Source organism: Sylvia atricapilla, chromosome 9 (genome assembly GCF_009819655.1).
Source record: "Sylvia atricapilla isolate bSylAtr1 chromosome 9, bSylAtr1.pri, whole genome shotgun sequence".
Lineage (NCBI taxonomy): Eukaryota > Metazoa > Chordata > Aves > Passeriformes > Sylviidae > Sylvia > Sylvia atricapilla.
The window spans coordinates 5130701-5376136 of NC_089148.1; the positions used below are offsets into that span (position 1 = coordinate 5130701).

General features: G+C 44.7%; 3 protein-coding genes across 5 annotated transcripts; 1 reads left to right on the top strand and 2 right to left on the bottom strand.

Moving 5' to 3' along the window:
• Window positions 1-18427: 18427 nt before the first annotated feature.
• C9H1orf21 (chromosome 9 C1orf21 homolog) lies at window positions 18428-131372 on the top strand. Its single transcript, XM_066324665.1, has 6 exons — window positions 18428-18520; window positions 68422-68627; window positions 87014-87108; window positions 117989-118065; window positions 121805-121865; window positions 130596-131372. The coding sequence occupies exons 2-6, from the start codon at window positions 68534-68536 to the stop codon at window positions 130635-130637; spliced, it is 369 nt and encodes a 122-aa protein (XP_066180762.1). The 5' UTR covers window positions 18428-18520; window positions 68422-68533; the 3' UTR covers window positions 130638-131372.
• A 6467-nt stretch (window positions 131373-137839) lies between these two features.
• Window positions 137840-163425, bottom strand: EDEM3 (ER degradation enhancing alpha-mannosidase like protein 3). 3 transcript variants are annotated; one of them, XM_066324667.1, is made up of 21 exons: window positions 163145-163425; window positions 161405-161450; window positions 158188-158288; window positions 155812-155851; window positions 155231-155343; window positions 154435-154588; window positions 153811-153945; window positions 153311-153416; window positions 152701-152798; window positions 151307-151432; window positions 150492-150575; window positions 149369-149452; window positions 149051-149175; window positions 148367-148532; window positions 145980-146134; window positions 145052-145205; window positions 144360-144554; window positions 143418-143583; window positions 142865-143050; window positions 141933-141980; window positions 137840-141309 (listed from the first exon to the last, which is right to left on the bottom strand). In XM_066324667.1, the coding sequence occupies exons 1-21, from the start codon at window positions 163303-163305 to the stop codon at window positions 140894-140896; spliced, it is 2859 nt and encodes a 952-aa protein (XP_066180764.1). In that variant the 5' UTR covers window positions 163306-163425; the 3' UTR covers window positions 137840-140893. The 3 variants fall into 3 exon arrangements, with proteins under 3 accessions (XP_066180764.1, XP_066180765.1, XP_066180766.1); XM_066324668.1 differs by lacking the exon at window positions 141933-141980 and having other exon boundaries at window positions 163145-163424; XM_066324669.1 differs by lacking the exons at window positions 155231-155343; window positions 161405-161450; window positions 163145-163425 and having other exon boundaries at window positions 158188-158265.
• A 610-nt stretch (window positions 163426-164035) lies between these two features.
• Window positions 164036-220910, bottom strand: NIBAN1 (niban apoptosis regulator 1). The gene is made up of 14 exons (XM_066324674.1): window positions 220816-220910; window positions 193521-193651; window positions 192323-192454; window positions 191469-191583; window positions 189875-190039; window positions 177797-177912; window positions 175388-175492; window positions 175131-175293; window positions 174155-174342; window positions 173757-173918; window positions 171637-171747; window positions 170970-171077; window positions 169174-169285; window positions 164036-168198 (listed from the first exon to the last, which is right to left on the bottom strand). The coding sequence occupies exons 1-14, from the start codon at window positions 220868-220870 to the stop codon at window positions 166526-166528; spliced, it is 3336 nt and encodes a 1111-aa protein (XP_066180771.1). The 5' UTR covers window positions 220871-220910; the 3' UTR covers window positions 164036-166525.
• Window positions 220911-245436: the final 24526 nt, after the last annotated feature.

Sequence of the window (245436 nt, forward strand, 5' to 3'; positions counted from 1 at the left end):
GGCACAGCAAGTTGCTTAGAACCATGTCCAGTTAAATTTTGGATATCTCCAAAGATGGAGCTTTTACAGCATCTCTGAGCAACTGATGTCAGTTTTTCCTCTACCCTCATGATAGAAAATTCTTTCTTTCTACAGAGCTGGATTTTTAATCTGACATGTACAACAAAAGGAAAAAGCATCAGCTCTAGCTGCAACTAGAAGTGACTTTGAGCTTAAAAGTGTGGTTTGTGAACCACTCAATGTTTCTGCTTCCTCCTTAGCATTTTCCCACAGCTAACAAAATTACATTTCTCTAATCATCTCCATTGTCCATACGCCCCATTTGTGTCCTGGAAACTGCCAAGGTTGTGTCTCGTTTCAATTTCTTGATGGCCTTGCTCAAAGGCCAGTTGCCATTGTATGGAATTCCAGTATATTTAAAAGAATCAATTACAGAAAATGACACAGTTCCAGCTGCCTTCCAGAAGGCTCCTTTGGCAGGAGTTAAACACTGCAGCAGGAGCACATACAGGGCTGTCCTCTCAGGGGTAAATGCACAGAACATAAATTGGTGCAGGGGGTGTAAACACCCCCAGTGGATCCCCTGCCAGCCCTGCACCACACACTGAAAGCTCTGCCCCCGTGTCCTGCTGCTGGCCCCGGTGAGTCGCTGCCAGTCCCCTTTGCTCATGTCCCTGGAAAGGAGGAGGACACGACTTCAGTGGGTGCCCTGTGAGCTGGGAGTGACAGAGCACACTCCACACATCCTGTCACCTGTGTGTCTGTCACCTCCCTCCTTAGAGGGACCATGCAGGTCCAACACCCCAGCACTGCACTGCAGGATGAGAGGGGGCTCTGGATCGGAGCGATGCTCCCACTTGGCATCTCCCTTCCCTCCCAAGGCTTTGATTTTTCCTGACTGCCATCACCAGAGTGGCCCTCGCTGTCACACAGGACACTGCAGGAACACCTGCCTGATGCTCCATCTATCTGCTGCAGCCTCTCAGCACAGCACATGTCCCATTCCACTGGAGATGGGCTGTCCCCCAAAGGAAAGTCATCTGAACTGATAGGAGATGAATAACTCCGTGTCATCACAAGAATTAACAACACTAAGCATGTCTCTGAGAAGCTCTAGGCGAGGCCCTGATGGCCACAGGCATCCCATGAACTGCTCTTTGCCACAATATTGTTGTCTTTGATATCCACAGAGAACAGAAAATAATGCAAATTAGTTATAACTTCTTTTTACAACAAGGATGTTTTAGCTCTTCCCTGTTCTTATATCGCCCTCTGAATGACACACATTTAGCTATACAGTATAAATCCGAAAATTACTATCTTTGGCACCTCTGATTGGAAATGTTCTTCCTTTAACAAAATGAGAGAATTCTGAAATGGTGCTCCATGATGTTAAAGAGCTATTGTTTCTGCATTTCTGTAGTGGGAGACACTGGGAAATTTGTAAATGAACAGCCATTTCAAATTTGAGTGTTAAATCAAGAATACATATTATTTCAATGAGATTTTGAAATGACTCTTTTTAGTTACTCATGACATTGTAGAAGAGCTCTGAACAATCCCCTCCCTACTCCAAATACCAATCACATCTTCCAAACATGACGTGGAGTAACAAGGATGATTCAGATTTCAAAAATCTGAAAATATCTTAAATTGCCGTTGACAACGAAAGATTTTATTCTTCACTTTTTTAATGGGGAAAATAAAATACTATGCTAAAGCAAATCTTTAATGTAGCACATTTTTCATTTAACAAGAAAAACCAGGCAATAATTTCCATCCCAGTGGAAGAAGTGCAGTCTTTGCACAGCGTTCTCAAGCAGGCTCCCTCTGTGTTAACATGCACCACAAGCTGCAGCTATTTTAATGCTTTTTAGCTTCAGCATTCCTACATGTCATTGAAAACATCCGGCTTTCCACGAAACAAATCTCTGCTTTATTGAGGTAGCTGTCTAGAATACATATTTCTTCCCCTGCTATCAGATAGGAAGTTTGGAAATGGAGCAATATGATACACACAAACCCGACCAAAGATGAACATCCTGTGTCCATGGTCCAAGGCTCTGTGTGGCAAACTGTTCCTTCTCTTTCCACAGTTGTTTTATTATTCTTTGCCTTTTTTTTCAGGGCTGAGTATAAAATCTGGTCACTTCCCTGGTTCTCTATCTATGTGACTTTGCCTTTGAAGGAGAAATGTTAATGAATATGATTAATCTGGCACACCCTTAAGTAGCATCAAGCCACTTTAAATATATTCCCCCTGATATACCAGCTGTTTCCTGTGAAGAAAAGATTTCTTTCAAGAGATTTCCTTCTCGAGAAGAAATCTCCCATTTGCCCCAAAGGAGTTTACTCCTTTACTTTTATAGTTGGACTGTGTGTATTTTGAATTTGTCTAGTGTTTTCCTGCTGTGACCTTCAACACGCTTCCTTCTCAGATCAGAGCTGATGGCTGGGTCTGCTTTCCCTCAGCTTCCCACAGAGTCATAATTCTGGTGTGATTTTGCTCTCAAAAATCCCACCTGGAGTTTCAGGGAGGTGCTGTTGCCATTGCAGGACACCAGTTGCATTTTCTCTCAACCCCCAGATGATCCTTCTATGCATAAGCTGAGCTTCAGAACATGAAATTACTAACAAATGGGCATTTTGCACACTCAGATGGGCATTTTCTCCTCTTCCTGGTAAGGACTTGCTGCAGCATTGGATTAAAAAGTGATAGCTGGTGAGTCCCTTAGGAGCCTACCTCACCACATGTGTGTGGTTCTGCACAGATTTCCCCAGACTGACACCAGAGAGATCCTGGTTCTTTATGGAAACACAGAGTGAGGGCTGAGGACTGAATCCACAGGGGTTTTTATTTTGAAAATTAATAACTTCCCGGATATTAAGCTAATTCTCATCTCCCTGACTTCATGCCTGGCCATGCAGCACCTAAAAATTTCCCTCAATTTTCACTGACTTCTCCACCCTTCCGTGGCTCACTCCTGAGAGACTGTGCCTCTCTGGAGAGCAGAGCTCCTGCCCCATCCTCACAGGGAGGGAGGCTGCTGCCATCAGCTTTTCTCCTAATGCAGGTGACTGTGTCCCGTGCAGGGTAGGGGGGTCACTCACACTTAGGCTTCCATGCCTCCAGCTCTTAGGAGACGCTAAAAACCCTCTTCCTCAGGCAGCACAGCTTGGCTGGGCTGCCCCAAACGTGCATTGGGCTCCACTGACTGCAAGCAGAGACCAGGCAAAGTGTGGCTGTTTAAATTTAAATTAGGCGATGAGCTCTTCACTGCAGCATCCCTCTGCTGAGCGTCCATCACTTGGGCAGCACTCATCCCAAAGCTGGCTGCTCAGCCTTAGTCACTGCAAAGAGCTGGGAGTCACACCTCAGCTCACCTCGGGAAAGGACAGGGTTTTGTCTTGATCCAGTCAAACATTTATTTTAACTGCCCTAAAACCTAGGGCAGGCTACTGTGCTAGCAATGACTCAGGATAAAAGTGGTAATGTGGCCCTAAGGAGTGAAGGAACTAAACTGTATTAAAATATTTAATTTTGGTAACAGACTTGACATCAGTTCAACAGGTGATTTAGTAATAGAGTCATTGAATATCCCCAGTTTGAAGGGACCCACAGGGATCACAGAGTCCAACTCCTGGCCCTGCCCACCTCCCCAGCACCTTGTGCATCCCTGGGAGTGTTGTCCAAATGCTCCTGGAGCTCTGGCAGCCTTGGGGCTGTGCCCATTCCCTGGGGAGCCTGGGCAGTGCCTGACCAGTGAGGAACTGCAAATATACCTGGGCATTTACAACATCATTCAAGATTTGGAACACTGCAGCAACAAAGCCAGTTCAATGTGTGATTTTATAAGAAATTCTCCCTTCAGGCCTCTATATGTGTATGTGCCTGCCAGTTCTTCTCTTCTTCACAAATGAAATTTTTATCTTTGCATCAATTTCTCCCACTGTCAGGTTTCACAGAAGGATGTTCAGTTATCCAAACATTGAAGCTGGTTTGGGCTCTTGCCATCTTCTAAGGGATCATATTCACTATCCACTGGACTGCTTTATAGGATGCTTTTCTTCTAAAATACTTCAACCTTTAGAGCACATTTTATTTCTATTTTATTGAGTCTTTATTTCTAGAAGTTTCTTTCATCCCTCACGGGCATCCAGAGGAAATTTTGTGGCAGGGATGAGGTAAATTAAAACCAGCTATCAGTAGGGAAGGGTTATTCTTGCTAATGAAATCAGCAAGTGCCTCTGTGAGGAAGGACAGGTAGGAATACTGTGTTTCCTTGGACAGCACATTTTAATCCTTGGGCAGTGGTCACAAGAGATGCCAGTGGACAATAAAGGGAGAGCGCAGAGGAAATGCAGCATCCTGGGGCCGTGCAAGGCAAAACTTCCTTGTTTTCCCTTTTAGCTGAAGATAAAGAAGCAGCAGCACGTTGCAGCCCCGGGGTGTGGACAAACAGGGGCTCCAGAAACACAGGCAGCCACCTCCCCACACGGACACTACCGAGAGCTCATCTGTTGAAAGGCTGGCAAGGGAGCTCCATGAGCCAGTCTACCAACCTGCAAATGAGCCAGAGCTGCTTTCCAGACCCAGCTGCCTGAGGTGCCCTGTCCCAAGGGTTTATGTTTGCCTCTTCTTCTGCCCTCTGCAACCCAGAAGAGCTGCTGTGAAAGCATCTCTATTCACAAACCTGTAGCCCACGTGGAGACAGGAGCTGTCAGAACTGCAGGGAAAACACTCCTGCTGGCATTTCACTGGGCTTTGCTCGTCCCTGCTCCTTTGGGCACTGCTCTGCACCAGTGTGTTTGCCCTGTCAGCAGCTGAAAGGAAGGCATGGGTAAGTCCTTCCAGTGCTGGGTGATCCAAGCCTGGAGTTTTACTCACTCTGTGCAATATTTCTTCATGAAGAGCACTGTGAAATCCTGATGCCAGCAAGATAACAGTTGCTGAACTAAATAATTCCTGACAGGTAACGTTCATCCTGTGCCTAAGACACGGTTTTTCTTTATTTTAGAAATAAGTTTTTTTCACTATATTTTGTTTTTTCACTAGTTTTTTCACCATGTTATTCACTAGGATGTCTTTCATGACATCAGTGTGGATATTATCTAAAGAGCTGAGTGGGACCATCAGATGATGCAGAGGTCAAAGTGTGTTTTGGTGGTTGAATACAAAGTTTGGAGTTAAGAGCTGACATAATCTTCCTGGGAATTGTCTGCCTGGGAAATATTTGAAAAGTGAAAGACTACCATAGATGACTGATAGACTTGGTCCAGTGTAGATTAACTTTCTGAAATTCATATGAATAATTTGTTTCTGTAAGTTTAGATTACCCCTGAATCTCTGCCACTATGCAAAAAATCTGAATGATAAAAATGCTTAGGAGCATGACAGAGGACTATTTTGCCATCACTTTTATAGATAAAAGATATTAAAATATGTGAAGTAACACGAGCCTAAGCCCAGTAACATACAACAGACAGAAAATGGCAATGGTTACTGACAAGAAATGGAAAATTTTCAGTAGTGAAAGAACAATTTCTTTCTTGTGACCCTGTCTAGCAACCTCTGCTGTGAACAGAACTATTGATCCAGCGAGGGTGTTTTGCTCAGTGGCTGGAATTCAGCCTCTCTGTGTGCAGGCAGCTCTGCTCCCAGCCCGCTGCCCAGCAGGGCTCCAGCCAAGTGGAGATGACCTTGCACTTCACTGTCTCTGTTTTCTGACAGATGAGCCCAGCCCCAGCGCAGGCACTGGCTTCCCTTTCAGCTGCACATGTGCAGGGGCTTTCTTCTGCATCATTTTAAAACTGCAGTTCCTCTCTCTCACATTGATCCAGATTTCAGGCCAGCTTTCACTTGCCTTTCAACCTTCTTATCATCTGCAGCTGAGTCATCTCTCATGTTTCCTGTAGTCTGGATTAATTCCTTCTTTGGCAGATGGGATTTCCACTCCCACTCTTCCTCCACAGACAACTCCTTGAGCAAGTCATCTTGCTTTTCTTCCTTAGGTTTTCTATCTCTAACATGGGAATCAGGACACTTTCCTTCCTTGGACCAATTCTAAGAACAAATCCACTTCTGTCTACAGAATCCTGTGATGCCTGCCACTGAAAACTGCGATGTAATCTATAATGTGCTTTCACGAGGGTATCTATGAATAAAGAAATCCATTGTATTCCTCTTCCCAGCTAACTACACCCTAGGAATGGAGAATTACAGTCACATCAAAATTATAGCACAGATGCTGAAGACAAGTATCGACTGTACCACAGATGGGCGCTGTGGCAGGAAAAGGACAAAAATCGAGGTCCCCACGTGGAGCTGAGGATTTGTGGGGCTCAACCTGAGCCCACAGAGAAGGAGGAGGAAGAGAAGATGGTTAATTGATTGAGCACAGAGATCTGGTTTCTGGGACAGAAGCAACAGTGATGGAGAATAAAGCTTGGAGGCCCTTTTGGCATCATTCAGGAAACAACCTGAGATTTTAGGAGACAGCCCTATAAGTGCCCCTCCTCCACAGCCTTGGTCTCTCTGGAGAGAGAAAACAATCTCCCGGGGGAATCCACAGGGCTGTAGAGTGCTGAAGTTAATGAAAACATCACCCAGCTCTCCATCTGGCAATATTGACCGAATTGCTGATGGTGTTAAATAGACTCCCTTTCATTTGAAATGCAAACAGGTAAATATTAGTGCTACCTCTAATGAGGCTTGGAGAATGCACACACCAACCCCTGCTCATTAGCCTTAGGCACAGCCTGGAGGGTACAGAGCAATGGAGAGGATGTGCTCTGTCCCAGCAGACTTAGATCCAACTGGAAGAAAGCTGAAAGCAGAAAGAGCTCTCAGCTTATGCTGGACACAAGCTCGTGCACTGGAAATGATTCCAGAATACTCTATTCATTTGTATTTTCTCAGCTCAGAGTAAGGACTGAACAACTCTTCTTGCATCATGGGTGTGTGAGGACGCTGCAGAGGATGGATGTGCCTGAGGAACCTCCCTGTCCCACCCTGTGGAGAAGGGGACCAAAGGACACCTGAACTCCCTAGGCTTCCAGTGATGCTGTAATTTATTTTCACAGCCACACCAAACCAAAGAGAACACAGCCCTGCACACTCTTTGTAGACATCCTTTGCTATGAATGTGGACTCCTTCTCTGGAGAGTAAATAAAATATTTACAGTCTATAAATCTAGGGAAATTGTTTCTCTTTCAGCAGCAGATCGACTTCCCTGGCCTGCTGCAGGGCAAATTGAGTACCAGTCTCCAACTCATCTCCTAGCCTACAAGATTTATGTACTTTCAGAGCATCTTGGAAAAGATTTTTGTGATTTACATACAGGTTTTTTTGCCGGAGAGGATACTGGGGACTTCTCCTACAATACAAATTATATTCTGCAACTATTCTTATGAGAGTCTTTTGTAATACAGCTTTGTAGGACGCAGACTTCTTTTGTTGGCTTTATTTACATCTGCTGTGTTTTATGGGCTCTGCACCACTCACATTTCTGAATCATTTGAAATGCTCCTCGTACCCTTTTGGCTGAGAGCAGCACTGGGTTTTACAGGGCACTTTACTAGCAGGACATTCATGTTGAAACAAATCGTAACGCTTGGGATTTGCATCTTCAAAGTCCTCCTAAAATACAGCCAAATACAGCTTTGCACCATTGTGGTAGGGAAGCAAGGAGAGTTTATTCCTGTTTCACTGGACAGTGAGTGGCTGTGACACTGTGACACTGTGTCCCCACAAACCCAGTACGTGCCCGGGTGGGACATCAGTGCTGGCCCCCAGCACACCAAGGGAAGAACAGGCTCCTTTTATTTTGGAAATGGTTAGTCACATTCAAAGGAGACCTAACGCTAGTTTGAGCCTTAGAAACACAACCTTTGGTGTATTTCTGTGCAGTCTCAGAAGTTATTGGGCTGATTTCTTCCCTGTCCGAGACCACGGAGCTGGGTGAGGCTGAACCTCCTGCAGTGCTTCTTTGGTTGTAAACACAAATACATAATGAGATTATGTGTGCTGTGCAGGCTCCTGTCTGGTCACAGTATAGAAAACATAGATAACACTTCGATAACACTTAATCCAGTTAGATGGAATAAATTAATGGGGGCAGTTATTTTCCAACAGGAAGTACAGGAGCGCAGGTGGTTGCAGAGATGAGTCAAGTAGTCTCATTCCCCAGCTACTGGGATGCTTGTTAGGACATTTAGGAGCCTGATTTGGTCCTCATTGAAATGAAAGCAGAAAAACAATCATCCTCTGCTTTTTGATAACTCAATCTCTTAGTTACTCTGTTTTTTTTTTCCCTCATTTAACAGCTCCACCACAAGCTGAAGGCACAAGCGTGGGCGTCTGCTGAGAGAGTACAAATAGGTAAGGCTTTTTCTTCCACCTTCTGCACATTAAATGAACTCATGAACTATGAGGTCTTGCTCATCCAGACACTTCAAAGCCTGACATGGAGTAGGCCAGCCTCGGGAAGATGTCTGAGGACAGGCTGACACCCAGCAAGGCACCAAATGCCGTGGCCATTGCTGACAGGTGCCTTTAGACCCCACGTTTTCAGCCAGTCCTTACACTTCAGATTTAATCGAGCTTTTTACACCACTCAAACATATCTGGGGAAAGGAGGTGCACAAGGAACTATGAGGCAAGTTTTGAACAAAGCTGATGGGACAGCCTCTACAGTTATGAAAGGCTTTGCTGGACAGACACTGGGTACTGAGAACTGCCTTCCCCTTTTTGGTGGAGAGCAGAAGTCACAAATACCACGAGCTGTAGGTTTGGGTTTGTCCCACACCTTTGCAATGCCAACAGCAGGTCACAGAGGTGAGCACAGCCCCGAGGCCACCAAGGGAGGAAATAACACTGTGCTTTTCCTTCCCATAGTTGTGCAAAGGTGGGAAATCTCCCTTTACCATTGCACAGATGATGAAAAATAAAGAGTTTTTTAGAAGCCAGATGAAGCGGTCCACTTCTGAATATTAGCTGAGACTTGTTTGGGGATTTTTAAATTTTAAAGATTTCTTTAATCTTAAAGTTTTAAGATTAAAATTAAAATTTTAAAGTTTTCTTTTGATTTGGTTCAATCCAACTTTTCTTTAGCATGGCACCTGGTTCTCTGAGTCACAACGAGCTCCAGAGACTGGCAGTTCTTTCCCTCTCTAAAAAGCACACACAAACACACACACACAGAGACTCAAAACAAACAACAAAGCAGTAACAGATGTTTGCCTGGTCTCAGATGTAGCACACTGTAAAAAATGACACAGCCACAGTCCTTGGAGGCAGGTTAATATTTAGTTTGGCTTACAGTTTCTTCAGAATCCCAGGGCAAGAGTAACCTTAGGGGAGATGCCTCCATACTTCTGAAGCCTGAAGCAGCCCATCCCAGCAGCAGCAGACTGCAGATGCTGCTGGAGCTGATGCAGAAAGGTTGCAGCTTTCCTTTCTTCTCCTGTAGCACTGTCGGTGAGACTTTCATCTCTTACCCACACTCAGAAAAAGCTGCATTATCTCTATATTTAGCTGAGTCACCTGGGTGGGTATTAATACATAGTCATGTGCCCAACTCCTGCCTCTAGTGTGGCTCAGCAATTTAGGGAAGTGGTTAGTGACCCTCACCTGGCTTTGTAAAAATACAATTAACATGGACTGTCCCAGGCTCAGACTGTGGAGGAAATGTCTCTCTCTTTCATTCCTAAGGTCAGATTCCCTTTCAGTCCCCACGGTCACTGGTGACTGACATTTTTCTGGGTGTCCATTGTCTTTTTGCCATGAAAAACACCATTTGACCCACAGGCAGACTTGCATCTCTCCTCCTTGCAGAGATTTGTTTCCTGAAATGGGGGACAGGAGACTGGCACCCTACTCAATCCATTAGGGACCCTGTACAGGGATAAGGAACACCAGTAGATTTTCTGTGCAGTTCTTCTGAGACAGATTGTACCAAAGCAGACTCAGGGAGGGTTGGGCAAGACGTTCAGCCTTCTCCACATCATCCTGTGGACCTGTTCTGGCTTTCCCTTCACCTCTCCTCATTGTTCAGCAACAGAAGAAGCTGGTGAGAAGACCCCACTTCACAGAGGTCTTGGACTTTAAAAAAAGAAATACAGTTGAATTTTGTGATAACAAATAACACAGAACTGCATATTGCTACTGCCCTTCACTGGTTTGAGAGTGGCCAGAATGTTTTCATACCATTTTTAACCAAACGGCCTCTCTACAGCCTCTCACTGGAATGTATACATTTTTGAACTGAATCTGAATTTCTAGGTCCATAATAGTCTCCGTTGTCCAGACATTATGATGGAAAGTGCATTTTTTTTCATTCTGATTAAACATGCATAAATAACACCCAAACAATGTGTTATATACTAACACATTTCAATGGAAACACTTATTCTGATTTGTCCCCAAACCAACTAACCTTACCTGGAATGAACTCTTAAGTGCTTTGCAACTTTAAATCACTTTGAGTTTCTATTATGACTTTGTGGAAGACTTGCCTTTTAATGCTTCCTATTGCCATTCCAGTTCCTCTCTCTGTGTCTAACCTCCAGAGATGATTAAGATAAAACTGCTGGCAATACTGTCCCTGCCTTTTTGTAAGGAGCATCTTTCTTTCTACTACCTTTTCCTTCTTCCTCACAGAGAGGACCTTTTGAGCAGCCTAGGGAGCAAGGGAGTTTGTTTTGATAATAAACTGAAACCCCTTTTTCCACTAAGTATTGCCGAAGTGGGAGCATTTTCACAGATCTGCAAGTTGAAAATGGCAAGGAGGAAGGACAGATAGACACTAAAAATGTAGGAGAGAAAGAAAGGCAAGACTTTTGATTTGTTTATTGAGAGGAAGCTCCCAAAAACTATGAGGAAATTATCGTCTCCCTAAACACCATCAGATTGCCCTAAGGGTGGATTCACCTTACATGGCTTAGACATCAGGTGCCAGTTATCCCAGCAAAACACAAGCCTCTGGAAGGCCATTCACTTCATTTCCACACAAACCAGCCTTTGTGGGTCCTTGTTTCCCTTCTCTGACTCTAAAGGGATCCATGGAGGACTTGCTGCAGCACAGATATCTGACTCTGAGATGTCAGAAGGCAGGAAAATCCTAACCCACGGTTCTGTATCATCACCTATACCTAAAAGCTATGATGCAAATGCATTTGTGATTAACCACATATCCTTACAAGTTGTGAAATTCCATGTAATAGTTCCCTTATGAACCATAAGACACACTTCCTGTCAGCTTAATGTTTTCTGTAAAGGTGCACAGCAACAATTGCTCCAGAAGAGCTCAGTGTTAACTCAAGTTACAGTTTCTAGGGGAATCATAACTTTGCCTTGATTTGAATGCAGTTAAATTCTCTGCCATAATAGCAGCATAATGAAAAGCATATTTTTTCTTTTATTTCCTCAGCTTGGAAATTAAAAGGGAATAACACACATTGGTGCACGAGGAAATCGACCTTCAATTCCACACAGACAGCAATATTCTCAAGTCAGTGTGTTCTCCTTTCTGGTATGAGAAGTGATGCAGGAAACCCCAAATATAGATTTCTTTTTAATGCCCACTTCCAGTGCATGAAAAGGGGGAAGTTGTGCCAGCAGTTAGAACATGGACTCAGCTACGGCTTGTAGCTTTTCTTTTTAGCCCACTCTGGGCTTCAGGCTACTTACTGAATCCCTGTTTGCCTGCCTGAGATGTTGAGACCTGAGACTTGATCTGATAAAAGCTGTGTACAGGTTTAAGTTTGCACATGGCACATAGTCCCTTGCTGTGATGCTGATAAATGCCCTGGGTAGAGCACAAATGATGACTTCACCCACATCAGTTCTAAGTTCAAAGTTCACATCAGTTCAAAGCCTTCCTTCAACTAGTTATGAACTTAGAATGTTGTTTGTTGGTTTTTTGCTTGTTTGGTGGTTTTTGTTTGTTTGTTTGTTTGTTTTGGTTTTTTGGTTTTTTGTGCATAAAATATGTGAAAAAAATCCCCAAAGTCTTCATTACTATTATATTCACCAGTTTTTGCTTTATGTTCTTGGAGCAGTGTTTTTATGGGCCCCTAAAAGACTGATTTACATAAAATTTAACAGTGTTTATCTCCTAATGTAGGAGATACGGTTGAGATCTTATCACAACAAGTAAACTGCCTTCATTGTATTCTAGCAGTCTGCCAAGGAACCATTACATGGCCACTCTTACCTCCTAGGACACCAACTCACCCCTTCCCCAAATAACCAGACAGCAATGTGCAGCACCCCTGTATGAAGGCTGGCTTCCCAGTAACCCTTCCCATTGGAGCCAAGGCTCAGCAGGTTCCCTCGAGGCGTTTGCCACGGGAGCACATCCACATGGATGTGGTCTGTGATCACCAGCAGCCTGGAGGGGTTGGTAGTGCAGAGCCCAAAACAGTGTTGTACAGAGGGTGTCTGGGTGGGGCGGGCTCTCTTTTTGTCCCTTAAAACTCTAACTTCACTTCAAACCAGGCTTTAACTTAAAACTGTGGATATTCCTGAGGGAGGTGAGGAGTGGTAGTGGTTCTGTGCTTTGCAAACGCCTGTGCCAGAGAAGAAATCCCCAGTGAGCAGTGTCCCCCCCAAAAGGAGATGCCCACCTTTCCCCGGGAGGAGGTAGAACAGCTCACACAAGTGTCCTCTGTGTGATTTAGGGCCACAATGAGCTGTGTTAAAGCATAAGAGGCCTAAAGAGAAAGTCGTGCAAGACCAACTGGTACTGAGAAACTAATGTGCAGCCTAGAAGAAAGTGTTCTTGGCTTTTTGGGTGCTAACTCAGTAACGAGCGTAACTCAGCTTGTGCCTTGGATTCAGTTCTGCACTGTGAAAGCCAGAGGTGACCTAAACAGGACTACGGTGCCCAATCCTCACCTGGCACTCCTTCCCTGGGTTTTCAGACAATATATTGTCTGTTTAGAGAAGTGATAATAAAAGAGGGAGGGCTTCTGGCAAACGGCACCTTCAGACACACAAATAAAAGTCCATCTTGGGAGTTGGATCTGATGATCCTTGTGGGCCCCTTCCAGCTCAGGGTATCGCATGATTCTGTGATCTTTGCTGATCTATATTATTATAGCACAGGCACACTCCAGGCTAGAACCCCAGTGTACTCACTTTGGCAGTATCTGTGCTGCATCCAAATGTTGAACAGTTCACAATTAAAGTTCCTGCTTATTCTTTCCTCTCTCAGCCCTTGCCTGAAATTAACAGACAGCTATGCTAAACTGGAATTAGGACTTCGGGTTGGGATGCTCTGCCACAGGCATTTTCTTCTTGTTTATACAGCTTCCAAAATGTGGGTGGTTTATTGGAGGGCTTATTTACTTATTTTGTCTTATCTTTCCTAATTGCAAGCTCGGTATAAAGACAGTAATTGAATCTGCAGAGTAAACAAACAAGCACTGCACATAGAACTGGGATCAGTAAAGATTGCCTGAAAATTCCCAGGTGTATCTGTAGGTTTCTCCCACAGCTGGGCTTGCTTTGTGTCCCGGGGTTTTCATGTAGGCCCTGTTCTGTGATGATGAAGTTGTGAAACAGAAAACTCTGGAGAATTATGCAGCGTTAAGGGACGCACAATAATCTTTGACTCTTTTTAAATATTTCATTCTCCTTTTTGCCCTCTGAGCAGGTGTAGTGCTGGGTGAGGTGAATGAGAGCAGCTCCTACTTCCAAGGGCATTATTTATTCAGAGATAATTATTTATTGGTTAAAATGCCTTCTCTTATATGCCCAGAATTTGCAATCCATGTTTTTCTGTATTGCAGATTAACATCCATTTCCATTTTAATAGCGACAGTGAATGCAACAAGCAGGGCCAGACTGTGCAAAACAAACGTCTGCTAATTTGTAGTCTTTTAAATATGTAAAGCTAGTCTTTGATGTTAATACACCATTAAAAAAGAGCTGGGAAGTTCACACGTCTGTTCCTGTGTCGCTTGTCAAGCAGCACACAGCTCAAAAAGCAGCTTGTTGGTTTGCAGCATCAAAACTCCCCTCAGCAACTTTGGCATCCTGTAAAAATTGTTGGTACCTGACATCTTCAAATTTCATAGAACCTGCAAAATCCATGTGAGGAAACTGCACCTGCAAGGCTCGTGCCTTTCTGTGCCCTTTCTTCTTTCTCCAGCAGCACCAGCAGTGTGGTCCACGTGAGGCTGACTCTGGTTCTCCAGCAGTCCTTGGGGATGGAGGAATAGCCACTTCACCCTGGCAGTCAAGAGTCCAAGCACAGTGACCATATTTTCCAAGCCCGGGGATTACGTCTACAAAAATCTTTGAGTATCAGCTCATGTTCAAATAGTTCAATGTTTTGGGACTAGAGTACTTAAAGGGAAAATGAATTTGTCATACTGGAATTTACTTTAGCCAGGATCAAGGTGATAACAATTAATCAAAATTCTTAAACTGGTCCTGGCAGCAGCTTGTGCAGCGTTTTAGTTTTTCTTCTGAACTCCTGTTAATTGGGAAAAACGTGCAGCAATTTCACTTATTCTTCTATAAGGTGAGCCATGACTGCTCTCATTTCTCCCATTTCTGAAGTGAAGAGCTTTACTGAAGTATCAGGAAATCATCAGTGCCTTTCAGAAAATAAAGCAGGGTAACTTAGGCATTTGAAACAGTTTTCAGCTTGAAACATAGACAGTTGTGCTGACAGCAGCTACCTGAGCCAAGTAAAGGTCTATTTTTCACCCATAACAAGTAGGACACAGGTACAACACATAGACTTTTGGCATAGACAAGTGAACTGCCTTCTCATTTTTAGGGTAAGACAGAGAGATCCTCATTAGCATTGCTGTATTGGTATAACTGAGGCAACATGTGAGGCATGCACACTCTGATTACACTGCAGTACTGTGCTGAAAGCAAATTTTTCCCCCCCTCATAAATAGGCCAAACTGGTGTTTCTACACCACTGTTTTACCTGCTGTCTTAAGAGGCCTGTTCTTTTCTTTTGGCATAGAGGTGGAGCTGCTTTCAAAAGATGACAACAAGGTACAAGCCATTGACTTTCCATACTCAATTATATCCTTATCTTTCCTCTTTCCAAGAGTTTTGACGGGCTTATTATTATAAAAATAATGATAATTTTATCTTTGCAAATATTTGTCACTGGCTACTTTTAGTCCATGACTCTCCCAGATCCAAGTCAATTCATTCCCACAGCAGCAGGAGAACTGAAGCAGGAAAGCCAATTTCTATTCTCATGTACAAAACACTCAGGACGAAATTTGTCTCCTTCTTGCAGGAACCCCCACCGCTTGGTTTTGATATTAAACCAGTAATTTATTTGTGAGTTAATAAACTGATACCTGGTTTGAGCTTCACTAGGCAGGGACAGAGCACCAGGCACAGCTGATGGGCTCTACTCTTAGTACCAAAATTGTTCTAGATATAAGAAATTGTTTACACCGTTTATAATTTTTCAGCTTCTAAAAATAACTCTCCAGTATGCACTGTCTCATCTCAGAAATGAGTGAAACAAACACGAGAAATCAGGGAAATTACTATTTTCTGCTTTTAGACGTAGCGTCAACTACATGAGAGTGGCAGACAAAGACTCCATCAACAGATTTGTACATAAGGAAATGGATTTGCATGTAAATAATTATTATGAATGTTAACTAGCTGCACACATCGTTAGGAAAACATCAGGGAGGTTTGTTTGTGGAGGCTAAACAAAATACATTTGCTTCATGCTGTTCTTTCGTGGTCATTTTTATTGGAAGCACAGTTTACAGAGGCATAGCAATCATATATGCAAAAGAACCCCTTTTTTTGGAAACAGTATCAGGCTCTCTGCAGAAAAACAAAGTTGGCCAAACTTCACAGTTATCAACCTAAAGTTGAAAATATTGTCTTTTCTGGCATGTCTTGATGTTGTTTATGTGCACCTTCCTGGTAGTGATTTCCAGTGCAGCGAGAAATAATTAATTGCTAGAAAGTTGAAGGTAGAAATTACTTCAAATGAAATCTTGCCAGGGATTTGGCAAACAAACTGTTATTTATTTCAACATTCTCATCATGGTGAGGGAAAAATGTCCTTAGATGAAAACTTATCTGCCTGGATTATTGGATGATACTAAAACTGTAAGTGATGAAAAGGATGTAGGCTTGCTGGAGTCTTTCTAGCTCACATGGTAGCATTTCCTGGCAGGAACAGTCTGAGACAGCTTTTATAACCCAATCTTCAAAGAGGCCTCACCTCCATCTCCAGTTTTTCAGTTGTTTTCATGTTTTTCATCTCTGCAAACAGAGAAACATGTGTTTCCAGTGAAAATTTGGGTGCACGGTGCCATAGAGCTGATAGGCATTGCATTCCTGGGAAAACAACTTCCATGCTAAGGAAGAGAAGCACTCTGCTGTCCCCCTACTGAGTGGGACATGGACACCAAAGGCACAGGGGGCTGTGTTTGAGATCCACATGAATATCTCAAAGGCAGGTGCCAAGAGGGTGGTGCCAGACTCTTTTTGGTGGTGCTCAGTGACAGGACAAGGAGCAATGGACAAAAACTAAAACACAAGAAGTTTTAACAACGTGGAAACATGGAAAATCCAGAGTTGAAGGACTCACATGGTCAAAAAGTCCAGCTGCTGACCCTGCCAAGACACCCCAACAATCCCACCCTCTGCATCCCTGGGAGAGTTGTCCAAAACACTCCTGGAGCTCTGGCAGCCCTTGGGGCCATGCCCATTCCCTGGGGAGCCTGGGCAGTGCCCAGACCCCTCTGGGGATGAACCTTTTCCTGATACCCATCCAAACCCCCCTGGCACAGCTCCAGCCATTCCCTGGGTCCTGCCCCTAGGCACAGAGAACAGACTGGAGCTGTGCCTCCACTTCCATTGGGAAGAACTTCTTCCCATGGAGGGTGGTGGAGCCCTGAAACAGATGTCCAGGGAAGGTGTGGAGTCTCCAGCTCTGAAATATCCCAAACCCACCCGTGCCACCTGCTCCGGGTGACCCTGCCTCGGTGAGGGCTTGGACCACACCATCTCCAGAGATCCCTCCTAACCCCACCGATTCCATGATTCTGTATTTGTGCCTCTGTGACATCACCGGGCGCCTCCCTGCTCAGAGCCCCTGCCCAGCGACACCGGCTCCGTGTGCGGGATGAGCGGGGCCGTACCCTGGCTCTGTGTGTGCGGGATGAGCGGGGCCGTACCCGGCTGTGTGTGTGTGCGGGATGAGCGGGCCGTACCCAGCTGTGTGTGCGGGATGAGCGGGGCCGTACCCGGCTGTGTGTGTGCGGGATGAGCGGGGCCGTACCCGGCTCTGTGTGTGCGGGATGAGCGGGGCCGTACCCGGCTCTGTGTGTGCGGGATGAGCGGGGCCGTACCCGGCTGTGTGTGTGTGCGGGATGAGCGGGGCCGTACCCGGCTGTGTGTGTGTGCGGGATGAGCGGGGCCGTACCCGGCTGTGTGTGTGCGGGATGAGCGGGGCCGTACCCGGCTGTGTGTGTGCGGGATGAGCGGGGCCGTACCCGGCTGTGTGTGCGGGATGAGCGGGGCCGTACCCGGCTGTGTGTGCGGGATGAGCGGGGCCGTACCCGGCCGTGTGTGTGCGGGATGAGCGGGGCCGTACCCGGCTGTGTGTGTGTGCGGGATGAGCGGGGCCGTACCCGGCTGTGTGTGTGTGCGGGATGAGCGGGGCCGTACCCGGCTCTGTGTGAGAGATGAGCGGGGCCGTACCCGGCTGTGTGTGTGCGGGATGAGCGGGGCCGTACCCGGCTCTGTGTGAGGGATGAGCGGGCCGTACCCGGCTGTGTGTGTGAGGGATGAGCGGGGCCGTACCCGGCTGTGTGTGTGTGCGGGATGAGCGGGGCCGTACCCGGCTGTGTGTGTGTGCGGGATGAGCGGGGCCGTACCCGGCTGTGTGTGTGTGAGGGATGAGCGGGGCCGTACCCGGCTGTGTGTGTGCGGGATGAGCGGGGCCGTACCCCGGCTGTGTGTCAGATGAGCGGGGCCGTACCCGGCTCTGTGTGTGTGCGGGATGAGCGGGGCCGTACCCGGCTGTGTGTGTGTGCGGGATGAGCGGGGCCGTACCCGGCTGTGTGTGTGTGAGGGATGAGCGGGGCCGTACCCGGCTGTGTGTGTGTGAGGGATGAGCGGGGCCGTACCCGGCTCCGGTGCGGGATGAGCGGGGCCGTACCCGGCTCCGGTGCGGGGTGAGCGGGCCGTACCCTGGCTCCGGTGCGGGATGAGCGGGGCCGTACCCGGCCGTGTGCGGGATGAGCGCGGCCGTGTCCCGGCGCCCCGCTCCCTGTGGGGACCCGGCGGGCGGGCGGCTCCTCCCCCGCGGTGACGGCCCCGCCCCGCCCCGCCCCGCCCCGCCCCGCCCGCTCCCCGAGAGGCCGCTCGGCCCCGCTCGGCTCGGCTCGGCTCGGCCCCGCTCGGCTCCGCTGCCCGCCGCCGCTCGCCGCCCGGGAGCCGCAGCTGCCCGCGCCCGCCGCCCGGCCCGGCCCGGGGGAGCCGCTGCGAGCGCGGCTGCCGAGGTGAGCACCCGGGGCCGGGGCAGCGCGGGTCAGGGGCCGGGGGGAGCTCTCCCCATTCTCCGCAGGGCCGCTCCCGCCGCCGCTTCCCCGCTTCCCTTTCCATTCCCTTATTTCTGGTGTCCCGACCCCCCTCGCCGCCGCCTCCGGGCGATGTTTTATTCATGGCCCGGCGGGCTTTGTGCGGAGCGGGCCGGCCGGGAAATGGCTGCGGGTGGGCGGCTCGGGGTCCCCCGGCCCGGCAGCGCCCGGGGCTCGGCTGCGCCTCCGCGGCCGGGCCGGCAGCCAGCCCTGCCAGCCGCTCTCCGGCGGCTCTGATGCGTGGAGCTGTATGCCGAGATCTCTGTCTATTTATCTGTGTTCTTCTTCGATGTTCGGCAGCAGCGTATTGCAACACCGACCGCTCGTGCGCCGGGCGGCACTTACACCGTCGCCGAGTTAACTGTAGATGTCAGACTGTGCTTGCTCTGGGGTGATGTCAGATTGGTAATATCGCGCAGAAATGGGCATTCGGTGATGGAGATGGACAGCCCCGGCTGGCTCGGCGGAGCCGCCGTGCTCCCGGTGCAGGGCCGGCTGCGGGCGCTGCCCCGGCGCGGGCGGAGCGCGGGGCCCCTGCGAGAATCAGCAATTGTTCGTGGGTAGCTGTGGAATCGGAGCGGCAGATACTTGTGCCTGCAGCAGAGATACTTGGCTGGTTTTGCCTTACAAAGGTATTCAGGCGTGTTTTGGTTAGAGAGTTGGCTGATGCCTGCCTTGTCTGCCAGTTGTGCCATAAGGCATCCTCCTCGGGAATCATCAGTCCACAGGAGGAATTCTGTTGTGTGCTGTGGGAGGCTGGCTGTGATCAATAGGCAGCGTCATGTTAGCTCCTGATACCGCCTCTTGATTTCTCCCAGGCTGATCGTGGACCAGTGAACTAAAGCTGAGAGATGCTGAAACACGTCTGTCACCTTATTCAGCTCCCCATTCGCCTGCCCTTCGCTTTCCCTATGCCCTGGTTGGTAGGATTTCAGTGGGAGAATTCTGGTTCTGAGCCTGTTCAAAGAAATCTGTGTGTTTTGATTAAGCTTGTCTAACTTGCTGTTTAATAATAGCTGTGAGGCTGAAGATCCCTGTGCCCCAGGGTCTGGGGGTATTTGCCCTTCCGTACAAAGTGAAGTCAACCGATACTGCTTGATGCTGTTTAACCTTGTATTATCTTAGGTGTCGTATGATGAGACAGCTTGATTTGTTTAAGGCTTTGTGATGATGCAATGCAATAATAATTATGAATCTTCTAATTGTCTGGGGAATCTTTAAATACTACTCTGTCTTGGGAGGTACTTCGTGTATGTTTGTTCCCAAGAGGCGCAGGCATAGGTGAGCAGGGTTTGATATTAATCATCTTCATTTTGGGGTGGGAGGGTGGGAGCAGTTTGGCACAGTTGCTTTAAGTTGTAATTTATGGGTGTGATGTCATGTGCTAGATAAGCTTCCATAGGATCTGCCGTGTAAATTATGGCCTTTGTTTATATACGTGCAATTACATGTTTTGAAAATCCACGTTTGCTCGCGAGCCTGCGCCCGAGCTGTGAGTGAGATCCAGCAGAATGTGCTTCGGTTGCGCAGTGGAGCTCAGCGCTTGGGAACATTCTGCTTTGCTTTGCCTTGTGCTCACAGCCTGCTCAAGGTGCGAGTGTGCTCCGTGGCATCCTCATGCTGTGATGTGCAGGGTGGTTGGCTGCCAAAGCAGCGGCCAGGTGCTTTGTTTATTTTCTTCTTTCTCCATGATCGGGTTTGTTCTGTTTTGGTTTTTTTTTCAGAAGAAGCGAGGTGCTGAAATGACTGATTTCAACTAATGTGTGCTGGAGAGAGCAGCTTGGTTATTTCGGGCTGCTGTGGTTTGTTACGCAATCAGATTAACAAAGGTTGAAATGATCATTCAGCTTTGGGTAAACACGATCTATAGAACAGCGTGGATTAGGGCAGCTGTTTACATCAGGCAGATCTGCTGCACTTGACATGTTGCAAATACTGGATGGAAACACAATGAGTGGACACAGTAATGTACTAAATACATTTTTAGCAATCTCTTTGGGATTACGATGTGCTTACTATCGATTGTCTGTGCTCCAGGAGCTCCTGCAGTGCCTTGGGTGCTGCCTGCACGCATTGGCAAACTTACTTTCGGCTTCATTTAGTTGACAATCCAAGGCCTGGTGGAAGGTCTTTGTGCACGGCCGGTGGTGCCTGGGCTGTGTGCGGGCTCTGGGCTCCTGCAGTCCAGGGTTGGGTCAAGCAACATGACCAGTGCTCAACTGGAAGCTTCCTAGATTAAACAAAAACCACAATTCCAGCCACGTTTGCTGAAGCTGGCAGCCCCTCAACCGGTCCATTATTAATTGGCCGTTTCTTGTTGTCGCTGTGGAGAGAGCATTGCTGCAGGAGAGGTTTTCAGGGCTTGTCTCCCTGAATCTGCTCAGTGATGAGGCGATGGCGCGCGGGCCACGCTGCCAAGGCTGGCACAGGCATCGCTGCCAGGCTGGAGGTGACACCCCACCAGGAGAGACAGGGCTGAGAGGGGAAGGGGCAGCCTGGCGTGTGGGGGATGTATCCAGAGTGTGGGATACACACAGGGAGGTGTTGGCCAGCATGGACCTCTCCATGCCTGTGTGCAATGCCTCGCTGGGATCCCCGCCTGCAGCTGCACTGAGGTGGGCTCGCCTGGGCTCTGCAGCTCTAGGGGGTCTTGTTCTGGGAATACAGGATGTGATGGCATCAGGTGTTCGGGGAAAGGAGGAAGAAGCAACTCCTGCAGTCAGTTTTCCAGAGGCCTTTTTTTTGGTGTGGAGCTTGAGCCTTCCAATCTTCTCCTCGTTCAGGGAAAGGTATGAGACCCTCAAGGTTGCTGCTTTTCCCTCCTCTAGCAGGGGATGGAACAGGACTACATTTTGAATACGTGTTCAAAAATACTCTGGAAAGAGTTTATTATTATTGTTATTTATTTTCTTGCTGGCTGTGTTTAATTCTATATAAGCAGACATGTAATTGCAAAGGGATTTCACAGGCACTTGCAAATGTCTCTCGCTGCGCTTCTGGCTGCGCTGTGCTGTATGACATTTGTGATAAATGTACACAAGCACATTTTGGGCACACATTTGGAATCAAAAGAGGTACTTCAGGGAATAGGTATTTCCTACCTACAGTATTAAGGCTGTGTTGTAGGATTTTCAGAGGAGGCAATGTGGAATGTGATATGCAATCAGTCATGTTAAGACTGTTTCATTTGGTACAAGTTTCCTTCTGCTCTGATTTATTAACAGGTTGGTGTCTTGTCATCTTCAATCATGTGAATGAAGTAAGAGCAATCATTCTGTGTCAGATTAGAGGTCTGTCAAGCTTGGTAGCTCTTCTGATGGGACCACTCCCAGGTGCATAGAAAAACTGGAACAGTGAAGTTCTCCTGGTAAAGCCTTGTAGCAGCCACCACTCTAGGAGACCTTCGGGCTGGCAGGTTCCAGGGAGGCTTACGGGTTTAATACCTGCTGATGGATTGTCTTCTCTATAAAATGTCTTAATTAGTTTTGAAAAACTTCATGGCATTAGTGTTCACAGCCTCCTGTGCTGGTGAACTTCTGGTATAATTGTCCACTCTGAAAAAGATTTTCTTTTTTCATTTTACAGTTTGCCATTTGAAGTGATTTTATCTGAATTCTAGAAGAATATATTGCTTTTTAGATTTTTACACAGAAGTGAACTATATGTTCATTTCTGAACATATAAGTTCAAATGCTAAGTGGTCTTAGCATCTGAATGCTAAGTGGTCTTAGGAGATACATGAGGATAACTGCTTTATATTTGCAGTGAGGTGTAGTCCCAGCCCTGTTTACAGTCACCTTTCATGGATAGGTGCCATTATGGCTGTCATATTTAGGTGACTGCCTGCAAAAAGGTGTTCAAATGCAAGAGGTGATTTCCCCACCTGTGCATCCTGGACATAGATTGGGGTGAGTCTTGATTCAGAAACACTCAGTGACAGAAGAGTTGCTGCAAGCCAGGAGCAACTTCAGGAATATTGATGGAAGATTTACCAAAGTAAATCTTAGCAAGGGATCTGGCAGAACATTTTAGGGGATGCATAAGAGCGCGGAGAACAGAATTTAAAAGTTGTATTAAAGAGCTTGAAGTTATGCAGTACAGGTTCTTGTAAATACCACATGATGCACAAAAAGCAGTAACTCAGTCCCTGAACTGTTCTATAGGTTGGCTTCCACCACGCCATCCTCGACCATTTCAGGAATAGATGGGTGGTAACAAAGTTGTGGTTTGAATTCCCCTTTTCCTTTGTGTGGCAGGGGAGAAGGATCCTTTGGCTGTGAATTGACCTACAGTATTTGCTTTTTAAATAATTGCTAATTATCACAGTGCCCCCATGCTCTGCCCGCGTCGGGGTGGTGCTGGTGGTTCAGGGGTCTGGGTTACAGACCTCTGGATACTGGTGCTAAAGCTGGGTTTGGTTTGTTAAAAGAAGCTCTTCAAAGGTTGGTAATTTATTATCAGAATCATACAGTCCAGGAGTATCCTCAGCTGGAAGGGACCCATGAGGATCATTGAGTCCAACCCTGTCCCTGCATGGACACCCCACCAATCCCACCCTCTGCATCCTTGAGAGCATTGTCCAAATGCTCCTGGAGCTCTGGCAGCCTCGGGGCTGTGCCCATTTCCTGGGGAGCCTGGGCAGTGCCCTTATTGTGGCGGCTTCTGAAATCCTGTTGATAAAAATGGGTAGAGTTTTCATGTTTTTAAAGCAAACAGAAATTCTTCATCTTGTCATTTTTACTAGGATTCCACCCTTAAGCCTGTAAACTTATGATTAAAGTGGGTGGAATTTCAGCCCGATGGTTTACGGGTGGGATAATAGTAGAGACTGACCAGACAAACATTTTGTTTTAGAAAGGGAGGCTTACATAATGATGCTATACACAACAACAGTATATGGATATGGATATAATCTCTGGGGCAGTGCTAATGCAGCAGCATCCCTTGTCTGCTGTTGCTTGCTTCAAAGGAAGGTAGTTCTGGAGTGGAGAGATGCCAGTGCCAAGTGATTTAAGTGGAGTATTGATCCAGTCCTGGGGAGACTTTAGGCAGGGCTCTGGGTTAGAAGGTTGGAGAAACAGGTTTTTAAACCATAGTGAGCTCATAATTTGTTATCTGAATAAGAGAAGACCATTCTTCCTCTTTTTTTTGTGGAGCCCTGTCTGTCTCTTTGTGTTTTGACTTGTTTACAGAGATTCATGTCTTAATGTGTGGCATGTGCTTAGGAAAGCTGAGGCCCTATTTTGGAGAATAAAAAAAAACACAACAGTGAACGTGTCTGAAAGCATCAGGATGGGATCAGAGGCTCTCCTCTTGCTGTGAAACTGGCCTGAGTTTCTTCTCCTTCTGTCTCTGAATCTTTAAGAGAAAAGCACAGACTTTATCTGTCAAGTCTGGAAAAAGATAAAGAGCAAGTTCACTTGAAATATGTATTTAATAGGGAAAATTTCCTAGGATCTGTATATACAGGTGGGCATTTTCCCAAAAGTAAGTTAGGTGTTGAGGCCACAAAAATGTTGCTGCTAACCAAAATTCTAGTCCTGAATGTATCTATAAATACCATAGCCTCACCCCTTTAGCTCTGTGCAATTATATGTAGCTGGAATAATTTCATAGATCAGGACATAAAAGGACCTTGGTGAACTTGTGCTTTTAGAATAAACAAGGAAAGTTTATCTAGGTTGCCCAGTTTATTCACACAAAGACAGCTCTTTACTCGGGGAGAGGGAGGTACTTACCTCTTAGACTTTCCTCCTTAGGATTATCTCATCCCATCCCAAGATTTTATTAATAAAAGCAAAACAACTGTAATGTTTATGCATTTAGGCAGACAGAGCTCTGTGTTTTGGAGTCATGGCTAATTAGATTTGTGGAGCCTGTGCAGTTTTGGATATTGGGCAGGGAGACTGTTTTTGCAGGAAGATGCAGAGGAAGGAACACATTGCTCGTGTTCCCTTTTTTGCAGTGGCAGCAGCATTTTCCATGCCCTGTGCACGTTCACGATGTTGGTGTGCTGCTCCTGGGGAAGCAGGCTTGTTGAAGTTCACCTTTACATTTGGAGCATTCCTTTTAAATTGCCATCCAGTAAAGCTCTGAGTAGCAGACATTTGCACTTCTCCAGTGGAAAACAGTCTGAGGGAAGAATCAGCTGGTAAACCAAAACAAATGCTGTCTTTCTAAAGGCTGGCAATGGGCTGTAAGCCCATTTCTGCTTCAACTTTGAGGGATGACTAAGATGTTTCTCTGTTCTAGCAATATCCACTTTGGATCCTGCTGCTTAATTTCATCTACAGGCCTGCTCACCCCGGCTGCATCTTGAAGAGAGCACAGCTGATGTGCAGTAAATGCACTGACGGAGCGTGCAGGAGCCACTCTTTTGTTAGTGATGGATGTGCCCAGCTCCAGGGCGTTCTCTGAGCTGGGTGTCGGGGGCTGTGGTTTGGGCTGCTGAGCATGGCCAGCCATGTGATGCTGAAGGACAGGCTGCTGCTCCTCTCCTCCAGTGCAGCCGTGCCTCTTGTGTGCGTGCAGTAGTTGTGGTCTGGTGGATGCCTGGAGGCTCAGCTTTCCCTTCCGAGCCTTCATTTTTGCAGGAATGTGAAATAGCGGAGCTGAAGCTGCTGAATAAGCCAGACTGGATCCCGGGGAGCAGATCTGGCTCTCCCCTTCGTCCGCCTCGGAAACGTGGAGAGGAGAAACTCCTGCGAGTACTTCAGGGAATTGTTCGATTAGTGGGTGAAAGGAAAGCCAGCCAGGGTTTTCTAATCCCATCCCTATTCTTTTTACCACTCAAAGGTCTAATGGATATAATTGTTTTTTCTTATGATTTATGTTTTTAAAATACTCCCTAGTTTTCGGGTGTGGGAGTCTATCAGCCAGGGCTACTGAAATTAAAATCAAAACCTTGTGATGCACAAGCTCCTGAGATGATCTCTGTTTAATTGTAAGAGGGAGTATTTTTTTCTGCTTTGGTCATGTTGGATAAGGTGTATCTTTGAGATTAAAAAGTCCTGATGCTCATAGGAGGAGGAGAGCGCTTCTTTCTTTTGTCTCCAGCATTGCAGCAGAGATGCTAATTAAGCACCAAACAAATTGGATTTGGGCAAGTTTGCCTTTGCTATGGCAGTGGAAATGTTTTGTTTGGGAGAGCTGCACAAATTACACCCACAGGCGTTCGCGCAGAGATAAATCAGCCCCTGGCTGCCCCAAATCTTCCTGCTTCGCTCCACAGGAATAAGCCAGAGAAGCTTTGGGAGCGGCAGAGAGTCCGTGAGCGTGTTGTGGAGCAGATTGTGCACGGGCACAGCCCTGAGCAAAGACGTCACAGCGAGGAGGGACTGTGATCCCAGCACAGAGAGGCTCTGTCAGCGGGACAGGCGTATCAGGGTGAGCAGCTGGGAACATGGGGATGCTTCTGGCCTTCCCCAGCAGCAGGACTCTGGGCTGCGTTTTGCTGTAGCTCACCGTTCTGCATCTTTGGCGTTTTGGCAAGAGAAAAGACTGTTTTGTGAAAAATCAAACCTTAAAACATGGAGTAAGAGACCTCAGGCTTAGTAACAACATTTAGGAGAATAATAAATGCTCAGCCTCGTGAAGCTGCATTTAGTTGTACATTTATTTGGGGGATTTTTTACAAGCATAATGGAAAATTATGCACTCGACTCTTTCAGAGTTGCCATGGGATTCAGGGGCCCTAATTTCCCTAAGACTATGAAAATCCCAGGCTTTGCCGTGTAATTTGTGTTTGCCTTTACACTTCTGTGCTAGTCTCTGAGCCTTCTTTCATCCGCAGCAAATGCTTGGGTACTGCAACAGAAATAGTTTAAAAGCCAATGATTAGAGAGGAAAAGAGCTGGAGCTTCTTAGATGTCTGGGAACTGGAGGAAGTAGGATTAATCTGGCATTAAAGTAGAAATTTGTGAGGGAAACTCGGCCAAGTAACTGGCTGGAGAGAGGGGGATTCATGAAGTCAAAGTCACTTCTTCAGCCAGAGGGGGCTGAGGCTGATAGATTTCTGACTGGGTGTTTTGCCTGGCCTCTCCCACAGACTCTGGGTAGCTGTCACATACTTTCCCTGCAATTGCTTGGCATTCGGAGAGATCATGCCTTAAAAAAAGACTCTCAGAATGAGCAGCTTTCCAGAAGGTCATTGGAAATTTAATGCTACAGTGTAATGAGGTTTCTGAGTTACCTGTAACACAAATAACAGTGCTGACGAATTGCTTTTCAATTATTAATTCTTGTACAGTAAGTTGTTGGCCATTAAGATGGGTTGTCTATGCAAAGTGGTTCCATAAAATGCAGATTATTAGCTTCTATGTGGGTCAGAAAACATTGCATACTTGGTGTAACTCTTGTAGTTAAATAGACTCCTTTGCTAAGCAAATAATTTAAGCACTGGTTACTGTCAGCATTGTCAAAAACATGCATGAGTTCTTGCTGAGTGTAAATAAAAGGCTTTCAGGTTGAAATGATGACTGCAGGATTTGGCTTAAAAGCTATTTTTGGGCCACGGGCACAGCCCAAAGCCGGGGGATGTATGTGGCTCTGCTCCTGGAATGGCGTCAGGATGGAGGATGACTAAGTCACCCCTGCAACTTCCTCGCTGCTCCAGAAAGGTGGTGATTTATTGCAGCTCTGTGTCAGCAGCAAATCGCCGTCCACCCGCGCTGATTCAGCCGCCCAACTTAGCTGGGAGTTAGGGATGTGCCCCGGGTCCCTCCCAGCTCCTTCCCACCCGGCAGCTGCCCAGGGTGGAAACACCACGGGCCACCGCCCTTCCTGCTCTGTGTCCAAGCCAGCCAGGCCGGGAGTCCTCGTGGATACGTGGGATTGGGATGGTGTTCTTGCCGAGTCAGGGAGGATTGGCTGGGCAGAGCCTCAGGGCTTTGGGCTTCTGGAGGTGCTGAGGTTGAAGCAATAGCAAATGTGGCAGAATCAGCACATCGTGATGTTGATGCTCGGTGAAAAACTGGTCCAAACCCTTCCAGGCCCTGCCCTGGCTTTCCTTTAGTAAGCAGAACAGGTTGGGCAGCAGCACAGGACTAGGGAGACTGCACAAAACAAGGAGGAGTTCACTGAAGATGTTCATTAAGTGTATACCGTGTTTTCCTGGGGTTTACAAGGCCTTCAGTGCGTGAGGACAGACTTCTTTGCTCCCCTTGTGATGAGCAAGGCAAATAGTTGTTTTGCTGCCGCCTTTTCCTTCCTGCTTGCCCTCCAAAAGAAAGCCTAAGGTACAAACCCCCACCAGTCTAAAGACCTGATTTTGAAATAAAACATTTCAGGTACAGGAGTGGTCTGGCTGTGATGGAGACTGATGACAATGCTTCCTCTCTTCTCTTCCACCCTGCTTTCCCAAGAGCTGCTGCTGTCCTGAAAAAGCACGTGAAGAACCCACTTGCTTGCTCTTGTCGTCACAGCCCTTATCTCTTTAGTGGAGAGTAAATAACCAGGATAATTGTGTTTCTGTATGTTTGTGCCCTAAGCCAAATGCAGAAGAAACAACCCTTTTCTAGGGCATTTTTGCATCATCCTGTGCTTTGAAAAGGCACAAACAGGCTGTTTTTGGCCATAATCAGCATCAGCTGCTTCCCGAGGTATGGTCTCAGCAAGCAGGAGGCACGTTTGGATGCAGTGCTGGCCAGAGGCAGAGGTGGCAGGGGAGATCAGGTGAGTTAACCATGCCATAAGGATAAGGAAATTATCCCCCAAAATCTGTGGGCTTTCCTAGCGTGTGGGGTCAGCTCTGCTTTTGATCTTGGTCGTGACCAAATATCTTCAGGAATAAAAGCTGCAAGAAAGAGTGGAGGCAGCCCTGAGGAATTCTGGATTTCTGTTTCGTGGTGCTACCTGGGGAATGGTGCTGATGGTTTGCTGATGGATTTTTTTAATGGGTAAATTGGTGACCTCTCTGCTTTTTTAAGTCTTCAATTTCCAGTTCTTCTTTTCCTTGTTTATAATTTTCCATTCCTTACCTGCTGCCATCTCCCCTGACATGTCATGAACATGCCTGAATTTTTTGTGTTGAAATGGTTTTACTGCTTTCAAAATACTAGATGTGACTAGGTGTAAAAATGAAAGTAGCATGTGAGCTTCAGCCTGCTGCTTCAGTGCCAATGAAATCAAACTCTCTGAGCCGGCATCCATATCCATGAGGTTTTTCCCAAGTGCAGACTAAGCTGAGGTGCAGACTGTGAGAATGCTAACCAATGCTGAGGGAGAAAAACCCCAGCAGTGGAGGCATACAGGGACCTTTCTGTATCATCAGACTGCAGGACTGGTTTTGGGCCTTGATTTAAATGTCAAATGAGCGATGGGAAGCAGAAGATGGGAGTGACTTTGGCCCTTAAGGCAGAGTATGCCTGTTGCTGGTAGGGGTTGGAAGCTGTCTCCAGTCTCCAGTTCCTCGTTCCCACCTGGTTGTTAGCCACCAGGTTGAGTAGGCTGAAGGATTTGAGGTGCTCCAGGACTAAGTTTAAAACTGATGGAAATTACAGTGGGCTCAGGGGCAGCGCCTTAGACCCTCAGTTGTTTGTACTTACCTGGAAACATGGGAGTGTTTGGCAGTTCCCCTGGCTTCTGTCCTGTTTGCTGCTTTGTTTTAAGGAATGTTGGGGAAAAAACAGAACAAGCATGCACTGGTAAAATGTTTTCAAAGCCTGTGATAAGGAGGAGAAAATGTACGTGTTTGCAGATGTTGCTGGAATAGGAGAAAAATGACATGGAATGGTGCACTGGGATGGGAGTTGGGAGACCACAGCTCTTTTTTCCAGGGGGCTGTGGAGCTCTGTGATGGGAGCTGCCCATCTAGGCTCTCTGCAGCCACACCAGTGTATTTGTGGTAGGACTCTCAGCTTATTCTGTGCTTTTCTATCGCAAAAATAGGAACTGGTTCTTTTTCTTGCTTTTGAAGTGGGATGTTTTGGGGTGGTGGTTTTGTTTGTTTTTTTTTTTTTTTTTTTTTTTTATAATCCAGAGTGAAATCTGGATTATTTTTCGAAATCCTTTGATCAACTTAAACCTCAGTAGCTTAATTCTGTTCTCATAACAGATTTGCTTGTCAAATACTATTCTTAAGTTCAGAATTACGACAGAGTAATTCTCTGCTGTCTTGCTGTCTATGACAGGTGCTAATGCTCAGTGCAGTCCTGGGGCTGGGGTGTGTGCCCCTATTTCCTGATGTTTTTCAAAGCTTTACCTCCGCAGGGCGAAGGCAGTGCTGATGGACTGCAGGGGTGTATTGCTAAGAACTGTAAACAGCAATTCTGACTCACTGGTCATGGAAGACAGAAATACAATCAAACATTGTGGCTATGTTAATTTGTTTACAAATAGGAACATTTGTGTAAATATCATTGCAGATGAGGTTTAGCACATGTCTTTCTGGTTGTCCTGTTTAAAAGGTGTATGGCTCCCCTGCATATCTGGCATTTGGTTGTCCCCCAACTTCAGCTCTCCACCACCTTTCTGCAGTGCCTGCCTACCTCATACAGACTGGACTCTTTAGGTACCTTGGCCTTAGCATGTGTTAAAAAATAACTCCTGGGAAAAAGCTCAGAGTAATGTTTGGCCACCATGAGGCCAGGCAAAGGACATATTCACAGATGTTCATAGCGTGGCCTGTGTTGGAAGGCACCTTGAAGACTATATGATTCCAACCCCTGGAATGGCAGGAACACCTTCCACTAGACCAGGTTGCTCCAAGTCTCATCCAGCCTGGTCCTGGGTATTTCATGTTGTCTGACTCTTCGTTTTGGGGTAAAGGCAGAGCCCTGAGCATGTTGTGTCTGGGTTGTCACCATCCAGAGCTGGTGTCAATGACCGGAAAAATTACATAGAGAGTGGGAGTATAATGTTCATAAATGTAATAAACAAGGAGGTGGCAAGGTGGAGGGCTGAGATGGAATGTGAAGAGCTAAACAGCTGATGGCACGAGGCTGGAAACGTGAGCAGGAGAAACTGAGGCACGGCCTGGCAAAACCAAAAGGAGGCACTTGGTGTTGGAAAGGAAATTGTGTAAGGGCACAGGTACGCTTCGGATTGCTGTCTCAAGCAGTGTGGTCTGGGGCAGAAATGATCAAATGCTTCTTTCTCCTGTCCTTCATGTGGTGTGTGTTATGAATAAAAACTTTCTGAGTGAGTGCTCAGGGCCAGAGCTGATTTCTGTAGGCTGCCATGGCTTTGCGCTGCTTTTCTTCATTGTGCACCCTTCTCTTCTAAAGGGTGACATACAGTTGGGTGGATCCAGACAGACAATTTGTCACTCGAGTCATGCTGAACAGCACCACTAGGTATGGGCAAGGCAAAAGAAGAAAGATTCAGTCAGGCTTTTTCTTCAATTCTGAAATATTAAAGATCGGCCAAAAAGCTTGTAAATATTCAAGTTGTGAACTGCAGTGATTCTGCTTAATGTGCTTTACTGATCTTCCTGTCATCTCTTCCAGGGGGAAATGTTAATATTCCACTTAGGAGCAGTATTTCTTTTGATCTCTGACTGTACCCCTTGTTTGTTCCCTAAACCTTCTCTCTTTCTGCCACAAACCACTTAGATAATTGGTGTTACAGCAAAATAATCATCACTTGCATTAGTTTCCTTATTCTCAGTGGTGCTGGTTTGTATTCTGGGATTTGATTGCAAGACAGACATGTAGATAAGTAAGTAGAAGGCAAAGCAACAGCAACAAGAAGAAAAAGAAATTGTATTTGATTAAAATCCATTTTACTATGGCACCTTAACTGTAGCTAATTGCATGTGTGTTTTGGGGGGAGGAATGAGGGTATGGGTGAGGTTTAATGGATGAGCCTTCACTTGTTAAACTTGGGATGGGGCTTGACTGAAGAAATCAGTCTCACTGTGGCATGGAGACACTGTTGGTAAGAGGGAGCACTAGCACTGGCTGTGGGGACACAGTGATCTGTGATTCCAGTAGCTTTGGCTGCTTAAAGGCTCTGCTCTGTAGATGGAGGCTTGTTGCTATTTCTGCTTTATGTTCCCACCCGTGCTGTGTGGTATTGCAGTGACCTGCAAAAGCCAGAGCAGTACGAAATTTCCACGCAGTTTCATGTTGCCACTTGTGCTGGCACATGGGATGTTTTACAGGAGAGAGGTCCTGGCAGGACACCAAGGAACAAGAGCTGGCTTGTCAGCAGAGGTAATGGAGGGCAGGCACAGAGCTGGTGCAGCAGGGCCCCATGTCCAGGACAAAGAGCTACAGTGCTGGTTTTGGGCAGGGAGGCTCATGTGTGTGATACCTGCAAAGTCTTAAGCAACATAAAGTTGTTCCGTGAGGGTCTTCTTTATTGGTTTAAAATTTTAAGGCATTTCTAAAAATCTCTTAAGAAATTCCTTGGTTAATTTTGCTTCCAGGTAAAGAGGGTGTTCTTATGGAGTTTCTTCTCACCAGCACTAGCACCATTTCTCATTTCCTCCTCTTAAATTTCTCCTCACCACATTACCAGTTGTGTTATGCTGGTGCAAGGAAACCCCAAAGAAGGTGAGATCAGGTGTTGTTCTGAGAGGTGCAGTTGTGCCTTTCAGCAAGGAAATCGGTTTTCCCAAGCTCACAAGGTGGGGAAGAGGGAAGGAACAAGGAAATGGACAGGAGAGCCCAACAGCCATGATGGTCAGTCCATATTCACTTGCTGCATTGTACTTCCTAAACTTTAATTACTCTTTGAAGAGAAAAGAGCTGCTCCTGGACTTGATTTGGGGTAGGAGAGAGTGTTATTATTGCATGATGGTTTCTGTATTCCTGCGCCGCTTCCAATGTTTGGAATTCCTGCTTTTGGTTTCTCTTGGGTGCAGGATGAAATGGACTTCATGGACTGGATGTAGTTGTTGGGAATAACTGCACTGTCAACTCATCTTTAAAGTCTTGGGTGGGCTTGTAGGGTCTGTGTGGGATGGCTGAGGGGGTTGGGGGGATTCCACTGAAGGCTTCCTAAGGAGGGAATGGCTTCTTGGTGTGTTTCTGGACATCGCCAGCTGAGCTTTTGGGATAACAACAGCTTGGGAAAGCAAAGGAATATAATGAAAGTTTGCCGTCAAATTTGAAAACAAAGAAGACCTGTTTCTTCCATGGATATAAGAGCAGAGGGATGGAAAGGTGGAGCTTTCTTTTGCCTCTGCTGTGCTGCTTGCCCTTTGCTTTCCTGTCTGCAAAATGGTATAAAAATGCCAGCCAGCTCTTTTCAGCACAGGGGAATGAAGGTGTAAACTGCTTTCCCCTCTGCTGAAAATTCATGAAAAGGAGCAGCTGTTCTGTTTGGTTTGGGGTGGGGGTTGCCTGTCTTTCATTTCTATTACATTGTTTTCTCCTCTTCCTCTTTGATGAGTGCTGAAGGAAGTGCTGGTATTCCTGTAGTCTCCAGGGAATGATGGATTATCCTCTGTTAAGGGACTGACAGTCTAATTGAAATGGTGAATTTTGAGCGTGCTGTGAGTGCACTTGTTCCTTGTGTGCTGTTTCTCAGTGTCTGTGGTGCATGAATGTTTACTAGTGGCAAAACTTACTTTTGTGTTTATAGACTTAATGATTTGTTTTGGTAACCCCCCCCTCCTATTTTTAGTCTCTTTGAAGCCAGTAGAAAAATTAATTTACTTTTTAGAACTGGTCACTTTTTTTAAGATTGCATTTTTTTCCTCATGTTTTCTGCCTACTCAACTATGCACAGCCAATCAGAATGTTGTCATTCTATATGCCTGCTATAACTTGTATGGTATCTAAGCAGTTTATTCTATTCTCCATCAGACTGCTGCCTTAGCTGAGGACAGTAGAAAATGACTGAAGTGACTGGGCAGTGACTCTAAGAACAAAGGGTTTGCCAGTCTCCTGAAGTCTCTGCCACATCTGTGCAGATGTGGAAGGAGGGATGGTAGAAATGCACCCGTTCCTCCAAAGGAACTCTAACCAAAGGTGCAAATGTCTGTAACTGAAGGTATATTTGTGACATTGATAATAATAATAATCTTCATCGTTGCTTTTACATACAATCGTAGAGTCATTAAAGTTTAAAAAGATCTCTAAGGTCTAAGTGCTGTTCCCCCAGCACTGCCAAGCCCACCACTAACCCGTGTCCCCAAGTGCCACATCTGCAGGGACTGTGACTCCATCCCTGCCCTGGACAGCCTGTTCTGGTGCCTGACTGCCCTTTGAATGAAGAAATTTTCCCTAATATTCCCAATCTAACCCTCCCCTGGCCCAGTCTGAGGCTGTTCCCTCTCCTCCTGTCCCTGTTCCCTGGGAGCAGAGCTTATCCTCCTGGCTGGGACTTGTGCAGAGCCACAAGGTAATAAGGATAAATAAGAGAGTAATAAGGATAAACAAGAAAGTAATGAGGATGAATAAGAAGATAATAGGGATAAATAGGTAGGAGGACTCGTGCAGAGACAATAGGGCAGATTGCAGCGTAGGACGGCTGTCCAGGTAGTCACCCGGTGTCACCCGGTGTCCCCTGATGACCCTGAGATCAGCGCTGGTCACGGGCAGGGACACTGTCAGTGATTCTGGGCTTTGTACCTTTTGCATGTTCCGAGTTAATTAGCGATTCGTGTGCAGATTGAATTGGATGGCAGTAATTACTGTGGTGCCTGTGCCCAGGGAGAGTGGATGTTGTGCAGACAGCCCTGGGCGGCAGGAATCACTGGCTTTGGTGGCTTTAGGTTGAATTTTCTGCTGACTGCTTGGCACCGGGGCCTCACCTACCCCTGCCTTCACCCTCCCCTCGTTTCACATGTGTTCATTTGCTTTAGGCCAAAAGATGTTGCTGCCGAACTCGTTTCAGGTGGGAGCCAATCTAAACCACGTTGGAGCATTGTACATATTCAGGCACTTTGAGGTGATCTTCAGAAATGCAACACAAGAGCAGTAGCAGCCAAAATGTGCTGGAGCTTTGTCTGGAGATGTGGAAGTCTGTCCTGGCTGTGGGTTTAGTGTCAGCAGTTGCCCTGCTCTTGGTGGCTTTCCATTCTCCTTTGCCTGCTTTGTGAGCAAGCAAACTTGAAGCAGGACGAGAAGGTAAGTGGAGGCTGAAATTAATATTAAGCACTTCTAGATTAATTTCACTGACAAATTCGCTGCTTGATTTCTGTGGGAGGAGCGTTTGCCAGCAGCTTGCCAAATCCTCCCGAAAAGGAGCTGGAGAATGTTAAGCAGAAACCCCACAGCATTTCACAGGAGTTTATTCTGTTGTTTCAGTAGTGACTCATCTCCAGAATGATCCATCCTCTTCGCTATATATATGTGGGGGAAAAAAAAACACTGGCAAAGGTCTCGGAGCCATCTCAGAGCTGTACAAAATGCAGTGTCCTGTTCAATTATTAGTTAAAGCATCTGAATGTCTCGAGGCCTTAGGCAATTTTGAGAGTTATCCTGGCAAAATATGTTTGCAGTCAAACCTGGTTCACTTTTTGTTAAACATCTTGAATTTTTTTAAGAGTGTGGAATGAGACAGAAACGGTAGTTATAGACAGAGGAAGAAGTGCTAGGTATGATTCTCTGAATGGACAGAATTGTTGTTTTTGAAACCTCAGGGATTGTTAGAACATCACTTTTTCCTTTCTGTACATCACATTTTGGGCTAAATGACCCGAAAACTAAAGATCAGCATTCCAGTGTGTTTGTGAAATGCCTGACTTCCTGAGGTTGCTGTTCAGAAAGCTGAGGGCTCTTTTCTCCGTTTTCCTCCTGCCCCTACTCGGCATCCTCACAAGGCAGCAGTGAGTACAAAAACAGGAAAGGGGAATGATAAAGTGTGGGAATCATGGGAGTGCTGAGTTATGCCAGGAGGAAACAGCTCTAACGACAGCCTTGATGCTGGTGAAGAATAAATGGAGGTGAACTGACTTAAAATACTTCTGAAAATGGAGTTCTCTTTCTTGTCACATCTTTCTGTGACTTCTTCTAACAACTTTTAATGCCATAAAGTAGAAAGCACACCCGTTGTAGTGACTGAATGCTGGCATTAGTGTTTTAGCAAACACCTACACAGCATATATATGGACTGAATTATCTAAAGGGCTTGTTAGATGATAATCTGCATGCAGAAGAAAGTGATGGAAGCTGCTTAGAAATTGTGTGAAGGACTCTGGCTCCTTCTTGCTTTCTGTTTTCTTTTCTTTTCTCCACAATAAAAAATGTCCACTGTGTTTGAGGAGGACTTTTTCTCCCTGTCATCATTTTTTTTGTTGTTTTGAAGGCCTTGAGACATTTTCCCCTGTTTTATTGTAGGAAAATTTTGTAAGGTATGTAGCCAGTGCTTTTATGAAGTTCATAGGGCATGTGAAATAGTGGAGAGCAAAACCATCCTCCAGTATTTGATCTACAGAACAAGCCATTTCTGAGAAAAGTTGGGTAATGCTTGACTTGATTTTGTTTTGTTTTGCTTTGGTTTCTTGGCTTCCAAATCAGTGTTGAAAAATACCTGCCAACTGTAATTATTTTACTGGAAGTTTAATGCAAGGTCTAATTTTACTGGAAGCCTGGAGGAGAGGAGGAGACAGTTGGAGAATGGCATCTGATGTGGAGCAATGGTGATGTCAGGCATATTTAAGATAAGTCAACTTGCTGTTAATAAAATAAACACACAATTCTGCTTTTGGCCCACGATGGAAGTACTTGTGGCAAGCTGGTCACTTCACTGCTGGACCAAAAGACTTTGCTGGTAGTTTTGGTTGTCTTTCACCAGACCTTCTTGGCATATGTATAACTTTGAGCCCTCGAAGTTGTGGTTGAAGTATTTGTGTGTTTGAAGTGATTTGACTGAGAAGAAAATCAGTCCTATTCTGATAAGGAGATGGAAAGTATTAAATTGCTTAAAATATTGACTTTCCTCTTGGGATTCAGGTTTTCTGTTAAAAATTCACTATTGTGCTGGTATTTCTCCATCAGGAAACTTTGAAGCAATTTCAGCGTTTTGAGATATGTCTGCTAAAACCTTTCTTGTCCAGCTTTTCACTTAAGTAGGACAAAAGGTAAAGAGAAGAGAGAAAAGTTTGAATTTTCTGGGGTGATCAACATAAAGAGCAGACTGTCTAGGGAGGATCTTAATTTCTGCCACATTATGTGATGCTCCATGGTAGAGATTATTGACATGTAGCTGATGTGAGTCAGGTGAGTTACACCTGATGGCTTTGCATCCAGCAGAAACCCAGTGATTTATCTTTGGTCCCAAAAGGAATGATTTGGGAAGAAACATCTGTTGCTCTTAGAACGTGACTTTTTTTTATACAATCCTGGTCATCCCTCTGGAGTTCTCCTCCCTGTGTTCAGGGTGAGCTGCATTCATCTTGTGAGTCTCTTATTTATTTGTTTATTTAATCAGTGAAAGATCGAACTCCCCTTTCAGACCCCCCAAATCTTTCATTTAACTTCACTTTGCAGGTTATGTAGTGTGCTACTGGCTTCTGGTTTTGCTACCCATCACAAAAGCCTGTGAGGAGTTTTAACTGCAGGACTGACACATTTCTGAAATTGGAGAGGTGATGAAGGATTGGTGGTTCAGATGTGCTTTGTGGGAGGCACAGAGCACAAGGGTTGTGGCAGGAGCAGTTAACATTGCCTTTTAATAATTTAGGCAAAGTGTTTGGGAAGATTGCAGTGGGAAAATACTTTCGTGTTGTTCTCAAAGGGAAAATAGAATCTGTCCTGTGAGCATTGGGCAGGACAGTGGCAGTGCTGGGCAAAATGCAGTTTTGTAGCTCACTGTGAAAATGAGGAGGAATTAAGGGGAGGGATGAAGGGAAAGGAGACTCTCCTCCCTCACCCACTTCTTCAGAGGAAAAACACCCAAACCTATAGCTTTTCTCAGTTTACTCCCTGAGAATAAATTTGTAAAAGTGTTTATAAACCACAAGGTTTAGTGATTTGTCTGGTTAAGCAAATCAGCAGAATCTGCTTAGGCAAGGAGCCAGAGAGGGTATTGCTGCCTTTCTTCTAAATTTCAGGTAGAACCTTAAAATTAGAGGTTGCTACAAGTCCCTCCAGCATGTTTCATATAATTTGATATTTACACACCGAAAGCCTGTCTAGACTCTTCCCAGTTCTGTTTTTTATGTACAGCATCAATCACTGCGTGTCTCTCCTTGTCAGTTTCTGTATATAAGATTCATCCTGGTCTATCTGCATCTCCCTTTCCCCCACAAAACTCCCCCCAAAAGGCTTACTCCCCTTTTCCCATAAAACTGCTCTTATCAGGAGCCCAGCAGTGTCCTGAGCATTGGTTTAGTCCATGAGCATGGAATGTTTTAGCTGATGCTGGAGGCTTGTTGCAGAGTCCTCAGCTGACTGGATCTGCTTCTGGAAACCATCTGGCATGGCTTAACAGATGTTGGGGGAACGAGAGAAGAATCAGAAAAAGGTAAAACCTGTGGGTTGAGATAAGAACGGTTTAATACTTGAATTAAGCAATAGTGATATTCTTGGTATTATTACAGTTATTATTATAACGAAAAGAGAGACCATTAAAGAAGGGAGTACAACCCAGAGAGATGAGTGATCCCAGTGCAGTCCCTCAGCACCCACCCTCTGCTGCCCAGCCCGTCCCTCAGCAGCCATCGGCCCCTCTTGGCCAAGTGCCCCAGTTCTCACTCTGGCCATGACATCCCCTGGTGTGGAATATCCTCTGCCCAGGGGGATCAGCTGTCCTGGCCCTGCTCCATCCCAGCTTCTGGTGCAGCTCCTCGCTGGCAGAGCCTGGGACACTGCACAGTCCTTGACTTGGGGTCAGCTCTGCTCACAGCAACTGAAACATCAACATTATTCTCAGGCTGAATCCAAACCTCAGCACATTACCAGCTACTGGGGAGAAAATTAACTCTCTCCCAGCCTAAACCACGACACCATCTTTTAAGCTGAGGGTGATTCATTGTGTTCACAGGCTGAGGGCTGATCTATTTTAATCTGAAATCCACTGCAATTATGTTTAGATGTCTCTTTGCACCAGTGTAAGATGGGAATTGTGGTACCCTCCATCTTCTGTGTGGTTCCCACCATGTTCTGAAAACTCAGCCTGGTGGCTGGAATAAGCAGCGTTTTATAGGGACTGGATGACAGTGTTTATTGTTAAACCCAGTTTGAGCTTTTTGTGTATATACAAGTGAAATTAGTTTGAGTAGGAATTGCGAATTGTCTTCTGTGCAACCTTATTTTAGTGTTTGTTTATCTTCTGTTTTGTGTTTTAATCTCAGGCTTTTTGGGGGAGCCTGCTCTTGCTCCATGTTTACGGTGTCCAGCACGGTGGAAATCTTTCTCATGCTGCTCCTATGTACTACAGAAATTGAAGTAATAGTGAAATGGCATGCAGCTCTCTTTCCTCCACAAGCTGCTTTAAATTGTTCAGCTTCATCTTTCTTATCTGCAGCCCTGTGAATTGTGCCTCGAATTGTTCTGAGCTTGTCACAGCTCTCTGCTGCCTGTTTGGTAACAAGGGACACTGTTTACTTACATACTGGTAAACCCTTTATGTTAAACAGGAGCAGAAGCTGTTTGCTGTGTTCTGAGGAATTCAAGAAATCTTGAACAACAAACAGTTTTTCCTGTTTCTTTTCTAAGTGCTGAAATATTTACTTCTTGTCTTAATCTTGCAGAGCCATCCTTCACAGAACATGTGTTTAAAAAAGAAGCAAATCTGAAATCTGTAGACAAGAGATTAGAAAGTCAAATCCCAGTTTTGGAAGGTAGATACATTTATTCTCTGTGTTCACACTTGTTTACAGTAGATGCAGCATTTGGTTTTGTTTTAGTTTTTTTCCTATCCCTTGCTGCTTCTGGAAGTCTTTTGTATATTTAATTAACAGTTTCACCTTTGAATTATTCTTCACCAAATTTTTGCTTCCCATTATCCATCTCTTCTGCTGTCACCTGAAACACTTCCTTTCAAGTACAAGAGTTAAAGGAACACTGCAGCTCCTGTTTCTCCTGAGGTGTGTGGGTGATGCAGCTTTGAGAGCATTAAAGGGCAGAAGAACTGCACAGAGTTCCTTGTGAATAACTCTGTGAGTATTGTTCCTCCTGGTGCTGCAGGATGGAGCATCTTGTCCTGCACATCTGCAGAGAGCCTTGGTAAAGAGCTTTTTCCATTTGGGGTCTCACTGACCTGCCTGGCAGAGCTTCTCTGATCCCTGTTTGTCGGATTGAAATGAGATGCCTTATTGCCAGTGCATTCCTGTTGTACAATATACAGGAATTTGGTTTTTGTGAGTGGCTGAAAACGAAGCCTGATACTGAGAACTATATAAATTTATTTTCTCATTTAATAGAATTGTCTTCCTTTATGTATGAAAAAAACCCCATGCATATGAAAGGGCAAGATGTTATTGGCTTTTGGGGCTGGAATCCTACCAGAGCAGTGATAATTTACTTTATTGACTTCTTTTCAGTTGGTTGGAAACAACACGATTTTTTTTTCCTGACTATGTTCATGTTGTGCTCTGTAACCATTACATGGCCTTTTTCCTCCTGACCCATGGTAGAGCAGATATCTCTGCTGCTGGGTGTTTTCCCTGGTCTGTCCTGCCTTGCTCTGTCACAGCCTTGGGTGCAGTTTTCCTGGTCCTTGCTGCCTTTGAGGGTCCTGGTTCCAGCCGTGCAGTACAGATAGTTTGTGGGAACCATTCTTGTTTATACCAGGACCAGGATGCTTGGAGCATGAACCCATGTTCCCAGATATTCTGGTGTTAAGGCTTCCCTGTGCAGAGTGGTAAATGTGTCATTGTGACCTGGATGTGTATCTCTGCTTCTTCACCTGGAGTCACAGCTCATGAAACTGAACTCATTTGTTTAAAAAAAAAAAATTAAAAAAAAAAATATATATGGAGTGAGGAGATGGTAAGGGATCCAACAAGATGTTTCCCCACCTATCTGCAGGGGAAGCATCTTCACAGCCATGGAAAAGGTCTTGGTCAGAGCTGTCTTGTGTTTCTAGGGAAAAATTCCTGCTAAGGACGCAGAAACCTTCCTCTAATCCTGATCATCAGGATTCTGGATTATTATTGTTGTTTATCAGCAGGAATACCCTGCAGTGAAATCTTTCTGTAGAATTTACCTTCATAAAATGCAGACCACATAGTTAAGGTTGGTGGGGCTTTCTCCTCCCTTGGATTTTAATGTTGCTGAATGATAATGGTATCCATTTTTAAACCTGCTTTTGCAGCCTGCAGCCAATTTTTTTCATTGAATTTCATGCAGGTAGACTACATGTAAATGCAATGTTGTCATTAATGATATGAGTGGTGTTCTCAATATCTTCATACACGGTGTTTGCGTGTCAGAAATGGTTAACCTTCATTTCAGAGGTCTGATGTTTCTTCAGCAAGAAAATAATTGAATAGTACGAGAACACGCTCCTGCTAAATACTGAAGGATGCCCTGTTGTAAGAGAAACTCAAGTGCATGTTAAACAACTGCAGGCAGATCTGTTTTGTAATTTAATAGAGGAGCTCATTTGAATGTTCTCCTGAGGGAATGGTACTTCAGTGAGCATGTTGGTTGACTTGTAAGAACTAAAGCACTTGCATCAGAAGGGAAGCCCTGTGGGATGTTGTGTTGAGAGGGGATGTTGAACAGGGTGTTGGAGTATTTGAATTTTTTGGAGATGGATTAGCTGCCACAATAAAATTTTTGGATGAGGCAGAAAACGAAGGTAATCCTTGGTCAGGCCCAAAACCTCTCTCCAGCTCTCCTGTAGCCCCTCTAGGCTAGAGGGGAAGCCTTTTCCATTGAACTTTTTCTTCTTTTCTTGTTTTTGCTTCTCTAAGCATTTGGGATACAGGAAATACTGAGCACCAGTTTCTTTATTTTTTTTTTTAAAAGCAAGTTAGAAAGTTATTAGCATTTTGCTCCTATGCTTTGTTCCCCAAACCCTGTTTGTGTTGGCAGCAAGTGCCTCTGGCTTGTGCCTGGAATCCAAATGCTGCTGCACAAGCTTACATCATACATCAACTTAATGAACCAATGGAGTAACAGAACCTAAAAAAGATAGTGAGTTGTTGCTGCAAGGATCCATAGGAGAGAAGCCTTTCTCACCATATGATAAAAGCATTTCTCTTACATTAATAGCAGGCCCTCCTGGGCCTCTGCCTCTGGTGGCAAGTTCTCCTGGGATGCCACAACTCCACTTTTCTATTTAATTAAGAAGGCTTTTGCCATGGATCTTTGTAGGCACTCAGTAGAACAAAATAATATAATCAATGCAATAAATCTAATGTGCAATTAACACCTGAATTTGATGATTTTAAACTCGATCACTATTAAAAACAACATCTACTCCAACTAAAATAATAATGATTTTGTTTAGGTTTGCTATTTTCTTATGAAATTAAAGCAAATCTAAAAATTAGTTTAATAGAACTTAGAATTGGTAGATCTTCTAAGTCAATAAATGGCGTTGAAATATATAAATTAGAAAATTAGCAGCATTTAAAACCTTTGCTTCTACAAAGCACAATGCACCATATTAATGTAAAACCTAAAATACTTCAACAGACATACCACCGAAATAACTTGAGATTGATGTTATCAAAACAAGCAGTAACAGCAGACAGTAACAGAAATTTCATAAATCATCCATATGTCATATCAAGTCTTCCTGTGCTGAAAACGCTGCTAAAACTGAATATCCATCTATAAGTCTCGTCCATAAGTTTTGTTTGTTCCATATCGTCCATAAATTCATTTATTCCACTTTTGTATTATCTTTTAACGTTTGTAGACTAGGTAGCTTGGAGCAGCAAAATCCATCAGGCAACCTTGAGCCGCAAAATCCGTGTAAAACCAGAAATAACACTAACCAGAACAACTGCAAGACACCAAATTGGTTGTATTAAAAGAACGCACAAAAGCAAAATTGGGTGGAGATCTCCTTGATCCCCCCCACCAGAACTAAAAGACTTCCCCACAAACTCTTCAGCCTTCCCGTATGTGAATGACTCCCACCACAGGTCCACAGCCGTTCCCCACACGCGACTCCAGAGAGTCAGCTGATGGAGCTGCTGATGTTGGGGCTGCAGTACGGCTCTCCCCTCTGCAGAGGAGGCAGACTGGTTAGCAGGGCCCAGAGGCTCTGGTTGGCCGCTGGGGCCCGATGGTGGCCAAGATGGCTGCCGTCCACTCGCTACCGTGGCCACTTCCTGTCCCAGTGGCATCGGGACCGGAAGTGTCGTCACTGATGGGGGTGGAGCCAGAGGAGGAAGGGGTGGGGCTTCCCGGGGAGAGGCGGGGCCTGCATCCGGAAGGGAAGTCCTGATAGAAAGGAGAGCTCCCGATGAAGGGACAGTACTCGATACAAAGGTGGGACATGTCGCGGGGAGGAGCCTGATGGAGAGGCAGGGACAGGGAAAGGAGGAGGAGAGTCACAGGCGCCATTTTGTGTGGTGGAGGCAGGAAAATATGGCGCCAAAGCATTCAAAATGGTGGATCCCCTGATGCGGCTGGCACCATTTTGAGCCATTATATCCAATGGGGGAATTGGGTAAGGAGTATAGGGATGAGGGTAAGGTTAGAGCCTAGGATGGCATGGCTGTTACTATCCTGAAAAAGGGACAGGAGAGGGAAGGGCGACGGCAGCAACCCTGCACCATTTGGTGGTTTCCATCTGCTGCCTTCCCTGCGGGGCAGCAGCGCCTTTGGTGTCCTGGCTGGGGGAGAGAGGAGAGTGTGAGGTGTCAGGGAGATGGCAGCGACCCCGTGCTGAACAGTGACAACCCCCTGCCAGTCACCTCTCAGAGACGGGTTTAGGAACATGGGGAGGGGAGCACGGAAACTGGGGCAATAACTCTCCCCCAAACCCTCAAACAACACATAAATAGAACTAAAAATCAAATCAAATTTTACAGCCCTTCAGTCTGTAAAACATGCAGCCTTTTCCTAACTTTGCTACAAAACTCAGAACATGAAACTGACGCCCACGAAGCATCCACAAAATACTTAAAAAACCCAGTGAACAAAAGATTTTAAGTTCCCCTTAGAAAACTTAGCCCCTTTGTTGTCAAGGGTATTTAGAACATGGAAATAAACTTCCCACTGCGAGGTGATGGATATTGATCCCATCTCGCTCTCTCCCTCCCACGAGATTAAAATGTAAAAATAAAAGAAAAAAGTGACCTATACTGAGATTACTCACCCCTCTGGTGGGTCAAAGGAAGAATCTCGTGGGAGTTTGGCCGACATGACTGATCCTCCCAGCTCCAGACCTCGAGCTCCAGAGGGTTGCTGGTCTCCCTGTCTGGATTCCTCCAATAAAACTTGGATTCCTCCTTCTGGGAAATGGAACCCAACTGTGACTTCTGTCCAGCGATGACAGCAATCAGCCGCTGGAGACGCTTTCAGGGGCACACATGGCAGAGCCAGGAGCCTCCTTGGGGAGCAGGACATGTCAGCAGTGACCTGCTGGTGCCGTGCCCTGTGTTCAGTGCTCTGTGTTGTGGTGGTGTGCGTGGGTGGTAAATGCCACAGCCTTCCCCAGCAGCATCTCCTTACACCAAGCCTCCTGGGCAGGCACTCAGGCAAGCACAGTCCACACAGTCACACATAACGAGTTGAAGGTGGTGAATGGGAGGTGGGATGAAGGGTCTTCCATGTGGGACTCTGGTGCAGGAGTTTATTGGTGTCACACCAAAGGGTTCCAGGGACAGAAAGGCCAGGAACAATGCAGGGGTCTAGGTTTAAGTGCAGGGGAAGTGGGGCACAGCAGAGCATCAGCCCCAATGGCCTGAGGGTACAGGGGTGGGGTAAAGGGTAACAACCAGTAGAGGATGATACCCTTACCAAAGGGTAACAACCAGTAAAGATAGGCAGGGATACAGAAACCAGTGAGGATGGAAGGAAGAGAGAACATTCTGGGGAACATACCTACATGGAAAATGGGCTGAACCAAGGTGGTGTAGGCTTACATCATACATCAACTTAGTGAGCCAATGGAGTAACAGAACATAAAAGATATTGAGATGTTGCTGCAAGGATCCGTAGGAGAGAAGCCTTTCTCACCATATGATAAAAGCATTTCTCTTACATTAATAGCAGGCCCTCCTGGGCCTCTGCCTCTAGTGGCAAGTTCTCCTGCCACAGGGAGTTGGTTTTGTTTTGGCTTTTTTCCCAAAATTGGAATTGTTTTAAAAAGTGGATAACGTACTGAAAAGTGTGTGTATGCCTCATGTACGATTGTATCTGTATATAGGCAGGTTAGTAATCTTTGTAGAATGACAGTTCACTACCTCAGCTCTGAAATCATTGTTATTTCCTGTAAAAGTGCTTTTTTATTGCATTAAGAGGTTGTGCCCCTTACATGTCAGCAGTGATCACCCTTTTGGTCATTATACTCGTGGTGATTGTTGACTACATAATCTTGTACCTTTTGGTTTATGAGACATTATTCATGAAGCACAGTGAATGAACTGTGCTATCATGATGCCTGGCAGGTATAATTTTTAAGATGCTATGTTATAATGCATTTTACTGAGTCTGCTAAAATTTCCTTTTGTAATGGTTTACTATTTGCATTGCAATAGCATTGAAACCTTTAACTGATGTTCCTCAACTCTTTACTTGCCATCAGAAATACTCAGGATTTTACAAACTGAATAGGACGTGATGCTTTTCTCCTAAAAAATTTCAGCTACAAGCTTTTTTCTTGGCAGATAGCCAGCTTTTTTTCTTAAAAACTATACCTGCACTTAAACAGTGAAAAAAGCAACAAATTTTTCTTGATCTTTTTGTCCAAGTACTAATTATATGATTTGTATAAAGCCCTCAGACTTGAAATGCAGCATATCTCCATTTTGAAGGATAAACCCCAGGTAATTTTTTTCCAAATGCTATTAAAAAAGGCCATAAGTGAAAGCATCTAACATACACACAGTTCTGTTGGAACAGCATTCCAAGGATAGCCAAACCCCTAAAGGCTTTCTGCTTTTCTTTGATCCCAGTGATTAATGGAGGTTTCTACTTCTGCATGGCAAATTTTGGGGCTGTTAGGGATGCCTAGAGGAACCATGTCTTCCAGGGACATGAGTCAGGTAGGATCAGTATTGCTCCCAGTCCTCCTCCAGTGGATGGTAGAGCAGCTCCAGATAGGTTTGAGCAGTCCAAGGTTTGAACATTCCAGCTGTCCTTCTGTTAAGGCCAGGGGTTTATGATGCAGCTGCTGGTGGGGTCAGTGACACTCAGACACACTCAGGTGGCATTGCTACACCAGCCTCGTGTCACAGGCTTGGAGCAGAGGCTCTCTGAGAAAGACAAAGTTCTTCTTCACCTTGGGTGAAACATTTGCAGTCTTTTTGGGTAATACAAGACATGACACAGCGAATGTTTAAGTCCTGGTGGAAGGATTCTCTTGCCCATGCAATAATAACCACATAATAACTCGTGCTGGGATAGGTGTGGTTGGTCTCACCTGTGAGGATGTTTCTAGAACAGGATGATCATGAGGAAAGCCACACTGAGAAAGATTGCAGAGACACCAGAAGGGGACTTCCAGGTGCAAGGAGAAAGCTCAAAGGTGAAACAGTAAGAGATATTTGTGGGATTTAGAAGAAGATAGATGTTCTGTAGGCCACCAACATCTGTATGTAAAAGAAGGACTGATTTGTATTTTCCGTTTACAGTCTAAAATTAGTATTTACAGTATAAATACTGTAATGTGCTTGTAGCATTTCTTTTGGTGACAGTCCTGAGCAATGCAGGAATCCTGTTGAGTGGAGTCAGGGTTCAGCTGTCTGGGTAAACTGTGGCTTCTCTCAGGCCAGAAAGTAACAAATTTAAACCTTAACAATAAAATAGCATCAGGCTAAAGAAGTGGTCAGATAAGGAATGGGAACTGTCTCAAAGGATTATTGAAAACATGGTGTGCTGCTGTCCTGAGTCCTTCAAGAGTTTCAGAAGCAGTGTGGGTGTGGTCAGCTGTGGCAGGGTCCTGGTGCCAGGCTGACTCCTTCCTCCTGGGGTGACTCTGTGAGGGATAAGCCAGGTGGGTTTGGTTACACAGGAGTTTTGATTTCCTCATTCAATGGAACTGTCACTCTTCATCTTCACTGCTCACCCCCAAATCAGCATCCTTTGTCAGACACTCACTGGTGCTGTACCTGGTGAAATGAGACAAGTTCCTTGGACAGCTGTAGTTGTTAAAACCCAATTTTGTAACTGATTCACCCCTACCAGGGCCTTACAGCCTGAGCAGTGGTAGGTACGAATTGAGGAGGCCCTTGGTCAATATTTCAGCATTTTTTGGAAGGGCTGTTTTTGGCAGGGACTAAAGCAAAGGAATTCAGGGTTGTAAAATATGTGCGCTCAGAGACAAAAATTTTTGGGTGTAGGGAGAGGTCATTTGAGAGCATCCTATCTTTAGTGTGCTTTTGTTATCTAAAGCAAGAGAACGAGATTCTGCTCAGCAGATGAGAGTAAAATTCAAAGCAGGGGTAAAAACAAACAAGCAGAAAACTTCAAATAATTTTTTTTAGGATTTAAAGTTGTACCATTCTCCTGCTATTTTGATAGAATTATCTGTTTCTTGGTTTGTCTTCTGCAAGGGATAGGATGGATCATGCCTACGGATGGCATAAGCAATTTTTAAAAATTTATTTTGTTTTTCTTGTGTGCTGTTTCCCATTGCCATAGTGTGAAGCTCTAACAATAGAATCCTACAATTAAAAAAGGATATTATTAGTATCTGAAGGTTTCTGACACTGTTCTTTACTGTAGATTTGTCAGCATTTATACTTTGTCCTTGTCTCTTGCTTTAAAGTTTTTAGTAGTGTACAGCGCGAAGAGTTTCGTTTTGCATAATGAGAATATTGCCAATGCATAAAAAATGCATTATTTTTAGTGAAAAACCCCAAACAAAACAATTTCTAATTTCCAATTGATGTACTTTCACAGCAGATACCAAACTGATGCTCCTGGAGAGCTGTGTTTTAATTAAAACCTGCATTATTATTATTTGTTGCAGCCAAAGATGTTTGCTCTGTTGCAAGACGCTTCCCTTTGGTGCGTGCTCCAGACATTGGAAGTCCTAACAGTCCTTTCTATTTGTCATCTCGTGTTTGGAAAGACATGGAGAGCCCCAGTGGGGTGCAGCCATTTCTTTGCTTGGCATCTGGAATTGTGCTGTGATTTCATGGCTTATTCTAAACCTGAACCATCAGAGCACAACTCGGCAGAGGCTCTGGCATCGGGGAGAAATTGCGTAAATCCGAAGGCTGGGGCTGTTCCTGTCAGGGATCCAGTTTCCCAGGATTACAGGAAATTCATCTGGAGTGGTGGTGAGCGCCTCATCTTGGGGAGTTTGATGTGCCTGTGTCACAAGGGTTATGGGCCCTTCCTCCCTCACCCCATCCTTCCTCTCCTGCAGGCAGTTCTTCACAGCCTCTTGGAGGAGTCACAGAATATGCTGCTTGAATTTAGAACTTCCACACAGTGTTGTTATTTCGAGGGGCAGATCTCATTTGGATTAATATTAATCAAGACCGCTTGAGGTTTAGGTTAAAGGCAATAAATAAATGCAGCTTTTGTAATCACGGGAAGTATTTGCAAATGGTTTTGGAAAATATTTTAAAATATTGTTGGGATAATTAACTGGAAAGTAGTTTTAAAGCTTGTCTTGCAGCCCCTCTGGAAAGCAATTTTGCTATTTAAGAGGATGGGAGATGTTTTCTGTCCTGGAAACCAGTTGGCAGAAGCTCTAGCACAAAGTGCTCTTAAATCTGTTTGAGCTCAGAGAGCCTGGCACCAGAGGAGAAGGAGGAGGAGGTAAGGACTGGCATTTGCAGGAATCCTGGTTTTGAAATGCGAAGATGTGTGCATTGGTGCCTTCTAGGTGCTTTGTTTGGCTTTGTGGGATGTACATACATATATTTTTATATATATGCATGTGTATGTATGTACTTTTTATGTATCTGTACAGGCAGCTACACCTTTGTGACTTTTTATGCCAGAGAGGAAGATGTAGGGGAGAACAGGAACACATATTCAGAGGTACCCACAGCTTCTGCTCACTTGCTCATTCATGAGTTGTCCTAGATTTGCCTCATTTACCTTGGGGAGTTGGAAGATACAAATTTTGCTCTCTGAACCAAGAGAGTATCTAGAGGAGCTGAAGGTGGCTGGGCTTTTTCCTCTAGCCAGCAGTAATTTGTTAGAAACATCTACTGAACTTTAATAAAATGTCAAAGGAGAGGGAAAAAAAAAAAAAAAAAGCTTATGTAGGATTTTACTCCAGAGGTTTTCTAGGCTAAGAAAGCAGTCCAAAATACTCCTTGAAAAAAGGAAATTCAAGTAACTCTTGCTGTGAGATGAGTGAAATGTAGGGAGGGACTCGATGTGTGGGACCAACAGGAAATGAACCAAGTGGGAAGAGTGCATTGCCCTCAGTCTGGGGAAGTGGGAGGAAATGTGCCAGTCAGGATTGTTTTTCAGCTCTCCTTGCTCTGCTGTTTTGATTGAGCCTCCTTGTACAAAATACGATGCTTCTTTACGGGGAAAACATTCATTGACAGGGCAGCTCATGGAATGGTGTGCTTTGGTTGAGTTGAAGACTTAATGAAGGGCTGTTGGCAAGGAGCTGTCTGGGAGCATAAGCTGACAGTGCTGCTGCTCAGGAATACAAATGCTTCCCTCTTAGGGAATGCATCGAGGCCTGCATATGGAATCTCTCATGCTGAGCATGGAAATTTAATCTGGGTGAACAACATCCCCTGGTTGGTAGAAATTAGGGAAGAGGAGCTGCAGTTCGTGGGTCTGCTGATAGTTCCCAGCACCGAGGGGCTTTCGCCAGAGGTTGTATGAGACAGGCATAATCTGCAAGAACTGCCTGGCATGTTGTGATACCACATCATGACACCTCTCCAGAGTGTTTATTGTGACTAGAACTTGCTGTGAAATGGTGCTGTGCCTTCAAGAGGGCTTTTTAGAATTTGTGAGAGATCTACTGAATTACAGTCTAGCGGGGTGAAGCCTTCTGCTGGTGAGACCAGTTGACTGTTGATGTGCATAAACAAAGTTTGTGTCAGGATGATTGTGAGGTATAATCCTGATCACCAAAATAAAATGTGAGTATCTGTTACAAATCTACAAATACACATTTGCTGTACAAATCATTACAAATATTTTGATGTCGTTTTTAAAAGTATTTTAACTCAGTATTTGGAATAGCCTATGCTAAATTATAAAATGAAAGCAAGAAATAAAATATCACAGTGCTGATCTAGCTTTACGTGTTATTTGTCAAGTTTTCACTGAGTTCTCTGAATCACAATGAAACATTGTCATTGAGTTGTCTGTGGTAAAGCCCACATCACATTATTCCTTCTAATCTGTGTTACCTTGTGCTTGTCAAGATAAGTTTATTTCAAGTTCAGGAAGCCTAATTGTCTGGCTGTTCTCTGGCCCCTTGGGATTTTGCATTTTCTCTAGTCTGGATGAATTTGCAGTTTAGTACCACCCATCATATACAGAGCTCTTCCTTGACCACTCCTTGCAGGAAATGTGTTATAGCCCATATCTGTATTCAAGGATGAATGCTAGTGTGGGTTTTGGGGCATTTTTTTTGTCACTGAAGTTGGTTACTGTGTGATTGGAGTGGGATTAATGAGGACTCAATGGGGGCAGGGAGGCTGTAGGACCCACTCACCAGTCCCAGGTTAGGCTCTGGAGCATTCCCAGAGGAGTTCTTCCCTTACACTGACATTTAGTGAAGCGTCTTGAGGGTGAAATTGCTCTTGTGAGGATTTCCCTTTTTTCTTCCCTCTGGAGACCAGGTAACATTCAGAGGTTCCTTCCCAGATGTCTCCAGTAAAGCTCCTTCAAGTCACTGTCCCTGGCTTTTGAATGTTCAAGTAACATGACATTTTCTTTATCCCAAAAAAACCAAGCACACTAACTTAAGGTTAAAATTTCTTGATTTAACATCTTCCTCTAGTTGCTTTCAAACACTGTCATTAATTCTGATTTCAGACATCTTGTGAGGCAGATCAATCTGTAATTTTCAAGATCTTTCCAGAGTGTTTCCCTCACTAGCTGGCTTGGATGGAAAATAGAATATTTTTCCCAGGTAAACTGAGTAAATCAATCATTTATGGCTTTATGTCAATCAGTCAACCATGTTCTTGCTAAGTGGGGAGCAGGGAAGTGTCAGGGGCACACCATGCACCTCGAGCTCTGCCTGTAATGCACCCAGTATGCAGTATGTGAGAAGTGACATGGGCAATGTATTTACCTCGTGTCTTTAGTTTGATTTGCTAAAATAAACAGAATTTATTGCTGCACTGTGTTGGCTTATTCTGGAGCCCCTTGGTTTGGTTCCCAGTTGTCCCATCCCATGTCATTGGTATTCTGAGAGGGTGCATGGCAGCTTGCAGGGAGAGAAAGAAATCCTGGGGACTCAGGGGGAAATTGCCAGCCTGGGCTGGCTTTTCACTTTCAAACCATTGAGGGAAGCTAAGTGCCATGGTGAAAATACAAAAGTTTAGGATTTTATCATGTAAAATTGGATTACCTACTCCTCTCCTTATGAATAAGTCTGCTGTGTTCTGAAATACCGGTCTTGGTTTTTATACAGTGATAAAAAAATCTATTAATGTCCCTCTCTGAGGCTGTACTTTGGCTTATATAAAATCAGATCCTTTCCTTCTCCCCCCCAAAATGCACTTAAACAACCCTAAATGAAGATTAATGTTCCATTATGCTTTTATCAATTATGTTATAGACTAAAATGCTCTAGTCACATGCAGATTGATCTGTGTAAAATAATAGCAGAAAGTAATACTTTTATTTTCCTTTTAAACCACTGTATCTACAGAAACATCCATTTGCATCAAGTAACTCCCTTGTTCTATTGGATCTCAGCTGGGGGATCTGTATGTTGCCCAGGCTGAAGCTGCTGAAAAGCCCAGCTTTAAACCCTGGGGACTGTAAGCACCCACATCATTCCTCCTGTCACATTTTAAGGTAACGTTGTCATTTGTTCTTTGAATTCAGAAGCCTGTACAAGATCTTTTTATTGCCTAAAAAGAGAGGATTATTGAGCTGTTGGGGTTACAGCTTCTATTCCAGCTGGTGCTGGCTGGCAAATGCCCCAGGAATTGCTGGTCCTGATTTTGGCATCTTGGCTGTATTAAAAGTTTGATCTTTGGTGTTTGCTCAGAAACTCACTTTTTGGGCTGCTGGGGAGGATTTTGTTGGCATTTGGGTATGGAAATCCAAGTGGCTGCTTTGTGTACATCCTGAAGGTGATCAAGTCTGCCTTCCCAAGGTTTCTGCTGCTTTATTTCTTCACTGAGTAGCTGCTGTCTCCTGTTATTTTTGCCCTGCATCCACAGCTGGCACACACTGACTTAGCCCATCAAAAACCATCTGAGTAATGTGACTCAGGTCAGCTGAGGACCTTGGAAAACGCAAAGTTTCTATATTTAATTCTTTTACCTTTATCCTTTCAACTTCTCTCACCCAACTGGGCAGAATAAGAGTGTTGCTAGGCAACTTATTCCCTTCTTCCCATGGCATTTCTCTCCTTCCTGGTGTTTTGGTGGACTTTAGAGGGTCTCTTCCATCTCAGTAAGCAGTCACTTCCCATAATCCCACTGTGAGGAAGCAGGATGATATTGGTGCAACACAAAGCTGATTTCACCTAATTCCTTATCAAAACTGCTTCTTGTGCTGCTTGGATTCCTTGTGAGTTCCAGTGGCAGGTTTCCAGCAAAGCACTGGCTCTGGCTGTGTTGAAAAAGCCCTTCGAGGGGTGGTGATGGTGGTGTCATAAATAGGAAGGGCTCAGGTGTTCCCACACAGCAGAGTAAGGAGATGAGGGAGTGTTGCATTACAGAAAGCTGCCTATCAGAAAGCAAAGTGAAATTATTTCTGGGAAGAATCCTCTGAGTTTTTTTTAATTTGCTTTTAAACTTAACAGCATTTTTGGTAAAGCTGAGCACTCAGACTTTGCTTCTCTTTTAGCCAAGGGGAAGTGAGGAAAAAAAAAGATTAAGGAAAACATAATTTTTTTTAGTTTTTCCTTCAGCATCTTTTAAAACCTGTCATAAAATCCTAGAGTGGTTTGGGTTGGGAGGGACTCCATCTCGTTCTACCTGCTGCCATGGGAGGAACATCTTCCACTAGCGCAGATTGTTCCAAGCCCCTTCCAACCTGGCCTTGAGCAAAAACTGGTCACACTTGATGAACCAGACAGAGTGTTTCTGTCCTTGCTCTTTTTTAGCTTCAAGCTCTCACAATGATGTTCTGGATTTAGCCTTTGGAGTTTTAAGGATGTCAACTGCACCTGGATGCAGTAAGGGATTTTTTTATGAGCTCTGACATATGTATTAAATGATTCACTGGAGATGAGAAAATAGTGGCTCTCTGTCATGTAATTTTTAATTATAAAACATGCAACTGAAGAGAAACAAAGTCAAGAGAGGAGAATCAGGTTGTTATTTCTGGGGCGGGTGCTTCTCTGCTGTTGCTGTCCTGAGAATGTTTTTTGCAGTGGGAAAAAGGCACCTTTATATAGTTTGTTTAAAATATAATTGGTAAGTGCTCAGCTACAGTATTATAATTCAGTTGCTCAGAATTTGCATATAACGTGGGGATGGAAAAATACTGTAATAGTGACTGAAGGATTTATGCTGTTTCAGTGCATATTGCTCTGGCTGATTCTCCTGAGCCTGGGTTTATCAGTTTTCTGGCACTGGATGATTTACAGGTGCTATAAATGACACCAGCATTTACAGTTGTGTTGTTTTGAATTAAATGCTGTTCTAGGGAACTGGACTCAGTGAAACGGTTTTTCTTACAAATAACATGGGATCAGCTTCCAGCTCTGTGCTCCTCGTGCAGCCGTGACCATCCCAGGCACGGGTTTGGGAGGGAGGTGTGCAGTGTGCAGGACCTTGCACAGGCACTGGGTTTTACCTGGGGCCCTGCAGCTGCGCTGTTTCAGAGCTGGGTTTGTGTGGTGTCTGTGCCTTCAGGTGTGAGGGGTTGTGCTGGTGAGGGCCAGCCTGGGGGATGCATTTACACTCTCAGAGCCAGTCCCTGCCCGGTCCCTCCTCAAGGCCAAACAGACTGTGCACTCATGTTGTCCTTGCTTTTCAAAGCTGTCTCAGTCTTTTGCACTCTCTGTTTCTGATTTCTTCAGGGGTCTTGTATTATTTTGTCCCACTCTCACAAATTGAACAGTGTTGCATTAACTCTTCTCCGCATCAGTTTTCTCTTCGTGACAAAAGTGCAGGAATATCTGCAGAGCTTTAGTGTGTTTAGATGCCTGCTCTGGCCTATTTTGAGCTGGGTTTTCCACGTGAGTTATGATCCTATAGCCATTTGTATTGTTCTGACAGTACAATTCTTAAAAAAAAATACTGTTACATTTCAATTCCTACTGATTACATTCAATGGTCTTTGGAAGCGTTTTCAATTATTTATCATACATTTTGTCTCTGCTCCTACAGCTGAGCAGAATGTGTATTTTTTCCCTGCTCTCTATGGGTTTTCGCCTTGCTTTGACTGCTGTGAGGCTGTTTCCAGCTGGGCTTTCCCCCCCTTCTATTCATGTGTGGATTTGGCAGGAAAATGCCAGTGTGGTCTGGCCGGGCGGCTGTGAGGGGGCGTGGGAGAACGCTCCATTTGTCCTGTGCTTTCAGGATTATTTCCTCCTGCCTGCCCCTGCTCAGTGATAAACCTTTCACAACTGCAGGACCCCAGCCAGCAGTTCATCTCCCTGCATCCAGAAGCTTCTGGACTGACGTGTGACCCCCTGCTCCTTCGTCAGTGGGTTACATTCCGTGTGCTGCCTAAAGGGAGTTGGAAGCAGGACTCAAAATAGTTTTGGGTGGTTCCTGGCTGCCAGGTCAGCTCCAGTTTCAGTTTTTGGTGGTGGACAGCACAGATAATTTTATACCCTTCACTGTTCCTGCAGAGATGTGAAGGCATACACGCACTTTGCAAGGATGATTTACATTATTTAATGCCTTCTGCGGTCCCTGCATCCATGCTGTGCATGCAGGAGGCACTGGTGTGGTGTTTGCATGCATTGGTGCTGAATCTAACCCACTATCTAACCCAGTATCTACCCAATGTCTAACAGACCTCTCCAAAAGGATGCTGTGTCCCTTTGCTTCAGGTCTGCATGGGCTTTGCTGAGCTGGGATTAGTGGGTAATGTGTAAATGCTCGCAGGGTGGTTCTTAAACCTCCTTATGTACCAAAAGTTGCTTCATTGTTACTATTTCTGCATGGTATTTGGTTTAAATCAATTCAAGTGGTATCCAGGAAAAGTTTACACCCTGAAACAGAAAATTGTGCTTTATACACAGTTGGTTTTGAGTGGTGGTTTTTGAGTTCAAGCAGGTGTTTAAACTGTGGCTCAAAGCTGAGGAGCACTATACAGGTGTATGAAATGGAGAATAGGACCCAGCTCCCTATACACAGACAATTATCGTGGTCACTTTTGAAAATGTAACTTTAAGTCAAAATACAGAGACAGGATGCTACCAGCTGGAATGAGATGTAGGTAGTTGAAAAAAGACAGAAGCTGCCTTCTGTGCTTTAAATCCTGATGAGATCTGTTGCTGATTTGGCTGCTCCTTGTCATCAGTGGGAGGAGAGATCTGCAGCCCTCCCTGCTCCTGTGCCAGTGATCCAGCTCTGCCCTGGCTGGTTGTGTTTGAGTTATAACTGTGTTATCATGAACTGAAAATACTGCAATTGGTTTTGGCTAGTCTGCTGCTCATTTATTTATATTATAGGCTGAAACATGGTTTAGATGTTACTTTGTGAGTATGTAGGCTTGGTTACGGATGTATCCATTCAATATCTCACCATGGAACTGTAACTGAAGATGTTCTAAGATTTTTTTTTTTTAATTAAAAAATAAGGAGAGAACCACTGCCCAAAGCTGGGACTGGAGTAAACTCCTAAATCTGTGTTGAAGGAAATGTTTTTGCCTCCATCAGGTATGTCCAGAAGCTCCTGTGTCTGAGTACTGCATGCAGAGGTGGGATGAAAGCAGGGAGTGCATCCCAACAGGTTTTACAGGAGCAGAACCCGATTCCTCTCTCCTCTGTGTTTTTCCAGCTCCCTGTTCTGGGCTGGAGGTTTCTGAAGCTCTGCTGCTCAGAGCACAGCCTGCTTTCTCAGCTCCCCTCCCAGCTGGGGATTCTCAGGGATGAGATTGAATAGCATATGGCATAGGGCTCTTGGATCAAACCATACCAGCACAAACATTCAGGTACCGTGGCCTTCTGCAGCAGAAATCCTGTGTTTCTCCTCCCTGATGCTGAGGAGTTATCCTGCAAAGCAACAGGGAGCAGTCAGTAGTGTCATTTTGGGAATGCATATTGCAGTGTCCATCTCTTTCATTCCTGTTTGTGCCATTTCCACGGGGCTACAGTTAGGAAACCATAAAAAAATACCCCAGTAGGAATACTGAAGCCTATGCAGTTGTTCAGAAGAGCTAAGAGTGAAGTGAGCTGCTTTATTAGCTCTTATCCTGAATTTTACCTGCTGATCTTTAGCAAGATTGCAGCTGCTGGTTCAGCCATGGAGGAGGCAGACGTGCATGGAATGGATGCCTGTGCTGGGATCGCTCCTCAGCAGCCTGAATGAGTCACCTCCTGTGGTTTTGAGCAGATCTCTGCACTTATTCTGTCATTTAAGTGTTATCAGGTTAGTGAAGAAAGATTTCTTCCTTCTCTAGCTCATCTGCAAAAAGAGGAGGCCCCTTGAAACTGCTGCATCCCCTAATGGTGCAGCAGCAGCAGCAGACGTACATATGGCAAATGTTTCCTTGCTGACACATTAGCAGCAGGTCCCCAGCATCTCAGCCCCTTGGCTTCTGCATAGCTCAGTTGTTCTGTGTTAAGTTTATCCTCAGTGGCACATAAAGTAGCTCCTGCTGTAGCTCTCTGGATGAAAAATGCCTTGGAAGTGAAGTGGTGGTGGGTGGTGTGCTCTGTGTGGCTGCAGAGACATTCAGGGACATCTAGCCACCCCTCTCCAGCTTGCAGCTGCATTCCTCTTCCTCTGTGGGCAGGAATTTAGCCCAAACATTCCGTTTGGCCAAGCTTACCAGGATGCAAGGAAAGGTCTCCAGGTGAAAGCTAGAAGCTCACAGCATAACTGGAGAGTGTATATTCAAGGCAAAGCAGTATCCTGAGGTGGGGTGGGGTACTTCTGTGCTGGATTTTTGAGCAGAGAGGTGAATTGCTGCTGTGTATGTATTCATCATTCATTGATGGAGCTGGAGATGGAGGGAGATGCTGGGGTCTGTCATCTCATTTGTGGATATTTTTAAGGATTTTCTAGGGAATAACCAGTCAGCTGACCGTGGGGCTTTCTGTTGTCGAGCTGTTATGATAAATCAGTGGATCTAAAGGGAGGTGAGACCTTGCAAATGTGCAAGTACAGATAATTGCATTAGGACACATCTTGGTCTGGTTGTTTCTACCTTCATGGTGGCACACAGGAAAGATTAAGTAGTTTGGGAAAAAATCAAACTGTGAAAGAACAAAAAATGAAGATTAGACATTCAAGTCTTAAAATTCCAGGTCATACTAGTGAGTGGTACTAGATGCTTGATGCTTTTCCTGTTGAAATAAAGAAGTGTGTGCTTCACATTTTTAGGAGAGACTTGTTAAACCACTGCTTTTTTGAGAGAGGGGCAGTCCTTAAAAGAGCTCAGCTCCAGGCCAGAGTCAGTGTTGACATTTGGAGATGCATCTCCCAGCCCTGGTGGGAAGAGGAGAGGAATTCAGGAGAACAAGACTGTTTTTTTCAATATGGTAATTATCCCTCAGGGTTTTCCTCCAAAGCAGTGGGTCCTGAAAAAGTGGCTGCAACTTCTACATCAATTATTTTAGTCTGATTTGACATGATGGTGGTGGCTGCCTAGGTGTAATGGTTTCATCTTTAAATTATTTTATTAAGGCAGAGCAAGGGGAGTGAGCCTTCAGAATGGAGATGATGCTCATACCTGTGCTTAGAGTGTACAAAATATTATATAATTCTCTGTTCCTGTACCTCAGGGCTTTTTACTGTGTCCTGCACAGTAAAGCACATCTTAACTCTTAAACCATGAAGACAGAAATAAAATTAAATAGGAGAGCTTATTGCTTGCTTTTTTGGTACTTAAGAGGTGCTTAGGCTACCTTTCCATTACAGTAAGTGCTGGAGGTTATTCTTAGATACACAAGAAAGTCATGTACTGAGAATTGAACCTGGCTTTTCTGTAGCCCTGTCTAGTGTCTCATGTCATATCAGTGTGAGGTGTCACCACCAGCACTGCATTTCAAAATCCTTTCGGAAATAAATCACGAAACAATCTTTGGTTTATGAAACTGGAGGTTCAGGAAGTGACTCAAGCCACCTAAAGTGAGTAGAAAGATCTTATTGCTTTTAATCAGATCCCTCATGGTGCTTGCTGCTGGGGTTTCAGTTATCTGGTGTTGACTGTAGTCTTTTTTATTGTGGGCAAGGTAATGGCTTCAAACTGCCAGAGTTTGCAGGGTTAGATGGGATACTGGGAAGAAATTCCTCCCTGGGAAGGTGGTGAGGCCCTGGCACAGGGTGCCCAGAGAGGCTGTGGCTGCCTTTGGATCTGTGGAAGTGTCCAAGGCCAGACTGGACAAGGCTTGGAGCACCCTGGGCTGGTAGAAGACACCTGTCATGGTACAGGTAGGATGATATGGGCTTTAAGCCCTTCCAACCTAAACCATTCCATGATTCTGTGAACTTCTCTCTGTCACATCCTTCTAACAACCACAACAATCTCTGCTGTAGAAGCAGGAAATATTTAGGTGTTCTCTGCATATTGTCATATAATCTTATTTTTTATGAGAAGTTCTTGTTTCTTCTGAAAAGTAATGAGGATAAATGTCCTGAATCTTTGGAAATCTGATTGAGTAATACCTGCTCCTATGTTAAAGACAAGCTCTGGTACCACTACTGGTTTGGAAGAGGTCATGCAGATGAAATATGTTTCAAAAGTTTGGGTTCTCACCTGAAATAGGCCATCTCTGTGTGCAAGCTAAAACAAGTATTCTACAGTGTTGCCAGCCAATTAAATCACATCTAACTTAAAAATTATGTCTATTTAATTCTCATAGAAAGGGGGGAAGTAATTAAATATTAGAACTGCATTCTGTAATGGTGGAGGTAATCTTTCTATCACTGCTCCTAAAGTATTTGAGGGTAAATGAAATTCAGAATGAAATGTAATTAATTTTCTTTGCAAACAGCAAAAATGGTAAGTTGTATGACTGACGTCTCATGTGCTGCTGGGCTTTTCACACTGATACTACTTTTACTCCACCCTGTGTGACTGAAGAGGATGACTGCAATGCAGTTTCCTTTCCTTCTCATATTTGTATTTTATTCTGTGATGTTTGAAATATTTTTTCATGGATTTAGTGGTGGTATTTCTCCTTAAGAGTCTGAGGAAGGAGAAGATGCTCCTAGGAAGTATCGTGGTGCTGTTGAGTGCTTTTCGATGTGGAAATCACTTGTTGCTTTAATATATCAAAACGACATGTTGTTGGTTCAGCAGAAATCCTGATTGCAAGCAAAAGAAAAAAAAATCAGCTAATTTTGCTTTTGAAAAAGGTGATCTAAGTCTCAGCGGAGAAAAGGCTGTCCTGTGTTAAGCTGATGATATGATTTAGTAGAATTAATTCAAAGCAGGCTCTTCCTGCTGAGAAAAACTAGGTAGATGATCTTCTCTGTAATGCTGGGTGTTTTTAGCTGTCAAGTTGCACTATCTCTGTTTTCACTTGGAAAAGGGATTCGTGCTGAGCGCAGCTTTCCAGGAGAGGACACAGGCCCATGGGCCTGGATAGCTGGGCTGGTTTTGTGTCAATGCTGGTTTTAGTGTAAAGCCATGGTGTGTTTCCCTGTGCTCCTGGTTTTATTGCATGGAGCTGATTCCCTCTGCTTCCAGACAAGTCACTGCTGTGCTCACCTGGCTCTCTGGGACAGCCTAGTTCCAGTAGGAGGCTGAAATGTGCAGTAAGCACATGACTTGTGTGTCACAGGGGCAAACTATTCATAGAAGGGCAGAAAATGCTTAATTTCCTGGCTGTTTTTGCCAATGGGTGATGAGAACATGTTCCGTCCATGGCTCCCAAAGAACAGAAATCACCACTGACTTTGACTTTAAAGTTTGAATTTTGAGAGTCAAATTGTTTGTTGCTATATGGTCTGATCCATTGTTTTGAGTCCAGGGTACTTCCAGGGTGGTTGTTGTTGCACTTTTTCCAGTGCTACTTGCAGCCCAAATGTTTTTAATGGTTGCATCAGGCTTGGCCAAATCTGTGAAAGATCTTTTTTAGTTGGAGCTGGTGTTAGGAGATCATCCATATCATGGTAACAGTACGCCCCTGGAAATGGTTCTCTTACAGATGATAATGCCTGAGCAATGTACCATTGACAAATTGTAGGGCTGTTTTTCATACCTTGTGGCAAAACTTTCCATTGATAACACTTGACTGGTGCAGCATTATTAAGGGGTGGCACTGGGAAAGCAAACTGGGGGGTTATCATCTGTGTGTAAAGGAGTAGAAAAAAACCCAATCTTTTATATCCACAATCAGAATATCCCAGGTGGCAGGAATCATTGTAGGAGATGGCATACCAGCTTGTAAAGCTCCCTTGCTTTCCATGACTGCATTGATTGTTCTCAAGTCGTGGAGCAACCTCCATTTACCAGACTTCTTTTTTATAAAAAATATCAGGGTGTTCCAAAGGCTCATGGATGGTTCTGTGTGCCCTTGAGTTAGTTGTTCTTTTACTAGGGGTTTCTCTTTCTCTAGGGACCACTGTGGTACCCACACAGGCTGAGTTGAAAGTCATTTTAGGGCCAGTCTGGGATATTTTACGCCCTTTAATACAGTGGCCTCCATTAAAAATCCATCCCTACCCAGATTCCCCATGCTGATAGAACATCCCTCCCCGACAGGCTAAGTGGTGCAGCAGTGATGTATATATGGCTGAACTGTGGCTGTCTGACCCTCCAGATTTTTGACCAACAAAGATCTGCTGCTCAAATAGCTCTGTGGGGTCTCTCCAAGGCCAGTTACAACAGATCTCGCAGCCATGATGGGCCACGATGAAGGCCACGTGTTGTCAGAGGTGGTAGTGACATCTGCCCCTTGTGTCAATTGTCCCATTGACCTTTATTTGTGAGGGACTTGCCCAAGGCATTGTGATGGTACACACCATATTAGGTCTTTGATCACACATGACCTGGGTCCAGTATACCTGGGGTTTTACTGTCAACGCTCAGAATTTGCTTTTGGGACAGAAGACTTAAAAGAGATGAGTTGAGAAATTCAGGTTTTAGCAGGGATAGTCATGTGTGGAGTAGGGGTCGATACCGTGGCATGTATTTGTCCTGTAAAATCAGCATCTATAACACCTGGGTGTACAAAGATACCTTGCAAAGTGGCACTGGCTCTCCCTAGAAGTAATGCACTCAGTTCTCTCCCTATGGGCCCCTGGGCCTTGAGAGTGACTCTGTGTACCTTTAATGAGCTTATGGTTGTTGAGATGAAGATCATCCATTCCACCTGATCCTCTCGTCCTTCCTGTGAGCTGATCACACAGGCTTGCACAGGAAGGTGGGAAGATGCTTATGTCATCGCACGTCTCTCCCTTGCGCTTGGTCTTCCCTTTCCCTGCTCCTTAAAAGATTGTCTTTTAGTATAGTCTTTATATTCGCATTGTCTGGTCAAATGACCGGGTTTCCCACATCACTTACAGTTAATGTTTACATTCCTCTGTCCTTGAAATGTCTCCATTAGAGTGGGCTTGCAGGGACAGTTCGCTCTCAGGTGGCCTTGCTGTCCACATCTCTAACATTGGGATGTGAGTTTTACAGCGGATGTAATGGACTCTGCTAATAAGGACATGTTGTCAGAATCAGATCCAACCTTGGCACAGGCATTTATCATCTCGCCTAATGATGGATTTTCATTTGGAAGCAGTTCTATGATTTTCCGGCAGTCTTCATTAGCATTGTCCCTTGCCAATTGTAAAATTAATTGATTTCTGGCCTCAGTATTCACGATTTGTTTTTCCATCCTTCAATCTCTCTATGAATTGCAGGTAGGGTTCTTTGACCCCCTGACCGATCTTGGAATACTTTTGGGTTGGGTTAGCCATGTTTGCTACCTTAAATAATGCCTGCATCCCCAAATCTTTTACCTGTGCCAGCACTAATGGGTGTAAACAGGCTTGAAGTTGTGGGTTCCCCAATGGTCATAGTCCTAGGAGTTGAGGAACCCCTGCCCCAAAGGGTGGGTCTTGTTATGAGCTTAGCTCCTGCTGTTCTACACTGTGTTGCTATGTTGATTCATAAACCTTATCTTGAATTGGGGTATAGATCAGTTTTGCCAGCTGCTTGATATTGAAAGGTATTATTTCCTCAGTGGTTAAAAATCGCAGCACGTTAGCAACGGCAGGAGAGCCCAGTCCATGTTTGGCAACAAGCTGTTGTAGTTTGGAAAGAACTAGCCACTGAAAGGGTGTGTATTTATTGGGCACAGTTCCACTGCCTCTTAGTACTGGGCATACTTCAAGTGTCCTGGCCCCGGGCTCCCAACCACCCGATAGGGGCACATTGATTTTGTCCGCTCCCTCAAAATCCTCACTTGCACCGTGGCTCGCTTTGCCTGTTACCAGATGCTGGTCAGGTCACGTGAAGCCATCGGCAGCGCAGTGGTATTCAGGGGTTTTGCCAAGGGGTGATGGCTCCAGTTCTCTCCATGGGTGCCTTTCGAATCCCTAGTCAGTATATATCCCAGAGGCTGCTCCAGTTCCAGTAGTGGCGGTGACAATACTCGCAGCGCTGCAACTTGGGGATATCCTCCATCCTACTGCTGCTTCTGGATATGAATTGGCTTGGCATCCAGACATCCATGAAGATGTGTCCCCAGGGTCTGCTCATGCATCGCAGTGGCAACTGGGTGTGTCCAGTGGAGGCTGGGTCATAGGCGTGGTCTCAGAGCTGGGCCAGTCAGCTCTGGGGGGAGGTGGTCTGAGTGTGTCCATGGAGAGATGGTGTGTGTGGCTCCAGCACGAGTGGTTCCAATGGCGGTGTAGGCACACTCAGTGCAGCTGCAGGGCACACCGCTTCTGTGGGAGCCACAGGGCTCACACATCCAGGCACAGGGTGGCTTTGTGGTGCTGCATGGTTTTGAGGCACGGTGTGGCTGTCTTGCCTGTCCTCCTCTCCCATGTGCCTCCCGCTGCCTTGCCTGGTGCCGTGTTCTCGCTGCATGCGTCAGTGGGAGGTGCCTGCAGCATCCCCACCACTGTCCTTGTATCACGCTCAGTCTTTAAGTGCCTCAACAAGTCCACAATGAGCCTCCAGGGCTTTGTGACATAAATAGTGGTCACATTGCCTGTGGAAGCTGCCTCAGTTATAAATCTGCCAGCCCACTCCCATATCTTTAAGTCAAGGGTGACTCTTTCAGTCACATCCAGTCTGTGGTTTTCGGACCACGTTAGCAAGGCTAGCAAAGCCTGCTCACCATATTTTATCCCCCTTTCCTTAAAAAGAGGGGTCTATACCTTGATAACAGGGTCTTCTTCCACTGAAGCCCATGCTCCCATATTTCCTGGCAGTGTCTTCTATTTACAAAGAGTCTGGACCAATACATCTCTCTCTGCTGCGTGCAGCTTTACCTGCTGCTCCACCGGGACTTCTGTAGCCCTACAGGCTGCAGGCAGCAGTCCCCACTGCCCTCTGTCCCCCTGCAGTACCCGCAGCAGCTCTTGTATCACGTCGGGGTCACCAGCTGTCGCTGATGTTGGAGACAGGCACCTGACAGAGCACACCAAAGTTCATGCAGCAGCAGCCAAAATTTACTGTTGGGTGCCCCCTTTTATAGGGGCTTCGAGTTTCCCGCGCTCACACCTGATTGGTTGGGGTCTTAGCTCCGCCCAGCTCAGTGGCCAATGAAATGGGTGCGTTTGTGATTCAGTGGGATTGACTGGGTCCGCTGTTTGAATTTGGATCTGACCTCTCATTATCTTACCTGGGAACTTGTTTGCTTCTATTCTCTAATGACCTTAGCCTGGTGGAGTCAGTGTTTGTTGGGGCAGACTGTGTGTGCAGCTTACAGATCAGCTGTAGCTGTCACACCTCTCATTCTGCTGTTCATTTAGCAAGTCAGTGGGTTAATTTTCAATATAACTGCACTATTCATGCTTATTTAAATAATTTGAAAAAGGAGAAAGAGACTTTATATGAATATTCTTTTTGTAATTTTTTTTCCTTCCCTCCTTAGGCCATTGGTGCACTTCAAAGGTAAAAGTGGTATTTTTTGGCTCAAAAAATGTCTTTTGGCCATTGAATAAAACCCAAAAAGCCATCTTCTGTGGTGAAGGGTAGCTGAGAGAGAGAGATGTCGCAGTGGAGAAGTCCCAGATGCTAACTACCAGCAGCCCTTGTGCAAGACAAATTCAGAATTCATTTCTGCTTTATTCTTTTTTGGGGAAAAAAATGAATTGGAAATTAAACAGGCCTAATATTACAGGAAATAAATGTAATTAATAGCAGTAAGTTAAATCCTTAGTTCTGCCGGGAGTAGGTTGTTTCATAGGAAAAGCCAGTGTGTTTTTTTTCTTGTAGCTTAGGGGTTTTTCATGGTTGCATGAAACTCATTGTTTTGATCTCTTGAGCATTGTGAAATTTTAACCTGATTTCCTGTGTGGTCAACACGGAAAGAAACTTGCAGATGTACCTGCAGCCTGAAGGTAATGAAAGATCAGTTATCTCAATGCAATAAAGATGAAAACAAATGCACCTGTTGTTACAGAAGAATTAACATGCATTTGTTGTAAAACACTGGAAGTCCTTCATTTGTATGAAGTGTTTGTGGAACCAAAATGTGTTTTGTCAAGGATGCAGCCTTTGACCGTCAGAAATAAGAGGTGAGCGCATGAGAGGATTAATGAAGTGTTGAAAGAGTTGGCAAAAGAAAAAGCACATCATAGACATTTGCTCAGAAGAAAGAAAAAAGGAGTTGTTTAACATTTGTGAAGGTATTTTCTATTCTAAGAGCTGAGCTCCCCCATTTTTAGCTCAGAAGAAACCTGGGGTACAAAGTACAGCATCTGAGAATGTTTCTAGTCTTCTTCTGATCCGCGTGTAAGATGTTAATCCTCAACCTGCTGCATTTCATTTGGGGGTGGTGTAGACACTTTTGATCTGCCTGAGAGATTTTTCTCACTATCGTTTTGCAGATCGGAGCCTGCAAATTGCCTCTCAAATCTTGATAATTAGTGATGGTAGGTGGTGAATGTGAACTGCAAATGGTTTGAGGTTTTCTTCTTTTTTATTTTTGGCTTCTGAAAATCTGTGTGCCCCAAAATGCTGTGGGAGACAAAAGGGAAAATTACATTTGTGCACAAGTGAGGGAGGAGGAGGAGGAACGGATGTGTTGTTCTGCTGCTGTGTGAAGTGCTGTGTTTCACATCCCCAAAGCTTTGCCAGGCATCCCACTGAGTGAGGACCAACACCCCTCTTCTGAGTGATTCACAAACCTCATCCCTGAGGGCTCTGCTCCTCAGGCAGGGGAGGTTTCCTGAGGCTGGGGAGCACCGTGCTGCCCTGTACCTCGGATTTCATCCCCTGTGAAATGAATGCTGCTTGCCTTCCCCTCTGTTTTAAATCCTCAGCTGTCCCTGGGTTGTGTTTAGCAATCTGTGTCTCACAGCACTATGTTAACAGCAGTCCAAGGAACATGCCTGGAAGTGTGTGTTAGACTCATCTTGGAGGTCATTTTTTAGTCGCTTTCTCAGCCCAGTTTATTGGCACCAGGAGAAGTTTGCCTCCATAACCCAACTATTAATTGTATGGCTTTTTCAGGTGCTGCTGTGATCGCTGTTCTTTAATGTAAAAGTTCCCATCTCTTTCCTTTAATCACAGCATGCTTTCAAACATGACCATATTTTTAGAGGTTGATGTGCGTTACCAAAATCCTGCAGGAGAGATTTGACCGTGGATATTTTTTTCCTTTTCTCCCCCAAAGATCTTTATCCATCTGCATTCCTGTTCTGTATCTCCTTGCTCCTGATTGTTCCTGCAGCTCAATGGTCCTGGGACCATCACTGTCCTGGGAACTAATCAATAATTAAGTATTTTGCAATTTGTTGTGCTGCATGTTGGCTGTATAAGGCTTCACAAAAAAAAAAAAAATCTCCTTTCTAAACCCAACCCACCCGTCCTTTGTGAAATACATTTGGGTTTCATTACTAAGCAGTTGTTTTCCCTTTTGTAAACAGTCCTTGCTGAGAGACGGAAAAAGAAACAGGAAAAATACTTGAAGACAGCAGGAGCATAATCCATTCAACAGGTACCTCTGTGCCTGCAGTTCTGCTGCTCAGAGCTGCTGGGCTGTGGTAGGCACTAATTCCTCCTCGACAGCCTCCTGCCCAGGTCTCACCCAAACACCTCTACATCCTTTCCAGGGTTACAGCAAGCCTTGTCTTGCTCCTTTTCCCATAGCTGGCCACACTCTTTTCCCTGGAATAATACTACCGGTTGTATTTTAAATCAGAAGTCAGTGTTTTCAGGTTCTGTCTACCTGGAGGCTCCTGCTTTTCTCTGAAACCTGAAGCAAGGGCTCTGTTGCTCATGTTTACCTCCTCATTTGTTTCAGCTGGTCCATTAAAAGCTCTTGTCTTTTACCAAATTTCTGTCCTCTGGGAAAATAAGTCCCCATTTCATTTCCAGTCCAGGTAGTGGTTCCCTCTCCCAGTCTGCTGTTTCTCCTCCACCTCCCACACCCCGGTGTGTCTTTACCTATCTCCAAGCACAGCATGGTTGATGTTTAAAATCCCTTTGGATCCTTGTTTCCCCTCAACAGTGAGATGAAGATCTTAGTGCAGGCTGCCACTTGGACACACGAGAGGATGAGCTGTCAGCTGTGACCCTCCCTGAGCTGCAAAAACTTCCCTGGCTTTAAACTGACTTTTCCTGTAAAATCTAGGTTTTCCTGGGCGGGAGGTGAGGGGGAAGGAAGTTATGTAACCACATAGGGTTAAAAAATTAGCTCCAGAGAGGTATGCTCGCTCCCTCCCACTAACAGCATCAATTTCTGGTGGTGTTGTCCAGAACACTGGCTGCCCCACCCCTGGAAGTGTCCAAGTTGGATGGGGCTTGGAGGAACCTGGGCTAGTGGATGGTATCCCTGCCCATGGCAGACGTTGCAATGAGATGAGCTTAGAATCCCTCCCAACCCAAGCTTTTCTCTGATCCTATAAAATCCTGTGTTTTGGGGTGAGTAATTAACTGTGGCTAAGGAGGAAGAGAAGGATGGGGCAATGAGAAATACAGGCTCAGGTGTGCGTGTACAGGAGAAGGGAAAAAAGAGTAGAGCATGTTGGGGGATGTACTGAACATAAAATGGTGCAGGAGGGGTGGCTGCTGGGAACAGGCATTAGCAGATAAACATTGTATGTTCTGGAACACCCTCGCCAAGTGGAGAGAAGCACTGCTCTGTACAAGAAGGGGGAAGCTGGCTGTGAGTAGGAGTTAGAGGTGGTTCTGCATCCAGAGTCCTTCCCCTTGCCTGGGGAAAGGCACGGTCTGCTGTGGCAGAAGCAGAGTCACTTTGAGCCCGGCTGCCACATCCTCATGGCTTTGGCTTTGGGGATGGGCAGGAAAATCCCTCCGGGGGCAGGAGCAGAGCCCTCCTAGACCATGTGCTGGTGTGTCACTGAGCTGCCCTGGCATGGGGGAGATGTGCTGCCAGTGCTGAGTGCTCAGGGAAAGGAAACTCACGATTTCCCTTGGGAATATCTGCTGGAATGGATACTGCTGAGTCATAGAATGCTTTGGGTTGGAAGGGACCTTAAAGATCATCTTGCTCCAGCTCTTCCTATCCTAGGTAAGAGTGCTTGTCTGATGTTACACATTAACTTGTGGTCAGCATGGAGCAAAATGAGCCACAGCCTTGTATAGTACATGCTCAGAAGTAATGAATTAAGAAATCATGTGTGTGATCCTTGTTATAGCTGAACTAAAGGAGGAGTTTCAGAGTTTTTTTCTTCTGAAGAGTTTGGCTGGTGGAAAGGCAAACCAGGTCATCTCACCAAACCTTGAGGTAGCTTTTGTTCCAGTGCAGAGCCATTTAGCAATAAACAGTTCATGAAGTTGAATTTCTTTTTAACCTAAAATATTACAGTTCTGGATTTGATTTTTCTCTTTTGTTTTACGTGTCATCTGGACTGTTCAGGGAGTGTTATTCCATTTTAAAATGGGGGGATTTGTCGTCTTGAGCAGTGGAGGTTTTATAGATTGAGTAGAATAATGAACACGTAAAGAAAAGATAATTCAGCTGACTATCGCCTTTCACATCTGGCAACATAAGATCTTTAATTGATTTAGAGGGGTTATTTTGTCCGAACACTTGCAATTAGCAGCTCTTATTCAGTAAAATGCTTTGTAAGAAATCTGGCTTGATGGGTAGATTGGTAAAAGGAGCAGGAGGAGCAGATATTGAAGATTTCTCATCTCTTCTCCCAAAACCCTCTGCATCCTGTGAGAGTAGCTGGCTGGGTGGGAAACAGATCTGGGTGTTGTTTTCTTCAAGCCACGGATTAAAGAATTAGGCTGGAAGAGGCTTTGAGTTCAGCTGCTGTGCTCTGTCCCAAGGCAGGGTGGAGGTACCTTGATCATGATCTGCCTGTACCAGATTTTATGGAATATTGTTTTAGCAGCCTCAGGCATGGAGGCTGTGCCCTTGTGCTCCTCCTCCCAAACTCCATTTTTTAACTGCTTGAAGCTCCCCGTGTAGAGGGTACGTACCTTGTGTGAATGTTTTCCTCTCTCTTTGGCCATGTTTAGGTGGAAGGGACTTGAGAGCCGAGCAGGAAGGTGGATTATTTCTGCAAGGATGAGCGGGCGTTGCTAGAGATGCTCTGTGGTTCGGTCCGGCTGGAGCTGTCTGAATGAAGCGATGGGCTGTGCCTCCGCCAAGCATGTGTCTACTGTTCAAAATGAAGAGGAAACTCAGAAGGGCAAGAACTACCAGAACGGAGATGTGTTTGGGGGTGAGTGTTGCAGGATTGGCTTTCTCCCAGCACCGTGAATGTTCTGGAAGGAGTACGAGGGAATCTTAACCTTTCATGAAATACAAAGCAAAATGCGTGTTAAAATGTATCACGATGACAGAGCAGTTGGCCCATCCAGGGGAGGGTACCATGACACTTGAAACAGAGGTGAAATCCTTAGTGAAAAAATAACATTTTAAGTGACGTACAGTGCTACACTGTCTTTACCTCCACAAATCTTGGAATAGTTCAAAGACAACAAGTTGCACGACCCCCTCATGTATTTATGTATGTGTCTCTGTTATATGTTTGTCATTTGGTACCAACATAGTTGACTCATTTCCTAAAAATAAAATCTGTTCGGTAAGAAATGTAATTCTCACTTCTGTTGTCCCGTAAAGCAATAAAACATTAGTTCTGAAGTCCTGTAGCAAACAGAGTTTGAAGGTACAATGAAACTAGAAACTGAGGGATTTAGTGATGCTGGGAAGCTGGGAATGTGGGATGAAAACATCTGTTTCACTGTGAAGACTTGCCTGTGATCCAGGCCTTGTGCATCAGGAGAGGTAAAGTGATTGGAGACAAAATCATAGTCAGATTCATGGGAGGTTTTTTCTCCCCCGGATTCTGTTAGTACACATGAAGTGTTTTTTAGAGAAAGATGAAATCTTTAAATACAGATTTTAAAATGTCAGGAATTATCTAAAAGACTGTTCAGAAATGAAATTTCTAGATCTGCCTGGATGCCTGTCTGAAAGTTAAGTCAGCTGTGATTAAGCTGCCTTGGTACTGTTATTCTTAAAACATGTGCTTTGGTGCCGAGTACATCAAACCTCCCTGGTGTTTTTTTCCAGCCTTTCTGAGAGCTGCCTTGCTCTCCCAGTGGATCCCAGAGTAAGAATTCCCAGAGGTGTTACCTGAAGAGAAAGTAGTTCTTGAACAAACTTCAGGACTGTTCAGTGCTCTTTCTCTTCCCTGGGAGATGCTGGGTTTGAAATTATGAGCTCAGTACATTGCTTTTTGTTTAAAATAGGCTTTAAAGCACTGGCATAAACAGAAAAATCTATCAGTTGCTCAAGGGAATTTGGGTTTAGATTTTAGCTTATACTTAGCAAGGGAGCAATTTTTGGCAAAATGTGAGTCTCAGTCTTTTTTTTTCTTTTTTTTTTTTGGTGTGGTTTAACCACATGCTGTGGGCTAAAGACCGTAACTTTAACACAGGAAACTTAAAGTAGCTTCTGGAGTCAGAGGATCAAGAAGATTGAAGGGATTTTAAAAGGCTCCCATTTATAGAGCTGGACTGGTGTCAGCAGTATCATTTAGCTATTCTGGGATGCATTTGAGGGCTGTTAATAGTTTTGTATTTTATTGTTGGGAGTCCTACCTGCTGTTAACCATTTTCTGGCCTATGGTTTAGGTATGAGATTTGTCATTCCTAGAGATCTGAGTCCATGACTGGTTTCTTCTTAGCAGAGTTAGAGTCTGACTTAACTCACTGAATGGTAACCCTAGAAGTCACATTTTCCCCATGCTGGTGAAAGGCAGCTTCTAGATCAGAACTGGGTGCATGAAGAGGTTGAGCTGGAATTTTACAGGTCATCCAGTGCCACCCCCTACCCTGGGCAGGGACACCTTCCACTGTCCCAGAGTGTGCTAAGCCCTTTCCAGCCTGGCCTTGGACACTTCCAGGGATCCAGGGGCAGCCACAGCTTCTCTGGGCACCCTGTGCCAGGGCCTCACCACCCTGATGTTTCCTTTCTTATTTCTGGAAAGGGGCAGAAGTGTCTCACCCAGCCAGTGGCCACGAGCAGAGTACCTGTGCTGCTTGTAGGGATTGAAAGTCCCCTGCTGTATGATGAGGCAGAGCAAAACCAGGGTGAGTGGTGGGCAAATGAGGAGCCAGGAGGTGATGGAAGGGGAAATAGAAGTTAATTTTTGGGGAGGAGGCTGCAGTAAAGGAAACAGAAGTCTGGTAGGGTTGGAAGGTTGCTGTTGTGTCAGTAATACCCCAAGAATATCAGGGAGCATAAACCATGGACAGTGAGCACAGGCAGTGTTGGCAGCTGGGGACTAATGTGACATCAAGTCACAGAACTAGCAAAGATGAGCCTCATGGCTGTGATATCCACATTGCCTCAGATGCTTCCCAAGGGGAGGAAATCCTGAGGGATTTGGTACAGCAGTGAGAGGATCAAAGGAAAAGAGCAGAGTGCCTTCCCTGGGCAGGCAGTGGGGTCTGAAGGGTGTGGCCGACAGAAAACTGCCCCTCGCTGTGTGACCACACCTGACTGGGAACAGGTCACCTTCCTTCCTCTAGCACCTACCCCAGACAAGCTCCAGGCAGAAAGAGTCAATAGGAAGGATTGTGCTTTCCAGTTAAGCAGTGTCTGGACTTTTTTCCCAGGGGTGCAATTCTGTTTTGGCTCTTCTTCAGAAGCTCTGGATCTATTTTTCTTCTTTCATAGTGGGATTGGTTGCAGCCAAGTTTATTGACTATTGGGAGATCATGGCTTTTGAGACATTTGGAGTTTTTTAACTTCTAAAAGTCACTGCAGGTTTAAGATTGATCTCCAGCACCCTATTTCTTCCCCAGTTTTTAACCTTTTACTTTTAGCTGAGCACACGCATTGAGCCAGGTGCTTGCTGTGAGTTTGAAACCCTGGTGTTCAAAACCGAGTAACCCATCATGGAACCCGTGAATTCTGTAAGGACAAACCCTGGTAAATGAAACCAAAACATAAAAATTTCCACCCTATCTCAAACTGTAGAAGTCATGCTGCATTTTGCTGTAATATATACTTAAATAATTGAGTTAGTGGGCCTATCAAAGGAGATGTTCTAGAGAAGATTGAATATAATATGATTATTATGTCTGTTGGTCTCTAATGACTTTAAAATCCCTCTAATAAGGATAGTAATAATAAATCTTCATTTATTCATCATTCCACTTCAAAGCTGATTTCCAGGGCAATACATAAGAACTATAATATGTAAATACCGATGAAGAACAAAATGCCATGATAGAGCCTTGAGCATTGTTGATTTCAGCATATGTTTTAATAATATAACATCTCTTGTAGATTAATTTTATTTGTGCCTTTATGAAAAAATACGGGATGTTTATTCGGGGAGGAGGTTATTGAAGTAATTTTTTCTATAAAGAAAGTAAGTGGTAATGTGATTTGGGAAGAAATATTCTAGAATCTGTTCATTAATCTGAGAGGCTTAATCCAGACGTTTCCATGGAGCTCTTGGGTGCTTTGCAGGAGGGGGAGTGAACATGTCAGGTAGGAATTTTCTGACAAAATGAGAATATCATGGTGGGATTTCTGTCATTAAGAGCAGCTCCAATTGCTAAAGCTGGGTAAACAAAGCTGAACGCAAAGCACAATAATTTATAAACCAGTTTGTCTCAGCTGGGAGAAGGTTAGGAAAGGAAGTCTTCAGCAGTGGAGTATTGTAATGAGACTGAAAAACTGATTAATGCACAAGGCCAGGCTGGACAGGGCTTGGAGCAGCCTGGGATAGTGGAAGGTGTCCCTGCCCATGGCAGGGGGTGCCATGAAATGGGCTCTCAGGCCCCTCCCTGCCCAAACCATTCTGGGATTCTGTGATTGTATCTGATTGCTTCAAAAGCTCTAGGGCAGTTTTCTTTCTCATGTTGATCTTTCCTTTCTTCATGTGTGTTTTATGTCTCCCTCCATTTCATCCCTGTCTTGTGACAGGTATTTCTTTCCTTGTCTCTGTCAAAGACAGCAGAATCCTGGTTTAGTTTGAAGTAAATGCCAAATTGCTAAAATAACGAAAACCTTTAAAATATGTTCACTCTATGCAGAAGGAGATTAACAAGGGAGAATTTGGACTATGATTTACCTTTCCTAAATATGCATTGTCATCTCCAAAAATAGCGTGTCCAAACCTTTCTGGAGATTAGTTTGCTTTGAAGGCTCTTTCCTTAACAGGCCAGAGGTATCGTCTTACTGAAAACTTCAGTCTTGGGATGTTGCTCAGGGCAATTCAAAGTATCTCTAGGCCTGGCAAGAGTGTTCAGATGTCCTTAATTAATATGAGGTAACTTAAAAACCCATCTTGTTCCGGTACACAGAATTCTGGAGGTCATCTGGCCATTTGAGCTGGGGAAGTTTTCAGTTAAAATTTTCAGTCAGAAAAGTGTTTGCAGTGAATAACACCTTCCTCTTGTTACACCATTATAAGGCCTCTCTCTTCCCCTCAATTGTCAGGGGGAAGAAAAAGCTAACATTGAAAACGAGAATTTCTTTGTTCTAGAAGACAGTGTGGCTATCCTTAGGGAGCTGTCTGGAATGCTGTAGCTTAAGCAACAGAACTTCGGTCCTGTCATGTGTGGATGTGTGCTGCAATCAGAAGGTTTCTCTGCACCTAAACACACAGTTCCCTTGGCCTGGCAGCCTTTATTTGATGGACTGTGGTGGTTAGCTGATGGGAACTCCACAAGGAACTGCTCCTGCTCATGTGGCTGTCCTGATATGTTCTGCAGTATCAGCTCTTACTCATGCTGGGCACAGATGCATAAGGGGACCAGCCCCATGCTGTGTCCTAATTCCATACTTTGAGACTATAACTGTTTTAAAGGACATTTTCAGGCATGAAAAATACTTCTGGTACAATCACAGGCACTTGTTGTTAGTCCAAGCTCCGTGGAAGTGAGTGGCCTGTAGGCAGCCATTCTCTGAAAACTCAGTCTCAGGGGTCTAAAACCAAATATCACAGTGAGTCTCAAAGGAGGTGAATTTCATTGCTTAAATTCAGGCTCTGGCTGAGCTCCTGGAAGGGAAGGTTTCATGTTTTCAGCAGCTCAGGTTGTAAAGTAGATCTTGTTCCAGCACTTGAAAGCTGAAGAAAAGCGGATGGGTGAGTGAGATTGCAGCAGAGGGTTGAAGTGCACAAACATCTTCCAGAATTGTACTGGACTCTGTATTTTTTAACTACTAGAGGGCAGATTTAGATTAGGGATTGTGAAGAAATTGTTCCGTGTGAGGGTGGGCAGGCCCTGGCACAGGGTGCCCAGAGAATCTGTGGCTGCCCCTGGATCCCTGGCAGTGTCCAAGGCCAGGCTGGACAGGGCTTGGAGCAACCTGGGACAGTGGAAGGTGTCCCTGCCCAGGACAGGAGTGGAATGTGATAATCTTTAAGGTCCCTTCCAACCCAAACCATTCTGTGATTCTCTTTACTTGCCAGTTTTAGCAAATTATTGATAGCCTGCCTCTTACCTAAGTAAACAGGGGGCAGTCCTAAACAAGGATTTTATGGAAGTGAGAGAAATGAATAGAACCAATCCCTACCTACCCTGGTTATATTCATGTGGGAAATGTAACAAAATTGCATGTGTTATCTAGGTTTATGATGTATTTGTGTAACTCTGAGAACACCCTTGATAAGTCAATAATTTACTATTTTATTACCATAAGGAAGCAACAGAGTTTAAAGAAAATGAAAACAAACCTAAACTGCACCCTCAGTTATGTATTCATGATCAATATGCGCAAAGAAAGTGTTTTCCACATGAATTAAAACTGTATTTTCACCTTTTATGTATAGAAGTGGCTCATGTTTATAGTTGGAAAAGGTGCTGCTTTTGCAAAAGAGGGAAGAGGCTGCTCTGGACTGTGAGTTGGCTCTGAGTAGTAACAAAACAAGCTCTTCCTCCCTCTCTAGCAAGGAAATATAGATATACAGATGTATAAAGAATACAGAAAGAGCAGTCCCAGGCATAGCAATGCATCAGATCCAGGGAGTGCAGTGAGGAGCACCAGGAGATGAGGCTGGAGACAGGGAGAGGAGAGATGGGAGAGAAGATAGCTACAATGTGGGGCTGAGGTCCCTTCAGGAGATGACCAAAGGCAGGAGTAGAGACAGTCAAACCTGCTCTGGCAGGGACTGGAGGCCCAAGTCTCAGCAGAAACAGGGCTCCTGGATCCGTGGGCAGGAGATGCAGGTGGGGTCTCAAGGTGCTGGTTGAGGCCTCTTAGTGCACTCAGGGCTCTGACAGCAGCTGCCCATTAATTGTGGTCTGTAGGTAATGATGATAATTGAAATCGTTCTTCCTTCTCCTACTCTTTCCCCTATTTTTTCCCCCCTTGGAAGTGCAGAAACACTGATCTGGTGTTCCTTAGGGGTTACATCCAGGTCTGTGGAAAGGCTCCAAGAACGTACCTCGCCTCTTTTTGCAAGATTGGCTTTCAGTGTCTATTTTCCCTGATCCAGCAGAGGAGAAAACCAATTCAGAAGTGATGGGAGAGTAGCTTTTTACATACCTGGGTGGTGGGAAATTACTTAGTTGTAAATGGTTCAGGCAGTAGAGCAACAGTGTTTGAAGATATTTTTCGGTGCCTATTTGAAAAGAATAATCAGAAATACCCAAAAAGGAGATGCCTTTCATGAACGGAATGAATGGATAGAAAATCTTTGCCATGGAAAGGTTGCTGAACTTTTCTTACCTGAGAGTTGGACTTAGAACAGATGTCCATAAATTAGCTTGACAACCCTTGCACTCTATAGTGACCTTCTTCTGGTGGTTAATCTTCTTGGACTGTTTTTACAACCCCTTGTCATGGTATCAGGTGAGGGAATTATTCTGCAAAGTCATTCTCCTTAGTGGAAGGCAGCTGCTTTTATCCAGATCTTTGCAGTGCTGGGTTTGGAATGATACACACACAGCTGGACTCGGCACTTTGAGTGGGGATTTACAGTACAGGGATAAAAGGTGAGCCAAGGTGGAGAAACAGTTGATATCCCTGTTTTAGGAGCAGAAATTAAGCACAGGCAGGTCTTTACCTCCTTGCTTCTTATTTTCATGTGAGCTTTCCCCTTTTGCAAGCTCTCTGTCAGCATCAGAGCACCCAGAGAGTGCAGGGGGCTCCAAGGGACCCTGAGTCTCTGCAGTCCCTGGAATGTGAGCAGAGGGAATGTGGTGTTATTCTAGGGAGTGACCTTTCCTCCAAGCTGCTTAGCTCCATGGAGAGTCCAGTCCCAGCCCATACAAATGAAGTGCAAGGGGTGTGCATTTCACAATTGCATTAGTGGGCTATAAATAGGGCCATACATCCGCCTCTGGCGCTGGCTAGAGAGGAGCCAGGATGTGTTTTCTGGCAGCCTTGGTGCTAAAGGAAATCCGTTTATTTTATGGTACAGACACACTTAGTTTTTCACCTAATATTTTAAAGACAATCTCTGGCATTCATTGCCTATCTGTGGGTGCAAACGAGGAAAAACCATGGTAAAAATGCCATATACTTTCAATTACTGTAGTGTTCCTTTTGCCATTTTCCAAGAGTTTTTATTACTGGGCCACAAATGTGGAGAAATAAAAAACCAAGAGAAAACCCCAAAGCCTGAAATTTGGTCAGAAAAGACTCACTCTGGGGAATAATTCCCAATTCCCCAGGTTAGCCTTGTGTAGCTGCATGGTTGTGTATTCATTTCAGCAACACAAGGCTAAAATCTTTAAGGCTGTAATTTTATAGTAGGAAATAACTACTGGTAGAAATAGCTGTTAAATACAAAGAAAAGGTACCTGACCAATAAGTATTTGTGTATCTTTGGCATACACAGCCAAAGGTGCCTTTAGACGATAGAGGAAGTGAACATAGAAGGCATTTCTCCAGGAGGTAATTCTCCAAAACACTATGCCTTCATAGGTATTTCAAATAAATATTACAACCAAGTGGTCTCATGTTCTCCTTGGTCAGAGGCTCAAGACTGACAGTGCTGTCTTGAGCTAGCAGCAGAAAAAAATGAGAAAAAATGGAAAACGTTAAGACTTGTGCCTCGTGTGCTTGTGAAAAACAAAGCCTGGCTTCTGCTGAGTGGGTGTCATTATGCCCTGCCATTATGCCTTGCACTTTTTATTCTTACCTGTATTAGTGGGGGCTCTGGCAGAAAGGATCAGGTTTAGAGTGCTTTTAAATTCTATTATTCCTTTCTGCTCTTGTCACAGGAGCACTGCAGGGGCTGTTCAGGCAACTCGGATGCAGAGCACTTCATGTTCTGTGGTAGTGGGAAGGAGCATGCAGTCACCTTTGTTTCCAGAGTTATGGCTCCAGGAATGATCAGAGGGAAAAAAAAAAAGGTGTAGTGGTTTGGTTTTTTCCACTGAAGTCCCCTAAATTGTGTATTTGTTACAATTGCATGTGTGTTATCCCCTGAATTTGTTGTTGAGTGGTCACAGCCCCAAGGCTGCCAGAGCTCCAGGAGTGTTTGGACAATGCTCCCAGGGATGCACAGACTGGGACTGTTGGGGTGTCTGTGCAGGGACAGGGTTGGACTGGATCATTCTGGCGGGTCCTTTCCATCTCAGCAGATTCTCTGATCCTCTGATTCCATGGTATACTGTATTTCTAACTGTAGGAACTGGGTGCATCTTGAGATCTTTTTAGGGTGAAAGTACCTGTCTAATACAAGTGCTCTAAGCACGTATTTCTTATTTTGATTTCTTTTTAGCTATTACTGAGCTCTTTTTTTTTTTTTCCAGACATCAGTATTTTGCTTTTTTTAAAAAAGTGTTGCCCATAGGGAAGGGAAGAAGGCATGGAAAATCTGTAGCCAGAGTAAAATATTGATATTTCCAATAGATTACTTTTGGAGTTGCTACATGGTCTGTAAGTGAAATAATGTAATTAACTTCTGTATCTTTAGCATCCGGTAATGTGCTCTGTATTTTATAAATCAAGTTTTCTTTAGATCTCCCCTCTTGGTTTAAAGAAATTTTGCCAGTGAGGTGATGTTACTGGTTCTGGGTATTTATTCAGTCCCTTCTGTATTGGAATTAATAAAAATGAAATAGCTGCCGATTCACAAATACCCTTTGAGGTCCATGAGCAGGGAAAATTTGATAGCTTAATATTAATAGAAAAAAAGTTACTATGCCAGAAAGGGTATGAAAATCCATTTCAAGTCATACGTTGCAGGGCAACAATCTCATTTAATAGTTGACTGATTGAGAATGGCATTGTTTGTTAAGGAAAGAGGAATTGGCTTTTTTATTGACAAGGAAACTGAAGGCACCTCATCCTGTGTTTGCAATAATAGGAGACGTGTAATTTCAGGGGTGTGGTCATGACTTATTTTCCAGGGAACACTTGGGGCAGCTCCCTTCAGGAATGGTTTTGGGTGGAAGGATATCTTAGAGGGGCTGTAAGAGGCAGGGCTTCCAGAAATGGTCAGTTAGGTATTTTTCCTGGAGTCCAATAGTCCCTGACTGGTTCTGTGCCAAAGTGGGGGATGTTCAGTACACAGACAGATGGGGGCGGGGGGAGGGTCAGCAGAGACTGGGAGTTTCATTAATGACATTGAAAAACCTGAAAAGAATTAAATATTTTGTGCTTGGTGGGTTTTTTTAACTTTCTGAGGGAGAATCTCAAACCAGAGCAGTGAAATGGAATTGAAGAAGCCTTTCCAAGCTGGCTGTGCTGTGCTGTGTTCAAGGCAGCCTGGATCCAGACACCCACCTGGGGGCTTCATATGAACACTTTCATATTTTCAGCTTCATATTTTCAAGGCACAGACCCTTTGTTTTTCTCCTGTCCATTCCTTTAATTAATCTCTCTGCTGCTTGTTTCCTCTCCTGCTTTCATTTCTCAATTTCATCTTTTTAGTGGGCTAGATAATTGCATTTACTGGGTATCCTTCCTGCCAAGCACTGTGGCTGTAATCTCCTCCACCTGAGAAATGGTTTCCTTTGAACAACCTGGCATCTGCCTCAAAGTTATGTGTTAATTAAATGAAAACAAAAAGGTTAAAAAAAAAGTGTCTTTGTATATGTATGTATATGTATATATATATGTATATATGAATTATATAGTTTGAGCAAGCAGAAAATATGGGTAGCTGAAAGATAGTTATGAGTGCACACCACCAGCACTGTTCTTTGGCTTTGTAATTACAGAGGAGTGCACAAAAGTCTTTAATTATATGATCACATGGCAGGTTTTTTCAATACCATCTCACATATGGTGTTTCCTCAGATCTTGAACACAAAGACAGTACGAGCAAGGCAGAAATTGTGTGTTTAGTATTAATGGGATTTGGGGATGTTGAGGTGGTATTTTAAAATCTTTGCTGAGATAATGAAATGGCCCGTGAGGCTGTGGTTCCTCTGACCTATCTACAGCTAGGGTAGACCTGGCAGAAACAGGGCAGTAGGCCCGTGCCCCTGGTGTAAGGTTAGTTAAAATAATCCTTAATTCATAAAGTGATAGAAAATTGTATGTACAACTCCAGTTTTCACAGGGCTTGGACTCTATGACAGCTCAAAATGTAGAGTAGCCCTGGGGGCTTTTTGACCAAGAAGAAACCAAGTAGTGGTAGGAACCAAGAAGAAAAAACAAGCAGAGGGAACCAAGAAGAAACTAAGTGAAGATGGGAAGCAAGTTACCCCCTCCTTGATTCGTATCAGCTGATGTACAGTGGTTTATTTCTGCAAGTCACTTGCCAAATGTGAAAATTTGACCTGTAGAAACAAGGGAGCTAAATGATGGCTTCATCATCACCTGCTGCCTTTAGACTGTGGGGAAAGGAATCAGAAAACCCAGGATACACAGACTGAGGAGCAGCAGCAGTGCAGGGATTGGGACAGTGCCTTTTCCCATGGGCAGATATCAGGCTGGGAGAGGACAGTTTCCCAAGGGATGGAGAGCTGTGAGAGGTTTGCAGCTCTGGAAACTGCTGACAGCACTGGTGAGGGGTGGGTTAATATGGCAATATGAGGGTTTGTGCTTCTCCAGCAGCGAAGATCAAGATTATATCCAGGACAGTTAAGGAATGGAGCTATGTTCTGTCAGACCTGTCAGCCTCAGAGATTGCTGCTGAAAGATGTCATGGTTTGAGCCTGCAGGAAGGAGGTTTGATAAAGTAGAAGGGAACTTGCTAAATTTTTTCAGGTGGGCATTGCCCTTGAGAGGGAGTGGATGTTTCCCAGGGCACTGAATATGCCATAGGGCTGCTGGATAGCTTAGAGAAGAGCTAATTCCCTGTCTCACTGAATGTCCTTCCAATTCTGCAGGAATCCTCCATTTAGGGACTGGCTTTTGTTACACTGAGTGTCTCAATCCCTTGTTTCCCTCCAAAAAAACCCCAACCCTAGCAGTCACATCTGTCCTGTGCAGAAGGAGTTGTTGGCATTCCTTGGGTACATGTTAGGGTTGTGTAGGAGGAAGAAAAAGTGCTTGAGGGTGGGCTTTGCAGATGTGCTGTGATCTGTGTGGTGTGTTGATTTTTAAGAGCTGTTCTGTCAGAGGATTTAGATTTTGTTGGCAGAATTGGTGTGTCGTTCGTGTACCTGTTCTCTGTTTAGTATCTGGTGGTGTCCACTGCCTCGACTCCCAACAGTGGCTGTATTTTTAGATTGGATTAGGGTAAGGTAAATTAAATTGGGAAATCTGAGTGAGCATTTTCAGATAATCCTTTGAGAAAAATGGGTTGACTTATTTCCTAAGCTATTTTTATTATTCTTTTCATGTTAGTAAAACCATCATCACTTGGATCAAGAATTGCCTGTGAATTGATAGCTTTGAGGGTTGGTAACAGAAGAGAACAACAAGCTGCTCACCCAATACTGGTTGACTTCCAATGAAATTTCACTCCCAGTCCACATCCAAGTGGGTCAGAAACCCACCCCCACAGCTGAGCAAATGCTTCAACTCTGTAGAATCAACTGCATAGAGCTGCTGCTTTCTGTGAGTGCTTGAAGCTGGATCCTAGAAGATAACTTAGATATCCTCCATTTCTTAATATTTAGTTCAAGAAATAACAAATTGCTGGATTTTTGCAGCTACTTTCTCTGACTGTTGACTTTTTTTGGGATTTTTGACGTAACTTCCCTGGTATCCAGGGAGTTGATGGCCACATCCATAACAGAGATGGAAGAACCTAAGTTATCTAAGATGGAATAACCTAAGCTCATCTCACCCTTCCAGTCCTCCAGACCAGCTGGACATGAACCCGTGGCACTCAAGGTTGATGGCTCAGGTGGTGGGAACTGCAGCCACCCAAGCAATCTGATTCAGCTCCTTGACTGTCCTGGTGGTCTGTGATTTTGGTTTTCCTCCTGATGTGTGGCCTGGCTCTTTCTAGAGCTGAGCCTACCACTGCTCGTGTCCTTGCAGTGCAGCTGTGGATCTTGGAGTGTTCCTCCTTCCCAGTGGCACTGGAGATGGGCTCCAGGAGAGCTGCATCCATCTCCAGCATCCCAGCACAGGCAGGACATGGAGCTGTTGGAGCCAGTGCAGAGGCGGCCATCAAGATAATCAGAGGGATGGAGCAGCTTTGCTGTGAGGGAAGGCTGGGAGAATTAGGATTGTTGAGTCTGGAGAAGAGAAGCTTCAGGCCTTCCAGTGGCCTTCCAGTGCCTAAAGGGAGCTGACAAAAAAGATGGGAGTGACTGTTTACAAGGGGTGGAGGGACAGGACAAGAGGGAATGAATTCTCACTGCCAGAGGGCAGGGGTAGATGGGTTATTGGGAAGGAATTGTTCCCTGTGAGGGTGGGGAGGCCCTGGCACAGGGTGCCCAGAGAAGCTGTGGCTGCCCCTGGATCCCTGGCAGTGTCCAAGGCCAGGCTGGACAGGGCTTGGAGCACCCTGGGATAGTGGAAGGTGTCCCTGCCCATGGCAGTGAGTGGAACTGAGTGGTTTTTAAGGTCCCTTCCCACCCAAACCATTCTGGGATGTTTGGCATGTTCTGCACTCAGCATCTAAGTGGCTCACCTGCTGTTCTATGTTTCAGTTCAATTGCATCAAAATCTCTTATGGTTCTTAACAAATATTTTTAGAAAAAGCGATTCAGTCTTTTATCTAAATATAGCTTTGAGCTTTCAAGCCTTTGGGAGAGGGGAGCACGTGAAGCTTTGATCCATGGCATTCACAGCAGTAGGAGCACTTTCTGCACCTGGCAGAAGTAAGTACAGTGCAGGGGAATTTGTTAGACAGAAAGCTCCTATTTTACAGAACAGACATGTGGTTAAGTGTGGATGGGGGATAAATCTTGGCATGTCGTGTGATGGAAAGGCAAGAGAAACTGCAGAAAAATATGTGGCACAGAAAAATGAAAGTGTGTTTAGAAACTTCCCTCTCGGTGGTACGACTGAAGTACCACTCACCTCCTGCCTGATACTTGATATCTTGCTAAAAATAGAGAAGAGGCTCACCCATCGTCCCTCTTGGTGACAGGGGAACCAAATCTGTTCGTCCTTAGATGTCTGAAATGGGAATACAGTGTAAATCAGCATTCTATTTATTTACATATTTAAAGGCTTGCTGTTTTACCAAATACTTCTGTGGAAGTCACAGTGACTCTAGATACATTTGATGAAGTTATGGTTTTTTCTAGTCTTGTTCTTTCCTTTAAACTGAGCTAGAATTAGTGCCATTGCCCACAGTCCTGTGGTAAAGGCACTTATGGCCTCGTCTGGAAGTGCTGAAGACATTTTTCTCATGGGAACCACCACAGTTTTGTGCCCCCCACCCAGTAATTGTTTCGATATTCTAAGTTGATATGCTCATTTATCACTGAAATTGTTATTAATGAGTGCTGTTTTTCTTTGTCACATTGCCATGGCAACTGGGTGACATGTTTGAGTGGAATTATCTGTTTCCAGATGGAGATCTTCATTCATAAGATTTGCCTGCTGAGAATTTTTGCAGCATATTCAATTTCAAAATTCTTCCTCCCTATGCCTTTCCACAGTTTGGAGCTAGAAGCGTTCCTGCTTTCTGGTTTATATCCTGTGATTTTGTGGTGGGTGTTATGCTTGCAATATTTCTGTCTTTTGCGGTTCATTTATGCTGTTTTTCTTTTGATTTAATTGAGTTGCTTTTCTTCAACTCAGGATGATGTGACAGTCCTGTAAAGCCATTCCTCCCCCATATGAGTTATTGGAAATTTTCTCTTTTTATATAATACACCACATAATAGAAGACAGGTCTTGGTTTTGTTTTTGCTCCTGAAAGGAGCATAAGGATGCATTTCTCTTTACATATGATATGTCACATTCTGAATGATAGTATCCTACTTTTTTTTAATCATAGTCACTACCTGATTTTTAGTTCTATACCAGAAAGAAGCCTGAACATGTTTCACTTCTCTTTTTTATATAAAACTGTATTTAGGAAAAAGACCATGGTAAATATGCATAGAGTACAGATTTCCTTTATCCTGAACTTCTTACAGTTGTAAAGGTCTTGTTGGCTGCCAGACTTAGTGAGGTCCTACTGGATCTCAGTCAACATTTCAGGATTTCTCTGGATTTGTTTCTGATCACTCAGACCAAAATACCTCAAAACGCTGTGTTTACTTCAGTAGAAATCAGAAGGTAAAACTTCAAAGATGATTTTTATCATCCTTCTTCAACTCCAGGCCATCCTTACGTTATTGAGCAAAACCAGGTTAGCAGTTTGCCCTTACCAACAGGAAAGGCATTAAGGGCCCGTTCATTCAACCTGTCTTTAATCTAATTTTCATATTCATCTAAAACTATTAATGCCAGTACACCTCATGATCTACTTCAAAGTCTGTGCATTGCATAAACATCCCTTTTGCACTTGCAGTGCTTTCGTCCTGCCAGTAAGTTTAGAACAAGAACAATCTCATAAATAGCTCAGAATCTGTAGTTTTGGAACACCTTACCTTATGTGTAAGGTATCTATATAACACAAATTTTGTCTTCACCTAGTCAAAAAAAGTCTATATATCATTGTGTCCTCCCAAAAAAGAACATAATGCAGTGCAAGACCCATCTTCTGCAAATAATGATTTGATTTTAATTCCTATATTTAGCGTATTTGAAATAAAGGATGTTGTCTTACCTGTCAATAAGGTGTTACTTCTCTGTTACACCAGCAAGCCGTGTCCTCTCTAGCTGTATAATTCTGTATAATTACTTAGCTGTTCTTTTCCCTTGCAAAGTGGAATCATATCTATTTATACCTCCTTCCAGCAAGAGACTACTCAATACTAACAAATGGTACCAGTGCATTATATCAGTGCTCTTTGTTTTAAGGAATATATTTTGCCTGTGATAGGGAGCTAGGAGAGCTTATGAGTAATGATGTTGCTTCAAATGTGATGGATCTCTGATCTGCTCCCTTCGTTTCTGTAGCTGTGTAGCTGATAAAGCAGTTGTTGATGGCTCAGTTATCAACCAAAACGAAGTTGATCTCTGGCTTTCCACAGGCCAGTGCTGCATTTGCCTTCTGGTCTGATCTTGGTGCATGCAGAGCTTGCTCAGAGCCCCTGGGATGGCTGGAGCTGGAAAGTGCCTGGCACCCAGGGCTGTTCATCACTCCTCGAGGCACTGGAGCCTGAGTGCCAGCCCCTCAACCCCTTCCCCAGTGTGTCTCATCCCAGGAGATAATCTCTTGGCCTTTAAAGGAGATGCTCAGCTTTAGATTGTGTCAAAGCTTTATTGCTTTTTGAGATACAAGCAGAGATTTCTTCTGCTCAAACACATGCCATGTATTTTAGCCAGGACATTTATATTAATTTTATAAGACACTTCTGTTACTAGGCTGATTCTGCCAACATCTGCAGGGGCTCCCTGATTTTTTTTTTTTTTTTTTTTTTTTTTTTAATCTGTATCCACAGAATCACAGAATGGGCTTGGATTGGAAGGGATCTTAAAGCCCATTCAGTGCCATCCCCTGCCACGGGCAGGGGCACCTTCTACTAGTCCAGGGTGCTCCAAGCCCCGTCCAGCCTGGCCTTGGACACTTCCAGGGATCCAGGGGCAGCCACAGCTTCTCTGGGCACCCTGTGCCAGGGGCTCCCCATCCTCACAGGGAGCAATTCCTTCCCAATATCCCATCTAACTGTGCCCCACTGAGATGCCATTCCCCTAAGGAAAAATTGGATTTCACCAAAGTAAGACTTTCTGTTTGCTGTGGTGGATTCAACTTGTCCAAAAAAATGTTGTGAAAAATTACTGGTTTATTTTTGGAAACTTTCTTGCTGCTGCATATCTTGGGCATAAATTATCCAGGTGTCTGCAGTTCTGCAGTTGGTAGGATGGAGGGGAGAGTAGCATCAGTTGTGCTGGAGGTAATTGAATACTTATTGTATCATCAGGAAAGTCCTGAAGTTTACTAACACTGTTGGCACCATCTCTGGAAATATCATAAGAAATCTGTGCAAAGTTCTCTGCCACCAGTTCAGAGCTACTTGATGCATCTTGCAAATGATGCAGCATTTGAAGGATGTGTGCCCATGTTCATTGTGAATTTAGAGTTTTTGATCTCTAAGAAGACTCCATCCTGTCCACGTGTTTCAGAATTTCTCATGTCAGTCTGATTATCCTGGCTATCAGTCAGGGACTCCTCGGTGCCCTGGTTGACTTGCTCCAAGGGATAATGTGTCCAAGGAAACATCCCTCCTATACCATCCCCACGGGATCAGCTGCTGCCTGGATGTGGTGTTTGTTCACAATTAATCTCTTGGAATAAGCAGCAGGCACGTTTCAGGGTGATCTTTGCCATGGAATGTCAGCCCCTCCGTACCCTTTTCCACAAGGCTGGGCTGAACTTCCTCTCTCCTCCAGTGCACACAGACTGGCTGTTGGTTGGGAAATGTCCTTTATGCTGCTTTCTCTTGCTCATCTGTTTCCCCATTCAGATCCCTGTGTGCCTCTGTGGGAGTTTGATGCTTTTTCTGCGTGTGGGTTTTATTGCTAATCACAACAGAGAGCACTGAGGCAGGGAGGAAAATGTAAGTTAGATAATTGCAGTCAATCACCTACTTCTAATTCTCGGGCTTTATTGTGTTCAGCCCTTTTGGGTTTATGAATTGTCACCTCCAGACTAGCTGAATTACACTGGAAAAAAAGAAAAAAACCCAAACCAAACAATTAAAAAAAAATGCTCAGAGTTGTTCACATTTACCAGTCTGATAATACCATCTTACATACTTCCATCTGATTTGAGGCTCTGCATCTGAGATGCTTCTATTTGATAGATTCAGTTTATTTAAACTCTGTAATAAAGAAAATGTATAGATGTGGGCTAGACCAAATGCAAAACCATATGATGTATTTTTTGAAGTAAGATTGTTTTTCAAAACAGGTTTGTTTTAGAAATCAACCTTACTTTTCAAAGCAAGGCTTATTTAACTTCTAGACTTTGTGCTTAACAGTTTCCTGAAAACAACTTTGTCTAAATAATATTGATTCTTTTTTGAAAACTACAGTAACCCAGAAAAATCTGTTTGTGCTTTGTTTTTCCCTTAGTATTAGTGAGAGAAATTGCTTGAAAACCCAAAGAAACAGCGGAGAGTTTGTGCAGTGTCTTCTAATTTGCCATATTTTGCCCTTTATTCTCAGTGTACTGTGACTCATTTCACTTTATATTGATATAAGTTTCTCTTCTGCATTGTTTATCCTGGCTGGAGGAGGGTGGATGCACGACTCTGGGTGATTTTTCCGATAGATTAACATGCTACAAAGATAACCAGAGCAAAAAGTGACTGAGCAATGCCAGTGTTGGTCCTGTAAGAACTGGATTCACGGACTGCAGGGAAGAATAATTTCTTCTGAAATCCCATCTTGTCCTACCTAGGAAAAAAAATCCCTTGTTGGAGCTTTGGGTTTACAGTGGTATGGCACCTGTATGTTAGATAATATTTCCATACTGGCCTTATTGCTGGGAATTCTAGTATTTGAGGAGCTGATAAACGTTAGGGACAAACCAAGAATCTTACTTTTCTTACTTATTTTCAGGCTGAATTTCTGTCTGGGTAATGTTTGTGTGCAGGAAAACTGGTTGGTGGAGGAAGTGGGAAGAGGAAGATGGTCAGCATGGGGCCTTTTCTCCAGAAATCATTCCATGACTATGCATTGTGTCATTAGGAAAAAGAAAATTTAAAAAGGGGCGAAGTGGTTATGGTGTGGGTTGGCTTTTTTCTACCTTTTAACCTACATTTTCAGTACCTCCATCAGCTTTGCTGCACAGGGAACAGCCATGGGCAGCCTTCTCTCGAGTAACCACAGTACATGGCTTGTTGGTCCACTGAGATTGAGAGTCCAGGCAGGGTGCAGGAGCAAAGAACTTGTTTGTATTGAACATGTGAAACAGAAAACTAGGAATTTGGGAGAGAGTACACACCAAACATCCCTGTTTCCTGGTGCCATGGCTATATTAGACCAGAAAGCTACTGAAATTCTTACTGAAGCTTCAGGCAGGAGAAACTTCCTTTATATTAGTCACATGTAAGCCTTTGAAAAGATATAAGTGTAATTTTTAGTTGCTTTGCTTTACTAGGGTCTATTCTAGTCAGCTGTTTTGGTTTTAGTTTGGTTTTTATCCCAGCTGCTGAACTACACTGGTTCAAATTTATTTTTTTTTCTTTTTTTTTTTTTCTTGGTGCTCAGATGAGTATAGGATCAAACCAGTGGAAGAGGTCAAATACATGAAAAATGGGGGAGAAGATGATCAGAAAATAGCAGCCAGGAACCAAGAAAACTTGGTAAGGATTGAACTTATCACTTCTCTACTGAACTAACGTGGCTCTGCGTTTGTAATGGAATATGCACATGCAGCACCCTCCAGCTCCGGCTTATGCGAGGCAAGAGGATTTTCTCCAGAATGTCACAACTCCCTGCAAAGCTCTCATGGAAGGTGCAAAACATGACTTTTTCCTGCTTGTCTTTCTGAATTAGGCTCTACTTGATCTTGGAGTGAGTGCCTCCATGATTTTAAGTCACTCCCCTCCCTTGCAGATCCGAAAATACGCTTTATTTGGAAATGTGTGTGTCTGTGTTACAAACGAGCTGGAGTAAAACAGCACTTCCCTGCCATTAAGAAAATGACCTACTTATGTAGATAGTATTTACTCTACACTTGCTGGTTTTCTGTATTTTAAAATTCCCAGAGAAGGCAGTTTGGAACAGAAGAAAACAATATGTTCATAACACAGCAGCCACAAAAATCGTGTGTGTTTCTTTTGCCCCGATTTGAGCACTTTGCCAGCTTGTAGCTCCACTTAAGGCAAGACAATCACAGGTAAACTCTTAAGACTACTTGAAATAACCAAGATGCTGTTGAAGCAGAATAAAAATCACAGTTGAGTCACTTCTGGCATTTCTGAGAAGTTGTGTCTTCTCTTCTAAAGCTGAAGGGCTGTATGTTTTGTTATTGGCTGTCTGGGTCTTTGCCCAGTCGAAGCTTTCAAAGACATCCCACAATTTTTCCATAGTTGGGTGCAAGTTCTCATGTCTGGTTGCACTCATTCAGTGCAGCTTTTCTTCATGTAGAATGGTTGGGGTTTTCCCCCTCGATCTGTAGGTCCAGAGGGGAAACAGCAGCAGCAGATCCCAGAGGAACCATAACCAGTATCACCAGCTGAGGATTTGCCTTTTGCCATTACTGGGCGGCTGTAGAAAAAGCCACAGTTTGGGATTTTTTTACTTTTCATGAAGATGTGAGCTCCAGCAACCTGGCTACTTTATATTTCCTCTCCTAGACACACATACTTCCTTTACATGACTGCAGGTGCATTCCTGTGGCAGATGGAGTTTATTTTGCTGCCCTGTCCTGTGGCTGAGCAGCAGGCAATACGATTTCTTCTTCAACCTCCAGATCAGCTATTTGCTACCTGCAGTTTTGCATTGCTGGTGCATTGCTCCAGTGGGTGGTCCAACTTCAGCTTGAGGCAGGATTTGGAGGATTTTTTAGAGGTTTTTAACAGCTTTTTGAGGAGTCCCATGCAGGACCAGGAGTTGGAGTCAGTGATCCCTGTGAGTCCCTTCCAGCTCTGGATATAGTGTGATTCTACGTTAGATTTTCAACTGGCCTTCAGCTGTAGTTAAATGAGAGTATTTCTATCAGTACCATGTCACTGGAATGACAGGGAGGAAGAGCTCAGGAAAACTCAGGTCTGCTGGAGTGACAAACTTGCTGAAGGTCTATTCAAAACTAGCTCAAGCCATTCTGCACTATGGTTGGTGCCACCTGTCTTTGGCACCCAAGTGTTCACCTGATTAAATGTAGAGGAAGAGCACAGTGCTTCTTACTTTACTATTGATGGCTCATGTTTGATGAGAGCAGTGGGTTATATTGAAAAATGTAACAATAAAGATTTGAAAGGCTGGTGTAGCTCTTCTTTTGTCATGTTTATCAGGAGGGGAAGAAAAAAAAAAAAGCCAATAACACAAGAAAGTCTTCAGCCAGACAGGATGGATATGCTTTAAAACAAAAACTGTCTTGCCCACCAAGAAGGCTTTATTTTCCTTTTCCTCATCTTACTATAAGGAGATTACCTTGTCTGTAATATATGCAGCTTTTTAATCCTGGGAATTGTCAAGTCCTCATCACTTCTGTTTTTTTTAAAGGGGTTTCACTATTCAAGTTCTCCTCAGTAAACATGTTTTAACTCACTGCTTAGAGGATGGGTTAAGCTACCCATCACTGAGGCTTTAATTTCCTAAACCTGTGAGAAGTTGGCAAGTGCTTACATAATCCTGTCTTCTCATCAGCCATTTCCAGGCAACTGAAATTTTAGGAACAAGAAAAGGCGGTGGGAGAATTGACTGGCCTTTTCTCCTCCTCTCTTGTTTCTTAATCCCACATTTCATTATTGTCCACAGGGCTGCAAATTCACATCCCCTTCAGAAACACAGCCCAGATGAGATGTATAACCTCACTGTCTGGGAACTGCTCTGGGTTGGTTATCTTACCCCCTGATACTGGTGCTTGAATTATGTTATTCAGATGCCACTGAATTTTTTGATCCCATTATCATCTCTGTTACTTTTTTAAGGTATTTTGAAGTCTTGCTTAAAAAAAAAAAAATCTCAGCTCAAGTGAAAATAAACCCGCTTCCCTTGCAACTTGGGCTCTTTGATGTGCTGCCATCTCTGCCTTTGGTGCTGCAGTATTTCTGAGTTGGGGGAGGAAGGTCACATGAGTAGATAAAGAGAATGGGAGGACATGGCAGTCATCAGGGAAGCTGTCATTTCACACAGGGTGCTGAGCTCGGAGCCCCAGGTTGTGATTCTGCTTGAGAAGAGCCAGAGAAGGGCTGGTACCAACGTGGGTATCTGTGGGAGAGATGAGGCTCTGTCAGTGAATCACCACCTTCTCAGCTTCAACCTGAGGCTCAAAACTTGAGCAGCTCTGGGACAGTGAAGCAGAAATGCTCTTTAGACACAGTGCCAATGGGAATGGCTGTGCTGGGGCTGTCTGCCAGGGGAAACACAAGATGCTTCACGGGAAGACATTTTCTGGCGGAATCAAAGCCCCCCTTGGGTTAAAATGTAGGCTTTTGACAAGGGAGAAGAAAAAGAAAATAAGATAAACTAAGCTTGTTTTCCTGTCATTCCTTTGTATCCACAGGCCTGATTCACTTCTTTAGTCAGGTTGTTTCTCCAGTTCTCCAGCTGCCACTGGGATCTCTCTGCTCCCAGTTTCATGCCAGGTACCTCTGACATCTTCCAGAGCATCTCCACCCTCAAAACAAAGCCAGAGCCATTGCACTTGAATTTATAGTCCCACATCCTTGTAGCCTGCAGGATGGGAATGGGATGTAGCCAGGATTAGGTGCTGGAGAGCTGGGGCCACACTAGATGCTGTCACTGCACCATGTGCTTTGGTGGCTGCTCCTCTAAACCAGGGGTGTTTGGAGTCAGATCAACGAAGAACTAGTAGATAGGTGAAAGACAGAAGTCATTTGTTCTACATATTATATATGTTTTTTAATCACAAGTGTTGGTTTGTGCACATATATGTATACACACACACGTGTAAGAAAATATGGAAGCTGTGCTAATTTTCATCTGAGATGGTGCGTAGAAGGTCACATGTGTGCTATTATTCCTGGAGGTAAATGAGCAGCTAGAATGGTTATTTGTGAGTTCAGAAGCAGAAGGCCTGGCTGGGGTGGTTTATTGGGATCCTGGGCTTTGTCCCCATGCCCAGCATGGTGCCAATGTGCCACATGTGTGGCTGAACTCTGCCCTGTGTTAAAACCAAACTTCAGCTCCCCATGACTCCACAGTGGTTGTGCAAAACCTCTCCTGCATTTCCCCATCTTCTTGGGGGAAAGTTTTATGATAAACCTTCTCCAAAACAAAGGGAGTTTTGGCAGCATTGAGTTTGCCACTCAGCAGATCTAGATGGGGTTTTTTGGCCCTAAGTAGTAGCCAAAGCTGATGGTGGATAGTCACGTGGATTTGTCACTTTGAAAGCTAAAATGCCAAAACTCAAGCAGTATTAATATTTTACAAAAAGGTATGACCAAAATAAATAACACATTAATAAAGATATATTAATTTTTTTGTTTGGAAAGGACTGTTCAGCTCTACACCATCAAGTTAAATATACAGAGTACAATTACATAACAGCCTTTTTAATACTTGCAATAGGGCAAATGTAATTGTTCTCATTTCCATACTCTTGCAGCACTCCTGGCTTTCCATTTTAAAATACTACTGCCAGAAAAGGGAAAATGAGATGTGTGGTATTCCTGCAACTTAGCATTGCCTTGGCAAACTTCAGCAGCTGGATCAATTTTCCTCTGAACTGGGCTGTCATAGGTAGATATCCCTGAAAATAGCAAATCCCTAAAGCTGCATTTCTTTTCTGTTGGGTGGTTATCTTGATATTTATTGCATTTCAGGTTGTGGATAACTTTTATTCATCTTTTTCTGGGCTGCACTGGCACAAAAGGCCCATCACTTGCTGGGATTTTTATGTTTTGTTACCCAAACCCCCAAAATAATTAGGTATAATCCTGCGTTTCATCCTGGAGCTTCGCAGTGAAATTACGTGTTAGAGCTTGAGATGAATTCCTGCTGGAGCTAGGAGAAAATTGCCTCTCTGTTGCTCTTGCTACCTCTCACTCCACCTTTAATAACAATGTTTTGCTTTTTGTTTTACCCAATTTCCACAAATTTCCACTCCACTTACCTGCAAATGCAATTTTTGTCTCTCTTGAGCTTCTCAGCCCAGCTGCTGTTCTCCATTTATCACCTAGCTCTACATCACTTGGAATTGCAAATCCCCCGCCTCCGTGACTCTGTATTCAACACCAGTTATCATTTTTTGTACTGATGTGTCTAAAGTAGACAGTAATATCTGATAGATGAAGAGTGTGAAATTAAAAGCCTGGCAGAAAATGCAGAATGAAACACCTTAATAACCATATAAAATGTAATCTGTGAAAGGGAAGACCCCTATTTAAATATATATATTATACACAAGATGTAAAATGCATGTTACAGATACATCAATCGTAAATATTTTTGATGTGCAGTGCAAGGATTGGTATATGTCAAATTCCATATCAATTTAGGAAAATACATTTTAATTCTATCACCAACTTGCCCAATCTTGGTGCTAAAAAAAATGAAATAAAAAAGAAATAAGCCAACTAAAAGAAATACAGTAGCCACTAAGTTTATCTGGGGTGTTTGTGGTGTCTTCCTTTCTAGAGAGGTAAAATACCACCAGGGCAAATTTAAGCATGGAAATATAATTAATTTGGTACTTTAAAATTCTTGGAGCTAGTGCTGCTTATTATTCTTAGGTAAGCTTTGAATTGCAGTGTTTTAAATGCATAACTGCATTTTTATTTCAGCGCTGGTGCAGCACATTGGTGAAGAGCTTTGTAAAAACAGAAGTTAGCACAAAGTAATGCATATTCCAGCGTGAAGATTTCTGTCTCTAATGTCCTAATTATTTATTTTAAACCATTGTGCCGTGGCAGTGTTTCAGAACACACATTTTCAGGATAGAACTTGCCCATGCTCTGCTTATAAGGGGAAGAAAACAATAAATGCCCGAGAGCCTTCAGGCCCTTAGAAAGAAGAGATTTTCCTGGGTTTTGTCTGTCCTGAAGAGTTTGGCTGTGTTAAATCCTGCACTGCCCCCTCGTTTGCTTTCCTTGCTGCATGTGACACTCTCCAGGAGCCCCATTCCACCAGCACGGGGTCAGCTCCAGAACAAGTGTTGGGATAGCTTCATCCTGTTGGTTCATTATCCACTGTAAAAGATGGATATCTAGAAATATATTTTCTGTATGTAAAGGAGAGGCTGTTAATTTCTCTGCATCTTGCCTCACCTATTTCCCCTTATGCTTTCAGGTCACAGAATCCCAGGTTGGAAGGCACCTTAAAGCCCATCCAGTGCCACCCCTGCCAAGGCAGGGACACCTTCCACTGTCCCAGGTTGCTCCAAGCCCTGTCCAAGCTGGCTTTGGACACTTCCAGGGATGGGGCAAGCTGTGCCAGGGCCTCACCACCCTCACAGGGAGGAGTTTTTGCTCGGTGACTCACCCAACCCTGCTCTCTGTGAGTTTGAAGCCATTTCCCCTTTGTCCTGTCACTCCAGGCCCTTGTCCCAATTCCCTGTCCACCTCTCTTGGAGCCTCTTCAGGTATGGAACATCAGTACATACAGATGTAACAGATATATACATATGTATATAGCTTCAGCTTGATGAAATACTTGGAGATGTTGGTTCTTGTGTTGGAATCCAGGTAGGGTGAAACCCACAAAAACACACAGTAAAATGCTGCTTGGGTCATTGTGGGAAGGGAAAAAGAAATTGAGACGCCCTTTTTCTTTGGTTCCTGGGGCATGGGAGTGCTAAAAGGACAAAGTGAGCATCACCAGATGTGCATGAGGATGGGATAATGTGCAGAAATTCCTGTGCTGTTCATCCATCCCAGCTCCTGTGCTGCTGAGAACTGGGAGAGAGCAGGGAATGGAGGGCTCCTAAGGCAGCCTGCTCCCCCACACGTTTTCCCTCAGGGACAGGCATCCACTTTGCCCAGATGCTGTGTCAGCCAAACCCCAGGGCCCGGGGCACCTCTGTGGGAACAGGTCCCACAGGTTCCTCACAGCCCAGCACGGAGCTGCTCCACATCTGGACTCTCCTCCCTTCCCTTGAAGAAACAGACCACAAAAATAAGCCTCAGCTGTGAAAGTGCAGCTCCAAAATCAGTGAGTAAAGGGGAGCCAGGAATTAAAATTCAAAAGTAAATAGATGGAGCAGGGAGGAGTGCTATACCCAGCTCCTTCTGCCCAAGGTGGCAGGGTTCACACTGGGCTACAGGAGGTGGGTGGGCACCTGCAAGGCAAAGATGGGGCTTCCTCCAGGCAGAGCCACTCTGAGCAGTGCTGGGGCACAGAGGGCAAAGCAGGGGCTGGACCCAACCTGGGGAAGGTTCCAGGTGGAGGAAAGTACCCTTATAGGTCTGGATGCCTGGTACCCCATCCCTGCAAGTGTCCAAGGCCAGGCTGGATGGGGCTTGGGGCAACTGGGGTAGTGGAAGGTGGCCATACTCATGGCAAGGGGTGGGACTGGGATGGGGTTTAAGGTCCCTTCCAACCCAAACTAAGAGAAATTTTGCATTCTACTTTTGTAAGATGATACCTAGAAAAACCCCTGGGAAATACAGTCTTTTCCTCCAGTCTTTGTTGATGGGGCCAGAGTTGGCACATTTCACAGTGCATGCCATCCAAGGTTCCCTTTCTGAGAAAAATGAGATTTATAGAATCATCCTTTGGATTTCTTTTTGTCCCCAGAGTCTGGGAGTCTAAATGAATGCTGCCCTATCACTATCAGTACTAAGTAATTACAGCATTTCAATTTTCATAACCCAGCCTCTCCAGTGTTTTTTGCAGCTGAAATAGAAGTGCACAGAAAGGACATGGTTACTGGAGCCAGTTATTTTAAACACTCTGCAATTAGCTCATTTCCATATTGCCCATTTCATTTAAAATTTGCATTGATATTCTTCAAAGAATGGTTTCTCATAATGAATTTATGACAGTTTTAGCTCATTCCACTTACGGGTCACTGCATATTATATAGACATCAAAGTAAATGACTGCACTAGGTATTAATATTCTTCTGGATTCCATTAAAATGGTTCTGGTGAAGAAGTATTCATTTTTCCTCCAGTATTTAATTTTGAAAATTTATAAGATAAATTAACACCATTAGTAAATATTTTTAGCAAGTCAGAAAGTCACAAAAAATGTTGTGTTCCCAGTGTGTTTCTTCAGACCAGACCTTGTTTCCTTCTTCCCCCTTTGGTGAATAAACCCTCACAGTGCCGTGTGGAGAGGTAGAATGATTTTTCAGGTTCTTGATGGATGTGATTTTAAAGTAGAAAGCTTAAAAATACATAATTCTATTTCTTTCAAAGTGTATTAAAATAACAGTGTCCAGGAGCAACATGTAATTGTGGGCTTGATGGTGGAGAAAATGTAGCAGTTATGGGCAGCTCTCAGGAACACGGTTCAGGACCAGCCCACGTCGTTGGTGGAAGGGATTCATGCAAAACCTGCAGAGACATGCCCACTGTCACTTGTGGAAGGAGGTCATTTTCCCTTCAGGTTGTGTTGTTTGCATGCCTGTATCATTTTAACAGGTGAATTTCTGCCTGGGATTTTCCCCCTCCTCTCTGGGAAAGCTGATGCTGTTGAGGAGGATGGACACAGAGCTGTGGGTGAAATAGAGGGGTCATCAGTCATGGCAAGGTGGCAAGTTCTTGATTTAAGTTTCTTCCATGACTGTGAGGACCAGGAACCTTTGGATTCTTTTTTATTCTTTCTAATTTTTTCTTAAAGAACATGAGTGTCTCCACACTTGCAGAACTGAAGCTTTAAGAAAGATGAGCTGTAGGATTTTGCAAGCTGTCAGCAAGAGAAGCTCTCTGTATCCTCTGTATCCTAGTAGGTGTTAATAATTAACTCTGCTGTTTTGGAACAGAGGGTGAGGCAAGATACAGGCAGAATGGATCATGAAGAAATACCTAAAATCACCAGAAGTCACTGCTGGAGACTAAAGCTGTAAATCCAGGCAGCTGCTATGGCCTGAGTCCCAGTTTGGAGTACTCCTGACCTCTTGGTGAGCTGTGATCTCTTGACCTCCTTGTGATAGCAGCAAAGTAGTTCAGCCTTTCATCTGTTCACATTTAATATAGATATTATATGGGTCTGCTCACACTTTCTTTCCAGGGACTCCTTGAGTCCAGGTGGTTGTGGAGCAAATGTAGGGTCTGGGATTTCCGTATCTGGTGAGGTGCTAATTTCATTCTGTTGTAGAGCATGGAGACAACAACAAATTCACCCATAGGTACTTCACAAGCTGTTTATCTGCACAGCCTTTATAATCTCTCAGTTTTAGTCTGAATACAGTATTGCATCTGGAAAAGGGGGAGGGCTGTGCCATTTTAGACCCCAAACTGTGGGGGCAGTGCCTTGGGGTGCATGGGGCAGTGGCCTTGGCAGTCCTGAGTCAATGGTTGGACTGGTGATCTTAGAGGGATTTTCCAACCTTTGTGATTCTATGGATTTATTCATTTTTATGTTTTGAAGCTGAGGTGAAGCCCTTGTGACTTTCGGGGCTGGTTTCAGGCAGATCCTTTGTCCAGTCAATGTGTTTTGGCTGGAACTTGTTTGTACTGCAGGTATTTTTTCAGTAGAAGGTGGGTTTTTTTGCAAAGTTTGCTAATTGATGTATTTGAAGAACAGTTAAAGGAGGTGAACTTGAAGCCAGTCAAATGAAAACTATGAAGATCTCCAATAGACAGTTTTGGGGATTTAAGCATAAAATCTCAGAAGATTTGAGTTGGAAGGGACCTTAGTCCAGAGCCCAAAGAGGAATGTGCATTAGTGAGAGTTAAATGACCCTCCCAGGAAGAGGCTGAAGGGGTAAAGGAGGAAGGGAAAAATGTGACAAGAAAGGAAAAAAGGAGCAGAAGCACCACAAGGAGAGGTGAGAAGAAACTCAGAGGGCTCTCTGCAGCCCTGAATTTCTCTTCTAGCCATGAACAGCACATGATAGCAGCATGTTGCATAATCCGAGTTGTCATTATTTGACAATTCTCTAACTTATTTTGTCAAACACTTTCAGCTTTACATTTGCCGCTTATTTTTTTAAAAGCCCCGTTGCTCCACTGTTCTGGGATTAGAAAATCAGAAGCTCTGAGTCCACTTTGTACCATTATTGTTTTGAAATAACTTGGATTTTGTCTCCTTTTTTACACCAAAATGCAATTTTTCTCCACAGTCTCATCCACATGAGGCTTTTTTCATCACCTAAATTTTTTTTTTTTTTGCTTGATTTTCCCCCAATTCATCCTGCTTATTTAGTAAGAAATGTTAAAAATATCTTTCCAGGCAACATAAACTAGAAGATCCAAGAGTGAGGAGTACTCCCATGAACACGAGTTGCAGCAGAGAGCACTGCTTATTTAACTAAGCTTCAAGTAGACAATGTCTGTTGTACTAAACAAGCATAAAATGTTCCTTTCCTGTTTCAATAGTCACTGCTTTGGTTAGGTTTCCACCTGTTAGGCAGTTTTATGCTCAGCTCATCCTTGAGCAGGAACATTCCCACCACTGCAAGCTGGAGTTTTGTGTTTGCTTGTTCCATATTTTGGTTGTGCCTCACCACTAGATGTGAGCAAAGGTGGGAATTGTTTCACATTTGTCGTGGAGAAAATGGTGTTTTGCTCAAAATGACTTGAAACTATGGTGAACATTTTTGAGTGGACTCCTTTTCTTCTTAATTCTTCCAGGAAAATGCGGGATCTCAGCAGGGGCTGGGCTACCCAGGCTTAGGCTTTTTGGGATGTGCGGGCACACAGCAGGAAAGATCTTGATTTAGTGGTGTCTTCTCTAGAGAAAGGGAAAGAGAGCTGCTGAGGAAGCTCACTGGCTGCATTAACAGGTCCTTTATCTCTTTAGCTGTGTGCTCAGGGTGCCAGGATTGGCACATCCAGGTTTCCCGAGGACCTGGCATGAACTCGGGATGCACTGGCTCACCTGTGTGCGGTTCTGGGAGCTCTGGGGAGGGCACAGCAGCCTCACCTGCACCCTGCCCAGGGGCTCTGTGCTGCAGGGGAGCTGTGCAGCCTCAGGGAGCAGGTGAGGGAGCCAAGAGGGGGGATTTATCTCGGCTGGTGGATTAAAGCAGGATGGATGCAGCCTCCACTCACGGATGGGGAGACTGACGACATTCCTGGTGGTTTTGGGGCTTTGCTGGTGCTCTGTACAACTCCCACCTCCAGGAAAAAGGAGCTGGGCTGCCTCTGGCTGGACTAGAACTGATTCAGCCACCTCCAGTAATAAAACAGTGAGCGTATTCATCCTTCTGCACTGTGTATTCCTACAGCAGGGCTGGAAGGGGCTCAGCCTCATCTGGTTTTCACTATAATTGTGCTTTTGGACTTTGGTTGTTTCCCTTTGATTTTGTGGATAGCCAAGACCAGCTGCTTTTCAGGCAGCTGGAAGACTTAAATGATGTGTGTTGGAAGGGATTTCTGCATTTCAGCTGGTGGAAAGAAGAGTAAGAAATTGGACTAGGAGAAGGGGAAACAATGTAAGAGTATAACATTCAAGAGTTCAGGATTTTTTTTAAGTAAGAAAAAGTCAGGGACATAAAGAAGACCTCTATGGAAATAAGTTTATGCCAGTGAAGGCAAGTACTTTGATATTTTGAAAAAGCTGAGCAGATAATTCAGACTCCTGTGCATACAGAGTTTGGAATTACATGTAGGTATGTTCAAAAATCTCCTGAATAATTAATGAATAATTTCTAATGGAAAGCAGTGGTTTATACAGATACCAAAGTAATACTGACTTAAGTTAATATGCAGCTTAATGTTTGTTCTCACTGAGAAGAAATCCCCCCCTCCTTTTTTTTTTTTTTTTTGGCTTTAAATTGTTTGTTCCTTGTTCCTGGAGGAAGCAGTGTTGGTGCTCAAACAGAGCTCTTGGTGCTCTGCCTTCATCTCCCACATTTGGTTTGTGTGGACCATGCACTGCTCTATCTAATATGTAATCTTTCCATGGGATACCATCAAAGACAGGCAGCTTTTAAAAAATTATAAGCCAACAGATAATCTCTGCATGGGAACACAGGCCAGTGCTTCTTAATAAACTAATCTTACTAAAATTGTGTGTGTATATATTTAAATGTAGTTTGTATTGCAGCAGCACCTGAAGGCAAGTGTTGGGAATCAGAAGCAGCTGCTCTGCCTGCAAACACAGCAAGAATGGGCCCGAATGTTACCAATTCTTCCCCAAAATTTCATCCAAACACGTACGTTTATTCCAAAATCCTTGTAGTTCCAGGAGAGTGGCCTGAAGGGAGTTTCCAAAGCTGAGGGTGTTTAAAAAAAGGCACAACCTGGTGAGGAGAAAATTCTGTGGCACAGGTTTGTTGTGTTGTCATCTTCCCCCAAGAGAGAGGGACCTAGGGGTCTGGAGTGACAAAACTGAGGGGGAATGGCCTTAAGCTTCCAGAGAGCAGTGTTGGATTGGATATTAGGAAGAAATTCTTTCCTGGTACAGGTTGCCAGGAAAAGCTTTGGCTGACCCTGGATCCCTGGAAGCATCCAAGGCCAGGTTGGATGGGGCTTGGAGCAACCTGGGCTAGTGGAAGGTGTCCCTGCCCATGGTGGGGGGTGGAATAAGATGGATTTTAAGGTGTCTTCCAACCCAAACTCTGTGATTATGTGGATATTTGCATGTTGGGTTCCACAGTGTGTGAAGGAATGCCATCAGGCTGCTCTTTTCCCTTGCTTTTCTCCTTTCCTTTAGCCTTTCAAAGAAACAAAGCTGCTGTGAGAGAGAGGAGGGACAGATTTGGTTTTGAGGTAGGGTGGAACACAGAGGTGATTTGGTTGGAGCAATGCTGATAGTGTGGCACTTCTACTGAAATGCTGTGGGTTTGCCAGATTACCCTTTCTTTTTCATGGAATCATGGAATCACAGGCTGGTTTGGGTGGGAAGGGACCTTAAGATAGTGGCAGGGACACCTTCCCACTATACAGGTTGCTCCAAGCTTTGCCCAAAGTGGCCTTGAGCACTTCCAGGGACAGGGTGTCAGCAACTTTTCTGGCGTCAGCAACTTCTTTGTAGAGTTGGAGAGCACATTTCCTTAGCCAAGCAATCACCTGAGCTAGGCGTAGGAAATCTCAGCCATTTCAGGTGACTGGTGGGGCTCTGGAATAACCAGCTTCAAGTTGCTTTGTGGTGTCTAAGAGTGAGTCAAGGTCATAATGTGCCTTACGTTTTTTTATAACGGCTTGGCTGCATTCACAAGTTTAGTAGCTTGTATATTTGTGGGATTTGTTGCTGCTGGAGATCTCCTGGCTCTCTAAATCCCTGCGTCCTGCCCAGCTTTTCCAAAGAATAACATCCGTATGGGAACGCTGCCTCTGAAGTGTTTACACTCATTTCCTTCCCAGGGAAAACATTCGGCAGTGAAACAGGGCTTGGGTGACGGCAGATGTGAGGAGACCGTGGCACATCTTTCCAGAGTACAGCTTGTTCTTAGCTGCTTGTGTATGGAGTTCTCTGCATTCCCCTTTTCCTCTCCTTCATTAGAAAAGCCAGCAGAAATCTCTTCCCGAGCTAAGGCATGGCTCAGCCTCACAGCAAATCCAGCCAGGGCTGGCCACCGGCCAAGCCTTCGCTCACTGCAACCTGCACACCATCTAACTCCTCTAAGAATAGCCCTGGTGATCTTAAGAAAAAAAAAAAAAAGAGAACAACATCAAAAAAAAAGACTGTTTTAGCCATGTATTATCTCCATCCCTTCTGCAAAGCAGTGGAGTTTAGAGGGGATTTTCCCCCCACGCCCGTGCCCGTTGTTCCTCCCGCAATGAGCTGTCGCTAATGCCGAGAAATATTTTCGGACTTAATGCAATGAGTCAGGGCTTAGCTGTAAATTGGTCATGGGATGGGAGGGATTCAGATTGTCTGTTACCCAGGGTCTGGTTTCAGCCATTTCAGTAACATGAGCAGTTTCTCAACTGACGGTAATTAGACTCATAACTCTCTGAGATTATTTAAGGTGAGGATTAATTATAAAAGTTTCTCGGTGTTAGAACATGTTTCTTTAGTTAAAGTTTGGCATGCTTTCATTTTATGATGAGCCTGAAAGAATGTTACTCTACTTAAAATCTCTAAATACACCATTCTGCCGTGCTATGTAAATACCCATATTTGTGGGTTTATCTAAACAAATCTGTTAAATGGGAAAAACAAATAGAAGGCCCAAGCGCTGATTCAAAGGCTCATGGAGTGGACTTGCATATTCCTTGTGAGCCTTGGCTGGGTTTTGGTAACTGTTCTTCTGGCTGTACTTGATTTCTCACTTAGATAAACAAAACATAGTTGTTTTTTCTGTCATCATTAAAAGGTAAGTGATCTAAGCGCCCTCATGTGCTTCTCCTTTTGTCTCCAATAGACAGGGGCTTTGCCAGGCCCACCTCAGTGAGTTCTTGATGGAGCTGGAGATCCAGTAATCCCATGTTAAACAGCCTCCTTTGGTAGTATTGCCTTTAAAAAAATATGTAAAATTGTGAGGTGTGAAAAGAGCCAGTTCACATCAACCTCACCGGTCTGCCTTTTAGAAAACCGAAGTAAAAGTGGTGGGATGGGATTATGGAAGGCTTGGCTTGACTTGATGGCATAGATTCACAAAAGGCTAGATGGGATGACACATCTTCTCTATGTTCCTTCTTTTCCTGGGGGTAAATTCCAGCCGATTCTCGTAGTATAATAACAGAGTATTCCCAGTTAATATTTGAGAAACTTGTCCAAGTTTTCATTTTGTTCACTTTTTTACTTCATAAACCTATTTTCTTATGGTTAAGTCATATAGCCAAATAGTGATGTCATTTTTTTTCTTTTTGCTATCCTACTTCTGTGAGTACTTTAAAAGAGAAGAGATCCATATCTGTCTCCTTGGCTGCTGTGTATGAAGCCTTTTTTTTCTAGAAAAACATTGCATTAGCCTGTCCTTAAGCTCTGGGAACAGAAAGTTGTTGGGGGGTTTTTGCTTGTAATAAATTTAGACTTAGATTCATATCATAGGTTAATGTTTTTTAATAACCTGACACTCCAGATCTCACTTGCTTTATGGCCTGCACTTATGACTCCTGCATTATGGATGCTGATGATTGCTATGAGCATATAAGTTATTGAATTGATTTTATGATGGTAGCATAGAGCATGAAGCCAAGTTCACTTAAGGAAATAAAACAAGGCAAACAGACTAAAATATTAACAGAGTGTTTTGTGTCATGGTGGCTGAGTTGTAATTCATTGAAACTCTTTTGTGAAATGGTGCTTCAGCCTCACTCACCTTCCAGTCCCCAATGTCCCCAAACTTGGCCCAGTTACCTTTGAGACAAAATGTAACGGATCCACTTTGAGTTCACAAGTAATAACAGATTAATTTGGAAAGACAGATTGCAAACATGCATCATGGCCCGGGTCTGAGACCTAGAAAAGTTACATATGGCTGGTGCAGAATGATAAAAATTCATGTCAGGGGAACAGCTTAATTAACTATTCTTGATTAAAGTAATACAGTATGTGAATTTAATAGCTTGTCTTCAAAAGCAGAATGTGAAATTGCTTATTACTTTGGTGTATCTTGCTGGCAAATAGGGAGCTGCCAGCGGTTCTTCGTGATTAATTGAGTTTAAAGGAACTTAACACTGGGATGGGAGATACCAAATAATTATTCTGCTCTTGCTTCAAGCTCATTGCCTTACATGAATAAAGAAGTTGTCAGGAACAAAGTTGTGGGAGTGGACTAGGAAAAGGATCAAGAATCCATGAAATAGGATTGATAGCTAGGAACAGGACTGATAGAGGAGGAAAGGCATGTTGGGATTGTGAAGAATACAGTGCAAGGACTGGAGAGCTGCCATCAGACTATCAGCTAAACATGTTGCCATCCATGTTACTCATCCATTTGCAGGTCCTCGTGGTCCTTGGGGTGGTTGTTGGTATGGAGAACAGAAGAACATTTTGTCTCACTGCGGTCACCTTGGAGGCTGAGGAGCTCCAGTTCATGGAGTGTTTTCTCCCCTTCTTGTGGAGCCGTTGTCATTGTTGTTCTTTGACACCTTCCTGTAGCCAAGGCATGCACTCTGCAGCCATCCCAGCTTCTAGATGCATCAGGATGAGGCTTGGTTTGGCTGCAAGAGCAGGATACTGAGTAGATCCTGCCCAGCAGAGCTGCTGCATAAGCTACTGCTTCTGTGTTGATTATTTCATTATTAATATATCAGTATATTATTGTGTCCTGTTGTTTGCTTCTCCCTAGTGTTCTACCTAGGACTTGGGCCTTGTTGGAATGAACTCCTGATTTTTTCAGGACATCTCTCCAAGTTGTCAAGATAACTTTGAATCCTACAAAAACGAGTCTTTCCTGGATTGGTGCTCTCTGGGGTTTTGGAAAACAATTGTAGTCTCCAGTTGATTATTATTCATCATCCCAGTCCCTAGAGAAAATCCAGCTCCAGGACAGATACCAGCAGAATCCTACTTGATGTGTTCCTCCATTTAAACAATGTTCCATTGTAAAGTCCCTTCTTCTCAGCCAGCTTTGCATTTTGGTATTAGTCAAAGCTTAGATTCAGTCACTTTGATCAATTAGCACAGATGTGAAAGTAGTCATCATTATATTATGTCAAAATGGAGAAGAATTTTCTCATCCTCTTTAAAATAGTACACTAATCCTGCTTTACATTTCTTCCACAGTCAGTACCTTCAATATATTTACATGTGATCTCATCTGAAGAACTTTCCTGATTCCAGTCATTGATAGTTTTCAAGGCATTTTTTCACTTTAAATAGGTAAATATTCTACTTGGACAGCTGAGCATTGCTCGTGCTTTACAGTAGGACGGGTGAAAACAGGATCTTAGAGCAGCTATCCTGGCTTGGAAGCTGGGCATCTGCAGACCTGTGACTGAGCCAAGATGCAGAATTTGGGTTTGCTCCTAATTTTTCCTGATCCAAGATGAAGAAATCGGGTTCCTGATGTTTTCCTGATTTGTTAGGTTTCTAGATGGGATTTACGTTGACTAGTGTTACTGAATGTCTGGGTTCTGAATTACACAGCAAAGAGGTTTCCTTGAGAGATACTCATTCCTGCTGGTGTCCTTCTCCTGGAAGCAGGGCTTACTGAAGATGTGGGCTGGCTGAAATGAATAGGACTGCCCGTGGCTGAAGATACTGTACCCTACAGTAAGGAAATAAAAAGCCCAGGCTTCTTAGGGGCATGTCCATGTCAACACATTTTCCTTGGAGATACACGGGTTGCAGAAGCTGCTGCTGCAATTACACCTCATTATAAGACACCATGTTTTGTATTTTATGAGTGCTTTGAAAAAAAATCAGCAAAGTCCATTAATGACGTGGCCAGTAAACTCAAACTGCCTGACAGCGCTGTTCTGTGCTCACAGTGGAAAAATCGATCCCTTTAATCCAAGGTAAAGCTGTCTGGCTCTCCAGAGGAGGAGGCTGCCTTGGTTGCTGAGGGCTGGAAATCATTGCCTCACGCTAATTGAGTAACATCCAGCAGTTGTGAGGCTGAATCTTCCAGACTGCTTTGACTCACGGGGGCTGAGTATCTAAATGAAGTGTATTTGTCATGCTGCAGTCCTACAGGATTAAGAGTACTTGCATTTGTTTGATCTGATGCGTTCCAACAATATTAAGTAAGTTAATTTTTTATTGTCCTTTGCACCGTGTATTTTTCTGGCTGTAAAAGTCCAGCATCTTACTTTTTGGAAACTGAACTGTGATATGACAAATATTTCTGGCCAGTATTTGTAGCTCTGGCAGGGCTTGAAGAATTCTTGGCTGGCTTTTACAGTAGGCTGATAGCTGAGACCAAGTATCACAAGAAGCAGAGTACTGCATGTAGAAGTAAATCCTATTACTAGTTATTTTATTATTTTTCTTGTCTTGAAATTACTCACTGTCCTCTGGGTTTTTGTGATAAATAGTAACTCTATAGTATTTAAATCAATACTTCGATGTTAAAGGATTTTAAACAACACTTTGAGAGATCCTTTTGTCTTTCAGCAAGATAATTAGGCTGCAAAATTTGCTTTCCTAATTAATTTGGGAAGTCCAGCTTATTGAATGTTTGGAATGAAAGACTTACTCCTGATACATCTATGATTTCTCCTCCGCAGTCTTCATTGTTTAGTGTCAGACCTCAGGCAGATGGCCATGGATTGTGGCTGTCTCACCCCTGGAAGTGTCCAAGGCCAGGTTGGATGGGGCTTGGAGCAGTCTGGGCTAGTGGAAGGTGTCCTTGCCCATGGCAGGGGTGGAATGGAATGAGCTTTAAGGTCCCTTCCAAACCAGACCACTCCATGATTCCAAATTGACTGTGAAGTTGTGCTCTTAATGAGAGAGGGACCTGGTGAGAGGAAAATAAATAGCTTTAGATATTGAAAAATATTCTCAAAAGGCATATAGTGTTATTAATGCTGGCCAGAGTTTCTGGTCAGTTTAGGAGAGCATGTGCTGAGTGTCCATGGTGGTGGCCGTGCAGTTCCTTGGGGGCCCAACATGCCTCATATTAAAATGAACTGAAAGCAGTTTTAAGTCATGGGAGTTTGGTTCTTAAACTAAACTCTGAATTGAAGAGTTAGGAACAGACTACCTAATCATCTAAGCATTCGTCTTCCCAGATAAGCCTTGACAACATCCTGAGCATTCCCTGCACCACAGCTGCAGAGAGAGCTGCTCCATGTTCCCTTTCAGAAGTGAGGGGATGGGGGAGAGAGCTGAGAACCATCCCAGTCTGGACCTGCATGATCACAGATTGCTCACTTGGTGCTACTAAGCAGCAGGAAAGTCCACGGGAAGGCTGGAGAAGAGAGTCCATGGGCACAGGAGCTCAGGTTTGAGGCAGGAACTCAGGTGAGCAGAGCATGGCAAAGCCTTGCGATGGCTGAGGCAAATCAGCAAGCCTTGTGCATAATAACAGAAAGGATTTAATGGCCCTAGAACTTAATTAGGACAGTGCAATGTTACCACCTGCTTATTTATAGCTGTAATATTAGGCCGTGTGTGACTCTTCATTTAGAAGAAAGGAGTACAGGAGCCTTGGCTGAAAGGAACGTATTTCCGTCTGCTCATTACACTCAGATGATCACTGTTGTTTAAGTGAAGTTTAAACATCATAAAATGTGCCCTCGTCTTGTGATCCCCATCTGCTGTTTGCCCTTCCTTTCTCTGCTGAAGGTTATTTCAGCAATTTTGCCAATAGCACAGGATGCTGTTCCTGAGGCAGGTTGTTAGCCCATGTTCCCCCTCGGCTTTCCTTCCCTGCAGGCCTTACCCAGCTGTTCTAAACAGAGTCCTTCCAGCATGGAGTCACTCCTGTTGTCATCCTGTTTAATAACTGCAAGGTGAGTCTTCAGCACATGCTGGAAGACTTGTGCAGCCCATCATTCAGGAGGGCAGTGGATGGGCCTGTGCACCACTGACCTGCAGGGGATTTAGGCACCTCCATGACATGCCATGGTCCATCATGACATGCCATGATCCACTTTGCTCTTGGATCTGCAAAGTGCTTTGCAGATCCAAGAGCAAAGTGTGCCCAGCTTACATCAGGAGAACTGTTAACAGTGAATTTAGGCACGTGTTCTGCTAAGGACATACTCCACTGCATCCCAAAGCCTCGCTGATGTGGAAGGCTGCGCTCTTCATGAGAAGTCAGGGAATCGGAGCCGTTCTGCATTTCACTGGTGGAGAAACACGTGATCCTCACACACATTTTATGCCTCTGTTTGTTTCAAAACTGCTACTGCAGTCCTTCAGGTTGGGAAGTTGAGGATTTGTCAGATTGTTGGATTTGGCTGCGAAGTGCCAAGCGTGATGTTTCCAGTTTTCTTTGTAAAGTTACATGATCTGTTCATTGCTGGTGTTTCTTATAGAGTTGAAGAGCCTGCTGGAAGGTCAGGTGTGCTCCTTGCTGGGTCTTGATGTTCTGGGTTTGGTAGTTTATGGAGTGTGAGACAGAGAAGGGCTGAGAGAGAGAGTCATATCACAGGTCTTTGCTGTGGGTTGTTCAAAAGGTGAAAGTTTTGTCAGAATGAATGATCTAACCAGGTGCTTGAACACAGGTACAGGATCTCCAGGGAGCCTCAATCACCATCTCTGCTGCTCTTCAGTTTGCAGAGAGATGAACAAATGAGAACTATTAAGGAAAGTGATTCTGGTTTCAAAATAGATTTTATTTGTTAATGTTTTTAGTGGCAATCAGGGACGATTTTTGTCCTGATGCACCTGCTGTGCTTTTTTATGAATCACAGTGTTATAAAAAGGCAGAGGGATTATGGGGCTTATGTGACTTAAATAAAATCTATTTTTGCTGTTAGGATCATAGCATTGACATGGTATATGGTCTGAATTAAAGTTCTCATTATCACATTAAGATTCAACAAGGAGTTAATTAAGGGTAGGGAAGTAATTGAATGCTAATAGTACAACACTGCAGTGAAAAATGAGGCCATATCTCCTTACTAAACTCTAGTTTTCTCCTCATTTTAAGTACTATGCCTATAACCATACATTGCATTTCTGACTCAGGCAGGGAGCTTTTGTGTTTGGGACATGCTGATCCATCATTTTTCAACATTCCTGTGATGGCACAACCCTGTTAAATTTTAGAGGTGCTTATCTTTACACTCACCTAACTTGAAAAGCAAATAGAGCTTGTGTTAATACTTGGGGCCTGCAAATGGCTGGAAATCAATTTATGGACTTGGAAGCCAGTTTTGATTAGATAGCAAAATTGAAATTATTTAAGAACACCTGTTCTGCATGTTGCGTGTGATTTTGATTAATTTTAAGAAGATGTGGATAGAACATGTGGATTTGTTACTTGCTGATATTTCTGTTAGCACCAAATTGTTTTGTTTAATATTTCAAGCATTGAGGCAGGAAGACACACCATTCCCACCAACTTTTTTGGCTTGAGAGAGATCTTGAGCACTGTACTACGAATGTTTTGTAGCCTTCAGAGAAGGTGAGCTTAGCTAATTTCTCTTTCAGCATTCTTTTACCTTAGGTTTTTTTGAGTATGAATGCATAATTTACAGGTCATCCTCGCTTGTTTGAGGTAATGAATTAAAAACAGGAATCAAAAAAAAAAATACATGGCAATGCATGTGATCCATCCTGACTTCACAAGGGCTTTAAATACTGTGGCTGAAATTGGAAGTGTGCTCGATAGGAAAGATGTGGGCAGATGGGGAGGAGCTTAGGGGGGAGTGACAAGAATAGGACACCCAGCAAACGTAAGCTGTAATGGAAGATGGAAGGAATTGATTTGTTTAGCCTAAAAATACAGAAGGAAACGAGTCATCTGAAATAGGAAAGGTTGCTTTAAAAGGCACGACAGTCATTTTTTCTCTGTGACTCCTGAGAGAGGCAGGAAGGCATCAGGCAAGGATTGAAGCTGGGTAGTAAGAGAAACGTTTGAACTTTCAGGGAAGTGGTAAAATGAAAGACAGGCTCTTGGGAAAATCTGTGGGATAGGAGATTGGAGAACAGGTTAGACAGAAATCTGTTGAAGTGGTTTGGGTACGTGCCCTGGGGTGGTGCAACTGGGTGGTATTTTGAAATATCTTTCTTTTGTGATGGTTGATACCAGGTGAAGATCTGAGGAGACTGATCTTGTTTCACTGTACTATTTCATGTTCTGATCAAGGAGACATTGAAATTTTGTGGCTGCATGATGGATCCATCCCTGCTTGCCTGATCTTGCGCAGCGTGGTATCTCCTTTTCCATGGCCAGTCCACTCCCAAGGGAGCTGACACTGTGTCCCTACCCTGGCTGGGCTCATGGCTGTGCACTGCTGGGACTGATGCACACAGCTACCCCAGGCTGGCTCTGACCCTTTTCTGGAGGAAAGATTTGCTGCCTTCTGGAAAAGAAGGGCAGAGCTCATTCTGAGTCGTTTCCATGTCCTCTCCCACCTACTAGGAGTGGTTTTGGGAAGAGGGGAGATGTAGAAGATGAAAGGATGGAAAAGCAGAATGGATATTAAAGCTATAACAGGCATACAGTTATTTTGGGACTCTGAAATACTGGTCATCTTAGATTGATAGAGCCATAGAATTGATAAGGTTGGAAACGACCTCTAAGGTCATTGAATCCTACCATTAATGTCCTAAACATTGGACTTGAGTATTTCCAGGCCTGTAAATGAATTTTAGGCTGGTTTTTTTCCTGGTATTGGTTTGGATATCTTCTAATCTGCACCACCCTGAGCATCAGAGCTATATTTCTTCATCCTCATTGGAATATATTGGTGCCTCATTTTGCCAGCACTTAGGAGTTATATTTATTTATCTGCCCTTCTTCCAAGGCAACTTACAGGAGATCAACACTTAAAACCCAGCCTCTATTACTGATTTAAATGGCTTATAAAATTTTTAAACCGTTTATGATTGTCTTTCATTCTGATGTATATGGTTTCTCTTCTCAGTCTTAGTCTCAGATAAATGTGTTGGAAAAATCCAGGCAAAATCTATGCTTATACAGCTGAGGATTGGAAATGCAGTAAGTGAGCAGGCCACTATAGTCTGTGAAACAATAATTATTCTTTCTGCTGCTCAAAAGTAACTGCCAACTAAAACAAAGAGAAGATGCTACAAAATACACAGATCAGATGTTAAGACTTCTCCTGCAGTCCTAATGTTTCTCGTGCGTGTCATAGTACATATGTGATACTTAATAATATTCCAACTGTTATGTCCTTTAAAATGCACATTTCACCCAGGCGTGCTGAAATTTGCCATGTAGCAAGAGATGTTACTTCATTCTCTTGGGCCTTAAATCTTATGCCTGGTGCAAATTTGAGAATTAATGCAAATAAAACAGACTTTGAGAGGAGAAAAATACAGACATTGAAAATGTGTTCCATATGGCATTTACATAATTGCAATTATTGAAAATCTCAAAATTAGAATCTTGGACAGTGCTGGGAAAATGAGAGCTTATTATAGGGAATTCTTGCTGGTTTGGAACACGCAAACCCTTCCTGAAGTGAATGGATTTGTATTGCTGAGTAGCACCACTCTTGGTTTTCTGTTATCTCACTTCTCAGGGTTACCTCATTCATAATTTCTTGCTACCATTTCACTCTGCTTACATATGACTTAACAGTATATTTTCATTTGCATTACATCTTTAATTAGTTCAGGTTTTCCTCTTAATTGTAAGCAACAAACCCAGAAGCACTTTGTCTTTCATTGTTTTCCCTTGTTCCATCCTTTGTAAATCCCAGGTTAGAACAAGACGGGGAAAAGTATCTTCATAACATAGAGGGGTTTGGGTTCTAGGAACCTTTAAGCTCATCTCATCCCATGGGCAGGGACACTTTCCAACAGACCAGCTTGCTCTAAACCCTGTCCAGGCTGGCCTTGGACACTTCCAGGGATCCAGGAGCAGCCACAGCTTCTCTGGGCACCCTGTGCCAGGGCCTCCCCACCCTCACAGGGAACAATTCCTTCCCAGTATCCCATCTATCCCTTCCTTCTGGCAGTGGGAAGCCATTTCCCCTTGTCCTGGCACTCCAACTCTTGTACACAGTCTCTCTCCACGTTTCCTTTTGGCTCCTTCAGACACTGGAAGGCTGCAGTGAGGTCACCCTGAAGCTTCTCTTCTCCAGGCTGAACAGCCCCAATTCTCTCAGCCTTTCCTTATGGCTGAGCTGCTCCATCTCACAGGTATCCTGCTAAATTCCCTGTTAAGACTTGGTTAATGGGACACTGTCATTATCCTGACATCTAGAAGGATGTCAGTGCACTTTATGGAACTGCTTGGATGTAATAAGAATGTAATAAGCATAGTCTACCCAAAGCTTTGACAGATCAAAGCCAGTGACCAGCATAACTCCAGACTCTGTAAGAGGAAGCACCATCACCATGCTGTTTGAAGGTGGGGGGAACCAACTTCTCTTTTGAACACCTCCTCAAAGTGGCTGTTTGGTCACCATCATTTCCATGAGCCCATCCTGCAGTGTAATCCCAAATGTTGTATGAAGGCAGTGAGGGAGGATTGTGTGCATCTCTGTTGGTCTTGGTTGGCTTTGACAGCACAGGAAGATCTCAGGAGGCTTTGCTTGCATGTGAAGGCATCTCTCAGGAAACTGATTTTAAAAAGGGTTAAAGTATGTTCCAAAAATAGGCTGAAAAATACTAGTTTTGACTCTAGAAAAGCCTCTTAAGAAATTTCTACAGCTGCTGAAAATGTAGACCCAGCTTTTTAAACAGGGCACACCCCCTTCTCTAGCTGTGCTCTTTCATATGGGTGGGAAGGGCATAAAACTCCTCAAAACCATCCCAGTAAAAAGTTCTGCAAAACTGTGGTGGCTGTGACCCTCCTGCCATTCCAGCAAGGTGCCTCCCTGGAGCAGGAATTCCGTGACACCCTGACTCCCTCTCACACCATTTGTCCCTGGCTGTAAATATTTCACAGAATTTACCCAGTCCTGTTGTTTCATGCTCATTGCCAGCCCTTTCTGTGTTACTGCACATGGTGGAAAACTGCCTTCAGGAGACAGGATAAAGAATTGGGAGCATGAGCAACATCTACATTTACTGTAAATAAAGTCTATTTTTGTGAAAGCTGGTTGACTGAGAGAGAATAGTTGATGACATAAGCTTAATAAGCAGACAATTAATTTTTGAGCCAGGTTTTGTTATCTAGGGTAGCTCTACAATCCAGAAGAGCAACATACCTGCAGAAGTTCAAGGTTGCCAAATGCTTTTGTTGCCAAATGCTCCCTGAAGTTTCCTCAAGAGTCATCCTAGTTTTCCAAGTTATCAGTAATGGAGTTTTTGACTTAGTTCTGTTTTTTATTTTCTTGATAAAAGTTTCAACCAGTCTGATATACCAAAGCCATTGAAGATCAAGTGTGTTAGTGACAGCTGGAGAACAGGTTGCCTTTCTGCCCATAGCATTTTATGTCCAGTATTTTGGGTATCTTTTGATGCAACTGTTCCTCATGCTCCAAGGCATCTTGCCACCTGGATTTCTGGGGCATACAGCTCTGAGGGACACTTTTCAGCCTCCTGCCAAGTTGCTTATAAGAGGGGATGTTCCCCATCTTAATTTTGCAAATCCCTTCCTGCTGGCAGTCCCACAGACGTGTCCCTTCCTCTGCCTCCTGCCTGTGTTCTCTGGGTTTTTTACATGGATGGGCAGAGCTCCCACTGCTGGAGCAAGATAATTTCCCTGTGTTGTGTGACCTGAAACTTCATGCACCTTTGGAGACAAGTGTTCTGGCTTTATTTATCTCTGCTATGCTCATTTTCTTATCCTGGCTGACCTTTCAGAGAGCTGCAGAGGCTGAAGGAACCAGAAAACCCTGATTGTCAGGGCAGCATAATCCTCATATTTCACAACAGAGGCACTTCACCAGTGATTACACCTCTTGTTTTCTGTAGGGGACACCTTGAGATTCATCAGTGTGTCTGCAGAAAGGAACTTTGAGATAGAAATCCAGATTTTGTTTTTCTGGACCTTAATGGCCCAAGCTATAAAGGGCCACAAGGATTCACACATATGGGCTGATAAAAGATCAGAGCTCTGAAAGGAGGGAGCAGGATGGCAAGGTGCAGGGAAGAGTTTCCCTGTAGGACTTATTGATATTACTTACTTATCACTTATGTACCTTATTTATAATTTCATCTGTTTCCCTGCCCTAATTTCCTGTTGTCAGGCTAGCTGCTCCCATGTCTGCTTTCCACACAAAACCCAGGTGTTTGGCTACTCAAAAGAATTCATTGGAATGACTGTAACTAGTTAGTTCAGACTTTCTGATACTGACTGGCAGAAAAGATGATGAGGATGTTTAGAAAGTTGTAGCCATTAGACTTAGTAAAGATATGCTCTGTGAAAATCCTTCAGTGGTGGGAATTGCCCTCCTTTTATTATTCCCTGCTCTTCAATGATATCCTCCATCAAACCTCAGAGGCCACTGGCTTGGGCTGAGGGTGAACTATATTTAAATACTGCAGGAGAAGTCCTGCAACTCACTCCAGAGGGAGCTTTTTTCTTCCTCTTCCTTTCTGTTTTCTTTCCTTTTTTCCCCCCTGACTTTATACTGTTGGCTGGATTTTTCTGATTTTTGAGCTCCTGCAGCTTGAGTTGAGTGCAAAGGGCATGTTAGGTGTTCTTCTGAAAATAATCCCTTCATAGTTTTGAACATCTCAAAAGCATTTAAAAATAATTACGAATGTGTTACTGCACCACTGTGTGTGCCCTTATGCATGACTGCTAAATAAACGCTGAAAGCAGCATTCCCTAACTTCTCAGCAATGGAGGCCTTTTGGTGGGCAGCAGAAAGCTGCTCAGGATTTGCACATTTCTCTTTTTTTACCTGTTTTATCCCATTTTGAGTAATTTTTTGGGTGGAGGGGGGAGCTTTATGAATCCTGCTCTTCCATACTGCACAGCTGGAGTTGCTACAGCAGAATTTCCCAGAAATTTCCTTGGGAAGGAGGAGCTCCATTAAGTGACTGGTTTCAGGATGAGGTGCACCCTCTGGAACACATTTTGGATCCCTGATGAAAGCACAGGATTTTCCCCTGCCAAGCCTGGGTTACACTCCCTGTGTCAGTGCAGACTCACTGCGTGATGCTGGCTGGGTTTGCAGAATCAGGTTTTTTTCTAAAATGAATGCCAGGCACCGTGTCTGCTGCTGCCTTCCCTTTGCATGCCTGAGTGGCCTCAGTCTCTCCCACTGCTGCTTGGGGATAAAACTCTACAAACCTAGTCAAACGTGTTTTTTTTCCAGGGTCTGATTATCACTGAACTAAAGGCTGGATGAGGTTGGAAGAGACCTCTGGCTATCATCTGGTCCAACCCTGTGACTCAGGCAGGACTATCTAGAAGCTCCTGCCCAGGATCAAGTCTGGACACCTTTTGGACATCTCCAAGGATGGAGATCCTGACAGAAGTGGGGCATCATGGGCAACTCCTTCATGCTGGGCTAAGGAAATACTGACCTGACACAGCAAAAGTGTTTATTAAAACATTCAGTTTAAGACAAGGTTTTTATTATGAAATGTCACCTCAAGCTTCACCCAAATGCACAAATAACAGCCATGTTTTCAAGTCCTCCCTGGAGCACCTCCCTCAAGGTGCTCCAGGCAGCAGGACAGCCTGGAGTGGTGGCAGTGTATTCCTTAGGTGTCTTCTCACCACAATAATCCAGTCCTGCAGTGTGTCATGATGGTTAAATTCACTGCTAAGCCCTGGCTCTAGTGTCTGGTGTGTATGGTAGGGGTGATGTGCAGCTGGAGTGCTCAGGCTCGTGGTGTGGTCCTGGGAGTGTCCTGTGCAGGACCAGGAGTTGGTCCTAGTGGGTTCATTCCAAGTCAGGATGTTCTGTGATCCTGTGAGGCGCCGCTTGGTGTGTGCACACTGAGCTCCTTCCCAGCCTGGCTTCCAAAGCTCGTGGTCAGATGGGTCCATGCTTTTCATCATCTCCTGTCTGGATAGTGAGAGGAGGACTCAGACTCCTGTGTCAGCACCATCCAGTGCACGTGATCCGTGCCGTGCCCAGGACACCCTTCTGGACTGAGTGCCTGTACACTTTCTGGCAGGGGTACTGGGATTCTTCTGATGAAAAGAATAATCTCCTTTCACTAGGATCTGAGATATTTCCATATTTGATTCGCTCCTTCGTGATGAAGTTATTCTAACTAACATTTTCAGGTGGTTTTGCTTCCAGGTAGATAGAAAAAAAAAAAAAAAAAAGACAGGCTCTCTTTGTGCCAAAGGATAGCACAAGAAATGAGCCCTTATGTACAAAGCAAGGAAACTCAAGTAAAATCTCATAGGTCAGTGCTTCTCCCTTGTTCATCCTGATGCATGAACATTTGAGATATTACTCAGCCCATATGAGATATTACTACCTGAGGCTGGTGCTCATGACTGAGTGAGGTTAAAAAGGCATATTGAAATTTTACATCTCATCATTCAGTCCGTTTCTAAGTGATGCATTTGGTTCCTCCTTTTCAAGTACAATTATTATAAAGAATATTTTATGGTATAAAAAGTAAACAGATACTTCATTTTTCCTGTAAGTGACTTTAATGATGATTTGCTTGGGTCTAGAAAGCAGTTTGAAGGTGCTGTTGGCTCCTTTGAAGAAAAGTGTCATCTTGATTTAAATCAGGAATATTATTTCAGAAGGACTGTTAGCAGTTTACCTGAGTCAATCTGTGGCAGCCTTATGAAGAAAAGCAAAATACTTCAAATGAAGTTCACATGTCTCTAGAAATGGGTTCGTCAGAGGGGAGGCATCAAGGGAAATGTTGACAGATATTTAATTATAATGGCAGTAGTGGCTGTTGCTGTGTTAATAGCATCTGGCAGCAGAGTCACTGCCATCTGTTAGTGCCCTGAAATCCTGGGGATGGTGCATCCTTTATGGAGGAATTAACAATAATTAACAAATCTATCACATGAAATCACCTTGATTGGATGACAGCCTTAGCTTGATAATGATTAATTGCAAAATAATGTGGAATAAAATGTCCACTATTTTTTTTCTTTTTTGCTACTGCTGCTCTACAAGTGCAGCATCCTGGGGGATTTCCTATCAAGCCTGTGGTGTGAGGCAGCCTTTACTGCATTTATTGTAAATAATCCTTATAAGCAAAGCTAGATTAAACCCAAACTTCTGCATATTCATTTCGATTTGCAACAGATTAGGTCTCTGAAACCAGCTGTGGTTCTGTTGGTGCGTGGTAACTTCTTTAATGTTAAATAAGGGAGAAAATGAGGTTGGACTGCAAGAAGCGACCCTTTAGCCAAAGCCAAGTCAGTCTGGAAGAACAATCTGACTGCATTAAAGCATTTCAAGGTGGTTTTTTTTTAGCTAAGTATTAGAAGCCAAGCCATTCATTTCTACTGAGTCAGTTCGTCTTCAAAGTGATGAGGAAAGAGTATTCTATTTGTTTGCATTTGGAAGAATTTTTTTTTTAATATCTATTTTTATCCAAGCCAATATTTTGATCAATGGAATGAAATATCACTGCCATAAATAAGAGCTGTAAACAAAGCAATGAGCCAATTTGAGACCTGGTTTTATTTTTCTCTTAACTCTTCCTTTTCTGTCTGTTCCTGCTGAGCAACAGATGGAGGAGGTAACACACTCTTTGCTTAAATAGGAGAATTGTAATAGATAATTGAGGTGTGGTAATTACCAGGAGCAATAGGAGGCAAGGAGTAAACTCTGGAATCTTGGAAGTCAACTAAACAGGAATTTTATTTCTCTTTTCCCATGTGTGTCAATTAATATTTTGAATATTGCTCTGAGACCCACAGTGAGAAGGCAACATATACTTTTCTTGTGTCTTTCTATTTGTTCCTAAGTGTCAGGAGTTTCTTTAAGCTGGGATTTGGGCTGATTCCAGCTCCTGATAGAGCTGCACTGACACCAAACCACGAGCAGAGATGTGCAAAGCTGAGTTTGTACTTCCTTGATTTATCCCAGCTCCCAACATTGGAGCTGTAGATTAGTCTTCCCTTCCCATCCCATGGAGCAGATCTGAGGATAAAGGCTCACCTGGTGCAGGAGGCTGGGATTTAACTGATTTGTGCCTTCATTGTCTTTTTCATGAATATCTTCTCCATGAGACCCATCCCTCTCTTTTTGTCTCACTTTGACAGCCACGTGAGTCAGACATGAGCTCATGGGTTGTGTGTCTGTGTACACATGTGTTCATCACACACGACATGTCCATACCTGTGACACCCTCCTAGCACTGTTAAAATAAAAAGATGCTTTGAAAAAAAGGGATTCTGCCTTTTGTTCTGCTGCTCTGGCGTGATCTCACGGGATCCTGATCAGGCTGGTGGGGTGTAGCAAACACAGACACCCTTGTTAAGGCTTGGAAGAAGGGCTTGTTTCTCTCTCACTGCTATTTTCATGCAAGGCACTGTTCCCTGGTTAGGAGGATTAGAAGATATGCATTAAACAGTGTTAAATATGCTGAGGCAGTTGATGTTTACAACCCTTGTAGAATTATTCATTAAAATATTAACTGCTAGACAGCCTCCTTTTTTTTTTTTTTTTTTTTAATTCAGTGATTTAGTAGCCCTTTCCAAAATCGTTGTGTGATTCAGCTATTCAAAGACTAAATAAGGCTAAATAAAACCACCAGAATTACCCACAAAAATACTGACTGATTCTTGGGTTTATGTTTCTTAAATTGCCATGGGTGTGACGAGCCTAAGAAATACAAAGGGATTTGTGGAGCGAGTGAGCTCAAAGATTTGACTCAGGCCTCTCCCATCTGCACCAGCAGCTTTCCCTAACACATGGCACTGGGAAGATCTGGAAGGGGCTGTGTCCCTCTGAAGGGTTTTGGAGATATGTGTGTGCACTAAGTTTTGGGTTACAGAAGCTTGTGACATGATGAGGAGATCAGTGCTGGCTCTCAGCTCTCTCTTTCCCCTCCCAGGCCTGTTTCAAGATGTTTTTAATGGTTCTGGTCCTCTGCAAAGGAGAGGGTTGTGTTCCTGTCTGTAAATACAGACTGGTTTGTCTCGGGAGGAGCCTTAAAGCCCATCCAGCCACCCCCTGCCATAGGCAGGGACACTCTGGCTAGCCCAGGTTACTCCAAGCCCTGTCCAGCCTGGCCTTGGACACTTCCAGGGATCCAGGGGCAGCCACAGCTTCTCTGGGCACCCTGTGCCAGAGCCTGCCCAGCCTCACAGAGGACAATTCCATCCCAGTATCCCATCTAAGCCTGTCCTCTGGCAGTGGGAAGCCATTACCTCCAGGCTCTTATCCCAAGTCCCTCTCCAGCTCCCCTTTAGGCACTGCAAGGGGCTGTAAGTTCTCCCTGGAGCCTTCTCCTCTCCAGGTGAGCACTCCCAGCTCTCCCAGCCTGGCTGCAGAGCAGAGGGGCTCCAGCCCTTGGAGCATCTCTGTGGTCTTCTCTGGACTCTCTCCAGCAGCCCCACATCCTTATTTTTGGGATCTCCAGAGCTGATTTGCTTCCCTGGGCCCCTTGTGCCCAATTCTGTGTCTGAGCAGGTGATGTCTGCCCTTGCTGCTCTTCACTGGCACATCTGGCACGTGCTTCCTCCTGCAGACAGTGCCTTGATGCTGCTGTTTGCCCACTCTGTTCTGAGCCAGCCCGTGGGTGCTGGGGGACTCTGGGACTGCCTTCCCAGTGCTTTGTCTTGCTCTGGTGAAGGTGGGGGCTGGGGCTGTTACTGATTTTTATGAGCACTCCTCATTTTCCATGGACTGCTGGAGAGTTACCTGTCAGCACGGAGTTTGAGCCTTGGATTTCATCCAGTGACCCTGAAGCAATTCCGCGTGCTGCTGAGCTCAGGACCTTAAAAAATTGCCCACCTGAGGTCATTTCATCTCTTGTGTTACCTTTAATTTCATTTTTGTTGAGCTTTTCTCATTTGGTTGTGCAGGCAGAAGAGCCTGGACCCTGATGACAGATGCCTGTCACCCTTTGTGTGCTTCATAAATACTGATGCTATTTCTGTTGTGTGCTTTTTGTGTGTTTCAGGAAAAAAGTGCCAGTTCAAACGCAAGACTTAAATCTAATAAAGAGATCCCAGGATTAGTACATCAACCCAGAGCAAAGTAAGTTCAGTTTCTGTTGTTAAAGTCATAATACAAACACAAGCCTTGTCTGTGAGGTTTACAGTTGCTCTCCAGCAAAACCCAAATTACTCCAGCAGCCCTAAAGTCATGCTGAGTTAAGTACTGCGGGTGAGATCACCTCTCCTTTGCACAGTGAAGATGCAGGACTTGAAAAAAGGTGAGATGTGTCCTGTTGTGCCTAACAGAAGACCCTGTGCTGTTTCTCAGCTTTCTATACAAACTTCTCTATATCCACTGGTGTTCCTGAATACAGCTGGGTCAGTCCCAGGGAGGTTTTTGCTCGCTCCTGGTTTAGATTAGCAGCTGTTCTGCCTGGGACTGGGAATGGTCAGGTTGGTAAAATAAAGGATGTTCTGTAGCTGTGAGTTCTTCCTTCCATGGTTGGCAGTTCTGTGCCCATGCTCTGCCTGGGGTCAGTCAGTGTGACATGAAATATTTGTCTGTTGTGGCAGAACCGGTTATGGATAGTAGTAACTAATTTCTTATCTGATCAGTGTTACATTTTAATCACTAATTGGCTGAGAAATAACAGGTTACGGAACCACGTAGGGGGTTTGTGAAGAACAAGTGATAAAGGTTTGTGATTTGGGTTTTGAACACCAGTGGAAATGCTGTTCCTTGTGCCCTGCCCTCAGGGCATTTGCTAACTTAAATTTGCTGCCTGTCAAGTGCCTTGAACATGATTTCAAGTCTGGAAACTTTAGTTATTTCCTAATCAGCTGACAGCAGTAATTCAGCCTCTTTTCAAAGAGAAAAGCAGAGTGCTTTGGATGTAATTGCAAAGAAATTCATGGTGGGAGGTGGAGGTAGAAGCACTCTTCAGCAGAGCTGTACTTCATTATTGTGGCTCAGTCCTTCCCAGCAGGGTCTGAGATGGATTTAAAGTGCTCTAACATGAGGCTAATTACTCTGGGATAAAAGAGGGCTGTTCTTTTGGTGGGTCATCTTTTGGTACATCCACAGCAGAGGAATTGCATGGCGCCAGGGTTTCCATTCCTTCATAAAACTCTAATTTGAAAAGTCCCTGCGGAAATCAGAACTGACAAAAAATCCCATTTTTTACATTGCATTGACAGAGGTAAATATTTCTGTCACAGACCTGCAAAAATGAGGAAGCTTCCCAGAGAGGTGCAGTATGTAATTACAAGGTTGTTGGGTAGATCCTCCAGTGTTTGCCCAAGGCTCTGCTGTTTGCCCAACCTACCACTGCATTTCTGTTTATAAAGTGGCTACTTGTGTTTGAGTTGCTAATTGCCAAGTCAGTGAAGGGGTGTTATAATGTACAATTTTTGTTTTGAGGTTTATCATCAAAAACCATGACCATCCTGACAGCAGAGTGGGGTGGCATTGGGTGGAAAAGGTCTGCTCAGCTGGTAGAGCAGAAATTAATAGATAGCTCATTAAATGTGTTTTATGGTACTGTTCTGGTACAATGGATGTTACTTCTAAACAAAACAAGGGACTAAGTATCAAGTTATAAATTCTTTTACAGTATTTTGATGTCAGCTGAAAAGTAAAAAGATTTTAAAAGCTTAAAAAACTGAAAAGTGAAAGATGTCCCTTCCAGCTCCTTGGTTAGATATTTCAAGGACAAAGAAGACTAGGAAGGTCAAGAGTTCACGAGAGGTACTGAGGGCTCTTCCTCCTGCAGGAGGATTTAGATTTTTCCATCCAGAGCCCTGGACTCTAAACCAGGGGATGTAGGGAGCCAGCAGTAGCTTTATGTGGGTCTTTGGCTGAGAGAGAAGGGTCGGTCCTTCCTCTTTGCACCCAGTCCTGGTACATGCCACGCTTTCAGGGCTTCACCCTGCCCTGACCTCACAGGCACTTGCTCTGTCTGTTCATCACCAAAGTGACCCCACTGACACCTTGAATGATCAAACACACCCACCCGAGTACCCTGGGACAAGTTCATAGCTCAGGGAGTGACAGCAGCCTGCAGCATAAAATGAAAGTGGTTCTTTCAGACCAGTTTTACCCTGCCAAATCACAGGCTCTCAGAATGGTTTGGGTTGGCACATGAAAAAGCAGCTAACCCAACCTCCCTGCCATGGGCAAGGACACCTTCCACTAGGCCAGATCTAGGATTATCCTGTGGGAATTTTCAGGGATATGACTACACAATAGTCCTTTTTTCCCCCTGCCTTCTTTATGGTATGATTGGGGTGAGTCACTACAGTATTATCTCATTTTATTAGAAACTGGATTTAGGATGTTGCAAAGGCAAGACTATTTTTCAAGCACTTCCCTACTCAGAAAGGGCTGCACTGTCCTGAAATCCCTCTCCAAGGTGCCTGAATATGCAGGTGATGGGGTCAGCTATCCCAAAAACACATCTCTTCCCCAGCTGAGGTGGAGGTGGGAACCTGAGGAACAGGCAGACAGCTGGGGAGAAGAACTCCCTCAACCACTGAAAGGTGAATTGTTCCTGCTCCTGAATCACCAGCTTTAGGTTTTAATGCCATTCCTGAGCCCTCCTCTTGTGAACTGAGCTTCATTTATGGCCCACATAAGCAGATCTTTGTATACATTCAGCCGATAGCAGGGAGGGCTCAATGCTGAGCTTTGTGGGGAAGTGCAGCCCGTTGTTAGGCACTTAGGGAGAGCATTAACTCATTACAGCTGGAAGGATCACTCTGAGGAAGAGGGGATGGGTCAGAATTCAGCGAGTCGAGCCAGCATTCTGTGCTGGGGAAAATCTCCAAGAGCTATGTGTCCTTCTGACCCTTTGGCATCATTGGTGGCACTGGCACCAGTCCCCATCCTCCCTTTTTTGCTTCTTTTTGTGCTGCACTTGGAGTCCCTGGCACATTTCCCCAGCTGCCATGTGCTCCTCCCTGCTGTGAGTCCAGAGGATGCTCCAGCCTCGCCTTCCTGGAGAGGTGGTACTTGTGCAGGAAGGAAGCTCTCAGCATCCCCTAACATAAATAAACACCCCAAATACCACCTGCCATCCATCCTCACCCTTGTCTCCCCATCCTTTCTGTGTTTTTAGCTTGCAGGTTCTCCACGGGGAAGGACTTGTGGTCTTGTGTGGCCATCAGCGTTTTATAGACAATGAAAAAAGAGTATTTTCCAGCCCTCTTTACTAATGCAAAATCGTATCACTGAGCCTCTTGGTGCTGCAGAATTAGTTGAAGTGAAGGGTCTGGAGCACCAGGAGAGGCTGAGGGAGCTGGGAAAGGGGCTCAGCCTGGAGAAAAGGAGGCTCAGGGGGGACCTTGTGGCTCTGCACAACTCCCTGACAGGAGGTTGTAGCAGTTGTCAGTCCCTTCTTCCCATAACAAATGGCAGGACAAGAGGACAGTCTTTGTGGATGTCTCATTCTGTGGTGGTGAGGTGGGCAGTCCTGGAAAACCTCCTGTCATGACAGAGAGGGGGCTCTCACTCCCTCTCTCAGAGGGAAAGGTACTGGGCTATTACCTTCCTGCAGTCAGCCTGGAAAAGGGCTCACTCCCATCCATCTCCTCTGGATGCACGTTACTCCCAGTTACCACCCCAAGGGTTGCAGATGTACACAGAACTACATGCAGTAATTTTTTGTGGGCAAACAAAACATAAGGGAAAAAAAGATTCAAAATTGATATTGTAGATGAGAGTGTAAAGTGATTTATTCTTCACAGTGGTGGAAGCTGACGGCTGGGCCTCTCAACAACCCTGGGCTGCTTTATAATGGAAGAAATCCTGTTGGTATTGATACTGTTCCTTTGCCTTTCAGCATGCACATCTCCGAAAGCCAACAAGAATTCTTCAGAATGCTTGATGAAAAAATTGAAAAGGTAAGACACAGTAATGTAGACATCCTGTCTCCCTCAGGGGTGGACACAGCTCTTCCAGTTCCATGGGATGCCTTGGGAAGGCTGACCTGGAACAGAAACTGGACAGGGCTAGAGAATAAAGTAGATATTTATTTAAAAGCCTCCAGGATCCCCTTGGGCAGGACAGGGCCTGACCAGGGCTACACCCAAGGTGGACCCAAAATGGTCACAAAATGGCTGATTGGTCACAAGGTCTCACACTTTTATAGGTTTTGGTCCATTTGCATATTGGGGTTTAATTATCCAGTTACAGCTTCAGGTTATGAGGTCTCATCCTTCTTGTTCCTCCCTTCAGTCCAGCATTGTTTATGCTGCTGGGCTGAAAGTTGTCCTTGGTCCTCAGCAGGAAAAGGATTTGTTTTGTCTCCCTGCTCTGTGAAGAGAGCTCACCAGCACTTAATATGAGGCTCAGAACTGCACCCCTAGGCAGCACAGAATCTGCAAATATGACAGCTAAAGCTTAAGGCATCAGGAGGACAGTGACCTGCCTGCTGCAGCTCTCTGTGTTCTCTGTGTTCTTGGTCTGGCCCAAGATTTCCCTTCCAGCTCCTTGGTTAGATAGTTCAAGTGCAAAGAAGACCAGGGAAGGTCGAGTTCACAGGAGGTACTGAGAGAATCCTTTGTTTTGTGGGAATGTCAGCAGTCTGGGATTAATGGCAGGCTAGCTCAGATGTTCAGGATAGACATGCTGGATAAAGGTGAAGAGCAAAGTGGGATTTTACCTCATTGCTGATTTGATCTTTCATCTCATCTCCGTGGGAGACAACTGGAATCTTAATGCTGGTAGTACCTGGGATACCCCAGGAATTTCTTGCTGAATCTCCTCAAAATAGCCCCTGGCTCCAAGGGATGGTGTGGCTGTAAGTATGGATAACCCTGCCCCAGGGCTGTGCCAGTGCAATAATGGTGCTGGAGATGTTTTGAAGAAGATGATGAATTCTTTGCATATCTCAGCTGTCCTGAGAGCAGCTTTTGTGTGTTTCAGAAACCTTTTAAATTACACCCTTGGCTTCTTTGTGAGACAGCAGTGAAAGAGCTGGAGCACAGCTCATACTGGGAGTGGCTGAGGGAGGTGGGGGGCTGATGTTCACACACCAATTTACCCTTCACACTGTCTACTTTGGAGTCCTGCATCTTATTTGATGCTTTATGTTAAATATTTGTTTCCTCAGTAGCGGTACACTAATTTGTACTCCTAGTCTCAGACTGGATATGAGGAAGCATTCCTTTATGAAAAGGGTAGTCAGACATTGGAACAGGTTTTCCAGAGAGCTGGTGGATGCCCAGGCCTGCCAGCATCCAGGAGACATGTGGACAATGCCCTTAACAACATGCTGTAACTTCTGGTCAGCCCTGAAGTGCTCAGGCAATTGATGATTGTAGGTCCCCTCCAACTGAAATACTTCTAGTCTAGTCTATTCTTCTGTGTTTTTCTGTTCTATTAAGTTGTCACCTTGGGTTGCAGAGTAGAAGGGAATTTTTTACTTGCATGGCTCTGAACTTCTGCTGGTTTTGCCAGCACTCCTGGTCCTGGAGTCAGAGTGCTGCAGGGGGTGCATCTTGTATTTGTCCCAAGCAACACCAAGATGCTTTTCCTGGACATCACCACCTTCCATAATGTTGAGCACAGAATCTCCAGTGAAAGGGACGTTCCAAAGATGTGCCTTATCTGCAAACCAGACAATGCCATCAGGCTGTATGTAATTATGAATTTTGGTTAATTTTTGTTCCCGAGGTCTGTGGCAGGGCACCAACACCCTCATTCCCCATTCCCATGCTGAGGTGCAGCTGACCCTGTCTCCTCTGTTTGGGAGGAGAGTTGTTCCCAGGCGATCTCCAGGGCTAATTATCTTGGGGATAATTTATCCTCGGGGTCAGGAGATTGTCTGTTCAGAGGAAATCCACACTTTATCTGTTAAAGACACCAAGTTGCCAACAGCTGATGGGATTGGCAGGCGTTAATGTGCAGCTGAATGTGGGATTTGTGTTCCCTGGGGACCTCCTGTGCCTGAGGAAATAGTCTTCATAAGAGAAATTTGGGGGGTTTTAATTAATCTCTGCTTGCAACACTTTTTTTTTTTTTTTAGGTGTTGTTACAAATGCCAAAAAGATTGGAAAATATAAGGGGGGTTGTCTGACCCATAAATAGCATTTTCAGTCCCTTCTCCAGGGAGATGGAGGACAGCAGTGGAACATTTAGAATGGTATCGGTGAGCAGCTCACCAGTGGCAGCTGAAAAGTTGTGGGAGGTGCTGCCTGTAGCTGGTGAGGTCCCAAACGCTGTGGTGCTCCCTGGCTGTTGATTTGTGATGGAGATGCTGCTCCTTGGGCTGTGCTGCTGAAACTCCAGCCAGGAGCAAAACACCCTCAGCTCCACTGAGATCCCAAGGGGTGCTGGGTCACCAAATCCAGATGTAACAACAGCTCTGAGGTGTGAGCATTAGGCAGAAACGTGACATGGATGCTTGGACCTGGAACAGCCATTCTGTGGACAGGGAGAGCAGCTGGAATAAAACTGCTGCAGCCAAAGTGTGAAATGGAAAGAACACAGGCTGGGGTTTCGTCAGCTGCAAACAGGAAGTATTTTATGAGTCCTGGAGATCAAAAAAAAGCCTTATTGAAACAGTCTGGAGAGTTTCTCTGGAAGTCCTGTCCCTGGTAGTGCATTTCTGGCTGCCCCTCCAAAGCTCCACTGCCTCCTGCAAATATCACCCACAGGTAAAAAACAGAATGTCGTGAAGCATGGAGCTTCTGTCTACCAAAAGTTAGTGTCAAAACACTGTGAGTCGTTCAGAGGGGGACATCTGCTCTGTCTCTGAGTGAGTCTGTGCCTGCTTCAGGAGCTGGAGCTGAGCTGGCATGTACAGAACTGCCTGTGGTGGTGGTAATGCCATTCAAAGGGTTTGCTGGAAGGAAGAAATACTGGGATAAGGGCTGGGGGAGGGCTGACTTAGAATGTGAAAGTCAGCCTTGAGTGTAGGTTTAGATACTGGTTCTGCTGGAGTCAACCCAGTCCTTTCAGAAACACCAGAACCTGAGGTAAAAATACTCCCAAGAGCTGATGAGAAGGCAGAGTTACAGGTTAGGGGGGAGACTGGGAGCAGCTGCAGAGAGCTGAGCAGTCGACAGCACAAGAAGCTGTAGTTTCTGTACTGCTGTAGCTGTAGTTAGAATATCCTGAGCTGGCAGAGACCCACAAGGACCATGGAGTCCCACTCACAGGACAGCCCCAAGAATCCACCACGTGCCTAAAAGTGGTGTCCAAACACTTTCTGACCTGTGGCAGACCGTGGAGAGGAGAGCAAAGGGGAAGACCTGTGTGCACTCAGCACGAGGCCCTGAGTGGTGGCAGAAGAGGCTCAGAAATGTTCCCATTTCCCAGCCAGGAGCTGTAATGAGTCCTACTGGGGCTTCCCACTCACTGAGGTTATTGTGAGTAGAGTCATGGCTTTGCTTTGGGAGACAAAAAGCACCTGTGTGTTCCAGAGTTCAGGGGGAAATGGAACAGAGACAGGCAGTGGGAAGGGGGCAGCTCATCTGCAGTCAGCCTTATCATCATTTATTGAAAATCAGCCTGAAATCACAGAAATATATTCCAGTGGAGGATGAGCGACAGGTAATAGCAGCAATTAAGCTCAAGGAGAGCGTTCCCCGGAGTACATTAGAAAGATGTGGGTCAGGAGTACAAGTGATTTGCTTGACCTGAGAGCTGAAGGCAGAAATACACAGAAATATGGCTTTGGAAACCAGAGAAGGAAGCAGAGAGTGGCTGAACAGTCCTCCAAAAGGAAACTCTGCTGCTGGATAAATCTGAGATCTGCTGTGCTCAGCAGAGGAGAAATGGGATCCACTGGCTGCAGGTGGGACTGGGACAATCACTGCACTCCTGTGGTGGGATAAATCTGGTTTTGAACTATCAGCTCTGATTAAGAAGATAGAAACATGTCCTAAATACCATTTTTGTTGGTATTCAGGCGAGTAAATTCATGACCTGGGCTCTCTCCAGTCTCATAGATCAAGGACTAATTTAGTCAGATGTTGCATTTGGACTCAAAAAGATTTGCTCTGAAAGACATAATGAAGAATTAACCTGTCCTAAAGTTTATTCAGCCTTTGGGTTTTTTTCTTCTTGCTACATCTCAGATTTATTTGGACCCTGATTCCACAGGGCTCCATGCAAATTCTGCATTACTCCCTGAAAAGAAAAGGCAGCGCAGGAAGGACATAGACCTATTGCTGGAGAGGGACTTGGGACAAGGGCCTGGAGTACCATTTGACAATGGGGAATGGCTTCCCACTGTCAGAGGACAGGGTTGGATAAGATACTGGGAAGAAATTTTCACTGTGAGGGTGGGGAGGCCCTGGCACAGGGTGCCCAGAGAAGCTGCGGCTGCCCCTGGATCCCTGGAAGTGTCCAAGGCCAGGCTGGACAGGGCTTGGAGCACCCTGGGACAGTGGAAGGTGTCCCTGCCCATGGCAGGGAGTGGCACTGGGATGAGCTTTAAGGTCCCTTCTAACCCAAACCCTTCTGGGATTCCATGAGCTGCACAGGATGGCTCAGAGCAGGGTTGATCTGGGCACAGCCCTGCAAGGTCAAGTCCATTGCCTTGAAGGGGCCCTGTCCCACCAGGGCTTGCATGAAATAAATAGAAATAAAAATTAAAAACTGTAACATATGATGCCTTGACTGTGAAAAGACTACCCATTTAGTGCTTGCTAGCAAAAACATCTTGATGCTGGCTGTGCTGGAAAATGGTTGGAAAAACAACTGCTGTCTCTGAATTCTATATGGAGCAGTACAATGACCTGGAGGAATTATCTCCTTGAAGTGTGTGTTATTACTGGAGGCTGTGGCAAAGTCTATGGGCAACCTCCTCCCTGTAGGAAAAAGGCTGAGGGGTAACGAAACAACTGACAAGCAATTCCTGGGATTATATTTGGGGATTGTAACCCCACAAGAGAAGCACCTCTGGCTTTGTGGCAAAGCCAGAGGAAAACCATCACTAGTCCCATCCTCATAAACTGTCTCCTATATGGCTACAGTGGTTTGTAAAAAACAATCACAATGCAAACCTTCTCATGGACAAAAACGAGATAAAAACCGTGAAGCTGCGAGCTCTGATGGGTCCCCCGAGCCTGGGACATGGTGCTGCCATGGCCACGGGGGGATACATCACTGTGTGTCAGCGGGGATTCCTCCAGCAGCCCGCTCACCTGGCCCCCGGGAGCTGGTGGGACAATTCCCAGCCCGTGGGAAGGATGCTCGGCAGGACTCCTGCATCCCTCGTTAGTAAGGCTGGCCGTGGCAGCGGGCACAAAGCAGCTCCTTGTATGGGCCGGAGGGAGTGCCCTTGGGAACGCGCTGCCAGCGCGATGTATGCGAGGGCGCAGTGATTAGGCTGAAACTCATTAGCAAAGTGGATTGCTCTTAATGACTCCATTGATTTTTTTTCCCCCCCCGAACAAAACGAGAAACGGACAAAAATTAGCACAGTATACAATGATTTAGTGCCGCCTCCGGCATTTTCTTCCCGTCCTTTCTGGGAGCGCTGTAAACAAAAGCAGGCTGATGAAAAGGGTTCCCATCCCTGCGCAGCCGGGCCCCTCAAAGGGGCCACTGTGTCCCCAGCCCCGCCAGCCCCCTGCAGAAAGGGCTGCTTCTCCCTCCTCTCCCTCCTCTCCCTCTGCATCTCCTGCTTCCTTTTCCTCCCCTCCACCTCTCCCTCCCCTTCCTTCTCTCCATCTCCTGCTTCCCCTCCATCCTGGTCCTGCTGTCCCCTCCATCCTGGTCCTGCTGTCCCCTCCATCCTGGTCCTGCTGTCCCCTCCCCTGCCCGGCTCAGTCCTCCAGCACAAGGGGCCATTGAGCCCCGGGTGTTGTTTATTGGCCTGTCACCCACACAATGGGGAAAAGGCCTTTTTCCTGCCGGTTTTTCTTTCTGTTTTTATTCCCTAAAAGGATATCGTGAGCATCCCCTGGAGGGGCATCAGGAGGGGAGCACTTTGGAGGTGCAGCAAGGGGAGGGAGAGATGGGGGATGAGTCTTTCTGGTTTGGGCGCAGGCAGCAGGAAAAGAATATCAGGCTGCTTTTTAATTTGCCTTAAATTCACTCATTCGTTTCGAAACACTCATGGTGTTCTGCGTGGATATGAAAGCTGGCAGTTGTATTTTGAAACTGCAGAGGTGGGAGATGGGATTCCTCAGGAATTAGCTGGACTTGGAGGCATGTATTACAGTTCTCATCTTCCTCAGCATGGTTCATTTCCACTTTCAATCATTAGAACTTCTCAGAAATCACAGAATTGGAAGGGACCCACAAGAATCATTGAGTCCAACTTTTAAGTGAATGGCTCATGCAGGGATTGAACCCACAGCTCACTTAGTCTGTGGGTGGGCCATACATTCCTGTTAGTAGCCACCTGCTCTGTGCCTCTGGCTCCTCTGCATGCAGGAGCCTGCTCCCCTGGACAGAATTTGACTGCCAGCCATGGAATCATAGAATCAGAGAGTGAGTTGAGCTGGAAGGGACCTTTAAAGGCCACCTGGTCAACCCCTGCAGTGAGCAGGGACACTTCTACTAGAGCAGTGTGGTTTCTGCAAGCTCTTAGCTGACCATTTCCCATGAGGTGGTCCCAGCCCCACCAGGATAAATGCCCATCTCAAGCACAGCAGCCTCTCAGTGACCAAGGGATCATCTCCTCCATCATCTGTCAAACATCCTCTGAAACAACTGATGGGTCAAAAATGGGACATTTTAAAGTATTTCCCAGGCTTGGGGCTGAAGCTGCCTCTCCTCTGCCAGCAGCAGAAGAGCAGTTTGCCTGTCTGCCCAAGGAGCACCAAGGGCACAATCCTTGTCTTGGATTTCTGGTGCAGCAGGGAAGGCTGTGATGACAGGGCACTTTATTCCTTCTCTCATCTTCCTGAGCAATGCTGACCTTGTTATTACTGACAAAAATGCACTTGGGGAGTAATGTTTAGACCAAAGCTCTGTTGAGACTCAGCACAGAGTGGGCATCACCTGAGCTGGCCAGGTCACCAAAAGATACGGATGTGTCCCCATCCCCAGCAGTGTGCAGATGGAAGTGACAGGTCTGGAGGGATGAGCCCAGCTTCTGGTGGCCTTCAGGCCTCGTGGGAGGTGGTGTGTCTGTGCCATGGCCAGGACTTGCTCAGCACGTTGGTTTGGAGCAGTTCCTTGGCATCCATTTGCGACCTGAGGCACTTGGCAGCCACGGAGCAAACGCAGAAGCAGAAGGACAGCAGAGGAGTAGGAGGAGACAAATACAGGATGGCTTTTCTTTGTCAGATTTGGGTCTGCTTGAGGCTTTAATAGCAGTGATGGCCACAAGTGGGGAGTGCTGGGCCACGGGGCTCCCTCTTGAGCAGGTAAATGGATGTCCTGGAAATGCCCTGAGCTCAGCCCTCAGTCACTGCCGCTGCCTTTCCCAGCTCTGAAGCATTTTGGACAAAGCCTTTGTCATCACCAGCTCAGTCTCCTGGATTTGTCCAAATGTGGTCCCTGGCCTGGAGAAAACTGACAGATTTGTCCTTCGCTGCAAAGAATTCCAGCATTCCTTCTTTTTGAGTCACGGCTTATAGATCAAAAAATGTAAATTTTTTTTCCCTTTCTTTCTGGATCAGTGATTGCTGAATTGGAATTTGGGCTGATGAGTCTCTTGGGGGTTATTTTAACGTACTTAGAAAACCCTTCTGCTCTAAGTGCTGGGCCACAGGGAATTGTCAGAGCCCTGCACATTCCTGGGTCTGGGCTCTGCAATCCCACCATTGGCACTGGAGCCTTTGTTCCTGGTGTGCAGCCCAGCTGTGTGTCCCGAATCAACTGATCTCTGTTAAGAAACAGCTCTCCCTTTTTTCTCTCTTTCTGGCCCTTCTTCTCCAGGTGCTCAGGTAATGCATCCAGCACACAGGAGCAATGGGAAATAGTCCAGAGGTTGAGATTTTGGGTCCTGCATTTGAGGCACTTGTTTGATGCCAGGGACCCTGGGTGGCTTGTACTGAAGAGCTCAGCTCCAGCTGGTTTTGTGCAGGGGCTCCCAGCAGGTCCTTTCTTGCTGGGTAGGGAGGGATGGGATGTGCCTTCTCCAGACCATCCCAAGGGGAATACCCAGAGAGATGCTGCTCCACACCTGCGTTGGGGATGGGATAGAAGGGATAACATGACTGGCCTGATAAGAAATCCATGTTTTGTGAGGCTTAGGCTGAATCCCCTGTAGTACGAGAATAATTTCAATACGAATGCTGTCTTTTGCTCTGGGGTTAAACTTCAGCTGGGGTTATCAGATGAGGGATCCTTGTTCACAGCAGCTGCCTTGTGTTGCTCATAGGATTATGTGCTTTGTTGCTTTTGCCTCGGAGATTATCCTTTCACAACAAATCTCAGGCCTGTGTCCATCAGGGCGGATCTTTCTATAAGGCAGGTTTGTAAATCAGTTTGTTGGATCCCCCCTGGAATTCAGTATATGGGGGATGATGTTTGTGAGATTAATGGTGACAGAACGGGAAGTGTCTCCTATCCTGGTTTCCTTCAAATTCCCTGTGTCTAAGGTTTCTGCCCAGCTCTGAACTCAAACCCCCCCAAGTTTAGAGAGCTGCTCTCAGTACATGTTCCCTGGATTTATTGCTGTGTGCTGTCTCTGTGTACCAACTGGGTGGCCTTTGTCCCTGCAGGGTCGTGACTACTGTTCAGAGGAGGAGGAGGATGTCACATAGTGCCAGCTCTGCGCTCACCCCAGGAGCACCTCCAGTGTAAATAGATCCAACCCAGCCTTCTGGAGACAACCTTTGGGACGTCTGCTCGAGTGAACAGCACTCCATAACAGAAGAAGACCATTTCCACATTATATGCTCCATTCAGTTACAGTGTTTCCTAATGAACACATGAGGAATATTGCTAAGAACTCGTAAGGAACTGTTTTCGTTGCTGCTAGTTAAAACTTGTTGCAACTTCTCACTTTTTTCTGTGTCCAGATATGCAGCAAATCCTTAAAAGTTAATCCAAAAGACGTTGTTGATTTTATTGAGGCTTCTGGCCTGTTTTCTATCAGATGAGGTAGTGTCATACCAAGCTTCCATAAGTGAACATCCAGGCATCTCAGAAACACCCCTGAGCTGTGTGTCCGTCCGTGGTGGGGCCGGAGTGCTTGTTAGTGCTGGTGATTCCAAGCTTTGGAGATGGGATGTCTTTGCCATGGCAGGCCTTGTTTCTCAGCTGAGAAGAAGCTGAGAAACTATTATCCATTAAAAGCATGTTACCACTGAAATACTGGAAGTGATACAGGAGCAGGAACTTGTTATTTAAGAGGAAAAAAAGTTTCATTTAAAAGGTATCTTAATCAAGGACTAAGCTTGCAGTATTGGCTTTGCTGAGCACGAATGGGAGTGTGATCACAATCATTTTGAATCTCTTTTTTTCTAAGAAAATAAACATTTTACTGTTTTTATGTATTCTTGTCTTTTACCATTCCTACAACATGATGTTTTAAGAGTCTGGGGACAAGGAAGACCAAACCTCTCCTCTGCCTTGATGTGTCCCGTGGATCTGATCTCTTAAAGCAGCTCCGTGCCAACTGGGGGGATGTGTTGTGTGTCCTGTAGAGTTTATTTTTCCATATTAAATGGAGAGGATATTACCTTCTCAAAAGCAGATGTAATATTTTTAACAAATGCTGTCATGAGTTAAAAAAAAAAAAAAGGAAAAAAATACAGCTTTTGTATTTATTATTTCAAAGAAGATTGTTACCTGTGCTGATATTTCTTCCAGCTTTGATGCCATAAGAGGACAGGGTTTGCACTGCATCCAGTGGAGAAGCTTTGTCAGTGTGGTTTGCTGTCACTGTGTTGATTTCATTTGTGGGGTGGGTGTGGAACAGACTGAGGGTGCGTTAACAACATCTCTTAGGATGTGGCTGACACTTGAGGGGGCTCTCAGCCTAAATGTTGGCCATTTTTCACTGGGCTTTCTGAAAATCAGATCCCTCTAAAGACCCTTAAGTCCCTCAAAGATCACCGTGACCTCTGTAAATACCTAAGTTATTGCTGAATTTCTTGACTAAAGAGGTTTCCCTGAATGTTCTCTCTGAGTGGGGCTACATCAGAAGATTTCATTCCCCATCAGTACTGTGGAATATCTCCAGAAACCCTCAGTTCCCTCCTGCTGCCATCCCTGCACTGGATTTACCTTTGCCTTTTGGGCAGGGGATGTGCAGTGGGGACAGAGCTGGGAGTTGCTGGTGTTCCTGCCGGGCTGGGTGGGAGCCGAAGCAGCAGCTGTGAAGCTGTTTCCTAAAGGTGGAAGGTGTTTCTGAGCTCTGCAGGCTCCCCAGGCACCCAGCCCCCTCAGTCTGAGCCCAGGGCTTGCTGTACTCCAGGATTCAGACAACCCAAGAGCTTCAACAGCTTCCCCTATAAAAGCTCAGTGTCAGGCTCCTCTGTGGCATATTCATCTTCATCTTATTAATGGTCAAAAGCCACCAGCCACCTCGGATTTCCCCGAGTCCTTGCTCATTGGAGCAGCTGCATTGGCCAGGCAGCCCCTCCCGAGTATCCTGACCTCCCTGGGGACAGTTTCTCTGCCTCTGCCATCACATCACTGTGCCTGGGGCTGTGGCACCTCTCAGTGCTACAGAGCTCTTGGGTTTTGTGATGAATTCTTCATGGTGATGTCTCCCTCCTCCTGGATACGATTTTTTCCATAATTTACACCAGCTCTTGAGCAGGTGACTACGCTTGGGAGAGCTGAGAGACTGTGCATTTCATTTATTTAAAACACTTTAATTAATAAAGAGTCCTGGGGCTTGGTCCCACAAACCCTTCCCTGCAAAGCACTTTGGAAAGCTTTCACAGTAGTGCAGGAGAGATGAGGTTGGCTCTGTTCTTTTCAAACATTGCCATGTCCAGGTGCTGAACATCTTGTGTGTAAATGTCCCCACACAAACACTGTGTTAGACACATTGAGCTCTTTCTTTCAGCCACCTCTTAGTTTTAATAATACTTTTATTTTTTAATATTTCCCTTGCTGTTGCTGCTGGCACTGGAGACCTGCACATCAGTGGATGTTTTGTGAGAGAGGAAAAGCAATTCCCATCTTACCTGTGCTTGTACTGCAACCAGCAGCAGGTGCTTTAGAGTTCTGGATGAATTACAGCCTCCCTGCTGGACCTGTAGATGGCAATATTTGAAGGCCTGGGTAGGCTGTCGTGCTGCTGGAACCTGCTGTAATTCTTCCACCTTTGCAAAATCCCGGCAGAATTTGGTAGAAGTCTAAATATATGTGGCAGCTGAAGGTCTGTAAGAATATAAGAAGATTACTCTGGCTGAAAATCTCCTTGGAGCTCATTGCTTTGCTCTGCTAAAATACATTCAGCAGCATGGAAAGGAGGAGGCTGGGAAGAGAAGGAGAACTCGCTCCTGTCTGGTATGCTGTGCTTGGCTCTAAATGGGATTTCAATGTTCCTCTCAAAAGAGGTGCCAGAAAAGTGATTTGAGGCCTGAACTTCTCTTTAGGAGGCTGTTGCAGTATTTCCCGAGCTCCACATAATTTTATGGCATCTTGGAGAAAATTGTGATGGAGGGGTTTTGCAGTCAACATTCTTCCCTCGAAGTGCTTTCTCCTTTGTCCGGAGCCCTTTGAGTGGTGCTGGTTTTCCTCCTTGGAGCCTGCCCCAAGCTCTGGGAGGGGAACCAGGGAGCTGCTGCCCACCCCAGGCCCAGCCTTGGGCTGTGTTGTTCATTTTCTGGGGGTTCCCCTGTGCCCCCTCCAGCCCCTGCAGCCCCCAGTTACCATTCATTTCTTCCCTTGCCGTCACTCCGAGGTTGGGTTCTTTTGAAGCAGCTCTCCCTGCCAGGATCCAGCAGAGCCACATCTCTGTGTCCTCCTGTGCCAGCAGCCCTTTGTGGGCAGGGATGGGCTGCCCAGCTCCAGGCTGCCTCACTGCACTCTGTGTGCCCTTGTGAAGAGCAGGAGCAGCGGTGCTTTCCCAGGAGTGAGATCTTCATCCCAGGAGCGCTGTGTGCATTCGGGTGGGCTCTGACCTCAGCAGTGGGATGCTGCCACAGCTGCAGGGCAGAGAGCAGCAGCAGCCCAGCATTTTTTTGCAGTGTGGCTCTTTCTTGCTGTAAGGACACCCGGGATGGTGACTGGCCCCAGAGTACAACGAGTATGGAAACTCTGGATGATGAGACAGGAGAAGGGGTCCACGAAGCACCAGGAGATGTGTTTGAGCTCTGAAGATGTCACTGTCATCACACAAGAATTGGCCTGCAGATAAATATTCTGTTCTCAGCTATTTCGGTTTTACCAGGTCTGTAAAACAGTAATTTCCTGTCATTTTCATTGTGGAGCTAGCAATGACTCAACTCCAGATCAGCCTGGCTGACACACCAGACCTTCGGGATAGGGGAGGCTGGATGATGTGTGTGTCTGTCAAAGACTAAATGTCTCATGGGCTTTGCACAAAAGGCGTGGTTTCCAGTTCCCATGCTGCTGGGACCCTGGCACAGGGTGCCCAGAGAAGCTGTGGCTGCCCCTGGATCCCAGCAAGTGTCCAAGGCCAGGCTGGGTGGAGCTTGGAGCAACCTGGGCTAGTGGAAGGTGTCCCTGCCCATGGCAGGAGGCAGCCTTGTTCCAGGTTGTCCATGGAGCAAGATGGTTTTTAAGATCCCTTCCAGTCCAAACCATTCTGGGATTCCGTGACTGTAAAACCAGTGCCCTGACTGAGGCCCTTTGTGGGGTGTTGGGGAGTCTGAGCAACATCCCTGTGCAAGAGAAGCTTTTACCTGTCTGGGGCAGCCCCAGCCCAGGGGGGAAGGAACAGCACTTGCACTCTGGAAAATCAAAGGCCTTGATCTCAGCCAAGGTCACCGTGTGGTATTTTAGGGGGTTCACTGAGAAAGCACAGATTTATGGCACTTCTGCCAGTGTGGCTTCATGGAAGATACTTTTTTGGAGACCTGAATGCTGCAAGACCCTGCTTTAGTGCTGCTGGACAATCCTCCTTTTTCAGCCTGAAATCTCTCTCTGTTGAATTTTATTCTCTAGGTGTTCGGGAAAGAGGAGACAAGACATGCAGGGATGGCCTTGGGAGGGCACCTTATTTGCTTTGTTGTTGGGGAGATCAGACATCCAAAAAGTTGGGTAAGCACTGAGTGAAATTCCTGTTATTGTTACTGTGCTGTGGTGACAAAGGGAAAGAAGCCCCAGCTCAGGGTACTGCAAGGTAGGAAAATTGATAGAACTCAGAGATGTTCATGTCTTTGCTTTATAAAAAAACTTTTTTTTTTTTTTCAATTTAGCTGCACACATCTACCCACGACATCCAGGGGAATGCTGGCTCAGAGTTTGAGGATGGGAGAAGTCACCATCATCCTCAGGATCATCACCATCATCATCAACACACGTGGGACTGTGAACTTCCTTCGAAAGCCAACTCCAACACCAGCCTCATGGACAGACACCTTTGGCAGCAAAAGGAGAAGCCTGTGATTCTTCCCTCTGGAAATGACTCCCTTTCTCCATCCCAGATGAAGCCTGGAGCAACCCTTCATCCCTGCAGAGTAACCCCTGCTAAAGCCCTCGAGGGGCGAGTTCCATGGAAAATTTATATATTGGATTCTTTTAGTGTATTAAATGAAAATTTGAGACCAAAAGTTCTCAGGAGCAGTTGCTGTGAGAAGCTCGAAAGCTCCATGTGGGAACAGAGCATATTCCTGGGGTTTTGGCATTCTGCTTTTGTGTCTATTAATAATCCCCCGGAGTGAGTCATATGGAGCTGCATTTATTCACTGACTCGGAGAGAGCTGCTACCCAAAATAGCAGCTCTTTAATTTTTTATGATGCTGTAATGCCAGTGCAGTGAAGATTGACATCATTTGAGGGAGATGCTCCAGCCTGGCAGTCACAGAACCCGTGTCCAGCCCCACAAGGAACGTGGGGAGCCATGTGCTCCATTACATAAAAGCGCTGGAGAGCCAGCACGGGGCGGAGATGCCTTTTCTGTCCTCCTCTGAGCAGCTTTTGCCCGGATTTTTCCCCCTTTAGGCCTTCCTAAGCCTGCTTTGCTCATTTTCTTCAATCCTGAGGAGCACTGGGCCAGAGGATGATGAGGAAATAGCTTTTGCTGCGGAGGGGAGCCTCAAGCACGTCTCGTACCATCAACCTGCCTGCAGGAGGTCCGTAGGGAAATCTTAAAATGCATCAAATTCAGCACCACCAGCTCATCCTTTTTCTCACCCATGGTGCTGCTTCGTGTCCCCTCCTGAACCCCCCAGCATCCCCTGAGCCAAGGCCTGTGCCCAAAATCCTTCCCAGCCCTGTGTTCCTGACTGATGGCAGCCCCAGGCAAAGGGCAGAGAAATGCTGGGGTAGGGTTTGGGTTGGGGTTTTTTTAAGGATGAATCCCGTTTTCTGGATTGCTTCTCATTCTCTGCCCTGCACTGCTGCCATCAGGTCTGTCCTGTAGTAGCAGCCAGTGGGGCACCTGAGACATCCCAGGGTGGCCTCACTGCTCCCCAAAACCACCTCTGGGTACCAGTGAGTACCACACAGACTTTTGGGTACAATTTTGGCTAAAATTCCTCTGCAGGGTCCCCAGCCCATCCCCCTGTGCTCTCCATCAAAGCATTAGGAAAGATGAATTTGCCTGTGTTGGGCATTAATAGTCTGGCTGAACTTTTGGAGCTCAGCAGTGTTTTACAGGCTCCATTCCAGCTGGAAACATTTATTAACGTTACCTTTTCATGGAGCACTTTGGGAGAAAGTGGAAGTCTTGCCACAGCACCTTTGAGGCAATGTGACTGATGGGATGAGCAGCGGGGTGGCTGAATTTCAGCCAGAGCAGCTCAAGTCCTTTGGGTGAAGGGTGTCACTCACACCTTTGGGTGACCCACATGGAAAATGGAAATGTGACAATTGAGCAACAGGCCCTCAAGACAACCCCTGGCATAAATTAATAAACACAGTTTTAATAGGAGGGGGTGAGGATTTGGTGCCACCATGGCTCCCTTGTCCTTCAGGCATCCATCCATGCAAGGAGCATCCCAGAGGAGCGGCAGGAATCCCTTCAGACCCCAAAGTAAACACCTCACTAGTCCTGATTTCTTGTTAAAAAAGAAGTACAGGGAGGGGCACAGCCCACCCTGGCTGTCAATTCTGTGTTTTATTTCTGCCTTTGAAGCAGTCAGATCCCTCTGCCTGCACAGGCAGCACCCGAACTGGGGGCAGGACACTTGTAGAGTGGCCCTTGTTCCTCGAAGGAGGCAGAAAGGGCCTTTGCTCCAAAATACTCCAGTCCCCAAGTGCTGGTGTTCCCAGAACACAGGAGGCTGAAGGAATTCAGCACTTCCCGAGCAAGGCTGGCGATGGTTTCTACTTCATATCATAAACACTGTTCAGCACTTGAACAAGGACTTGAATTAAGGGCTCCTGCATCTTAATCCTAATGTTTTTAATCCTCACTTCTGGAGAGATGAAGTTTACAGGAATAGAGGTGGTAGAGGAGAGCTCATAGTAGAGGAAGGATGAGGGGTACACCCCTCCAAGACTCACCTCATCAGGCCCAAGTGAGACCTGCTTTTTTCGTTCTAAATAAAACAGGTGCAGCAATCAAAATGAACTTTTGAGGGTCTGGATTCTGGATTTTAAAAATAAACCAGTAACACCCAAGTCATGGAGGAGAGGTTGAAGTAGTCCCATTAGATCTGCTTGCTGAGAGCCTGTCCCATGCCAGTTCTAGACTGAAAAGGTGATGTTTGGGTTATTCCAACACCTCTGGGTTCAGCCAACTTTCCAGGGAAAAACTCCAGGTCTCTCCAGGGTGGCAGCCGTGAACCTGCTCACCAAGGCTGCCAGTGAAGGGCTGGTGTGACTGCCCTGAGAGCCAGCAGCAATGCAGAAACGAGCCTCAGTGCAGCACAGCTTGACCAGAATATTTACATTTTATTAAATCTTTACAATCAGCAGTTATAATCAAGTACACAATTATGTACACGGATTATGTACATTTTAGCCCAGACTTTTACATCACAGTACATAGTTGCCCTTAGAAACATTGTGTAGACTTACCACCAGAGAGTTAAACCCAACAATAGTGTTACAGCACCTGGTATTAGGCATCTTCCATAAGAAAATATACGGCTGTAAATTGGTCTGGCTAAAAAAAAACCAACAACAACAAACCAAAAATCTTATAAAATCTGAACATACAGTTTTCATTCACAGAATGGTTTGTTTTTTATGTTCTGACTGACGCCTGTTGCATAAGATGTCCTGTTTTTCACCTCTCAACTCACACTCATTGGTGCCTACTCAGGGACACTGGCAGGAGGAAAAGAACCAGAGCTGGGCTCATTCTCAAACTTCATTAAAAATAATAAATGTAAACAATTAAGAAGATTCCTCTAAGATGAGAAAATAATTGACTGATCTGAATTACATGGCATGGAGTAAGTGCTAGTTGCAGCTGTGATTCCTGAATTTTTCAGTGTTCAATACCATACAAAGAAATGTACAATGCTATACACAAAGGGTGATTCCTGATTAATGATCTAGGAGCAGTATTCCAGATGCAGGGAGCAGACTTCCAAACATTTGGGAAGAAAACTCTCTCCCCTTTCCAAAAGGGTTTTACTTTTTGATGAATACATTCTTTTTAAGATGATAGTAACAGAAAACTGAATTCTTTCCAGAATGATATGAACAGGTTAAACTAAAGCCTCTGTCCTCATAAGGAAACACAAAGTGAAAATAACCTGAATAAAACTGTTCCCCCAATTTAATCCTCTTTCCCAAAAGGTCACCCTTGCCTGATTCAGTTCTGTAAACAAAGTTATGGCTCCTGTGATGGTTTCAAAGGTGAAGCAGAACTCAATGAAACAAAAAGCACTCCAAAAGGAAGGACGCAACAGTTATCTGAGGTAGGCCACCACCAAAATGCTGCCCCCTAAATCCCTGTGGAGTTCTGGGATCCCTGAAAGGTCATGCCTGCTGCTCTACTAACAGGGGGAGAAAGCAGTTACTGAAAATGAGCTGGTGATGGCAAGGAAAGTTAACCTTTTAATAAATTCTGACATCTACACCTAAATCTGCAAGTAAAAAAAAAAGAAAACCTTTAGCTGCTATATTGAGATAGTAATGACCAGAGGCTCTAGGATATAAAAATAACTCTATTTCCACTAAAAGAGCTACCAAGATGATGATGTCCATGTCAAAAAGCACGGGAACAAAGATGCTCCTTTTGTGGCACTGAGCACTGACAGATCAGCGGAATTCTCTGAGTGAAAACATTTGATCTGCACCTCATGGTTTGATCCTGCACTTGGCCATGTCCTTGTGCTCCCAGGGCTCCAAGGAACCAAGGACACTTACAAGGCTCCCGTGGTCAAATGCTTTCTATGAACTCACGTAGCAAAAACCCATCAATAAATCATTCCCAGCTGAAAACCCCCAGCTGCTTCAAGTCCAGACCTCCAGACAGTTAATTGTGCGAAGGGAATTGAAGAGCTAATTTCTTTCAAAGGACACTTACTCACTATTCCTCCTCAAATTCCCTCCCACCCTGGTGATTTAAAGTTCTGGATGATATTTAGATGGACTGCCATGCTCTCAAAAGGTGCCTGTGCATTCTGAGACTTTTGAAAGCAAGTGTGGCTGAGTACATGGATTCAACATTGCCTGGGATTGTTCTGCTCACTGTACAGAGTATAAATACAGAGTATGGCTGTGCTAATTAACAGTTGCATATTCAGCACGTGTAATTTCACCAGCTAAATCAAAGGTGCAGTCCAGAATGGGGCTTCCTGTTTATTTACTCCATTGCAATGATGAACATAAACCTGCATTTTTAGCCTGGTGCAGCATATAGGCAGTGTTCATTTAGTCTTTAATATAAAACCATTTTTTTTTAACCACAATTCACTAAAAGCAGTTTATATAAATCAAGTTAATTAGTTTTTGGCAGTTTCTTTGGACACAGTCAAAATGCCTCTATGTTATTTAAACTTCCCCATTTTAACTTAAATATAATGGGGATAACGAATTCAGACTCCCACTTACCTGTAACAAACTCCAGAGCCTGGAATAACACCCCTGGACTCTGAACTATGGACCCAACAGCCAGAATTGTTGCCCTTCCCCACTGGCCCTGGCCTCCCTGCCTGAAACACCACATACACCAGTTGTATATAAAAAGAACAATGAAGTCGAGCTGTTGGAAGTCAAACTTGGAGAAAAAGGTTTTGTTACAGCTGAGGGAGCTGTGTCCTTTCAGAGACCGTTTCAGATTTTGGGGCAGACTGGAGTTTTCCCACCTGGGGGGCCAGGGGAAACACCTGGGACTCAACACCTGCCTTGTCTGCTTCCCCTGAGCCTCCAGCAGGAGCTTCCACACCTTTTCCTGGTGGCCCCACCGATGGGCCCTGCTCACACTCTGCCTTTGGTTTGTACAACTCCTCCAGCTGGAAGCAGAGCAGGAAGGGAACTCCCAGTTCCCTGTGTGGTTCCTCGTGGTCAGGCGTGATGAGCAGCCCTGTGATATGTCAGACAAAGCCAGACTGCTTCCAGCTGTGCCAACACCTGGAAACAATTCCTCTGCTGCTGGAAGGAAGGCTTTCAGCTGGGGAGGGCTGGGTGCCCCCTCAAGAACCATTCCATGGCCTGTGAGCCCACCCTGCTCAGCTCCTGCTCAGCAGAGCCCCAGGAGGCCCCTGGGAGCCTGGAAGGCACGAGTCAGGCTCGTCCCTGCCTGGGGAACAGCACCAGCCAGGGGCCACACAAATGCTTTGATTGCACGTTCCCATTTTTAAACAGGAAAAATTAAAACATACAAAGAGCCTGTGCTGGAATTCTATGTGGTTTTCCAGGTGACACCTGGCTGCTCATCCCAATACTGAATATGTTTTCTTGGATATCAGGGCCTCACTTCTACCCAAAGAGGTCTCCATTTGTTTATTAACAAATAAGTTACTATTACAAGTCATAGCTCATCCTTTTCCATCATTTCAAATGCTTCTATATCTTCATTCCAGTCTGCTAATATGGATTCCATAGGCTGGACTTTACTATCCCAGTGAGCTTTAGAGTTGGCCTCTGTCTGGGTGTTTTGTTCCTGAGGCTGGCTGTCCCCTGCTGTACAAGCTGGCTCTGGAGCACTGGCCTCTGTGGGTCCAGGGGTGTGGGGATCTGGATCTGCCATAGAAACACTGGCACTGTCTGTGCTGGCAGGGGACAAAGGATCAGGGTCACCAACGGCAGAGCTTTCTCCTCCTCCTCCTCCTTCGGGCTCCTCACTGACTGCTCCAGCATCCTGAGATTCTGAAGGAGCTTCCTCAGAAGTTGGTTTGTGTGAATCATTTTCAGATGATTTCTGGTCCATATTCTCAATTTCCAAGTCTTTGAAAGGGAAGGAAAAAAAGGAAAAAAAAAAAAAAGTTAAAACAACTGCAGGAATGCAACGTTTTATTATGTATTCCAAAATCAAGGTCACTTCCCTTGGCCTTATTTCTTCAAGGAAGAGCAGACTTTCCAGTGATAGGAAAAATTAATGGTACTGAGGAATATATTTTATAGAGGGATAGGAGGGAAGCCTTTTAAACACATTTTACTGAGGGCAAACAATATATTGAGGCTCATTTTGGTTCCTCAAACTTCAAGAGTGACTTATGGGTCAGTGGCAGTTACCCTCCTTCAGCCTTAAGCAAACATCCATTGCGTGCACTGAACTTTAATGCTGGATTTCAAGGCACTCCCAGCTCCACCAGGATCCCACATCTGAGCACATGGAGTTGGACAGAAGTGCCCACGTTTATTGAACTGTGTATTTGAGAGAGCCAGGGCCTCCCCACTCAAAGCAAGTAACACACATCTCCCATGTCCCAGTTAGCTCCCAGCAAGTGCCCAATGGAGTCATGCAGATTCCTCTGGGTTTGATGCTCATGGCTATAAGCAGGACACTGATACTTCAGGATTTTTAGGGAATTTAACTGCACATGCCACTGTTGACATGGGATACTTACTGCTATCAATAATGTAGTTTGGAATCATTTTACCTTTAAAGATTGTTGCTGGGATTCCAAACGGAAGCACGAGGAGGGGGGAAGAAGCAGATATGGATTACAAACTCTCAAAGGCAGAGCTAACTTGTATTTAGCATTTTGTCAGAGCACTTAGCACAGTTATAAACAGGAGGGATTTGTAAGTTGGGAATAAACAAGAAAATATGGCATATCCCCTCTGCAAATAGGCTGATTTTCTAGAGATACTTGTTCTTACCTACAGTTCTTGAACACAGCAGTGCTACAAGGAAAGCTTACAAGAGGAAAACCTGGATTTTTCTGCTGCATTCAAACATTTCAACTGGGAGTGTATTAGCTTGCAATTTTCTTGCATTATACAAGAACACCCACAAAACATCTGAGGTCAGCAGCCTTATTTCTCATGTTAACCACTTCTCCTTAGATAAGCAAAATAGTTCTAGCACTTGTCTCTCCTTTTGGGTCCCAGGAATGTCACTGGGGACCTTGGTGAGGGAGAGATGTTCCCAATGTAGGGCACTGGAAACACGCTGTTCCTGATGCTACTTCAAAGCAGCTGATGACAAAAAGGGTTCAAAAGGAATGCAGAAGGCTGCATTTTCTCATAAGCCAAAGTGACATTTAGGAACAGCATTTCTGGATGTTACCTCATAGAATATGATCTATGTGGGTATCAATGATCTCTCTCAGATAATGGCTTGCTTAATAAAAAACTATTTTCAGTGTCAAACAGAAAACCACAGCACCTGTGGGCTACAGCACAAATCATTCCTGTCCATTTCCCAGTGTGCCATGGCACAGATGGGAGCTGGATTTACAGAATTCACCTCTAACCTTAAATCATTCCTGTCCATTTCCCAGTGTGCCATGGCACAGATGGGAGCTGGATTTACAGAATTCCCCTCTAACCTTACCTCTGTCTTTTGCTTTATCAGAAAGGAGCACCTCCACAGCCTCATACTCCCGGATGGCATCCAGGATGATGTTCCCTTCCTTGTTGAAGAGGAAGAGCATGGGAATGGTGATGTCATCTGTGTTCTTGCCATCCCCAGCCATTTGGAAGAGAGGGGCTGTGTCACTGCTGCTGCCCTCGTTGTCATCTAGGCAAAGCACACCAGAAGAAGGGCAAACTTCCCGTTAGATCAGCTGAACTTGGAGCAGCCTCCCCTGCCCAGTCACTTCACCCCCAACCTGGTGTTTTTGTTTCTATCCCGATTCTTCCTCAGCACTTAGTACTGACAGCACCCTGCAGTCCTTAAAGTAACACTTTTTGATCTGCAAAAGCCCTGACAATCCCCCATCCCAACCTGTGTCTGCACAGAACCAGACAAACCCCAAACATCTCTTCATCTTCTGAGAGCACAACCGCTGTGCTTCTCAGCTTAAAGCTTGTCAGCTCTCCCGTATCTTCAAATCTGTAAAATTAGGTTACATTTACACAAATTAAGGACTTGGAATTGTATTTACCAATGACAATGCCTCCTATTGCTCCAGCTTTCTGAATGTTTCGTGCCTTTTCAGCAAACATGCACTGGCCTCTCTGCATCAAGGCAATTTTTTCTTTCACTGCCTCAGGGTTAGTGATCTCTGAGCATCCATTATATGGCTTAATGGTTGCAACAAATCCTCTTGTCTGTTTGAAAAAAAAAAACAAAAAAAAAACAACAAAAAAAACCAACCAAAAATAAAGAGAGAATTAGAACACTATGGTCACGCTTGTGAAAGATTCCCAAGTATTTTTATTCCTTCAGCTACTCTAATGCATTTAGTATTGTCTTTTGTCAGTGCAGACAATGTGTGCCCTGGAACTGGAGTTCCAGAAGCAAAGAATGACTGAATAAAAACCTAATTCTCATAATCAGTGTGGCTTGTCTACACCTGGGAAGAGTTGTCTCTGGAAATTTTCCTCCTGTGAACTGCTAGTCTGGAACTCCTCTTTGGGGCTGCAATGTGGGTTCTCCTACTGCTTCCCACAGGGACCTCTGCCTCTGTGGTATTGCCCTCTTCCATCTACCCAGAGCCTTCTAGAGAAGCTTTGGTTAGAACAACTTGCTCTAACTCTAAAAAGCTTCTGCCAGCTCCTGGATGACATGGGAGGGAGACTTCCCCTAAATCACCATCTCCTTAGCTGTGCACTGCAGACTGGATAAGTTTGCTTTGCAACTCATGGTGTGCATGTGTTTAATCCTAAACCACGGCTGATGACTCAGGGGCAGAGCACAGATAAGCCACCCATCCCCACAAGTGTCACTGCTGTCATTGTCACCTCTGGGCCCTGCTGTTTTAACCACTGTAATTAACTGGAGGATCCACCCGGAGGATCAGCTGGATGCCCTCAAACAGCAGCACTACTGTAAACTGAGGCTTGTGCAACAGGGAAGGGAACAGACACACCCACATCTCACATACCCCTGCTTTGTGTTTGGACAAGTCCATCCCAAACTGTGCTGGCCCAGCAGTCAAGACCACCCTGCCAAAGAAGGGGTGGGAAACAATCTGCACAGCACGAGGAGGGAGCTGCTGCTCCTTCTGCTGCTGGCTGGAGAGTTCAATCATTTCCTGCATGAACCGTAGGCCATCCTCAGCATCTAGGGAACTTGCTGCCTGCAGAGAAAAGAATCAATAAACAATTTTAGCTTAAATGTTTGAGGAACTTGAGGGAAAAGAAACTGAAGCTCTGTTTGCCTGGACCGCTGCTACGAAGACTAACACACAGGGTGGATGCTCACTTCCACTCATGCATCCTTGCACAAAATGTTTAGCCCCTGCCCCACTCAGGAGACTGAAAACACACAAATATATAGACCTCATAAAGAGATGGAAGTATCTCACACTGAAAGCAGTATTTTCAGCCAAGATGCTGTTGGCTACATCACTTCAACGTGAGCAGCCTCTACCTAATTTAGTGGAAGACTAGTTAGAAGTGTTGCTGAGGCAAAATATTAACAAGCATCAGTCTGATAAATATAGCTACAATATTCAGCTCATGTGCCTCCTTCCACAGGCTGGCTGTCCCTCCTAAAGCTCCAGGTGTCAGGTATCATTGCTAGGAGAACTTTGCTGAGAGCTCTAAAAAAGAAAATCCTGCCAGGTCATCTTACTTGCACTGCGTGCTGCACTAATTGCACTCGTCCATCTTTCAGATGGATCAAACTGACTCCCATCTTCTTCAGGATCTCCAAGTGCTCAGGATTACTGGCCATGAAATCTCTGGCTCTCAACGGTGGTTTTGGTCCACTTCCCAAACTCTCTTCTCTGCCAAAAGACATCAGAGATCAAAGTTTTAAAAACCAGGTTATCCTTGAAACAGAACTCTAGTGTTATCCCTGTCATCACAAGATTGCAATTCTTGGTACACTGAGTGCAAGCTTCAGTGGAATGCAACTTCTCAATCAAGTTATCTTTTTTTTAAGGTTGTCTATATTATCAATAATTTTATAGTGCAAAACCTCCCCCCCAGTACTGATAACAAAACTGCCACATATTCTCTCTCATTTGCAAATGGTCTGCATTATTACAACACTGACCAAACCCAGTTTGCCCCATACAGTTGCAACTCAGTTTCATTCATGAAATACAAATATAGAAGACGTGGTCAGGAGGACAAACCAGCCTTAACACTGCCCTGAATTCTTCAAAACAGGTGCAGTTATGTGTGGTAGCAGAGTTTCCTTGCTACAAAGAAGACTTTCAGAATTCAGTCCAGGAGACTGCAGATATTTTACAGATCAGAAAGACACACTTCCTGCAATACCCCAAGTGGGAGCTGCAGCTGAGGTATGCAGCTCACTCAGCTCCTTTTGCTTTCAAAGACCTGCTGATTCCTAATTCCAGCTGGAAACAAACTAAGTCTTGGTGGGGATGCCAGAAAAATCCAAAGTGATTTTTCCTGCGACCATGAATCATTCCTTTGGCCCATCCCAAAAGGAGTGCCAGCTCCAGCACACCTCATGCTTCTCCTTCTCTGCAGAGCAGAGCCTGTCCCACTCAGTGCTATGCTAAGAACAAGAGAAGCCATGTCCATCTTACGCTCTGGAGAGGCCCCGGGGACAGCTCTTATCCACCACGTTCTTCAGAGGCTCACGGATGCTCTGGGCAAACATGGGGTCATTTGGGAAGAGGATCTGGGTGTTGGGACAGGTCCAGTCAAAGTTGCTGTCATCCAGCTCTGTGTACTCTGTGCTCTGAAATGAAAGATACCGAGTAAAAACAAATGCAGGTTATATTTTTACATAAAGAATATCAATAGATAAGTCTAACTTAAGTAATCTGTGTTCTGGGGACATGTGGCAGCTGAGTGCAATGGGGGGAGCCAGTGCACTGCAACCCCTTGGACAGACAAATATAACACCTATTCTAATTTGTAATTTACTAAATTTATATACAGCTTCTAGATTTATTTTTTTTCCCCAGAAACAGCTAATCCTCTGCTGGCACAGAAAAGCCTGCTCATGACAAAGCCAGTGCCCTGTATTTTATGTGCTGGACAAGTAAAGGGAGTAGTTTTGATTTCACCTGATATTGTCTCTATAGCAAGTGACCAGCTGCAGGCTTTAGGTCATTCTTACTAAAAATGGTACATCTTTTCATGTGAACAAAAGATTCTCCTCCTCAGGAGCCACAAAGACTTGCAAGTCTGGATGAGCAAGGATGAATCTCTATATAATTCAAACAATTTCTATTTTCAGGAAAGATGGCAGAGTGAACATCTGCACAAATTGCTGGTTTGTAACATGTGAAACCATGTGGAACACATCTGGTGGTTTGGAGCCACATTTAGCATGCCCTTAGCTTAGCAAATACCTGGTTACAGATAACTGGCATGCTCATTTTATAACCCATAAAAATTAATGTAGTATTTATCTACCTGAAAAGACTCACCCCTCCTGTTTGCAACATATTGGCCAATGAAAAATCAAGTATTCAAAGACTCCCTAAAACCCAAACCTAAAGGACTGTTACTAAGACATGACCTTCCATGTTTATGAGAGCAAATACAAACAGGATGTTGGGTTGATAGTACCAAGTATGTCTCTCACAGTTTGCTTCAACAGCACTGTATTTATGTTAAAAATCATTTACACATTCCATCTGTTCAGATAAAATTCCATAAAAGAGGAACACCCCGACATCCCAGCCTTTCAGCCACCAGACACCATTTTCAATGGGTTTTTCTTACTTGGATTATGCCCATTTGCAGCTTCGACTCAAAGAGCTTAAAAAACTGCATTTGAGTAATTTATTCTATCCTCTCTATTGGCCTTTCATTAACATTTGCAGTTCTCAGGAGAACAAACCAAGTTAGGCCAGCACTTAACACAGCACCAGCTGTGGGAACCCAGCTTGTCTTCAAATGTATTAAATTCCCATATTTGGAACAAACATAACAGAAAATGCTCCTTCCAACCTGCAGAAAACTTCTTGCTCAGTTCAGAAAACAGCCTCTGTTTCCAAAACTCAAAGAGGAAAGATAAATTCTGAGGGAAAGAACATTTCAGAGAGGGTGTAGGATTCCCACCCTGAAGGAACATTTAACACCAAACCCATGACCCACTAAAACATAACCAGCCTTCGACATTAAAATCAAATAACTAAAAATTTGTCACTGCTTAATGCTGAAGTCCATCCCACAGGATGATTTTCCAGAATTCACTGCTTGACACACAGTATAAGCCTTTTCCTCTGATCCAGGCATTATTGCAAAACTCTTAAAAATGTTAAAAACAGAGGCACAAATAAGGGAATTTGTGTCCTTGATGTCTCACACACCATTTTATCTTCTTCCTTTTTCTTACTGCCTTACAGATAAATTATGTCACCTTACTGGCCACAAAATTAAAAAGAAAAGTGAGGATTTATGATGCTTCCCGGCACAGCTGTATTACTCCAGGTTATTTGAAAAGGTTAAGTAATTGATAAACCCACAAGTGTTCTCATATTTATGCAATAGGTGCCTACTGTATAGACTAAAGTGATTAAACATCCCAAATCTGTCTGCAGCGGTATCTTGTCAAATTAACTCCCCAGGTATTTCAAAAAACCTCTCAAAAATTGTTTATGTGCTAAAACAAACAAGAAAAAACTTAGGTTTTAGAAAAAAATAAAAAATAAAAAAAAAAAATGGGGACAAAAATATCCTACTGTGTTATCTTCCAATTCACACAGAAGTGGGGATCAATGGTCTTTTTAAATCTTGCTAATAATTCCTTTCTTTTACCTCAAGGTTCAGCAGTGCAGGATCCAGTCAATATTCCTACTCTTGTGACTATTAATATGATGAAACTGTGCTTATTAAACAACGTGTTCAAACTGATGCACTTCCTCCAACTATGATCTTTCCTGATTTTATTTCCCTTTTCCCTTCAAAAAAAGGAAGTGTACCACAGAAGCTGATTTAGACTGGAGCTGTTACATACTGTATTTTTTTTCGAGATGGTTTGGTTTGTGGTGGAGAGCCAGAGTGGCAACAGATGAGCTTCTGTCGTGAAGATATAATCTTCAATGTCAAAAATCATGTCCTCCTTATCAGCAAACAGCAGGTACAGATATTTAAACATCTCGGCCAAGAAGAATGAGTCCATCCTGTGGAGAAAAAGGGGATGTCCTTTAGGGAGATCTCCTCATTTCTAGAACATCAGTAAATGAAATATTCCTAGTGCTGCATCTCTGAAGACTTCATAACTATTACTGCTGGACATAATTCCATTAGCATTCCTTCCACTTGGAAGGAGCTGCTGTGTTTGGAAGGAAATGATTCAGCACATTCAGTACAAGAGAGGATTATAGAAAAAACAACTAAACCTCCTGACAAACTTGCAGATTTGAAGTATATTTAGTCTCAACATCATTCATCTATTGCTCTCAGAAAAATGAAAGGTTATTAAACTAAAAATATTCCTATAGAGCACACTATAACCCTACTGAAACAGTTTACAGATTGTTTCAATGCACTTACAGTTCAATACAATTACAAACAGGTCATTTAAGACTTGGTTATCAGACCAAAGACAGACAACTCATCAAATATCAATTCAATTACATAGGGCAATTTGATTTTTTCTGTATTTTTATATTTTAAAGAATAATTGTGCAAACTTTACCTGTCTTCATGACTTCCTGTACGAACATCCTTCATTGCAGCAAACCCACAGGGAACTCTGGCATACTTGTTCAAGTTTTCAATGAGGGTTTTTCCTACTTCTAGGTAGTAAGGGTCTCCTGTAGCCTAAGAAACAAAACCAAAAAAAATTTATAACAATTACATCTTGTTTATATCCTAAATTGGATATAATTTAGGCTCCAGTGGCGAAGTTAAACTAGAGATGTGCTACTCAGTTCCGTCTTGAAATAAAACAATTAAAAAAATTATAGGTGCAAGAAAAAGTGCTCAAAGGTGAGAAGAATGAATGTGACAGTACCTTATACAAGAAGTAGGTGCTTTCAGCAAATTCAGGCCTCAGAGGATGCTGAGCCCAGTGAACTCTGAAGTCTGTTGTGAATGCCTGAGGATGAAAAAGAACAGGCAAAAATAAATGCAGGAATGCAAACCAAACACAGGTTTATTTGAATTCTGTGTTTCAATTCTATGTTTGAATTCTATGTTTGACTCTTATGTTAACTATATTAACTCTTATAACTATGTATAAGCAGCCTAGCTTTGATAAACACCATTTTTGCAAACATACCTACCACCTGACACCTCCAGTGCAGTCAAGTGTCACTGCACACTGACAGATGGTTAAGCAGCTGTTTCTAAATTAATACCACAGGCTAGAAGTCAGATACCTAAAAATTTCCTAGTCTATCTAGTCACTCTAAATGTGCATTGGGAAAAGCCACTTCTGTCATATATTTACTATTTCATACTAAGGTTTAAACTAAATCTTTGCTCAGGGGATGGCCTGTTGGCTTAAATACAACTACCTGACCTTTTAAAATTTCCTTCCTAAGTACAAAACACACAAAAAAAATACCCCAACCAAAAAACCCATAAAGAGCCAAATCACACCATTTTAAAAGCACTAAAAAAAAAATCATCCCACTGCTTAGCATTCTTTGCTCTCAGTAACCACACTAGGTGAATGTGATGTTAAAATGTTCTCTGACAGAAATAAGCTTACACTAGAGGAAAGTCAAAATTAAACCTGGACTCAGAAGCTTTCCAAAATAATCTGGGTCATCACAGATTAAAGACACAGTTCAGCAGGTAAACACGCTTTTCTGAGCACAATGGACTTGCTCAAAGACTTGCAGCATCTGCAGTTAAGTTTGTGTGCTGACTTTCAAAGACATTATACTGAATTTCAGAACATTCTCTAAGCTGTCAGACATGCAGAACTGCAAATCAGAATAAGAATGTTGTGGAAATGAGGCTTAGATTTTAATACCTGCTGAGTTTTCAAATGGGCATCTGTGACTGCTCAATTTGAGGTAAGAATCAGTTTACACAATCAAAAATACAAATTTTTGATATAGAAAAAAAAAAACCCACAAATTTTTGATTTACAAAATTTTTGATTTACAAAATTACTACTACCTTACCTCTGGAAGAAAGTTATGCTTTTTTATAACCTGATACAGCATCTCATGTGTTTCAATAGCAGGTCTAATATCACCCTTCAACACCTAAAATTAAAAATAAAAGCAACACTAGTTCACCAAGCACAGGAATACTATTCAAGGTTAAAAACACTCACAATGAGCTCATGTAAAGCTACAGAGTACATACATTGATAGGGATTAATAATTACAGTAAGTCACAGATACTCCTTCCAAGTTTTTTAAGCAAAATCAGGGAACTCATTATCATTACTGCCTATGTAGAAGAAGGATCTCTGACATTTACAGAGAACTGGGGTGAAAATGTGATTTAGTTTATCTTAAAGATGTCAATGGCACACAAACTAGAAAATCAGTTACTAGTAATAAAGCAGCTTAATTGGAGTATTTTCACAATATGAGTTTTCATGAGTATGATATTGTCATGAGTACTTTTTGTGAAGGAAGCAAATTGCATGAATATACTTTTCCTGATACTCAACAGAAAAGCAGATTAACTTAGCACATTAACATTTCATTGCATCATAACACTGAAATGACTGGAAGACCAAGTACAGAAATCCTGGAATCCCAGAATGGTTTGGGCTGGAAGGAACCTTAAAGCTCATCCAGTGCCACCTTCCACTTTTCCCAGGCTCCTCCAAGTCCTGATCAGCCTGGGCTTGGACACATCCAGGGATGTCCCCTCAGTATTTCTCAAAATCAAATTACTAAGCCTGGCTTGAAAATCATATATCCAACCCAGTTAATCATTTCCTTGTTATTAAAACCATCTTTACCTGGGTTTTATACCTTACCTGCAATCCAGGGAAGAAAGCAAGCAGAGAATCCATCCAGGTCCGAGCATTTAGCATTGGTTTATGAATGTGAACATCAAGGAGAAGAGGTGGCTGGCTGATGTATCTCATTATGGCATCATAGTGCTGCCAAACATCAGGAAAAGCAGGAGTTTTGTGTATCAATTAATTTCCCAAAAGAGATGGCTCACCAGACTGACACAGTGTTTGAATGGAAAAGCCAGTACTGCATTCCCAACCGTTACTACATTTGGCAGTGCCACTCATCTCTAGTTTTGCAAACTAAAACCAAGTGTAGTAAATACTGGAAAGCTCCAGAGTATTACACTTGCAAAACTTACCACATTTCCAAGGAATACACATGCACAAAAGTATATCCAGCAGCCATGTGATAAACCAGGAACTATCACAGTTAAGGCACACTTGTTTTGGCTGGATTTTAAAGCACACTCTAAAGAAAGCTGAAATTACTTTCTCTGAACGACAGAATTCCAAAGCATATGGATCTCAGGAGGAAAAGGAGGTTTAAAAACCCAAACAAAGCAGCTGGACCAAATGGCTTAGAAGAACTTTTAACTTACAAGGTCACTTGCCACATTGCTGACTTCCAATCCCAAACTTTGTTTTCAGAAGGTGCAATGCTGAGCACATGAGCCAAACTGACAGGAAACACTTAATAGATGTAGCTTAAGGAAAATGTAACACTGGAGGTACTGCCCCTTAGTGCCATGAAATCATTACACCTGAAGTGATACAACAGGCTTTAAATATGGAATTATTCCACTTCTAATTAAAAAAATCATGCTATATGATATAAAATCATTTTATTATCTAAGATGTTTTTAATGGCTATTGCTATTTTCAAAAGAAATAATGCTTTTATGAAAGAATCACGATGCTGACCAAGTTGCTCAGTAATTTATGAATTAAAAAGAAAAAAAATCAAAGTGTGGTTTTCAACTTGTATACTTTAATGTATCCTGGGCCTGAGGATCTGCAGTGCAAAGAAAGATCCACACTTGGATTTTTTTGTTGCTCCAGGACAGAATGAAATGTACAATGGGTTGGAAGAAAAGGCCCTTATGTTCTATTACAGAAAAATTTGCAGCATTGCACTCTCCCACATGGTCTGAAATACAGCTTCTTCAATACTGGAAATGTGGATAAAGGCCTAGAAGGTTCTGATTTTTACTGGATAGGGTTAAAATAACTGCTCAGGTGACAGCAAATCACCCAAGATTAACAAAAACCCTCACTAAAAAGAGCTGGCACTAAACACAGCAGAAGTCACAGAAATTCTGCTAAAGATCCCTTCTCAGTCTAACAGCTGACAACACAATTACTCTGAAATTTGTATTGCAGAAGGCACAAACCTGAGCAAGGTGTTAACTTACCGTGTTAAATCTTTCCAGGAAACTGTCATCTCCCAGCAAGACATAGGCTTTTAATAAATATTCATAGTATGAATCTATTCCTGCTCCAACTCCACTATCTAGAGAAAATAAAAAGGTGGGTTTACTATAAGGAGTGACATGGATATTTTCCACATTTTCCTACTTGGATTTTGAAGGCTCTTCCAGTGAAAGGAAAAGCCTTCTTTCACTGGAATTAAGGCACAGATGGAAGCAGAGACACAATACTGTGTGTCTATGCCAAAGGCTTTGCACTACCAGTGCACATAACAATATGGACAAACTTATAATAATATGGAGACACTTATTTCACAGGACATCACGTCTCCCATCCTATTTATATTTTCCCTATGTATTTATAGCAAAGTCTCTGAAAATTCACCCCCAAGGCATTTCCCTCTCGGTGTTAGAGAGGAACACTTTGCCATGAATAAAACCAGTTTCTCTACGAGAGGGGGCTTTGCTCTCTCAGAGCAGAGCCAGGCTTTGAGGCAGCAGGTTTTCCAGTGCCTGTGCCATTGATATGTTCCAGGAGTGCAGGTGAGCACACTGGGGGTGTGTGAGAGCTCCCTGCCCGTGGCCCAGGCCCCACCTTTGCGGACCCAGTCTCCAGTGTGGATGTTAATGGTGACCCCCACTAAGTTGCTGCTGCGCTGCCTCTTCTCCCAGATGAAATCCAGAGCCTTCCGGGCATATTCCTGCAACAACAGCAGGGAGTCAGGGAAACACAGACACCAATCTCTGGGAGCCTTTTGGATATTTCAATTAAGATGCTAGGATAAGAACAGGATGCTTCATGTCTAACAATTTCAGAATTCCTTTTAATCTTTAGAATATTTATCTTGTTTACTTCTGTATTACTCTTAACTACTTGCATCCAAAATTATTTCCTGTGATTTAAAAAAATATTTAAAAAAAAAAAAATCAAACCTTAGAAGAAAGCCCACAAACACTACAAATGTCAGCATATACAAATGTTTTTGTGTAGCACAGCTAAGATATCCAGTTCATGAACTGTTTTTCCAAAATTACAAAATGTAAATGGAATGCTGAAAACCTAAGAAAAACCAAAAAGTATCGTCGAAAGCAAACCTCAAATATAGATGTTCCTGTGAATCTACTTAAAGCTGCAAACTCAAGGATCAAGGTACCAGCACAAGCTGTACAGGTGTCAGTTTCTGTTCCTGTTCGTGCTTCTGGATGTCTTACTCCAAATTTTAAGTTAACCTAGAGAAAACCAGAGATTAATTATCTTTATTTTTCCTAGCTGAAAGAATTTACACTCCTATAATTGTATAGCAAGTATATCATCTATGCTCTTTCTAAAGACAAGAAAAAACAGATCCCTTTGGTTTTGCTCTGCCAACTTAGGAATGCACAAAGAGCTATCCACAAATACTCTAAATCCCAACCCTCCCAAACAAGAACCTGTTGCCTGGTTCACTAGACATTTGAATAAGAAAACATACTCTAAAAATCTAATCTGTGCAATTTTTTTTTTAGCAAGAAATCAGGCAGAACATCACAAATGCTCCTGGAAATTTAGTTTTGTAAATATCCCACTATTCCTGGCTCCTGAGAGTACCTGCAATTTATCAGCTTTCAATTTTCTGTCCACTTAATAAATTCAGAAATTATTCTGGAAACAGATATAAAATCAAAACAACAGAACTCTTGATTACAGCTGTAATCCTGCATTACAGAAACAGAACTTACTCTTGGATAAGGGAGACCACTAGTGGTGTTAAAAGCAGGTAAAAGCTTGTAGCCCAGTTCCTTTGCCATGTGCAGGAGTTCACCATTGTACCACTGCATATATTCACCTTTTTCTTTCAGCATAATTGCCACCGAGTGCCCACCTAGGAGACCTCTAAACACAAGAGAAATCATCCACATCTCAAAAGGTATGTTCATCTGAACAGCAAGGACAACTCTGTACAATTTAGATGACATGTACATAACTCTGGCCCTGGTTTTTAGACTCCAGACGCAATCCCCATTATAATCAAGGTTAGCTACCAGTATTTTGAAGCAATTCTTCTTGCTTATCATTGGAATCATTGATTGATCAATATTAGACAGGAATAGCAACCAAGACCTCCAAAATGGCAGATAATAATTTAAAATTTCCATGTTCTGATCCTGCATTGAGCCCCAGAAGTCCCTTCCAAGCTGAAACAATCCATGATCCCAAGTATCAAAATCTGGTAAATCAAGTATTGAACAGAGCCATTTGCAAGCCTGTTTCTCTGAAGCAAACCCACTGCTCCCTCAGCATGCACATGGGGTCCTTAATCAGCAAAGCTGATTTTTAATCACTACAGCAGTGAAATGGGGGCAGCTGGATCCAGCACTACTGCAGCAAGTCCTGCTTTGCCTTTTTAAACCTCTCTCAGGTTTAAATTGACAAAGGCCCAACTGTTTCAAATAGGTGGAACAGCATAGAAAGGTGTCTTAAAGACACTGACTAAAATCCACAGTTTTAGAAGTTTTGGAAACAAAAGTTACTCACCCAAGGACTCTTATGTTGGTTTCAAAGACTGATACAACTATGTCATTATCTAAATTAACATCCTTTATTACTTTTTTTACAGCCTCTTCAAACTCTTTGGTTTTATTTAACACCTGGAATACAACAGTGAGCAGGTGTTCAGTTCCAGTATAGCTAATGCAGTCACAGTGTATTTGTATACAGGATATTTCAGTGCACACACAGTTACACAAGAAATACACACATACAATGAAACCCAGAAATATATCAGTGGTTATTAAGAGTTGCCCACCACTAATTGATCCTCTTGCTTTAGACTATAAAGGAAAGCAAACTCTTTTGTTTTTAGAGGGTAAAAAAAAAAAAAAAAAAAAAAAAAAAGGCAGTATAAAAAGTATCAATGAAATGTTAAGGAACTGCTGTAGTTTTATTACATCCAACTCCAAACTCCATCCCCAAAGCACTTCAAAGTTCCCACAAGCAAAAGTCACTTCAAACAGAGCCAGAGATCAACGGTCATGAAAAAGAATTCTAAAAATAAGTCTGAGCATCAGAAGACAATCTCTTTGTTTTATCAAAGCTTATCAACAGATTAAACTTACCACAAGAGTGTCCAAGGTATCAATTAAGGTCAGTGAAAACCTATGAAAGAAAATTTAAAACAGATTTACTATAGATCTGTATGTGTAGGAATTAAGTGATTTTTAATATTAACTGATACCAGGGAAATTCTGTAAATTCTCACAGACCACCAGCTGCAAAAAATTAGTTGGACTCAACATGTTTAGTATCAAAATCTGTTTTTAAGTTTCTCCCCTTTGCTAGTGACCCGAATAGGAGTTGACAAAGAAGCTATGATTATAGATGTATTTATTTACTGCAAAGCTTTCTAACTTCTGGTAAGCAGATTTAATTTTTATTTCTTGTCTCCAATCAAATCTATTAAGAAACCCAAGATAGAAGTTTAAGTCTTTTTCCAGCCTCTGTTTCATTTGTTTGGTTTTTTTTAAAAGGAAAAAATGTTGAGATCAAAAGCCATCCCAAGCTAAATTTCTCCTACCAGAATCTGTTCCAACACTTCCAAGTGGTAGGCTTAAAATAAAGAACTACTTTATTTACTCTAAAATAAAGACCTATTTTAGCAGTGTCCAAGGCCAGGCTGGACAGGGCTAGTGGAAGGTTGGACAGCCCCATGGCAGGGGCTGGCACTGGATGGGCTTTAAGGTCCCTTCCAACCCAAACCAGGCTGGGATTCTGTGATTATGCCATGAAAAGAGAGCATCAAGTCAGCTCCTGAAACAGGACATCCTAACGAGGATCAGGGGTTTTCTCCAGGGCTGTTCCAGTGCATCCCAAGCTGAGGGGACCTTTCCCCATCCCAAGAATTATATCTATAATTGTATCTTAAATATGTCTCATTCCAACAACTGCTCCTATGCTAAGACACACTCACAACATAGAATAAATAGAATTCCCAGGACATGGTGTTAAAACTGAACACTTTGGAAGAGTTAAAACTGCTTACTGAAGAGCGCGCACCAAGGATTTCAGTAAGTGCCCGATGTCTGACACCTTGTAGGCAACATGTGACAACCACAATTCTAATTAATCGTTCTTCTATTATAATTCTCTTTAATTTGTAAAGCCATAAGGCCATTCTGTGAGTGCTGGTTTACAGGAGACAGAGATTAACTAACGACTATGGGCAGCTGCCTAACAAACCCACAACTTTTTCTGTACAACAGGAGGGAAATGATGCATTTCACATCTCTGTGGAAGGCTCCTGAGTTCCCCAGGGAAACAGAAGTGACCCAGCTGCCTCACCCTGTCATTTTGGGATTGCAAAGACTGGCAGAGAACACCACTGATGAGGCAGCTGGCAAGAAAAAGCATTAGATAAGGAATCTGCTACATAATAATGTAACTAATTATAAGGTACAGAATAACGCCTCTATACAGAGAAACACTACATACATAGAGTAACTTAGTGCATCTAAGGGACTGAAAGATATTTTTACTCAAATGCTAGTATGTTACTTTTAAAAAAGGTCATTTAAAAGAGTGCATGACCAGGATTAAAAATACATTTTCTTGACACTTTTCATCTGCTGTATCTTTGGATGCCTCCAAGGTAGCAGGATTATGTGGACATCTCTAAACTAAAGAACGTTTGTACATAACAAAACATAGCCAAAATAACATGTTCAATATCACAGAGACAATTAGAAGCAGTATTTAATAAAAGGGTTTCAGCTTTGATTTAACACTACTGTGCTTAGTGGCATTAAACAGTGATATTAAAAAAAATCAGCTATTTGTTATTAAAGAACTTGATCTATAAACTGCATGTATTCGAAGGTATCAATTACAAACACATTTAGAGTAGGTCAACTTTGCCTTTGATTATTTCATTTAACATGGAAAGAAAAAGTCCTTAAATCTACATTTTGCTAGCCAAAGGATTAGTATTTTGTACTATCAGCTCTCCTAAAAGAAAGGATAGAAAACATTTCCATGTCCAAAATAATGTTTTATACTTTGGCAAAGGCCTCAGGCTATCATACACATGATAAGCATTTGACTGCTTGTTTTCAGAAAACTTCCTACTTAAAAAAAAAGGCACTTTAAATATCACTTCTTAGGCTAGCATCATGGATGTTTATTGTTCTGTTCAGCTGATCATCAACCCTTACAATCTCCACTACTAATATATGTCAGCCCACACTTGAAAGGTTTTCCTATGGAAAATACTTGGACAATGGTTACAAAAATTATCTTTGGATCTCATTCACAGGTCAATTCTCTCCTTCTAATTCAGGTACAATTTCACATCAGTTAACTTCATAATAATAAAAATACTTTTTAAAAGTGTAAATTTCTGTCTGTTTCTGTCCATATCAACCGAACAAACAAATTTTATGGGCTGCCAATTGTACTTCTGTTCCTAGATGTTTACAGTGACCATTTCAGACACTAACTTTCCCAAGGCATCATCCACGTCCCCTCGACTCGGCTCCTGACCCCGCACTCGTCCACGACACGTTAAAGGCATGAGTTCATCAGCTGGATATGCATGCTCCTGTGGGGAACAAAACAGGAGACATCAGTCACAGAGCTCACAGCCACTCCTGGGAGCATGCCAAAGGAATCATTTCAGAAAAACTGCATGGCCATCACAGGAGGGATGGGACCTCTGAGTTCATCTTGTCCAAGCTGTCTGCCAGACAGCCGACCCAGACCTGCTGCCCAGTGCCATGTCCAGACAACTGAGCATCTCCAAGGAGGGAAGAGAGACTCCGTGGCCTCTCTGGGCACCCTGTGCCAGTACCTGGTCAACTCCACAGTGGAAAAGTGTTTCCTCATGTTCAGGGGAAACCTCCCGTGGTTCAGTTTGTGCCCATTTCCTCTGAGCACCACCGAGAAGAGCCTGGCTCTGTCTTCTTGACGGCCTCCCTTGTTAAATTCCCTGGAGCTTTTCCCTGAAGAGCCCCAGCTCCCTCAGCTTTTCTTTACAGGAAAGATGCTCCAGCCTTTCCATCCCCCTGATGGCCCTTCACTGGACTCTGCACAACGAACTCACCTGGCTGAGGGTGACAGTCAGGGACAGGTAAAAGAACTCAGAAGTTCAAACAAAAAACTGGTGAATTACCACACAAGACATAAAAGATAACATTCACCAAAAAAACCACCCTAACAAGACTGAGCCTTTTACAAATATAACTGACACTAATATAAAAATGTTACACTGACATCAATGACAATATATATATACTGTCAATCAATGACAAGTCTTACATATATCTAACTCCAACAAACACAAAATTGTCTCCTTTAGAAGCTCAACACAAGTGGTTTGGGATGGAGCTTCTCTCTTGATTTCAGCAGGAAACCAGCTGCTGTACTGAGGTCCCCAGTTTGACTGTTAGTAGGGAACTAACACGTGGCAGGATAAAAAACTTCAATTGCTGCACTGAAACTGCAAATAAACACATTCGAAATCTTTCCAAATATATGGTACAAAAATAATCTGTATTCAAGCATGAAATAAAAATAAAAAAGGAACATTCCTCTATAAATAAACAGCCCTTAGAACAACTTCTTTTGAAACTGATGGTTTGCTTCCCTGTATACCACCCTCCTGACTGTTTTGGTCTTTGCTCGACTCTTTGTTCTCCTCAAGTTTAACTACAAAAGGCAGAAACTAGATCACTTTAATACAGCTCAGATATTTCTAAATATCTCTGCAAAGTATTCAGAAAAACAGATTAAAGTAGTACACAACAAAAGCAATGTCAAAACTGAGATCTCCGGCTTAAATTTTGGATAAGAGAAGTGATAAAAAAATCTGGAAAAATAAACTTTTAGCTTTACAAATAAAGAACTAGAAGCATTTTGAAAAAAAAAAAGTTCACTTATTCTCTGCCTGTAGCAGAGAATAAGCAGCTATTGGATTGAGTTATTTCCCAACTTGTTACTGGCCTCAAGTGACTGACATTTTCACATGTTCTGACAGCCAAGAAGAAAAATATTCCCATTATTACAAATATTGCTGAAGGACTGAAAAAAACAGCAGCTTTTTCTCAAAGCTTCTGTTAACAACTAAAAAAAGAAAAAGGAAAAAAAAAACAGGCAAGGGAGTTTCCCTTCCAATCAAACATGAATTTTCGGTCTTCTAAATACAGAGGTCTAAAATACGTATTAATAGAAACAGAAAATCAAAACTTTTCAGCTGGCTGTTTCAAAAACACCTGCAAAAATACTTCATTCTCCTGCTGCCAGAATCAAGTCTGATACCCTAATCTTTTCTTCAACTTTAGACAAACAAGTCACTTTTCTCTGTTTGTTTAGTGTTTCAGCATACGTGGCAAATAAATATCCTTTTGGCTTCAAAGTTTCCAGGATAGCTGAAGTTATTTCTCTCCTTCAAACATAATTTTCTTGCTTCAGATGTGGCAAGACCCCTACCAGTTGCCAATTTATCACACAATGAACAGCTGAAGCATACATCCTTGTAATATTTTATCCAGTTTTGCTAAATACTTATATTTTCCATTGAGGAAACCCAAGCCAAGTGTTTTTCATGGAACCAGACTACAAAAATGATGACCAAAAACCCTGACGTTGAACTGCTAAAGGTTTCAAAACTACAGAGCTTAAGTTAAAAGGAGAAACTGCACCCCTTTGAAAATCCTCTTGCTCGGCTTTCTGTCCACTCTATAGTCCTGTATCTCTTCCATGCTGTACAAAGTTTTAACTCTTGAGATTTTAGGCTTGAATTATATATTAAAGTTGAAACCATAAGACAGAACCTGGGACATGTGGCAAGATGCTGCCAGAAGACAGCAGTTTGTGCTGCAGGAACTGATGCAACTCGAGAGTGGTTTCTGCAACAGCCACAAAGAATATGCAAGAACATCCCTATAAAGCCAGTAAGAATTAATCTTTTCTATTTATCTTAATCACATCTACACTTTCTCCTCAGAAGTGTATTAATTACAGAATATTTGAAAGTAATTATTACTTGAGAAGTTCCAATCCAAGTAACTATTTACTCTTAAGCTTTTCTAAACTGAGCCAGAGCAGAGTGTGTGGAATGGCTCAGAGATCCAGAACAGGGGCACAGGAATCACAAGTCAGAGCAAAAGAAACCACAGCCAGCATGGCCTGTGCTCATATGACAGTCACATCCTGGGCACAGCCTAGAAATGGCACCAGATCCCCCTTCTCTCCTGCAGTTTGTGGAAGAACACCCAAACTGCATCTGCCATGGCTTACCACTGAAGAGATATTAAATGTCATTTCTACCTACCAAATATGTAAGATCAATTTGTGATCTTACAAATCCAGAATCTGATGCCTATAGACAGCTCTTCTCGAGCTTCCTTTTCCTGGAATTTCAAACCAAATACTTGATAGCCTGACATGAGATAAACTGGTTTGGGAAAGATCAGGCACAGATTAGGAGAGTTACCACAAGCAATTCTTAGTTAACACTCTAAAAGCCATCATAACCCTCCTGAAAGTAATATTTGTAAAAGTCTTTTTAAAGGCTCTGCAGGTGCTCTTGTTTATTTTAGCTCTGTTTTCACCCCTCCTTCCCAGATATTTCTATAGAATGTCATGTACTGTAGGTTGCTTTCTCCCCCAGGTCAGCAACAACTCCTCTGAAAAACATCAAACAAGTATTGGACTTACCATATAATTGCTATATGCATGATCAAACATTTCAAGCACTTGATTTCTAAAAAAGAAAAAAAGAAAAAGCATTAGTGGTCTGTCTGCTAATGGCCTTTAATACACCATCTTACATGTATGACACTTTAAAATCTCAATTTCAGGCACAGGTCCTCTACTAACATACTCTACTCAAATAAGTGAAACACAGAATAATAATTTTTTCTTGATTCAGCTACCCTTGTCCACCCCAGAAAGGAAAGACTCTTTTCTTCACCTAACATGAAATTATTTGGGGATCTCCCTGCAAACAAGCACTAAAAAAACCCCTGACATTTCTTTCATCTGTTTGAAAGGACAGAAATGCTTCTACATATAAAAACTCCCCCCTAAAATACTGGTTTCTTTAGATACAGCACTACTTCTGAACATTCCTAACTGTTTCACTAAGGAGCCCTGCAAGGAAAAAAAGGATGCTAATTTCTACCATCAACATAATTCACAATCTCTGCTGATAAGACCAAACATAAAAGAGCCAAGAACACCACAATTATATTGTAAATATCCCATTTAGTTCAATGACTTGGAAATCCAAGTAGTAGTTTTAACTCATCAAGTGCATTAAGGCATCAAAAGAGCAGAGGATGGTGCTTTTCCCAGGTGCCTCCCAGGCTGCAGCAGGCAAAATCCCAGATAAATAGACAAAGCTCCTGGGTGATGCAGCGCACAGAAAATTGTTTAAAACTTACATCTACAGAAAACCACAAACCATGGCAGGACGTGGCCTGCACATGCCTGGGGCATCAGATGGGATTTTAAGTGCGAGGCAAAAATTTTAAAACAAATTGGGGAATGAAATTTCAACTCCTTGTGCAGCCTCATGATGAGAGCATATAAAAGACTGCACACACAAATTATGCTGAGAACCCAAGATGGAAAACCCCAGTAACTGTAAACACTGGAGTTAAATATCAACCTATACCCGACAGCTGAACTTGATGATCTTGAAGGCCTCTTCCAGCCTTAACAACTGTGAGAGTATCCACAGTTTCTTCCGCAGACATTTTGCATTATTTTCTCTACAACTGACCACTGGCTGAGAAGAGGACGATGAAACTGCCCCAGTAACATATGAAGACAAAATACACTTGATTGCGAATCTGTTTAAAAAAAAAACAATCCTACTCCATGCAGGAAAGTGTATTTCCACATACGTTGTAATATTTACCCTTCAACTAAAAACTAAAAAGAATCAGCCTCTTACATGGACATGCACGGGGGACCGAAGCAGTTTAGGTTACATACAGGAACTAGGCAAACACACGTAAACATTTACCTTTTTTATGACTCTCCCAGAGGCAGGGCCGTAATTAAAGCGAGTGGGGATTTAGACTTACCTTTGATCACTTTCACCCCTAGCTGCACGCAAGCCCCGGCTGAAACCTCCAAGGCGAGCCCCGAGCGAGTTACAGGCTCACACAGCGCACGGCTCGACCCCACACCGCACAAGGCGCCGCGTGTCCCCAAGGGCCGGTGACCCGGCCCAGAACACCCGCCAGGCTCCGGCACACGGGGCGCCCACACGGCCGGCCACCGTTGTCCCCTGCGGTGTTCGGGGGGACCGGGGACGCGGTCCCCGAGCTCTGCACCGGCAGCCGCCCAGCCCACCGCAGCCCCGGGGCAGCGCACAGCCCCTGCCCGGCACGGCGGGGCCCGGCCCGCCGTCCTTCCCGGCCTCCCTCCGGCCGTGCCCGCGCTCACCCCAGCCGCCGCTTCTCCTCCCTGCTCATGGCCCCGGCGCCCGGGGCGGCCGCCAGCACGGAGGAGGCGGAGAGCAGGCCGAGGGCCAGGAGCCTCCAGGGCCTCCTCCAGCGGGGCCCCCGCTCCCCGGCGCGGCAGCCCGGAGCTCCGCTGAGGGCCATGGCGGCCGGCCGGGTGCCCGCTAGTCCCGCTGCGGGCCCATGGCCGTTCCCGCGGCTCCCGGGGCAGGAAGGGCCCGGCACGGCCCCTCCGCGCGCGCCCGCGGGGGCGTAGCCAAGGAAACGGCCTCGCGCCGCCGCCGCTTCCGGCACCGCCCACCCAGCGCGCGCCGCCGCGCCAATGGGGGAGCGCGGCGCCGCGGTCACGTGCGCCGGCAGGGAACGCGTAACGAAAGGGTCGACGTGGACAAAGGGGAGGAACTACAGCTCCCGGCGTGCCCCGCGCCCCGCCCCGCCCTCCGCGCTCCCTCGGGCGCTGCCCCGAGCGGCCCCGAGCGCCGGGTGCGCCGGGAAATCCTGGAGTGACTCGGGGCGGAACGGGCCGCACAGATAACTCAGCATGGGCAGGGACGGGATTAGTGCCCCGTCCAGCCTGGCCTTGCACACTCCCATGCATGGGGCAGCCACGGCTTTTCTGGGCACCCTGTGACAAGGCCTCACCACCCTCACGGCGAAGAACTTCCTCCTAAATACCCAATCTAACACTCCGCTTGAAGCCATTCCCCTCAGGCTGCCGCTCCGTGCTCCCGTAAAAACTCCCTGTCCGCCTTGTCCGCGGCCTCCCCTCGGGCAGAGGGGAGTGACGGAGGTGTTTCCTTCCGCTGCCCGAGGAACATTTCTTTCATCAAAGCCCCCAAATTATCACACACTCACAAAAGCAGCCTCCCAGCAGTGGAAGGGAAGAGCGTCTTTATTTCCATGACAAGCGTTCGTACAAAGTTCCAAGCAAATACAATGTGTTTCACGTCCTGGCCTTTAACAGTGAAAGCCCCACGGAATTCCACACCCCAGCCCGACTCTGGGAGATTTGTTACAGTTCGCAGTTTGTGAAGGCAACTGCAAGAAAGCAACAAAACCGACGGAATGGGTGCATTATTATAATTTCTGATCAGTGGCCCCACGTAACCTTGCAGATTGCCGAGCTCCTCTAACCAAGCTGTCGCTTCTAACCAAATGTGGTAAAGACTAGAAAAGCACTACTTTTTCCATTTGCAAACGGGCAGAAAATGCCCCCAACCAGGAAAAAGTACCCTGGCCATGAGGAACTGCAATTTAAATTGCAGAACCAGGCAATGTACAGGCTGAATCTTCCCCATCCTTACCCATCTCTCCGGTGAAAAACATCTGAGCATCTGCATTCTGCAATGCAACTCATATCACAGGAAAATATTACCCAGATCTAGGCCTGCCACAGAAATAACTCCAAAATTACCATTATGGGAATACTTATGCAAAAGGCTCTCTGTACAGATGTATCTAATTCATATTAGAATGAATTAGTTTCCTTTCGCAGGGGGCTGCAGTCATTTTTGCTGTCATGCTAATTGTCTTTCATACGAAAAATGTATTAAAAACCCATCATGTCCCCTAATTTTGGCTTTAAAAGGCTGCTTGCTGCTGCTTAACTCAGGCGCTTCATAAATTTGAAAGTCACTTAACACTCAGTACCAATGAAAAATAGTTCATGATTTGTAAAAGTGAAGCAGCTGACAGTGAAATAACCAATTATTAGTAAAAAAAAATGGCTGGCAGTGATTTGTATGTTTCCAAATTAGTATTTTTGCATGAAATACAAGGAGAAATGAGTCAAAATACTTCTGCAAGGAAAACATCTGTGATCTTCACGTTTCCATACCAGAGTACGGCTTCTAGAATAAATAGGAACTGCATTTATTTTACTGCAGTGACAGAGCAGTTAATCCAGTTACTCAACAAGGTTCCTTCCTCACACAGCAATATTTGCCTGTTCCTCTAGTGTAAATTTTCTGTTAGTATTAAAGAATATTTTGATAGCATTAAAAGACTTTGCACAATTTGCTGAAGTTAAATGCTAACACATATTATGCTCCCGGGACTTTGTTATTTCTTCCTGTGTCTTTATGGGCATAAATCCTGCACTCCTTGCTACAATTATAATTAATCTTTGCTGTCCTGTACTGTGTGACATTCAGAAACAGGCTCCAAACACTGGGCCAGAATTTCAAGGTGCCTTAAACTGACCTCTAAAGTAAGGTCTTGCATTTGAGAGGCCAATAAAATACTGGGTTTCCTCTCCAAGCTTTTCTGTGCAAACTGAGGTGCAAAGAACACATATTTAAGCAACTCTGCACCAAGATCATGGCTTGACACAGATCATGTGTATGAAAGCAACTGTGTCATTTTAATAACTGCTTTTGTAATGTGGTTCTGCCCTCCAAAATCTAAGCACATGTAAAGCAACCTCTGGCTGCCTGTCACTTCAGTTAACATCTGCATTAGAAATTACATGCAATGACTCCATTATTTCACAATTGTTGGCACTTATTACATGTTTTCCACACCTAAAAACGTCTACAGACCTGAGTAACTCAGTGTGAATGGGAATGGCAGGACTCAGTATTCTGTATGAATCTATTTTATGGTGGGATTTAAACCAGAGAAATGCTGCCTAATGGTTATAGTTATTGTAAACATTCTCTTCTCTCCCTTCCATAAAACAAAACAAAATAGCCATAAAGTGCTCTGGAAGGCTAAATAACCCCGAAGTGCAGAGTGGGACTGAGAAACCTGCTCCCATACTTTCCCCTTTTTAAATACAGCAATAAGAGAAAAAAAAATTAAAAATCCGATTATTTGCTTGTCTTTGATATCTGCCAAAACTTGAAAATAATTAAGTAATCAGTTTGCAGAGTTTGCATAGAGTGGCTTTTCAGCAATCTACTAAATCAACTATTTGGTTCTGTTTACTACTAAAAAATGTTTTTTATTTCCTGTATGCTGCATGCAAATACTAAAAGCATCCTCGAGTACGTATGTACCAACCACCAGAATCTTGTCAAAACCATGCATTTAAAATCATGAGGATCCCTAAGAACAGCTAAGTTGTTAAGTTGATGATAGTTGGGCATTGGAAGCATTCAGTGGTCACACTTTCAGAGTTTTTCTCTAGTTTTTAAAGGGAGCAGATTTGAAGTGACAGATGAGGTTCCTCAGCAGTTATCTGGTTTTAACCAAAAGGAAACCCATCACCCATCCCTCAGGAAGGGCTTCGTGGGAAACCCGCAGGAGCCGGGGACACCACAACAAGAAGCGCATTTCCTCCAGCCTGGTTCTGAATAACTCACAGCAGAGCCGGGATTGCTGGAGTAAATAGGTCCTGCAGGGCTGGGCTGAAAGCTGCTTTTTACTCCTCAGAGTTTTGCTGTGCAGAACCGTCTTGTGGGCGTTCTTCTGGGAGAATCGCTTTTCCTGCCGTGCCCTGAATTCCCGCGTGTGCAGACGGCTGGTGTCCCGGCTCCCGCTCTGCCCCCGCAGGCTCTGCCCCCGCAGGCTCTGCCCTGCGCTGCTGCGGCACCAGGGACACCGGCTCCAGCAGTCCTGGGCCCGGGTTTGCGCTATCCAGGATGGGCACATCCCTGGCGGCTCCATCTGCAGCAGGGCTCGGAAAGGAGCTCTGCGTCCCAGCCTCCCCCGGGACAGCGTGGCTGTTCCCTGTTCCTTCCTCCCCACACAGCACTTTGTCTTCCACCGCGTTTCCCGTGTGCTCCTCTAGCTGCAGCCTCTCCCCTCCCGCACCCGCGTACCACACACTGGACTTGCTCTCCACCTCTGCCTTCGCCTCCTGAGGTGGAGCCGAGCTCTCCACCAGCCACGGCGCTTGTGCCCCCCTGGGCACGCTCCCTACGCTCGTACCATCTGTCCCCAGGCTGCCTGAGGACGGCTGCTCTTCCTTCAGCTCCACACCTTCTGCTGCATCTTCGCTCCTCATCTGCTGGCTCACCTGAATTTCTGCCACAGCCACTTCGCTCACCTCGTAGCTCCCCTTATGGTGCTCCTGCAACTTCAGCAGCTCGCCCTCACAGACCTCCTTCATGTTCTCAGCTGGAGTATCTGCTGGGATCTCAACTGTCAGCATCAGCAAACTCCTTATCTCACTCACATCATCGGGCGATTTACAACTCTTTTCTTTCGACTGGCTTTCTTTCTCAGGACTATCCCCAGACCCTGCTTTCCCTGTCTTTTCATCCTGGGAAACAACCTTTGTCTCAGTACTCTCACCGCTTTCTTTCTTACTATCCCCTTCACACCCTGTTCCTACTGCATTTTCATTCTGAGATAATTTTTCCATAATTTCATTTTCTACCTTGATTTTCTTTCCTGCACTCCCTGAAATCTCTGTATCTGTTACACTCTCAGGTGGGAAAGTGAGCTTTATCTCAGAGACTTTTTCCTGTGCTGTGCTTGCTTTCTCAGTGCTGCTGACAGACACAGCAGCTGTTACCGCTTGACTCTCTGAAGTCAGCTCTTCCTTTGCTGCTCCTTCAGACACCTTAAGTTCCTTTTTAGGGCTGTCCCCAAAATTTTTCACTGCGGTGTCAGTCCCAGAAGCTACTTCTTCCTCCACAGCTTTTTGTTGTGCCTTGAGTTCTCTCTCAGTGCTCACTGCACACTCTGATTCACTCTCCAACGCGCTTTTTCCCTCTGCAGCTCCTTGTTTGGCGCGGCCAGCCGAAGGGGACTCCTGTTTGTCACCAATGTCTGTGACAGCCACTGCTTCCCTCCTGCTGGCCTGATCGCCAGCTGCACTAACAGAGGCGCCTGCCTCTTTGTCTGGTGCCTTCCCCTCATCAGCATCCTTCTCCCAGACGATTTTCCCGGTCACGACGAGCGTTTCGTCGCCGTGGCTGTCGGTGTCGGAGCTGTCGGCTCGGGGAGCTGCGGGCGCCTTGGCGGGGGTGCCCTGTGCCGAGCCCGTGGGCGTCCTCAGCTCCGTCAGGCTGGACACGCTCTCGCAGGGCACGTTCAGGTGATCCTCAAACAGGTTGTGCTTCCTCAGGACGGCAGCCTCTTTGATCACTGAATGAAACAGAAACACCAAACTGCTTTGGGAAGGCTGACGGAGGCACAGGGAAGAACGTACAGTGCTTTCCCACGGTTATGTTGTACATTTTGATATTAAAGACAACATTAATGTTCATTTTCAGCTTCATTTTAGTTCACATTCCTTTTCTGGGGATGGGGATTTTATTTTTTGAATAACAGCACTTAATGTTGACCTAAGCATTTCTGAAGCAGAGGACCCACAATGCACAAGGGTAGTGCTTCAGTGCAGAAGGATTAACATTGAATATACCAATAAAAGTGTGCTGGTTACAATTATTATATTGCTGTTTTGGAACAGGAATGCTTATGGTGTGTGAAAACATCCTGTGCAGTACCTCTGCTTGCCTTTTATCCAGGGTACAGACAGGCACATAGGGAGAGATACAAGTATTTTATAAGTATATATGTACATATATATATATAAATTTATTAAGAATAGTTTTGTTTTCTGACACAGAAGGAGAGAGAGATCTGCAAGGAGTACTGCACTGGCAACAGTGAGTACTAGAAACTGCATCCAGCAGTTAATTTCATTTGAGGGAATTAATCTCTGCTGTCATTAGTCTTTGCAATTCTCTTAGTCTTGCAGTTGGCATAATCTTGCCATTTAGTCATCACCAAATCTTTACAAGTAAGGACAGAATTTCCCTCCTTGGCCCTTGAGGCAATTGAGATCAAGTGAAGTTGCCATAATTACATTTTGTTAGAAAAAGACTTGTGCCAAGCCATCACCCTTGAGTTCTACAGGTTTAGTAAAGCTGCCCCATAACTCAGATTTTAGGGCTTGCAACACATCTTCAGTGAGCCAAATGAAAAAACACTGTAACCACCAGTATTGGAGAAAGTGGGACAGGAGCAGCGAGGCGAGGACTCTGGGAAGCTCTGAGGGGAACAGCTCATGGGCCACAGGCTGCAATGTTATTTCTGTCACCTCAGGAATGTTCTCACCTTTCAGGGCCTCTTCAAGCAGCGTCTGATATAAAATCTCCTCGTACACATTCTCTACTTGGATCACACTTGTGTAATCAGCAAAAATGTACTGCTCGTATCGCTGCAGCTCCTGTGCAGGTAGGGAAGAAAGGAACAGATGGAGAAAAACGAGGGATTCTGAGTCCTGCAACCAAATAGCTTGGAGATGCCACGGAGCAGGTCTTGCAACAGCCCGTGACAGCTCCTGGGGTGCGCTGTTTGAACTATGACTCCATAAGCTTCATTCCACAATCAATTATGTACTAATCAAACAGGGTTCCTGCAGTACAGCCACAGTTAAAAGCACTACAGATCACTGCCTGCTGAAACAAACAGCTGCTGAGGAAATGCCTCACTACTTGTTTGTCCAAGGAGGCAAACCCACGGTGCATAGATGTGGGGTTTGGTTTTGTTTTTCTAATAGGTGTGTAACACTTTGAGCTCACTGATTTATACCCAACAGGCTGTCTAACTGAATCATTTTCATCATGCAGCTGCTTGGGGGTCTATAAGAAGTAAATTAAGTGACCTCTACCCACTTCTAGAAGAGGCACCTATATAAATCACCTGGAGGTTTTCAAGTAAAAGGTCAGGACTTGGCAGGGCCTGTCAGCTGTGCCACACCTTGGCTTCTAGAGCTGGCTGCTCATTTCTGCAGAGGCACAAATACAAAAGGCTGGTGGAAAACTAAACAGAAAGGGCTTATGGAAGTTTGCTCCACCACTGCTTCCTCTCTGAAAGGGACATGAGGTGTCTGCACACATATTCCAGGTGATAAAAAGCTTGTCCCTGTGCACAGACACCCTGTCTTGAAGGCACTGCTGATGCTGTACAAGAGACTATTGCTTGAGGATCCTAAGGAAAGGAGGGTGACGTACAGAAGAGACTGACTTAAAATTTATTCTTGAAAGTTGTACATTTTAACAATCCCTACTCAAAGACTCGCAAGTGTAATATGGCAAAACACTTGGTTTTAAACTTGTTTTTGAAACTGAAACAAGCTGGACATAACCAAGAGCAGTACACTGGGGGTGAGAGCTCACAGCCAAGGGGAGCAGATAAACATCCATGGAAACAGAAGGGCAGGAGGCCAGGACAGCTTGGGGCAGTCCCCCCTTTCAGCAGGCACAGGACAGGGCAGGAGGGTGCCCAGGGCTTCCAGAGGGTTCAGACTATTCATTCTGAGCCCAGGTGAACAGAATTCCAACCAGCCCCTGCTGCAGCCACACGGATACCACCTCCAGCAGACTGGTGGTTGCTGACCGAACATGCCCTGTCTAATTAGGGCAACAGAGATGGTCTCTGTGATAATTTCCTGACTGTTGTGCAATCCTTGCACTGAACACCATCAACAGCAAGGGCTGTCTCTTGCTGAAGGAGTTAAGCACAGGCTGGGCACGGTCCTGGATGTGACTCTGGGTGCTGCTGCAGAGGAATGAACACAAGGCCCAGCTCATCCCTGCATCCCAGCTGTACAGAAGAACTCAGCTTCAGGGACTTCAGATCTCTAGGGACGGAATGAACCCGGGATGGGCAAAGGACTTCAACTGCCTTTGAGGAAGCAAAAACAGTGTCCCTGTGTCCTCAGATCATCCTTGGGCTCCACACCTACCCCACCCATGAAGTGGCAGATCTAAACGCTGAGCAGGCAGGAAATCTGCACAGTTCTCTGAGAGAAAACTGCCTGACAGTGTTGAGGAGTTACTGCCAAGGTGCTGTTGTTCCCCTGCCTTGCATTATTATTGGTTTTTGAGGTTTTAGTCACAGACACCTACTGGTTTGCATGTTGAGGCCAGTGTCTTCTGCATTGTGGGCAAGGTAATCTGCACCAGTGCCTCTTGGAATATCTTCTTGCGGATGGTGCTGCTGTCGTAGTCATATTGCTGCCAAGACACACCAGAGAGAAACAAGCCCACACGTGCCTGGGGTTATTCACCACTCCCACAGGGAACTGGTTCCTGTCAGCCTGTAGCTGCTGCATCACAGGTGCACAGGGGTTTGAATGGCCACACAGGTTAGTCCAGCTTACACAAAATCACTCTAAAATCTACTGTTGTGGGATCTCCTTTCCTTCTTTTAACTCTCAGGCTGGAAACAGCCCTTGATTGCCCTCCCTGGGTGTTTCAGCACTGCCCTTTCTGAGAGTAACGAATGCTAGTGGCTGGCTAATTATGACGTTAATTAAAAATTATTTATCCAGATCCACAGCACATTAATAATCTGATTTGCCTACAATTAAAGGCACATGCAAATACTTTTGTAAGTGTCTTCCCAGAACTAGGTTTTATCCCCCAAATGGGCAGCTTTGCTAAGTGCCACCAAATCAATATTTTCAGCTACTTAGTGAAAGCTTATCTTCTTTCAAATACTGAGGTACATTAACATAAATTATATTCTCTGTTTCCAACAAGGCAGCCTGCAAATGTGCTACATGACATTTACCTTCAGCACTCTCAGCTTGACTTTTTCAATGGTTGTTGCAATTTTGGCCGAGTCTGCCTGGTGACTTGGAGAGAACAACTGCTCAAAAGTATAAACTGCATTTTCCATCAGCTAAAAATAGTAATTAAAAAAAATCCGTTAAAGACCAGTAACAATCAAATTCCTGCAAGCACAAGAAGTGTAACTGTTAATTTAAATTGTATTTCTGAGAAGGTGCTCTGAAGAGCACTGAAATGCTGCAATAAATAAATAAAATTAAAGCTGTGGTATCATTATCATGCTGTCCCAGCTTTCTTGTACAGATCTGATCTCATGTCACCACCCAAACTGATGGTGACAGAGCCAAAATGTAGAATTGATTATCTGTATATGCAGACCACAGTCAAAACGCATTATCCCTAACAAGAAGACTCCCATTGACTTCTATAATTAATCATTAATAAACAGTATTTAATAATACTGCACATAATTTTCAGTTGCTCTCATTATAATACAAATAATAATCAGCAAAAAATCACACGGAGTGCAATCATTTCTCAGAATTATGCTAAGCTGGCATTTACCATATTTTCAGCTTATCATTAAGAATATTGTACCCCTACTCTGAAGGTATTTCAGACAAATCGTTCTGCAAGCGATAATTGAGTCTATGTAATGAAGGTTTGCCTTTTCTTTAGCTGTTCCCATTCAAACTTTAACATTTTCTTATTGGAGAAGTAGAAGGACGTATGCAGGGGGCCATTCTTTGAGCCGGCTGAGCACCGTGCTCCCAGATTTCCTAAAATTGGCCACTAGAGGATGCCAAGCTCCCAAGGCAAGGAATCCTGCTCCACCCTCCACCCGAAGTACATTTTAGCCAAATGCTACACCAACACAGACATATCTGATTTTACTTATTTATGAAATAAACGTCCGTGGACAAAAAGGGAAACTACACAGTATTTTTATGAGGAAAATACCGGCCTTTTAAAGAGGAAGATGCATTAACAGCATGTTTAGAACAACTCCTGCTAAAATTTATTTCTTGTTGATTTTGACGTATGTTCTGTTCAGAAAAAAAAAAAAAAAGAGCTCTTGGTTTATATGGGATTTATTTTCTGTCTACTTCTTTGTCGTGACTCATGGTCTTGACTGAGTGAAAGACACTTTATTTGGCAGCATTTTGGAATGGTACCCCCTGAAAGACCCAGACATGAAATCAGAATTTTATTTCTGAGTAATTCCTTGGCTGCTGGTCCTGGCTGTACTCAGAAGAGCTGCTTTTAGGAAAACCCTATCCCAGCACTGTCCTAGACACTTGTTTTCCATATTCAGAACTTCCACTCCATAGATCTGGACCAGCTCCATTTCACAAGATAACTGAGCAGATTAGTAAATTTCCCAAACACTGATTAAAATCACAGGGTTCAATTTGGAGCTCCAAGGCCAAATGTGCCTTGTGACCTGGCAACTGAAATCAGTCCACTGGCCAGCTTGTCAGAGACTTCTGGCCAGGCATCCAGGAGGAATCCAAGCAAAGCAGAGTTATAGCCTATACCAACACACACAAGAGGGGACAAGGAGGTGGAGTTCAGTTTTCATCATTCTCAGTTTTAATGATATTGTCACCTCCACCAGTCCCCTTAAAAGTGAGGCTGGATAAAACACCTACACCCTGAGACATTGTCTGTCTCCAAGTTTCTAACATTAATTGCTTTACTTTATATTAGTGAGAAAATCCACTACCAAGGAGAAGACATTCCATTCTGGTAAAACACATTTAAGACCCTTCCTGAAAAATCGAGTCTTGAGAAAGGGAATCAGGCGAATTTTAGCCACCCCACTAGTTAGACACACAACTTTCTTGGGTGCTGAGACACTGGGAATTCAGAACCTAAAGGTTCAGGGGAACAGATGATCCATCCAAAATTTTTGTGCCTTGCTGAACGACTCACACACAGAGTTTCACAAATTTAAGTGTCAAGCAGCTTCTAGCTGGTTTTCTCAAGTTTTGTTACCTGTACCTTGCCTCAGACACACTCTGAGGCTCTTTTGCAGCTTTTATCAAGATTACTTTGAAGCAGATTAGCAGGACAAATCCAACCTGTTCTCCCATGAGGAAAAACTGGATCTTACAGTACCTCTTGCATGAAGTTCTGTGTCCTCTGAATCACAAAATCGATGTGATAGACCTTGAAGCGGCACTTGAGGTCCTGCAGGAGCTCCTGGAGCAGGTTCACTTTCAGATAGCAGGGCTCCATTTTCACTGAGTTGAAGGGCAGGGTCATAAGCTGATCCACATTCTGCAGTTTTCGAGAGAAAGCAATCAGAGGTGAATTTTTAATAATGAATGTAACAATTTGGCTTTACCCAAATTCTGGTATCTGCACTCCAGTTGCACAAATATCACAAGACTTTCTAAATGACAAAACCAAGTGCTCACATTCTTCCACCTGGGAAAGCAGATCCTGCTGCCAGCCAAGGTGCAGCCAGAAGGTACTTGAGCTGATACAAAGGCTCCAGCTCTGTTTTGTCTTACCTCCTTTAGCCTGGTCATGTCATTGGTCTTCTGGAAGTCCTGGATGATTTCATTCACTTCCTTATCAAAAAGCAAGCGCACTTCGGTGAATCCGGAACTGACGGGGCCCATGAGCTCTTCCAGGATGGAGGTGAGAAATGGCTGGATATTCTCTGTGCAGCACTTCTGGGCAGGCTCAGAAACACTGGCTGAAGGGTCACACAGGACAACAGTTGCATTTAGAGACAGTGAAAGAAGTAATTGGAACTTATCTCTCTACCGTTATGTCAGTGGTTTTGTATTTTTCTTAGGAGTCACACCTCTACAGAGGTGATGAAGGTGTGAAAGGAGTTCACAGCTTTATGAGTGACAATGAAAAGTCTTGTCCCAAGCCTCACCTAAACAAACACCGGCAACTGGGGACACTGTGAGGGCAGAGGAAAGGGCAGCTCTGAGAAGGATTACCAGCTATTTATTTATTTATTTGCCAGCTTAAGCAACACCAACAACATTTTGTCTGCTCTTTACATTCCTTTTTATATCCATAGCAAAATTATGATTACTGCACATTAATTAAAAACCACCTAAGAAGCCCTTTGGTCTAAATATTCTTTGGAAGCCCATGCACTTGTCACATAACCAGAACCTGGTTTTGTGGTGCATTCCTAGAGATCAGGTCTTTAAATTATGCTCACATGACCTGTATCTTCACTACCTAAGATGGTGCAAGTGAAAATGAAAGCAAAATGAACAACTCAGATCAGGATACTCAAACCCTGTCAGCTCCAATTTGAGAAGACCTGGTATTTTCACAGTGGCCACAGGTATCAGTTCCCATCAAAGGCAGCAGAGGCTCATTTGTGTTCTGAAAATTGCTGTATCCAGTTGCATTTCTCAAAACACACAAGGATTTCAAAACAAGCACATCTGGTTATTTGAGCAACACAGTGGGAAACATTGGAGAATTACTCCAAAGCACAGCTATTCCTCCACTAACCTTTGATTTTTCCAGCTAAGAAGTTCTTGGAGTTCAGAATCTGATCCATGTCTGAACGAATGGTCCCTTCAAGAGTTTTTGCAAATTCTCTACATTCTTCTTTCAAGGTGCTTAATCCTTCTGCCACCTGCTGCTGGACTAAGCCATAGGTTTCCTCTACGATCTGGACCCAAATCAAATTGAGAAGCAGAGGTCAGAATCGGCACCCACAGAGAGCTGCTATGAGCAACAGCTACTCTGCAAGTGTCAGTCCTTACCCCAAACCAGGCCCGTTTCCTGTCATTCCTCTTTCCCTTCATTTTAGGCAGGATCATTGTCTGGAGGTTAGGCAGCAGTTCCTCCATCACCAGGTTGCTCAAGATCTGTATGGTCAGGAGATAAAATGACAAGTTCACACTGTTCTTTACCTGAAGGCTGAGCACTGCAGCACAGTGATGTGTGCAGGCTCAGCTGTCCCTCCCAGCTGCCAGGAATTACCCACAGAGGCTTTTCACTCTCTCTGCCTAGATTTGAACTGCAACTCCTTCCTTACCTGTCCCACTCAAATGCACCAAATAAATATCCAAGACTTGATAGCCATATGATTTTGGGAGTCTAGGCCTTCCTCTCCACATTTTTATTTGTAGAAACTCTCTCTAGCCTGAGAAAGCTGCACCAACAGCCCAGCACAATCCACATTCAGGATCACATCCATGCTGTACCCAGCTGCTGGCTGAGCCAATACAGAGTGCAAAAACATCCCTCAATTTTCCATTTTCATCATGCCAGGGCTTTTTCATTCATGTCGGTGCTTTCAGACACTGCACCTCATGTATTACAGCTGCCAGAGGGATCTGAGGCATGGACCCACACCAGCAGAGGGAAGTGGCAGGAACTAGAGCAGCACAAGTAAAGAAGGACTCTGACTGCAGCCCACTGTAAAACAGGGCATAAACAGCCCCTGGGGAAATACAACACACAGTACTCTGCTGTAACATACTTCTAATATACCTTGAATATGCAGTACACTTTTATTGTAGTTTCATTTAAGTTAATGGCAGATAATGCCATAGATAATGCCACAGCAGCACTTCAGATTCAGCTCTGCTGACTCAAATGTCTGTCAAAAGCAATTCACTAATTCAGGCTTCCCTAAAACTAATGGCTTCCCTAAAAAAGATCTTGTGAGTAACCCAAACTATCACAAATAATAAACGTGACAACAGATGGGGTAGATTTAAGAGCCAAGGGAAAGGCATGAAGCTGTGTCAGGGGAGGGTTAGGTTGGTTGTAAGGGAAAGGCTCTTCCCCAGAGGGTGCTGGGCACTGCCCAGGGAATGGTCACAGCCCCAAGGCTGCCAGAGATCCAGGAGTGTTTGGACAATGCTCTCAGGGTGGAACTGTTGGGGTGTCTATGCAGGGCCAGGAGCTGGACTGAATAGTCCCTGTGAATCCCTTCCAGCTCAGGATATTCTGTGGTTCCACCATTTTATATTGTGAAGAACCTTGAGTTCTCTGGGAATGTTTTTAAGGCATTGGTGGATTTTCCAGGTGCCTGGGCTCCTGCTCCTACTCCAGCCATGCTGCAGCCCCAGTGAGCGCTGACACTGCGAGGACTCGGCCACCACAAATGAGTGTCAGCAAATGCATTTCTTGGCATTCTGCAGGGACTTTTACAGCAACAAATTTCAGCCTGCTTGCTCCAAAGCACTCACTTAGCTTGGATATTTGCCTAAAATAATTATTATGTTTGGTCCAAGCAGGCCATGAGAACACACTATACTTACAGAATGACTTATTGCTAAGAAGATAATAGTGGAACTAGGCTGGATGTCTTCTGATTACAGGTCTCTTGAGGTATATGGGTTATGAGTAAGATGTTGGCAAGCAATAGGAAAAATAAAACATAAAATGAAACTAGCACTTATAATAGCTCCATAACATGAGGGAGGAGGGAAGAAGAGCAAAACCCTCCTTGAAGCAAAGATTTTATTATCAGACATTAGCTGGGAACTTCAGTCACTGACATGATGCCAGTGGGAAAGACACTGTTTATAAATTTTTCTCCACATTCCACATTTTTCAGCATTTCAAAAGTAGGGTTCTTCTAAAACAATAATCTGGTTCCTTAAAACAAACAAAGGGAAGCCAGATTTTATCATAGAAAACAGCCAGCAGCTGGCACTAAAGTAAACAAGTAAACATTTGCTGCTGAGTGCTCAGTGTTTGGGAAAAAAATTATAAATCAGGGTAAATAAATAATTATAAAATTATAATTATAAAATATAAAATTATAAAGTTATAAATAATGCACTAAAAGTCATGTGGAGTGATGCCAGTGGGATTGTGGGGTAATCTCAGCCACCATGGGTGCTCCAAAGCCGGGTGCCCAAGTATGGACCCAGAGCTTGGGCTTAGCATTTCATTTCTGCAGAACTGAAGTACACAGATTTTTGGTGTTTAAGTGTAACTGTTACTATGCAAGACTCTTTTCCAGAAGTGTTTATTTAAAAAGAACAAACACTTACATATGAGTAAGAGATGTCTGAAAATCTCAGGTATTTCTATCTACTAAATTTTCTTTTTTAAGATGCCCTTTTTTTGCCAAGAGAATTTATAATTTTCACTATCCTCAGTGACCCAAAGTCCCAAAAGTCAAAAACCCCATCAGGAATATATTCCTTTACCTCTTTTTCATTGCCAGTTAGCATTTCCCACGTTCCGTAGTGGCCTTTCTCCTGCCGGAAGAACTGAATGGCCTCTAAGAATGCCTCCACTTCATACGTGGTCTGTTTGAGAAAGTCTGGAGAAAACAAAAAGTAACATGAAGGATTTACCCAGAAATAACCTTTAAAAAATAACCATTCTTTTCTGATCCATTTCCCACTCCACACGCACCTAGCAGTGGTCTTTTTAAATAATTTACTAAGCCCAGATGCCTGGAGATCTTGGACATTCCCTAAGATTTAGAGTGCATTCATATAGGAAAGCTCATCCCTTGCCTTTACACCTGTGAGCAGTGTAAGGTGGCACACAGGCAGACTGGCAGCGTGTGGCAGGGCCAGCAGTTGGGAATTTTTCCTCTTTAGTTTATGATAACAACAGGCAGCTCATTGGATAAATTGCTAAATCCTGAGTTAATACTCCCCAATAACATTTTAGTTCCTTTGTTAAGAAACTGATTATCAAGATGGTTTTTCATGGATATACAACAAAACAGACCTCAACAAAGAAAGCACCATGATTGTACCAGTTAAGAACAAAAACTCCTGACAAGATCATGTGGATTTCCCTAAGTATTTCAGGAATGTTCAGCCAGAGCTCTGGAATATCTGGTTATTGTGCAAGGCCACTTCTGCCAGACGGGAGCTCTTCCTGAGAACAGTGTAGTGGCCTGGGGACACCTTGACCTCAAAACACGAAACAGAGTGAGTGCTTGGCAAACCTGAGTGAAAAAACCATCCCCAAACACTTCAGGGATTGAAGGGCTGTGTCTTCACTATGAGAGCGTCAGGATTATTATTTTGTGGAAAAACAAAGCCACAAAGGCTTATTGTCCCCTCTCCAAGATTATCTACTGCAGCCTTGAAGTCCTGTTGTGCACTCTGAGAAGAAAGGAGTGAAGAACAAGAATGTTGACTCTCTCAAAGGGAATAATGCTGCTTTAGAAGGTACAAACATTGTGATGAGAAGAGTCAGGAGTGAGCCCTCAAGCCTTCCTTGTCAAGCAACACTTCTTTGGGCTTGTTCATGAAAACTGCTCAAGAGAGCAGCTTTACAGGAGTCTTGCACAAATGCAGGGATTAGAGAAATTATGGGAAACATGGAGGATTAACACCACAGTAATGCTGGAAATATCTCCTGTATGCACTGTAACAAAAACAAAAGCTACAGAAACCTACAATTAATGCCATCAGGGCTTTATCCTTGGCGCTTGAAAACTGCTTGAAAGCTGCATGGTTTCAGATCTGCGCAGAGGCCAAATGTCAGAATTTGCCCTTTCAGAGTTTTGCCAGGCTGCAGTGACTGCAGGAAGGTTTGTAAAACCCACTGAGGGGCACTAAAGGCTCTCTCAGTGCCACTCTCTTGATAGCGTTCTTCATCTGCAGATATTTGGAGATCCAGAGACATCACACAAATTCTCCAAGCCCATACAATGATCAAACAAAAAAAGAATCAGCCAGGTAAAATCCCAACCCTACCTTCGCTGCTGCCTCCAGGATTTATAGCATTTGTCATAGCAAGTCACAAACCAGTATTAATTGTAAGTCAGGCTGTTCAGTGCTGAGAAAATATCCTCTGACCATGGTTTTAATGAAAGAATGGAGTGTTCCACCTGAGAAACTGAGGTGGAGCATTGCATTCAAAAACTTTCCTCCTCTCAAAATTAAGCGCAAGATATTTTGATGAGAAGAGGGCCTAGCTTGGCTGCAGGGAGGGAAAACTGCAGCTCCCACAGCCCTCCAATCATGACTCACATGTTTTCTTCCTTCACAGCTGTGCTCCCTCTTAACCCAAAGGGACAACAGACCATCCAAGAGGCTGGATCTTGGACCTGCTGGGATGGTGATGCACCAGTGCTGACAAGAGTCTGCCCTCTAAGATCATCAAGTTTTAAATCCATGCTCAAGGGAGTATTCTCTCTCTGTTCTGACTGTCCCCAAACCCATACTGCAGTGGGAAGAAGGTGCTAAAAATCCAAGAGTGATTCATTTGAATAGCTCATGGGAAAAACATCAAGCTGTAAGTGCCTAAAATCCCAGTCCTACATTCTTTCCTATGCCAGTAAACACAGGACACAAACACAATCACGGCAGTCTTGCTACAAAACCAAAGCAGAAAGAAAGCTTTATCCTTCAAGGCTGCTACAATTGCTTAATTTAGGCAATTTCATTCTCACTTTCCATAGGGGGAAAAGATTGCCTCAGTGCTAAGGCTTTGAACAAGTAGATGCATCCAGTGTCAGGCTGTGCAGAAGCTGCTGGCGAGGCACACGAGACAGAACCACATTCATGGACAGGGCTCAAGAAAAGGGAATTGTACGCAGCTGAAAGCAGCTGCCTTGCACATCCTCCACGACCTCAGCGGGGCAGAGGCAGGGTTCTGCCCATCCCTCCCATGGTGCAGTCCATGGGAAGGCTGGAGCAGGGCGGTGGCTTGGCAGCCTCAGCAAGGCCAGGGAAACAAGGGCTGGGCTGTCGGGGGAGCCGCGCTGGCGTGCGAGGGCACAGCTGGCTCCGGGCCACGGCAGAGAGCTGCAGCTGCAAACGGGGCCGCTGGCAAAGGCCAGTGGTGCCAGGCTTCAGCAGGGAAAAGCACCATGGATCCTCCTCCTCTCTCCTCAAGCCCTCACAGGGGCTTCCCTTCAGCCATCCTGGCGCCTGGACTGAGTGATCCACGTGTGCTGCTGGTTGTAGAGAGGGGAGCAGCTTAGGGCAGCTTGGTGCAGTGCTGGCTGCAGTATTCCCTACCCTAATCCCACACAAAGCCAGGAAGGTTACTGAGTGTTCTCCAGCAAAAGGCCAGTGAGGCTTTACAGGTACCCACTGTGTGCTTAATCCAGGATGCCTTGCACTTGGAAGAGCACCCAAGCACCTTCTCCAACTGCTAATGAATATAACATCCCTTATGTGTGGAGGTTAAAAATTCTGTTTGTTCTGTTTATTTTTTTAAAAAGAAAACCTACCTAAAGACTCTACATATCCAAGCACAGAGCCCAATTTCAGTAACATATGGCTGACCGCAGATTCCTTTTATAAATGCAAGAGTAACTGCTAAAAAGCTCCCTTTGACTTTGGGAGATGGGAGGACAACTGGAAACACCATGACTATAAATCTCCCCACACTTGCACATGTCTCAATGGTATGGCTCAGTTTGTTCAGGACTGCAGAAAGGAGTCTCCTTCTTTCTGGGAAGGAAGGACCTTCCCTGCAGTGAATAATTTCTCCTTTAAAAAACATAATTATGTCAAACCTTAACTCACCAAAATGATACCCAGAGGAGCAGGCTACTGGACACCCTCTGAGAGCACCTGCCCCTGGTGCAGAAGAGTTAACTTAGAGGGTCCTGTTCCCAGTCTCAGCTGTCTCCCATGGTTAGGCTGCCCTGGGACTGGCAGTCTCCTAATGGGGTGCCCAGGGCTATGAGATACTCCTTCTGTCCCTTGGCATTTTAAAAATGGATGTTTGGGAAGTGATGAGCAAATCTTCTTTCCCAAGGTCCTGTGGATTCTCCCAGCCCTGGCCATGGCAGGATAGCTGTATCCTTGGAGATGGATGTGGCTAAAGCCCCTCAGGACAGGCTGCCCATTTGTGACTCACCAACACTTCACATGTGTCCAACAACAGTGGCAGGAATTAACTGCCCTCTTGGATTTGGTCTCATCCACAGCCACAGATCAACTGGCCTTACACCAGTCAGAACACTGGAGAGCTTTGTGCAAGAACTTCTACAGATGGGCCTCGTTACCAGACAGGCTGAATGTTCCAGCTGCCTCTGGCTCAAATGGGATTTCCAGCAAATCCAGATAATATGAAATCTGCATTTGAACATTCCAGTTCAAACTGTGCATCTGTCTGTACTGCACACCACTGCCTTGGGGTTGCTGGTGAGAAGGTTTCATCACTCAAACGATGATATTTTTAATTACAAGCAAAGGAAGATGCCTTTATAACACTGGCATAGCTGTTAAAAAGTGATTATTTCAACATCCCATTTAAACTGTCCCTCTGAACAATAACTGTCACTAGTGGCACTAGTGGTGAACATGGCTGGGTTAATGGTTGAACTCAGTAACAGTGAAGTAACAGTGGAGGGGAATATCAACTGTGGATAAAGTGCTTTACCAAAGTGAGCTCCACCACAAAGAATAACCTCAGCCTTTTGGCTGACATTTCACACGAGGCTGAGGCCCAAAGACACAGCTGAACAAGTGTTATACCAGAATCCAGAAGTCTGAGCTCACAGAGCACATGTTTTAATTAAAGAAATGCTGACTCTGACATAACGCCCTTCATGTGACCACCAAAACACAGGAGCAATCCACCCTGGCTTCATCTGCTTCCTGCAGCGTCCCAGCCAGATTCTGCACACAGGGAATATCATTTATATCAACCTGGAATTCTTCCTGCAGGTAACTATTGTGTATCAAAGCAATGTGGCAGGCAGTGATGGCTGTTTTTGTAGGAGATAATCATGTCAAAGCCCACAGGCCTTGCCGGGCTCAGGCCCACCAGCCTCAGGAACTGCAGCTCTCTTGAATGTCTCTTCCCAATACAAGACATTCACAACTCATACAAAAAACTCATGACTTTTTAGTTCCCTCCTACAAGACAGCAGGACCCAGTAATATCCCCTCAAATCATTCAAAACCACAGGCTTTGGAGAAAGGGTGGAGAAGGCAGGAGAACAATCACTGGAAGGCGATGAAGATGACCAAAGAGGCCAGTCTGGTGGCCTGTCACTGAGGAGGAGAATGTCACTTACTATTAATTTTTGGAATATGATAAATGAGTAAAAACTGCATTTGATTTTAGGTGGTCTCACAATATTATTTCCTTCCTTCCTCATCTATTTGATGGAGAGCTGGCTCTGGTGAAGGCAGTGCCAAAGCATCTCTCGTAACCCCTTCTTGTTGGTCACTTTATTTATAGAGCCTTTTCCTCGGCCACAAAAATCTCAGTACAGGTATTGGGGCAGGGCTCTCCTTCTTGTGATGTTACAAATAGATAGTAGGAGGCAGATAAAGAAATATTTGGAATTTGAAGTGCAGTCTCAAAAGCTGGCGCTTCCACCCCTTCTTATTTCCACTAGACACTGCTGCCCTCAAGAGAACAGATGTCATGCTAAGAAATGCAAATTACATTTTCCCAATTTTCTCATCCTTCCAAGTCATTCCCCTCTCACCTTGGCATCTGTTTCTTTTGTATATATTTAGACTTGCATTTCCCCTGCTATCCACTATACACACTCTGTAATTTAAAAAATAATTGACTTCTAATTGGTTGGGTTTTTTAATTTTAAAATTTATTTTAAAATTTGTAAATTTGAAAATTTGTTCTTTTAAAACAACAGCTGGTAAAAATAAAGGAAAATACACAACCCCAAAACAACTAAAGAGACAAGATAGTGGTACTGGCACTCCAAAGATAGTCCTCCCACTCTGCCAGCCCCCAAGGATTTGGTGTGGGGACAGCAGGAGACCATCAGGGAAGAAGAGACATTCCTGCAGGGAAGGAATCACTCTGCCAACCTTCCAGCACCACAATTAGGGTACACTCTTCAAATAAAAATAAATGAGCATGATAAAAAATTATTTCCCTTTCTAAGAGCTCACGTGAGCTCCATCACGTGATACCTTTTAGACAGACTTTTTAGATACCACAGACAGCAGGCAAAAAGGGCATGGCCATCAACTCCAACAAAACTAAACTGTAGAAACTGGTCTCTGAAAAATAAGCAATGGTCCCAACCCACCAGGATGGCAGGTAAGAAAAGGAAGATGCTTTGAATGCGGGGAGATGAGGAAAGCTCAGGAACTGCACCTCAAGAAAAGAGAGGTTACCTGGAGCTTGGGACATGGCTTCAGCGCAGCTGAAAATGACCCTCTAAATAGAAGGACACACATTTTACCCTCATAAAATGCTGTCCTGTGTTGTTAGCATCCAAACAGAACAAAGTGGTGCTCTGGGCCTGTGAGGCATCAACCTCCCAGCTCTGGGGACCTCCTGCAAGCAGTGTGCTGGCACATACATTATCCACAGAGCACGTGGTGTGAAGCTGCTAACCACCAACAGAAGCTAGATGAGATCACTTCCAAACATGATACAGCCCTGTAAGAATACGCTGTATTTATAGCAAATAGAGCTTTGCAGCACAAGTTCCTTCCGTGGCCATCAAACCAACACTGAGCAGGGTTAACTGTTTGGTTATCAGCACACAGCACCCAGATTAGAGCTGTTCAAAGGCAGCACCATAGAGGGCACAATGAACCTCCAACGGGGAGACCAGCAGCTGTGGGTTCCACTGTCTAAAAAAAAATAATGAACACTGCATAAACACACACAAAGGATCATCGTATCACATATTTCTGACGTTTTCCAAGTGCTTTCCAAACCAGCTACTATATTCCTGGAGCAGATGGGAATTTGGAGAAGAAAAGGCTCTAGGGGGAATTTTTTGTGGCCTTTCAGTACCTACAGCGGCTCCAGGAGAGCTGGAGAGGGAGTCTGGACAAGGGATGGAGTGACAGGATGGGAGGGAATGTCTTCCCACTGCCAGAAGGCAGGGTTAGATGGGATACTGGGAAGGAATTCTTCCCTGTGATGGTGGTGAGGCCCTGGCACAGGGTGCCCAGAGAAGCTGTGGCTGCCCCTGGATCCCTGGAAGTGTCCAAGGCCAGGCTGGACAGGGCTTGGAGCAACCTGGGATAGAGGAAGGTATGCCTGTCCATGGCTGGAGGTTCCTTCCCACTCAAACCATTCCATGATTCTGTGATTTCTCTCCTGCAGAACCTGATATTGTTCTGAACATCACCTTTCTCTGCACAAATGGGTCTTCACAGCTCCTAAAACAGGCTGGGGTGGTGGGCTCAGGGCAGTGGCTCCCCTGCACCACCCCACACTTGGTAGTATGTAAGAAGATGATATTCAGCCCAAGGTGAGAGGGATAGGAAGAATGTAATGGTAATTATGATTTTAGCACATTCATCGTCTTGATGTTTCAGAATGAGTGTCCCTCCTACAGACTGAAAATCCTCACCACAGTGTAGGAAACCAGGCTGGCAGGAAAGGAAAAAGCTATGCTGACTGAATGAACTCATGCTGTAGAGCAAAAACATCCTAGAAAGAGGAGAAATAGTCTTATTTCAAACAAAATATTCTAAATTATATTAAAAATATTCTCTATCATGTCCTGAAAGTTTTAGTGAGGTTTTTTTTTTTTTTTTTTAACACCCCACAATCCTCATCAAATGGATTTGTCTGTTATGACAACACTAATATTCCTATGGATGTTTACACATCAGTTTCTAAAGTCTATTTGGAACTCGTGTGACTTGTGTGAAAGAACAGCCACGGTCTCAGCCACTCATGTGGATCACAGATGGTCATATTATTAACCAAAAAGGGATTTAATGAACCCAAGTACAGCAGCTGCTTGAGAGGAGCCAAGACACAAGTCTTGGTAGATGAAGGGGTAAATATTATCTCCATTTGTACTTTTCCCCACCCCAAATTACCACACTAACCTTCCAAAAGGCCTCACTTTCATCCCAGTGCAAAAGGCCATTTTTCTTTAATGTCATAAAAAGCAATTTCCTCCTCAGTTCTCCTTTAATTGCTCCCTCCACATCCATTGGAAACAGGCAACAAGAAAATCCTTCCCTTCATCTCCCTCTCCAGGAAGAAAGGCCACCCTGTTTGTGGCATGAAGACTCAGAAACCCTTCCAAAGTGGTATCTGGACTCCTGACAAGTACTCTGCTCTGTATATAGAGATACATAGATACGTTCATACCTCAGCTCAAGGATTTCCTGTCAGCTTCTCAACCTTTATCAGTGCTCCTGGAATTATTCTGAATTCTAGTCCAAGAGTGGCTGAGTCATATAGAGGTACTAGAGACATGTAACATAGGAAAATTAGAAACAACTATGAGAAAAACAACTGTCAGATCAATTCAGGGCTGAAAAAGGAAATGCAGACACCGATAATGGCAACCCTGGAAGTCAGAGACAGAGATAAAAAAATCTGCCCTAAAAGAGGTTCTGTTTTTCTCTCTTGCCTAATGTATATTATTAGACTTCTTTAATATATTTATTGCTCAAAATAATTTTTGATGTTGTTTCTGTTGAAATGGGAGATGACAGGATATGGTTTTGAAAGTCTCTCAGCTTCCTGTTGTCAGGAGGGTGATTGTCAAGATGTGGACGTGAAGTCAAACCAGATGAAAAAACCAAAATCATGAAGTGAAACTCAGTGTCTTCCAGAATGAGCTAGTTGTCATTTCCTTCTCATCACGCAGACTTCCCTCTATCCCAGCACCAAGTGGGTTCTCCACTTCTAGCAGCAAATACTGAGTTAAACTCATATAGGAAGCAAGAAGACCTCTTAAAAATCCAAGTAATTCAAGAAGTACTTAGAAGAAACTTCAGTCTGATTTTCAAAGCATGCAAACATAAAGGATGAAAACCTGGGGAATAGCTAATATTAGAGCCCTGTGAATATTTTGAGCCTTCCCCTCACTGTTGCCATTGTGGGACCGATAGAACATCCCCACTGGGGGCTAGGTGGCCATTTCAGCAGCAGATTCCCCCCAAATTTGAGGTGTGCATTTCTCAGCATTTCACTAAGGAAACAGGGAGCAAGATGGAACTAGGTAAGTCCAGACCATGGATCAAAGTGGATCATGGAGATGAGGCAAACCAAGGAATCCCATGCTGCCTGCCACCCCCATCTAACCTGGCAGAAGCAGCTTAGGAAATTGGAGGAAAATGCTAAACGGCGTCCTCCACGCACCTAAACTCAAGCACAGCTTCTTTAAAAAGCTGAGGAATTTTAAAAATCCTACACTGCTGGTGGTCTGACCTGCAGAGACACTTGGGAAGGACAGGCTCCCCAGAAGCAGCAGAGAACAGTCAGCAGTCCCCTCTATGGACCCACCAGGCTGTTTGGGTTCCTCTGCTGCTCCCTGGGTACTTGTCTTCTCACTAATTAGCCCTAATCACACCACCTCACAAATTAAAACCCAAAAAGCATTTGATCTTCATGTTCCATTGCTGCTGAAGGTGATCACTGTCTCCTCAAACCACCAAGCCCTCATCAATGAGTATGAAGGGCAAAGACAAGAGCAAAGTCGAGAGGGGAACAACACAACAGCCCACACTCCAAACATCTGCATGCCATTTCCTAGTGGTGCTCACTAAATCCCAACACTTTTGCTCTGCCCAGAAACCCCAGAAACACAGGCTGGGCTGGGCATTTATACCAGAGAGACTCTGGAGACAGGAAGCAGCTGAATGCCAGGGCGGCTCCCAGCACTGATTCACTCCAGCTTTCTGTGTTTAATTCTGCTTCCTGGGAGAAATAAAACACACTGTAGCCTCAAACTCCTCCAAGTCCTTGGCTAAAGCCCAGTGCAGTACATTCCTTTCCAGGAGTGGCAGATCACAGCAGGGACAGAAAGGCTACTTCTGATCAGACATGACATTTGTCTTTGTTCTGCCCTTGCCAAATCTGCCCTGGTAAATGGGAACTCGGCACTTTGGGAAGAGATGGAATGAATGTTGCCTTGGTCCATGCTCCTTATGCCACTAAATTACATTTCACGACCAGCCATGAAGGATTTTTCACAGTTCTTTTCTATTTTCAACTATTTTTTAATAAATTTTCTACCACAATCCTTATTACCCAGTGTTCTGCTGCACATAGCTGTAACTTTGTAAGATTACTCACACACCTGGTTTTGTCAGCAGAAGTGTTTGCAAAAAAGACTTTAAAAAGTATTAATAAACTAATATTTTTTCAGTGATGTGCTAGTGAATAGGAATCAATAAGAAGTCTTTGGGAAAAAATTCTCTCTAAGGGCAGAGTTCAGGTTACTGAGGTGCTTGCCAGTGATCATTTTTCCACTTGCAGCACCTAGATCTCCAGGGGGCTAACATAACTGTAAGAAATCCACATAAAAGGGGCTCCTCCTTCCCTGTTCAAACTCTTTTCCTGGTACAATAGTAGACCCTAATCCAGACTGTCTTTATCTGCTTCTCCTCCCATTGGTCAGAAGTAAGGATGAGCATTGAGGCATTGTCTGTCAGATAAAAACTGGACCACAGGAAAAGCTGAGAGGGATAAATCCTGGAACAGATGCATAAATGAGCAATAGCTAAGCCACATGAAATATAATGAAGTGCAGACTTGCAGGCTTTGGAGATGGAAAAGACCTCTTAGGTCATCTAAACCCAGCTTCTGCCAGTTCAGGATTGGCCCCTAGAGTGATGTGCTGAACTTTAAGGAAAAATCAGGCTGCCAAAAGCTATGTCAAACCCATTACACTTGTTCCAGGAGAGAAATTAAAATCCCCAAACATCATGAAGAGGCTTCAAGTAATGGAGTGCCAGGAAAACTTGTTTGTGTCCCCATCTCCCTCCCAAACCTCGGTGAGGAGCCAAGTCCAGAGTGTCAGGGCACTGTACACCACCTGGATAGCACTGGGAATGCAGTCAGGGATTATACAACACCTGCCCAGCATTGGGACCAGGAATGGGGTGTGTACACCACCTGGATAGCATCGGGATCGGGAATCCCACATTTCCTGTGAGCAAGGCCCCTCAAATCAACCACTCCTGGGCACCACACAAGTAACTGCACATCTTAGGAAATGGCCTAGAAATGCAGTCATGTGTGTTTTCCTCATGGGAATGGAGTCCCAAAGGAAATCAGGAATGCCTTTGGCAGTGGAGACAAAGGAAAAAGAGATAGCAGTCGGGAATGATCCAGGGAGGACAGCAGGAGAAAGCTGTCTGAGGGCAATGGGATGAAGCTGATGACCAGGAGACTAAAGTGACAGCCTAAAAACCATTCACCAGTAACCACTTCTGTTAATAAACTCATCATGGCTGGAACGTCCCACACAGTCCCATCCCGCACTCACCATAGTTGGAATGTCCCACACAGTCCCATCCCGCACTCACCGCGGTTGGAATGTCCCACACAGTCCCATCCCGCACTCACCGCGGTTGGAATGTCCCACACAGTCCCATCCTGCACTCACCACAGCTGGAATGTCCCACACAGTCCCATCCCACACTGACCATAGCTGGAATGTCCCACACAGTCCCATCCCGCACTCACCGCGGTTGGAATGTCCCACACAGTCCCATCCTGCACTCACCACAGCTGGAATGTCCCACACAGTCCCATCCCGCACTCACCGCGGTTGGAATGCCGCACACAGTCCCATCCCGCACTCACCGCGGTTGGAATGTCTCACACAGTCCCATCCCACACTCACCATGGCTGGAATGTCCCACACAGTCCCATCCCGCACTCACCACAGCTGGAATGTCCCACACAGTCCCATCCCGCACTCACCGCGGTTGGAATGCCGCACGCAGTCCCATCCCACACTCACCACAGCTGGAATGTCTCACACAGTCCCATCCCACACTCACTGTGGTTGGAATGTCCCACACAGTCCCATCCCGCACTCACCGCGGTTGGAATGTCCCACACAGTCCCATCCCGCACTCACCGCGGTTGGAATGTCCCACACAGTCCCATCCCGCACTCACCGCGGTTGGAATGCCGCACACAGTCCCATCCCGCACTCACCGCGGTTGGAATGCCGCACACAGTCCCATCCCGCACTCACCGCGGTTGGAATGTCCCACACAGTCCCATCCTGCACTCACCACAGCTGGAATGTCCCACACAGTCCCATCCCGCACTCACCGCGGTTGGAATGTCTCACACAGTCCCATCCCACACTCACCATGGCTGGAATGTCCCACACAGTCCCATCCCGCACTCACCGAGGTTGGAATGTCTCACACAGTCCCATCCCGCACTCACCGCGGTTGGAATGCCGCACGCAGTCCCATCCCGCACTCACCGAGGTTGGAATGTCCCACACAGTCCCATCCCGCACTCACCGAGGTTGGAATGTCCCACACAGTCCCATCCCACACTCACCGAGGTTGGAATGTCCCACACAGTCCCATCCCACACTCACCGCGGTTGGAATGTCCCACACAGTCCCATCCCACACTCACCGCGGTTGGAATGCCGCACGCAGTCCCCCAGCACGGCGCTGAAGCGTCTCTGTGCCCCTGGCTCCGGGAAGCAGTAGTAGCTGTGCCGGGAGAAGGGCTGCCACAGGTACACCGGGAACTCCTTCGGGAGGGGAACGAAGGCCACAGCTGCCTCCTCACTTGAGCCTGCACAAAAACACCTCTGCTTGGGGGCTGCAGATTTCCTCGGGGCTGGCCCTGTGCCAGACCTTTGCCAGGAGGTTAATCTCCTTCCCAGTCCGGGTGACTGGGCACAGAGGACAGGGGGACACGGCTGGGATGGGCACAGTCCACTGGCATCAACCACCTCTCAGCCTTACACCACAGCAACTTGCTGATGGCTTCTCGCTTTGTATTCAAGGTGGCAAAAATCTGGTTTTGGCAAAATTTCAAAGGAACTATTTCATCGGATTGCAGCTGCTAGGGAAATGGTTTTCATGGCAGATAAGTAATTAGTGGGGAGCTCTGGTCTGGTCCATATAAAGAGCATTTAGGAGTATATGGACTTTCTTCTAGAAATAAACTGCATTAAATAACCCATGTTGGAACAGCAGTGCTTTCCCTGGTTCCAGGACTTCCACACACAACTGCCCTTGAAACTGTCACTTCAAGCCCTTGCAGGTGATGTAAAGAAAGCACCAAGTACCTCCAGCTCCCACCTGCCCCATGTCCCTGCACACAGGGGATGCTGGACAGCACATTTAGGGATGACCAAACCCAATCTGGAGTCACTGACATGCAACTGATAGCCCAGACACAAGAGGTTCACTTCAGAGGGTCTTCAGCACCACACACATGGGGAGTATGGCCATAAAGATGAAGTGATGCTCTTTTTGAAGGGAGTGTCGTGGGAATCCCATGCGCACCCTTGAGGTGCTCCACATCACTCAATTCCAGCTGCTGCAGAGCTGTGGTGACACACACAGGACACCTCCAAGCCCCTCTGACCACCCTGTTCTTGGGAAAGGGTGTGAGAAGGCACCTAACTTTTAAATCCTAAGGATTTAAAGGACTCAAAAAATAAATCCTTGTCTTTAAGTTGCCTTTATCCCTTTCGTTATAGGGCATCCCATTCTCCCAATCTGACTGTACAGTGTGAGACCTGCTTCTGTAAAGCCTGAATTTTCTCCATCTTGGTGGAGGGGGGGCAGGCAGGACCACAGCAGTTCCTGGCCCAGAAACAACAAACTCAGCATCAGCCACCTTCCTGCCCTCTCTGTGGGACTTATTATCAGCTGTGAGTCAACACAGACAGCTGGCATCTAAAAATGGAAACAAATAAACCAGGAATATTAATAAAGCCCGGGAACAATGGTGCTGTGGTTCCTGCCCTGCTTCTTCAGAGCTTCCAGCAGCTTTGTGCCGGTATACTGGGGAGAAAGGGAGCCAGCATTTCTCTGAGTGTTGGCTTACAGCATCTGCTTTGTTCATTCACTCTGGAGCTGTGATTGAACTTGGGAAAAGGGCTGTGGGCATCTTCGGCCACCCTATTTTAAACTGGAGCCTGAAAGCCTTCCCAGGACAGAGTAAGGAACAGAGCCTGGGCTTTGGCAGTTAAGCTTTGAGCAGGACTTACCAACAGGGTCTGGAAAATGCTTATCAGACAGCAAATTGTAATCTTCTTCTGAAGTCAGGACTTTGCCTCCTGCAGGAAGAACATGGTATTTAGGGCTGGCTCCCTTCTGGTAGGCCTGGAAAATCAACAGAGAAGAAGTATTGTCAAATAGAGATTTAAAGAGAGAGAAAACATATAATACACAATTCACTGACAAAGCTAGGAGCTGACTCCATGATCCTTGTGGGTTCCTTCCAACTCAGGATATTCTATGATTTTAATGCATGGTGATATTGCCCAAAGGGAGAATCTTTTTGTCAGGATGAATTTTGGAAAAGTGCCCTAGGCATGTCATACCTAAAACATGGTAAAATGTAAAAAACATGTTTGAAAATATCCTCTCAGTGCTCATCTGCTGTGGTGAGACATGAGAGATGGAAGGGAGGAAAAAAGGATGGGATTTTCTCCTGAGCCAAATTTGTTGGATTTGTCAGCCAGGACTAGTTTGACTATGGCAGCTTCCAGGGAAAAACCTCCACTGTAGTCAGCCTGGAGCCGCCCAAACCCTGCTACTTCAGATCCAACTGCAGGAGCACAGGGATGTATTACAGGGATGTACAGATGAGAAGGGTTCTGGGACAGGCACAGGAAGGTTCAAGTGCTGTTAAAAGGATTTGTTAGCTCTTGCTGACGTATCTGGCCAAGGCAGGGCATTTGGCTGTCCCCTCAGCCATCCCTGTGGGGCTTCCACTGGAGACACCCTGACGAGGACAAGGTTTCACCTCCTATTGCTGAAGGCAAAGCAGCAGCAGCAAATCCACTTGCTGTTGCTTTATCTGGGAGTGTACAAGCAGCTCTGCAGAAGCAGCACTCACCTCTTTGCTCTCAAAGCAATCCACAGTGTAGTCATTTTTGATCACGACGTATCTGTCCTTCCACTTTTTCAGGTCCTCAGCGAAGTGCAGCAGCTCTGCTTCGTACAGAACTGTCCCAGCTTCCCCCGTGGGCTACAGGGACAATTGGTGACATTTGAGACTCATCCTCTGCACCACTGACCATATTGAAGCTTTTATTTCTACATTTCCATAATGCTGCTCTGAGGGCTTTTGAGCCTTCAAATGCAATTTGGAGTCATACACATCTCTGATTTCAGAAGGTTCTACAGACACAAGAAAATTCTTGTAGCCAAGGTGAGAAGGCAGCAGAAGAGCTCTGCCTTCCAAAACTGCCAGATTTCTGAGACAGATTTATTTACCTTTCAGCTGACAAGCTGAATGCAAGATCAGAGATTCCTACAGTGGTCTGGGTTGGAAGAGACCTTAAAGATCATCTAGTTCCAACCTCTGCAGGATGACTTGAAGTTCACCACCTCCCATTCTCCACTAGATAATGTCAATATTTCATTGATATGAAAAGTAGGGTTTTACTATAATATAGTAAATTCTTTCCCATTTCTTTGTAAGACTTTTGCATCTGTGCTGTAGTAACTGATATACACCTTTCTGAAAAGACACAGATCTCCTAATATCCCACCTCACTGCTTTACCACTCATTTCAAGAGCATTGGAAACCCATGATTTCCAGTATGTTCAGAACATTTACATTTGTATCTTCCTAATGTTGCAGACTGGTTCTCTGCATTTTCCTCTAATAATGAGATTTTTGTCTCTCTTTTTGTCTCCCCTCTAATAAAATCAGCTTTCCATAGTTCACTCCACAGAGGGAACTATTGCCATCTTCTTTAGAGAACCCTGAGCCATGGATGACAGGATTAATTATGTTTCCTACATAATCTCTTCCCTGAAAGTATGATCTCTGTCCCTAGATTTTGAAGAACCTTGCAACCAGCAAGAAGGAACCAGTTTTGTCCAAATGTCCAACTCCTTGTACCAGTAACTCATGTCATGGTTCTCCTCGTGCCATGATAAACCAATAAACAAGACCAAAATAAAGATGACTTTTCAAAAATAAAACTTCAAACCTGCAGCCAGATGCAGCTTTTCCATCTCAAACCACAATGACCCAAATCCACCATCTGCACATGCAAACTTCTGTGCAGGTTCAAACTCCTACCCTGGTTTTCAGGAAGCGGGACTGGGAGTGGCGGTGCTGCTCCAGCTCCTCCTGCACATGCCTGCAGAAAGCCACGGCGTACTGGCGGCGGTAGTGGGGGCTGAAGTTCTTGATGGTGGCCTCTGTTTTCCCTGAGGTGAAACAGAGATTTAAATGTATTTCATGTACGTGGCTTCACAACCCGTAACACAGAACCAAGGCACTTCTCACCAGCGATCCAAATTCTTCTCTTTGGAGAAGAGGCAGTTCCAGGGTCACCTAACAGTGACCTCCCAAAGGGAGCCCACAAGAAAGATGGAGAGAGACTGGATGGAGTGACAGGATGAGGGGGAATGGCTTCCCACGGACAGAGAGTAGGTTTAGATGGGGTATTGCGAAGGAACTCTTCCTTGTGAAGGTGGTGAGGCCATGGCACAGGTTGGCACAGAGAACCTGTGGCTGCTCCTGGATCCCTGAAGTGTTCAAGGCTGAGTGGGGCTTGGAGCAACCTGGGCTAGTGGAAGGTGTCCTTGCCCCGTGGAGGGGCTTTAAGGTCTATCTAACCCAAACCATTCCATGATTCCATGAGAAGGAACTCCTGAGGGTACCAAGGGCCACTCCTGCACAGATCAGGAAACCGTTGGAGATGCATTCATAGAGAATTTGTCCAGAAAAACACTGGCTTGGGCACTACAGTCTCATCGTTGTTTTAATGTAAACATATCCTCAGTCATGCTGCAATAAACACTAATCTGGTATTGTCTCGCTGTGATCAAGATCTCACGGGTAGCAGCAACAGCAATAAACACACTGAGGTCTCACTTCTGAGAATCTTAAAACAATTTACAAGCAATTAACTCATTAACCCTACTAAAGAAATAATGGTGCTTTGCAGATGGGGAAGTGAAGCTAAAATTAAAGACATGTGCATAATATGTGACTGAAAGAGTCTGTAGCAATGCAAAAACCAGAACCTGGCCTATGATCTAGAGAGCATCCCAAACATCCTGGATACTGGAGAGATCCCTTTCTTCTTGGAAATAGGGTGTTTCATGCTAAAGGGCGTTTTCTGAGCATACAACAGAGAAATTTCACATCTCAAGCAACTTTGATGCTTTCAAAATTTCATTTTGTTCTGCTTGGGGTGGGGGGTAAACATCATATTTTCTGTATGAGAAAAAAAAAAAAAAAAAAAGAAAATTCCTGAACTAAGACTTCTTAATGCCTTTATATGGACTCCTAGACCAGGACTGTCACACAGCATTCCTGAAATGGAATTCATGGAAGTGTTCAAGGCCAGGGACAAGGAGCAATCTGGTTTAGTGGGAGATGTCCCTGCCCATGGGAGGGTGTGGGACTGGATGGGTTTGAAGATCCCTCCCAACCCAAACCATTGTGGGATTCTGTGAATTACTCCCTAATTTCCTAACACAGAGGTGGCATGAAAAGACAAACCTACATACAAGCTCCTCTGTTTCTTCAGGTGAATTTCCAGTGTGATGCAGAATAAGACACAGCCCCCAAGTTCAGGGGCAATGCCAATGCTTCCATTCCATAACACCACATTTCATTCCAGCCACTCCTGTGTAACCAGCTCAGAGGGGTGAGCTGGGGCCTTCTCCTTCGTAAGCACCAATGTGATCACTGCCTTCCACTGAACTGGAAGCCCTTCTGCTCCACTGCTGCCCCATTCCAGTCCCACACCAGCACTGGGAGACAGACGTGATGCCCTGGAGCCCTCTCCAGGTGCAGGGAGGAGCCGGCTCAGCGTTGGCACAGCCATCCCACTCAGCAGGAGGGATGTCAGAAGCAGAGTCAATTCACCACTTGTTGGGGAAGATGAATCAGGGAAACCTTATAAATATGATTGCTTAGAAAAAGATTCTGAAAGTATGAAACCTATAATTGGAATAGAAATGAAAGCTGACTTTGAGTTGTAGGATACTGAGTCTTAGTTACTATATAACCTGAAAACAATAGCCTAGCTAGCTGAAGGAGAATCCCTTTTGATTGAACAACACCGTTCTGCTGGCTAAGGGATCCAAAGGTCAATGTAGCAAAACAAAAGTTTAAAGAGTAGTTTTTAGAGTTTAAAATATAACACAGTATGGTAATATAGTAGTTCTTATAGGCTGTATGTAGATTCTATAGGATTTTGTGTCTTGTGTTGGTTGGTCACTGAAAATTAGAATATTCATCACAAAAGGAGATATAATGTATTGTAACAAGGACCTCGCTCTCTTACCCTTCCTCTTCCCCCTACTCCTGCTCTCTCCCCCTGCCCTTTGCTCTCTCACTCCCTTCTCTCTCAGCTCTCATCCTCCTGTTCTTTCTCCCTCTCTCTTTGGGACTCCCCTCCAGCCAAGGCTGGTGGCTGAAGGCAAGGCCCTTTTACCCACGACCCTTGCAATAAAACCACACGTTCTAGAATATACAGGTTGGCAAAATTCCTTGTCCCAGCCGTCCGCGGATTCGCCTACAACCACTTATGTAAGGCTTTCCCAGAGTTACTAGTGAGACAGCACCCGGTGACAATCTGAACTCCGTATCTTCAGTTATAAGATGGATTTTTTAGAGACATACTGATTATAGGATGTGCTTGGGTATAATAGCAGGATATGGTGCTGCTAGAGCCTTACAAAACTAGCCTGCTTTGGGCAGAGGCATAGACTTACTCTCCAAATAAGGACAAGGTTTCCCAAAACCTTCTTTGTAGCATTTTTTTTTCCTCCTGGTCCCAGCCAGCAGTAGGATGTTGTTGGCCCCAGCCCCAGTGGAGTTTCCTGCTCAGGGTTTGCCCCTGTTTTGCACTGTGGCTTTTTCTTTTCCAGCTCGCATCATCCTCTTAATCTGTTAGACTGGGCTCTGGGACACTGCACCTCACTTGACTACTGCCTGCATCCTGCAGTAGAAGTTTGTAGAGGAAGTGGGACAAAGAATAAAATTCTGGTGTTGGGAAAAAACTTGCAACAATCACGGGAAATACCTGTAATTTTGGCAAAGTCTTTCAATTAAGGCTAAATGGCCTCAGAAGTGTCATTTTTCACTGTCAGTACTGCTTAGATCAGCTTAAAGCACCATATGATGACTGAAGGGAAAGGGAAAGAAACCTTGCAATTCACAACATATACATCAGAAATAGGACACTGATGATGTAGTTTTTATGTGCAGACTATATGACAAACCAAAACATGAATCAAGAGGCAAATGTTTCTGGCTGTTTCTTCTGATCTTCACACTACTTGTTGCAAAGGAGCTTTGCATTAATAATATTCCTCCCTCTTAAAATTAGAAGAAAAGTTTATTTGATGAGGTTGTGAGTGACACCTCATGAGGATCTGGCCTTGCAGGGCTCAGCTGAACAGGAAATGCAGTGCTACCTGAAGGTGGGAAGAGAAGCAGACAGACTCTTGATCCACTGCTCCTCAATGGATCTTTAAACTCTTTTGGTTTACAGAAAATAAAAATGCACTATCTGAAAATAAACGTGATGGAAACAGTCCTGAGTAACAGAAACTCTTCCCAGGAAAAGATAACATGGGGCAACTGGAGATAAAATACTCGAGGGCAGTTTAAAAATGAGTTCCCCTAATTCTTTTCCAAATTTAGTGCGGCTGGCTTAGTCAGAGCTGTTTATATGGAGCACGGCCAAAGCTCCCACTTGGCTGGTCTGGCAACAAGACAGCTTCAGCCCATATAAATGGGATCTGGATCCCAGCAGCTGGGATGTTTATCCTAGGAGAATGAGGAGTCTGACCAGCTCCAGGAGGAGCCTGCATGCAACCTCCTGTACTGGGCCAGGAGTTGGACTCAGTGATTGATCCCTGTGGGTCTCTTCCAACTTGGGATATTCTGCGATTCCATGAACCAAAATTACCAACAGGAAAAGACAACTGTGATGAAGGTGGAAGGGTTTCCATCAAATTAACATGGCAAGAGTCTGTTCCTCCTTTGCTGAGTGTTCCTCCTTTGCTATCCTGCTCCAGAATAAACTTTGCTGATGCTTCATGATGCATCTCCCACTCTGCAGAGCTGCCCCTGCACATGACCACTAAACTTTAGCATGAGTTATGATATCTCTTTTAAGACTAAAACCAAATGTCACTGCACTGAGAAACATCTACCTGTTGCCCCCCTGGAAATCAGTAATCACCCCCCAGATTATTTTTCCTTGCTTTTCCCCTGCCTTTGACCTTAATTGTGTCACCCATGTTGGACACTTGCATGCAACTCCAAGTCATCAGGCCCACAGAATGGCCTCAAATACCCAACTTTATAGTGGGGGTTTCACTGTTTTTATTGAAATAACTGACATACACCTTTTTCAAACAGGGGCACTCTTCAGCAAGTTCTCCCAAGAAATGAATTCCTCCTGGTTTAGCTACTGGCTCCCAGTGCAGCCTATCTAGCTCGCCCTGCCACATCTCCCTGTTCTCAACATGTTGCCACGTGGCCAGTCCAGGTGCAGGTCAGGAAAACTTGGGGAAAAAAAGGTCAGAAAACAATAACTTTTTGGCTGGTGTACAAGAGAGTGATTGCTCACACTCGCAGAACTTCAGCCACTTGGAAGTTAAGAATGGAAAGAGGGAAGGACCTGCCATAAAAGCTATTTCACTTAAATATTGGTGTTTGGCAGTAAGATGACTCTTCCAAGAGTAGGAAAATGTTCACAATCCTTCCCCTTCACAGCACAACTGCCTGCACTCAGCATCTTTTGGAAAGGGTTTTCAAAATATACCCCTCTCAGTGATACAAATCTCTTTGGAGGTCTGGGGGCTGATGTACATTCTTACACCATTTAAGTCCCAGGGGACGTGAATGTAAGAACGTAGATGATTTGCTGTACAAAAACAAATCCTGGACAAAACTAAAAGAAATAGGTGCTGTATGTGCTGAATGTCAGTACACCCACCACTTCAAACAACTAGAGTAGAGACAGAAGAGGAACAAATCACTTGGTCTTATTTCCTCTACCAGGCCATGAGCAAAGCTGTCAGAAAACAATCTAAAATGATCAGCTGATCATACCCACAGAGTGCTTCACAAGCCAGGATGTAACCCAAAACTGGGGACATGCTTTTAAATGTTAAACTAGAAACCAGTTAATCTATATATATACTGTATGCCTTAATGCAAACTGAATTTTACAATTACTACTGTCCATCCATCCATTCATCCATTTTTCTATCCATAAACACAGTCTTATTCTCTTATCTCATCAAGGTAGAATCAAAATGAGTTAACAAAGTAATTCCAGTGTTCAGCTCCTGGGCCAACTTCATCCCAAGTCCAAGGAAAACACAACTTTGATTGAGGTAAACGTCTGAAATTGTAGATAACATCCAGCCCTGAAAGCTGGAGGTCAGTACTGGCAGCTCTGAAACGGGCTGGATGCTCAATGGGAAGAGAAGGAAGCAGCCACTCACCATAAAAACTGCTTTTCCTCAGATCGCTCATTATCAGTTGTTAAATGCATCTGGTAACCAGAAAACCTGTGAAAATGATTCTGTTTGGCATATCCTGACAGTGCCCACCACCTTTGAGTACTCTGGGATATACTGTGGGATTTACAGTGTAGTGGGATTTACAACTGATTCCCTCTTTCCTACAGTCTCCTTCCTTGAGCAGTACTTACAGTGCCACCCAGGAAGTGTTTAAGTGCTCCCAGACTTTATCTAGGAAGGCAATGTAAACTACTCTCTTTGTTGTTGAAAGCAGAACTCTTTTTGATCTTTATTTGTAGAAATAGAATTTCAATTATTCTGAGTCATGACTTAATACCTGTTATGACAAGAAGGGATGGCAGACACAAATCACAGGTTCTGATTTGGCTGGATCACCTCTCACAGGTTTGTTTGCACTCAGCCAAACCCAGCAGCTCTGGTGGGGCCACCTCTCTTTCCCAAGCAGGAATATGTGGTTTGCACCTGGTAAAATACTGAAACCAATTATTTATCCCAGCCTTGGTTTATATTAATGGAGACTGCTCTCAATAAAAACTTACAATTCTGTAATTCCAGTGGTGTGAACACACCCTCAAATCACCTGTTTGCCATGCTGGCAAATCCTTGTTAGTCACCCAAAACTCAGTGTAGAGGAGTGGGTAACACCCATCTCACCCCAAATCAGCCTCTCCTCAAGTCTCAGCATATGGCACTCCTCAGGTGCTTAGTCCATCTTCTCTATAGGAAAAACCTGATGCTGTCTTGTGAAAAAATCAGACTTTTTCGCAAGTTTGGCAGATAAGACTGTGGGTGTGATATTTGTGCTCCATCAAAAGCAAAGCTTTTGTTTCACAGCCAGCTAAATAAACACGTTTGTAAGTTCATCTAGACGTGATCCCTGGCAAAAGAGGTGCCAAAAATAACGGGCTCCATTCCTACCTTGCAGTTGCCCTTTCAACAATTTTACCCCTATAATTTGCTCTTCCTCAAGTGCTTCACTACACGAGGCTGAATTTTATACTGAGATGGACAATTATCCCATAGATTTCCATTAGTTTACATACTTATATTGTTCCCAGGCAGCTTCGGGAGCATCTCAGATTCAGAGGGAGTGAGACCTCATGCACTCTATAAAAAATGCTGGTTTTGTGCAGAGTAGCTTGTGATCTAACTATGGCATAGTTCATCTGATTATTAAAAATGAAGCACAGCAGAGCACAGATCCTGCACAAACACAGAATGGCTCTTGGGTCAAACTCAGAGACTGCAGCCAGCTTTCCCTTCCCCTGCTCTCCTTATTTATGGGAGAAGGAAGATTTCACGAGTTGCTTTTGCACTTCTGTCAGGTTAAAAAATCCTAATAATCGTGAATTACACAAAGGCCAGTGCTTGTAGTTAATCAGGCTGAAACAAGCCAAGGGTTTGATTAACACTGTGTCAGATAAGCTTATCTCAAAGGCTACTGAAATCTACCCTTTCTTGGTAATGGGGTTAGGAGCGGCAACACTTTGTCTAGAAACAATTACTCGTGGTCAGATTCAACTAGAATAAGGTCTGACAAGACTTTATTTATAAGCTTCCTTCACAGCACCAGAAGAACCTGGGATTTAATAACCGAATGAACCCAATCTAATTCCTGGGAGGTCACATGAAACTGAACTATGATCTGTGGTAAACACATTTGGTGAAGGCCAATGGTTATCAAGTTTGGGGTTTTTTTCCAACTCCCTGAGCCACAAGTAGAGCCACTTGTGGGGCAGACACCAGGCATGTCTTGAGCAGCTTTCTCCAATCCAGATCTCAGCACCACGTTACACGTCATGGGAGGTCACACAGAAGTGTTTCTTGGGAATATTTAAACAGCATTCCAAAAATGTAAGCCAATGCTGCATCACGCTTTAAATCAGGATGATGTATTCCCCCTTCCCTCCCTTTCAGTGGCAGTTACCTCACTGCCCAACCATTCACAAGACAAGATAGCAAAAAGACACAGATAACAGAAATAACCATCTTCATTACATTAGTTGAAGCTTTTTTCTGAATATATATATTTATACAGACACACACACCTTCAAAAGATTATCTCCATGCAATGTTTGGTATATGCTCATACAGATCTGGGAGATATTTTTACTAATTTCCTTTCTCTTAATTACTTTGCTAGATTATACCACACTACATGGCTCTATCACAAAATTACTCCAGGGAGTACATGACATTGACCAAAGCTGTGAGTACACACACATCTCTCCATGAGGGGCTTCATTTATGCTGAATTTTCCTTACCTTAGTCATAAATTCCCTTTATTCCCTCACCATTCCTTTCACCACCAGCCCAGATGGACCCCTCAGAGTACTGTATTTCCCACAAAGTTATCACTCCTTAAGCACTGTAGCACAAGGCCATTATTATAATCCATGGCAGGATTTTATTCTGTTTCTCTTCAACAAACACACAAACCCCATGAAATGAAGTATGAGATTGAAGTTTCTTTTCTCCTCATCAATTCTAAGGTGCTTCCTTCTCTTTTGGCTCCTGTATACACTGAAAATGACTAAATACCATGATGATGCTAAGGATTTGCAGCTAAGCCTATATGGAAGAAGGATAAAACCAAGACTAATCTCTAAACTAAACAGAGGTCTCGGTGCAAGGACATTTACTTTAATGACCTCACAACACAACCACCCCACTTGATTTTATCACAGGAAATAATTTCAGCCCCAGAGCCCCTTCTTGCCATTTTGAACCCCACAGCAACACCTGGGTAAATACACAGATTTTTAAGGCAAACAACAAGCACCATTCAGATTTTTGAAGCCCAAGGCCATACCCATGTCACAGTTGTGCCAGTTGGGACCATTTTCCAATTTCACCTGTTTTGCTTTGCTTGTGCCAACACCTCCTTGCCTTGGTCCTCTGTAGGGCAGCAACTGTGAAAGGCCATTTTCAGGGGGACAAAGAGCCAACTCTTTGTGAAAGTCAATAATTAATTTTATTCCTCTTCCCTCTCTTTTAAAAAGGACAAAAATTTGTGTATATATATATATATATGTATATATATATATGCATGTGTATGTATATAATATTTATATATACATATAAAATGTGTGTGTGTGTATATTTATATATAAAATTAAGTTTATAATAAAACTTTTAGAGCAGGAAGAGGAGTGTGTAAAATGCAATTCACATTCCAAAGAATTTTTAATTTTTTTTACCCGACTCTCCACTTTACCTTGAGCTTGAACAGCAAAAATGGAAATATTGTTCCTTTTCAGTGCACATTTAGTCATTTGTTCAGGCTCTCACTAGTTTCATGTTATAATACAGGAATATGACTGCAGGGAAATGTAAGTGTTGTCCCAGCAAAACATTGGGCAAAGGATGGGAGAATTTACTTTATAAAATTTAGAAGTTCAGGTGAAGCTTATAAAATCTCTTTAAGCTGTCATATATTTTGTTGTTGCAAAGCTTATAAAATCTCCTTAATCTGCTATATCTTTTGTTGTTACACAGCAGGGTGATACAATGGGATCACTTTCTGATGTCACATGGACTTTGTTGGCCGCACAGATGCTACAGCAGGAATTGTTCAAGGGTGACACAACCTGCAAGACAAAAATGCTCCACTGTGCTTAATCCTTCAGAGCCTTAGCTAAGACAAACCAGACAAACTCTCTTCCTCCTGGCAGTCTGTTCTCATGTTCAGAAAAATAACATAATAGCTGTAAGAAGGTTTGCTGAATCTGTAGAAATAAATCGACTTTTAAAAAGGATTGCATTCATTCCTTTTGCAAGGAATACTGCCAAACATTAAAAGGGTCTGTACTCATGCAACTGAAGCTCTCCCCCTTCACAAACAAACCCTTCTCTACCTCTCCATGGATGGTAATGTCCCTCAGGAAATCCACACTGTTCACTGGACTTTTCGCCCTGCAGGTGAGACAGGAGGAAGCATTGGCACCTCATCCTGTGGGAAAGGTTTCTTCACACGACTGCTAAAAAGCATCAGTTAAGGCAGAATTTAAAGACAAGTGTATAATTATTACATGAAGCTGCTCACCCAACCCTGTGTAATGCAGTTTTTTCTGTACTTATTACAGATGAGGAAAGGAAACTACAGCTCTTTGATGCAATAGATCAGCTTTATAATTCAAATTAGTGCAGAAACACTGGGAAGTGGTACCAGAGCATCAGCTCCCTGATCCAGGCTCCTTCAAGAAAAGGTTGGCATGAAAGGCTGGCAGTGATGCTGCTGGAAAGGGAGACCATGACCACATCTCCTCTCACTCCTCAATGCTGGTCTGGTTCTCTCACTCACACTTTACTCTGACTCTCCCACAGCAGCTGCTGCTGCCCCAAAGTCCCACTTCAGGACAGGTCACAGCCTTTTGCTCTCTTCCAGCTGTGAAATGTGTGCAAAAGGAACAGAATTGGCCTCTTCCCTTATGAAACCACTCCAAAAGCCCCTACTAAATATGGTCCAGGGACAATTCGAGGGCAAGAAGCAGAGAAAATGAGGCAAATGAAATCAAAATAAATGAGAAAAGACAAACAGAAGATGGGAGATGGCCCTCTGGCTGTGTGGGGCTTTTCAACATGAGACACCTGCCAGTGGCCTCCTTTGCCCTCTTTTCTCCCATTCAAAGTTGAACAAGGCCATGACCAAGATCCCAGTATTTCCAAAGCACTGTAAAAGAACAAAACAAAGTGATCAAAACATTTTGGGGTTTTTCTTTGGCAAAGCTAAAAGGACGCATTAAACTTTTAATTGCTTCTTACCTGGCAGAATTCATGCCTTTGATTCCTTCTAAATTAAAGCTGGGACCTTACTAATAAAAATACATCTTCTGCTACCAAATTGAGAATAATTCCCAAAATTTTATCCTGAAAAGAGGTCAAGTAAAAATCCAAACAAGCCTTAACTTTCTGCAGCTGCAGCAGTACCAAAGATGAAGGATTACCTTTACATTCCCCAGGTTTGCTGTTCCTAAATCAACCAGTGCCAGCAACCCACATCACCAGAGGCAGAAATACTCCCAGGTGAAAAGGGCATAGGTTAGGGGAATTTAAGGAAAAACAAAAAACTGTGTTCAGAAAGAATTCAATGCCACAGAGGACACACACAAAGGAACACTCCTCTTACAGTCTCTCCTGTGCAAATATGGGGGTTTAAGGCTTCTTTGTTCTGGCACACTATTCAAAAATATTTATTTTCTTTTTCAGGCTGCTATTTTTAACCATAACTCAGAGAAAGGCCAGAGCCCGACCCAGTGTCTGACTGCAGCTCCCAGACAGGCACAGTGTCACTTGCTGTGACAGGAAGCTGGTGACACACAGCTCTGCAGGTCCCAGTTGCTTTGTTTCCTCCATGGGGCTGGTTTCACCAAAATCCACTTTTATTCATCAGCTCAGAGGGGTTCCATCCAGCCACCTGACATGCCAAGTGCTGTGCATTATTCTTCTTCCTCCTGGACCACTATCAGTTCCTCAAACAGTCATGAAAGCATCACTGAGAGGACAACAGTTTCCCCTGGTGTTTGTTTTCTCCATTTCTAAGAGGACTTCCTGGGAAGAAGCTCCACTCAGCTATTGTCCCTCTCACTAAGCCTGTGCTTGAGGCTCCTCGGCTGCTCAGCTCTTCCACCCCAATGTTTCAATGCTTCTTCCTTCTTGAAAAAAAAAAAAAAAAAAAAAAAAAAAAAAAAAAAAAAAAAAAAGGAGATAAGTTGCCTCATTTCCTCTTCATTCATCTTTCACGTTCCAAAGGGCTTGTGACAACATAACTTGAAAGGAGAAAACCCAAATCGAAACCACGTTCTCCCTCTGCTGTGTTTGTACAGTGGGACCACATGAGGTCTGGGCTCAGAAAGGCAGCTGGCAGGTTAGTATTAAGAAGAGGAAATTTGTTCCTGAGAATTTATTGGGAAACAGGTCGGTGAGAGCTCTCCTGCTGGTTCACAGTGACTCTTCATGGTCCTCCCTGTACAGACACACCAAACTGACCTGCCTGTAACCAGGACCTGTGGCTGCACATAACCAACCAGAAGACATTCAAGGCTTGGGTTTATGTTTATGTGGCAGTGCTTAAGTCAGTGCATTTAACAGTTTGCTTTCATCTCTCTTGTCTTTGTGTGACTGGTTATGGAGCTCCAGTTTTGTAAGTCTCAGCTCTTCCATCAGAGGTCTCCATGAAGTTCTTCCCATCAAACCAATCTGAGCTCCTGCCACTGTGCATGGTGATACAGTCTCTCTTTCTGGAGAAGAGTATGTTTCACTTGTCTGCATCAAAACTTGAATTCTTCATCACCTTGTGTTTTGGAAATTGCTTTATTTATGGCATCAAGAAAAAAGCAGCCCTAAGAATGCAATGTGCAAGAGCTGTGAGATAAGGGTTTTATTTGGCAAATTTATGTATATCAGATCTCATTTTCACTTTGTGAATGCAGAAGTAATCACTAGTAATGTGACTTCAAGCATATTGAGCCCCTGTCTAACAATGCTCATTTTGAGTCTCATCCAAACCTGAATTCCTCCAAAGGCTGCCCATGTTTCCTCACTAGAGCTACATTTCAAGCCATATTTGCATTCTTCAAGGGTGGCTTGAAGGCAGCCTGTGGCTTTCTGAGAAATAAATACAGGGAAAACCACATAAACCCATTTTCTATCCTCATTTGGGTTGACGGGACTTCACCAGCCTGATGAGATTAAAGATGAGCCCTGAATTTTTATGAAATATTTTCTCACTTAGCAGCATCCAGTGTGGCTTCAAAACACCCTCGAAGAGGCTCCTAAATCCACAACAATCTTTCAGAGATTTTTCTACCTCTTGCTACTACTCCCAAAGACCTTTGCTATGCAATCAATCACCCCTTCCAACGAGATGCTGCTCAGGCTGTGTGCTGAGTAGCACAGCAGAACTTTTCACCACCCTGAGACACTGTTTCTCTATTTGCCCTTTCAAGCATCTCTGAGCCAACCGTCTCACCAACTGTTTCACCACAGGTTTTGCATAAACCCAGCAGCTTCACACAAACAATCAGGCTTTGGATTAAGGAAAATCAAGAGCAGTGAGAAGTGTAACAGAACAAGAACAAGCCAGGAATTCTGGAAAAGTGTATTCACAAATCCTACCAATACGATTCGTGGGGGTTTTGTAATTTCCAGTGAAAAAACACAGAGAAGGTGTTGAAAAAATGCATCTTATGGTCTCTGCCCTACTCTGAGCTTTACCAGCCAAAGTGCACCAAACCTTCATAAAAAAGTCAGTCAGGCTGAACCTTCTGGCTCCAAAGGTTTGGGCTTAAATGGAGTCAGGACTTTTTCTTCACCAGTCTCAGAAATGCTGAGGCCAGGACAATAAAACACAGGCCTCAGATTTAACATCCCGGTTTCCAATTCTGCTTGCAGGCAGATCCCTCTGAGGGACATGTGCCTTAGCCAACAGCCATGAATCCACAGTTCAGGAGATTACAGTCTTCTTACAACCCCTTGTGAACAAGAAATGAAGTCAGGTCCTTCTGTTGTAATTATTTCCCCTTTTAGAAGCACCTCTGGCACTATGAAGATACACAGATTGAAAATTCAAAGGCATTTTTCAAAATTACTTTTGCTGCCACTGGTGTGAGGCAGCTCCTCCTGTTTCCAGAACAGCTGGTACCAACCACCAGTTGCCAGGTGGGTGCTCACCACCTCTGAAGCCAAACCAAAGCTCTAAATCCAAATGACATTCTAAAAATTACAATTTTTTTCGGGGTGTATTAAAAATATCTCCTTGGCGTGCTTAAGAAGAACCTGCTGAGAGAAAAACGAAAGCATGAGGTCTTATCTCATTCAAGAATGCCCAGTACAGAGCAACACCAACAAAGTCAGAGGAGATCATGCAGCCCTGGCTTCCAGACTGAGCAGATAGCCTGACATGCTTTTTAAACTCCTAATCTCTGAGGGTTCCTCTGATTTGTAAAACACTGTACCTTGAAATTGAAAGAACATACACAAATGTAGTCAAGACACACTCATGATACAGAAGTAAAACTTACCAGAGCCAGCAAACATGGCTTGTTTTTTTAAAAGAAGTATTTAAAAGAAAATAGAAATCTCTTAAGTGCATTAGATCCACTTTTTTTTGCAAATCTGCTCTGGAGATCAACTAATTTTTTAAACACACACTCTTCTTTGCTTTTCTACTGTATATATATTGCATATATTCTGATTAACATTATTCACCCCAGAATGATGCCTAATAAGCTCATCTGTAAACTCTGAAGAACTAAAAAAAAGATCCCAAGCATATTTTATGAATATAGGATAGCATCAGCTGACAAATATATGGCACAATCCATTTTATTGTGGTTGCAAACAACCACATGAATGAATGTTATGGGTTTGTCTTTGCATTATTCAGGACGATGGGACTTCTGAAGGAAAGTAAGAGTGTGTGCTGGAATTGTGTTGTGGAAGATAAAAAAACATTAGTCACGCACAATATGGTAAAGAACACACAGAATATAAGCAAAACTGCATTTTACCAGCAGCGGGCACTTCACTGGAAGATTCCATAAGGTTTTCTGAAACAAACCGCTGCTACAAGAAGTAACAATGAATCAAACCACTTGGATTTACAACTAGAATTGACAAAGAAATATTTTCAGTTACTATAACCATATTGTTTTAGACTTACTTCAGCCAAAAGCTATTTCAACAGGAAAACCTGTCTTAGCCAACAGCTGGAAAACTCATAGCCTTATTCTGGAAGGAAGGGGGACTGTTACTTTTTACAGATGTCTCCATTCTCATCATCCAAACAGAGTTAAATCTCTGAATAGAGAGATGGGCCCCATCTGAAATGCAGCTCTCACATCCTCCCAAGGCTGTGCACAGTCACACCCCTGGCACTGGTTCAGCCAAGGCGACCAAACACAACGGCCACAGAAACCCAACACTGTGCAGCATCCTCAAATTCAGCCTGCGTTTCGGGGCAGCCCCTCATCCTGCCCAACAGCAGAACTCCAGACACTCAGCTGTCAGAGAGGCTGGATTTTATTTAAAAGCAGCTCTTTTGCAGATGGTAATGATCAAACCCAGCCAGTGCTTCCCTCCACTGCTCAGGCCCAACACCCTGTGAGATCCAGGTTTAGGAGCACCCCCAAGGCAAGCCTGAATTTGGGTTATGATCACAAAAGTAACACCTGCCAAAGCCAAGTGCTATGGAAAGAGCAACTTTTCAGTTGACCACACTTCCTGCTGCCTGAGTATTTAAGACACACAAAAGCCATGTAGCAAGAGATGAGTAACTAACAAACCACAAGCTCTTGCTCAAAATTACCATGTAGTTTACACTCATAGCAACACATCGGTGTGGGACGTTTGTTTATGCTGGTGACTCTTATGTCTGCCAGTGTGGTATCAGCTTTAGTCATCCTCATTCTGGATGGGATGGGCTGAGCTGCTTCGTGGTTTTTTTCCAGTTGTAAGGGTAGTTGGTGCTGAGTTCAGATGGGGCCTTCCTCCTTCATTCACTCAGAACTCAGCTTCTTCCTCAAACAAAACCAGTGCTGCCTCAGCTTTGGATGTCACCACTACATGGCCACAGCTCCTAAGGGATCACCATGAACCCACCAAGCCCTGTGTCCAAAGTCTTCCCCAGAAGCTTCTGTTGTTGCAGATCTTGGGGGTGCACCACACCAAATATAGCCTCAATTTTGTTCTAGGCACTCTTCCTCCCCACTGCCTCCCTTGGGTTTGGTGGAAACATAAAATCATTCTGCTTGGAAAACCCTCCCAGACCACTGAGTCCAAGCTGTGCCTGATCCCCATAGTGTCACCAGCCCAGAGCACTGAGTGCCATGTCCAGGCCTTCCCTGGACACCTCCAGGGATGGAGGTTCCAAACCTTCTTAGGCAGCCCCTGGCAATGCCTGACCACCCTTTCCATGATGTTAAATCTGAACCTCCTCTGGCAGAGCTTGAGGCCATTTTCTCTTGTCCTGTTGAAAGGACAGCTTTGTTCCAGAGGAAGTCTCCAAGGACAGGTTGGACAGAGCTTGGAGCAACCTGGAATAGTGGAAAATGTCCCTGCCCATGGCAGTAGATGGAATGAGATGAGCTTTAAAGATCCTTTTCAATCCAAGCCATTTTATGACTCACTTTTTCTTCTCCAAAAGCATCATAAAAGCTACCATCTTTGCTCAGCTGATATCTGGAGCATTTAGGGGCTCCTCCTTGCAGACACATCAGATGCAGCCTTGACAGCTCTCCCTCAGCCATGCTCACAAACCACCTACACTCTTCATTATCAGTAGTTCTGCTGCTACTTCCTGGGCTCAGAACAAAGATGGAGCATGAGCAGCAGTAATCAAAGTTACATTCCTTTACAATCACACCTAAAAATACCATCTTCTAATCAAAAATACCATCTTCTAACCAAAAATACCATCTTCTAATCATATAAACACTCATATGGTACCTGTCCCATTCATTGCAGAGCTCTGAAAGTTTGTGGCACAGTGAGCTGGAAATAGCAGGAACTTGATTTATATTTAAAAGCAGGTAACAGGTTCTAGAGAACCAGATCTATATCTACTGCAGAATGTGAAGCTGGACGAAATGTGTCACTTACAGGAGAAGCTAATACATGATTCCTGCCACCTTCTTTTCCTAATTTAGAGAAGTGCTGAGTGCCTCAGCACAGCAAGAACCTGTCTGGAAATTTGGGGAGAGCATCGTAATCGTCAGTTACCAAGAATATTCGGCACCAAGTCTGTCAAGCCCCAATTTGTCAAGCCATAACTCTTCATGCATAAAATCAAACAGCAGCAAGATCAGCTAAGCACTGCCTGCACAGCCCTTTGTAGCTTGGCAGGTGTACAGGAAATCTCAGAAGGAAAGAAAAAAACCCAAGCAATGAATCTGGGGATTCCTACTGAATGAAGCAGTAGAGAAACACACCGAAGATAAGCCTTTGCACCCTGGTCTCCTTCAAGCATCAGCAATGAGTTTGGGCCTTCAGATCCATGCAGCTTTTCCACTGACATTTAAGCCTGTGAGGTTCAAAGTTGTGTTTGCTTTGCCCACGGTGGTTTGTAGCCTGCTGAAAGGGCAAACATGGAAACAAAAGGGTTTAGTCTGGCAGGAGAACATGGGCATGGCTGGAAACCTCCTTCCCCACTCACCTCCAGTGTCCCTTATTCTACCTCTACAGCCCCCAAAGCCTACCCTGCAGGCCATGCCTGAACTGCTCAAAACAACATCCAAACAGAGGAAAAGATGTTTTCTTTAGCTTAATTCACACAAAACACCCCTCTCAAAAAAACCCAGAAAAACAAAACCCAAAAAAACCAAACCAAACCAAACCAACCAAAACCCCAAACAAACAAAAACCACAAAACAACAACAACAAAACCCCACCCCAACAACAAACAAAAAACCCTCGTGCATTTTAGCTGTAGTTTTCTCAAAATGGCAATTTGGGGCAGATGCTCAGCATGGAAACTTCAGTCTGGACAGCAGAAGGCTGGCAAAGCCTCATTTTCCAACTGCAAACACTGGAAAGTGTCTGGCAGACTAAATTACACTGATATTACTTTACAGAGTATCTTTAAAGAGCAAAAAAAGCCTTTTTGTTCTTTCTTTTGCACAGACCCTGCCATTAAATCTTTGCCTTTCCTCTAATGTGACCACTGCAATATCGGACTATCAAGTGAAAATACATAAACATCCTCTGTATCATGCTCAGTAAAAGCAAGCTGGTCTTCAGACAATGTTCCCCCAAGGTATTTAACATCCCAAATCCTGCTCCAAGACTGGTGTCTCTAGTTATCAACGTCACAACAATGCCCTGCAAAGAATCACAGGACAAACAGCAACTGTGGTTTCATGCAGAGGAAGGGAAATATCACGTAAAGCTTTAGAAATGCCTTCCTGAGACAGGAGATGAAAGAGGCTGAGTGAGATGGATACTGAGTGGTGGGATGGTGCTGGCATCCTCTGTAAATTTGAAGCATCAAAGCCCGTGTACCTCTGAAAAGAGCAAGGAGAAACTCCCTGGCAGGCAGCACATTTCCAGATACAGCACATGAGGGTAATTTTTTTTAGCTGAGGTCCCAAGCACAACGAACCTAAAATTAGTAGTAAATGGGCTATCCCAGGAAACGAGCAGGGATCTGGCGTGCATGGCCAGAGGTGGCCTCTGAGCCCTGCAAAACCTGCAGCTCCCTTCACGTGGAACATACACCTCCAGGGGAAACCCCAGATGGTTTCATGACATACAGAAGCTGTAGGTATTTTTTTCTAAGGTTGGATGTGAAAACATTTAGTGACAGGCTGTGAGAGCTGGGATTGTTCAGCCTGGAGAAGAGAAGGCTTCAGGGAGACCTTGCTGAAGCCTTTTCAGAACTTTAGGGGGGCTTGTAAAAATGAAGGACAGGGCAGATAGTGACAGAACAAGGAGTGATTTTAAACTGCCAGAGGACAGGGTTAGAGGGGATATTTGGAAGAAATTCTTCCTTGTGATGGTAGGAATCCCTGGCACAGGGTGCCCAGAGAAGCTGTGGCTACCCCTGGATCCCTGAAAGTGTCCCAGGCCAGGCTGGACAGGGTTTGGAGCACCCTGGGCTAGTGGGAGGTGTCCCTGTCCATGGCAGAGGGTGGCACTGGATGAGCTTTAAATTAATTCCCTTCCCACTGAAACCATTCCATGATTCTACGACTCCATGGTCCTGGGTGCTTAAGGGTCCAGCTGGGTCCCCATCATGTGTGTCAGTCACTGACTGCCAGCTGGGATCCATCTGCAGGGTGCAGCTGGAGCTGCTGCAGGGGCTGTCCCTGCTTCAAGGCTTGGCACAGGCTTCTTCAGATCCTACCACAATCTGGTCCTGTGTCTTCAGTTCCCTGCACCTCTGCTTAAGCTTTGCTTACCCAGTAAAGAACCAGGAACAAGCATTACCTTATGATGCCTGTGCTATGCTCCTTTTGAGGACCAACACACCCCTCATACAACAGCTCACATGGAATTGGGTGTAAATGACCTTTTCTGCAGGTTACCTGCTGCAGTGCATGGGAACCACATCCAAAACATGCCCTGACCCTAGAAGCACTACAGAATGAACCTGGGAAAACACCAGCATTTTGGGGAGCTATGAACAGACTGTCTTACAGCATCACCAGAAATCTCCCTACAAGCTCCGTGTGGTTTGAAAAGGCATCAGTGGTGCTGGTGGTGTCGGGGAGAGCCCACGAACTGCCAGGCACTGCTGTGGGCAGCTTTTCTCGGCACAAACCGCTAACGGGAGGATGCTCCACGCTCAGTCTTTAAGCAGTGACATGTAAAAAGCCCAGCCTGGAGATCAGCTGACACATCCACTTTGCAAAAAGCTCCAAAGCAGAATTCCGCCTGGAGGACAGATCATGGCTTGCTCCTGGGAAGGCACAGAGAGTGGGCAGCAAGCCAAAACCCTCCTTCTCTTTTCCACGGAGGAGTGGAGCTGCTGCAGCCCGTGGCTGCTGCTGTGACAGCCCTGGAGCAGCTTGGCTTGAGGCAGCCCTACAGCAGCAGACGCTGCTCCCACCCAAGGGTGGCACAGCCCAGGTCCCTCTGAGCCCCCAGAGTGTGGCCAGGCTCCTGCAGCAGCACCCACCCAGCGCCGAGCTCCCACAGCTGCAGCGGTGCCTCCTCTCCTAGGGGTGCCTCACACCCCAAACCCCACCCGGGAGACACTGGGCTGGGGGCACCCACAGGGAGTGCACAAAACGTTAACGTGGTGCCATCCCTGGCACTGCCCACTCCGCAGGAACCAAGGGTGTGGGGCATGGCACAGCGACAGGCTTGGAGCCAACCTCATCACAAACAGCACCCAAGAGGGCACCTGAATCGCTCATTTCGGCTTAAAATACTTACTTGGAAAATAACTACTCTACTCCCGATCTCACTCGTTTCCTAAATGAATTTCAACCGTACCAAAAATATCTACATACTTTAAGAAAAGTATTCTGCTTTTAACCTCTTACTCATGTATTCACAAGAGCCCAAGAGTCAGCCTCGCTTTTGTTTTCTGCTTCCTGCACTGCAGCTAAGACAACTCCCTAGCTTTAAAAAACATGCAATAAAAAAGGGAGTTAAAAAACATGCAATAAAAAAGATGCAGTAACTACATAACAACTTTGGTAGTACTACAATGATCTAAATATTTTGGCTTAAAGCTTCAGTACTAGCCAAAGCGTAAGAGCAAAGACTTGGTCAGACCTATTAAACAAATGTCACAGAAGGATGAAAATTAAAGGCTTATGAATTCAAGATATAACACTTAACTAAATACTTAGAGAAACAAAGTCACTAAAATCTTAGGTTATCCATACCAAAATAACCTTCAGTGTAGAACCAGCAGCGAACTTTTTATTTTATATATATATATATATAAGACTACTACAAAGACAAAGGACAAAGATTTTAGGAGACCCAGGCAGATGAACCCTTTCTTCTCAGAAGTTTGAGCCATTTGCACAAGCTTTAATCTTGCTTTGATGTAAGAGTTGGCCTTGTTTCATCACTGTCCTTTGACTGCAAAAGCAACTAAAATGCTTGCAAGTATGTCGAAAAACTTGAAACAACTTTTAATTGTTCTCTAAGTGTGAAGAGAACAGTGTGGTTATTCCATGCAAAGGAAAAAGCTGTATTTTAAAAGCACATTCCTCATGAATATCATCCTTCCCCACCTAGACATTGGCTCTGCAGCTGCCACTGCCCAAAGGCACCACCAACAAAGCTGCTTTCATCATCTCAGAGCTCGCTTTTTCTCCCTTTCATACCAATAAAATGTTTATCAGATGCAAAGACTGTCTGACAATTTGTGGCCAGGCTGCACTAATTTAAGAACTTCCAGTATTCAAGATAAAACATCGAGTACAAAGGCACAGCACACTTACAGTGTGTCTCTCAATTACAGATTTGGGGCAAGGATGAGCCTGTTTCTCACTTTTTCTATTGAAACATTCTTTCCACTGATCCCTGTGCCTAATTCAACACTGTATGTAGTTCCTTCTACAGTGACAAGAAAAGCATGAAAAATACCTTGTGCCTCCCCCTACAACCCTGTGGTTTCCCTTCCCTCACACTACCCAAAAAAAAAAGACCAGAGAAAAGCCATCTTTCGTTTTTCAGACCCAGTGATGCAGCACATCACCTTTAGAGTTGTATGTGGGTTTAGTTCTCGTATGTGGGTTGCTTTCATGTAGGGGCTTGAGATGATCCTGCTGAGCAGGCACGGAGCCTAACGCAGCTCTGGGACACAAATTGGGTAACTGGGATTTCTGGGTTTAGGAAAACCTCAGGCCACAAACTGAAGGTAAATAGGGTGTGGTCACAGACAATACTTCTGCTGACAAACTAACAAAGGAAAATTGAAAAATTTCACCTCCTGCTTGGATTAGGGAAATCTCGACCATGCCTGTTGCAAGATAACGTGGCTGTAAACTTCCAAAATTGCTTGTGGAGCTTTTGAGAGAAGTTAATAATGGGCTATTTGAGCAATGGAAATGGAACAGAGAAGGTATATCCTGCCTTAGTCTCCCAAAGCTGAATCTGAAAGTTACCAAGGACAATAAATTCTGGTCACTTGGGTGGCAAATACCTTTTTCATCAATCACATCCCTGGATGCCTTTTGCTTGCACTCAGTCAGAAGGTAAGAAAAAGCACCTGGCCCCTTACATTAAAAGCCATAAAACCCAAAGAGACGCTTCCTCTCCTTTCCAGCACAGGCAGGTCCCATTTATCAAAACTATGGGATGAAAATCTGCTACTGCCTCCAAAAGCAACAATCTCTCTGAGCACTAAAACTTCTCAGAAAACAAGCTAAGCCAAAAGGATTTTCCTTTAAAAATCTCATTTCTTACAGTCTTCAAGAACTTGGAAATGTTGAAATGTGCATATAATAGAATCTTAAATGCTTATTGAAATCTGAATTTCCTGTGAGCTTTACTTCACTTCTCCATTGCACGGGTATTTATCCCTATTTGGATTGGACTAAATGGTACTATGATGCATTCTGGATTTAATACATGCTTCTGAATGAAAATATTATTCTGTCTCTTCCTTAGATTTTGGGAGTTGCAGATAAATCAAATCAGCTTTTACCACAAACCTCACCAGATGAAAAGGAAAAGCAGCTTCCAAGAGCTACAGACTAGATACTGTTAAGTCCAGAGAGAGCCCACACTTGTAGAATTTGCTTGGAATGACCTTTAAGCCCATCTCATTCTGCCAGAAGCAGGGACACCTTCCACTAGACCAGGGAGTTGCTCCAGGTCCTGGGCAACCTGGCCTTGGACACTTTCAGGGGCGTCCTGCTCTGTATGATGCCACAGCCACGCTTACCTACAGATAATGGAAGAGAGAATTTCTGGAAAATGGAACAACCCAGCTTGGAACAGGCTGGAAGCAAAGGCAGGGAGTGCAGCAAGACTTGTACAGAACCCTGCTGTATTTGCAGTCACACAACAAATTAAAACCAGAAGGATAAGTGACAGTTTAAAGCAGAAAATCCAACATCCAGTCTGAGTGCCCGTCCAAAAAAAGGCCAGCTTTTCCACAATTAATTCCAAGTCATTCTTCCATCCTGCAGCACTCCTCCTGCCAGCTCTGTGCACACTGACTGAGACTTTCACTCCAGAGCTGTATCAGGCACTTGGGTTCTGCCCTTCCGAGTCGGTGGGACTCATCCCTGTACCACCGCTGGAATTTATTCAGCTGGTTTCCTAGAAAGCTAATGACCCATTTCCTATCTTGTTTTTCAAGAAAAGAGTGAAGCAGGCTCCCCTTCAGCCTCTAAAATGGGCCAGAATAGGAGTGTCTCTGCTTTTTCAAGTGTGCTACATCTTGTAGGAACACACCTACAGCGTGTGATCATTGTGCAAAATCCTGACTTAATTAACACCACACTGAAATTCCTAAGTAACACAAATGGCTAGAAAGAAGTTTCGAACAGACATTAAGTAATAGCTTTCACTGTCACCTCAAAAGAACAACATCTGGAAGGTCTGTCTGGAAAAACTTCCTAAACAATGAGGAAATCCACAAGGGGCATCCTGGGTGATGCAGGGTCACAGGCACTGTGCCCTGCGCTGGGGGATCCCACCTGCCTGGGGGAAGAAAGAGATGGAGAAGAAGGAAAGGAAGAAACTGCATTTAAACAATCAAATCCAAAGCAAATAACTACAAAGCCTCATCCTCTGGACAGATGTCTGTTTATAGAAATGGGAAGCCAGGATATGGTCAAGCATACCAAGTATCTTTAAGAAAAAACAACCTTTCAGAGAAGTTCAGTTTTTCATATGCTGAACTGTTTTGGTGATGCACCTGTTGAAATTACTGGTGTTAGGTGCTTGACATCTTTCCACTTCTGCAAGCTAAGAAAGATTAGTCCTGACACATGATATGCGACAGACCAGAGCTTGGTCACCTACTACTTCAGCTGCTGAGATTGCAGAAATGGAAAATCATCAAGACTTTAAGGGCATTTCCATCTTTGCCTGCTGTAAGATCCTCATCCTCGATGGTTTCCCGTCTGCCAGCAGGGACACTAAGCAACACTTTTCTTTCAGGAATGATGATACCTCTGGCACAATCTCTCAGGACGTACCACTGAGCTGCTTTAGTGGGATGTCCTTTCACTTTCAGCTGATTCCTGAATTTCATGATTGCACCCCGAGCCCGTAGCTCCCCACCACCGCCCTGGACCACTCCCTCTTGGGTGTAGCACTCCTTAAGCATCATTAGACAATTCACCCAACAAACAACTCCCATCATAAGTTCAGCCCATGCCTCATCAAACTGAGAGCACAAATTTTTTTAATAAAAGCTTTTCACATGACCAACTCTCAGTCTCCTAATTATTACTGCCATATTTTAAACTCCATTTCATTCACATCCTGAATAATCCCCATGCAGTCCCACTAAAACCCCACAAAGTAGGATTATCTCTGCCACAAGTCGTCTTTTTCAAGGCCCCAGTCCAAAAACTAGAGGAATTACTGTAAAATTTTCTTTTCATTTTGGAGGGCTTTAAATCATTTTACTGCTTACAGTGTGTGTGTATTTAAAATATCCTATGGATTGAAATAGGTGGAAAAATGTGGGTTTCCAAAGAACTGGTTAGAAAAACAGGCTTGTGCTGCACAGCACAAGAAGACACCTTTGAAACTCTAAGGTTTCCAGACTAGTTGTATTGCAGTGCATGTGGTCTGGCTTTCTCCCACTTCCCCCTAAATAATCCCCACACACCTTCTCCCAGAGGACACAAACTGTCCCCACTGCTCACAGGAGTCCTTGCTGACTCATTTTTCTATTACTTCACTATGACATTAATTTCCTTCAGGTAGGAGTAAGGAATATCAAGTTTTGGCATTTTATTCACGATTTCAGCCCCCAGCAATGAGAAATTTTCATTAATTTCTAGTGGACAAAGATGTTGCAACGGCTTGCAAAATGCAACTTCATGAGATATAAATATGAACAGAGATTTTCTGAGTGTAAAAATTGTTTTGCAAAGCATTTTCATCCCCAACTAAGTGTTTAGGTAGTTGATTCAAACTTCACAAGATCCCTGCCCTTGCAGTTTCAAACAAAGCCTCAATTTCCCTGTGAAGACCATGTGGAAAATCACACATTGGCATCGTCTGTTATCTTCTTAGGCATTGTTTGTGGCAGGGGATGCACATTACCAGGTCAATAATGACATTTGCTGACTTTCAGGTTGTGATATTGCCCAAGTATTGCCCAGTGTACAACCACACACGGCTCTGTGAGTTGGCTGGTTCAGTCCTACCACATTTTCCCTAAGAGCATGGAAGCTGGGAGCAGTTTTAGGTGGAAATTCCAGGCTTCACATTCAGTAACTGAGATGCTGCGTGGGATGCTTTCCTGGTTTTCTCTGGGATTCATTTCTCCAGCTGGTCTGACAAGGCTCACCCTCATTCACCAACAGGAACCCACAGACAGCAAAGCAGCTCCCTGGGGGTGCCTGTGCTCAGGGCAGGTTCTTGAGGGGTTATAGAGGCACCTGTTTGACTGGGTTTGCATATTTTCAACATAATTTTACATCTCACGTAATTCTTGTCCTCATTTGGTTCTCCTCTCATCCCACAAACCATGTGAGCAGACAGACTTTCAGAAGTCAGAAAACCTGTAGAACTGTACCTGGGTTGATGCAGAAGATGTAACATGGAATTGTGGAATATCCAGAGCTGGAACAGACCCACAAGAATCATCAAGTCCAACTACTGCCCTGCACAGGTCAGACATCACCTTTAACGCTCAGCCCCTCATTTCCATTCATTACATTTTGCTTTAGCTTAAATGCTGTCTAAGTAAACTACAAGGCTTTACAATCCATTTAATTTCAGACAAATTAAGTTATCGTTATGGTAAAAAGAAATTAAATTACACCACCATGAAAACAACTATGAACTACACAAGTTCTCACTTGAAGTAATACTCAGGATTTCCTGTCTTGAGGCTACTGGTATTTGAGCCAGTAAGAGGGAGCATCCCAGAATGCATACAATTTGGAAAGTGTTGCTGGCTCCTTTGGCTTCCTGTCTCCCCATCTCCCTCCCTCACCAGTGCTCTCCCATTCCAGCACCTATGGACTGACAATTCTGCTGACAAAAACCAAATCTTTCCCTTTCCTTTTTACTGAGGACACCCCTGCATCACCTGTGGAGGAAAAGAACCCCAAAAGCTGACATCCCACTAGAAAAACCCACCTAAGCTTCAAGAAGCCAGCTAAAAAACATACTGCTTATTCAAGCTACAGACTCAGGGCTTCCACACGGTCCCTCTTGGAATGAGGGGAGCTCACCACAGAGCTCCTCTGCAAATAAATCACACCCAGGGGTGTAAGACAGACAGGCAAAGCCTGACTCTGGCAGATTCCAGCCTAACATCAGCAATAGGTTTGGTGAGCTGGCTCAATTGCACTCTGTTTCCATTTAAGATGCTCTTCACAATTCCTTTTCCTCCTCCAAAGTGCTAATTCACAGGCAGCCTCTGTATAAAGTGCCTCATTGATGATTTTCCCAAGCAGGAGCTTCGAGTGGGGGATCCTCACAGCACAAACAGCAGATATGAGCCAGGGGTTGAGCACAGGATTTTAATTCCTTCTTCCACAATGACTTCCCACTGGCTCTTGCCTGTGTAAAGATGTGATGGGCAAACAAGAGCTGTGTCTGGAGTGCTGCAGAGCTCTCAGCATGGCCAAGGTACCTTCCCTGTGAGCTGCAGGCAAGTCTCAGACACACACAGCCAGCCCTATTTTACACACAGGGATTTCCCAACCTTTCAGCATTAGCCCCAGTTCCAATTCTAGATGATGTCAAGGGCAAGGACCTGCATGATTTCCCCTAAACTAATAAACTCCCTGAATTTCCTAATTTTTTTTTTTCTTTTTAGTAACTAAACATCAACCTTTTCAGGTGCTCACGACTCAGGGAGCAGAAACTTGGAATGCTGAACTGTGAAAATGCAATTTTGGTGGCACCGTGGGGATGAACGTAAAGAAAAACAGAAATCCGTGGGAGCTGCACCCTCATGGCTCTGACTGGACTTGAAACCACCCTCAGTGAGGCAGGAAAAACTGACAGTATTGATAGAACACTGCAGCTCTGCTGACTGCTTTTTGGGTAAAAGCCATTTAATGACTGGACATCCTTCCCAATAAGGGAATCCCTTGAAAGACACGCTGTGATTTCAAAGGAGTCCTGACAGAGAAACGGCTCTGTGTTTGCACTCCCTCTGCACCACAAAAAAATCCCAAAGCAAAGAAATCCAAGGACAATCCGGGCTGTGGGCACCACCCAGGAATCACCCTCCAGCCCAAATCCTCAGCACAGAGTTTGATCTCCCAGCCCACAAGAGACAGGGCTCTCACAGGCTCTGCATGCATCATACATCAAGTGCTAGAACTGGGCTTCCTTTTCTCATGCAAGCTTTTATCCCACTTGTAAATCTTCAGCCTTAAAATTTGCTTTGCAAATACTCTACCTGCTGTCTGAGTGATAAGCATCACAGGTAAGAGTAAGCTCTGTTTCATACTGAACTATTCAAGTAACAAAAAGACACCCTAAACCCCAGAATTACACTCTCTTCCTTCATAGTTTAATTGCAATGTACATGATTTAAAGCCTCTTTTTTTGTTTGTTTGTTTGTTTGCGCTCTCTCCTAATATTCTACCGGGATAAAGAACTGCCCTTACACAGTGAGCCTGGGTAAGGTACCCACCTTCTTTACCTCGCTCCCCACCTAGCAGCGCTGCCCCTGCCTCCAAGGGGCTCGGCAGGGCATCAGCCCAGGTGTGGCTGGCAGGATTCAACGGAAGGCTCCCGGTGCCTGGGAATGTGCCGGGTTTGGAGCCCGGGATGTGTCACCCGGGCACACCGAGCCGCAGCGCTGCACACTCGCTCAGCTTTCACCGTCTACTTATAACTCCCTGACTGGAAACCTCTAAAGCATCGCCCTCCAGAAAGCGCTCCGAACTCCACGGGACGCTGAGAAATCGGCTCAACCCGCGCTGTCCCGCCGGCCGCCGAGCGCTGCCCGGGATGCGCGGGGCTCCCGGGGCGCTGCCGGCGGCTTTCCGGAGCCCCGCGGTACCCGGGGCGCTGCCGGCGGCTTTCCGGAGCCCCGCGGTACCCGGGGCGCTGCCGGCGGCTTTCCGGAGCGCCGCGGCACCCGGGGCGCTGCCGGCGGCTTTCCGGAGCCCCGCGGCACCCGGGGCGCTGCCGGCGGCTTTCCGGAGCCCCGCGGTACCCGGGGCGCTGCCGGCGGCTTTCCGGAGCCCCGCGGTACCCGGGGCGCTGCCGGCGCTCCCCAGCCCCGTACCTCGGATGTAGGCGCACTTGCTGTCGTCCAGCGCCGCGGAGGCAGAGGCGCCCATGGCTCGGTGCGGAGCTGAGGCAGCACCGCTCTCCCGCCGAGCCCGGACCGCTGCCGCCGAGCCCGGACCGCTGCCGCCGAGCCCGGACCGCTCCCGCCGAGCCCGGACCGCTCCCGCCGAGCCCGGACCGCTCCCGCCGAGCCCGGACCGCTGCCGCCGAGCCCGGACCGCTGCCGCCGAGCCCGGACCGCTGCCGCCGAGCCCGGACCGATCCCGCCGAGCCCGGTCCGCTCCCGCCGAGCCCGGTCCGCTGCCGCCGCTTCCTTCGCAGGCGCCGCCCCCGGGCCCGGCCCGGCCCCGCCCCACCGGGGACCCGCCGGGGACTCCTCAGGGACAGGGCAGGGACCGGGCAGGGATTCCTCGGGGACCGGGCAGGGGCTCCCCGCGACTCCTCAGGGGCTGGGCAGGGGCTCCTCAGGGACACGGCCGGCACTCCTCAGGGACCGGCAAGGGATTCCTCAGGGACCCGCCAGGGGCCGGGCATGGTCCCGCCGAGGACTCCTCAGGGACCGGGCAGGAGCTCCCCGGCACTCCTCAGGGACCGGGGCAGAGGCTCCCCGGGACTCCTCAGGGGCTCCTCAGGGACACGGCCGGCACTCCCCAGACCCCGCGGGTGCCTCACGGCCGGCGGAGGCTCTGGGCCCCCGGCACGCCGGTCCCGGCCGCTCTTTGTGCCTCTGCTCTGCCCCACTGTCACTCGTCGCCGCAAAGTCCACATCCCCTCGGAGACACAGTTAGAGCCTCCGGAGTTTCCGCAGAGGCCGCGATGAAGACCGTGCCACGGTAAAAGCACAGTTAAACACGAGCAAAATAGCTCTCCTGGAGGTGTCCGAGAGGCAGCTGCGTCTGGCGCTGGGCCATGTGTGCGGTGGTTTAGGAGCGACAGTGGCAGCGCTCAGGTGACGTTTGAACTCGAGGATTTTAGAGGTCTGTTCCAGCCTCGATGATTGCACGATTCTGTCATAAAGCCCCTGGCACAGGGTGCCCAGAGCAGCTGTGGCTGCCCCTGGATCCCTGGAAGTGTCCAAGGCCAGGCTGGACAGGGCTTGGAGCACCCTGGGACAGTGGAAGGTGTCCCTGCCCATGGCAGGAGGTGGAATGGGATGACTTTAAGGTCCCTTCCAACCCAACCCATTCCATCCTTCTGTGATTCTGTGATTTATGGCTCAGTCTGCAGGGCTGTATTGTCCCACTCTTCCCAGGAATATTGCAAATTGCTGCTGTACGATTCCAGGATGAACAACAAACCTACAGAAGAGACACTAAAATAAATATCACTTCAGTAAATATTGGCTAGTGATTGAAACAACTTCCTCAAGCAGGCAACTGCAAGAGTCTGCAGATCCTCAGCACAGCAATGTAAGACAGTATGGAACAGGTATCTGGATCCTCCTGCCCCTGAATAATAATTTTACATCATACCCAGATGTGACTTTCTAAAGTATTTCCTTCCTTTTTTTCTGCTTTAATAACATTAATCCAGTTGACTGGCCATGGGCAGGGTGCCATCCCTTATTGTGCCTCATATGTTTTGTATGGAGTTGATGAGTTGCAATGAATATGGATTTTGCTGACACGCTGGAGGTTCACAGTGATTGGAAGTTACACATTTTACCATTAAATACTTCTCATTCAGCTTGTACACATCTGCCACTCACTGTGAAATTGCTTTCACAGAGTTCACTTTTGCTGATGTGGGCTGTGGAGTTGGTAGGTTTATTGCTATGCCACTCAGCTGATCACAGAATGGTGAAACATTTTGGGGTTGAATCTTTTTAAACAAACACCAAACTTGATCTGATTTGAAATATTGCAGATGATATGTGACGTCAAGTTCAGTATTGTGCTAAACAACCTCTTTCCTTCCAAAATTCATGTTGGAAGGAAATTTGCTGGTTGTATCTAAGTGTGATGGGGCAGTTGCTTCTACCTCGAGGAGAGCAGGCTCACCCAGAGCACAGCATCACTGAGCCAGCATCTCACAAGTCCATAGAGACCTCAGCTGAGCTAAAACATTTAATCACCAGCACTTCTAGAGGTCAAATGTGAACGGGGCTCTGTTTTAAATATATTTGGTTGTTAGACTCTGCAGGAGAGCTCTCAGCAAGGTGGCTGCTGTGGTTTGCTCACTGCATCTCTGTGAGCTGTGTGAGCAGACAGTATTTCCAGTGAGGAAACACTGGTTACTGGTGTGTGGTTTGAAGGCATTAACTCAGAGGAGAGTTCAAGTTCTGTTCAGCACAGTGCATCTTTTATCAAATGTAGCTGAGGAGCTTTTCATAACGTATAGTCACGTGTAATGGGCAAGTCAGCTCCAGGAGTCTGGAGAGATAAACCTTGGAGAATTCATGAGCCATGAAGTGGATTGCAGTTCTGTCTCATCATTTAGTAGATGAAAATATGCCAAATCCCAGAAGTTTCCTACCCCAGAACAGATGTCAGAATGTGCACTGAATGGGAAACCTCTCTGTCTAATTACAGCTAGGGTAAAATGAAAATGAGAACTGAGGAGCTTATTTAGTTATAACATTCTGTACTTTGGTACTACCTGATCCCCAAGATGCCCAGGCATTTCTTAAATGTTTGCTAATTAAAGACTGTGATTTCCTTTCTGAGATAGGGAAATGCTGTGTTTTAATGGTGAAGCTTGTGTCTTTAGCAGCTTGAAAAGATACCATGAGAAATGTGAGCCAAATCAGGAACAGAGATATGTGATCCTATTTATGTATTGCTTAAAACAAAGACCATCCTCAAGACAAGAAATTTGCCACATTAAATTTTAAGGTGATGTGACACCTGCACTGCAGCTATTGATGATAAAATAATACCATCAGAACAAAAATACCACCACAGCCAAACCAAGTCTTTTCCCACCTGTTCTCCTATGAAATCTTGATCTTTAAATGTTGTGTTTATCTTTACACACCCCGAAATTCCTTCTCTAAACACCTGTTTTTGTACTATATCCTAAAGCTTGTATTATATCTTAAAGGGCAAAATGAAAGTGAATTCCTGAGTGTAGAGGATCAGAAGACCTTCTTTCCAAACGAACGGATGAAGATCTACCTCAGTTGCCTCTGTGAGTTCACTTGTGGCACAGTGACATGGAGAGAGAGGTGGCTTCTTCCATCACCACAGTCCAGGCTTCCTCCTGCTCTGGACCCATAAGGAGGCCAGTGGAAGTACTGGGAGCTCTGGGACCCAAAGAGTGCAGTGCACTGTCACTGTTGTATTCTGCTTTGGGAGGCAGGGAAGGAGGCAGGAAGGGAGGGAGGGAAAAGGAGGCTGTCTTCACAATCTCATCTCTTTAATCTCACACTGGGATGGAACCCTGATGTGCCCCACACACGACAAGATCCCTTCCCAGTGCCATGGGCATACCATGGAATGAACTTCCCATCTTTGTTAGTCAAACACACAGTCACAGGGCTGACAACCTGCAGAGGCATCATCAGAGGGACTGATAAAATCTTGGCCACCTTGCTGCTGCTGCTTCTCCTTGTGTGACTGTAAAGGGGACGTGCCAAGGAAGCAGCTTCTTTGACAGGCTGCATGAGAGCACTTGGCTGTGCCCTTTGCTCCAGAGGGAGTGCAGGTTCACCCTGTGTGTGCTCCCCCACAGCCCTCCTGGTTGCCTCAGAGACATGGTTTGTTATCAAACAGAAGCACTAAAGAGAAAGGTGTGTGAAATCCATTGGGAGAGATGATTCATTGTCCAAAACTGCCCTCTAGGATTTCTCCAAGGGAGAGGAGCCATTTTAAGGTCGCTGACTTTGGAGGCAGGATAATAACGTGCTGTTGATGCAGCCAGCTGCAAATGTAATGAAACTGTAATGAATAAATAATAATTATCTACTGCTAGAGGAAACTCTTAATCATTATTGTCTGAAAGTCAAAATCAGGTTGTAGCCAGTGTGAGAGATGTGTGATAAAATAAAACAGCCCTTTTCTCAGGACAGACTGTTAGTTGAAGTGTATTCTGAATCCTTTCCCTGTAAGTAAAACAAAAATGTTATTCTTATGAGTTATTTTCAAAAGGTTAGAAGGAGGTCTTCAAATCTAGCTGCAGAAGACACTCTAAGAGAATCACAGCTGTTCTGGCTGGAAAATCAAAAATAACTTTTTGATAAAATAGCCTTAAAAAAAAAGTTAAGAGCTGGTTGTGCTTTAGCAACCAGCATGGAGCACTGAAAACTCACACACAGAAGAGATTTTGACAGGTTCCTAATCCCAGAATCATGGAACAGCCCAGGTTTGGGAGGGAACTCAAAAGATCATCAAACCTCTCCTGGGAAAGGGAGTCTAAGGAGATTATCTAACACCCCGTGCCATTGCACCTTGAGAACTTCAGCAACAGAGATTCTGCTACACCCCTGAAGAGGTTGTGCCAGTGAATAGCTGTTCTTGCTAAAGAAAGTATCTTATACCAAGATAAAATGAAAAAGCATGTTGTGGAGGCAGTATATTATGTGCTGCTTCATACATGAACTGAATGTTCCAGGAAAGACATATAAAAATTGTTTATGGTCATTATTTAAATGAAGAAATCAGATAAAACCCCTTGTTTTGTAACTGAAAAATATGGACAGTCTGAATCACCCATGAAGGAGGGAAAGCAAGGCAAAGGAATATTTCAATAGCAAATGGTGCTATAATTATATAATTTTATCTGTAGTTCTACCTTTCAAAGGTTATGTAGATCAAAATATAATCAAGCTGCTAAGTGCACAGTTCAAAGCAAGAGGAGGCTTTGCCTTTCTCACTCCTTATTTTCTTATATTCAACATGTGAACAACATCCATTGGAATACTCATTGAAAAAGAGTGCTCATAAAACCCCCAGAATTATAAATTACATTTATTATTCTACCCTGCTTGGTTGCAAATTGTTTAGATATGTCATTTTTGCCCAGAGAATTGAATGCGGTACATGATCTGAGAGGTTTTTGAAACTCCTGCAATAGAATGTTCTGATAATGTATTCATGGTGACAAGGCAGAGTTCCAGAGTTCTGTACTTGCATTTAGTAAATATATGTACCCAAACATAGCCCTAGCCCATAGCAGGGCTCAGCTAGACATCAGCATTGCTACAAATAGGGAATTTCCATCCTCAACACCCAAACAACACACACCTTGTGCCTCATACACTAAATACTTTTGAGTGGAAAGACAGAAAACTTGAGGTTAAAAAACTCTTTTATCTTCATTGTCCGGGAGGGTGGTGATGAAAACTTCCCTGTAATGACAACTAGAAGCTTCTCTCCCTTCTGACACTGGAGATTCTGAAGTAGAAGTATTTGAGCATTGAGCATTTGAAGCATTTGAGCATTTGAGCAGCTGGGCCTTTAAGACACCAGGTAAGCACAACGAAAGAATGCTGCTTCTCTAGAATTCCTTCTCAAAACTGAGGGGAACAGCACAGTGCTCATGGTACTCACTGGAGAGAGCTTTGTTCTTTTGGTTTCTATCCACAAGGGCCCTTCAGTGGCTCTTAGGTTCCCAGTTTTTATGGAGTACAACCAAACACTTGCAAATCTATTCTGAGCAAGTGATACTATTTATGACCAAATACACAATCTGTTAGTATTTAGGGCACATTACCAACTTGCATGTCAAGACTGCTTTTTAAAACAGATTCTAAAATTTATTTATTACAAATAAACAGATTGTCCCAAGTACAGCTCCAGGCAGCAGCTGTGGAGAAGGGAAAGCACTGCACACCCGAAGTGAAAAAAAATCCTTTTAAATCAGTAACCCCACAGGAACAAGAGACTCTGCCTTACCTTAAGAAGAAGTAATTACTCTTCAAGCCCCGTAGTGAAAAGTTCCCCAGGACTTGTTTCTTCCCCTCCTCAGTTTTCCTGTGGGAGTGCTGCTGGCCCTGCCATTGCCATGTCAGGAACCTGATAGGAACGCTGTTTCAAGCTTGTTTGCTTGTTCTTTTGATGTCATGCTTGTGGCTCTTTGAAGTTGGAGTCTCCTTCTGGAAGGCTGGGGGGCAATGCTGGATCTAGAAGAACAGGAAAGTAAAGAGGTGCAGCAAGCCCAGTACCCCTGGGAATCAGTAAGGGAGTGAAATGGATTGAGAGGATGTGCCATGGGACTGAGGGCATCTGGGACAGGAGTAAAAACTCTGAATAGGGATGCAAAAATCCAGATGGTTCTGGATTTTATTTCCGATAAAGGAAGGAATCCTCGAGTTAAGAATCACCTCCAGCTGGGGCACACTCCATTTGCTTGCCCCAGTGGCCAAGAAATCACATGGTTTTGTATATATGTATATTAAAATAAAATACATGTGTTGAACTTTCCTGTTTTTTAAATACACAAAACATATTTGGTCAATTCAAACACCATTTCCTTCTCTGCTTAGTCACTAGTTATGAAATCTGTTAAATGACAAATGAGGTGATCATTCCTGCTCAGCTGCCATTAGAGGCTGTATTTTAATTTGTTGGGACATTCCTGTCAAAACAACTAATGCATAGGCCCTCACAAATTCATTGTTGAAGTTCCCTCATTGCCAAACAAAACTCATGGGTTTGTTCCTTCACGTGAAAATAGAGGTGGTGCCCAGAAACTAGTGAATAAAGCAGAGCTGAGTGCCCTTCCCACTGCCCGGTGCTCCCACGGCCACAGAACAGCAAACAAGGAGGCACAGCCCAATCTGCTGACCTCAGCAGGAAATCCAGAATAAAAAGCCATCTCTTGGAGATCCAGTGGGTTCTTTACTGCCTCAAATGGGCAGCCACACCTGCCTGGGAAGACCAAAACCTTCCTAAGTGGTAGGAATAAGTTCATAGGGAGGGATTTGTAGGAGGCAGCCTGGTAAGAGGGGAAGGCTGAGGCATCTTGCTGCTTCTGAACAGAGTTTAGTGAGGCAAGATGCCAAATCCAGAAATTAAACCTGTCATTTTCCCAACTTAACTAAGGCAATCATAGTGACTCTGCTTAGAGGAGTAAGAAATTCTACTTCCATTTTATTATCAAAGATGTGACTGAAACTTTCTTCCCAAGTGAGCTGCTGTTCTTGTATTATTAACAACCCCTCAAAAATCCAGCAGGCGTAGGCTGCAGAAGCTGAATGATCCTGCAGACATGATTAATGAAGGAGAGGGCTAAATCCCCACGACATCTGGATTTGCTTCTTCTGGCCACAGATGGTTTTGGTTGCTTTTTATTCCAAGTATATTCATTAGGACCAAGCATGGGATTTAAACACAGCTTTCCTGTTCCAAGTCTCCATTTTCCATGGAGAAGCTTCTCCTCAGGACCCTATCCAGGGAGGCATATGTAACAAATAAAGTGGGATTTGCTAAACCGGCCTGCACACTGAAGGGGCTGCAAGAGTTCAAAAGGAGACACACAAAGGAAAATGGAATAGTTTGGATTTCTGATGTATTTTCGCCTCTCTGAAGCGATTGTCTCGTCTGCTTCATTTTTGTTCCAGATAATTTTATAAACCTTATCCCTCCAAGGTTTTGAACTTACAGTAGATGGATCACAAAGTGTTTACAAGTTTTTCTGTTCGCTTAGTGTAGATGCTGAGAGCACAAGTCCATCCACCCAAGCCTGGCTCCTGAGCCAGCCAGGAAAGCCACCCAGTGAGCAGCCTCACAGCAATCCCACACTGATCCCATCAGTGGGTGAGGCACCCCTCTTCCCTGGGATCCTGTCAGCCTCCTGCTCCTCTCCAGCTCATCTGCACTCACCCAAAGTGTGCCTGGACAGAAGGACATCATCTCCTCAGCAGCAGCAGCACATCCTCATGGTGAAGCAGCCAGCAAAAATCTTTCCAATTAGTTATTACCATGACTTATTTGTGTGATAAAGTCTGGACACAAGGTCTTTCAGTACCTTTTAGGAGTGCAGATGTGATTAACTGGTGTATGACTGATTTTCTTACACTCACTGTGTTGCTTCTCCAGCTGTTAACGTGGGTAACAATTAATCTGCTTTTTTAGCACAGTACCTGCCTTGGGTTCATTCTTGCCTCTCTAAATAACCAACAGAAGAAACAGCAGTGGCCTTGATTATGTAGTAATGATCTCCTCAGAACTGATAAACTCTATCAAATCACTAGTAATTCTGTGGTTTTTTCAAAGCATTTTAAATGCCAGTGTTTATTTGGCTGTTATAGGAAAGCATAATACTTATTTGAAAACTCACTTGCTTTCAGACACATCCACCCTCACAGTCCCAGCTGTTTTGCTGTGCAGTATTGAACACACTGTCATGTCTACTGTATTAAAACCACTGCCTGCAGATCAAAGGAGATGATTTTATTGCTTTTTTTCATGATATTTAGCAGAAACCTATATTCTCCTGGTTACCCATGCAGTTCAACTTTACCAGACTGGTTTTGACCACGGTCGATTGCACTGATGTTTGTAAGTGAAATGCAGCTCTTGCTTTTCCTTCCTTTTCTATTTCATAATAAAGTTAATATTTCCGTAGACACTGGAATCCTCATTTTCCTGACATGAGAGAAAATAACAACATTCTTCTGTTATCCCAACTTTGAAACATGATAATTAGAAGTATTATCCTAGATCACAGAAAAGTCCAGTTTGGAAGGGACTTCTGGAGCCCATGTGCTCCAAACTTCTGCTGGAAGCAGGACCCTTGAGTTAGGCTGTCCAGGGCTCTGTCAAGCCAAACCTTGAATATTTCCAGTGAGGGAAATTTTACCACTTCCCTGGCAACCTAGTGCAATGTTTAATTGTTCTCACAGTGATTTTCTTCCACTTAAACCCAGACAGAATTTCTCCTTGGGGCAAGTTGTTTGTATTAGCCTTAATGTGTTTTTCCTTGATGTGTTCAGATGCACAAATTAGCTCTTGCCTGTCTAAATAACCAATAGAAGAAGCAGCAGTGGCCTGGCTTCATTTCTGATGGCACACTGGATGTTTAGCAGTTCAACTACCTTAAGGCTGGTTTTTGCCACATCTTGCAGTAACTACTGGACAGAACTGGGGGGGTCTTTCATTACCCTGTCAAAGACCAGAGAGCCCAGGAACACAGAAGTGGGCAGGAGGCTGAAAATGGGGGCGTTAATGTTCTCTAACAGCCACTCAGCCCATTTTAAAATGAAGCTTTTGGAGCATTTTGTCTGTGTAGAATAATTGAGCTGTAAGGATCCCTGCTGTGGACTGAAAGCAGTATGCAAACCAAGCCTCGGAGTCTTGCCAACAATTACCTTTTACTTGGCACACTTCCCAGAATTAAAATCTTGCAAAATTTCAATCTCCATTTCTCTGGTATATTTCTGTAGTTATTTAAACAACCAATAAAATAAAGGAAAAAAAAAAAAAAAAAAAAAAGAGAGAGAGATGATAAAAATGTTTAGATTATGGACTAAGCATACATAATGGTCTGGCTATGGTTCCCTTCTCTTTCCCCAAATACCTAAAGAATAACAAGAGGAAATACTAAAAAGAACCAGCAATTTAAACAAAAGCTGTGAGGTCAAACTCTCCCTTGCTCCTCCTTCCTTCTCTTTATCGCTGGTCCCCACTTGGCTGCTGGCTCCCAGCTGAAGGCACTGGCTGTATTGTTAGTCCATGGACAAGAACAATACACCACAACAAAGGTTGGGGGAGCTTACTGGGAACTCGAGCCTTTCCAGAGTTTTGCCTTCTGCAAAGCGAAAATCCTGTGAAAAGAAGGAAAAATAAACCAAAGCTCATGTGGAATCATAGAATCAGGGGATGGTTTGGACAGGGAGGGACTTTAAAGCCTGTCCAGTTCTATCCTCTGCCATGAGGAGGGACACCTTCCACTATCCCAGGTTGCTCCAAGCCCCGTCCAACCTGGCCTTGGACACTTCCAGGGATGGAGCAAATTTCTTCCCAGTATCCCATCTATCCCTGCACTCTGGCAGTGGGAAGCCATTCCCTGTGTCCTGTCCTTCCATCCCTTGTCCCAAGACCCTCTCCAGCTCTCCTGGAGCCTCTTTAGGCACTAAGGTGTCCCTGGAGCCTTATTTTCTTCAGGTGAGCACCCCCAGCTCTCCCAGGCTGGCTCCAGAGCAGAGGAGCTCCAGCCCTGGGAGCATTTCCGTGGCCTCCTTGGGCTCCAAGAGACCCACATCTTCCCTGTGCTGTGGCCCTAGAGCTGCATGCAGTAAAGCACCAGCCCCCAGTGTGGTGACATCGGATGACAACTCTCACTAGAATGAGCTGCCCAAACCACAGCTGTGTCTGTATTAGATGTGTCTTCAAAGGAGAGTGAGGAGCAGCAACTTGGCAGGGCTGTAACTGCAGCTCTGGGTGAGGCAGCAGTGCAGGAAAGGCACCAAGAGGGGTTATGAACTTTCTCACTGCTGGTGCACAGGGCTCTCCTTGCCAGTAAGCTCTCACAGCAATGAAATGAGATTGGAGTTGGAATGTTCAGTTTAAAGAGAGCCCAGTGGCAGCTTGGCCTTAAACAAGCACCTGCACCAGCAGGTGAAGGGCAGCGCACCAAGTGGGAAGGTGCTTACTCTGTTGGAGGACAGGATGGGTGGAAGTAGCTGCCACTCAATGCAGCTCCCCTAAATGCTGGCTTTTCCATGGAAAAAGACTTAGTAGACCCTGACAGTGGTCCAGTGTCCGAGCTTTTGAATGTTTCTGCTGTCTGCAAAAGCCTTGCATGGCTACAGCTCTGAAAATAAACACAGCTCAAGTTTGTAACCTCATTCAGCATTCTGGGGACACAGGCATCCGACACTAACTGTAGCAATGTGAAGGTTTTGTAAGGGGATTTTCTAGTTTAACAAGGAACTAGTTCACTGTGGAGGCTGGTAGCCAGGGCTGGGATTGAGGTAGTGGTGTGACACAAGAAATAAAGGAAGCTGTACACTTCTTACCCAGTTTGCTCTCACACATCTAATTAGAGAGGACTGGTAAAGATTATACTCCTCACTGATGGAAGGCTGGAGTTGCTGACCTGAGTGACAGCAATCACATTTTCCCTCATGTTGAATGCACTAGCTACCAAAACCATGGATGCTCAGTTGGCCACTCTAACTCTGAGGTCATGCAAAATACCACCTCAACCAAAACTTTAAACCAGCTCTTCTCTCCCTGTTTTAATGTCACACCAGAAGTTACTCCTTGCTGTCGAGCGCCCTCTCCTGCACGTTCACCTCTGTAGCCGTTCTAGTGACAGAGACTCCATCCTCCTCTTCCTTCTCCTCTTCCTTCTCCTCCTTCTCGTCTTCCTCCTCTTCCTCTCGTAAAATCCTTCCATAGAAAAGCCCCTCCTGGCCCCGCACACCTCCTGTTTTTCAGATACCCAACTTGTGGCCACTCACTACACTCCAGAAAGCTCCCAGGCAATCTTAGCTTTGCTAACAGTTACCAGGCAATTAGTTTTCTTCACAAAGCAAAATAAGTCCGAGAATCCTCAACTTAAAATCATAGAATTCCAGACTGGTTTGGGTTGGGAGGGACCTTAAGGTTCCACCCTCTGCCCTGGGCAAGGACATCTCCTAAAGTCAGGTTGCTCCAATCCTTGAACACTTCCAAGGACGGGGCAGTCACAGCTTCTCACCACCCTCACAGGGAAGAATTTCTTCCCAATATCTCATCTAACGCTGCCCTCCTTCACCTTAAAGCCATCCCCCTTGTCCTGTCTCTTCAGGCCCTTGTCCACAGTCCCTCTCCAGCTCTTCCTGGAGCCTGTTTTAGGTACTGGAAGGGGTTCTGAGGTATCCCTGGAGCCTTCTCTTCTCCAGGTGAACACCCCCAGCTCTCCCAGCCGTTCCTCACAGGAGAGGTGTCCCACTCTACTCACCTCTGTGGGCCCATGTGTTGGTTTTGCACAGCCTGCTGTTTGGTAGGGAGGGGGCCACAGAGATGGCTGCTGTGAGAAGCTGCTGGAAGCTTCCACCATGTCCAGCAGAGCCAACCCCTGCTGGCTCTTGAAGATGGTCCTGCTGCTGGTCAGGGCTGGGCCCATTAGAAATGATGGTAGTGCCTCTGTGACAACAGGTTTCAGAAGAAAATCAACAAAGTGGGGCACAATTTTTTCCTAGTCATAGAAGAGGAGGTGAGAACACATGAGGGAAACAACATGGAGACACCAGGATCTGTGGAGAAGGAGGGGCAGGAGGTGCTCCAGGTGCTGGAGCCAAGATTCCTCTGCAGGCCATGGGGAGACCATGAGACCATGGTGGAGCAGCTGTGTCCCTGCAGCCCCTGGGGATGCACAGGGATGCAGAGATCCCCCCACAGCCCCTGGGGATGCACAGGGATGCAGAGATCCCCCCCCAGCCCCTGGGGATCCACAGGGATGCAGAGATCCCCCCCCAGCCCCTGGGGATCCACAGGGATGCAGAGATCCCCCCACAGCCCCTGGGGATCCACAGGAATGCAGAGATCCCCCCCACAGCCCCTGGTGATCCACAGGGATGCAGAGATCACTCCCCAGCCCCTGGGGATCCACAGGGATGCAGAGATCCCCCCACAGCCCCTGGGGATGCACAGGGATGCAGAGATTCCCCCCCCAGCCCCTGGGGATGCACAGGGATGCAGAGATCCCCCCCCCCCAGCCCCTGGGGATCCACGGGGATGCAGAGATCCCCCCCCAGCCCCTGGGGATCCACGGGGATGCAGAGATCCCCCCCCAGCCCCTGGGGATGCACAGGGATGCAGAGATCCCCCCCCAGCCCCTGGGGATCCACAGGGATGCAGAGATCCCCCCCCAGCCCCTGGGGATGCACAGGGATGCAGAGATCCCCCCCCAGCCCCTGGGGATGCACAGGGATGCAGAGATCCCTCCCCAGCCCCTGGGGATGCACAGGGATGCAGAGATCCCCCCCCAGCCCCTGGGGATGCACAGGGATGCAGAGATCCCCCCACAGCCCCTGGGGATCCACAGGGATGCAGAGATCCCTCCCCAGCCCATGGAGGTGCCCAGGATGGAGCAGGTGATCCCTGGAGGAGGCTGTGATCCAGTGGCAGACCCGTGGACAGAGGGGATGCTCCCAGGCTGGAGCAGCCTGTGCTAGAGGACTGCCCCCCGTGGGCAGACAGCCCCAGGCTGCAGCAGTTTTGGGGGGCTGTGTGCCTGCAGGAGGGATCAGGCTGTGGCAGGTGTGCTGGGGCTGCTGCTCCTGAGAGTGGAGCCATGGCAGAGAAGTTCACAGGGAACTGTCTCCTGTGGGAGGGACCCCAGAGGCTCACAGGGGAAGGACTCCTCTCCCTGACAGCAGAAGAAAACCTCAGGTGATGAACTGACCAACCCCCAGGCCCTGTCTCCCTGTGCTGTCGGTGGGAAATTGGGAGGGGATGGGAGTGAAAAGGTGTTTGTTTCAAGGGCTTATTTTACTTCTCATTGTCCTACTCTGACTTGTTAGTAATAAATTTCACTTTGCACTTTTGAGCCTGTTTTGCCCTTGGAGTGTTTTCTCCCAGTACTCATCTCAACTCATGAACCCTTCATTAATATTTTCTCTCCTTTGCCCAGCAGGGGCAGGGGAAGTTGAGTGAGTGGCTTTTGCAGGTGCCTGTCTTTTGGCCAGGGTCAAACCACAACAGCCCATCATGCCCCTTCCAGCCTTCTTGCTGCTCTCCACAGTGAGGCAGCAGTAACTCCATGGCAGTGATTGTCCCTGCACTCTGGAGAGGCAAGAAGCAGCAGGAGATTTGGTGTGTCAGTTCCAAACCTGAGTGTTCTGGCCATAAGGGAGTCCAGACAGGTGGGATGGGCCTCTGTCTCCTGACAGCAGCAGCTCAGCTTATCCAGCTGAGATCATCACAATCACCACCAGCAGCTCTGGAAATCTGCTCCAGGTATGAGTCCTCTTGACCCTGCTGTGACAGAGAATAACCCACCTTTTCACCTGGAGAAGAAAATCTAGGTTCCATCTCCTACAAAAGGCAAAGAACAGGGCACAAACCCTGAGAAATTTAAGAATTCCTACAAGAGGAAACAATGCGGAGCTAACACTGAATCACCACACTTCTACATCCTCCTCTCACGGGCTGATTACCAAACCACTTTCTCTCCTGCTTCCTGCCGTCGTGTTGTCTTTTTTATACCCTGTCAAGTTGCTCACATGGCTTCCTCATTCCCACTCTGTGTTCCAAGACTTCTCTTTATCATATTTCCCTAGTCTATCATCAAAAAACTGCCAGAAATTAAGATAAATTATGTCCTAGCGAACACCAGAGAGTGCTTTGACTTTTGGCCAATGCTCTGCTGCAACATTTATGGTATTTGATGTATAAGTTTTAGAAGACTTTTTATTGTAGGTTGAGGATGAGAAGTAGATGCCTGTTTTCTGTAAAATTTCATAGATAGTCACTATTCATGGTCTGTAGGTGCCTTTGACAAATCTTTCTGCAGGGCAGCCTGTTAGGGTCTTGTTTGATCAATGGCCACACAATACTACTGTCATTTATTTCACAAGAAAGGACATGAAAAATTTGGATTTGGTTGCTTTGTGATGTCAGGTGTATACTCTTCAGTATCATTGTATCCCTGACTTGTTTAGACACAGAAGATTTTTTTTTTCCTCTGTTCCTGCTGGAGTTGTTCAGGACCAGGATACATGGCAGGCCTGGAAGTTTGTGAAAGTTGTTCCTCCTCCACTTGTGGACTTTGTGGATTTAGGTCTCCCCTCACCACTCATCAGACTTCTGCAAAATCAACCACTGAAAGCAGTGGGGAAAGGAACCCATCAGGTTTCATGAATTGAAACTGCCTCCTGTGAGATTTACTTCAGCATAACTGTTCCTGGAACACAACAGGTAGTTCTCTAAAGAACACAGAAGTATGGAACAAAGCTCCTAAAAATGCCTAGTTTTTTATGGTAGTCAGAGCTTTGGTATCTATTGACAGTTTTATCCCACTGCCCCTTATCACTAGAGATGCCTGGGACTCCTTTCAAACAGTACTATTTAAAATACCTCTGAGGTTTGAAGAAGCTTGTTTTAACTTGTTTTTTCAAGGTAGTGCTTTCTATTGTTGCTAAATTATCACCAAAAACCCTCTTTTTTTTTTTTTTTTTTTTTTTTTTTTTTTTTTTTTTTTTGTGGCTCCTGGAAAAACTAAGACATTTAGATTGAATTTAAGAAAAGGTTTTTTACAGTGGGGATGGTGAGGGCCTGGCACAGGTTCCCCAGAGAAGCTGTGGCTGCCCTATCCCTGGAAGTGTCCAACACCAGGTTGGATGGGGCTTGGAGCAACCTGGGACAGTGGAAGATGTCCCTGCCCATGGCAGGGGATGGGACTGGGTTAGCTTTAAGAACTCTTCCACCCCAAACCAGTTTGGAATTCTCTGACCAGAGCCATCTTGCCAGCTTAGCCAGTTCAGAGGTGTGTGAGAACAGAGGATGCAATGCAGAATATCTGATGTCTGCTCAGAGCAGACAGTGTGGGGGAAAAAATCTCAGCTTAATGTCATGAGTACAAAAAAGGGCTTCTTTGAGCAGTAGTTTGAGCATCCTCCTGTTGTTCATTCATTGCAATGTCTGTAAGTCCCTGTCACACCAGCCACATAATAGAGTGCTTCAGTGCTTCTAATTTTTATTGTCATTGTGCTCCCACTGTTATGTTAATTAGATTAAACCAGACTCCCACTGAGGCTGTAACAATGATAAACATTATAGTAATCTGTCAGTTCTCCCTGAAACCACTTTCCACAGCTTTGGAAATGTGCAGCTCCGACAGAAATGTGATGCTGTGTATTGTAAATAATCTGCCTTGATCACACTTGCTCACATACATTGTAATAATCAACACTGAAAAATAAACTTGTAATGACTCACAACCTGAGGCACATTATTGATCTTTCCAATCAGCTGCCATGAAGGCGGTCATGGAAGCAGAATGTTTTAATGCTGCCACTTTTAGCTATACAAGATAAATATTGTGGGGAGAGAGGTCCTGCCAGAAATCCAAAATGACCACATATTAATACTCATAATTTTCTTTGTCTGGAAAGATTGGCTTATTCCATCTTTCCCTCTTTGCCTGAAATAGGTTCTAGCCTTTCCACTGAGTGTTTTAAAGATAGCAATAAATTCTGACAACTTTTAGCACAGACAGTTCTGTGGGATTTTGCTTCCAGGCCATTAACTCCTAAATCCATATTCTGACAGATTCCTTCTGAGGAACAAAGAACAGTGTAGGAATAAGGCCTGAATTGCTTTTCTTGTCTTACTGTACACAGACACTCAGTAATGAAGCTCTCCTCATTACAGACCCTGTGAAGAATTAGGACTTCACAAATCCAGGTTTTTTACAAGTGCTGTGGAAACCATTTTTACAGATGGTTCTGTTCTTCTCCTTAGCCTTGTGCCTCATTTCAGTGAATCCCAAAAGGTTTTATTCTGCATTCACTGTGTGTGTGTGTGTGTGTGTGTATGTATGGACATCTGCTGTGTCCAAAACCTAGAATTACACATTCCATTTCTCCTCCTGCTGCAAATCTGAAGCAGATGTGTGAGGCTGCAGAGAATAGGTGTAGGCTGTATTTCTCCAAACTGTGTTCTTGCTGCTGTTTGGAAGACAGCAATTCGCCAAATAGCAGAACCACAGACTTTAGAAGCAAGTAAAACCATACAGCCATGATCTTGCTTTTCCATCCCTTGGCCTGAATATAATCAAAGAAGAGTGGAAATAGAACCCAAAAAGAGAAATGATTTCTTTTTTAGACCTCTACCCTAATATAATGCCTGCCCCCAGCACCTACCAAAGTCCACTGCAGATCCCTAACTCATAAGGCTGGCAGCTGGGATCTTGGAAAAAAACTCCAACTGCAAAGTCCTACTTAATATGCTGGGTTGAAATGTGTGTTCAATATGCTCCAGCATTCCCAAATAAATCAGAGCTCAGATCTATAGAACCCAAACCCAAGGGCTGTCCAGGCTGGAGCAGCAAAGTCAGGGAACTCCCACCATTTAAACAGCAGAGCTGTGTTATGAAGAAATGGGCACAGCTGCTTTGGTAGTCACATGTGGGTTTGGAGCCAAGGCAAACACCTATTTTCCATCATTTCTTGAGGTCACTGCTGAAGTTCAAGTAATGGAAAAAACAGATGAGTTAAAAGCAAATCTCCCTAAATTATGTTTGAAACACATAGCTCAGGGATAGTCTTGCATAATTTAAGCAGCCTCTGGAAACTGTGTGTCCTGGGGTGACTTTATAGTGTTTGTATCCCCAATTGTCTGTTCTGTTTATGCTGGATATTAAGTTCTGCACCTCTAAGGCTGGTTCTGAGAGTGAAGGGGGGAGAAGAAAATACAAACTGCTCTTACTCCCCCACATTCCTTCTCCTGGACTGTGGTGTCTGCAGCACGGACAGTGGGGAGAGCTCTCCTTTGCTTTTAGGTACTTTCTAGCTAGCTGAGGCAGAGAAGTTCCCTGGACTGTGGCTTTTCTATTTCTTGGAACTGATCAGCCCTGCTCTGGACTGCAAACCCAGAAGGGCACTGGGAGCTCACACCTGTGTGTCACTGGGGCCCAGCATGTGGCATTTTCTAGCACAGGAGAGACTGATGAGAGACTGAGTGAGTTGAGCTACACCCCACGACAAGGACTGTCAGAATTTGCCATCTCTTCAGAACAGCAAGAGGTTCTGTTGTTTAATATTATTCATTTCTTTATGCTTGTGAACACTTTGCTTGTTAAATAAACAGGTTTCTTCCACTTTTCTCCAAGGAAATCTTCTCCCGAGCCACTAGGGGGAATGGGCCACTTGAATCTGCTTTCTAGAGGGACCCCTTTGCAAGCTTCCTCCCAAATCTGCCCTAAACCAGGACAGTGTGGCACAATCATCCACTGAGCTTCTCCACTCAGGGAAACAGTCAGGTTGGGGATCGCAGGCTTTGACCAGCTACAAAACAAGGTAAGTCTTGTTTTGTAGTACAGGAAATGTTATAAAATAAGATATCAAATAGGGAAGCTGTAATCATTCATTACCTGTAACTGATGCTGAAGCCATCATTAAAATGTATCCTGATTTTCTTCTCAGGATTTTTCCCCTCCTTCTGCCCTCTTCTCTTTTTGCCTTCTCCTTATCCTTGTCTCTTTCAAAATATGCTTTTGGCCACTGCTTTATCAATTTTGGCCACTACTTATAAAGATCAGCACAAATCATCCTCGTACTTATTTACCTTTTGCATGATTTTCAGTGCAAGCATTAAGCCTTCAATGATTTCAGTAAAGGTTCTTGGTTGGGCCATTTCGCTGGAAGAAAAATAAATCTGTTTTTGCAGGGAAAAAAAAGTCTGATTGTGTCTATCTCAAGCTCCACTAGAGGGCACCAGATAACGATCTGAAATATCGTCCGGGCAGCAGTTGCGTGCAAGCTGTTAATTGCCCCTAATTAGAGATCAGTAGATGTATTAATCAGCTACAAGTCAGGCCTCAATACAGGAACACTCAGTGGCACTGTTTCCATCTACAATCAGCCTCCGGCTCCTATTTGGATCCCAAGAAGTTGTGTGCAGATTTTGCTTCTCCCTCCCAATATTCTCCTATTTCTAACCTCGCTGCTGTGCTGTCTTGTGTCACACACCTAAAATATTGCACATATTTAAAATATTGCCCACAGCCCTGGGATGAGAACAACCAGTGCTAAATTTGTTTTCCAGGGCACAGCACACTTTTTTCACCACAAATGAAACGTTCTTTAGTGCAAGAGACAGCTTTACTGTGGGTTAGTCTCAGCCTGTAGTTAATCCCACAAACACCTTATACGCCTCATAAATCTTTGACTTCATCTTTGCAACACTTTGTAAGTAGTTATTTCTTTAAAAACTATTTCCAAACATTGTATACAGAACTTCCCTTCATTTGGCAGGCTTTAATCACCCTTGTTTCCTTACTGCAGAGAGCAGAACACTTTGCTGAATGACAGATTAAAAAGTTGTAAAAAGGGTTTAATCATGTCCCTATTTCAGTTCAAACTACCTCTGCCAGGCACCAGAGCTGGAGCATTCTGCTTTCTTTGCCCTGACACTACTTGGACCCTTCTGAAAGGACATGCAAAATCTTTTGAGGAAGCGAGGTAAAAAACAGGATTTCTTTCCCCTTAGTCCACTTACTGTAATAAAAGTAGTAAATAAGGAGTTACAAGGAAAAGCAGCTGCAGTTTGATACCTGAGCTGAGTTCTGTCTTACCCACTGCCCCCTTTGCAGAGCACAGAAGCAATATTTTCTTGCTTCCCCCTAGTTACTTATAATGAGATCCCAGCCCTGGATTCCTGTGAATGGAAGAAATTAACTTATCCTTTGCAGCCTGAATTTGGAATATCCGTTGGCTACAGGGGACAGACCATAGACACAGCACCCCACAGGCAGCCACGTGTTCAGTGTACTACTCCCATCCTATGGAACAAGCTGGCTATTTCATGTCTGTGAAGTCCTACCTGTGTCAGGGTATGTGGGTGGCTCTGAAACTGGCACAAAGGTGTCACTTTGGGCTGACAAACAGCTGCTCCTCAGCTCTGCTTTTCTCTGGCAGCACATGCAAGCAGAAACAATTATTACCTTTGGTTCTGTAGCGGCTGAACAACATGTTTTAGATTAGTGGAATTCATTCTCTTGCTGCATTAAAGGGATAAAGGTAAAGCCTAAAATAAAAATCCCTACAAATGAAAATATTTGTAATAAGCTAATTATCTGATTAAATTATTACATGCTCTGTCATCCTACACCTGTTAATACAGTCTTAAATATCAAATGCAGAATTAATACCAGCCATTAAGTGCATGCTACCCCTCTCCAAAAGTCCAATTAAGCGCGTGATTACAAATGATGCCACTAATTATCCACCTCTTCTATCTCAGTCAAATGTCTTAATGTGCCTTGGAGACATTTCCAAAGCTAAGGAGACATAAAATGTCTTCTCGGATAACCAATACTCTGAAAACATTGTGAATTTCTGAGTGTATGTCCTAAGGCTGTAGATTTTGTAAATACATTTTTTTCAGTCTAAGTGAGTTTGGGGTTTTGCTCCTGAAGTGTTGAAGAATGTGAATTTCAGATACTTTTTCAGTTGCATGGCCACTTTTGTGATTTGAGGGTGTGCTACTTGGAACCATCCTTCATTGATAAAACTGGCAACATCCTTTGATCACTGCCTGAAACTTTACTTTATGAAGCAGATAATATCATCCTGCAGCTACTCATGAAATTCTTGGCCAGTTTCGATCTGTTTTTTCCTTTGCTGATACAATCACTTTCTGAACCATGCCGCTGAATGCTGCCATGAAAACACCTCTGAAATATTACCAATCACTGACAGCACCGTCCTGCTGTTGTTCCCCAGCTGTAGTTGTGGGATTGTTTGACTTGTGCCCACACTGGAATGCTTCTGTCCCTGAAGCTGCCAAAGCTTTTGGGCTATATTGCAAGTTTAAAGTTGAGATATTCGAGATATTTTTTCCTCTGCCTTCTTATAAGCAATTTGCATCAAAGAACTTTGCCTCTCACTGTTCCCATCAAAGGTGGAAGATTTGATGCCCCTGTTTGCTCATTGCCTGAGCAGTGCATTTCTCCATTAAAGCTCTACTGGGGTCAAGTACATTGAAAATTTTGGGATACACTGGAGGAATAAAAATAAGTCTTTAACCCTTCCTAAATGAGATCCACTCTTTTACTACCTGCTCCTATCTCTGCCACTGCCAGCTCATTCTGGATTTAGCCAGTGCTGTTTTTAGCAGTATCTTTCCCTCTAAGGTCACCACTGACTGTCCAAGTGCTGGCTACATACTGGTTTTAAGTGACTTTTTTGAAAGCAAATACTTCATAATGGCAGGGCCTGAATACTGAAGGGCCTGCAATGTCTCATGCCAAACTTCTTTTCCAGAGGAATACAGCCAATAGAATCCCTAATTTGTCCGTTTTCATCCCTGAGAAACACAGATTCTGTTACAATTTGCAGTTATTCATGTTACCTCTATGAGTAGTTAATCTGCCCCAACTCTCTTCCTCTCACTTATTTTGTCTACAAGCCTCTAAATAAAGCCACAATCTGCATAGTTCTGCAGAAGTATCACCCAGGTATTATCTTACAGGTCTTTTATGGTCCAGAAAAGGGCTTTTTCCTTTGATTGCCACTGGATATTCTTACCAGACTGCTACAGCTCTGGCAGGAGGAAGAGGCACATCACAGTTACAACCACAATACCAATCTGTGCTGAGCAATCTTGTTTAATTTCCCTTCTTTCCCATTCACAATAGCAACCATCTTTCATTAAAGGTCACTCAGTTTGCTTGCTTTGCTTTATTTTTAAAGAATCTAAATCTTGAACTGTAGCAAAGCCATTGGTCCTGAGCCAGTGTTGGCTCATAAGAACCTCAGTGCCTCTTCCTCCTGCCCTGTACCTGAGCTGATTCTCAGCAAAGCTGCTCTGCACACAGTTTGTATCCTGCACAAAGGGTAAATGCCTCAGAAATCCCTCCTGCTCTGTCTGACAGGGGCACTCAGCATGAGAAAAGGATTATTTCCCTACTGCTAGGGCAGACCTTACCTCATCCTACCAAAGCCCACTTAGTTTTCCTTTGCTATCATTTATTTATACCCTTATTTTGCTTTACTGTAAAGTATCACAGTGGAGTAATGCACCAACACGGACATTTTCTCCTGATTTTTCCCATCTTTTGCCTCCTATTTACAGTTCTTTGCCTCCTGATTTTTTAAAATGTATTTTCTCTTCCTTCCCTCTATATACTGGTTTCTGAAAGGAAGTGAATGGGTGACCTTCAATCACTTTAACAGGTAATAAATATTTTACCTGGAAGGATGACATGGAAACAACATCTCAGTTGACTGGAGTAATTTTCTTTACTATTATTTTGCTGCTGCAAGGAGCAGAAGAAATGTTTCCATTACAGCAGGAACAGTGGAAAGCAGGAGCTGATGAAAGGTCTCTCAGCTCTCATGCTGCATGGTTTTCCTACCTGATGCAGAGAACAAAAATGCTCCCAACACAGAGCATCATATTGTATTTTGAAATACAACATTATCCATCTCCCAGGCTTTCTTGTGTGCACCCAAGTGCAGAATCACAGAATGATGGTGTAACTTGGGCTGGAGGGGCCCTCAGGAGGCCTCTGTCCAAGTTCCAGGTCAAAGCAAGTCAGGTCTGGGGTCAGACCAGGCCACTCAGGGCTTAAACTGCCTGTATTTGGAAAACCTCTGAGGATGGAGATTCCACAGCTTTGCTGGGCAACTGTGCTGCTTGTTGAGTATAACCTTGGGAACAGGTTTTCCCTGTATTCATCCAGAACTTTGTTTTGGCTTCTTGTCACCTCTGACCTCGGCTGAGAGGCTTGGCTCAATAACCTCACCTGTGTAGGGTCCCCAAAGCCTTGCCTGCCCCAGGCTGACCTGCTCCCATGGCCTTTCCTCTCAGGGAAAGTTCTCCAGATCATCTTGGGGACCTCCTTTGCCTTCCCTTCCTCCAGTCCGTCAACACCTTTCCTGTAGGGAGAGCTCCAAACTGGATCTAGGGAGCACTGAGCATGAGGGATGTCCCCCAGTCCCCTGGCCATGACAGCAGTGTCCCTGTGCCGAGCAGGGCTCCAAGCACAGCTCTGCATCTGGCCCCTGAACACAAAACCCTCATGCTGATGTCTTGGCAGGAGCACAGCCTGCACTTGGAAAGTACTTGGCAGCCTTTTTTCACATCCTTCAAAGCAGCAAGACCACCACATTGCAAAGGAGATCCATGGTGCCACCAGTAAATCCTACAGGAAATATAAAACAGAATCAAGTAAATATTCTTAGACATACAGTGAGCTGGACACCATTAGCACAGCTTTAATGTGTTGAATTTCTTTTCGCATCTCCTTCAGCAAAATGCTCCTAGAAATGTTTATAGTTTGTTAATTTACATGCCAGTGTATAGTTTTGCATTTCCTTTTCTGAGGGTGGGGAGGCCCTGGCACAGGGTGCCCAGAGAAGCTGTGGCTGCCCCTGGATCCCTGGAAGTGTCCAAGGCCAGGCTGGACAGGGCTTGGAGCAACCTGGGATAGTGGAAGGTGTCCCTGCCCATAGCAGGGGGTGGAATGGGGTGAATTTAAGGTCCCTTCCAACCTAAACTATTCTGGGATTCTGTGATTTCAACTCACCTTGCACTCCATCCGCCTTCCTGACAACTGCATGCTCTCATTTTGCAAATCTTATTTTTTGCAGCATTAAGCTTTTCTGACATGGAACAAATTTTACTAACAGTGGTACATCACTACCAGAACTTCTTCACTCACCTCAGCGCTGCAGGCAATTAACAAATGAAGCAATTTTTACGAAAGGGCATTTCTGATACCACAATAACTTGACAGACAACAATTTCCTTTCCTTGGCACTGATGAATAGCTGAAACTTCAGGCAAATTTCAATCATTAGTTCTGACTAGTGTCATTCTAAAGAGAATAATGTATCAGAATTTCTTGTTTCATTCTGTGGCAGCTTTGAATTTTAACATTGAAAGAGCTCAACACGACCCACTTCAGAAAGATAATTCTTTACAAAACCAAATCAAGAACAAGGACTGTTAAATCCTGTCCACAGCTGACTCCCTCTGAGATTTATCTGAGACATTTGATCACACTTAGAAAACAGTGATGTTATCACTGACTAACTTACCAATGTCTTGTAAAGGATCAATTATATAAGCTGTAGTATAGGTCATAAGGGGTGTGAGGGAGTGAAAGCTACTCCATAAAAATAGTTACTTAGGAATAACTTGACTTAGGCTAGACTTTCTCGAAAATATGCTATGTGAAGTTATGCAAGGAGAGGTGAAAGTCCAAATCAGGACTTTTAAAACATTCTAATTATGGGAACACTAACTGTAACACTCTAGGAAAACTTACTTCATACTGAATTGCCTTAAATATTCCATATCGAATAATAGTTATGTTGCTGCATGCTTAAAGACTGAGGTATTAATTCAAATTCATGTCTGATCTCTGTTCACCTTTTACTCACACCAGATTTAATGACACTAAGTGCACTGCCTTGCTGCCGCTATAAAGCAGTCAATGCCAAGATCGGGAAAGGCACTTCTGAAGACCCAAAGCTCACAAAACACAATGTTAATTTACCAAAAGTTAAAACGCAGACACGCGACGACAAACTCCTATTTCACGTTAGAACCGCAGCGCGGGCTGGCGATGCCCGGGAACACCTAAATGTGAACCGTAAACAGAAATACGGGTCTTGCTTCAGCCTCTGTGCCGTCTGAGGGGCGCGGGGCGGCGCTGGGCTCGCTGCCCCGCCTGCTCCCCACAGCCTGGGGAGGGACTGCGGGCACATCCCTGTCCCCGGCGGTGTCCTGAGCCCCGGGGGGACTGCGGGCACATCCCTGTCCGCGGCGGTGTCCTGAGCCCCGGAGTTCAGGGAGCAGAGCGCAGCAGAGGCGGTATTCCCCCCACGGGGCGGTGCGGCGGCTCCGCTGCTGCCCTCAGAGCGGGGCGTGAGGCAGGAATATCGGGATTCCCGCGGGCTCTCCCGGCCGGGGACAGCGGGACTGCTCCCGCTCCGCCCGGCTCCCGGGCTGCCTGCGGGAACACCTCGGGGCCGGGAAACACCTCGGGATCACCGCGGCCCAGCCGTCCCCAA

Coding starts and splice junctions, on each gene's coding strand:
- C9H1orf21 (XM_066324665.1), top strand. CDS start 68,534: ATGGGCTGTGCCTCCGCCAAGCATGTGTCTACTGTTCAAAATGAAGAG. Junction 68,628..87,013: donor GAACGGAGATGTGTTTGGGG/GTGAGTGTTGCA, acceptor CTTGGTGCTCAG/ATGAGTATAGGATCAAACCA. Junction 118,066..121,804: donor GTACATCAACCCAGAGCAAA/GTAAGTTCAGTT, acceptor TTTGCCTTTCAG/CATGCACATCTCCGAAAGCC.
- EDEM3 (XM_066324667.1), bottom strand. CDS start 163,305: ATGGCCCTCAGCGGAGCTCCGGGCTGCCGCGCCGGGGAGCGGGGGCCC. Junction 154,589..155,230: donor ACCAACATAAGAGTCCTTGG/GTGAGTAACTTT, acceptor TCTTGTGTTTAG/AGGTCTCCTAGGTGGGCACT. Junction 150,576..151,306: donor CTTTCTTCCCTGGATTGCAG/GTAAGGTATAAA, acceptor TTTTAATTTTAG/GTGTTGAAGGGTGATATTAG.
- NIBAN1 (XM_066324674.1), bottom strand. CDS start 220,870: ATGGGCGCCTCTGCCTCCGCGGCGCTGGACGACAGCAAGTGCGCCTAC. Junction 191,584..192,322: donor ATTGCTTTGAGAGCAAAGAG/GTGAGTGCTGCT, acceptor TTGATTTTCCAG/GCCTACCAGAAGGGAGCCAG. Junction 175,294..175,387: donor GGAAACGGGCCTGGTTTGGG/GTAAGGACTGAC, acceptor ATTTGGGTCCAG/ATCGTAGAGGAAACCTATGG.